Consider the following 264,836-nt stretch of genomic DNA (forward strand, 5'->3'; position numbering starts at 1 on the left):
CTATGTATTTTTGGGGACTTTCATTTTTTATTTTTAATATTTTTTTGTTATGTGTAGACACAAAACTAATTTGTCTCTTGAGTTTATTGGCTTTTTCATGCTTGAATGATTCATAGATAAGTGTTAAGTGGCATAATAAACAAGCAAAAAAAAACAACATTCCTTTAAAAATCATCAGCTTCAAGGACTGGATTAAAAATGAGTCAAAAAGCAGCCAGTGTCCAAAATCTGGGGACTGGGAAACTATTGCTTCAGACCACTTTAAAATAAATTAGAAGCAAGGGACATTAAACTCACAGTGGCATTCAGCTGTTCAGAAATTGTGTTCTTTTCAAAGTCCTGTGTCTCATTTTTAGTCCACAAGGTGTGGAGTAATTTATGTAACCTGTGAGTCTTCGTGCAGTTGGAAAATTCTTTGAGCTGTAGTATTGTTAGGTTTTTAAGATTACATATGGCCAGGTTGGGCATAAAGTCACTATTTAGCTATTTCTAAGAAAGCAGGGCTTCATCGTTCCTGCTGATGCAAGAAATGTTGAGATTCTTGAGTGTGGAGATTGTGAGGTAAACTGAAAGGTTAAATAAGTAGAGCTGCATGGCTTCGTCTTTATTTCAGTCTGCAATTACCACAGACAAAAGAAAAGAAAGCTGTCTGGTTGTCTACTTCTATATAAGAGTAGGTGGATGTCTCTACCGCAGATAATAGCATTTTTTTTTTCTTTCATTTTGCAATCAACAAGAAGCAATTCCTTTTTTTTCTTTTTTAAATAGTGGGACACATATCAAAAATAGCTGTAAAACATTAATAAGCACCAGTAATTTGTAATCGATATATACTGTCCTTCACAAAGTTGAGGTAAAAATGCCATACATGACTTTTAATCCGAATGTATGCAAAGCATGAGAGCACACTGCAAATTTACAGTTATTTCTGGCTTTATTGGTTTAACTGTTCCCGTCTCTGTAGTTTATAGTGAAATGTCAGAAGCATCTCAGACACGTCAGGAGTGGGAATCTGCCTGGAGATGTTAGGCCTGGGGTTGAAGTGACTGGTAAGAGCTCCTTTTCCACAGGGAACTCATGATAAGAGAGCAGTACATGCACATTTTTTGTTGGTAAGTTATTTGCCCCCTTGAAGACAGAGCTCCCATTGAAAGAACGTGATACTGTTGCATCACTGGGTTGATGAAGTGTTATGTGCAGTAGGTAAGTCTGACTGTATTGAGGCAAAGGTTCATTTGAAGGTGATTATTAATCTCCTAAGACCCGAACTCTTCCACGACATGCATTTTTTATTTCTCTTTGATATTTAGGCATATTGGGGCCCGATGAATGTAAAAACAAAGAATTACCAGATTTTTTTTTTAACCTTATTTTTGTTTTTAAGAAAAATAAGAGCCACATATATTCATTTAAAATTTTGATAGAACAGTAGCAGTATAATGTCCTCGTAAGTGGATATCAGGCCCATGTAGAGCAAAATTGAGTATTTTAGTCTAAATAACCCAAAATGTGATCCTAGGAGGTTAAAACATCTAATTTCAATTGGATTTGATTGATTATTTATCATTGATTCACTCACAACCTTGTGAATAGTGAATAGCTCAGCAGATAGAGGTCATCTAATAGTTAGAAGGTTGGTGGTTCGATCCCTTGCTGCATATTTGGTCTGCATGCCAAATATCCATACGCAAGATACTAAAAATTCCCATTTCACTTAATGGCTGGACTGGTGTATTTTAGTTTTTTTTATTCATTATATAATCTTAAATCTGCAAATGTATCCGCCGAACATGGCTGTTATTTTTATTGTGTTATTGTGCAACACATTTAACCAGCACTGCCTCCTGCCAACTCTTAAGAGTTTGTGTGATTAAGCAAGACAAATTTGTAATGTCAAAAGGAACATAATGAAAGCATGTTGTTACGTCAACGGTGGAATAATGGATTCAGAATAATAATTTCCGCATGACTGACACGTTCCCCCTTGTGTGCTTGCAATGTTTGTTGCAATTAAGACTGGAAACTGGTGCACTCTCAAAGTCACTTTGGATTCAGGGGTGCTTTTTACCAAATAGCTTTAATGTCAGTGTAACTTTGAAATGTCTCCAAAGGAGTTTAATCCAGTAATACTGTGAAGCACTTTGTTGTTGCAGTTGCAGGTGACAGTTCTGGGTTCAAGACTGTTTCCAGAGAAGGCCATTCCAATATACACAAGGATAAATCTAACTGATTAAAAGTATTTCTTTGCATGGAGAAATTGTTATTATTATTACTATTACTGTTATTGTTGTTATAATGTGAAAGCATTTTTAAATGAGAGAGAAGTTGTGTCCATGTGCTCTAGGAGGACTGACGGAGGATGATCTCTGCTCTGATCTCTCAAACAATACTAGCAACTAGGGATGCACCGATACCGATACTGGTATCGGGTATCGGGGCCGATACTGTAAAATGTGTGTGTACACATACTCGTAAAAGTTAACCGATACTAACTTATTTCATTAGTCAGAGGGTGGCTGGTCATTTCTGTTGTAGTTTTTTAGATTGGCCACTAGGGGGACATCCCGCGCTAAACAGGCACAGGGTTAGGCGAGTGAGACTGGCGGCTCCAGATAAAAAAGAGAAACTGGAGGCTGCTGTAGCTAGGCTAAACAAAATGTCAGCAGTGTGGACCGGAACAGCCAACTTTAACTCAGGTTTTGGAAAAGCGATGAAAAATGTCAAGAGAAAATCCACAGGCAGATAAAATAACAGAGGCTCTGACTCATTTTATCGCTCTGGATGACCAGCCAATGCCGGTCGTGGAAAGCATAGGATTCTTCTCAGCATACTCGAGCCGCGATATGAAATTGGACACTCTGCAATAATTTAAAAGTTTATTTTATTCTCAAACCTGTTAAATTACAATGTGGATACTCCGCAATAATTTAACAGAAGTGCTTATTTTTCACTTGAAATTTTTTTTTGTGGTCATTTTTATTACGATTTTATTTTTTATCGGCAGAGAATAAAATAAAACCTGTCTTCCAATTCATTGCGTGTGTGTGTGTGTGTGTGTGTGTGTGGTAGAAGTATCGATTTTTGTACTCAGTATCGGCAAGTACTCAGATCCAAGTATCGGTATCGTATCGGTTTGAAAAAATTGGTATCGTTGCATCCCTGCTAGCAACTCAAACAAACTGACCTACCTAAACAAAGGGGAAACTTAAATAGTGGCTGATCAGCACACAAAACACAAAAAAGAGGTAGAACACAAACAACCTAACTGAAACTAACATAATTTCCAATTCCCCTCCTGATCCAGAGTTATGGTATGTGCCAATTTGCTGGTCTCCATATAGGCTTGCTCCTCCCCTCATCGATCAAGGGACTGGAGCAGCTGCAACTGAGGTCACTCAGAAAACAAAGATTAAATCATACATACAGTCTAAACTAAAATGTGCGCACTTTTTTTAGAATACAGTATTATGTGAATATGTAAATTAATTCTAAATCAAAACCAGTTATTATCCTGTAAATTAAATCCTATATTTAAAGAAAGAAAAATGTGAGTGTAGTATTATGTGTAAGCCTCTAATATTTGGTGGCTATTACCACTGTGTGGCTGTAACTGCAGCCATCACAACTTATTTCATCCAAAATGCTATGTTAGGTTCAGATGTAAAGTGCCATTTTAAAGCAGGGCTACCAAGGGGCATGTAGGAAATTTAATCTCTTCACTTTTAATTATTTTCCAGCTAGGTGTGGAGTCCACTGTCTCTTTGGAGTCCAAAAGAGTACGAGCAAGGGTCATTAGGGATTTGTCAATGAATCATTTCCTTTACAGCCGTGGTTAAAAATTGTTTTAGGTGTTCATTTTTTTTCCTCCTGTTTATGTCCCAGAGGAACATCCATTTAAAGCTGCTGCCAGTGTGTACAAGCTCACAGGTAGCCTCTGATTGTGAGGCTGTAAACACTTTGTCTTCAAGTCCATGGATCATTCTGCCTTCAGCATCCACTCAGCACTGTAACCTGGGAGTAAACTGTGTATTTATAAAGGTGGCATTTTTAAGGGTGTGTCTAGAAGCATCCTTCATACTAATGTGCCCAGACCTCATGGGAATGTGAAAGTGATAATGATATTTGCAGATGACTGCTAAATGTGTTGGAGGACATGATTGCGTGTTTTTCAGAAGAGAAAAAAAGTCTGTTTGCCTCACTGGCGAGTGTTCACAGCCTGTTTCAAACCATTACTCAGTGCCTCTTCTTCGTCTTCAGCGTCTGTGGGCAGCGTGTAGACTTGTAGGTATATGCATATAATGTTTATAACTGTTCATCAGTGTGTTTCCTGTTTGGGCCAGATGTCCAAAGAATCTGGGCTATAAGCAGCTTCCTGTTCCTGAGTTAATCCAGTCTGTGTCCATGTGCAACAGACCATCAGTCCTAGTTGGTTTACCTGTCTCAAAAACCTGCTCCTGGATTGTGGTAAGTCAAATCTTTGACTTCCTGTTGTCAGGTGACTCTTCGCACTTTTAAAATACCTGCTGACATTAGTTTTAGGTATGTCTCCTCATGATTTATGACAATATTATATAACAAAACATGCATTTTAACAGTTATTGAATATGCTGTAGTTCAACTGACATGATTTTTTTGTCCATCTTATTAAACTAATCTTTTTAGTAATGTGAATGTCAGCATTAGTGTTAACAGAGGCTTATTTTAAAATTTTTTTTTTTTTTTTGGGGGGGGGGGGGGGGTTCTAGTGGGGCTGTGACAAGAAATGAAAAAAAGAATAAATATACATTGTGTACTCTACTGAATGCTTTCTTCGGTGTATTGTGCTTTGAATAATGACATGCTCATTGTTCATCTTTGGTCTAAAATGTCTGAAAAGGCTGACCTATAAGCCTGCTTACACCCAGCTGTGTTTATATCTGTAGTACCTGTACATTCAGAAGCTTCTGTGACTGCTTTGCTTGTCTGTCTGTACATAAATGAATTCAGACGTGCAGGGACGAGTGTGTCGGCACTCTGTCAAATCAACAGATTTCAAGGGAGCAGGAGCCAAATGTTAAGATGCCTGCTGCCAAAGAGGAAACAGCTGAAAAAATTAAAAGCCTCACACAACTGAAACGGGGACCCATATCTGGTATTATAATGCTTTATTACAAGCTAATGCATTTTCCTTCAGTTCTTGTGTTACATGTTCAGATTGCTGTGGTTCAAATGTGGCAGGAGAGCACAGATCACACCCCGAGAATGTGTGATGGGAATCGTTCTGCTCCAGCTTCTTTCTCGTGCGCTCAAATTCATTTGTCACATCACTTGAAGCACCAGTGAAGCTCAACTGTTAGTACAAGCCCACAAATGTTCTATCAACACATACACCTGACCTCCTGTTGGTTGGCTAAATTAACTTTGCTCGCTCATTTATCATCTGGGTCGTCATAGTGCGTTACTCAAAGATGCAACTGCTTAAAAACTGACATTTGCCCCCAGAAGTATTGGGATGCTGTGTTGGTTGGTTGTAGCGTGTCTGTATGAGACAGGTGGGGAGAACGACCTTGATTTAGCTCATATGCTAATCCCCTCTTAAAACAAAGTGACTCAATTAACCAAATGACCGTCTAATGAAGGCATCGCCTCGCATATTGATGCTTTATTTTCAAAGGAGGATTTGCATTCTAATGGTGTAATGAATTCTCGCCTGACTGCTGAGTGGTGGTAAATCACACAGCAATGCGATGAATCATAGAAAATCTGTCTCAATAATGAGTGCTGAAATGCATGCAGGGCGCAGAGTGATTAGGAGAGATAGGTGCTAATTGCCTACTGTGTGTCCTGGATCATTGTTTCTTTCCTCAGGCTCAGCTGTCATATGGTCTGTTTCACAACTCAGTGAATAAAAGGGGAAACGTCCATGCAAACATTTGACACCATCAAAAGCAATTAGCAAAATCAAGCTGAAGGTTAAACTTCTTTACTGTCTTTTTTGCTTTCTTGAGCACCATTAATGTTGACCTGCAAAATAAGTTGTATCCAAGTCAAAATACCTAATTTCACAAAATTAAGTATGAAGAAAGTACCAGGCTGTATCTCCCTTTTCTGGCTTCACTTACTGTAATGTAAGAGTCACATGAGTCACCTTCATTCATATACTGTACCAACCCAAGAGACACCTATCAGCTCTCACGCTGTGGCAGCTGGGATATACACAATGTAATATGTAATTTACCACGCCCCGCGTGGTAAATTACATATTTAGGCAAAATTTTGCAAATATCTATTTTTTGTTAGCAGCATAGTGCTTTTTTCCAATTATTTTAAAAGTCAGGTCAAGGCTCCAAAAGCCCAAAGGCAATATAAGGGTGGCGGCTCACAACAGTTTTTGTTTGCTGGATTATTTTAGTTCAGCTGGGTGTCTTTCCTTTTGTTATATTTCTTTAAGAGTTCAAAATGTGTTAATTACATCAATAAAATGTAATTTTCTCTATAGCACTTCATGGATTTCATAAGCAACACACTTTAGTTGCTTTGTGGATTCTTTTAAAAAGCAGTTAAAAACTTTTCTGTTCAAACAAGCCTTTAGTTGATCTACGTATTTTATATTCTTTACATTATTTACATTTGATCTTTTACATTGTGTATAATGTCTATTGATTGTATTTTTTTTTAAATATCTGTGTCTCCCTGTTACCCTGAATTAGATAAGCGGAAGAGGATGGATGGTAACAAAATAATAAAATACTAGAATTTCATTCAACAAAATTTCATACTACTACCCATGTCAGCACACCTGTCAGTTAAGACAGCAGTCCCCTCACTCCAGTATGTAAACATATGCAGACGTTATGAACTTCTCTGCTGTAAAGTTTGTCATTTTCATGTGAGAGTCTATGAGGATTGTTTATTTTTTGGAGCCAGCCTCAAGTCCCATGAAAGGAATGGTGTCATTTAAGCCTTTGCTTCATTTTTCAGCTCCAGAGGTTACCCCTTGTTACCTCATTAACATAACCCGGAACTTCCCAATCTACCTGTGAGTATGATCAGTCACAAACATGGGCAGGCCCAATCCACAGAGTGACATAAAAACAAGAAGGAAACTATAATATTAGAAAAATATGAAGCTGATAATACAGTCTGAAAGCAACACAGCTCCTAGAGCTAAAGCGGAGGAGAGCAGAGCAGAGAGGGACTGTGCACATGTAAAAGCTCTGTATGAAAAGCACCGTATTAATGGGTGCACTTCAAGACTTTTGAGTGGCCACAAATAATAGAAAAGCTCTACATTAAAAAAAAATCTAAAGTTAAATCCAAAAAAGGCAATCTAAGGAAAAAGAGATCGTCTCATTTAGCAAACTTCACTGCCCATCACCAAGGTGCCATAATGACGCCTATAATTACTTCTGTATTTCATTGAATTAATGAATTGGTTCAATGAAGAAATTCCTATGTTGCGTAAAACTTATTCTTAGATATTCTTTCAGCTTCAACTTTATCAGCGTTAAACTGTCTGAGAGCAAAAATAAGCACATCTAAAAACATAACACAGACTGACTTCCAGTGCAAGGCTTTAGAGTTATATCACATCCCTTCAAAACTTATGGTAAACTACTTGTAGCCAATAAAGACAACCTTATATAAAATTTATATTTATGATTTTTGCAAGTCAAAGACTTTAAATCACTGTTACTTTTACCAAGGTCCATGACCTCTCTTATAGTGGTATTATTTTTCAGAGAGCTGATTGGTTATTAGGTTTTTGTTTTATATGTATAGATCCTTTATCTTAAACTAATCTGCTCCAGAGTAGATTAGGTCTGAAGAATAAGTTTCCAAGATCCTATCAAAAGCAAATCCAATTTGTAAAGAGTTTAACTTCCTTCTCTAAGCATCAAAACCTTCTTTATTATATAAAGTGACTTAAATGGTTATGTATTAAGTTAGGATGCTGTTGTAGTTGAAGGCACTGTAAGAAAGTTTCTACGAACTGGTGCACATCATAAAAATATACTACAATCTCAGCCAGAAAACCAGAGATAGTTCATTCAATGTTCTATGTCCAGGAAGCATATGTAGCACAATTTCATGTAAGAATAATTGACTTGGCTCTATCCTGTTTTCATCCACTTACAGTTGGTGGCTGTGTCTGTATGTACACTAAATATTGCATTAAGACTTTAAGGATGCTCATCAGAATAAACAAAGCAACAAAGAATCAGTGTACATGTAGTGGGAGCACGCACAATGCTCTCAGTACATCTCTTAAATTGAGAGAAAGAGAGACACAGTAACAGTCTGGATTTTAAAAAGGTTGTCATATGCTATTTATATGTTTCTGTCTCATGGAGACTGTGTAGTCTCAGCGAGCCTATTGGTGGGTTTAGAGCACATTATTCTGTAACCTTTATGTCCTGTGGTGTGCTATCTGCTGCTCAGTTTGACTGATCAATGGATGAGAGGCGGGTTAGCAGACAACAAGCCTGGGTTGCACAAGGTGACTGAAATAAAGACCTGTGATACTTGCTCCATCCATCAGGGAGCATCCATCCATCTTCTTCTGCTTAACCAGTTCAGGGTCAGGAGGGGGAGTTGACACCCTCTCCCAGCTGTCATAAGCAGTGTTGGGTAAGTTACTTTAAAAAAAGTAATTAATTACTAATTACTTAATCAATATTGTATTTAAAATACTTATCTAATTACTGTGTCTGAAAAGTAACTTAATTACTCAATAAGTAATTTAATGTGGACAAACAATAGAAATTAAATAATAAATCTTTTTTTTAAAAGACGGAGACTCTACAGTACGCAGCGGTAGCATCTCCTCCACAATGTAGCCTGCAATCATTTTTTTAAGCTCACCTTCAGACGCTTTCTGTGCTGCTGAAGTAAAATTAAGTTTTGCTGCTTAGCAGGAGTTGCCGCGGTGTTATCCATGGATGATGAACAAGGATCACTCAGGCGCTTCAGTAGATTACTCATGCTATTAACAGCGGCCGATAGTTTTTACATATTACTGTAATGTTCTTGTCTGCTTGTTTCAGAAAAGTGAAGAGACGGGAATATGTCCATTTCATAAAACAGCCACTCGCTTCAGCCGAGTCCGACATCTTCCGCTTTAGAATACGACTGTGCAGAAAACTGGCGCGAAATGCCGCGCAGCTGCACTACAGCGATGTTAAAGCGGCAGAGTTTACTTTTACCTTTAGAAGATAAATTATTGAAATTAAATAAGTTTAATTATTTTACAATGTAACGCAAGTACATTGTAAGTAACTGTAATTAAAATACCTAAAAATGAACAGTAATCAGTTACTCTACTTTTTCAGCGGAAAAGTAATTTAATTACAGTAACGCATTACACCCAACACTGGTCATAAGACAAAAGCTAAGCGATAAGCAACCACTCACACTTATGGCCAGTTCAGAATCACAAGTTAGCCTAACTCCATGCATGCCTTGGACAGAGGCCCTCCAGCTGGCGGGTAGATTCAAACCCAGGACCTTTTTAATGGGAGGCCACTGCACCGTTGTGCTTGCCCTTAAAGAGAGATATTTTTTAAACTGACCTTTAAGATGACGGTTTTTAGCTAACAATGTGTTAACGGTTTGTCTGCTTTGCCCACAAATTGAACACGGTCTCCTTTGTCCTTTAAATGCAGGTGAGTCTTGTTCTGTGGAGGTGGTTCTTCCATGATGTGCCATGTGAGAAGGCAGATGGTTTGAAAGAGGAGCAAAGGAGGCCACGCATGTCTGCTGTGAATAATCATTGAATAGAGGTGTCGGCTTACATCTCCATCTATCAGCCAACTACAACGCAGTCTTAAAATCCCATCCCAGGTGCTTCAAACCCAACTCACACCTTGATGACTCAGGTGACCTCAGTAGGTCACATGATAGGATGGGGCAAGGTCTCACAGCGGTTTCACCCCACCCCCTGAAGTGTTGGTACTGTAGTAACTTTCTGGAAGTACTTGCACGAAGTTTTGTCAAACTCTGAAAATAATTCTATTTTAATGAAGCATAACAATAATTTTTAAAACATGCAAATGCAACAAAATGTCCCTGCAAAATTTAGACAGAGAGACACCTCAGATTTCTAGGACAGAAATCTTTCTAAAATCTTCTTATTTCTGTAACCTCAGTTGGGAAGATTACCGTATGAGATGCTCTCCTTTTTAAATCACCTCTCTTTAGATCAGTTCTCCTTCATTCATGATTCATATCCAATAGGGTTATTTTGGCACATTTACAGACAGGCTGCTGTGATGTGTAACTCCAGCCTGTTCACTGCAGTTTTTGGTGATTAAGAAGCTGAGGTTGAGTAAGCGAATCGGTTTAATGTGAAAAATATTAATGTAATGTAAACAATTGTAGAGCTATTTTAAAATATGTCTGTTAAAGCAGGACATTTGCCTTAAATCAGACACCGGCTCTCACCGGGGTTAGTATTCTTTTGTTCTTAAATCAGTTTAGTTTCATTTAGTTTTCTGGATTTAGTTTAATTCTTATTGTTTAAAAATCTGAGTTAGAAACTGAGTTAGTATAGGTATTACAGTAAAAACATAGAACCTTTTGAAAGCAGCTGACTCAGTGTTGCAGAAATCCAATGTCTCAATAAAAATGTCCATTAATGCCTCATCAGTCAACCAGTGATAACAATGTTTTTACAAACAAACAAATACTAAAACTAAGAATATTTCCTGTTTTGTTTTGGTTAGTTTTCCAAGTTAAAAGTAATTTTAGTTGATTTTTCATCATTTTCTTTGAAGCTTTCTTTCTTTCTTTTTAAATCTTAGTTAACTACAATATTTGTTCACATATATTTTAACTAGAATAACCTTGTCTCTCACTCGATCCATGACAACAGCACAGCTTTGAAATTTGTATTTCGTCTGCTCTCCAGATACCTGACCACCCAGCGTGATGGTTTTTTATTTTTCAGAAGCCATGGATCTGACCTCCGTGCAGAAGAAGAGACTCGCTCAATTATATTTGGCCACAGCTCCTTCTGTCAATAACAGGCTAAACCATGGTAACCGTGAACTGACTGCACTGTGTTCCTCAAACAGGACTTGAACTTGAACTGAAAGGTTTTTTCACCAGAAAAATAAATAAATAAAATATCTAAACTTTTGCTGAATTATAAAAAATCGCCAGGGTGTATTTTTGCATTTATTTAATCAGATTAATTTTTACTATTTCCTCACAGCAACAATTGGAAAGCAGGCAATTTGAAAAGCTGCTAGTTAACAGGTCCTGTCTTTGAACTGTGGGAGGAAACTGACACTAAAGGCTCTAAACTGCCAGAAGTGTGAATCTCGGTGTGAATGTGTTGGACTGCTTGTGTGTGATGGAGCAGCAACTTGTTCTAGGTGTTCTCTGCCTTTTGCCAATACATTCAGAGAAAGTCTTTTTGCCACCGTGTCATATCATTATTGTCACAGAAATACTGTTGATCAAACTCTATTTTTCCCTAGTGCTGAAGTCCAAAATCATATTCATAAGGATTGTTATTAGCGTTGGTTATTTCAGTTTGGTTTTAAACCAGAGCTCATACCAAGACATAGATGGTAAGCTCCCATTTCACCGAATCATAATGCAATGAATGAGATATTCAGAATCATGCCTCTGACAATAGCCATTTAGTATTCACGTAGTTCTAAAAAGACAGTCCTCCCCTTTGTCCCCTACAGAGATAAGCAGCAGGGAGAAGCTTTGTGGTCTTCAGCTGCTGTCAAGCCTCATCATTGAGGACTTTAATTTTGTTCCAGCAAATCCAGAGCAGATGAATTGACGCATTAGATTCCATTTTGAAAAGTTACATGAAGCCACAGCAAAACCAGAGACATTGTGACTCATTCCATCAAGAACACACACACACACATAGGCTCAGAAATGCTGTCACACTGGCACATGCACATACACACACCTCATGGTGATGAGCTTTCTTTGGCTGAACTAAGCACAGATTGGTTTCATGATGTATGGTAGCTGCATGTGCATGTTCGGATGTGTGTGCAGAAAAGCTAATATCAAAATAGCTTTCAACGCCGCCTGCTTGAGGTGCATCATGAGCCCAGAGCTGAAAAAAACTGCTAAGACTGCAAGTTATTCAAACATACTTCCTCTAAATTGCTTGGTTAATGACCTACCAAGCTTACTTGTTTACCTATTATAGGGGTTTCTTTATAGCACAGCCTCAATGAGAAGCTCCTTTTCAAGTAGTTATTAGACAAACAAAAGATAATCTTGAGTTGGATTAGTGGTTTGTCTTCTCTTGTTGTTTTTACATTCACAGAACCAGTATAACTCCCATCCTATAAGCTCCTTTTAATGCATCTATTTGAAAGACTGAGTGTAAACACAAAAAATATTTTATTTTATGTGCTGGAATGTGCAGAAAATAGGTTTAAATGTTAAACTAATTTATTCAAGTCGGAGAATGGTGCATATAATTTTATTTTTGCTTGATGCATAAAGTTAAAAGATTAAAACTGATAAAACAAGTTAAAAAAAGATACTTTTCCATTTGATTACATTTTGTATGATGGATTATGCAGAAAAAGTAGAATTGGGCTGAAAGATCTATCGCTTTATCACCTATTCAGGTTGTAAATCGTGTTTTTAAAAAGTAACTAAGTAACTAAGTAATTAATTACTTTTGAAAATAAGTAATCAGTAAAGTAACAGGATTACTTTTTTGGGGAAGTAATCAGTAATTAGTTACTGATTACTTTTTTCAAGTAACTTGACCAACACTGGTTCCTACCAAAGAGTATTTATGTATACACTTCTAACAGCGTGAGGGTCAATCTGCATGTAAATAATAGACCTCACTGGAACCCACAATCAGCTGGATCAGGGTGATTTCTCTACTATAATTGCTCAGGAAATGTACAGGACACTGTGAAAAAAACTTTTTCATAAAAACATTTCTGCCTGTTGCTGATGTCTAGAGTCCAGAGCAGCAACACAGTAGCTATGTGTTCAGGAAACATTACTGAACATAATAAGACATTAATTTTATAAATTCTGGTCCTCATTATAGTCATGGCAGGTATACTGTGTTACTGACAAGCTGTGACCCTAAAAGCAAGCACTGTCCCTCACATTGCTCCTCCCTCATCACATCTGGATTCAAAACACCAATATGGCAACATTGAAACCACTCAACGTAAGACATGAAAACAGGATTCACTAACAGATGTGTTGATCTCATCCATCTTTTATGTGCACAAGTAGTTCCTTGATAGTCTGTAACAGATCATGGACTGTGTATAAAACCTTTGTTTTTGCCTTGACCTTCTTGAACAAGAGTCACATGTACACTTGCTTCTAATAACCCCATGCAGTGCGTGGCAGCTTTGCAACGCACGGGGTTTTGTGCTCGCTTGATAAAAGGAATTTCATGTTTATTGGAGAAAACTGTTATTAGTCAATATGCAGTACATCCAGCGTTTCTCAGACTACACTGTAACCAAATTGTCTGCCTGCTGACTCACTCCAAGTCAGACCGGGTGACTCCTTCCAAATGCCTTAAAATGTGAAAAATAATTGTTGCAACCCTGACAGTATAAACGTGGGTGGCACTTTTGGCAGGACCTTTTTTGTCCTTTGGCATTGCTAGTGGGCACATTACTCTGAATCTAGAATACCACTATTAAACATACAATACTCTGTTAGACATAGGCATTCATTTGATTAAACTGACAGGAATAGGAATAAAGAAAGTGAGTGGGTGTGTGGAAAGAGCTCTGCCGTCAGCCTCGTAGCCTTCAGCAGAAAACAGCCGCTGACTTCAAATCATTATTGAACAGAAAATCACGTATTATTTTCCTTAATGGTCAGCTTCTTTAAATGACTTTAGCGACTCATTTGGAGATAAGTTCCCATTGTTATAGTCTTTCTGTATATAAACACTGCCTCAGAACTGAAAAAATGTTAAGGTAAAATTACATTTGGTTAAAATTTTGTATTTGTATGCACAGAGGCTGCGAATAATCATCAAAAAAACATTTCACGTACTGTATTGCAACAAAGCTGGGGCCTCTGGTTGCTGAAATGCTGGCTAATTGCAAACAAAGTCCTCATATTTAAACACAGACACTGAAACGTATTTTCACCTGCAAATCACCAACTAAATACTAAGCCTCTGTATTTTGATTGCTTTGACGAAGAGTTTATTTTCTGGGAACAGCTTTCATTAACTATTAAAATGTGAACTGGCAACACTGAAAAGTAAAACATATCACTCTCACGGTAACTTTGAACAAAAAGCAACCAAACTGAAGGACACACCCAACCAATATTAAACAAAGGGCCACGTGGGCCTGCTGAGACATGAGAAACACCTATCTAATGAGGTCTGCAGTTTATTCAGCTCAAACTGGTATAGTAAAGGAGGTTGAGGTAAACAACTTTCTCATATTAGGTACCAGATACTCTCAGACTTTCTGGGAGATGTCCGTGGTTTGCTCACGGCTGTTCTCTCACAGTATTTCTCCTCATTAAGGTAAACTAATTCCCTGTTTCTGTTTGAATCTGCCTGCATGTCCACCAATAAGACAAAATATCCTTAAGGCAATATATCATATACATGATCAGTGCACCAAATATGGACATTTAACAACGTGCAGTGAAAAAGAAGAAATTTGGGAATGTGGTGGTGGTAGTGATAAACAGAGGGGTGGAAAAAATCTGGGAAGCCTTTTAGTTAATGAGACACATCATAAAAAAAGACTAATAATGACACAATGTGAAGTAAATACATCCATTTTTTTTTCTTATGGGCTTTTTAGGGGTCTTTTTTTCTTCACATCATATTATACTGTATGGTAGATGACTGTCTGGCAGTGCACTAAGAATCAGAATTGCTTTAGCTTTTTGTTTGGGCAACATATCAGGATAGTAACATTATTTTTAGCAGCTGCTTTCAGCTATAGATTTCTTATTATTATTATTATTCTACTTCTCCTATACAGGATAACTTCATTCTGTAAATGCATGTCTTTTGCTCAGTTCTGAACTTCATTCATTATAAATTTCTCTTTTTCTTAAGGAGACATGTTGTTCAAAAGAACACACTGCACCTGCAGAATGTCACTGCAAGCCTTTCTGATATATTCAGTCATTCATCAGAGAGTTTGTTGCCGTTTTTAGTCATCAGTCTTGTTTTGGGTTCTGGTAAACATAAGCCATTGTTCAGCAGTCTGAAGTGGAGAGAGAATGTGTGATTAAGGCTTTGTTTGGTGAAGCAGGGCAGAAATGATGACTGAGCGTTGGTGAAAAACCTGTAAAAACTAAGCTCTCTGAGGAGCAAACACATGAATATTGGAGCAGTGAAGAGAAATTGTTGTATTGTACTGGAAACAGATTTCCTATTTCCTATTAGGAAATATGTTTTCTGTTGCTGGCAATAAATTAATTTGAAATAATCCTAAAACACAAACTTATTTTGGCTGGTTTGGCACGATGTCACGTCTGAAATTCGAAGAAGAGGCGGGGTAACCAGAAGAAATATGTCCGGTTAGGTGTTTTCAAAACGGTGCAGGTGTTTCCTCCGCTTGAAAATGAGACGATAGACCACGATATAAGCAAACAAGTAAAAACAGCCAATCCGCTGCTTTCCTGCTCGGTTGCGTATGGGTTTGGATTGAAGCGTCTCTGTTGGGCACTGGGCTGCTCTCATCAATCGTACAGACGCTCGGCACTTGTGTGTGTGGATCTTCACTCCTTGGATTGTGACTTTGAAACAACAGACCCAGGGCAGTGATTTTTTTCTGATTAGATTCCGCAGTCTCTGTGAGTATTAGGGGCTACAGCTAGATGATAAAATATTTTAAATGCTGATGAGAGTTTGGCAAAAAAAAAAGTGCAACTCGAATAGATGTGTCCAACTGCTGCTGGACTTCAGAAGCTATTAAAACACACGCTGCCCTGCCGGTGTAGCATGGCCACGCTGCACTGTCAAAACAAAGGGATAACTAACTAATAAGAAAGCAATCAACAGGATCGATCGACACGGCTGATTGAGGAGTCCACCCCAAGTCTCTAAACTGGAGCCTGCTGCGAGCATCGATTAACGGATTTGACAGCTCACCTTCAGACATCTAACAGCCTCAGAGGTAAGCAGTGGAATTCAGGCTATAAAATATCTTCACTGGGCAATGAATTGGCTGCAGCGTATTATTGGAATATGGGGATTGTTTTTCTTTGTCCGCATTTAATCACACAAGTGCTGCGCTCAGCCCCACACCTGTTGTTGTTTGGCCCCGTCAGAACCAGCGGATGTCCACGCGTAAGAATCTGCGGGTGATTTTCGCTGCAGTTTTATGTGCCTATGCAGACACTGTGGAGACTGGGTGAAAAATAGGCTTGAACATAAGTCCGCATGATACTTCGTTTTCCCTTCTATGCACTGACATTTGCGCAAGATTTCAGTCTAATAAAGTCTAGCACATTGTTCCTTAAAAAACAAACAAACATGAATGTGGTTTAGCTTAAGCAAAATCGGGTTGAGATATATTTTCGACTGAAGTAGGTGTTTCTGAGCTTTGATTCAAACAGCATAAGATCTGAAATGAAGGTGTTTAAATGAGAGGGGGAATGCTGTTAGTGATGATGGTAGCTGTTGGAAAATGTCATTTCTATCACACTGATGACAAGAAAGCGCGGAAAGTGTCTGTCTTGTATGTATCTTGGGTCGATGTGAGGAAGACTTCTCACTGTGGACCCCCTGCCGGGACGCCGCCCCCCTTCCACCTTCCCCATCCTCCTGTTGCGAGGCGTCCAGCGCGCACTCTTGCTCCACACGGTGGCGCACGCTTTTAAGACTCTCCCAACATGTTCCGCTCTCTGTGGTTTCTCCCAGCAGGTCCCCGTGTAGACCTGCAGAGCGCACTGTAAGCAAAACCCACTGTGTTATTGGGACCGTCTATACAAAAACACCCTTTCAGCCTTTTTCACGTTACCTGTCATTTTTCTTTCTATTTCCCTGTTTTTCGTCTTTTTTCGTCTCTAATTAATCTCTAATAATTCACGTGTCTTTATTTTCTTTTTCTTCCTCTGTATCTCTCCCTTTCTTTTCGCCTCGCCCTTTCTCCCTCTCTGTGGCTTCTCCGTGTGTACTTTGCCAGTACAGCCGCAGGCAGGCAAGCAGAGCTGAGTCTGTCATCGGGACTCACTAATGAGCCCTCACTCCATTTCCCCATGTGGAGGAATGTTTGCGCTGTAGAGTGAGCGAGCGAGCGAGTAAGGTGGGGGAGAGAGGGAGACAGACAGGAGAGGGAGGGACGGCGGGAGTGAGTAAGAAACCAAGAGTGGAGTGTGAGAGGAGCTACCGTACCTGCTGCTCTCACTGCTCAAATATTAACAACGGATTTCAGGGAACTGATGCTGCTGCTCTGGGACAAACCCAAACTGTGGAGGCAGCCGGGTTCAGTGGTTTGTGGACAGGCACTGTACTGCTGCTGCTGGAGGCACTGCATATAAAAGACTGATGGAGGAGGAGGTCACAGAGCCGGATCCTCAGATGGTGGAGCCCTCCAGCATGCCATCGCCAGAGACACATGCGGAGGTAAATGGAGACTTGCCGGGCAACCCATACCTGAGGGATGATGGGACAGTGGACGTGGTGGAGAGTCCGGCAAGGGAGCCCGTTGTGCTGCAGTATCCTACAGAGTACAATCTCAGCCACCAGTGTGGGTAAGAATCATCATATGGGAGAAACAGAGAAAGGGTCTGTTGCTGCAGGGAGCAGCTGATAATATGTGCAGAAAGGTGGCACTTCTGTGGAACACTCCTGTCTTTTCTTTTCTCAGTTTGGAGATTGAATTCAGCTTTGTAGTGATGGTTTGATGAATTGGCTTTGCACTCACTTGGCTGATGTTTAAACCCCTTGTGTGCCTTTGCTGCCCAGTCGATGGCACTGGAAGTCATAGAGCCATAATTTAATTTCACAAAAAGTCCATATTTCATTGACTAATGGAAATGTTTTTCACGTCATGATTTCAACAGAAATTTGTTTTATTGCCTGTTGTGACTTGTCACCTTACACACCATTCGAATAGATAAAGTTGTTGATCAAAAGCAACAGGCAATTAAATAAGTGTCACCATGACTTTTAAGAAGGGATTACTTTGTTTTCAGGTCTGTTTTAGCAGCTGTGATGTGCATTCGCTGTATTGTATAATATCGTCTTATGGTCACTGTGTTTACAGAAACTGAGTCATCAGATGGCACCAAAGAGCCTCACACCACAGAAACACCATCGTAACCGAAATGACCAACTTCTGGTTTGGTCTGGAAATTATTATTTTTTTATTGTTTTTATTTTAACATCTGTCATTTCTCTAATTGGCAATTTCTTTATGACCAGTTGACAGACTATGCTCTCATTTTAATCTCTGTGATGAAAAATGATCTAACTACACACAAAGTTTCTGCTGCATTTATTTCCGTGGTTGGACCTTTTCAAGAAATCTGCCAGTGTAGCCAAACTTCAGTCTGTGACATCCCATCAGGTGGTTTTGTTTTGCTGTTACATCTTTGATGGAGGATGTATTTTTACACAAAGCTGTCACTGTATTATGTCCATTACGAAGCTGATCTTGTGGCTGGAGCGGCTGCTGTTGGTACACATTGTTCTCCTCGTGTCCCGCTCTGTATTGGCCCATTGCTGTTGGCTGTTGTGCTGCAAGGTCTGATGTAAGAAATTGCCATCTGGCCTCCTTGTCATGCAGGAAGCTCTGAGTAAGGCTGTGCTCGTTCATCAGGTTTTGCTTTTTTTCAAAAGTGAAACCTCAGAAATGAGGACGGGCTGCTTTTGCACTTTTGATGCGGTCATGGGTCAATTAGTGATTTCTTATAGGAGAAGAGAGGTGAGGGATTCAAGGGACTGACTGAGTTGTTTGTATAGTTATGAGGAAAAGCATCGGTATATTGGTGAAACTCCGTTTGATCATTTATATCACATCATATATTTTTTGTTCAGAGAGATAGTGACTGTTTCTGGACATTTACATACAGTTACAGCACGAATACACCTTAAATGGAAGTCCATTGTGCTTAAATTGTAGTGCTAAAATGGTATGAAAATTATTGAATTGAAAGAACGTATTTTTATTACAGCTCAATTCCATTATATTCAAACAAACATTAAAAAAGAGCATTTGGAGAGTATCTGCCCATAAAAATGAAATATTTTGTGGTTTATAATTTTTAACATTTGGGATTGTTTTGGCTTTTGATGTGCATGTTCAACATCTTTTGCGACTGTAATCTTTGGCATCCAGTTGATGGACAGTTTGCAGTGGAATGAGTTCATCATGTCTTCCCGCCAGTTATTTGAGGACATAAGACATTTTAATGGCAGCTGCATAATTGCAGCTTACTGCTTCTTCCTTTAGGGTCAAACAGTTTTGATTAGTCATGTCACCTTTGTATTATCCTTGAAGTGTCAGCACAAGTAATGCTTTCCCCGTAAGGCATGCGACTTTGGTGAGATTTTATTTATGTCTCAGGTGTAATAGGGTTCATTTTTGCAGTGACCCAGTCTTTACAAGACTAGAAAGACTTAAAAGTATTAAATTGGTGCATTAATAGTTTGTTCTCCCTTCAGCTAATGTGTAATACTAATATTTAAAGTGATTAAAATGCTTTGAAAACAAAGCTGTGAATGCTCCAAATGGCATTTAATTTTCTTAGATTTGCCACCTTCAAATAAAAAGTGGCTTTTAAAATGTCTTTCTTATATTACTGATTGTCGTCCGTATTTACACAACCATCTACCATGAGTCATCTGTGGGAACTTTAATCATGAAAAAAGGAAACATGAGCTTCACTTTGCTCATACTCAACTTTAGCCTTTTTTTTTTTTAAACCATGACTGTTAAAAACATTCATGGACTTTTATCCATCTGAGGAAGATCTGTTTTTAAAATCATGTTCGTGGTTAAGTTTTATTGTCAAGGTTTTTGGTTAGACATTGCAGAACAGTAATGTGTTCTTTTTTTGAGCTTTTAATCTTATTACTTTTATCTTTGGGAAGAAAGTCGAGGATCTAAAAAATTAGAGACTTAAGACTTTTATCTGTGACCAACTCTTCTTAAAAAATCAAGACTCTTGATGTGACAGCTCGGCCCATGATTAAATGCCACAGGTCTAATCACAGCTAGTGCGACCATCAACAATGGTGTTCAGTCAATTCATACACTGTCCTTGAGCCAGATTCTGACTCCTAGCTCACTCCCTCACAGACTGAAAGTCACTTTGTGTAACTGCATCAGCTAATGGCCTCAACCTATTGTAAAATTTGAGTTACTATCCTATAAAACTATAGGGCGGGTTTCATCTGCGTTTAGTGCCATGCTCTTTTGTGAAGTTACATAAAATGTACTTTTGGGCAAAATATCTTCTAATCCATTCTAGTAAAAATGAAACAATTAGGGGATTAATTGCTTTATGGATAGTCTCTTAAATGTGTGAGGATATGGTGCTTTTCTTAATTCTTTGTCATTGTGAGCTGGATTTTAGGCTTTTTGTCAGTCAGAACAAGCGCAGGGATGACATTCGAGCGGATCATGTTGTAATATTTCTGATTTAAATAAGTAAACGAGTGAAACCAGTTGTATGTAACTGTTTGTAATCGTCCATCTTCAAATACATATACAGAATTTGTCATTCTGTGCCATTTCAGTAAAATCCTCAGGAACATCTGCTGATTTCTGTGGTTCACTTTTATCAGGCACTCGATCTGAGTATTAAATTCCATGATCTCGCCTCCTTTTCCCGTTCAACTAATATATATATATATATCACAGCATGCGGAGAGTAAGGATTAGATGAAGGGAAAAATGGATGTGGTCTTGGTTGATGCGATCACTTCTGATTTAAGTGATTACTGCATGCTTTGTTCCTGAAGGGCAAATTAGCTTCTTCAGCTGAGACCTTGATCAATTTAATCAGATCTAATGATGCTGAAAACTGTGAAGCGCTCTGTTCTACACTGTCTTTCTAAGGGGTTGAAGGTCGGTGTTTCATCGTCTCAGCACATTATCTCACACTTAATCTTTTGCGTTATTAAACACCATATCCTTGAGATATTTTAGTAAAGTGTTATCTAAATCTTATCCTTTCCTAATGTCCCATAGCCTTGATGTACGGAGCCCCGCAAGGGACATGGGAGAAAAAAAATTACGATGAACTGCCGCCATTGTTGGAATTCAACTTTTGCGAGATCTCGCAAAACAAACTCGGTGCGAGATCTCGCAAAAGTTGAATTCCAACAATGGCGGCAGCTACTTAGTTGTAATATTACTCTTTCTGGGTCACAAAATAAACTTTTAAGATATTTTGAGGCGTGAATGTAGCTGTGTAAACGTCAAATATCTGCTCGGATTAGAAGATCACATATTTGCAAAAGTGCTCCGACGTTTTCGGAGATGTCTGACACCCACCATCTCGAAGCTAACAAGAGGTCGAGGCCTACTACAGCCGTGAGGAACACCGCTCTCCCGGCACATCGTGCCTCGTCCTCCCGGTCGGCTTTGAGCTGGCGGCCTCCGAAGAATGTGGCTAAAACTTTTGCGAGATCCCGAGTTTCTTTTGCGAGATCTCGCAAAAGTCCGTCTTAATTTTTTTTTCTCCCATGTCCCTTGCGGGTCTCCGTACCGTACCGTATTGATGTGTAATTACATTAGTCTATATTTATTTTTATATTTCATAGTCGTTTTTTCCTTTACATTTTGAAATTGAAACGTAAGTGGACATATTTGGCATGAATAAATAAATATTTTGTGCCATTAACTGTAAGATGTCAGTCAGCTATTTCAATTTTAACATTTACATTAATTTCCACTCTCACTAAAAATACTGTATTACACCATAAATATGTGCAGTGGTAGGAAGACTGCAAGCAGCCAGTATTTACACAAGACAGTATATTCCTCTACAAACCTATCAGGAAGTGTTTTACAGTGTGCATTTAATTTAACAAATCTTAGTCAAATCAAATGATAGCATGAATAGCACATGAGGAAGAGATCAAAGGAATTGTGATGGAGTGGTGTGGGCATAACTGAATCAGCAGAGTGATAGCGGGAAGTGTCAGATTGAAATGTGTGAAGATCTGAAATGGCTAATACCACTGACTTCAGTGCTGCTTGAACTAACATCATGCTTCATTTATGTATTCTAAAATGATTCTTTACTCTATAAATGTGTGGAAATAATTGAAAATGTCTGCCACAGCAGCATATCAGATTAAACCTAGTATAACTTAAAGGTCAACCTTGATTTAGGGAATTTAAGGAAAAAATGTCACCATGTGATTCATTTTCAACCAAACAACTACTAAACTGGGTTTTTGGTGAGATCAGGTACACAGATGACTGATTTTAAAAAATAACAACTCAACAATTCAATTACTGCTGGTGTTTAAAATTCCAGCAATCCAACAGACTAATAATTCTAGCGTGCACATACGATCTTACTGTCTGTTAAGATGCTCAACAACCATCCCAGGAATGTAAAAAGTAAGAATTGGATTTCTGCTGCCGAGTGTCATTAAGTCATTCATTCTTAGTCTTGATTAGTGTGAGCTTTTCTGCTGAATACAGAATCTAATGAAAGTGAGAAAACTCACAATGGAAGCCACAATTTTCCTCCACCCTGAGAGTACACACAGTGCTGTCTGATCCTTCAAAACCAAAAGTTTGCACCACAAACTGCCTTTTAATTAATTTGTGTCTCCATTGCCTGCTTTCAAAATATTTTCAATATGATTCTTGTTATCATAATAAGCCATGTGTTGATTTCTGATATGAATTGAAAGTCGCCCTTGCATGGTCAACCATTCTGATCAATAGTTCCCCAGGCAACACAAATGCAGAAAAGTACCTGTGTAAATCAGCTGCCAACATGAGGGTTGGCTCGTAGCGATAAAGTTGAAAGAGCGGACAAGAGGGATGATTGTAATATTCAAAATGACAGCTGAGAAATGGCTGAATAATTGATGAATTAGAAAATGAAAAATCCTGACATTGTGCGCAAGAAAAGCTGCTCCTAATAGGCGTCTTGATGTGCATGCTTATTAAACTGACAAACATGCAAGATGCAGAGACCGGTTGTGAACTGCGAGGCGACAGATGGCTGGTCGTTGTTGCAGGATGTGGGAAAATAAACCTTTTGAGATAAAAGAAACAAACAAAGAGGGAAATATTAATGTATAACTATAAACTCCTAAAACCTTCAATGAAGGCTAAGAAAAGATCACCCCTGGCTTATGGTTGTTGTTATTTTGGTTTTGCAAGAAGAATGAGCAGCATGCCTTTGTCATAAAAACCTCTAAATATAAACTAACAGATTTTGAGGGCATAAAATTACTGTAACCCTAAGAGTGTAAAATCGTTTCCCTTTTCACATTTAGATGTATTCTAAATGTTTTTGTCTAAGCTCTCATAACTGTGAGATGTATGAAACTCTGCTCGGCTGTCAACTTAACCCGTAAAGGAGATAAAACAATGAAAAATGTGATTCTTTATGGTGCAGATCATTCAGTTCATTCTAAAAATCCTCCATTATGTCAAAGAAGCATTTCCTCAAAGGGCTCATCTAGATGAAATCCTGTCGGAGAGAAGGAAGTATCGCTAAGATCTCAGTGCTTTTACTTTCCCCCTGTGCCCTTGAGCTCTAATTTATTGAATAATTAATTACTTCAGACTCATTTGCACCTACATTGCACACAGACATGCTCATATGCACCTAACGTAGACATGAATTAAGCACATTCACCTCGAGCTACACACTGTGTTACTTTCCATTTAGTGAATGAGTTCTGTTTCATTTATGAAGCATGTTTATGCCGCGCCTATTGGATTTGTTTTAGCAGTGCCAGAGTCACAAATGAGCGAAACTGTCGCTTTAAAATCTGATTATTTCTTATTTTCTTCTTGACTTAATTGTAAGTTTTGTTTGAAAGGGAACCTGCGCAGCTCGCAAATCAATTCTCACAGTTTTTTCTTTTTCTGTGAAACCCTAATAAGTTAATTCTACAGTGATGTTGCGGGGACCATTAAATGTCACACACAGAAGCTGCTGTTTTTAGAAATGTGTAAGGTGGGCTTTTAATGGTTTGTTTTTGGAATTAATCCTCCAAGAGAGAAGACTCTACAGGAGTCTTCTCTCCTGTAGAGTCTTCTCTTTTCTCCCCTCACTGCTGTCTAAATTATTTCTTCTATTGTCTCTCAGGGAGAAGATGCCGTTCCACCATGTAACGGCAGGCCTGCTCTACAAGGGGAACTACCTGAGCCGCTCGCTGTCCGACAGTGACAGCGATGTGTTGGCCAGCATCTCTGTTGAGGAGCTCGACGGTAGGACTCTTCTGTAAACTAGCTACTGTCCTCCCTTCCTTATCCTTAATGATTTATTCAAAGTGAATAGGCTGCTTACAATCTTCCTACCTCCATAGTAATTGGCAACATCTTGCAGCTAATATATTAATATTCATTACTGCTATATGTTGTTACTCAAACCTGAGAAGAAAATCCTCCATAAAGGATCTTCTATTAAAAAATAAATTAAAAAAATGATGTGTTTTGTGTCTTCAGCAAAAGCAAAGCCAGGTTTAGGCTTTTATTCACCAACTGCTAACTTATTTATGCAACAAACACAAGTCCAGGCCTTGAGTTAAAAAAACAAACCACACTTTTTAGACTTAAATAGCGTGACCTGGAAATATTGCTGCAGTGCATACAAATGATTATAAATCCACTGTGGCTTCATGTTTAGTTACACTTCATGCCAGCTTAAGAAGGGTGTAGGAACAGAGTTAACCCTCTCCAGGCAGACGTTGCAGATTTGCAACAGTTAAAAACTAACAACCTGATTACCCCACATACATATTTTACGAGGTTTTTTTACTCAGAAGTACCACTGCAGGACATGGTTGTGCATTAGCAACAAAAAACTTAATTTGGGCCTGAGAGGGTTAAAGGAAAAAGTTACAAAAAGGTCAGAGAACAATTAGCCTGTAATTTAAATCCAACAAAGGTATTGAACATTTAAAGAATATTTATAGAAAAAATTATGTGTAAAATAAAAAAACAAGTATTTTGGACAATAGGCCTGTCCACACTGTAGACTCTAAACCTATGTGGATTTCTTTTTTTCCCCAAAAGAGTCTGTTCTGTTCATTTTAATGCCAGAAACGCTTTGAGAGACAATGCGGCGCTACAACACGAGCAGCATCTGCCTCACCGAGTCAACCAGCCACAGAAATGCAGTATTCTCTACATAGCTTATCTTACCAGGAGCATTTGTGGTCTGCTGGCCTCTCTCTGTCTCAGACGCTGTGTTTATGAACCCTTTGTTTTGCAGTACGTCTGAGAGTAATCACCCGGGCCCGTACAACACAAACCTGATCAATAATGCTCTGCTGGAGTCAGCAATAGCAACCTCACAGGTAGCAAACAAGCTAGACTTTCCAAGACCTTGAAAATATTAATCTTTTGATGCAACATTAAGCTGCTGCCTGGAAAATTGGCATTGCAAGGCATGGTAATGGCCAGATACTCTGTCAGGGTGGAGTTTTAATATGCACGAAGGGATTTGCTGTGTGTGAATTCCTCATTCCTGTTTCAATGGGTTCACGCTGTTTAGTGAATACGAAATGATCTGTGGTTATAGGGTCCTGATGAGGTCCATTTAAAAACGCTATGACTGAGTCACTGTAGCCTGCCAGCACTGTAATTACTGCATAAGTATTTACCCTGAATTATATGCTGGATGGTATTACAGCGGGTTTGCAGACAGGTCACTAGTTTGAATAGTGAAAGTCAGTAGAACCAGGTGTGACTCACTCAGGCCCTCAGAACTGATATTATTAACAAAATGTGTCTCAGTCGTGCAGGTTACTTTTCCCAATGTCCAATATGTCATTTAGAAATTAAAGAAGAAACAAGAAGCTTTTCTGGGGAATTACATGTCGGAATAAAACCACGACTTGTGGTGAGGGGAGCAACTGTGTGCTTGGCTGTCTGCAGGTGCAGTGTGACGTTTTGTGCCAACTAGAGGAGATGAAGAGGGGACTGTCGGTGATGATCCTAATTTTTAGTATTGATTAGTTTTTTTTAAACATTTTTTTAAAACAACTATGGTGTGGTAATGTAGAGTTCCAGAAGTTATACATCTTACAATATTCCAGAATATTAGCCTGCTTTCATGTGTATTTGGGATCTTTGTCCTGTTGGAACATCCAGTTGTGTCCAAGTTTTAGCCTGAAGTTGAGGAATTTGGAGGTAGTTCTCCTTCCTCAGTATTCCACCCACCTGTACCAGTACCACTTGCAACAAAACAGCCCCAGTGCATGCTGTTACCACCACCAAGCTCGACAGTTGATACAGAGTTTGAAAGCCTCACATTTTTTTCATGCAAGCACATCTTTTTTTCATTGAGGCCAATCCTTATATTGTCTGACCATAAAACTTTTCTCCAGAAGCCATTTGGCTTTGTCCAAGTGGGCAGCTACAAATTTCAGTCAAGTTTGAAAGTGTTGATTTTGGAGCAGGAGCTTCTTTTTTAAGCCGCACCCTCTTAGCGCACGGGGATATAAAACTCAATTTATTGTGGACAGTGCTGCTAGTGATCCAGCAGTTTCCTGGTCCCTGAACATCTCAGGCAATTTCCTCTCGTCTGAGGGTGACCGTTTCAGTGTTCATCCAGACTTTGGTAAAATGGTGTCCAAATAACTTTGAACTTTGAATCTACAGTTGTTTAAAATTGACTCCAAGAGACTTTTCTATCTTGTGTTAATCTACAGTTTTCAATCATTAGAAGCTCTTTAGATCATCACTCTCTTCACTTCCCCATTGTTATGAGTATCGTTTAATCCAGTGAGTGCTGTCTAACAAATCCTTCTTATCCTGACAAAGACAAACTGCCAGCTTTATTCAATAGTGATCACTAATAGGTTAATAGGCCTTGGCCTTGTAAAGTTAAACAACATTATAGAATCTTCAGCACTACTTATTAAAAAACATTATTTGAGGCTGTATGTTCATCCAAAATAAATTCAAATGTGTGCACCCAAATCTTTTGTTTTTTAGAGTCATTAAAGATGTTTGTGGGGCAATCATTCCACCCTGGAAAAATAACAAACTTGTAAACTTTTAACCCCTGTAGCCCGTCAGTTTCAGTCCCCTGATACAGATTACTCAGCCTCTGCGTTCTGCACATGTAACACTTCTGCTTCACAATATTTACTGTTTGTCCAGGGGTATTAAAAGCCTTGCAGCTGCAGGCTGAGCTCTCATATGACTGGTAGTGTGGAATCATTCAGCTGTTGAATTTGTTGTTTAGTTTGTTAATGTTTTATCTCTCAGGAGGAGCTGCTGCTGCCAGCAGGGATTACTGAAGATAACAGCAGGCTCTTAAGTGTTTCTTACAGTAGGTACACCGCTGTAAGATTTAAAATATGTCAGTCATTAAGAGACTGCTGGCAGTTGTTCACCAGAAGCTGCACTGGAAGAAGGGCAACTTTAATATGTGAGGTTCACGTAAAAAGGATGATCCTGACCAGTGTTTTCACTCCATGTTACAGCATCAAAGAGGGTTCACGTTTCCGTGTATTTTCTTAAAACTAGAATGGGGAAAATCTCTTGTAAGATGTAAGATTTATAACTAATTCTCAGAAACACACTCGATAAGCTGTCCTCTGATCATCTGAACGTAAAATATTGTTCATGCCATTCCACACAAGCCTTTTTGCAGCGTTGCCCTTGCTCTGTGACCTGAGTGTAATCTTACGAAGCTCTAAAAGCCATTTGTAACCTCTTTGCACCTCATTGGTTTCTTTAAAAGTGGACAGTTTTTGCCTTATTCGTTACATAAATTGAATTATGGTGTAAGGAAGGCCCAGAAAAGAGCTTTTTGCAGAATAATAAACCAAGTACAAGCACAAACAACAAAACTTCAAGACTTTTCCTGCCCTGTGTGCTCTCTGGCCCATCCTGAATCTATCAGGGAAAACCATGTTAATCTGTGGCGTTAGATCCTGAAAGAACAAACTGAGCATTTATTACAAAGATGTTATTATTACATAACTCACAGTAATATTGGGGCTGTGAAGTTTCACAAAATTGATCATAATCTCATAATATTTGAAAACTGCTACTTACAGAAGATCAAATGATTAACTGTATGCTTTGACCTTATGTGATCTCTTGCTGTTGCTGAGTGAGGTTAGTACTCCAGGGTGAGAGTTGCATGAGGTCATTGACCTTTGGTTGCATGTGTGAATTTACAGAAACTCCTAGAGAGTCTTCATCTTTCAAGTTTTATGCAAATCAGATGACTTCATCTGTCACCACAGGGCAGCTTGAGAGAATTTAAAGTAGTTCAAAAGTTTGAATTTCGAGACGTATAATGAATTTTTAAATCTGAAAACTAAATTTATTGAACTATTTTCACCACACAGCTGACATTTCATTCAGTGTAATTGTGAAGCTGCACTGGGACAGTTCTAGTGTAACAGCCCGGATGACAGACACCATAATATCCAGTAGCATCGAAACACTCCACCACAAATTCAGATGAATATGCATCCACAGAGGCAGACCTGGGTGAGTTCAGTTTTATCTAAAGGTTATAGGAGGGTGGTGCAAGAAATTCTTCCTGGCTCTTCTTTCACAAAGCACGCTGAGTTAGAGCAGATGGCAGGAAGTCTACGGGTAATTTAGAGTTCCTTCAGCCAACCTGAAGAGAGCCTCAAAGAGACCCACAACAAACATTTCCAACTCCAGTGGGATAAAAGAAGCTGTTCCCACTTCTGTTTTCTACGAGCACCAGGACAGTTACCAATAGGGAAGAAACTGGTTGTGCAATTAGCGCGGAGAGTACCTGATGTATAGTTCTTGCATCCTGCAACAAACACAAAGAATCACACATACAGTCACACAGTTAAACAACTCATCTGAGGAGGAGCTTGGGGAACTGTCCATGGTGCTGCCTGTGTTTTCCTTTACCTCAGTCACACTGGATACCACAGTACAGGATCCAATACTTAGTCATTAACACAGCACCAAACTCTAATAATAATAAGAATTATTATTATTATTATTATTATTATTATTATTATTTAAAAACGGTTAAAATTATAATTTAAAGTCAGACAGCCTCTGAAAAATGTCTTCAGACATTTATCTAACAATGTAATGTTCATTCATTGTGTCTGTATCAATCAGTTATTTTATTCTCTCTGAAAATTGAAGTCAAACTGCACTTTAGGTATTATAAATATACCACTGAATTTTTTAATAATGTTCTTTAAATAATCCCACAATCCAAATCAGGCCTTCTGAGATTTCAGAAGCAAAAAACATAATAAAAATTAGTGAAAAAAATGAAGGTACAAATGAATAAAATCTGTTTTCTATGTAACACAAATATACAACAATTTGTTAACATTAAAAATACATTTAAGCCAAAACATTAAAACAAATACCATTTTAAAAATACCCATGTAATACTGTGTTGGGGGTATGAATATAAGACCTCTCTCTAACACAGGGAGACAGGCATCTGCTCACACACACACACACTTACAACTAATTAGAATCATAAATCAATCATTTATGCATGAGGTACACTGCAGGCAAACTAATATGTTTGCCTTTGATGTGATGGGTTGTTAGCATTTGTGCGTCTGTGTCCTGGGACACATTATTTCCAGAAAAGTGTCTCGTGTTCTTGCAAACGATGATGATGTTTTACGTGCTCAGGACCAGCTGGTTGGGGAAGCAGTAGCGTGCCATTTAGAAAAAGGTCAACAGGGACGAAGTCCTCTTATTTATCTACAGTTGGCACTTAGCGCAGTCAAAACACTCTTCTTTACTTAATGGCACAATTCATTATTTACACACCATTTATCCTTTATTATTCCCAATCATTTGCGAGAAGATCGGTCCAGAAGGACAGCTGTGTAACTGATAATTAGATGACTGGTGGACTTGCTTTTTAATGACTGTTTTTTTTGGTTCTGGGTGCTAATTTCAGGCATAAAATGCTTTTAGTGTGTTGCTTTGCAAAGCAGTTAATTGCAACACAATGTCATTTATTTAAGACTTTTTTTCTTTCTCATTTGTCATTAAAATATTTGCTATCATCCATCCATTTTTTTGATTACTTTTATGCACTTGTGAGAATATTACAAAAAACAAACACTAGCTACCATCAAATATACGTTTTGTATGCAGGGATTTGATTCTGAGTCTTGGATGTGATGTAAACTGATTGTGACTGTTTTTTATTGTTGTTGTTGTTGTTGCTTCCATAGTGATTTGGTAAATGTCCTCTGCTTGGACCCCAAAGCGCTTTACACGTTCAGTCATCCACCCATTCACACACACATTCACACACTGGTGATGGCAAGATACATTGTAACCACAGCCACCCTGGGGCGCACTGACAGAGGCGAGGCTGCCGGACACTGGCGCCACCGGGCCCTCTGACCACCACCAGTAGGCAATGGGTGAAGTGTCTCGCCCAAGGACACAACGACCGAGAATGTCCAAGCCGGGGCTCGAACCGGCAACTCCCAACTCTTGAGCCACGATCGCCCCCATAAACCATCTACTGTGCTCTCCCGTCTCAAATTATTCAGTGCTCAACAGCGTGCTCATGCATGTCATGCAGTCCTAGTGTTCTTCAGAGAAGTGACATTCCTCTTCTATTTAAAAAAACACCAGACGCCTGTCCGTCTCTCTCCCTTTTCTTACCATGCACCCTCTCTTATCTGTAGGCACACTTATGAAATATGCATTTATTAAAGCACTGCTGACTCCTTTTACTGATGGCTCGATCACACATCAAGCAGCTACTGAACCAGCTGTGTAAAAATAAGGCATTTTTGTCTCTGGTCTGAGAATCGCAGCTGCTCAGATGACTAAAGAAGTCATTTGGATGAGTGATGAAACGTTTCTCCCACTGAAAACGGTACTTCCAGATAAATGGTATTGAATATGCATGTTCATTATCAATTGAAAGCTTTCTCAAATCATTCTATAAAGCAGAAACAGTTTTTATATAATGAACTTATTCTCTTATCAAATGATGTGACCGGTGTGGGAAGCCGCATCTGGGAAGTCACCGGGTAACATTTTGGGGTTTCTGGTTCAAGATTTGCTGACGGTCACTGTGTAAGAATGCAGATCCACTCATCCCTTGTCTTCACTGCTTTACTACACATACATTCACACCTGTGGCTGTGGGAATAAACCAGTTTTTTCGTTCTGTGATGATGAACGGTCCATTAACCGTGCAAAATTTTAACATACCTTGTGAGTTTAAAAACACTGTGAAATGATAAACGGTGGCGACAAAAGTAGTCCTTCTCTGACTGTATGTTTGCAGTCTTATTCAACAGAAGGCAAACTACACTGTAAAATGATCATTTAGCTGAATCAACATTGCTTTCAATCGCAAAAGAAGCTGAACATTACACATGAGCTTCACCAAATTGCTATTTTCAGTTTTATTATTCCCCTGTAGCTTATCTTCCCTGCAGTTACATGTATTCTCATAAGCACTGGTGACTCGAACAGCCAGAACATGCTAAACCACACTACAGCAAAAAACAAGGCTTCAGTGTTTATCAGGCAACAACAAAGAAAGATGTTTAGCAGGATGGGAAGATGAAAATGTGTTTTTCTCTTATCTGTTGAATAGCATAGGTAGGGGTGTTATTCTACACAGTAAATGGTTCTATCGACTGAAGGAAAAATCCAATATCCTAAAGGTCACAAATTTAACGCTTGTAAGGGACGAAAAGCAGTGAAGCAAGTCCCACTCTAACTACCTCTTTTAGCGTAGCTTTGGATGATTGAAGCAGACCTAATCTGCTCATTTTAGATTTTATCTTTTTATTATTGGACTCGACATAATATACAGTTAAAAATAATAATAATTTGCCTCGTAATCGGCCTCAGTGCAGTTCTTAAGTTCATTCATTGACTGAAATGAACCACTTGAATGCCTTTTTCCTCCCACTTTGAGCCAAGTTTCTCCTGATTGGCTGCCCCTCATAGACAGAAGGTTTAAATAGAAGGTGGATTCAGCTTTTCTGTTCACAGCCAGAACTACATGGTGTTGGCCAGAGGGGCCGATGGCGCGATATGGCAGCCTCGCTTCTGTCAGTCTGCCCCAGGGCAGCTGTGGCTACAACCGTAGCTGCCTCCACCAGTGTGTGAATGTGAGAGTGAATGAATAGTGGAATTGTAAAGCGCTTTGGGTGCCTTGAAAAGCGCTATATAAATCCAATCCATTATTATTATTATTATTATTATTACATGTCTGAGTTGACCATATTAGGGATATTAGAGCATTCTGAAGTGTGAACCTTTGGCTCAAATTGATTTCTTTTTTATATACATTCCTCAAAAAGCAACAATCAAAGATAATATCATATACCAGCAGGTTACAGTGGTGAAGGTGAAATCATGAGCTGAGGTGACAGTGGCTGTGACAGCAGGTGGAGAAAATGAATCAATGGCCGGAATTGATCTTGTTAACTTGAGGCAGTGGTGCGAGACCAATTGCATCACACAGCCCAAAGCTAGGTCAGACAGGAAGTAAGGGAGAGGGAAGAAGATCGAGGAAGGTCTGTGGATTATGATGATGAATGAGGTGAGGTGACTTCATTGAATGTATTGTGAAATAAAAGTCTCAAGAAGCATATCATTGCCAAAGAAAGGAATCCCAGAAATGCGAAAGACCAAGCAAAATAACTCTGCTGAATAAGTGTTTGCTTCCCCAAACTGGGAGCAGGAGGGGTAAGCCCTATTTATAGATGCTGAGTCGATATCCTGTTTGTCTTGGCAGAGATCAGAGAGGCGTTTAAGGTGCTGGATCGTGATGGAAACGGGTTCATTTCCAAACAGGAGCTGGGCATGGCCATGCGGTCTCTGGGTTACATGCCCAGTGAGGTGGAGCTGGCCATTATCATGCAGAGACTAGACATGGATGGTGAGTCACATGTACACACACACACACACATGTAAAAATGCTCTGTGCAGTGCAGAATGGGATCCTCCCTCATGTGTTGCATAATAAAAATGTACACACCGTCAGTTTTTATTGTCTTATCAACAGGTAACTTCACAAATATCTACGGTAAACTGCAATATTTCTCTGTTCACTCTTTAGGCTTCAGATGCACTGATTACATCTCCCACCGTCTCATGCATAAAACATGTATTCATGCCTGCACGACTTTGTACTATTCTTGTTTTCAGCTACTTGCTTTATCCTCTTGACACATTGAATTATCAAAGTGAAATTGATGCCCAAGGAGAGCAAAGTAAATGAAGGAATTTGGAGATTAATCAAAAGTATGTATGCATGAGATGGGGATAGTTTTTCTAGGTTAGGTGGGTTTTCACAATGGTTGCCCAGCAAGCACAGTTTGTATAATGTCACTGTAGTTCCTTCATAACTTGACAGTCTGGTGTGTGAAAATACATTTTAAAAAATGCATTATAACAACAACATGTATAAGACTCTTGCAACATAAAGAAATTAGCTGGGTTTTCTCCAAAAGTTGATTCTGTTCATCTGGACGTAGCGTTTTATGCATAGCATTCACAGAGAGTTGGGGAATGGTACTTATGGCCATTGATCAGTGGGTTTTGGTCAGTGGTTGTTGATCAATGGTCATGAGAATTTGCATAATTATGATTAAGGAACTGACCTCACAGCCCATTGTTCCTTCAGTGGGCTGGTTTCAGTCATTATGCAAATTTACTGTTGATAAGATTGGAAACCTGCAGTCAGCTGAGACTGAAGAAGTCACTTGGATGAGTGACGAAACGTTTCTCCCAGAAAACGCTACGTCCAGATGAACAGAATCAACTTTTGGAGATTTATTTTCCTGGATGATTGAGAATGCATCAAGACGTTAGCTGAGTTTTATTTCTGCAGCACTGTCCTCACCTGAGACATTTGAACTTTTTGTCCTTGGAGAGAACACTCTCAGCACCAAGAAAATACAAACTTAAGCTTTCTCTTCTTTTGCACAGAGCATTTCTGCCAATACGGTCGTCTGCGTTAACTGTGACTGACATTTAATAAAGGGTAGACTCTTAAAATTATATAAGACTGAGATGGGAAAATGCAATATGCAAATGTCAGATTGCTGAAAAAAATATTCACATTTTTCATGTTTCTATCAGAGGCTTTGATAAGTGCTTTTCAGTCTCAGAAAGAGTGGAATACTATAAATGTTCAAGGCTGAATATTAAAGTTTAAGAAGTTAGACTTTATGCTTCTGACTCATCCACCTCAGAATCCCAGGAGACCCTGACTGCTGCTGTGCCTCAGAGCCGGATCTTGTTGCATCGTCTGCCGCAACCAGAAGTTGAGGTTACTTTTGTCACAGTAGCTTTTGTCACCAACATCCAGAGCTGTTTGTTTATTTATTCCCTTTCTTGTCATTTATCTTAGTGTATTGAATCTGAGTTTGCTGTGGTTTCAAAAACCTCTTTTAATCAACTAGGTCAATTTGTTTGTATTGATAAACGTCTTTAGCAAAATACTGGGGATTTTCTTTGTTTGGGCAGTATTGAATGCTGGAGCTGGCTGAATACAGAGTCAGGATACAGTCTAATTTTGAAAACGAACATAGAATAAGGTAACTCGGATCAAAAAAGAGATGGCACTAATGCAGGAGACCAGTAGGAGGTAGATTGTGTTTCCAAATAGGCTTAAAACATGGAACTGTGGAGTACTGGGAGCTTAACTGGAAATGTTATGGGTATTGTCATCTGCCAATACACACATTAAATCCTGCATGAGCTAAATGACCTCAAAGAAACACACAGTGCACAAATGCATATAAGAAAAAAATTCAGCACATGTTGTTTGAAAGAAATGATTTTGCAATTCAGCAATTCTCTTCTCGTGTGTATGTCCAGCAATGTATTGATGAAGAGCGTCAAGGGGACGCTGAATGAGGGAGAGTAAGGGTATTAGCAGATGAGTGGGAATGGATGATGGTGATTGTATCCTGGCCAGGTGGGCAGCTGGGAGGCTCTTTCACTGCCATTGATTCTTTGCCCAGCTGCCAACTCCAGCTGATCTCCAGAAGATACTGATCGGTTATTTTTTCTGCTTCTCTCTTCTGCCAAGCCAATCCATGTGATAGTTGCTGAGCTCTGTTTGCCCTTCGTGCAGAGGTGTGACTCCTCTACTTTGTTCCTAATCACAGCATTGCACCAGTCTTTGTTGTTCACTCGGATTACACTTGTTCTTTGTTGTACTGATAATGGGCTTGATGTCTTTAATCTGTAAATTCTGAATACCAACATTTGCTTTTATTCCCTCCTGTCATTTGCCTGATTTGTTATCTTTACAGTGAGCAGGATTCTGCATATTTCTTTAATAATTCATTGTTCTGCTTCCAGCTGAAATGAAATGCTTGGTTGTGACATAACACAGGAAGAAACTGTTCAAAAGCAGGTGGCTTGGGCTATGACAGACACAGAAAGTGACTCAGTGACTTTGTGCATAATGTTCAGCTGTCAGAAACTGCGGATACATCAGAATGGGAGCTGAGATGCAACTGTGGTGTTTTAGGGAAGAGTGAATTACCCTGTACTGTGGTTTGTTTGTTTTTCTTTGAGGCTTTGTGCATGTTTGGTTCAGCATCGAGGAATAATTTAAACAGCAGTAATTATCAAATTGGACAACCAACATGGCTTGTTGTCATTCAGTTTGCACACGAGTTTTTATCTGGTTTATCTTCTGTAATGGAAGTAAAAACTTTGGGTGCTTCTAAAACAACTGAACTAATGCACGTTGTAGAAGTATTCATCCACACATGCTTGGAATAAACCGATACAACAATGTAGCAAGAAGCAAACTGAGCACATTGTTTCCCAGAGGAGCCGCCTTCCTGACAGCACCACTGGGGAGAAACACCTTCTTAGAAGTGGAGGGAATAAAATGTGCAACACTGGGGTAAACTATTTAATGCTCGCTGTAGTAATATGCACATAATTCAGCGGATTTTGTGTGTATTGCTAAATCCTGAGATTGTTCATAGCTCCCCCGTCTCTTGGTTCTCTTGGTTTTCGGACATTAAAGCTCTATATTATTTATAGTTTTTCTTAAGCGTGTTATTTTTGGCTTTTTCGTGTTTATGAGGTTTTTGTTGTCTGTACCTTTTTTTAGTTCTTGTTGATACCTTTTGTGTTGCCATTGTGTTTCTTCAATTTTGTCTCCATTTTTGTCTTTTTGTGTCAAGTTAGTCTTGTTTTTCTGTTCTATTTGGTTGTTGTTGGGTTTTACTTCCTTTGTCTTGTTTTCTATATTTGTTTTAGCTCTCCTCCCACCTTTTACCTCTCCCCTTGTTATCTGACATATGCACACCAATCAGGCATAACACTGTGACCACCTCCCTAATATTGTGCTGGTCCCCCTTTTGCTGCCAAAATAGCCTTTTAAGGCATGGACTACACTAGACCCCTGAAGATGTGTTGTGTATCTGGCACCAAGATGCTGGCAATAGATCCTTTGAGTCCTGTAAGTTATGTGGTGGGGCTTGATCAAACTTGTTTGTCCAGTACATCCCACAGATGCATGATTAGATTGAGCCTGGGAAAAGTTTGAGGCCAAGTCAACACCTGAAACTCATTTTTGTGCTCCTCAAACCATTTCTGAAGCACTTTTCCTTTGTGGCAGGGCACATCATCCTGCTGAAAGAGGCCATAGCTTTTAGGGCAGGGGTGGGCCATTCCAGGCCTCGAGGGCCGGCGTCCTGCAGGTTTTAGATCTCACCCTGGGTCTACACACCTGAATCAAATGATTAGTTCATTACCAGGCCTCTGGAGAACTGCAAGACATGTTGAGGAGGTAATTTAGCCATTTGAATCAGCTGTGTTGGATCAAGGACACATCTAAAACCTGCAGGACACCGGCCCTCGAGGCCTGGAGTTGCCCACCCCTGCTTTAGGGAATACCGTTCCCATGAAAGGATGTGGATCGCCTGCAACAATGATTAAGTAGGTGGTAGGTGTCAAAGTAACATTCATATTCAACATAAATGGCAGTAGCCAAAGTTTCCCAGCAGAACAATCCCCAAAGCAGCACACTGCCTCGGTTGGCTTGCCTTCCTCCTATAGTGCATTTTAGTAGCAGGTAAGTACCCGACCAGCCACATGATGTGAAAGAAAACATGATTCTTCAGACAAGGCAATCTTTTCCATTGCTCCATGGTCCAGTTCTGATCCTCACATGTCCATTGTTGGTGCTTTTGGCAGCTGACGGGGGTCAGCCTGCCTGCAGCTATGCAGTCTCATCCAATACATTGTGTATTCTGACACCTTCCTATCAGAACCAGCATTAACTTTTCCAACAATCTGAGCAACGGTAACTCGTCCGTTAGATCGGACCACACAGGCCAGCCTTTGCTCCCCACAGGCATCAGAGAGCCTTGGTTGCCCATGACCCTGTCTCTGGTTCCTCACTGCTTCTAAGACATGAACTCTGAGAGCAAAACATTCACATGCTTCCTAATATAACCCACCTGTTAACAAGAGCCATGATAAAGAGACATTTTTGTTATTGTTTTAGTGGTCACAATGTTATGCCTGATCTGTGTATATATTATCCTATTGTCCTTTGTCATGTCATCCCTCTTTGCGGTTTGTTTCCTTGCCCTGTGTGTTATGATTTTTGTACATTTTGGATTCCCTGCTCTGTGAATATTTTGGATTGCCTGTGAGTGATCAGCATTAAAGCTGGATTTTGAGTTTATTATCTGTCTGCCAAGTTCTGCATTTGGGTCCACGATCTGCCTTCCATGCAGCAAATCCTTAAGAGTCACTTTAACTCACTTTTTAGTTGACGGGTTTCTGAGGAGACCCGTCAACTCTTTCTGTCAAAAGAGAGCGGAAAGTTTTAAAAATGTTAAATTTTTGGCATGACAAACAAATTGAGCAAACACAGAGAAGCAAAGATTTCAGTGACAAATTAATTTAAACCACATTTCTCAAAGACATCAGTCAAAAAAGAAAAATTACCACCTATGTTCAGTAGTTTAGGCGTACTAGTTGAAAGGATTTTGGATTATTCCATAAAGTTGAATGTTTGTAGGTGTTATGGTTTGCGTGTTTAACAGTGTCTGTCCTACTTGGACCTCAAATAAAATTGACACATTCGTACGAGCATCTCGGGGCATCTCACATGGCCCCAAATGCCTTCAACAGCTAATTAACAGCTGACACAACCATTTGATGCAAGTTATTCCCCAGCTTACATTCTCCTTCTTCCTTTTTTATCACATTCTTTTACTATTTACAGCATTAAAAAGAAAATAACCTTAAAAAAAAAGAAAATAAAGAAAAACTTTTCTTTTAATTCTTTAAGCCCATCAGTTCGTTCCAGTAAATGCAGACTGTCACTCCTGGGAAAGCAGGTGGCTGAGTGGAGTGCTATTTTAGTCATTACTTCAGAGCTACTTTAGAATTATTCATTCTGAAGCGGTTTCCTTCATGCCCCCATGCTCTGTGAGGAGCTTCTTCATATTCCCTAGAGCAGAGAATATCCTAGGATTGCCGCAAACAGGTATTTAACTCGCTGATCATTCGTTCATTCATTTCTTTTTTTCTGCCCACTTGATTTCCACTCTGGACCTCCAGGGGGGCTGCAGCCTCTGCAGTGCAGAGTGCACCTTATGTGGGAGGTGCATGTTACAATATGGCATATGGAGTATTATGATTCATCTTTGGTATTGGTGGTGGTGTCTTTTTTCCTGAGATGCTTTAGTCTTACCTAGTATAAAAACAATAGCGGCGCTTTAAACAACTTCCCATAACGTGTGTATACTAGTCTGTTCTAAGGCTACATTCACACTGCAGGCGAAAGCGCATTAAATCAGATTTTTTTGACACTATGCGACCCATATCCGATCATGGTATGACAGTGTGAACGGTACAAATCCGATATTTTCAAACCCGATCTGGGTCACTTTCGTATGTGGTACTGAATCCGATACATATCCGATGTTTTAGAAAGCGACTGCTGTTTGAACGGTCATGTCGCATTAAATCCGTCTTTTACGTCACTGACACAAGACAGACGCCAATTATCAGCGCCGGAGAAGACATCGCGAACGCTTCCTGGCCATCCGGTGAAACTGCTGGGAAGACAACGTTGGAGAAACGTTAACATTTTATTTGTACTGTATAATCTGCAGGTTCTGACAGAAATCTGCAACTATCCTTTGAAGCAGCGCTCCTCTAAAACAGCAATAAGGATCATTATTGGGTTATCTACATTATTATGTAAATAACAAAATAACTTAAAGCAAAAATTGGGAAACGTGAAGTCCGAACTATTTATATTAAGGGCCATCAGTCAAACAATACTGTTTGCTCTGGGTCTAAACAGAGCGCGTTGTGTGTGACATCTTCTTTTGCGCATGCGGGCCGCTTTGAGCGTTCACACTAGAGCGCGTTTGCTGTCGCATTTTATTTGTAGTGTGAACGAGCAAACAAAGAAATCGGATTTGAACAAGAAATCGGAATTGAGCATTAAGACCTGCAGTGTGAACGTAGCCTAAATGTATGCATGATTGTTTTTCATCCTGTCTTACCTTGAAGCCTTTCACCCAGTCCACCTTCACCTCTACTGTCATCCATCCATCCTCCAAGCTTGACATCCTCGAATCCTGATGTTGCTTCATCTGGCCTGTAGCCCTGCATTTGCCCTGCTGAATATGTATGGGCAGAAGTCAATGACATGTTACTGTGCCAAGCATCCTCCAGCGTGGGTGTCACTATTGAAGCTATTGAAGGAAGTGGTAGGTGGAGATAGAGGCGTCCTGCATCGGTAACTTTCCACTGACAAGGCCCGATACTCATCTGCACATAAAGCAGGAGCAGGTGGAAAGAAGAGCAATTAGTTTACAACAGTGACAGAGAAACACAGGACACAAAAAAGAAAAGAAAGACAAACTAGGTTTTGAAAGACCAAAGATGACAAAGTATTCAACGTGTTTTGTTGTTCAAAATCAACTTTCTCTTTATTTAGGTTTTATGTCATGCCTTTGTTCAATAGGACTGAATTCAGAGTGTGTCTGTGAGCAGATTTATTTGAAATCCGGAGACTGCAATTCTCTATGGGCTTGGGCGATTTTGTTTCCAACTCATCTCATTTTTCACAATTCCCATAACCTATAATGTGCAGCAACTATTGTCAGTGTAGGTTTGAGTCATTTAAACACTGAAACTATGAAACCGGGCAAACGCTACAGAGGGAAGATAATGAAACCCTGCTGGGATTGTAAAAGCTTTCCACTCAAAAAGAAAAAGGGCTATACATTTAAGGGCATTCAGCTGGATCAATATAAAACTCTGATCTGTTTGTTTGAATTGTTCCCGTCTTCAAAGTTTTGATGCTTTGTTCTGGCAGTAGCCATAACAACTATCAGCAGGCATCTGAGATCAGTGCTGCTGGAATTGATGTTCACTGCAGGACTCCATGTTTTGAGTGATGAAGTAGCTGCAACCTTTGATCTGCTCCCTGCATTATAGATCTAGTCAGAACTCTTTTTTTATGTCTCATCTCAATAGTAAATGTCATATTGAACTGTGTTATTTGAAGCATGCTGGCTCAAGCAATACAGGGCAAAGACAGCGCAGCATCCAGAATTCTCTTTATGGTGGAACAACACTTTCTCCCACACATTGCAGAAACCTTTTGAATCCCCAGAGGCCTCGAGACTCTCTATACATTTACTTTTTTCCAAGAGACCAGTCAAACTGGCCACATTCTTAATAATGCATAAATTAACTTTGTATTTAAACTGTAAAAACTGCACCCTCCACATGCTTTTTAAAGAAAAGGAAGTTGCTACAATTAAGTTGCTACATACACCAGGCTGTAAATATGTTTATTTGTCCTTGATGTAAATATGTAAAAATTATTTATGTTTCTGTTCTGTGTCTTGTGTACTGTTTGTTTGTATATGTCATGATCCAAGCAGCCAGGAACACACAGGCACAAATGTAATCTTCAAAAAAATGGGTTTTATTATACCCCCAAAAAGGACAAGATGATTACAAAAATTCAAAATAACAAAAATAAAGTTTTTAAGATGGGCCCATAAAAGAGGTTAACTTAACAGAACGCTACTCAAACGTCACTTAACAAAAACATAACTCAACAAACTGAATGAGAAACAGCTCCAGTTATATAGCAAATGAATAAACCAGTATATACACCAAAGGTGAAAACTAAGGAGATAACAGCTAACCATCATTCAAGAAGAACCCCATTTCCCCTGCATGATCACAATAGATGGTCCAGTCCACTTTATTGGCTTCTGCATTTAAACCAGCTCCACCCTCAGCCTCCTCTTTCAGCCAAACCAGGAAGGACTGGAGCGGAGGTCAGGTAACTCAGAAAGAGCAGAAATATAATCAATATAACATACCTATATAAAATAACAAACAATGCAAAGCAAAGTCTATGCCACCATTTGGGCTATAGCTTAGTGCTGTCATGCATTACAGGTAAACTCAAAATATCAAATTAGTTAACTTATGTTTACGTTATGCTCTAAAGCTTCTGTGATCATAAGACAAAAGACCAAATGAATATTACCTAAGTATCTCAATTGTGTGGTTGCATGCAGCCATCACAGTATATGTGTCTTTCTTGCTGCTGTTACACCCAAATTTCCCCTTGTGGGACAATTAAAGGATTATTCTATTCTATTCTATTCTACTATTTCTGCTACAAGTGGCCCTTAGAGGAACTGCACTTGATTTTTCAGCTCTACAGGTTCCTTCTTACTAATAGCTGCTTTCCTTTGTGCATCTGCAGCTCACAGAAGAAAAATATATCACATTATAGGATAGAAAACAACTAACGACGATGGATTTCATTAGTGGGAATTTTTTTAGATGTTTGTTAGATGACAAATGCCATGAGTGCTTCGTCATTGATCAACAATCTGTCCTCTCTTTCACCATCAGGGGACGGGCAGGTTGATTTTGAGGAGTTCATGACGATTCTTGGTCCCAAGCTGCTCTCATCTGAAACAAGAGAAGGCTTTCTGGGCAGCACAATCGATACCATCTTCTGGCAGGTAAATCTTGATTCTCTTTTACCTTTATTCTCTGTTACACATCTGTTTTGTTACCACTTCTGAGTCATGAAATGAACTGGATGTGATGATGAGACAGATGCTATATGTCTGAGCTGAAATATAAATGCAGCATCGTTCTTCTACATCTTTGTTTTAACTGAAAACCAAGGAGCAGGATTTTTAAATCTCTTTACAAAAAAAAAAAGCTGCATGTTGGTCCAGGAATGCTGTCCTCAGTCTACTGTTCTTAACCCTCCTGTTATGTTGCAGGTCAGATTGACCCAGAACAGAAGAGATGTCACATGTCATCTGCATCACTAAAGGAAACGAAAAAAATCTAAATTATACAAGAAAATTGTAAAATAATCAATGCCAGGGTTTCTGACACTTTTGGATGAGTAAACATGCACCAGGTCAAATTGACCCAGGAACATAATTGTTGTTCCTGGAAACCAACATAACAGGAGGGTTAAAAAGTGTGGTTGAGTTTGTCTGGTTTCCTCTAGATCTCTCATTGTGAAATATTTAGCAGTCACATCAGTGGAGGTACATTACATGATTGGTTACTGCATCATTACGGTACAAATGATGACAAACTGAAAAGGTACATTTTAATTTTAGTATTAAAGAATTAAAAAATAACAAAACACCAATGCCAAATTAACCTAATTACACTAATTAACTGCACTATGAAAGCAAAATAGAGCTCATATATATATTCTACATCTTTAATGAAGCTGTGCAGCGTTTTAATTAGTTTTGCTCTTACACAATCAACTCTGTGAATATATTTTAGATTTTATGCTCTTGAAAAAGAATATTTGTGTTAAAGTGACGACATCCTGGAGCAGCTAAAGTGTGACGTGTCTGTGCGCTAATGGATTCTGCAGTGAACTACAGTCTTCTGAATTTAACTCCATTTCCAGATTTTTTCAATCCTTTTTTGAAGGGCAGCGCAAAATACAATTCTTATATATACTGATCTCTGTTGAGTTGTACTGTGACTGACTCACAGCATAAAGGGGTTTCAGAATCTGAGAACAGTAGTAAGAAATGTCTGAGTAAAATAGTTTTGCTTTGAGTGAGCTAGAGTGTTTAACACACACAGACACACAATAGAATGGAGGACAGAGCCTGAATGGGCATGTAGACAAATCTAGTATGTGTGAGAGAAAGAGCAGAGCATTTGGCACCGATAGTAACACTTGGCAAGCCTGTCCCCCTGATGTAATCATCAGCTTGACCCAGGCTTTTTCTCAGGGGAACGAGCTTGTGGTTTACACCGTGAGGACACAAGTCTTTAGAGGTATGAGTGCAGGACGGCAAATGTACTGCCAGCCACATTTGGCCGATGCAGTGACCTTGGCTTGTAAAGAAAAGCGGTTGGCTTGAAACAGTTTGTTTCATTTTATTTTATTTTTTTCAACCCCTCAAGTAAAACTGGTCGTGGTTTACGGTTTGTTACTCCTGCATTAATAAACCCACATTTCAAGTCAAGACGAATGCCCAGACGCAGAAATCAAACACCTCATCAAATGTGTGGAGCACATTCAGAGGGAAAATGCACTGCAGACCATCTTTTATCATAATTAATTCTTCACTCACCTGACAGATGATTACTTGCTTGAGACGTTACAATTTTGTGCCTAGTTTATTTTATTGTTAATAGTGTATAACTGAGCCTTATTCAAAGAATTTGTTTCAGTGTTTTTCCTAATTATTAGAATATTGGAGTAGATGTTGAATTTTTTTTACCTTGCATCCTAGTACCAGGGTGTTAAAAGTGATTTTTATGAAATATCTCAATAAATGTTGCATCCACTCTGCAGACAGTAACATGCAGTGTTTTGTGTTTGGTGGGACAATTGAAAAATGAAAATGATCTTAGCAATGCAAGTATGCATGGAGAAAAATAACACTATCGGCTCAAAAGCCTTCCCATCAGTTCAGCAGACGCTGAATAAACCATCAGCTGAGACAACTCATGCTGCTGGCTCATTATGTCCCACTCATTAAGATTCAGAATCAGCACTTCAAATCAACAGCTCTTACATGCTTAGAAAAATGCAATTCCTTTGTGGTCGTAAACAACAGGATAAAAAAATAGATCACATTCATTTAAAAAAAAGAAAGAGAGAGATACAGTAGAAATGTTTTTTTTCCTTCTTGCTGACAATGATGCTTAATGCATTATAGTTTTACTTGCTGAAGATGCACAATTCAGTGCCATTAACAGGAAAGAAACATAATGTGAAATGCAAAAGATGTGGTAGAGATGAACCAAGAGCACATTATGAGTGTTTGTTGGTTTTTACTGCAGTAAAAATAGGCTGGTGAAGAAAATAACATCTGTCATTTCAGCCCAACCATATTTCAATAGAAGTTGTTGGAGACAAAACAAATGCTAAGGAGAGTTGGTGTCAGATATAAACTGTAATCTTTAGTTCCAAATTAATGCTAGCTGTGATTTGCATCGGGCGTAATGTGCAAATTGTCAGAGAATGCAAAGTTTTTAGCCATAATAAGCTTTTTAGTCGAATTCCATCCATTTTTTTTTTGCCTAACTAGAATTGCATGATGTTGGAGTCAGTCCTAGCTGGGCGACAAGCAGGGTACAGCCTGAACATGTGTAATACAAAAACACTGACAGCTGTTCACACCAACAGCTAATTTAGAATCAACCTAATATGTTGTCAAAGGAGCTTGCAAAGAAAAGCGTCTGGACTTCTTTAAGTTACTTGAAGACGTTTCACCTCTCATCCGAGAGGCTTCTTCAGTTCTAAGGTCAAATGGTGGAGAGTCCCAGATATAACCCTAGTGGGAGTGTCCCCCCACAGAGGGACAAAAGGACCCCCTGATGATCCTCTAATCGCCTGAGCCAAGGTGTGGAACTGGGTGTGGGTCCCAATCAGCCAGAGTTTCGGGTGATTTCATTGTGAAACCTGGCCCCACTTTATCATGCGAATTCCTGAAGTCAGATGGCCCAGGGTGTGAGTGGGCCTTAAGGCGTCTGGGAAGGGATCTCAAAACTGGATTATAGATGGCAGAGAGTTGGTGTCGTAAACCACCGCCTCTGTTCAAAGATGGTCGCTCACAGTGGACATAGATGGCTTCTTTCACTCCTCTTTCAAACCATCTGTCCTCTCTGTCCAAAATGTGAACATTGGCATCCTCGAAAGAGTGTCCTTTATCCTTAAGATGCAGATGGACAGCTGAATCTTGTCCTGTGGAGGTGGCTCTTCTGTGTTGTGCCATGCGCTTGTGAAGTGGCTGTTTGGTCTCTCCAATGTAGAGGTCTGGGCATTCCTCGCTGCACTGTACGGCATACACCACATTGTTAAGTCTGTGTTTTGGCGTTTTGTCTTTCGGGTGAACCAGTTTTTGTCTGAGTGTGTTGCTGGGTCTGAAGTACACCGGGATGTCATGCTTGGAGAAAACCCTCCTGAGTTTCTCTGATACACCGGCTACATAGGGGATGACAATGTTGTTGCGCCTGTCCTTCTTATCCTCCCTCGCTGGTGTCTGATCTTCTTTTCTGTGCCTCTTTGCTGACTTTAAAAACGCCCATTTAGGATAGCCGCACGTTTTGAGTGCTTCCTTTACATGTGTGTGTTCCTTCTTTTTCCCTTCAGGCTTAGAGGGAACATGTTCTGCCCGGTGGTGTAGGGTCCTAATTACTCCAAGTTTGTGTTCCAGAGGGTGATGGGAGTCAAACAGGAGGTACTGGTCCGTGTGTGTGGGCTTCCGGTAAACTTCGATGTTGAGGTTGCCATTCTCTTCAATGTGCACAGCGCAGTCCAGGAAAGGCAAACAGTCATCCTTCGTGTCTTCCCTGGTGAACTTGATGTTTTTATCCACAGTGTTGATGTGCGCAGTGAAGGATTCCACTTCTTGTGTCTTGATTTTGACCCAGGTGTCGTCTACATATCTGTACCAGTGGCTGGGTACTCTTCCTTTGAAAGAGCCAAGAGCCTTCCTTTCCACTTCCTCCATGTAAAGGTTGGCTACAATAGGTGACACGGGGGAGCCCATGGTACAACCATGTTTTTGTCTGTAATAGCCTTCGTTGTATTTGAAATATGTAGTGGTGAGGCAGAGGTCTAACAGTGTGCAAATCTGATCGGGTGTGAAGTTGGTCCTGTCCTCCAAGGAGTTGTCTTCTTGTAGTCGTTTTCTGACAGTCTCCACTGCCTCCGTGGTGGGTATGCACGTGAAGAGAGAGACTACATCAAAGGACACTATGGTTTCATCTGGATCCAGGGTAAGTTTCTGGACCTTGTCAGTGAAGTCGGTGGAGTTCTTGATGTGGTGTGGGGTGTTCCCCACGAGAGGAGCAAGGATGGTAGCAAGGTGTTTTGCAATGTTATAAGTGGCTGAGTTTATGCTACTGACTATGGGTCTGAGTGGGACAGCTTCCTTGTGGATTTTTGGAAGTCCGTAAATGCAGGATATGGCATCCCCTGGGTAAAGGCGGTGATAAGTAAGGCGGTCAATGATTTTGTCCTTTTCCAAGTCTTGAAGGCAAGCTATAACTTTCTTTTTGTAGCTGCTTGTGGGGTCTCGCTTTAAGGCTTCGTAGGTATTGTTGTCACTGAGGAGAGTAGTGATCTTTGTATGGTAATCTGTAGTGTTTAGGACCACGGTGCATCTTCCCTTATCCGCTGGTAAAACAGTGATGTTGTGGTCTTTGCTCAGGGAAGCGACGGCCTTCTTTTCCTGTATTGTGAGGTTGGACGGAGGGACTTTGGCAACCTAATATGTTTTAAGACACGTGAGAACATGCAAACTCTACACAACGGACCAAGAGGTACAAACCCATGGTATAAAATGACATTGCTAACCATTTCATTATGGTGCCAAGGTAAAGAGCTTAAAATATTATGCAGCACAACCCAGTCTGGCAGAACCAGACTGAGGGAAGATGGTTAAGGTCTACAAAAACTGGAATGAAAGGGAAGTCAAGAGAGGAGAGCAAAGACTAAAAAAAGAAGTAATAATAAAACAAATAAATGATATAGTAAGTCAGTCAGCTAATATGTAATTTTTCTTTTCCCCATAATGGTAACTTAGAGAAACTGGCACAAGTATAGTCCAGGAAACAACAAAGTAAATATAATACTGTATGTGCAAAGTTGGGCTTCAATAATGGCATTCATAATTCTCATCATGACGTAAAACATTTTAAATTTTCAGTAGCTTTTAAAACCGTTGAATATATCACAGTTAAGAATAATTTAAATGATATAGACTCACAGCTGCAGATTTGTCAGTTTTATATCCATGAGGCGGATTCCCCAAAGCTCTGTTGAATGGAGATCTGTAGAGGTCATCTAAGTACATGGAGCTCATGCAGAAGAAACCGGTAGGAGGTGATTCGAGCTTTGTGACATGGTCCGCTAGTTTGCTAGAAGCAGTGATCAGACTGGTACACTGTGGACACAAAGGGATAGTTAGGTTTCACCATTTAAACGATGCTCACATGGTACCAAGGGGCCTAAAGTGCCAAGAAAATACCCCCCACACCTGTAGACCATTATCAACAGGATGAACCGCTAATAATAGACAGGATGGAGCCATGCATTGATGTGGTTCATACTCAATTCTGAGGCTATCCTAGACCCATCAGACCAGAGACCGTTCAAGCCCATCTGCTTGAGGGTTCGACATGTTGTGTGTTCAGAGACATACCGTGGTTGTAATAAATGGTTATTTGAGTTGCTGTTGCCTTCCTATCATCTCAAAGCATTTTCACCCAGAGAACTGCCACTGTCTGGATAATTCCTTTACCTCATTCACTATAAACTCTGCACATGGTTGTGCAGGAAAATCCCAACGGATCAGGAGCTTCTGAAATAATCAGACCAGCCTGTCTGTCAACAACAAGGATGTTATGCTTAAAAGTCACTTAAAATCACCTTTCTTACCATTCTGATGTTCCGTTTTACATACTTGCATTGACCATGTCTACATGCCTAAGTTGCTATCCTGTGATTGGCTGCTTAGACATTTGCAGAGAGTTAAGAGCCGTTGAAGAGAGGTACATAACAAAGGGGCAGGTGAGTGTAAGTCCAGGTATACCAGTGATGTCTGCAACTGAATAGAAATCTTTAAAATCTGTAGAATATAGTATGTAGTCCCATGGACTGGATCTGAGGAGTCAAGAAATTTGTTCTGCCTTTACAACCTAGTAAAGCAGTCTCTAGCTGTATAGTATATGCTTACTATATGTTTCCCAGAACCTTTCCCAGACATGCTTTATATAACTTTTTATAATTATGCTTATAATTATTAGAATTAACATCCTTCAAATCTTGAATTTTACATTGATTTAGCACATCTTAATAATTTGCTTTGATGGAAGCAATATATTCAATAATCGTGACAAGGAAACAACGTGCACAATACTGATAATATTTTTGCTGTAGGCGTTTTGTGCAACACTTAAAAAAAATTCCGTTATCGCAGCATTTTACGGAGTACACTTTCCTTCTTTGCCAGCATTTGTTTTCTGTGCTCGTCCATCAGAGCAGAGCGGGTTTCATTCAGCAGGAGTGTGACACAAGCGCACCCTGCACTCAAATGAACCTTATATTTTGTTGTGGTTCAGTCCTTTTGAACCCTGAGAGTAGCTCCGTTCTCGACTTGGAAGAGAGATTTTTTCATTCCAGCGATATCAAGCAAAGTGTCACATCCTCACCAGCTGGGGTGATGGGATAATGATTCACTCGCTGTCACACACTCACTTTCCTACTCACCCGTATCTGCTCCTGAACAGTTTGTTAATGTATCTAATTATCCCATTGGATAATTATGAGCTTGTATTTTAACAACTGCAAACATTAAAGTTGTTTTTTTAAAATCAGCAGCAGCAGCCTGATTAACAAGACAAACGAAGAGTAAACAAAACAATGAACATTCGTAAAATCGTTTTTCAATGCCTGCTTGATTGAGATCAACATTATTTTAAATTTTCATTTTTCATGTGCAAGCAGTTAATTACTTCAACTGAAAATTACTGAAGATGTATGGAATACTTGTTATATAAGATCAAAGCTCCCCTGCACTTTAATTGCAGGTCAGTGTACCTTGCATTGTGCTAATTAATCCCTGAGTAGGATGGTGACTCCTCATTGAGATGGTAATTTATGCCAAGAACCCAAAGTACAGTACCATGGCTTTGAGAAAGAATAGTAGAAATGGAGATCATATAAGTTGTGAAGACAATGAGTCAGAGGTCAGATCTGGTCAAACGCAGTGTCTTTCCTCTTTGTGCGCTTGAGATTTATCAGTTTTTAATTAGTGAACTTCAAGGTAATAGTGTGTACCTTTTCAAGGATCATAAAGGTACAATAAAACTTACTGATTTGCACCATTTCTCAACATTAACTATACCCATATGTTTTGTAATTTATATTCTGTTAAACAAAAATTAAAAAATAATTTAATAAATTTCATTCAATAGACCATAGATTCTCTATCAGTCTTGTATGTCAGTGGCATGGAGTTACACTGTTTCCTAACAGCAAGAAGGTCTTTTTAGTTTTGGGGTTTTCTTCAGGTGTTCTGGTTTCCTTTCAATTCAGTTCATAATTGTAACTTGGGTGTACATGTTGATATGAATTGGATAAAGCTTTAGAGTAAGAGATTTTGGAACATGTACAAATGAATTGGTGTTTTTGTGTGTATTTTGTTTAAAGGTACTGTTGCATTAGCGTATAAAATTGTAAAGTTTGGTTTCTGTAAGTTGCAAACCACAAGGGTAAAAAAAAAAAAAGCAGACCTGTGAAGGGTTCATCAGTTGGCCTCTAGAGCATACGCCCAAATGGCGAGTGAAGCGTTATTTTCTTAGCCCCTGTGCAACAAAATAACACCCTGCACTGGTACTAAATCCAAGGAAGCTTATGATAATGTTTGCAGTTTTTCAAGCCATGTAAGCAGTTCTTGTTCGGGAAAACTTGGCAGACTCTTTCATGGTTCCCAGACCTGACAGCATTAAAAAAAAAAATTAACAAGTTAGTTTGTGTAACGCTTTGGTATTGCTGAATAAGCTGTATGTGAACAGCAACAACAAACATTATATTCAGGTTTCAACATTTTACACTTGGTCAACAATCACACCAACCATAACAGACAGTCCCATCAGTGTGTGTGTGTGTGTGTGTGTGTGTGTGTGTGTGTGTGTAAACAGCTTTGAGGACCAAAAACTGGCGTTCCACTGTACTTGTGGAGACCAACTATCACTTGTGGCGACAAAGTTGTTTTAGTTTTCCTCATTTTTGCACATTTTTGGCGCATAGTGAAATAAACTGAACACGAGAAAGATGATCAGGGATTTTAAGTTGTTTTTTCTTAACTGTGACACTCTAGAATGTATTTTTACATCTTTATCTAAGACGTAAGTACAGTGCTAGCTCACTTGTCCCCCAGTCAATCAGCTTTCAGTATCATATTGTGTATATAGTTTTTTGGGGGGGTTGCTTTTTTTATTTTTATTATTTGCTTATAAATGGGAAAAAAAAAAATCAAAGGACCACTGTCAAAAAATAAAAACTATACCGATAGCCTTTCTCAGAAGTAAAACTGGCAGCCAGGAGAAATGAGTGACCAGGTTTCCTGTAACTCTTTGACAGGACACCAGGGGTTTTCTTATTTTAGAGCTGTTTACCCTATAATTACCCCATGTGCTGCACACCCACTTTAAATAAGAAAAAAAAATACACCAACAAAGTTTGGCTGTTATTGTTTAGCTTTCTGGCATGTAATTTGTTTCTTTCTTTCATTTATGATGATTTCTTTATTTTTTCTTAAAGGTAATAAGATAATGTTTTTTTCCTTATCACTTTGATTTATTATGGGCTGTTTCCTTTAAGCCTAGAGACAAAGTCATTTAGTCCAGTCAAGAAACCGAAGTATCTCCAGTGTTGTTCTTGTTATTTGGTTGATGCTAACTGACCGTGTGTTAAAGTCATATTTGTATACAATGTAACTCCACAGAACCGACTTGTAGTGCCTAATGTGAATACAAGTGTTAATGTAATCACAGTGTTATTTCTATAGATTAGATCTTTATAAGTTTTATTTGTCGATCTTTTTTCTACTTTTAAAGACAAAGAGACAATACACATAAAAACTAGTTTTATGTGGTAATGCTAAATATAGCAGACCCTGATTTGGGTCTTTTTTTGTTTATTTTTTCATCCAATATGTGTCAGAGTGCCTCTGGGTGCTTTAACCCTGTGATAAAATATTACATCCAGCAAAAATGTCAGCTAATCTTCCCTGAAAGTTATTTTTGATGGAGAGACTTTAGTGTTGGCAGTGTTGGGGAGTATACATGTACCGCCGTTACGTATTTAAAATACAAAATATGAGTAACTGTATTCCGTTACAGTTACAGTTTAAAGGTGGTATTTAGAATACAGTTACTTTGTTGAAATAAATGGATTACACGGCGGTACTTTCCTGTTTCATATTGTGGCGGGTCAGGACTGTTTGGGTTTTGTTTGACAGCTACGTTCTGTTGTTCCAGGTGGCAGCGTTACAGTTGCCATGGGTACAGGGTGACTCTCTCTCTGCGTGTTTCCTGGGTGAGAGAGGCCTTTTTGTTGTTGTTGTGCTAAGCTAATAGGCAGAATGCTACAGGTATAGCTCTAAAGAATGTAGCATCATAGGCAGTGTAGTCCGTGCTGCAGGGAGAATGGACTGCCATACACGTTATGTGTCTGTGAGCGAGGGAGGGAGAAAAAGGAAAAGTACGAGCTGTCATCAAGCAAAAACGGGAGCTGGAAGCATGTAAATATAATAATAACCACTGCAGCCAAGAAGAGTGCCTGACGAGCCCAGTTGTAAGTAAGCTATTAAGACTCGACTGTACACCGTGTTCGTGTTTTCCTCCAAAAACAATAAGTTCCGTTTGAGCAGCCTTTCAACGCCTCTCTCTGTCTCGGGCAAGCAAAGTTGACCCAGACAACAAAGTAAAGCTAGTTTTTGGCCACGAGCCCGACACAGAACCCACTGTGTTAGCCAGAGGTCCCTTTACTACGGTTCGGAGCCGCGGACCTTCAGTAACAGTAATAAATCACACAGCAATAGTACATTCACGTAGTTGTAAACAGCATGATAATATATTAAGTAATCCACAGTATTCAGAATATGTTACTCTCATTGAGTAACGTAACAGAATATGTTACAGAATACATTTTGGGGCATGTATTCTGTAATCTGTAATGGAATACATTTTAAAAGTAACCTTCCCAACACTGAGTGTTGGTTTCTCTGAGGTGTAGCATGGTTTGGAGAGCAAATGTCAGGAGGAAGCAGTGCACAGCAGAGAGGTGTGAGGAGCAGTCAGTCTAACGAACAGGTATTCACCTCCAGGTCATGAGGACTCCTCGAAATGAACTGAAGCATGAAAGTACTTTGCTGTTTTTTTAGGCCGCATGTTGATCAGAAAAAAACCTGCAGCCTGGACTGTAAAGTGTTGTTTACATGTTCGCACTGTTGGGCAAAAAATTTGTACCTGGTGATTTTTTAGACCTTAAAAATTACTTTTAAACTAGTTAACAACTGTAAGTTGCTATGCACTGCTGTTCCTTCTTTCTAGATATGAGTGAGTTTGAAAGAGCAGTTAAAAGGATGCTGGGTTCTGAAACATAATCTGTTTCTCAATAGTGCAAAAGCTGTTCCTCTTTCTCAGCAGTATATGCCTCTGGCATTTTGTGACACGTGACCAAATAATAGTTTGTTATTAAAATGCAAAATGTTACAGTTGGCACGTTCCGTAACACATTATCAGAAGTGCTTTTTAATGTAAGTCTACCAGTCATGTTAAAGTCATGGTGAATAATCCAACCCCGGACATTTAGACATGTGGCTTGTCTGGCTTGTAAATGGAGATTTTCGCCTTAAATCCGATCCATTAATCATCTTTTTTTTTCTCTCCTTGCCGCCAGGGCACAATCTTGGATTTATAATGACTTTAGAAAAATCATCTGTGATGAATAATATGCATGTCACAGTGATTTTTCTTGAGACATTTTAGATTAGGTTAATATTTGTGTTGGCCCCTGCAGAGTTACCCTGGAAGTGAAAGTCTGCCATGAGTGCTGTAATTGTTTCTGTGCTATGGTTGTCTCTGTGGTGTATGTAAAGATCATATGCAATATCATATAATAGGCTTATTCCAAATGTGATGTCCAGGTCAATTTCATTTATCAATTGGGACGGTCAAATTCTTATTACAAACTTTTATTGCATCGAATACAGTGGCTTGCAAAAGTATTCGATGAACTTTCCCACATTTTGTCACATTACAGCCACAAACATGAATCAATTTTATTGGAATTCCACGTGAAAGACCAACACAAAGTGGTGTAAACATGAGAAGTGGAACGAAAATCATACATGATTCCAAACATTTTTTACAAATAAATAACTGAAAAGTGGGGTGTGCGTAATTATTCAGCCCCCTGAGTCAATACTTTGTAGAACCACCTTTTGCTGCGATTACAGCTGCCAGTCTTTTAGGGTTTGTCTCTACCAGCTTTGCACATCCAGAGACTGAAATTCTTGCCCATTCTTCTTTGCAAAACAGCTCCAGCTCAGTCAGATTAGATGGACAGCGTTTGTGAACAGCAGTTTTCAGCTCCTGCCACAGATTCTCAGTTGGGTTTAGATCTGGACTTTGACTGGGCCATTCTAACACATGGATATGTTTTGTTTTAAACCATCCCATTGTTGCCCTGGCTTTATGTTTAGGGTCGTTGTCCTGCTGGAAGGGGAACCTCCGCCCCAGTCTCAAGTCTTTTGCAGACTCCAAGAGGTTTTCTTCCAAGACTGCCCTGTATTTGGCTCCATCCATCTTCCCATCAACTCTGACCAGCTTCCCTGTCCCTGCTGAAGAGAAGCACCCCCAGAGCATGATGCTGCCACCACCATATTTGACAGTGGGGATGGTGTGTTCAGAGTGATGTGCAGTGTTAGTTTTCCGCCACACATAGAGTTTTGCATTTTGGCCAAAAAGTTCCATTTTGGTCTCATCTGACCAGAGCAGCTTCTTCCACATGTTTGCTGTGTCCCCCACATGTTTGCTGTGTCCCCCACATGGCTTGTGGCAAACTGCAAACGGGACTTATGGTTTTCTGTTAACAATGGCTTTCTTCTTGCCACTCTTCCATAAAGGCCAACTTTGTGCAGTGCATGACTAATAGTTGTCCTATGGACAGATTCCCCCACCTGAGCTGTAGATCTCTGCAGCTCGTCCAGAGCCACCATGGGCCTCTTGGCTGCATTTCTGATCAGTGCTCTCCTTGTTCGGCCTGTGAGTTTAGGTGGACGGCCTTGTCTTGGTAGGTTTACAGATGTGCCATACTCCTTCCATTTCTGAATGATCGCTTGAACAGTGCTCCGTGGGATGTTCAAGTCTTGGGAAATCTTTTTGTAGCCTAAGCCTGCTTTAAATTTCTCAATAACTTTATCCGTGACCTGTCTGGTGTGTTCTTTGGACTTCATGTTGTTGTTGCTCACAATATTCTCTTAGACAACCTCTGAGGCCGTCACAGAGCAGCTGTATTTGTACTGACTTTAGATTACACACAGGTGCTCTCTATTTAGTCATTACCACTCATCAGGCAACGTCTATGGGCAACTGACTGCACTCAGACCAAAGGGGGCTGAGTAATTACGCACACCCCACTTTGCAGTTTTTTGTTTTTTTTTAAATGTTTGTAATCATGTATGATTTTCATTCCACTTATGTGTACACCACTTTGTGTTGGTCTTTCACCTGGAATTCCAATAAAATTGATTCATGTTTGTGGCTGTAATGTGACAAAATGTGGGGAATTTCAAGGGGGCCGAATACATTTGCAAGCCACTTTATTTATCATATCTATCTATCTTATCTATCATATATTAAAATATATGTATTATGTAACAGTATTAGTGGTTTTATGTTTTTTATTCAGTTCCCCTTTGTTTTGTTTTTCCATCTAGCTTTTGCAATAAAAGAAAATGGTTGCAGTTTTCAGCAAAGTGGCATCATAATTTAATCAAAATCTTGTTTTTGAGACTCTGCTGGTGGTTTAATCTGCCTGCTTTACTTTCTGATAATGCTCTGCATCTGCTAAATGGGTCCGTTATGGACCAGTGGGCTTGTTGAAACATTCAACAAGCCCATTTGCTGCTGATTAGTTAGTAAAAATAATATCCAAAAACATCCGAGCCTTTGAAAGATTTCTGCAGGTACCCACCAAAAGGGAATGGTTTGTAGGAATGTTTTTGAGGTTTTTCTCCTGCCTCAGATTGTTGTGTAAGTGTTCTGTCACATCCGTCCACATGACATTTCTTTTCTCTGTTATTTATCTGGTCATACACTGCTTACACGTGTCTGTCATTTTGTTGTTGAAGTTGAATGTTTAACATAAACCTCTGCTGTACTTGACTTTAGCTTGACTTCCTGTGCCCATGCAGGTAGAGCCTTCAATAATATCCATGCCTTAGTAATACAGCAGGCTTGAACTGATTCAGGATCAGCGTTTGAATTTGCCAAATAGATACATTTGATAAATGTCCTCAATCATTTTCTTTTTTCTTTCTCATTCATTGCAATGATTAGTTATAATTCCAAGTTTCTCAGATTGCCTTACTAAATTACTAAAATTTAAATAAGATGTCTGCTGATGAAGAACTGCTGACTGTCAGATGTCCTGCTCCAGGCAGGTAGTATGAGAAGAGCCAGCACTTCTCTAACAAGCAGCTGCTGGGTGTTTGATAGATTCAAGGCCAATGTGCAGGATGTAAACTAACTCTAAGGGCGTTCGCTTACCGGCTGAGACGAGAGAAAAATCACTTCCCCTCGCCAGGCATGGCCTTGAATGGCAATGAAGGTGGCACAGAGACACAGCGTTACAGACAGCTAATCAACACCCACACATGTGCACACGCATGCACATGTTCTCCGTTTCGTTCCATATGCCTAATCATCCTCCTTCCAGCAGTCTGATCTACTCTAATGTGATTCTCCTCACATTGAAGCACAGAGGTTGGGAGGTGAATTATGGAGGATTATCAAAGTGAAAATGACTCAATTTGTCTCTGTCGCGCCATGTCTTAAAGTGCTATCATGCATCAAGAAGGGCATTATTTTATGATCCCTGGCCAGAATCTTTTCCTTGAGGCCGTCAGTGCCTTTGCGAGACAGAAATGTATTTTCACGATGACCTCCACCTGAGTTTTCAATGCTGACTTTGAATGACAGCAAGCAGTAATCTCTTCATGCTTAAAAAAGAAGCCAGTGTTGTAGTACCAAAAACTGTAGTTCTTCAGCCTAAATGGTTTTATCTCCATGTGAAATTTCCCTGTTTGTGACCATTTTTATTCTTTTGAGCCTTAAAGCTTTGGGCGTGGCCATTGTGATCGACAGGTACGCCATTACAGGTTGCTGTAGCCAATCACAGTGGCTCCACTCCCTGAATAATAATAGTAAAAATAATAATAATAACTTTATTCAAATAGGACCAAAACATAGAATTAGTGCTTCACAGTTTGAATAATTCAATTTCAATTCAATTTAATTTAAACAGCGCCAAATCACAACAACAGTCGCCTCAAGGTGCTTTATATTGTAAGGTAGACCCTACAATAATAGATACAGAGAAAACCCAACAATCATATGACCCTCTATGAGCAGAAAGAAAGAAAGAAAGAAAGACGCCCTTTTAACAGGACGAAACGTCCAGCAGAACCGGGCTCAGTGAGGGGCGGGGCCATCTGCCACGACTGGTTGGGGAGAGAGACAGAAGATGGGAGAAAAGACACGCTGTGGAAGCGAGCCAGAGATTAATAACAGGTATAAAAGTATACAAGTAATAAAAGCTACACATTAAAGATAAGTGTATGCAACAAACACACACACATAATCAACCACATGGCCTCACATTCATTCCAAAATACACATACACACAACTGAAATGAACCTTTCAACTGTCTTTGGGCTGTCGGTGCCTTTTAGAGTGTTTTTTAATTACCTGATAATTTGCTGACTTCCTTTTTGGGCTGTAAGCTACACATCAGTGTTCCAATTTTGGTTTGTGTTATTTTAGTCTGCTACTTGGCACTTATTAGCAGGTATTAGTGTCTGTGTGAGCCAGTTATACGGTCTTTGGATGCCGCTTATTAACCAAGTGTTAATAAGTTAGCACTCCATCTTCATTTCTAAAATTGTCACATCAGTCTCCTAAGGACAACAGAATGCATCATGTCAGAGGGGCTACTTCCATCTGTAGTTGGCACATTGGTTTTATTGGTTGTTGGCTGTTTTCATTTTTCTTTTTACGTAATCTTTGGGAACGCTGACACTTTTCTCGAGACACCTCACCTCATGTTGCTATTGATTATCAAGTGGCAGGTTGCAGTAGGAGGATTATGACTTTATTTGTTGGTTAACAGAAATATATAACATAGAATACGCTGTGTACAGTGCTCAGTACGACAATTAATCGTAGTAAAATTGTAGTGGCCAGAGGGGCCGATGGCGCGATATGGCAGCCTCGCTTCTGTCAGTCTGCCCCAGGGCAGCTGTGGCTACAACTGTAGCTCCACCAGTGTGTGAATGTGAGAGTGAATGAATAGTGGCATTGTAAAGCGCTTTGGGTGCCTTGAAAAGCGCTATATAAATCCAATCCATTATAAAACTTCAAAGCCTTAAACTTACTGTATCTACATCCATGCTGTTCGTGATGAACACTATATTGCTACTGTACTGTTGAGTCAGGCTGATAACTTTTCTTCTCTTAGTTCTGAAACAAGAAAGCTGCTGTTTGAAGTTTTGCTGCTCGTGGAAAAGCAGCATCAAGCACCCTCAGGCCTACTGCTTCAACTCTTAATTTGATTCCTGCCTCTGCCTGCTCCCTTCATCATTTGGAGCCTCGTGTTTTTTGTTTTTTTTTGTGTACACTATGACATTTTTGTTCCTTTTTCTTCATCCTAACTCACGCTCCTTATGTTCCATGTAGCTTTAATTATGTGTGAGTCAGCTTGGCTCCTTCAGTGATTCACTTCATTACAGCTCTTTCTCATCCACGATGCAGCTCTGAGAGGTGTCAGCACCACATCACTGTATTTTCTGCACAATTGCTTGACTTAAAATATGCACAAAATTGCATGTGTGTGCGCACACACACACACACACACACACACGCCGTGGAGGAGCATTTGTGTTATTGAGTGTCCAGAATTTTAATGATGTGTCTGCCAATCAGAATAAATTTCTTTGACTACGTTACTCTGACACTGATTTACTTGAGGCGATCTTATTCATTTTTATCTACCAAGTAATCACAGCGTAAAGCCCTATTTAGATATATATGGAGAAAATCATTTGTCAGCTAAATGTAATCAAAAAGACATAGGTCTGTTTCCCACTATTCATCATTTCACAGCGCTGTACTTTTATCCTCCGAGCTGCACTTCAAAGTCCCATCAGGCCTGCAGACAGAAAGGATGAAGAGTGAATATGGATGTATAGGACTTCAAAAGATTTGCACCCCATTCACAAAACCTTCTTTATTTATTTATTTACACAAAATAGTCAGAGTTCAGGCGTTTTTACAAGCCAAACTCACAATACTGCATGAATTTGCATTTCCCCTTGACTTTTAAGTACAGGCTTGGTGATGCAGTCCTTGACATACTGAAAAAGAAGACCTTATGTGACATTTCTTTGAAGATTATATTAATTTCTGCAACACAAATAAGCAGGTGGATAGACAGATCTCTCAGCTTTCCCCTGCATCTACAATGACGTTGAATGTTTTCTTTGGGGAATTATTACATTGGTGCTTCTCCAACTTTTTCCATGTTACAGACTAAAAAAGCAAAATAATTTTTTGTGACAATCTGCAAAATTTTCGTTTTGCAGTACCTTATAAACTGTATAAACTGAACTTAAATTGAAGGTTTCGATAGAAGTTAGAGTTGCCTATGTTGCGCTAGCCGATATAAGAAAACTTCTCTCAGTTTGGATCGAGCTTTAATTAGATTTTTCTATCACTTTAAGATGAGAAATACAATATATAACCAGTTGTCCTTTAGCAGGGGTCCTGCTACCCCATGGGTTTAATTAAACCATGTTTTAAACTGTACTATCAGCTATTGAACTGCAATTCAATGCCAACACCTCTAAGTAAAATTGTGCTTATGATTTATTTGGTTGTTTACATTTCTTCCTCATCTTTGTGTCTCTCGCTGTACTTAGCTCATTCTCTTTTATCTCTCGTCCCTGCTGTCTCCTCTGTTGTTCATTCTTCTGCAGTAAAAGGTAATGAATTACATGAGGCACACCACATAGATCCACTGAAAGCCAATAATGAGGGCAGTGACCCTCAGGCTGCTCCTGTAGTCTGCTCCAGTACAGGGGTTAATGGGAGTAATCTCACCTTGATTAACCATACTAACAGTAATTGGCTATTGGAAGCTTTCTAAGTGGCCTTAGGCATTTTCCCTTCTTCCCTTATTTTCCTCAAACTGTCTGTGAAATAAACTGTCTAAAGTCTGCTGTCCTGATCCAAGTATCATGCCAGGATTCGCAGACTTTAAGTGCCTAATATGAACATTTATCTGCAACTGTTCAATCAGATATTACTGCTTGTATATGAAAAAGGTGTAAAAATTCTTAGGATGAGTTTTTTTTGTTTTTGTTTTTTATCTACCATGTGTTGGTTGTGGGGCTATAATGAAATGTGCACTGGAGCGCCGAGGTTACAGACGTCAAGACAGAAGTATAAGAGTCTCACTGCAAGTCATTTTCATCAGTTTCATCATGTGGCCAATGTTTATGTAACTTCAAAACACTACATGACTGGTTCCAGAAATGAGCTACAATTCATTTTCCCGCCTGTTGTTACCCTCGTGGCACGTGTTATGTTTTCTTTTGCTCAATTAATCTTCTGGCCTTTGACGGCTTGGTGACGCAGCGGTAATGGAGACATAAATTTCTCCTGAAGGCTTTGGGCCTTTTAACGGAAACAGATAGGCCGCAGAGATTGATAAAGACGCTGAGCATTCATTTTAACGGGGAAGAGAATGTGTGCATGTTAGACCTGGGTGTTGAGCAGAGGAGGGCATAAATAATTGACTAAACTGAATTGCCTTACAGGTTGCATACCTTGTTTTAGTGAAGATTTCTATTCTCTTTACTTTACGCTTCCAAACTGCACCATCCCACACTGCAACAAGTGTACCTGTGTGTAGTCACAATGACGATTGTTGAAGGGTCTCTTAATAAGGTGCAGGGTAGAAATAAAGCAACCAGCTTTTGGATGCCGTCACTTTTCTCTGCAGTAATTTATTTACTGCTGTCAGACTGACGTTTTAAGATCAGGGGCTGAACCTGCTTGAAAACACAGCTAGTTATTTACAGTGTCAGTCAGACAAAATGCTTCCACTTCTAATCCTCCTTTTCTTCTTTTTGGTTTCCTCATCATTAGCATTTATATTAATAAATTGAAGCGCTAATCAAAAACGTCTATAAAGTCATATGATTTAGTCTTCACTGAAATAGTTACACAGAAATCACACCTGTAAGTTTGTGGAGTTTCATCTGTATTTAACATAAAACAGATGTGCACCATCACAAGCTTTGGTTGTTACGGATGTAACTGCAGACTCCGTAGTGGAGGAGTCTGTTTCCATTTAATACTAGTTGGATCAGCACTTAATTCACAACCAGTGTGAAAGTGTGTAGCGGCTGGACTGGAACTCAGTCTTTCTTTGCTTTTTCTTCTTCTCCCTCTATCTCACTTCCCTTACCTTTGATTTTGTTGTCACTCTACGGCTCTTGTTTGTTCTTTCTTTATCACTCCCGGTCATCCCGATTACACCGAATCGCTCCTTATTTAACAAGAGAACTGCCTTTTTGCTCACACTCTGACCTTTATTAGTTTCAGTCTTCAGCTCTGCTTTTGTTTTCTTTCAGGAGTCAGGTTTTTTTTCCATTTTTGTTCTGTAACTGTAATTTAGTTTAGAAAAAACATTTAATTTTAAAGGTCTGTAATTTCAATGCTTTCTTTATTCCCTTTATTCTAATTAGATGCATGTTTTGATGGTAAGCCTTTTTTTCTGAACATCCTAATTAGGACGAGTATTTTAATTTTCAGATTTAGAAAATTTATATTTTTAAGCGGACATGATATCGTGAAAATACTGAGATTTGGATATATGAGTAATGGATGAGTGTTTTTTGTTTTGATTTTGCAGACAGTGCAGCACAGCCCTACAGTGTGTAGGGAACAGCTGGGAACACCATACGTGCACAGCTGTTTGCGTATAAACCTCCTTTCAGTATTGCAGGTGTGTGTGATCTTGCACTATAGAGGCCATGCCAGGTGTCTTAATCAACTGTAAGTTTTTGTTACTTACAACCAGAGATGGGCAGTAACGTGTTTCTTGTAACGTGTTACTGTAATCTGATTACTTTTTTCAAGTAACGAGTAAAGTAAGGGATTACTATTGCAAAAACGGTAATTAGATTACCGTTACTTTCCCGTAGGAATGCTGTGTTACTGCGTTACTAAAACCGTGATTTTTTGCGAGAATGTCTCATGACAGTGACGTAAGCGAGTGCGACATTCGTGACAACAGCTGTGTGCAGATCAACAATGGATAATATATCGAGTGCGGGAGAGAGTATGAGCGTGCAGCGTTTAAAGCGTGGAAGTACTGATCTTAATTTGAGTTTGATTCCATAAAAAGTGACAAAAACATTAGCGTCAGTTGTGCGTGGGAAGAAAACTTCTTTTTACGGCAAAAAACCCCCTAAACTTCCAAACAAGCACCGAGTAGCTACGACGTAATGGGAAACTCACAGAGAAACTCGTGGATTCTTCAACTGACCGCTGCGGCACACCTGCACCAGGGTAAACCTCCGCCAACCCTACTCCTGCTTTACAGGTGAAAATAGAGCAAAAGGACTGCTAGACCAAAGGACTTTATTTATTTTCTGCTGTGTTTTACTTGCATCTATTTGAAAGAGTGAGTGTAAACACACAAAAAAAATTATTTTATGTGCTGGAATGTGCAGAAAATAGGTTTAAATATTAAACAAATTTCTTCCAGTCAGAGAATGTTGCATATAATTAAATGTTTGCTTGATGCATAAAGTTAAAAGATTAAAACTAATAAAACAAGTTTTAAAAAGAGACTTTTCCATTTGATTACATTTTGTATGATGGATTATGTAGAAAAAGTAGAATTGGGCTGAAAGATCTATCACTTTATCACCTATTCAGGTTGTAAATCGTGTTTTTAAAAAGTAACTAAGTAACTAAGTAATTAATTACTTTTGAAAATAAGTGATCAGTAAAGTAACGGGATTACTTTTTTGGGGAAGTAATCAGTAATTAGTTACTGATTACTTTTTTCAAGTAACTTGACCAACACTGCTTACAACCATTTTGTCGGACTTGGAAATCACATCACATATTTGACATATTTGAAGCCTTGTCTGTCAAGCTTCTGTACAATTCTCCCCCAAAGTCCAGAACTTTCCTTTTTCCAGCTTGGCAACAGCATCCACAGATTACATGATCAGTTTCTGTTACTGTCACGTTGCCCTGCAAAAAAACAAACCAAAACAACAAAAACCCTGGTGCAGTCAGATCCCTGGAAAATCACCACCTCACACTTTCTTATAATCAGCCTCTGACAATACACTGAAATGAAAAAATGAAATCTCTTATTTCTATAGATAGTGTTTAAATTAAAACAAGCATAGAGCATGTTCTTCTGCATTCAAATCAAACAGGATTCAAGGATGTGCCTCCTCAGCTGCAGCATGTTTTAAATGGATTAATATTTCTACCATTTGGAAAAAATAGGACTTGCAAGTTCATTGCATTAGATTTACATTAGCAAATGCATATAATTGGATTCGTCAGTGTGTGGAGAACGTTATCTGTAGCTCTATAATTTGGCTGTACTGCAAAAGGCTGAACTCAGCAGATGGATGGATGCTGGCTCTTGGCACCTTCTCACCGCCTGTGTGTGTGAGCAGCTGAGTACGCCTCATTTACGGGTGTAAAGACGAACATGGCTTTCTCCACAATCCCAAATCCACTTTGCGGTCTTAACAAATATTCAAGAGTTTGCAAAAAGTCAAGAAATTCATGGTTTAAATCCAAGGTTAGTGCTTCTGTATGTGTGGGCAAATACGATCTCAGTGCATCTCCTTACACTGATTTTGATGAATTTTATGGTAGTTACAGTTTTAATGAACTTCAAGACTCTTTTAGTGAAAGTGTTTCTAAACCTTCTCACAGTGACTCAGATATGTTATAGTACAGTTATAATATACCCACTGTTCCCATGAAATAATTGAAGAGAATATTAAAAACAGAAAATCCACATTTTGAAATATAACCTGTCCACTTCTTAATAAGTAACTGTATTATTTGAGTCTTTATGACACCTCATGCATTTATTAAAATGGTATAAAGTTATGTCAATGCAGTAATATTATTAGTGGTGTGATTATAAGGGCCTGTGTCCATTTTCCCTACTCAAACATTTGTCAGTTGAAAACTTTTGGAAGAGAGTGCACTTCTCAATTTCTCCCACAAACCAATCAAATTCAAAGATGAGTGGGACTTATGTTATCAACACTGTAAACAGTTTATCAGCATTATACACTGGACCCTAAAGTTCTGTGAGTCCAGCTATAATAAACAAACTCAGTCTCCCTTGCAAATAGTTTGCATCTGTTCTTGCTGAAATGCTATCTTTGAACTTTAGCATTGGAGAAGAGGAAAACCTGACAACCACAACAGGTGGTTTTTCACACGCAGTGTATGTGGTGCAGCATGGAAGCGCGATGATTAGCACTGTTGCCTCACAGCAAGAAGGTCCTGGGTTCAAATCAACCATCTGCTTCTGTGTGGAGTTTGCATGTGTCTACGTGGGTTCTCTCCGGCACTCCAGCTTCCTCCCACAGTCCAGCGACATGCAGATAGTGAGGTTAGGTTAATGTCAGTGTGAATGTTGTTTGTCTCTGTTAACCCTGCGACAGGCTTGTAGGTTTAGGAGTCACGGTTATGATATATCCCTTAAATCAGCGGTCCCCAACCCCCGGGCCTCGGACCGGTACCGGTCCGTGAGTCGTTTGGTACCGGGCCGTGAGAGTTGAGGCTCAGGTGTGAAATGTATAGTTTTCAGGGTTTTTATCGGTTTTCAGCGTTATTTTGTTATCGTTTTTATCGTTTACTCGGTTTTCCTGGGTCTTTTCACGTCTGTTATGAATAATTTTTCTTTTTTTCGGTACTAGTTTTATTTTGTTGTATTTATCCGCAACACCTTAAAGGCCGGTCCATGAAAATATTGTCGGGCATAAACCGGTCCGTGGCGCAAAAAAGGTTGGAGACCGCTGCCTTAAATGGTGGTTTGGTGCGAGTAGCGTTTTTGGTGAGCTCTTGCAGGGTCGGTCTTTTTTAAATTGTTATCGGGCACTTTTTCTCTGACTCGACTCCAAGCGATATCTATCTCATTTTAAAATAGTACATTTTTTGATTTTGCTCACTAAAATGCCACCAAAGCCAACTAAAGGAGGAAGCTCGGTCCGGCCTCACCTGCGGCCTGCTTCTCCTGACTACCCTTTTACCCGTCCTGAATCAGGGACTGCGGCCCAGGCCGCCACCAATAGCGATGTCAGCGCTCTCAAAGCGGTGCTGCTTTCGGCTCGCCGCGAGGGCTTTGCCGCTACACTTAAAACGGAGTTTCAAGCTATCCTTGGTGAAAGTCTTTCCTCCATTAAGTCCGAGCTGCTCTCCTTCAAAAAGGAATTAAATGTTCAAAATGTAATTGTAATGCCTGTGTAACATTTTGGTTTAATAACCCCTGGATTTCTCCGTCAGTCATACATGGCTTTTAAAAAATATGCCAGTTGTCCATGTTGGATCCAGACCAATCAACATAAGGTTTATTATATATATTTGATCTGTTCATTTACTTTTACCAAAGCTTCTTGTGCTGTACAACACGTATCTACCTTAGAGTCTAAAAGTTCCCAAAAACGGGGTCCTGCAAACTTTAGTAGTCCATGAGTTCCTTCAGTTTGGACACACAAAAGAGGAACATGTCTTTCAAGAGTTGGAACAGTTATGAAAACTTTGCCAAAAGCACCTAACAGAAATGGTTCATGCTTTAAAGATTAGTTCAAAACCGCGCAGTAACATTCCTGCTATTTGTTACCAGACATTTTTCTTCTCTTTAAATATCAACAATGAAAATGTCAGTTCAATCACAGGATTTTAATGATCACGTGAATCTGTTTTATCCCCATCACTCTGTCACGGATTCAATTCATTTCAATACAAGGCTCCTTCTGAGCTTTGACCACAGCAGACCTTAACAGTATGTGACATTTCCAACTTCTCCAAAGTCTCCATTAAAGTTCTCTGTGCCTGAGGCATGTGATTGCACTTCAGACTGAACTTCTCAGGAGAATGTGTAACAAAGAAGACTGAAGGTTTCCAGCGTGGGCTCCAGTATGAAGCTGTAGGTCACAAACCACTGGGTGTCCTACTAAAGGTCTTTTCTGTGGGAGTCACTTTAGGTTCAGGTGTGTAATTCTTTTCTACTCCCCTTTCTTTCACCATATTCTCCATAAAGGTCAGTCCATGCTTGAATGTGAATGTAGGTTGAGAAAGTCTGTGGGATATGGGAAATGAAAATAAAATGGCTTTTTCTTATCTTCTACTGTAGTGCTCTGTGAATAGAGCTATCCTCTGGCTCATCCCTCTTCTTGGCAAATGAAGTTCTGCCAGTCTCTAGATGGGTGCCAGCGATGCCGTCTTTATTGGGAAGCGAGGCCGCATAAAGGTTGGGTAAACACAATTAGGCTGCCGACCTTTTCCTTTGGGGGGGAAGTAACACAAAAGTTGGCAGTAACTTTAAGTGGCAGATGCTGCAGGGGCACTCCAGGTAGATCTGTCTGTGTAGTACAGATCCTCTCTCTGTTTTCCAGAGGGAGATGCGAGGAGAAATAAACAGAGCTCTGCAGTCTGTGAAACATCGCATCCATTTCTGAAACAGGAGGCAAAACATCTTTTTATGCTGCTGTACATGGTGGCTGATGTGAGATTGTTGCTGTGTGAGCTTTCCAGTTAGGACCACAGCAGCAGCAGTGTCCTGAAGAGAGCAGGCGCATGAAAATGATCAAGTCTAACACATACAAAGGAGAATGATGGGTTGTGAAGAGGCTTGCAGATGCATGGCTCTGTTTGGGATTTGCTAGTTGGTTGCTTGGAAGAGTATTAGCTGAACGGCTGGGATTATGGGCTGAGCTTGACTTTGTTTCCTGCCTAAACTAATGCCATATTCTATTTAGTCTCACAAAAAGTTTCTGTTTGTTTATGTTTGTCAATACTGAACTGTGGGGCTCTTTATTATCTGAAATGTATGTTCAATACTAATGTAGAACAGCGGTCCCCAACCCCCGGGCCTCGGACCGGTACCGGTCCGTGAGTCGTTTGGTACCGGGCCGCGAGAGGCTCAGGTGTGAAATGTATGTCTTTTTTTCGGTACCAGTACTAGTTTTATTTTGTTGTGTTTATCCGCGACACCTTAAAGGCCGTGAAAATAATGTCGGGCATAAACCGGTCTGTGGCGCAAAAAAGGTTGGGGACCGCTGATGTAGAATACTTTGAGTTTGGTGGTCAACAAGGAGTCAGTGTTTGAGTTTCAGTGGTCATCAGAGTTTTTTCTGCTTACTGTGTTATTCTTTTAAATGATTGATAAATTTTATTATTTTATTTTTAGTCTAGTATAGAGTAGAAAGGAAGATGGGTTGTATGTGAGGGGGAATGGCACATAGAAAAGCACCTGGAGCAACCTCGAACCTGCGGTGCAGCACTAAGGACTAAAGCCTGCACAGCATGGGTCACCTGTTCAACCAGGTGATGCATCGTGTTGCTCCTTCTGTCTTTTCACAAAAATGCAGTAAAATGAAGAAAATCAAATAACTGAAGAATATTGAAGTATCAGTTGTTGTATTGGTATAAACCTTTAGTTGTACTGGTGGTTTCAGGGTAAATATTTAGTAACTGTACCTTCTTTTTATGGGTTTGTTTATGTTTTCTGTCACTGTTATATTTACGTTTCCACTGGATTAAATGTACCTGCTTTTAAATTACATTTCACAATGTATGTGATTTATTAGTCTATTGTTGCATAACTTTATTTTACTTTTGTCTTGCCAACATTTACATTTACGTTCACTTTTGATTAATGAGCCGGCAAACAAAAGACGAAACATTGACCCAAAATTTTAATTACCTCTGATAATGAATCTTCATGAAGGCTGATTAACATTTGAGGTGTGATTGGTGCGAGTGTTCATTAGCTCACTCTGTAAAGGCTGAGCGATAACAAATTGCATCGATGGTAAGTGTCCAAGTGTGATTTATGCAATTATCTACTCAGTGGGCTTGCCAGAAAGTCCAGTGAATGTTATCCTTCACTCTCTGGACGAGTGTCATTCATCATAATATCACCGAGTGCACCAAACACAATCGGGATTTGGTGTTTGTAAACTGAGATCAAATGTGTTGAGAAGCTGGATACATTTAGTAAATCATATAAACTCTATATGAATGAATACATATATGTATATGTATATATGTGTGTGTGTGTGTATATGTGTGTGTATATGTATATGTGTGTGTATATGTGTATATGTATATATACCTACCTACCTACCTACCTGGTGGTTACCCTGAAACCACCAGTACAACTATATATATATATATATATATATATATATATATATATATATATATATATATATATATATATATATATATATATATATATATATATATATATATATATATATATATATATATATATATATATATATATATATATATATATATATATATATATATATATATATATATATATATATATATGGTCTGTGAAGAAGCTCTCTGGAGTTGCTTGACTGAACCAGAATGGAAACCTTTCTGTTTATACTAATAATGATGTTAATAATAAAAACTGTATTTGTATAGCAGAGAGAGATGTGGTGTTTCTCACCTCGTTCACAAAGTTTCAAAAACAACATGAGCCTTTTATGAGCATCAAAAATGTGAATACGCATTTACATTTCTTTTTTATGTAAATGCTTATTAATGTTGTATTTTCCATCATCCTATTTCCTGTTTTTGTTAAAAGAATGGGATCATTGTTGATTGCATATTTTTGATATCACCAGGTATTCGAACCTTATTGTTTCCTCACGCACATACTTCACTCTCTCTTCACTAGCATGTCTGCATTAAAGAAGACAGATCGGGGACTGCTGTAGCCCAAGGTCATTCACTCTCTCCCCACTTTCCTGTCTATCCCTCTGCACTGTTCGGTCTCATAAATTAAAAAAAAAACAGGAGACCAGGATTAACACTCATTCAGCTCCTGAGACTTGATGAGACATGATTCCTTATCTAAGAACTGTACTCTCAGCTTGTACATTATATGTTTATTACAAATTGATGTGTCGTATTTGGTCATTTTACTGTGTCAGAGTTTGAATTTGTGCACTCCATACTAACACATGAGGCAACAGAGCAGGAAAAATGAAATTATTTTGTAATAGATTAACTTGGGCCGATGTTGTATTTTGTTATTAATTATTTATGTTAATTAATTAAGTTTTTTAAAATATTTGGTTGGTTTAATATAACAGAGTTTTCTGCTTAATTTTTTTTAGGCTTATAAAGATAACAGTGGAACTTTGTAATTATTTCACTGTTATCATTGTTGTTATTGCTACTATTTTAATGAAGACAGAGCTGGTGTCCCGTTAACGTTGACTTCCTAGATCTCCTTGTGCTTCTGCCTTTCGTAGCTTTTTATGCTCCACTGATTTGGCTCAGCTGTTGTTACACAGCTTATCAACTTCAGGGTCATACTGGGGCAGTTCCCATCCATGCATGTCCTGGGTACCGCGGTGAGTGTGTAATACAGATAACAGAGAAAAGGCCTAACCACCTGATGTGTTCAAGGCCATGGTATTTGACAACAGCGCCGAAGGTGATAACCATTGAGTAAAGTAGTCTAACCTGTTTGAAATGAATGCGTGGACCATTTTCCCAGTTTGAGATGAGAATTTCAAAAACTTTCAATATGTTTTGAAGTGGGGGGGTGGGGGTGGGGATAAATATGAACGCATTGTTGGAACAACAACAAATATTTCTGGTTTCTGCAGAGCTACAGAGAGACCATCAAAACAGAGTATTCCTCCAGAGTAGAGAGAAATAGTACACTGACAAAAAAATCTATGCATATAATGTGCATTTATAGATTGATACAGATGAATATCCTCTGCATAAGAATGGTAAGATATATTATGATTTCTTTATGATAGTACAAAGTGCGAGTGTGTAAAGTTTAAAGAGTAGCAGACCAAGAATTGACCCTTGCGGAACCCCTCATTGAATTTTTATTTTTGCAGATCTAAAGCTAATAATTGAATTGAATTGAAACATAAAATGTTCTGGTCCTTAGATATGATGAAAAGCAGTTATGAAGGCTTTGGATTAAAATATCATAATCAAGAGTGTGGAAAGGCAGTGGTGAGATCAAGCATAACTAAGACTGAACGACTGTAACTCTTAAATAATCTTTCTCACTGCAGAATGATGGACTTCAGTTTACTTGTAAGGTAATTACTGATATCTTTCCTCGTTAGCATTGTGTTGGCACACATCTGAATCCACCAAACCTGCAAACTGCTAAAATGTTTGCTTTTATAGAGGTGATACTTGCTGATGATCAGTTAATTAAAGCGAATTTGATTAGCAGCATCTGGCAGCTACTCATGTCTTAATTCCCATGGAGGCTGTAAGGATATACTTAATACCTAATGACATGGTGTAATATGTTATCTGTTGTTAATCTGATGTTGCACTTACCAAAATTTAAGACCAGAATAATTTTGTAATATCCTGATACATGAAACCTGGGAATTGAAAGCAGATGTGTTTTGCTTTTACCACGACTTTCTTAATCCATTAATTCTTTTCTGTAGCTGTATAAACTAAAAGTGTTACCAAATTTTTATTCCTACAGTGTGCACAAACAACATCAATATAGGAACAATATACGTTGCCTTTGTTGAAAGTAAATATCAGTGAGTTTATACAAGCGTTTAGACGAATTCAGAGGAACTCGCTGTCCTCGCAGCTGGCTCGGGACTCGCTGCTCTTTGTGATTTCATTATGAGTCAGGTTTGTATCGGCTCTGAAGCTTTTCTTGTAGCAGAATAAAAAGCAAATTAAGTTATCCTACTGCTCCTAAGTAAAGCGCTGCTTTCCAGCAAAGCATCACTCGCCAGCGAGATCTTCTTGATCTGACCTTCAGACACCTCTGGTTTAAAAGTGGGTGTGTCTGTAAACACTCAAACAGAACCATAAATCAGCCACTCTTTGAGCATAACTCTACCTCGTTCAATTTAATCAATGCATCAGCGTTACGCAATGCTCTGATTAAAGTAAATGTACAGGAGTGACATCTGTAAGATGCACAGGGACGTACTGGAACATGAAGAGTGATTTTATTCATTTGAACTTTTTGTCCTTTCTTACAGGGAACATCACTTATTGTAAGTCGCCCAAAGCAAAAATCTACTCAGATTTATTTAATTTTTTTGTACTCCACAGCTTAGGGCGATTGAGACTGTATTTGTAATGTTTTATTGAGGTTTGCAGTCTAGTGGAACTACTAGTGGACGGATTGTGTCACGCACTACCCTGCCAGGCACGTACGGCAAGCTTATTTATGTGAAGGGAAAATGGGCTCTTTCTTTTTTAAAAAATCTCCTCCTCATCTCTTTCTCCCTCAGTTCGACATGCAGAGAATCACCCTGGAGGAGCTGAAACACATCCTGTTCTGCGCCTTCCGTGACCACCTCACCATGAAGGACATTGAGAACATCATCATCAATGAGGAAGAAAGCCTAAAGGAAAACTCTGGCAACTGTCAGACAGAGTTTGAGGGAGGTGAGCTGAATTCCCCGAGCTGGCTTTGCACATAGGCACGAAGATATATATGCTGGCGTGTGTGTGTGTTGGGCTAGTCATGTGTAGGTAGAGACCGAGAAAGTAATCCATTCTGTCAGGAAGAATTTGAGCTGTCTCATCGAGATCTAAAGCCAACACAGTCACAGCACACCTGCTGATTTATTAATTTGGGGGCTTTCGTGGGAACTGGTGTCAGCTGGTCACCTGTTTAGAAGCGGCACAGATAAAATATACATGAATTCACTCTGCAGAACTAGCCAAGATCCATCCAAGATTCATGGCTATCAGAGCAGCAGAGCGTATTATAAGACTTTCACTCTTTTCATAAAAACAGGAAATGCAATTGTTTCTTTCAAAACCATTTAAAAAGTTTATTAAATGCCAGGTTTGGAGTCAGATTTGATGAATCATCCCTTTCAGTCATCTCTGCTTTGGGTGCTGAGAGAAATACATTTTAAACAGACCACAAAGTGACTCAATTTGCATAAAACATTTGCAGTTTGAAATGAAATGAAACTTGGCAGTGTTTTGTCACAGCACTCGGCATTCAGGCCAGGCAGTTCTGAGCATGTATGTGGGGGGGATCGTGTTAATAATCATCTGTTTGGCTGTAACTGAACAGATGCTCTGCAAGCGAGAGATATGTTCAGGCAAACTTTGTTACTAGAATGTATTTATCTTCTGCTCCCCACTTAAAAAAGCTTCAGCCTCTTCAAAACTGCACATAAAAAGTTATATTTTGGAATTTTTTCCCAGTTTCTCACCTAAAATCACGTGTCAGCTTTGTTACATTGTTACATTTTAGCATGTGCAAATTAATTGATTCCATGTATGTTTTGAAAGCAGATTAAAAAATTCAATTCAATTCAATTCAATTTTATTTATATAGCGCCAAATCACAACAAAAGTCGCCTCAAGGCGCTTCATAGATACAGAGAAAAACCCAACAATCATATGACCCCCTATGAGCAAGCACTTTGGCGACAGTGGGAAGGAAAAACTCCCTTTTAACAGAAAGAAACCTCCATTTCTAAGCTTTTCAGCGCCGAGTACAATGACCTCAGTTTTATCTGAGTTAAGAAGCAGAAAGTTAGTGGCCATCCAAGTCTTTATGTCTTTAAGACATTCCTGCAGTTTAACTAATTGGTGTGTGTTATCTGGCTTCATGGACAGATAGAGCTGGGTGTCATCTGCATAGCAGTGAAAATGTATGCTATGTCTTCTAATGATGCTGCCTAGGGGAAGCATGTATAATGTAAACAGAATTGGTCCTAGCACTGAACCCTGTGGAACTCCATAATTAACCTCAGTGTGTGAAGAGGACTCTCCATTTACATGCACAAATTGGAGTCTATTAGATAGATATGATACAAACCACTGCAGTGCAATACCTGTAATACCTACAGCATGTTCTAATCGCTCTAATAGGATATTATGGTCAACAGTATCGAATGCTGCATCTATTGTGTTTCAACACCAGAAACATGACTTTTAGAAGCACAGAAATCTGAGTCATAACACCAGCAGCTCCTACATGTCCTAAAGCAGCGTCCCAGCTTGCTTCGTTATGCAGTGAGTCTGCGCTTATCAGTCTCTTTGGTTAATACTGTGTGAATGAAATTCCAACGTGTTGAGATTTGTCTTTCTAGCCCGTTTATATTTCTTCTGTGGACCAAAATGACTCGCAGAAGCAAAAGAGACTTTAATGTCTCTCACAAACACATGTGCCTGTGAATAAAATAGGGATTTACTAGGCCAACACTGGTGTCACTGAGAATGGACAAAGATTGCACAAGCACTTTATCAAGCTCTCAAAACTGGTGTAGAGTGATGACAACATGATGACCCTACTAGGTTTATGATTAAGGCTGCCCACTGCAGAATCTATTGAGCCCAAGGTCTTCAAGTACCACCTGCCACGCAGGGACACCAAAAAAGTGCTCAGTCATGGAGAAATCGATACATCAAGTCACGGTTTGATTCATACTGAATACGATTCATCATGCTACACTTGTGCTTATTACTTCAGCTTTCTGATATATGAGGTAGCGCAAGAGGCATTTGATTTCCCTCTGGCTTTTCCTCGTTCTGGATCAATATGGTGGGAGGCTGAAAAACAACTGGAAAAAAATGTAACCACTGATCCATAGAAGTTCACCAGACGCTGATTCATTGCTGAACAAATTGCACCAATAGCATAAAGCGCGGAGAAACATGCTGGAGCTGCAGCTGCCATCCGCAGAGTGCCACTTGCAAGTGTGGAAATCAACTGCGGTCCATGAATGTCACAGCTGCCTCACAGGTGTGGAGATTTAAGGGCATATAGATTGAATCTCTATATTGCATACGCTGGTTAGTTTGTGCACTTGCGTTATGTAAGGTGTGATTGCTGACTTTTTCAAAATATCAGTGTTGTTGTTGCTGCTTTCAGCATAAAAGAAAAATCCCCCTGGAACACATTTAACAGGTTCAACTAAAAAGCAACTAAATTACGCAGCAATTCCCAGTTTAGCCCTCAAAACTCTCTTTTAACTCGCTTTCCTTTTTTAATGCATTTATCACCATTTTGCACCGCAGATTCTGCTGAAGGCTTTAGGGCGATTGTGGCTCAAGAGTTGGGTGTTTGTCTTGTAATCGGAAGGTTTGCCGGTTTGAGCCCTGGCTCGGACAGTCTCGGTTGTTGTGTCCTTGGGCAAAACACTTCACCTACCGCCTACTGGTGATGGCCAGAGGGGCCGATGGCGCCATATGGCAGCCTCGCCTCTGTCAGTCTGCCCCAGGGCAGCTGTGGCTACAACTGTAGCTGCCTCCACCAGTGTGTGAATGTGAGAGTGAATGAATAGTGGTCAAAGGAGCTTGCAAAGAAAAGCGCTTTTCGTTTTGCAAAGAAAAGCGTCTGGACTTTTTTAAGTTGCATGAAGACGTTTCACCTCTCATCCGAGAAGCTTCTTCAGTTCTAAGGTCAAAAGAAGCCTCTCGGATGAGAGGTGAAACGTCTTCAAGCAACTTAAAGAAGTCCAGACGCTTTTCTTTGCAAGCTCCTTTGACTACGATGACCTGGATGACTGAGAACCTTCACAGACAATGAATAGTGGTATTGTAAAGCGCTTTGAGGGATTCCAAAAAGCGCTATATAAATGCAATCCATTATTATTATTAAAGCATTTTGTGTGCTTTATTAAACCTCAGCTCTTAAACTGCAGCCCACAGCTTGAGCTGCTCATATTTAATTTGTGACAAATATGTTTATAATATTTATTATGACAAATCATACTTTTGCACCGCCGTTCTTTTGTAGCCATGAGATTGGGAATCTATTACCTTTTCAATATTTCTTAAACCTTCTTGATTAAAAATGCATGGTGTTTACAAGCAGTCAAGCACACATTTACTTTTCTGCAGGAGTCGATGTATTTTGACTCTCCTGAGTACTGAACAAGAAGAAATGTTGCTAGGAGCTGAACAAATACAAACAAATACAGAATCACTGCATCATAGCCTGCAAATGCTCTTTGATTGTCTTTTAATTGCAGTTTGGAAATCAACATCACAACAGTAAAAAGTGGAAGTGTCATAAATTAAACCAACACAGTATGTCTGTCAGCTAAAGTTACCCCGCTGGATAAGGACAGACGGATGAATGCATTAGTCAGCAGCCACTAAGCCACCGAGCACTTTATTACCTTGAGACCACAGTGGCCCGGAGAAAGTCCTGTGTGGATATTTGGCAGTTGTATCATTAGGCTGGGCGGCTGCAGAGGTGTTTTACGAGGCCGACATTGGATTCAGTTGACTGGACTTAGAACGATTGTCTAGACCACAACTCTCCTCCCATCTTCAGTCCAGCAGCTGAACACATGTTCTTTCCATTTGCCTGCTAGCTCATCCTCAGAGATGTATGTGAAGGATTGGGCAGATTTTGTTTAAGCAAGACTTAACCCTGAACTCTATTAACTCCATAAGATTTAATTGACTTGTTTGGAGCTGGTTGGGGATAAACTGCCTTCAGACGTTGTGGTAACATTCAACAATCACAGGCTCCTCTGAAGAAGACGAAGAACTTAAAAGAAAGCAAATTTATGACTACAAAGCCTGGGAAGGCTATGAAAAAGATTTAAAAGCACTTCCAGCTTGCAATTTCCACTGTCCAAAATGTCTTTAAGAAATAGTAGCTTAGAGAGATGGTGGAAGTCGTGAAAAAATGGGGAACAGGAAGATTTAGCTGTCTGAAGACTCATGCCGCACTTCTCCGCTGAAACTGCAAAACAATTAAAGATCATTTCACCTGCCAGCAGTGCCGTTTTGTAACGCATGAAGACTTTCATGTTGTGTCAGCAGTAGATTAAGATTTAGGGAAACAGGTTTATGGAGGGTAATACTGAGCGGAGAGTGATTTCTCTACCAGCTCCTTAATTTCCATCTATGTGACACAAATGTCTAACAGATGACACTGTGAATGTGAGTAACTGTCGGTGTCAGCATGCTGTTCCTCAAAAGAAGCAGCCAAAAGATTCGTTCTTAGAAAACTACCCTAAATTGTTTTTGTACAAGGAGCAAACCACATTTAGACTCTTCACTCACCCAGTGTTGAGTTATGTAACCTTGGCGTTTCGGTTTGTTCTAAGATGTGGATAAAATGACAAGTTTTATATAAATTTGAAAGCCTGGAAAATAATTATTCAGCTCAAAATTGCCAAGTAATGAAACCACCTCAGCCAAAAATGACGCAGCCTTTTCTGTCCCACATTCCACGTTTTCTTTGGAGCAGCACTCAAGAAGCATTTTTGATGACTTCTTTGTGTGAAAGTTAAGAAAAGTGTCGTGTGTCTGCAGGTCTTTGGCTCAGCCTCCCTAATTACTGTGGCCCGGTAAAATCATTTCACTCACTGCAGGGAGGACGAGCTGCTAAATAACTGGTCAGGGAAAGAAGCTGATCGAGCCAGAAGTAAGAACCTGGCCTGCTGTTGTGAAAATGTCAGTTTGAAATCCCATTTCATGACCTTCAGTTCAGCATCCTGTCCTTTAGTCTAAACTCAGGGTTTATGGAGACGAGATTTTAAAATCCTGAGTTTGAGGTTTTTCGATGAAATACAGAAATCTCCCCCAAACACATTATGCCCCTCACTGCTCATTATTATACAATAATGCTCTTTCTTCCTGTTTATATGAATGAGTAGGCAAAATATTAAAACCCCCTCTCAGTGTGATGCGGTTAAAAAACAGCACAAACTGCAGCTTTCAAATGGCTCGAGAGTCGAATCGCTACCTTTCAGACAGTTTCAATTAAAATGAAAGAAAGAAAAGAAAATTATTACCTTTGGGAAGGTAATTAGGATTTTTTTTTGTATTAGACTATATTAGCCATGAATCTGGTGTTCCTGAAACAAAGCACAGGACTAAAGGTGACTGGGTGGGTTTTTCAGTCTGAGCCCCCGAGCTCTGAAACTCCCATTAAATCATTAAAAATACTTTTTTTTTTAAAAACAATCTGTTTTTCTCATCCAGTTCATGTTCTGTACTTTTCTTTGGGTTTTACTGACCCGTTTCTGCTGGTTTTATCTGAATATCTCATGTAAAGGAGTTATTTAAAGGTGCTTCAGGAACAAAAAATTGATATATAACGAGGTACAGCGAGCCTGTTTGACAGGGTTAAAAGGAAATCTTAGAATACATGCTATTTATTTAAATATTCCAATCTTTAGCTTAAAGATTCCTCTATCACTTTAAAGCCGATAGACTAATTGGGCTCTGTTTTGTGAAATTTGGCTGTTGCTGTGATGTCTGGACCGCTGAGTTGTGGCCTCTCTGTTGCTTCTTTCAGCTGGGATCCAGAGCAATAATTCTCCTTGTCATGGCCTATGGGAGATCACACCTCAGGGTTATTTCTTTTGTTCTCAGCTATAGTAAAACATTTCACAATAAATTATATTTATGTGCTGAACCCAATTCGAAGTAGGTTTGTTAATAAGTTATAAGTTAACGGAGGAAGCTGGGAAGGAAATGTGGAAGGTGGGGAGACAGGAAGGAAATTAATGCTAGAGATGGGAATGAAGGGAAGGGAGAGGGCACAAAAACAAGGAAGCTCACAAAGAGACTCGGAAGTAATGGATGAAGACATACAAAAAATTAAAGAAGAAAGGCTTCAAGAAAGAAGGGAAGGAAACAAACAAGGGAAGAAGATCGGAAGGAAGGAAGGAAGGGATGGAGAGAGAGATGAAGACGCTACCATTGGCTGCTCTCTTATTCAGGAGTCACCACATATTGGATTTGGCAGATTTTTCCAAATTAAATATTCATGCAACCCACAAAGGATTTGTGTGTCCTTCTGGGGTCCAGCCGGGAAATCTTTTGTTTGTTAGCCGATGAAGATGGTACGGATATGAGGAAAAGATGAAGATGGTTAGGAAACAAGGAAGTGAGAAAGGGAGGGACACGTAGCAAACCAGGAGTGGAAGGAATGAGGTAGGAAATGAGGAAGAAAGGAACGGAGGCAAGGCGACCAGTGAGGAAGATGAAAAAAAGAAGGAAAAACCAATATCCTGAATACTTCTTTTGCGTGGGTGTGCTCATATTCAGATCTTTTTCCTCCAAGCCCCAGAATTCAACATCTGCCCTCTAATAATCCGGACTCTTTCCATGTGGGACCATCCTTTGGTCTTGGTCCAAGTTCTTATCCTCGACACCAAACCACAAAAAAGACAACAGAGCAAGACTTACATTTTTAAGCATCTTAGGGAACTTTGTAATACTATTCAGCTTTGAATGGCATTAATCTTTCCTGGGAGACAAGTGTTGACCAATGAGCTGAAAAAGTAACACAAAATAAACCAAGTCTGATGCGTGTCAGTGAGCGCTCTGTTTTTCTTCATTATTGTTGTCTGGGCACAATAAATGATTTATCCAGAGTCTTATTAGAAGCAAAAGTGGTACCATCATTTAAATCTGCTTATTTTTTATTTATGTCCTTCATTTGTGTTTGTCCGCTTCTCACATCTCTTTCAGTTCACCCCTCAAAGAAGAACCGTCAGACGTGCGTGAGGAAGAGCCTCATCTGCGCCTTTGCCATGGCATTCATCATCAGCGTCATGCTCATCGCAGCCAATCAGATGCTGAGGAATGGCATGGAGTAGCTGTGCCCACTGTGAGCTGGAAACAAGCCAGCCTGCATGTGCATGCCAGTGGGTGAGGTCGTGTCCCTGTTGATTGGAAAAGAACTGCAAGGAGTAACGCTCGAAAAAATCAACGAAATCTGTTTTTAAAATTGTTTTTAGTGTTTTTGGACGAGGGCCACGTCTCCACCCGACGTCCAATAAAACCATGAAGCCAGCATGAGGAGTCGCGCAGGACTCCTCCCCCTTTACTCTGACAGGGACACTCAAGGGCTGACATTACACATAACATACTGTTGTCTGTGTTTCCCTGGTGTAATAAAAAAATAAATAAAAAATCCGACAACGATGCAGGAGTTAAGAGCTGTTCGTTTTCCCAGCAGCCGAAAGTGATGCACTTCTGCTGATCTGTCACCCACCAGAAGACTCGCGAGCTATCAGGGCTGCAGTCTGGCTCCCAGGAGAGAAAGGAAGGAAGGAAATATTTGCCCTCTTATTAGAGCTCCTGAGAAAAGATGATGGCAAAGCTTGCCACCACTGAAGCAGGAGGATCTGTACAGGCCACAGCTTCTCTCACGTTATAATACTCCAGCCCTCATCTAACTACTTTCTCTGGGGGCTAGTAGGTGCTGGCATCAGTTCATCAGCCCTAGAAGCCAATCAGTCAAGCATCTGAAATGTTATATAGTAACTCCGGGCTTTTCTTTTGAAAGAACACAGAAGATTGGGAAATATGTTATTTTTTCCTCTTCCTGGACACTGTTGGGTGAACAGTGTGCAGAGTGCAAAGAAAAAGTCCTATTTACAGAAAAAAAATCCACCCTCCAATGCTCTAGGTACTGTGTGTGCGTGCGTGCATGTGTGTGTGTGTGTAGTATACAGGTGTGAATCCATTGCATTCAACTGTGTCATAATGTGTAGGTGGAAATAGCGAGGATAATGGTAGAATCAGAGTGGCGAGATGTTTTTCCAGCTGAGAAAACTTGAATCTTGCCTTTTAATCTAAATGTAAAATGTTTTGTGGCGTTGAAGCATTCAGGCTTCGTGTCCGAGTTCTGCTACCTAACCCTAACATATCGCTGTTTTAAATACTAATCTTTATGATCTGGAAATACATCTGTGACATCATCGTGTGGCATCGTCGTCATAACTCGTTTAGGAAGAATACAACCAACCAAAGACAAGTCACCACCAAGAGAGTGAGAAAGTGTTTCAGGGTGGATTTTTTTCATTTGAATTTTCAGGTGGGGTTTTTTTCTTGTCCTTTAAATCACCCCACATCAATTTAAAGATTTCTTAATGCTGTGAAAAATTGCTGAGCAGTTCTAAAACCCAAATTTAAAAGTTTAGTATCATCATAAATGTGGTGTATATTATTAAAATCAAAGGGTTTTTCAAAATTAACAAGGTACAGCTGTATTAACTTAAATCTGGGTGGCTCCACAGTGTAGCGCTTTATGCATTATTTGCCTTCTAAACAAAAACTTTCAGGTTTGATCCCAGGAGGAGGTTTGAGTCCCTTCAGGGCTGCGTCAGGAGGAGCATCTGTCATGGAAAAACTGACAAATCGAACATGTAGAGCTACCTGCTGCAGTGACACTTGTGATTAAGGCAGCAGCTGAAAGTAGCTTGCATTATTTTAATCTTAATCAAGTCACACAAGACTGGATTATCTGCAGAACCAAAACTGCACAGAGTCCGCTGATTTATAAATCTTCTGATTTATAAACTATTTTTAAAAAATCCTTATTGATTTTAATTACTTTTCACAGCAAGAGTAACTAAAAGAGCGTACTCTTGTTTTAGACATCTAGATCTTTATTTCAGTTCTTTAAAGATGCATAATGCTCTCTGTATCTGTTTGATCCTGGGAAATTTCCCTGGACATGACAGTTTTAGATCACACCTTCTGACCTCTTGAAGAAAAAAATCTGCAAATTAATTGATACTAATAACAGTTTTAAGTCGCAGCCCTTTGGCTGCAGAACAGACAGAATAATAAAAACGTAATCATGTGCACATTAAATGCAGCTTCAAGGCTAGAACCCAACTCGTGTGGAAGAAAAACATGTCACTGACTCACTGACTTAAGTACTCACCATAATGAAGAATCTATTTTATGACTGCAGGGATAGAAGTCAAATCGTGCCACTCTTAAATAATTCCGAGGCAAAACAAACTCTCTAACTAAGGCGATGTACAAACATTCTCACAGCACTGAATAATTTGACGGTTCCTCTCCCACCGAGGACAGCTCTGAACTCCTGCACTGCCCCGCCCCCAGGGGTCAGAAACACCCCTATTATCAAGTGCATGCAATCAAGTCAGTGTCTTCTGTAAATACTGTAACCCATGTCTGAAATGTCTCCAGTGTCTGTTGAAGTGTACAGTATCTGTGTGTGTGCATGACCGTCGGTGCTCTCTGCTCACTCGGGTTCAGAGGTGCAGGGAGGAGGCTCAGCAGGCGTAGAGGCGGCTGCTTCATCACAAACATGCCAGGTGCAGGCGGTAAAGGCCCTTTCTGTTTCCTCTCAACCCTCCTGCCAAAGCCATAGAACTCTGCAGAGGTGAACCAGACAACACAACACAGACATTTTTCCCTGTTCCTACATGGAAACACAAGATCAAACGGGCATTTTTTTTGGCATAAATATGTATATCATATCGGACTCAGTTTGTTGCTGTTATTGTTTTTGCACTGTACCTGTCATCCAGTGAAACGACGCAGAAGGTTGTAGGTTTGTGCAATAGTGCCATCTAGAGGTGAAGTAACATCACACTGGCCGTGCTCTTGTCTCGTGCTCTCGTGTTTCTCCCTCTCTGCACACTCATGGGAATGCGCTGTCAGGCAGGACTCAGCGTTATATTCACGATATGTGGAAAATATATTGATATTGAATGTTCAAATATGAGGATTTTTATGTATAATGTATAGGTTGACTTCGCTCTACCTACACTTCTGGCAGAGCAGCACTTGCAATGCGAACACATATTTAAACGGTGTATTTATAGGAACAGATTTCTTGCCTGTGGCAGACAAAGTGATTTTAAACCTGTAAAAGGTTTCATTCACAGATGATTTATTACTATCGCACCCTGGAGACTTCATAAAGAGCACTGCTGCAAAAGCAGCCTAAACAAACTTGTACAGTAGGTCACGCTGGTTTAGTTTTTCATCAAAATGCTTTTTTTTTTTCTTTTAATATTATTTTTGAAAACGTTACAGTACTGGTGGACATTTCCTACCAAATAAGAACTAGACACTACTGTTGTGTAGTGGTTAATTGGAAAACTGTTTTATCACGAATTTCTTATTTAAAAATAATTAAAATTTTATTTGATGGGTTTTTTTGGATGGATACTGTTATTGCAGTGATGCTGTAATTAAACTGTCTTCACCCCAGTAGAATGATTGCATGACTCCATCACTGAAGTGGAGGGTTATTTTGGAGGGGAAACGCACAGTGTCTCTTCAGTAGCATGGTGGTTGGATCCCACATTTGTTTCTTATGTAACATTGTAAATAGCTACTAAGACAGCATATCTATTGGACAAGCACATATTATACATACTTTGCACGTGCAGTATTTAAACATGTAGACTAGAGAATGACTTTCAGTTGTACTATTTATTAGAGGAATACTAATTATCACTGTAAATATGAAAATCTGTACAAAACATCAAAGCATTAAGAATACTTGCAATAAAAAGACATTTTCTAAATGGTGCTGTTTGTCTTATTATGCAGTAGACTAGTTATTAGTTCAAGATCAGGACACAGTGTTTAATGGATTGTACATTTCAAAATATAATTTATTTTGAAGCTATCTGATCCTATGCCATGACATTTAAAACATAATGCTCACTTAAATAAAAAAAAATCTCTCACTTTGTGATTTTTTAAAAAAGCAAATAGAAAGCATTTATCAAACACTTTTAGTTAATGTTTGTTATGGAGTACTGACAGAAATCTTTAGCCATTCCTCGTTGCCTCAGGGGCAATGATTTATTTGAACATGTGCAAACATAAATGGAAATATACGTAAAATCGAGTTTCTAACAATATAACAAGCTTGAAAGTCAATATTTGGCATTGTAACTGACTGTTATTCTTCAATTCTAGTTTTCTTGTCATTCCCACAGGAACAGTTTTCCAGGCTTCTTGAAGGATATTCAGAGCTCGTCTTTGGGTGTTGTCCGCCTTTTCTTCCATTCTCGTGTCACAATGATCCCACACTGCTACAGTAATATTGAGGTGGAGGCCAAGCCATGACTGATGCTGTTCTATTGTATGCTTTTACTGCATTGACAGTGTTTTGGGGATCATTGCTATCCTGAAAAATGATGCATTTGCCAATCATATGCTTTCCAAATGGCATTACATTGTGGATTAAAATCCATTGTTACTTTTCTATATTCAAAATTCCATCAATCAAGAGTTTCCCATCCTTAAGAATAGCTTCTTCTTCTTCTAACAATTTCTGACAAGGGTTCAACAAACGGTAGATGAATCAGCTGAAGGGCTAGACGCACCTTTCAGGTCCCGTGTTGGGTCTTAACTCGATTTTCCCTCCTATTTCTTAAGGACATGACTTTCAGATCTTGTTAATATGCTGTAGAGGGTGTGTGTGGTTGAAAGGCAAGGATTGAAGAGGAAATGAGGGTTAGGTGAGAGGCTGAGGACGGAAGGACTGGTGGAAACATTGGGGTAAAACATGGATTCACTTGTTATTAATTATTAAACACTTATTATTAATGGAGCAGTAACACTGAGAAAAAAAATCATCAAACTTTTACTCCTACTGACAAAATTAATCAAAAGCATTTTTAATTATGAACATTAAAAGTACTATTGAATGGGAAAAATCACATCTATCTGGATTTCTTTGCTTGTTGATTTCCAAACTAATATATTTTTCTGTACCTTTGCACTGATTTTCCCCTTTAACTGAATTTATCCTGCCAATGCTTTTTTGCATGTGCCCTTTGCTGCCAGAAATCAGATCATCTTTTTTCATATAAATCTATGCACAAAACAAATGTAACCATCCCCCTTTTAAAGCTGGAATCAGTCTTTGACTTTGCCTTTATCCTTCATTGCTGTATTACCTTTCCTCCTTCTGATCGTACTCTTTATGGCCACTTTTAGCATAAATATAGCATCTGGTTTAGCAAACCTTATAAAGGGAAAATTGATCTGAGGAATGGGAACAAAGCAAAAGACATCATGAACATGTTGAAGTTGTTAATCACTGCAGGTCACCCTACTTAAAATCAGTCCAAATCCCTCTTTACGTGAAGCCTTTGCTTTTATTATATACTTCATATAACATATCATATTTATTTCTAACCACCATGACACCACAAGAGGGAAGCATTAGGTACTGAGATGGTGAAACTGCAACTGATAAAAATGCACTTCATACATATAATGCAGCAAGCTAATCGATGTGTTGAAATTCACAAACACTTCTGCAGAGTAGATACATTAGTTTCATTTTGTAGAATAAAAATAGAATTTCCTGCCTTGTTTAGTATCGCTATAATAGAAGGACACCGGCGCTAACAGCACCCTGAAATCTACTCGGCAACAGCAATGAAGCAGTGATGGAGATAGAAATATAAAAACAACCATAGAACCTTATTTTGGTGCAAAGTCAGCAAATTTTATGATTTATAAATTTTTATATTTTATATTCCCCTTGCCATAAGAGCTGGGTAACACCCAAATTTCTCATCTGTGCAGTAATAAAGGTTTATTCTATTCTATTCTAAAACTTTAAAACTGTTTTTATTCTAGTATATGACTTTTATGATCACTGAAATTAAAGTTAATATAGATATAGCTTAAAAATAATTGGACAAATAAGTGCCTGGAGATGTTACCAAAACAGAGTGTGAGAACATGTTTAGTACAAAAGAAAGAAGAAACAGATTTTGGTTCTCTCTGTGAAGTGAGGATATAGTATAAAAATAATTGAACACACAAGGTGAAGTAAACGTAAATCACAGTCTGATAAAACCCTTTAATAAAGCACATTCAGTACATGTTCTGAAGCTATTACTCGGGCTCTGTTTGGGGTCATTGTCATGCTACAGAATGAACTTGAACGATCTGATTATTTTGCATGATAAAAGATCTAATTGTAGTTCTAGTCTCTAGCTTTGACACGCTCTCTGCAAAAAAAACTAAAACAGCGGGATGCTTCACCATGCGTCGCTGCCAACATCTGTGCCTAAAGAGTTGTGCACAGTATTGTGTGTTGTATCATCTGTTACCCTTGCTGCAGTGGGTTTTATGAAATTGTCACATTTTCATACAGTGTTGCTGTTCTGTCAAGTAATTACATCTGTATCTCTGCTGCTTTTTACAACTCTTCATCCCGAGGCAGAGCAGAGAGCAGGCTGGGGTGACAGCTGCAGTGACACTAGCCTCCAATCACAGAAAACATACAGCGCCACATGGTGCATATTAGAGCAAAATCATATTTAACAACTGTGAGTTCTCTGCTCTGACATTAAACCATAAAATCTTTCATTAAGTGCTCACAGGGAGCTGCAGGACACTGCTGGTCAGAACAATGCAAACAGTGATGACAGTAATGTCAATGAATTACATTCATTTTCTAGATTTTTTGTCATCCTTTAAAAATAGCTCCATTTTTTTACATGCTAAAATCTACAAATTATACAAATGTCCATCCCCATAAATGCAACCTTGTCTTAGTAACGCAGCGAGTTTATTTGATCAGTTTGTCCTTGTTAGTATTTACTGCTGGCTTACATTTAGCAGGACTTTAACCAACATATGGTAATCCTATTTCACGCCAGAGAGCGATGAGCAGTCTCTTCGTTAAGAGTCTGATCAGCATTCAGTGTTATGTTAGCATGCAGGCTCTGTCCCTCAGAGCCGCCTCACTCTCTCCCCCTCTCTGCTAGAAACAGGCCCTTGTGCTCCCAGCAGTCTCCTCCTGTTTCATTTACATCTTAAGCATTTAAGCTGATGCTTCATCCAGAGCAGTTTAGCGAGAGTAAGCAGTATGAGGTCAGTGTCTGATTCAAGGACACCATTTACAGGACATATGGTTGCTTCAGGATTGAACCCATAACTTATCATTTATAGGACAGTCCCTTTAATGTTCGGCCACCTGGCTGCTTCATTTGTGGCTGGGTAATATTGTGTAGAAGCGCTTTTATAAAAGATGCGATGAAAGTACTCTTAAGTGGAGTTGGTGTAAGTTACAGCAGATGCCATGCAGCTGGAAGCTGAGGGTGAAATCTCTTTTGAAGTAGTCTATTTTGGGGGATGATTTTGAGGACTAATCTCACAGCATGGGGAAAATATTTTGACCACAACCATGAAAATGGATGGAGCAGTTAAAAGGAGAGCAGCCCAGCATGGTAGCTCATCTTTGCTGTCTCTACCTTATTTATAGTCCAGAAAAGCAAAATAAAGCATGAGCTTAGTAGCAAAAAATTACAAACAAGCTTGAAAATAAAATTAAACAGAGAAAAATAAGCATACTAATTAAAGTATGATGAATTTAAAGACTGCAGATGTATCCTAAAACACAGTAACAGAGCACAACCCAGGAAACCAGTTGTTTATTGGAAGACAATCTTGGGAGCAAAAATCCAGCTGATCACACGTATGCAATTTAATATATGACATCATATACATCTCAGTACGTTAATCATTTCAGCCTTTAAGGCCTCCCGCATTTCCACTATTGGTACTTTTGTGCATTCCTGATTCAATCCTCCTCTCTCGTTCATGTTCCAACCCTTTGTCCAAAAAAGTGCTTCCTATGTTTGACTAGGTTTTCAGTAGTTATGGCACACAGCAGTTAACCAAGTAAATTAACTTAGCACAAATAAACTTTGTACCCAACTGCTTACAGTACTTCATGCTATGAGATATATTGCATCTGATGCTACAGAATGCTTGGTGGAAAAATGGCAATAAAAGTCAGAATCCATAAAACATAGAAGTGAGATTTAGCCCAGAGTCCTTGTTGGGGTGATTTGGGGGAAAAAAAAGTACACCAAGTAATATTTTTAGCATATTTTTCTTCAAATTATAAATATTTACAAGGATTTGAATTTTCTGAAAAACATAAGAATCACTTTTCAGGCATTTTTGCTAAACTGTGTAAAATTTTCTCCTGTCATGAGTAGCCATTCCTTAATTTCTAAGTACCATAGACCAGCGGTCCCCAACCCCTGGGCCATGCACTGGTACCAGGCCGCGAGTGTTGAGGTTCAGGTGTGAAATTTATGGTTTACAAGTTTTATTTTTTCATTTTATCGTTAATATTTATTGTTTTTATCGTTACCTCAGTTTCCCTGTGTCTTTTCCCGTGTGTTATGAATACATTTTAGTTATTTAGGGCCGGTCCGTGGCACAAAAAAGGTTGGGGACCGCAGCCATAGACTAAAACCTTCATGACGTTGAAAACTACAAATGTAGTTTGATCAGTGCATATAACTGAAATTTAATTCCAGGTATTTTATTGTTTTCTTAATATCTCAAAAGACAAAGTACGTCAGTAAGAATGAAATATTGCAGAAAGACTGATGGAAGATGGAAACTTTTTTTCCCCTTCACATAAGAAAGAACACGCTTTTGGTCGATTAAATGTCTACTAAAACTTAAACACTGTAAAGAAGTGGCACACAGGAATTATGGCAACATCACATTGAAAGTTTGTAAAATTCATATAGAGAAATGATCCTCATGCTAAACTTTCACCACGTTGAATGTTCATGGTTTTTTTTTTAAAAAACTAACAAAAACAAAAAAACATCAATTGTTTCCAAACCACCTCATCACTCGTCTCCTTAAAGCCATCTATTTTTGAGTCTTATTTCAAAAGCTAAGGAGCTCCCGCATCATTGATTGTCCACTGGCCAAGGTAACGTCAGGTGACAGCTCTTGGAAATAGCCTTTGTAATTGGTCCCAATGAAACTGGCCAGGCGATCACTGCTTCATAGTGTTCTTGATGGTCCACCTCTGCCCCGAGCAGGGCTGCAGGACCAGCAGGTGGCCGAAGTAAACATTAGCCGGCACCACCTCCAGACAGCGTCCAGTAGCCCGATTTATGATCGATTCGTTCTGCAAGGCAGAAGGAGATACAATACTTTGGTTTTAACAGATTTCACAGATGGTCTGTGAACAATGCGTGATGGTGACAGAACAGCATGTAACCAGACCGGGCCTCATGTGAATTGTTGCAACCTCTTTCTTAAACAAATGGCACTTTTTACCTTACATCTATATAAAATAAGTAAGGTCTCCCTATTTCCCTAAGACTTCTACGTCTGCAGGACTCTTCACTGCTTGTCCTGCTGTGTGACAAAGAATCGATGTGGCAGAAGGTCTACAGCATCACTGTTCAAGCGCTTCTCTTCCTGTGCAAAGACAGCTACAGGCTGTAACTCTTTAAAGGTTACCCAAACAGAACTAAAAGACCAATGGGAAATTGACTTACAAAAGGTTTTTCACATTAAAAGAAAAAGAGAATCAATGCCAAAGTAAAAGGTATATTGAGTCGCTTGTTACAAATTTGTTTAGTGTTATTACCCTTTAAGCAGTCTGGGTTTAGTTGTCTTAAGAGGAGCCCTTATTTTCTAGCATAAATATAGTTTTACAACAGTTATTGTTCATATTAATCATAGCCAAAGTCTCAGTTTATGTGCAAATAATCCCCGTTAACCAGACTGCTTTGATTTCAGTAATAGCAGAGATGATATCCTAATATAGTCATCACAAACAGATCTATCTGAAGTCCTACTGGCCCCAGTGTTAAAACCTTCTGTTTGTGGGTTTTAACACAAAGAAAGGTGGCTTCAACGGAGGTATTAGGAATATAAAGGCGGTTCTGTCAGATAAAGCATGAACTACGGGGCTGCAGCAATGCTGAGTATAAGAGAAATGAAGATTCATGCAAAGCTACTCTCGTATTAGAGTCCAAGAGAAAAAAGAATGGACCCAGAAATGAGCACAATAGGTCCCTTTTAAAATCTGACATATAGATACGTTTCCTCTCAACTCTATGCCAGTAAACTTTCTTATAAACACTCAGTTATATCATTGAAAAACAGATTTCTTTACACTTCTGACCTGAGAGAAATGCCATGTCTTCTGTTTCACGTTGGTCACCTTTTCACAGTTGAGGAGCTGAGGAAAGTTGCTGATCTGATCGTCCACCACACAACGAGTGTCCTCACCAGTGCTGCCTAAGGGTCCCAGAAACAGCTGACCTTCTTTAGTGTAGCGTCCTAACTAAGAGGAAAACAGATACGTCACACATACAGTAAACAGAAAGTTACTGAACTGGCTGAGTGAATACTGTTCTCTTTATTAGCTAACGATGAAATAAATATGTGTGATGTACAAGTTAAAGGTAACCTGGCAGGAATTTTCCTTAATTATGCAAGCTGTTGGTTTTTTTTGCTGCTTTGAACAAGAGGATGGTGTTGTTCCCAATACTGCTGAGAGGCAAAACATGTCTTTGTTCTTCACTGAGTGCTAAACACAAAGATTTTCCTGTACATCACTGCTAATCAGTGTTGTTTCAGGAGAGTTCTAACCCACATATAGCCCTAACATTTTATATACACCAAATTCTGCAGTTTTCTCAACTTGACAGAAAGAAAAAACAGAAGTGAGTGATTCTTCCCGCTCTGTTTTCTAACCTTTGTGTCTTTCACTTCAGCTTTTTCATTCAGATTAATAGCAACTTCCACTTTAGCAGTGCAGATAAAATAGTTCCTTTGGTTGCATCTAAAGCTCTGAGGCTTTATATCACATTCTGTTCCTAACAAAGCATGAATAGTGGTTGCAATGCCTTGCAAAATATATAAAGCTTTCCATCAACGACCCAGTCAGCCCAGTTTGGGTCTTTTTTGCAGAGTAACTGCATCCTGTTTGCAGTACATCATACAAAAGTCAGGTGATTTAACAGCGTTTGGACTTAAAATCTTAAAAAAATCCCACTTGTGGTCCCTAGATGTCACTGCTTCTTCTTAAGAACAGAGTATTTATTAAAATGTCCACTACAAGTTACATTCACCTTTTCACACATATTCATATCGCACTTTATTTTATGCACTTATGTGCTTTATCTGTTTTGCATACACACCTACAGCCAGTCACCATTTAACCTAACGTGCATGCGTTAGGACTGCGGGAGGAAGCCGGACTACCTGGAGAGAACCCACGCTAAGACACCATGGGGTCGCTTTTATCTCTGTGGAAGTGCAAGTGTGAAAAACTGATGGTCTAATAAAAACTGAAGACTTTTTGTTCCATGAAAAGCATAACTTTAAAAAATGCAACTGAAGCATGTCTTGTGAAGACATTTATTAATTCCAGAATTGAATTGAAATTTTAGCTCTTTTAGCATTTTACCACTGAAGCCTTGACTTTCTGCCTAAAGCACCTGTTTACCACTGTGAGCTAAAAAAGAGAGGCCCTTAGGGCTGAAGGGATGAAGAGCTGACACTGGCTGACTCAGGGCTTCAGCACAAAAAGTGCAAGACACAATTTTATTCTGACAGCAGAACTCACTCCTTGGAGGATTTCAGCTGAGCCTGTGATTGAGACACAGCTGCAAATCACATCACCGGAGAAGCTCACTGTATGTTTTCATGCGAAAGCAAAGCGACTGCAAAAAGATGGAGTATACTCTTTAGTATGGTGGTGAAGAAGAGTGTCGTACCTGAGGACCCCACCCATGGCATGGGTGCAGGGTGGCTGTGTGGTTCTCCTTCACACCCTGATCCATACACAGGTGGCTTGCTTTCGAATTGCGGACCTTAAACACACAAAAAAAGAGTCAGACTTAATTCATAAAATATAAATATTCCCAAAATAATTACTGATTAAAAATGCATAAAGGCTAAAAACAAGGATGTGTCAGTGTGGATCAGACAAAGTTCTAAATCTCATTTATTTTCTATTAACAGCTGAGAAGATGTGGATGTACATGCTCTCTGAGTGCCTGCTTTCTTGTTATTTTTTGGTCTGTGGAGGAGATACAAGTTTCTTAGGACTCTGTGTAAGTCTCGTTTATTTAATTCCAGTGGTTTAATTTGTACATCAGATCTTACATCTACAAACTGTTACTTTTTCCTGTGTCTTTGTCCTTCATGGCTCACCTCACCGTAGAACAGCGTATCGTTGTACCTCCTCATCTCTGGGTAAACGTTGTCTAGGTACCAGTGAAAGCTCTTACATTGCAGACTCTTCCTCAGTGCAACCCTCTGTGATATGTCTCCGTAATCAATACCGTGGTTCTGCAAGAGCAAAGGAAGTTATTATGCCTAAAGTCTCTACATAAATTGTGGAACCAAAAGAAAAACTGTTTGGCTCTGAAAAGCTATTCTTAGTGCATGAAAATATGGACATCTGATAGTCACAAACAGACAAGCATGACTGACAGCGTCCTCTCTAAGAGAGGTCTTGCTGCAGAAAAATGCCGTTCTCACCTCCATGGGGATGTTCCAGGCCAGGTAGACATTGGACTTGTACTCATCCATCCAGACCTCTGCCACACGCAGGGCATTACGCCGTGTGTGGAAAGCTATGTTACTGTGGTAAGGTTTCTTCATTCGTGCAATATGAGCCACTCTGGAGCAAGGCAGCACCTCCATACTGCCTCCACACAGCCACACCTGCGGGTAGTAGGAGTATGAATTAAAGCTCACAATAATATACTGCTGGCTGCTGGGTAGCAGGAAATAAAAATAGGCAGATGCACAGTCACCGCGATGTCCTGATTTATAAAGTCAATTACAGCTAACAGCTGGAGCTTAGAGCACCTGGAAGGACGTGTTTTTTTTGTGCTGGAACTAATGAAAGCTATATCTGTACATTTAGCAGTCCGTCTCGGTTTTTCTTCTTGTTTTTTGTTATATAAAAAATATCTAATTGTTGCTTTTATTCATTTTTTCTAGCCAACCTTAAGGGGCATCAAGAGGAGCTGAGGTTTTCGGCACTTCAGCACTGGGTTAACTTTTAAGATCCAACTGTGAGTATACATACATAAATGTTTTTTTACTTATATTGTTTGCTGTGACAACCTATCATCCAGAGCTCTCCCAGTCAGCGAATACACCATGATGATTCCAGGCATGTCATTAAAGATCAACAAGAAGAGACGGTCAGAAGCACAAGTCATGCTTGATATAAGATGAGATATGAGATATGAGATAACTTCTTCTTAAAAAACACTTTTGCATTACTTTGAACCGTGAACCTTGAAGAATTTGGGCTAGATCAGCAGAGAACCATATCAGGTGCTACTCTTGTGAGCTAACAGGAAAGTAGTTTCTTGAATATGACAATGAGTCCAATGGTTTCAAATGGCCTCCACAGTCAGGGGATCTCAATCAGATAGATCGCCTTTGGTATGACCGGTCGCAGCAGATGGCCCCCCTTCCCTGAGCCTGGTTCTGCTGGAGGTTTCTTCCTGTTAAAAGGGAGTTTTTCCTTCCCGCTGTCGCCAAAGTGCTTGCTCATAGGGGGTCATATGATTGTTGGGTTTTTCTCTGTATCTATGAAGCGCCTTGAGGGGACTTTTGTTGTGATTTGGCGCTATATAAATAAAATTGAATTGAATTGAATTGAATATGGTGCAATGGGAGATTCCGATCGTGAATGCACAGCTGACAAATCTGCATCAACTGCATGAGGCCATCATGCCAAGATCAATCTTTGAGGAATGTTTCCAGTACTTTGTTGAATCTATGCCATGAAGAATTAAAACAGCTCTGAAGGCAAAAGAGTGTCCAACCTAATACTGGCAAGGTGTATCTAATAAAGTATCTGCTGGGTGTGTCCAACCCACGAGCCTCCTGCTGTGAACATAATGAAGACATGGATATCCAAGCTATCTGAACCCATGTCAAAGTGATGTGAGCGTAAGAGAAACTTCAAATTGACAGGTCGCCAAACAATTGCACAGATGCAACCTATTTCACTCCTGACAAACATTCCTACTGGATAAAAAGTAGGTCCGTCAGTCTTTCTTCACACTGGGAACAATATGAAACATGTTCCATCCACAGATAAACAGCACTACAAACAGAAAATGGGCACATAGGTGTCACGTTCCTGGGTCTGTTGACCCAGCGTTTTGAGTTTTAGTTTATTAGGATAATATGTTTGAGTTCTTTAGGGTAGCTAAGTTGTTTATTAGTTTCCCTTTGTGTTTTCTACCGCTGCGTGTCTTATGTTGTCAAGTTTATATTGTCTTGTCTGCGTCACATGTTTCCTGTTATATTTTGAAGGTCTGTGTCCTATATCAGTGTAGTCAGCTTTGCTTCCTTTGTCTCGTTATGTCAGACAAGTGTCAGCTGTTTCCCCGTGTGTTTCCACTTCCCCTAATCACCCTTGTGTGTATTTAGTCATGTTTTTTACACCAGGTTTCATGTCCAGGTTTTTTCATATTGTTGTTTAGATTTCCCAGTTTAGGTTTGTGTTGATTTTGCTTCAGTTTGCCTTGCCTTTTGTTTGTACCTTTTACCAGCCTCATTAAACGGCTCGCTTTTTGTTGACATTCAAGTTTTGTTCCCTCTTCCTTGGGGTCTGCGTTTTGGGTCCTTCACGTCAATTCATACAGTCTGCCCTCGCCAGACTGTGACAATAGGTTTTAAAGATAATTGCGTTGCTCCTATGTGTTTCTGTTACCCAAGGACACGGGTGCTAACCAACAAAGGGTATGCCAAAAACAACATTTTCCTGCTCTCTGCCACACTCACACAAGATAAAGAAGCAGTACTATGATTTCATGTAAAAGATGTTGGACAACAACCATGCAAAATTGCCCCATAGAGGTGCTGATATCTACCGCTTGACAGTCATTATCCCAAGAATCCTGTTAAAACCCAAACAGTCATTGATTCAAGTGCTTGTTATGAGTTTCTCTGAACGAGGTCCTTCTCCCTGGACACATCCAAACAATCCTCTTGTAAGGGTTGTAGTGAAATGTAGAAATGTTGTTGTCGCAGGGCGAGTGTGTCCCACTGCTTTGTAGTAAAAGAGGAACAGAAAGAATTGTGGTTCTTGAGATGTGACATTGTGGGCTAGATTCATGTCTTCGCTAATACTTCATCTCCAGCAGTTGTAATATTTTTTATAGGTGCGTTGAAGCTGAATTTTAGCAGTTTTATTGCATCTGTACACGTTTACTTATCGAGACTTAATTTTGGAGGGAATCTTGATATTTTTGATATTTGATATTTTTGTAACAAGATATAAGAACTTTCCATTTCAGGTTCAAGTTATGACCAAGTCAACTCAAAGACAAGGCAACCGTTTTTGTCTTTCTAAAAATATTTGATTGTTTAGCTTGCTGGATAAAGCCAACATACTCGGGTTGTGAAAATGTTTGACGTTATTTTTTCAGGAAAAACCTAATAACCTTGCAGAAAAACAAAAGACTCTCCAATCTCTCAAAATGTACAGAAACAAACTCCAACCTTGCTGCTCTACGTGACCCATTTATCTCCATTGCCCTGCTGTGAGCTGCTCACACAGGACTGGTCCTCCAGGACTCTTAATGGGGCCTCATTTATCAGTGGTGCCACGCTACGGTGGCCACTGCTCTACTTAAAACCTACAGGGGTAAAGAGGGAGCAGGAACAAGAGGAAACTGGGTGACACACAAACCCTGATGCCTAGTTCGATGTTCTCCCCTCCGTAGACGTCCATGCCTGAGTCGAGTAGACCGAGTTCTCCAAAGTAGTCTCGATTGGCCACAAAGGAGCATCCAATCATGGCAGGCGTCCTGCAGCCAGGAAAACACACTATCATGTGACACTGAGCGTTTGCAAACACCAGAATGTGGTGAATGTGGTTTTTTGTGGCTTTATCTGATGTTTATTTTTGAGTACTTTTCTACAACCCAAATCTCTACTATGCAAAGTTTCACACTTTATATTTCAGCCTATTATGTGGAGGGTAAATCTAAAATTTTTGTGCATACTCATGCGATTTATTCTTATTTTTAATTAAAGAATGGAAGGAAATCCAATTTAACACAAATATATGGGTGATAATCAGATAATTAAAATCCTATTTTCACCACTCTCTAATTTGGCTGTAATTTTCCCATCGGGAGCTTTTCTCTTGTTTTCCCCTAATCTTCCCCAAAACTAAAAAGGAACGCAGAAGAAGAAGAAGAAGAAGAAGAAGAAGAAGGCAGTTTTATTGAAAATCTTAAAGAAGTGGAAAAAAATACGTCTCAGAAGTGTGAGATCTCTGTTTGCGTTTAAATGGGAGAAGCTGGCGTACCTTATTGGTGCAGACATGTCTCCCTCCTCCCACCACTCTTTGGGTGGATTAATGTACATGCACCACAGTTCCCAGTTGTAGCCATGGCCAGAGTTCTCATAGCGCTCCACCTCAAAGGTATCGTGCTTGATGTTGTCGATTGACGGCAAGATAATCCTCTTGTGGTTTTCTTTTATTCTAGCTAGAACTGGTTCTGCCCTGAAAAAAGTGCAAACACACACACACACACACTCACACATTTAGTTGACTTTACTTTGTGCAGAAACAAAGTTTATAACATCTTTTAAGAGCACCACTTTTTTCATCCACTTCAGTCAAATAGAAAGTTCCTTCTGTCATCCCAGTTTTATCACTAATTCTGTTTGATTCAGCCGAGTTGAGCTCTGCAGGGTGCAGTGAGAGAACTGCATGGTATACCTTAAGTTATGCACTGAGCTCGAAAATGAGATCTACAAAAAGACATCAACAGGATGTGGAAGTTGTCTTAGCGGGGTTAATAAGGTCCCTCATTGCATGCTAATTTCTTTTTTTTATTTTCTTTTTTTCCTTTTTAAGATATGTTAAGTTTCTATTAGTGCTTTTATTTATTTATTTATTTATTTTTGTGTCCCGTTTGGATCTTTAGCCATCAGAATTGTTGTCTTAAGGCCAAGAAAGATGCCAAGCGGATTTATTTCACCAAGTGGATCATCATGGCCTTGCCATATTGGTCCATTTGATTGACCTTTATTATAATTATGTATTTATTTTATTTTCGGTTGCTACAAACGGGACAGACATGACTGGGGGATAGGACAGGGAGAAAGAATGAAAGAAAGAGAGGGAGAGAAAGAAAACCAGAGGGGAGAAGAGACGGTGAGAAAGGGGGGAAGAAAGAAAGAAAAACAAACAAAACACCTGGATCACCTGTATGGAGAAAAAACAACAGAAGAGAAAGCAAACAAAAAAAGAGCAACATAATAAATACAGCACCATCACAATAACTAGCTAGCAGTAGATAACAGTAGATACTAAATATTAAACAATATTGTGCAGCACGCAAGATAGACAGCGCACAATGTGCTTTGAGGCAGCAGCCAAGAAAGGTGTAGTCCGCGTCTGTGAACACCTGTGTGTATACCTGTGTGAATCAGTGCAATTTCTTGACAGTATTTAGCCTTTGATTGAGTTCACCACCAAGCGCTCAGCTTTTTTGAATCACTACAAAACCTTAATTTTTTATGGTTACTAAAAATTTACTTTTACGACAAGTTCTCCAAGAGGGGTCCTGTTTTGGTGTGTGTTTTATGTGTGCTTATGATGTTTTTTTTTTTAAATAAAATCCGTTCAACCTGATCCCACAGCCTCAAGTGTCTCATTTTAAAACTTCTCAGGCGTGAAATAGCTTGGCTCTTCCTTTTATGCAGCTTCAGCTATCCTTTGTCTTCTCTTTCCACGGTTTCTTTGCACTTTGTAGCACTCTTTTAACACTGATACCCAAAGCTCTATTATTGTCATTGTTGTTATCATGAATAAGTTATTCCAATATTCATACATTTGGCAAAGATATGTTTTCCTGATTTAATTTTGAGTAGATGTCATTTTTGTTTTTGAATGCTCTGTTTCACTTTAATTTACACTAAAATAAGCCTTTGTCCAAATACCCAAAATTCACTCCTGACTGTTAATAACACTGTGCTTCCCGCTAGATGATAGGACCCACTCACCATGATGGGGTGAACTCCACATGGGCATCAAAAAATCCCGTCACCTCAGCAGTGGCTACCTTCCAACCCTCGATCCTGGCCCTGATCAATCCCTCTCTCTTTTGGTTCCTCACAATCTTCACCAGGCCGGGATAGCGTTTGTTCACATACTCCTCCAGTGGACCTTTCAGTTGCTCTACAGTTCAGAAAATGAAGATAACACATCAAGCAAAACAAGTCAGAAATGCTTATAAAGACTGATCTTTAGTTGATCTTTGAATCTGCAGTTCAGCTTATAATCTGCAGATGCGTCCTTGAGCAGTCTGCCAGCTGGAGTTTTCCAGTATTTGATCTGATGTCAGGACTAATAAAGCCTGAAAAGAATATATCACCATTGCAGCTAAGTTGGCGAGTATAAGAAGAATCTCTACATGCTAAGGAAAGTGCTTCTCTAACGTCAGATCCATTGCAGCCCTCTTTACTGAAGAAAGGAGGAAAAAAGGAAAGATGCTGTTCCAGAGTCCCCTCTGGCAGCAACAATCAAAGCCTGACACATTATGCCTAGCTTGCATAATTATTTTCATGCAATCATAATAATTGGAATTCATGTCGATAAATATGAAAGGACAGCCGAGTGAGCTTAAGCAACCATTCCCAGTATGACAACTCTTTTGTCTCACTTCTCTCACTGGCAGCTTGCACTCCTTTATAAACCTCACATCAAGCCTTAGTATTAGTTGCGTGAAACAACCAACACAAAGGGCAACCCACTAAGCACTAAGCAGTGTTTTTTATTTTCATTTTAGGCTGTCCAGAGACAAAGAACTATAAATATTCAATATACCTATGAAAATATACTCACTGTATATATATAATCAAAGCATTTCTTTAGCAAAGTGCACGTACTAGCCCTTTTTAAGTTCGTTGATATATGTGCACTCAAACAGGCCCAATGAGATTGAGGGTTATACCCCAATTATTTGTGTTAGGTTTGTACACAAAATCAGCAAAAGCACCATAAAGAAAGCTTATTTAAATAAAGCTGATACTGTGAGAACAAAGCCCAAGGGGTGGAAAATGAGTAAAAAACCTGTGAAGCAGAGAACAACATGAGGGACTGTTGCAGAGCGCATGAGTGAAACAAGCTCACAGATGAGCTGACAAAGATTGGCAGAAATCACTTTAGAGCAGCCGGGTAATAAGGAACAGGTGAACATAGAGTGGAGCAGATAAAAACCCAAACAAATACTTTCAGACAATCCTAAAGCTCTTATTTAGCTACATAGAGCCATGTGTAAACATTTTGTCTTTACATTTTGCTTCCAAGGAACCGAACTGTCTTTTAATTCTGTAATTTATTTCACGTTCTTCAGGCTTTCTGAAGGTCCTTCAAAGTTGTTCTTTGGACATCATTTTATTATAATTGTCAGTACAGTCCTTTATTTGTTTGTTCCTATGAATCATTCACACATAATAAAGGCACCTAACTCAAGGGACAAATTCGTTACTGGCACATTACCAGCAGCTTGTCACAAATTCACAATTTGTTTCCTGCACAAAAAATGACAAAGATAACACACTAGCAAGGTGATTATCAAAGAGCTATTAGCCAAAAACCTGTCCTCTAAACAAGTAGAGGACAAAAGAACTGGCAGCTTAAATAAAAACATCTACAGCAGACAAACAGAATTTGAAAGTTGTGTCCTTAAGAAATAACAAAAAACTGACACACAACGTGACAGATGCATCTGGCATCTTAATTTTTGCAAGTTTCAATAAACTGCTACATCTATTTCCCATTTTCCTAGCAAAATACAAAGAAATGACGGCTTATTAGCTCATCCTATCCTAAATAACCGCTAATGTATGCCAACTATTGTCACTGCTACACTATCAAAAGCTGAAAACAAACATAAAAAAACATACAAATTCATCACCACAACAACACAGCTTATAAATAAAGAAATAAAGAAGCACACATACAAATAGAGAGGTGACATAAAAGTTCTCACTCAGCTCCCTGCGGTGCTGTTTTAAGCTCCAACTCACTCTAAACTACACCAACGGGGGTCTACGGCTTCCTGAGCAACAACGACCGCGCCACCTTTGATCTCTCAATCAACTCATCAGCCTTTTCCCTCCGGACCAAAACACTCACAGCCCTTCTTCCTCTGTATCACACACAAACACACACACACACACACAGTGATATACAGAGCAACATTCCTTCAGAGAAAAACACATTTCTCGTGCTCTGTCTTCCATTTCTTCCTCTCTGTTCTCGTACTTCTTTTTTTTTCACACATACTCTTCATCTCAAACTCATTTCACATGCGTGTTTTTTTTCCACATACAAACATATATGGCAAGAGCATGGCGGTGGGTGTCTTGCAGGCAGTAAGAGGGGTAAGCACTATTTGTTCGCTCGCCTCGCCCTGTGCGCCACTGCAATGTCTTCCTCTTTGTGATGGATAGCTGGCTGTCAGCCAACCAGCAGTGTCAAGTGAGAGAACGCTTCAGCTGTCTCAGTCCTTTCACTCTCCCACTGTGTAGCTCCGTGTTTCTTATACTAAGTCCCATTGTTTTATAAGAATGATTAAAATACATCTGTAAGCTGCACTGTCACATACGCTTCTTGATAATGTATAACTTGCTGCGTTACCAGATGCCAAAAAGAAATTAACACTCAGAGCGCACATTCATGGCTAAGGCTAGTTTTTGCGATCCACATCCACACATCCACTGCCATTAATTAAAGCGATCCACATCCACAGCAACATTTCTTCCTATTCTTTCTTTATCCACGATGCACCACTCCACCGGGTTTTATAAAATCTCAGCGGGGAGTTATTGTGTATTCTTGCTACAGACAAACAGCACTGACAACAATCCTCTGCCAAGGTGATTCTTGGAGTATAAATTATACCAACAAATACACAAAGAAGTCCAAAAATGTGATAAACATGAATCACGAATGAAACTAGTTCATAACCAAAGACCCATGTCCAATTTTCTATTTCCTGCTTGGGCAACATTTTGTAAAAACTTCCGCACACAGCACTTTTAGAAAATGATGTACCCTTTGTGTAAGAATGAAATCATATATTTGCGACACTTTAGTAAAAGCCAATTGGCTTGGGGAGTGAAACTGAAAAAGTAGGGAAGTCAGAAAGTGTTGGTTGTGAGACTAAGGCATTGTTGGCTTTGATCTTTTCATGGATTTGTTGACAGTACATGAATTAGACATTGGCAGCCTTATCCCCCAAAGCCTCGACTATCTCATCTCATTCTTCCTGTTTCCTTGTTTTTTCTTTGCTTTCTGTTGCTTTCCGTTCTGTTAGATTGCTTCTTCTCCCTCTTCTAGATATTCATTGCCTGCGCTCTCTCCCCTCCTCTCTGTCCGACCTCATTTATCTTAGAGCCTCCCTGTCTCTCATCCTTTCCCTTTCTTGATGCCACTTTCTCTAATAGCCTGGTTTGCTCTCTGAGCCTCTCCTTCTCATCTCCCTTTTTCTCTGTTCTTCATTGCCCCTCCTTTCACTTTGCCTGTTTTCAAACCCTTCAGCTCTCTTCATTCTTTGACCTTTTCTGTCTTCTACGTCATCCCCTCTTCTCTTATTTTTCTCCACCAACACCTCTTTATCTCCCCTCTCCTTTTCACTTTTCCCGATTTATCTCCTCGCCCTCCTCTCATCCCTTGCCGTCTCTTCATCTTCTCGCCCTGCCCGGTAAATATGACAGAGACATCTCTCCTGTGACATCCGATTGTGTGTTCTGCCTCTATCTGCCTGTCTGCCTCCACAAACATTTGACACCATCGGTCACCTCAGAAAATGCCTCTTTTCAAAAGCAATGACCACAGCTTTTGTCAAGGAGACGCTCATCCCCATGACATGCAAACACAGCCCCATCAGAAGCCTGATGCCTTTAGAAACAATGTTTCAATATATCTGCATGTTTAAGTGTAACAGACATGAAAAAAGTATGAACACATGCTTTGTGTTACATTTATAGTGTGTTTGTGTCTCATTGTGATCAGCTAATGTACATGTCTGCATAGTTATGGTTGTTCCCACCCTCAATCCTAGCCCAGGTTCTACTAAAACACAATTACTGGGAACAAAAATGTGGTTTAGTGTGTTGCTATATTTAGTTTATTAAAGTCCTTTTATGTCTTGCTTTCAGCTCCTTTATCACAGTGAAGCTGGGTCAGATTAGGACACGAATTTGTCATGCCAAAGTCAAAGAGGGTAGCTCTATAGGAGACTGTGTATGCAATAATCTTCAAACAATACTGGTTTTAGAGGGCTGTAATGCTTTGCCCTAGTTTCCAATGATTGTTTTTTGACATTTGTAAAACAAGTCTTTCGCCTGGTTGTAACTTCAATCTACAAAACTCGCTTACAAAATCACACAAACTCAGGAGCATTTAAAAAAGTAAAAATAAAGAAAATACTACACATATATCTAAAAACTGGAATCCTTGATGCTGACGGATTGAAATTATTTCTTTGTAACATTGACAAGAATATTTATTTTCATATGCCGATGCCTGTACGAGAAAAAGTATTCAAATATTCTTTTTTTCACTCACTAGTTTCAGTTTTATAATATAAAACTTAATTATATACAGTGTTGGGAAGGTTACTTTTAAAATGTATTCCATTACAGAATACAGAATACATGCCCCAAAATGTATTCTGTAACGTATTCCGTTACTCAATGAGAGTAACGTATTCTGAATACTTTGGATTACTTAATATATTATCATGCTGTTTACAACTACGTGAATGTACTATTGCTGTGATTTATTACTGTTACTGAAGGTCCGCGGCTCCGAACCGTAGTAAAGGGACCTCTGGCTAATACGGTGGGTTCGTGTCGGGCTCGTAGCCGAAAACTAGCTTTACTTTGTTGTCTGGGTCAACCTTGCTAGCAAGAGACAGAGAGAGGCGTTGAAAGGCTGCTCCAACGGAACTTATTGTTTCAGAGGAAAACACGAACACGGTGTACAGTCGAGTCTTAATAGCTTACTTACAACTGGGCTCGTCAGGCTCTCTTCTTGGCTGCAGTGGTTATTATTATATTTACATGCTTCCAGCTCCCGTTTTTGCTCGATGGCAGCTCATACTTTTCCTTTTTCTCCCTCCCTCGCTCACAGACACATAACCTGTATGGCAGTCCATTCTCCCTGCAGCACGGACTACACTGCCTATGATGCTACATTCTTTAGAGCTATACCGGTAGCATTCTGCCTATTAGCTTAGCACAACAACAACAAAAAGGCCTCTCTCACCCAGGAAACACGCAGAGAGAGAGAGCGTCACCCTGTAACCATGGCAACCGTAACGCTGCCACCTGGAACAACAGAACGTAGCTGTCAAACAAAACCCAAACAGTCCTGACCCGCCACAATATGAAACAGGAAAGTACCGCCGTGTAACCCATTTATTTCAACAAAGTAACTGTATTCTAAATACCACCTTTTTAAACGGTAACTGTAACGGAATACAGTTACTCATATTTTGTATTTTAAATACGTAACGGCGGTACATGTATTCCGTTACTCCCCAACACTGATTATATAATTATATTTACATTACATGATACTTATTGTATAAGATAATTATTCCTGGGATACTGAATGACAATTTGATGTGTATTTTGTTGCTTTCAGTAGAAATCCTGCTGATGACTTTCAGTGGATTTTAGATGGAAATTCTGTGTTTCACTCACTATAAACCATCTTCTAATCAGAGGGCCAAAAAGCCACTCTTCTTATTTGGTATTAGCTGAAGGAAATATTTAATCTATACTGACCGTCATCGCTGTTGTCGTCCACCAGGATGACCTCCTTGAGCAAGTGCGCTGGTGTGTGATTGACAGCTGAGTGGACTGAGCGCAGGATCACCGACAGAGCCTCGTTGACGAAGATGAAGATGAGGGAGATTTGGGGAAGGTCTCTTGAGTAGCTGACCTTTCTACATCTGTAGAAAGACACGACACAACACCTGTAAACTACTTGCATTAAGTAATACGAGGTGCCAGTGGAGCACTAGAGTGATGGTTTGGGAAAATTAGTCTACAAAGTTATACAATTAAAAAGACAATAATGATTTTGTATTGATGAGCCCATTTACCATGATTTCTAACATTTCTGATCAATTGAATGTTATATTAAATAACAAGGAATATGCCTTTCTTTTTAAAAAATAAGGACATTTCTCAGTGAACCTTAATTTTTGAGTGCTCGCATATTTAATTTTGAATTTGTACGCTCCACTCAGCCTCAATTATTCCAGCAAAAGACCAAACTACCTCCATGGAGCTGCTGACGTCTTGTTCAATGGGGCTGAAAGGCAGAGCGAGTGCCGCTTCCTGTTCAACTATAATCACAAGGATTTTTTTCCCACATTGGCCTTTTTACTGCATGTGCTGTTTCAGATAGAAACCCTATTTTTAAGTTGTTTTGTTTAAACAGCTCTAATGAAGAGGAAAGCGGCAGGGTGGGGCTTTGGCTCTAAGTTTAGCACATGTGGGAAAGGAAGGGGCTTCTTTTATTGTCTCCTTTTCACGTCTTTTTTTCTTTTATCGATTATCTTATTTCCTCTGTGAAATAATAGCTAATTAGAAGTTATTCTATAACAAATCCAGGGTTTTCAGTTCACGAGGTTGGAGAACACTTTGGCAGGAAACCATTAGAAAACAGAAGGCAACATTAACGAGATTAACCACGAAGAACTGGGACATTTGTCACCTTTTTTCTCCTTCTGATACAATATTGCAAAAGTCTTGAGGCATCCTCATTTCTTTATATTCTGCTGGGAAGATGGGAAATAGGCACAGCAATTCACTGAAACGTGCAAACATAAATGGAAATACAGTACATAAGGCAAAAATGTACTTGAAAGTCAATATTTGGTATGGCCACCTTTACTATCGAACATAGCCTGGACTCTCTCTTTCCTGAACACACTGCTTTAATAAATGTTGAGGTCTGGGCTCTGGGGAGGCCAATCCATGACTGATCTAGGTATACTTTTACTGCATTCACCGTGTGTTTGGGATCATTGTCATAATTAAAAAAAAATACGCCTTTTCCAACTAGATGCTTTTCAGCTGGGACTGCATGATTAATGAAAATCTTAATATCTGGTTCATATTTCCATCAGCTTTCCAAGATTCCCAACACCACTGGCTGAAACCATGGCAGAGCCTTCGTCGTGTTTTACAGATGAATGTAGACACTCTCTGTTGGAGTCATATCAACAATTATTTGAACCAAAAATGTCAAATATGAATTCATAATGAGACCTGTTGCCAGTGATATAGTCCAGTTCTTGTGTAATTTACCATACCTCAGCCTTTTCTCCCTGTTTCTCTTCATTAAAAATGGCTTCCTGACAGCCTTCCACTGAGACCATGGCTGTATCCCAATTCAGGGTCTGCAGCCTTAAAGGCCGCATTTTAAGGCCGATTACGTCACCGCGACGCGACGAATGCTGTCCCAATTCGAAGGCTGCTCGAAATGCGGCCCTCAAATGCGTCCTTCATTTCCCTGAATTTTAAGGATGTGGCGGTGTAGACTTCGTGGCCCAACATATCCCAGAATGCATAGCGCGGCGGTGGGTGTGGATAATTTTGCCGAAAAAACGGCGGATGAGGGGCGCCCGAAGAGTAAACTTTAAGTAAGTACTGAATATCATGTCACTTATTTATGTGCAAATGTTTAATAACGAAGAACATTAAAACATTCCTGTTGGCTACATGTCGGCAAAGTTATGTGACATTAGTGACGTTTGTACTAACTTGGTTTTAAAGCCTTTACTTTAAAATATACGCCGTTCAATAGCTGAGCTTAATCAGAGAATGATCAAAGCTCATGTAGAAACAAACAAACAAATGAACAAAAGATTTTCTCCTTCATTTCTGTCAAACAAAGCTGTATGAAACGTTTCCAGCTGTTAGTATCATGGTTGCTAAGCAACCTAGGCAGCGCAACGGAGGCTAGACCGTCCCATTTCAGAAGCCTCGCACTTCCGGCCTTAGCGGTCTTTAAGTACGCGGCCCTTGAGGATCGTTGAGGCTGCGTACTTTAAGGCTGCAGACCCTGAATTGGGATACAGCCCATTTCTGATGAGGCTTCAGCAAACAGCAGATGGAGCTATTAAAGGGCCGGTGCATCTCTCAGGTACTTCAGGTCTGCTTTTCTTTATCTTTTTCTACATCTTAAGGACATGATTTTCAGATACAGTTCATCTGCTGTACAGAGTTATTTAGTCCTGCTACTTTTCTAGTTTCCTCAAATTTTTTAAGGACTCACAGCACGCCAGATTTTTGGGAACCACCTAGTTGGTTCAAAATGCTATTTTTACCTATCAAATTTTGTTATCTTTTCAATTCTTAAAGATTCAACTAAACAAAAAGAAAATCTGGCTCCTTGAAAGCAAAATGTTTTTAAAAATTAGGCATATCTGAATATTTTTGCACTGTGCTGTATATATGACAGAGAGGATTCCAGAAGATCCCTTAGGTTCACATGAATAAGGCTTAAAAAAAAAACTACAAACATGATCACAGTCTAGTGGAAATATAAAATGTCCAAAAACTACTTCTTCAGACAATTTGTTAACAACTTTTAATTAATGGATGTGCAGGTAAAGCTGCACGTTTGAAGAGCTTCCTAAAGAAAAGCAAGAGGCAGACTAGCCTGACGGGAACATATTTAAAACCCCTATATTACAATCATGGAGGGGATATACTGCATGTACATACACTGCAGGTAGGAGATACTACAGCAATTATGTTAATACAAATTGAGAACAGGAGGAGGCAGGGACGGTGCAATCAGCGTAACCAGTTCCAGCAGTGTGTAGGAGATAGAAGGGAACAGCATGAATGATTGCACGAGTGGGAGTGTGAACTTGTCACTTTACAAGTACAGCTTCATTGATTAATCTGAGTATGACTGTGATTATGGTTGTAGGAGTCAGCTCATCAGCTGATGGCCATCCTAATGGCACTTATCAGACTTAACATCACTACAAACGAATGCTGTCACATCTATGATCGGTATCGACGTGCAGTACGGGTCCACATTTATTTCTACACATGTACCACATTGCTGAAAAGAAAAGCAAGTTTAATAACCCTAGAAAAGCTGAGCAGGTTGACAGAAGATCATTTAAAATGCTGTTTTTATTTTTTCCTATTTCTGTTTCTCTTGCTCCTCTCATACTTCTCCACAAGCTCCTTCAGTCAAACAGTGTAGACTCCTCTAACACCAGCTTACATGCTGTCTATGTCTGAAAATGCCGCACCCCAACGTGCTTCACTGGCCACACTGATCGAAGCAACATAAAAGACCTTCTAGAAGAAGAACGAGGGCACTGGAATTTCATCTAGACCTGTGACTTGCTTCACTATCAGCTAGCTGGAAGCTACAAACCCTTAACTAAGAATTACTGAAGATATAATACGCACGGCTGTTTGTATATGACGATAAGACATGAAGACCATACACATAGAAACGTGCAGTCATTACTTAAATAAAACCATGTGCAAATGTGAGGTAAGCCTTTTGTACCCAAGCACTGACTTACACATGCACATGCACACACAGCACACTGTGAATGTGTGCGTGAACGCCTGCTGACCGATGTCAAACCAAGACTTACAGTGCAACTTCATCAGATATGAGCATAAGAGGCTGGGGGAGAGTAATAAAGACTGAAAGGGGGACGTGAAATATATGGAAAAATGAGCCAAAGGATTCATGTATGCCGTGAAAAGCAGCTGGTACAATAAGAGAGCCACTAAAGCACATACTCGACCCAAACCTCTGCACCTCTGTGCATATACTGTTACTACCTAATACTATAGGGTTGGGATTTTCATATCAGTTTCACTGATATGTGAAACTAAAAATGCAAAACTGTAGCATATTGAGCACAGATGAGGCTGCCTGGGAGAGCTGCGTTACACCGCTGTGCCCCCTTATAATGGCTGTGCTCTACACATGCATGGATACGATTAGACATGACTAGTCTGCTGATTGCAACACAGATGTGAATTACTCAGTTACTGTGAAGCATGAATGAAACAGCTGATGCCAATCAGCTAATGCAAGGGCAACCTCGGTGCTCTGTGCAAAAGTGTGGGCACTCCTGGGAAAATCACACATTTATCAATTCACTTATTCAACAAAGAGCAGTTTGACACAGCACAGCTCTGATGCACACCTTTCCATGATGGATCCTTGGATTCAAACAAATATCTAGACTCAGATTTGTTTGGGTTATTGCCTTAAAAACATCAAGATAAAGTCTCTCATTTTTATTATTGATATTTGATAGTTTTAGTTATTTTTTTTTTAAACATTAAAAAAAATAAAATTTTGAGCTACCTCACAATGGTAAAGAATTCAGAGCCAGGCCGACTCTAGAAGTCAATCCTTTCTACGTTAAATTAAATTTTAATGCAAATTCATGCTTCACTTTTTGAGCTACACTGCTATCAAACAAACAAACAAAACCAATGAGCAATCATTTATTCAGCTGTTAAATATACGTCACTTTTTATTTTAGGATCTTAGAAATAGGACTGGAGCACGTGCAAACATTTGGCCTGGGCTATAAAATAGTGAGAACTCATTAAGTCGTAAGGCTGGAGGCAGGTCAAAAATTCTCATCTGAAGTTCGCAGCTGATGGCATTTCCAGAGTTGATAAAATCTATGAGTCTTCGAACGTTGTGGTGACACTCAACAGCTCTGGGCTCCTCTTAACAGATGACTAAGGATCAGAAAATGAACCTATCTAATGCCTACAAAGCAGGGCGGTGCTATAAAAATATCAAAGTGCTTCCAGCTTGCAATTTCGCCAGCTGAAATAACATAATGAAAAGGGAGTAGAGGGGCACAGTGGAAGTTAAGACAAGATCTGCGAGAGTAGAAAAACTCTGGTGAAACGGAATATTTTCTGGGGAGAAATGAAAAACAAATCTTACATATGGTCGCAAAAAAGTCAACATCTTCAGTATGCAAGCACGACGTTTGGATAATGCAGGCAATAAGTTTTAAGACTCATCAGCTGAGTATTACTGACGTGTGCGTGGGCTATATTTAGAAAATAAATAACACTGCATTAACATTAAAAGGTGTGTTATCTGAGACTGAATTTATACATACATCCACACGTACATCAGTTTTTACTGGAGCAAAATAAAAAGTAGGACTGTTTTCAGGGAGTTCTACATCATCCAAAGCAACTGAGACACTGATTATGGAAAAATTATGCAGCTCATGTATTTTCTTTTTAGTGCTGAAACGACCCCAAGTGAAACGTCAACCGTGTCCACTGTGTTAGGCTCGAGGAGGCTATCTCAGAAGCAAAGAAAAAAATGTAAAATTTGGATGACTCAACCATCTGAAGCGCAATTTAAAGTTTCCTCACTTGACTTGTACTCACTTGCTAGGCCGATGGTCTGGTATTGTGCGGTCCAGAGAAATTCTGTCACTGAGGTAGGCATTATAGCCGTACTTCTCCCTAAGGTATTTAGCGTCACTCTCCTCAGCCGGTGACAGCGTGGCGGGGAGGCCGCCTTTACCCCGACCCCCAAAGCCCTCAATCAGGCCCAGAGATTTGGACAGACCTGAGCAAGGCAAACAAGAGAAGATTACATGTCAGGATCCTTTAGTGTGCCTGAGTCACTCTCCTCTCAGTAATGCATTATACAGCCCACAGCTGATAGCCTGCCTTACCATCACAGCTCCAAACTCACATGAATATACAGCATTTTGTCAGTGGCTGTCAAAACAGGTGAACTTCTGGGCCGAGTTCATTAGAACCAGAGTTGGCACAGAGTCACAGAGAATATCTTCAATCTATGGACACAATTTACAAATAGGATGTGTGAAATATTCCCAATCCAAACCTTCCTATCCATTCTGAGGTCAGTAAGCCTTCATTTAATGATGGGGAAGGAAATTAAACTCTAAACATAGGCTAAACTACACAAGTGAAGGGTTTAAAGCTTTCACTCTGTCTGTAGGGGGGACGGAGAACAATTAACAGATACCACACCATCCTTCACAGTGTTTGAACCTCTGTGTTGGCAAACATCCTGCTTCCTGACGACACCAGAACCCTGAAAGCTCCTTCTCGGAAGTTAACATTAAACTCTAACCTCCCAGAGTGCAATAAAGACATTGTCTTTTCAGGGATTAATTAAAGTACAATTCTGGATAACCTTACTACTGTTGCAGGGAAATTCAATTCACTGCATCCTATTGTAATCAGCCCCATGTATCCGTTTAAACCCAAACCCGACACACTTGTATTTAAAATTAAATGTTTTATTGGAAACTTAATTACCATCGGTGATCTGCTGCTCTAAGGCTGGAGTATTAAATATGCTTGGTAGTTGCTGACTCTTTCTTCAATGGTTCAGTAGATGTAGACTTTCTAACAGAGAGCACACTCTCATCGTGCATGACCCATAATTACTGAAATAATGTGAGAGGAGTGCCAGATCCAGCAGCTGACTCTGTTAGACAATATTAGGGACAATGCAGGGAGGCTTATTCATTAGTTTCTAACATTTCATGTCAGGGCTCCAGAGGGAGTAAAAGAAAAAGTCAGACAACACTGACTTTTAACTTTTTCAGATTCCTTGAGGGAAATCAAGTTGACACGTTCTTTCACTTTAAATGTTAACGTGCTCTTTACCGTTTAGCTGCCTGTACACCACGTCCTCCAGAGAGCTGAGCCTTTTCAGCAGCACCTCATGGCTGACGCTGGGCCCCTGCGCCGTCCCGTTGCCCCGGGCTCTCTTCCCATCACCCGCGGCCTCTGGACCGGTGGTCTGGATGCTGCGTGCGTTGTTGCACTTGGCCCAGAAAGTAATGAACCCGGCAACCGCGAGCACGTTCAGCACCAGTAAGACCCTCCATCTTCTGAACACAAAAGCCATTAAAAAGTCACCAGTGTCCGGGCTTCCAGTGCGTAAGAGGTCAGGAGGAGGGACAGTCTCAGGAGAAACCTGAGGCGCGTTATAGTTACAATGCGCCAACTATGCATGCGCCCTTCAGCCCGACTTCAGAGAAGTGTGACAGAAAGCAATGCTCTCAACCGCGGTGTGTGTAGCTGACTCAGTCCGCAGCCGCAGCAGTATACACTCGCCCCGTAACGTGTCGAGATTCAGGTCTTCTTTGCCTTGCGTTGCGTGGAAATCTGCAGGGATAATTCACATCAACAGACCTTACGAGAGCTGCAGAAACTCACAGGTTTTTTTCTCCACTTCTGAGCAAGTGCACTGATTCTCGACATAAGCTGCGCTCTTACCATTTGACACTGGGGTTATTCTAGGTTGCATCCCCCTTCTGATGAAATTCGGGGCGCCTGGCCATCGGCTTTCATCCGTGTCACCGCCACTTCGAGCCTTGCTTTACAATCATGTAAGACAAAGACACGAGCATATGTTGGGCTTGAGGAACAGATACTCCTAAATAATTTAACAGAGAGGAGAATATCAAGTGTCTTTTTTTTTTACCCTCTCCTTTGCGTCTAACACAAGTCGGCAGTGATGCGACTGAAGCGGGCAGCGCGCAAAAAAATTCTCTCGCGGATTCTCAATGAAAACCTTCTTAATGTTCACTCCAAATTTCTGCTCCTTGTCTTGTTCGCACGTCGTCTCTTACTCCCGACACTCGTTAATCACAGAGAAACGTAACTGAGGAGACTGTGCGGATAATGAGCGGAGGGCAGCGATTCCGGGGATGCAGCATCCTCTCCCCGGTGAAGGTAGTCCGGAAACGCAGCAGCGGCAGCAGAAGCAAAGAAAAACGACGCTTTCTTGTTATTCTCTAAGCGCTTCTTGTTTGTTGTGTTCTGTTATTTCCTCTAATTCTCCCTGCAGTGTGTACAGCCCTCATCGGGAACGCAGGAATCAATCCGGCAACGTTTCACTTACAGCAGGTCAGGGGGGTGGTGGGTGGGGTGTCTGCTTACTGGCACCCAATTAGCTGCAATTATCCAACATTAAATACTGGATTGTGCAGTGGGTCACAAAACGTGGCACAGTTTTTATTGATAATTTCACCACAGGAGTCTGAACAGTTTTTTCTTTTTATTTTACACATCTGTTTCACAAATGTCGTTAAAATCACAAAGCCCGAATAGACAGTAACCCAGTTCTGCTTCTATACTAAATTCTCTCACGTGGCGTTCCTGTTATTAGTTTAAAATAAGATCTTCCACTACTGAGCAGGTGAAGGCAAGGCAAGGCAATTTTATTTATATAGCACAATTCAACAACAAGGTGATTCAAAGTGCTTTACAGAGACATTAAAAAACAAAAACAATAAAAAGCATGATTTAAAATTGATTAAAAAAAAAAAACAGTCAGAACAGTAGATAAAATCTGTAGTTAAAATATACGTTTTGAAATTTAAGCTTAAAAGTGTGGATTTGGTGCTTTATTCAAATGCAGCTGAGAACAGGTGAGTCTTCAACCTGGATTTAAATAAACTGAGTGTTTCAGCTGATTTGAGGCTTTCAGGGAGATGACCTGAGGGATCTGGAAGGTTCATACTGGGTCAGGAAGTCACTGATGTATTTTGGTCCTAAACCATTCAGAGCTTTATAGACCAGCATCAGAACTTTAAAGTCTATCCTCTGACGGACAGGCAGCCAGTGTAAAGACCTCAGAGCTGGACTGATGTGGTCCACTTTTTTGGTCTTAGTGAGGACTCGAGCAGCAGAGTTCTGAATGAGCTGTAGTTGTCTGACTGATTTTTAGGTAGACCTGTAAAGATGATGTTACAGTAATCAAGCCTACTAAAGATGAATGCATGGACTAGTTTTTCCAGGTCCTGTTGAGACATCAGATCTTTTATCCTTGAAATATTCTTGAGGTGATAGTAAGCTGATTTTGTTATTGTCTTAATGTGTTTTTCTAAGTTTAGGTCTATGTCCATCACTACACCCAAATTTCTCACCTGGTTTGTGGTTTTTAGGTGTATAGATTGAAGTTCTCTGGTGACCTGTAATCATTTTTCTTTGGCTCCAAAGACTATTACTTCAGTTTTGTTTTTGTTTAGCTGGAGAAAATTGTGGCACAACCAGTCATTAATTTCCTCAATGCATTTACCAAGAGCCTGTACAGGGCCTCGGTCTCCTGGTGACATTGTGATATATACTTGTGTGTCATCTGCATAGCTATGATAGTTTATTTTGTTGTTCTTTATAATCTGTGCCAGTGGGAGCATGTAAATGTTAAACAGAAGGAGTCCCAAGATGGAACCTTGGGGAACTCCACATGTGATACTTGTCTGCTCAGATGTGAAGTTACCTATTGATACAAAGTATTTCCTGTTTTCTAAGTATGTTTTGAACCAGTTTAGTACAGTTCCTGAGAGACCTGCCCAGTTCTCCAGTCGTTTGAGTAATATGTTGTGGTCGACTGTATCAAATGCTGCACTGAGATCCAGCAAAACTAAGACTGACATTTTTACACTGTCTGTATTCAGACATGTGTCATTAAACACTTTGGTCAGATTGGTTTCAGTGTTGTGGTTCTGTCTAAAACCTGACTGGAAGGCATCATAGCAGTTATTCTGTTTTAAGAAGTAATTGTGAAGTGAGAAACCAGCAATAAAATTATAGTAGCCTGTGTTATTATGATTTTTATTGTAACAAAACTGCAAAAAAAATGTCTTCTAATTTTACGCATAAAGTCAAAAAAAATGAAAAGCTGGCTACATTTTAGCGACACATTTTGGATGTGTTTTGCAGGCGCTGCCTAATTACATTCTAAGGAACTTGGAAGAAACCCGACTGGACTTCTTTAAGTTTCTTAAAGATGTTTCACCCTCTCATCCCAGAACCTTCTTCAGTTATAAGACCAAATGGCGGAGAGCGGTTGTTTAAGTCCAAGTGGAAGTTCACCCATTATTCACGTGTCTCATCACATGAGCCGAGGTGGGAAAAGGGTGTGGGTCATTGTCAGCAAAGGTTTCCTGTAAAATGTCTGTGAAGGTTCTCAGTCTAAGTCAATGTCAATGTTTTTCCTGTAAAAACATTGTGAGACCTTGCCTCACCCTATCATGTGACTTCTTGAGATCAGCTGATGCAAGATGTCACATCTGCTCATGATCACCTTTCTGGTCGTTTTATATTTTTCCATTTCTACATAACTGCAGAAACAGTTGTCACTTTCTCACAAAGCTCTTGCTGATGGTCTTGCAGCCCATTTCAGCCTTTGCAGGTTGATCTAGTCCCTGATGTCCTGTGATAGCTCTTTGGTCTTGACTATGTTGGTGAAGAGGTTGGAATGTAAGAATCTGATTCTCACAGGTGTGTTTTATCCATGTAACCAGCTGGTATCAGGAGTATCAAAAACTGATTGAGTGATTGATTGAAATCTCTGTGCCACATGGGCAATCTGTGGGAGTCAGAATTCTGGCTGGGATGTAAAGGATTACATACTTATTTCACTCAATGACATGTTTTTTTCTGGATTTTTGGTCTCTCGTGGAGTGTCTCTCTTCATTAAAATTAAATACCAAAAAAGTTAGCGACTATTCATTTAAGCTAGCAAACTTACACATTCAGCAGGGGACCGAATGATTATTTCCTCAATTATATATGAAATAGTTCCAGCTAATATATAAAGTTCAGTCAGGTTTTAGACCAGGATACTCTACCGATACTGCTCTTACGTACCTTTGTGATACAGTAAGATTTAATATGACTTGTGGTTTGTACACTGGTTCTGTTTTAATAATCTTCCAAAGGCTTTTGAGACTCTGGATCATTCTACAAACAAAATTAGAAGCTACAGGTTTACAGAATATATCTGTAAGATGTTAAAACAGTTAAATGCTCCAGTGACTATTTCACATAAAAACTGCTCCATCATATTTTGTGGCATTGCTTCACTCTCTCATGGTGTCCACATTTATCACGTTACTCCAAATGTCTTTTTTTTAAACAAAAGGAAGAGTACATAATTTTAATATGTTTTTAAGTGAAGTCTATTAGCATTATGTGATGGTTAAATAACGTGTAATATTTGATCTTGATCTTCATGATTACTTTTTGCTGCTCCTTATTCTGGTATTTACTGCATGTACTGTATCATGGGCTTCATTTATATATGTTTTTTCTGAGATATGTACAGATAAAAAATACAGTTAATCATTTATAATGGTAAATGGCATGTATTTATATAGCGCCTTACTAGTCCCTAAGGACCCCAAAGCGCTTTACATATCCAGTCATCCACCCATTCACACACTGGTGATGGCAGCTACATTGTAGCCACAGCCACCCTGGGGCGCACTGACAGAGGCGAGGCTGCCGGACACTGGCGCCACCGGGCCCTCTGACCACCACCAGTAGGCAACGGGTGAATGGCCTTGCCCAAGGACACAACGACCAAGACTGTCCAAGCCGGGGCTCGAACTGGCAACCTTCCAATTACAAGGCGAACTCCCAACTCTTGAGCCACGATCGCCCAAGCTATAAAATAGCAAAAAGGGTTCTATCCTTTTTTATCTTGTACTAGTGGTTCCCAAACTGTAGGGCACAGCATTAGTTGAGCACAGAGTCAATGCAGGGGGTTCATGGATGATCAGGACCCAAACTAAGCTGAATGAATATGCTTTATGACTTTATTTAACATGTTTAGTATAGTTCTCATGACACGGTCTACTTCCACATGATGGACCATGGGGTCCCCCCCCCACCCCACCCGTACTCCACTGAATGTGCCAAACCCAAATTCAGATAATCAGAAAGAAAACCACACTGAGGTAGTTTACTTGTAGATGTACTGTTGAATTAAAGCAATAAAAACACAGCACTGTGAGCTTGTGCAGAAATGGGTCACCCAGATAGCTGTTATGAATCAAGAAGCTTGGTAACTCTGCAGCTTACTGAGAGACACGCCAACTGTGATCTGCAGGCAACTTGTGAGAAGAGAGTGTCTGTATGCGTATGTGAAACCGAGAAAGACCGAGAAAAAGAGAGACCTAGTGAGTTCAAAACCAACGCTAGATAGTGTGAGACGAATCAAGAGACAAATGGAAAAAAACATCAAGGGAAAAGCAGAGAACAGCATCAGTGAGATGCACAGAGGAAAGGGGAAAAGAGAGTTTTTAGAAAAGGTGGGTGGAGAGACACTGGGGAGGAATCAAAATTCAAAGGAAAAAAATTCCTAAAGCAGTAGCGAGAGACACGCTGAGATGGAGGGGAGAACAAAAGACAGGAATGTAAAAGGGAGAGATTGTGTGACAGCAACACAGAAGACAACTGGGTGCAAAAAAAGTAGGTGTAAGAGTAGACTTGATATTAGTGGAACGAGTGAGCATGATAGGCTCAACTCAAGGACTCCCATCAGCCCCTCGAGTTGCTGTCGAGAAGCTAGTCAAGTGGTGGACAGTTCAGGGCTGAAGCAGACAAGTCGAAGCAAATATCACCCCTGAAAAAGAATAAAGACTCTAAGCTGGCTGTGCTCGAGGGAGCCAATCAATTCCATGTTTTTACGTGTCTGTCAGTGTTTATGTTTGCTTTATTTGCCTCGCTATCTTTAGAGCGTGCACTACATTTTGTTGTGAGCAAACACATTTCCCCGGCTGGTCTTGCAGTGCAGTCTCAGCTGAGCGTATACACCAGAAAGAGAGGCTGAAAAGAAATCTAACACTAGGCGGGCAGTTTTTAAACATACAAGGTGCATCCTGCAAAGGTCAGATTCAGATTTGGAAAACCACTCCAACGTACACACAGACATAACGCGCTCATCACATATTCATATAATCAAGAGCACTGATTCACAGTGTTGGGAAGGTTACTTTTAAAATGTATTCCATTACAGATTACAGAATACATGCCCCAAAATGTATTCTGTAACGTATTCCGTTACGTTACTCAATGAGAGTAACGTATTCTGAATACTTTGGATTACTTAATATATTATCATGCTGTTTACAACTACATGAATGTACTATTGCTGTGATTTATTACTGTTACTGAAGGTCCGCGGCTCCGAACCGTAGTAAAGGGACCTCTGGCTAATACGGTGGGTTCTGTGTCGGGCTCGTAGCCGAAAACTAGCTTTAATAGCTTAATAGCTTACTTACAACTGGGCTGTCAGTCACTCATCTTGGCTGCAGTGGTTATTATTATATTTTTATTATATTTACATGCTTCCAGCTCCCGTTTTTGCTCGATGACAGCTCGTACTTTTCCTTTTTCTCCCTCCCTCGCTCACAGACACATAACGGGTATGGCAGTCCATTCTCCCTGCAGCACGGACTACACTGCCTATGATGCTACATTCTTTAGCGCTATACCTGTAGCATTCTGCCTATTAGCTTAGCACAACAACAACAACAGGCGCTCTCTCACCCAGGAAACACGCAGAGAGAGCGTCACCCTGTAACCATGGCAACCGTAACGCTGCCACCTGGAACAACAGAACGTAGCTGTCAAACAAAACCCAAACAGTCCTGACCCGCCACAATATGAAACAGGGAAGTACCGCCGTGTAATCCATTTATTTCAACAAAGTAACTGTATTCTAAATACCACCTTTTTAAACGGTAACTGTAACGGAATACAGTTACTCATATTTTGTATTTTAAATACGTAACGGCGGTACATGTATTCCGTTACTCCCAAACACTGCTGATTCATTAGCCTACTGCAGAACACAGGTATCGTACTGTATACATCACAGAATATTGAAATACACATAATGAACACAAGTAGGACTAAAAGAAAGAATAGTTCACTAGTATTACAAGATTGTGCAAATACTAGTGTTATTAGTATTTGCACACTGTATACATTTATAATCTTCCATCTCAAGAGCTTTTTATACATTTTTTTCAAAGTGAGGGTAATCTTTGTATGAAAAAGACTTATTATAGACTACATGTGCCTATATTTAAAAACAGTGCAAAACCATTCCTATTATTTGATTGACCACATATCAAAACTGTGTGTTTGAAAAACATTTCCTGCATCGGGAATCTTTTGCTTATCGTTTCTTTAATCAAAATAACTAAAAATACCCGCGTTGGCGTGCAGGACTGTTGACCGTGAAAAAGGACGGTCCACATCGTTCCACTGCGGGGCAGGGAAGAAGAAGCAGAGAACAAAATCAGCAGGAAACTATGTGAGGTTAAGGGTGGACTTGGAGTGATAAGGGAGATTTCACCCTAGTATGTAACTCTGGCACACGGGTGACATAACTGTTCTAAAAGTTATCCCTGGGCTTATAGCTCTGCACAAGTTAATACCATTCTCCACGAGACTTTACAAGTTGCTGAGCAGGATTTGAGTGTGATGAAGTTAATCACAGTGCAGTGGGGAGGGGGAAGAGTCATTAAAAAAATGAGAGCTTCCTCTTTTAGCATGGGCTTATTTCATTTATGCAGTGGCACTCGTCCCGTGGGACTCTATCGTGATCTCGGCTGGCTTTGGCAGATGCAAAGACAAATTGACCTTCACGCCGGATCGACTGGAGTGGGTGTTTCTTTTCTAGTGGATCAGAGTGGGTATGCAGAATGTGTTAGCCAGGTGGCCCTGCTTGGCTAATAAGCACAGTCAGAGAGCTGAAGGGTATTTTAGGTTAGTCACGACCAGGTTCTTTGGCCACTTACAAAATAAATTTTATGGTGTGTTTGGTCACCGGTGGTTTGAAATTGACCCACAAGGCAACACATAAAATGATTTTATATAAAAAAAATCTAATATCTAACACTCCAAACCTTTGATTTAAGATCATCTGGTTTGTGTGTATGTATCGCTGAACCTCTCTAAATCCTCAGCCGAACGCAGCCTCCATGGGTGAATCAGGAGATGAGCATTTCTTACTGTTTCCTCTCTAATGCTCAGTGACAGTGTCACAGCAGGTGGAGCTCTTCACAGAACTAATCAGTCAGATCTGTTAACAGAGGAGGTGCGATGTGAGATGACGAACTGAAACAGAACCGCCAACATGCCAACAACTGCCTTTAATGTGCACCCGCGGCCCAGACAGACAACTCAGACACCTCTTCCTTGTCCTCATCCTGTCATCCCCTCTGTCACTCTTCAGCCTCACCCATTCATGTTCTGCCAGGCCCCCTCTGCACCGTTCAGCTCCCACGCTCCTCTTGGCAGGTTGCAAAAATCAATCTATGTAAACTGTCAGCACACATCTGATATAAAAATACTTAAATCCGCCTACTGTGATAGTGAGCCCCGATGTGTAATGCCCAACCTTTTGAACCTCTCACCCCACTTGAAATGGTAAGACTTTATCAAATCTACTGTAATATTATGGTTTTGGACCCATGTGGGCTGAGGTATGGTTCGTTGGGTTTCTTAGCTCTAATTTTTAAGCTGTCCTACTTCCCTTCACGCCTCAGGGCTTTAGGGGAAATCTGAGCCAGCAATGTACTTCTTAAACGTTCCCTCCTAACTTTACTTACAGACAGCATCAGTCTAGCTCGGTGCCTTTTTACAAAGGTTAGAGTATTATGGTGTTGGATTTGTTTTGTTTAAAAAACAAATTACACATAACTCCATTTGATTTCCTATAAAAATATTTAATAGCGTATACATGATGTAATTCGGCTGTAGGTTTGCAGGTATACACGGATTATTTCAACTCAAAAGAGTGAATGAGCAGCATGTGTAAATAAATGTACGACTGCAAAGACATACTGAGCATTCATGAAAGCAGATGTTTTATGCACCAAAAAGCAACATTTATAACATTTATAAACTTTAGCAAAAACATCAAGAAGAATTTAGAAACTTTTGGCCCAACGTGGCATATTTTTGCAATCTAATAATAAATGACTTGAACTTAAACATGACAGAACCAGTAAACTTTACTGAAGAGCGAATGCATCATGAGCACATTGTTCATATCTTTTGCTGAACTTTCTTTTTTTTTTATATATATTTTATTTTTTAATAAACAACCTATAAGAACACAAATAATCAAAAATAAACGGGTGTACCATCTAGTGTGTATATACACATACACACCCATATACTTAGACATACATACACTGCTGAACTTTCTTGAAAATACTGCCCTTTAAAAATTTAAAGGGATCTTAGGGGAAATTAAAAAAAGACATAATTTAAAATTTAATACCAGCTTCATTTTTGCCTTTTGTAGTTGAGTAATATAAGTAGAGGCTTACTGAGATCAGAAGTCTTGCTCACCTCCAGGATAGCTCCTGCAACATTATGTTTCAGATGTCAGTGGATTTCATCATCCAGACTCTTAGAATTTACAATCACGGCTTTCCGAAGTTTGGAGTACACGGATAATAGCTCTGATTCTATTGTCTTGTCGTTGGATCTCTAAGTTGATGAACATATGCTGAAACATCGCAGTAAACATTTTAAAGCCGTTTAAACAAAACCTTGTCTCGTCTTTATTGCTTGTGTGAAAAAAAGAACACTAGCCGACTGGAGTAAATATAGTGGTGTTTAAGTAAGACTTGTTGCAGTTCTCCGATCCAAGTATAGACGTAAAGCAGCATTAAACAGCATTTTTAATACCGTGTCTGCTACCTACTTCAAAACTAATATTACCTTTAATCTCTGCTACCGAACGTGCATCTAAAGTTGTCTTCAGCGTCATCAGACAGATCAAAAACTGCTCATTAGCCTTTGAACTCTTATAAAGCATCACAGCCATTTTTCATAGGTGACATTAATTCATTTTAGTGCCACCTTAACAAAAAGCGCCACACAACAAAGACCTCTGAAATATGTCAGGCTGTGATTTTGGATCTTCTTATTCAAGACAATCATCCTCAGCTTGTGGATGCAGTATTTGGAACTTTTCAGTAAAAAATTATTCCTCCTTGCTGCTGTTTCATTCATCTGTCAAACCTCCTCAGTCTCATTTGCCTGATTTGCTCAGCTCTGGCATCTTCGGAGAGGTGGAAACCATAAGGAGGGGGGGCTCCTCTCTGCTGGCTTTGACCTAAAAAAAAAAAAGAAAAGAAAAGAAAAGAAAGATAAACCAGTGACATCAGATAGATATAAAAAATAAATCACTCTAACCCTTTTCCACTTATCAAAACTGTCCCCTCCTGTCTTACCTCTGTCATTCAGGCTGTTCCTGATGGCTTCCTCTAACTGCTCCTCCTCTGTCAGTCCACCTGTATAAGATGCATCTGCTGTGTAACCTGGTGCATACTGATAGTTTCCTGAGAATCCTCTACCAGTGTCAGTGTAGCCTGAGACACACATACACACAAGGTTAAGTCTGGCATATTGTATACTCTCGTTATTGTCTGTAAATCCCGTGAAGACAGCAAAGCCTACAATATATTAGTCAGTATACAGTCATTTTCTGCCATCATACCCGAGTAGCCCGAAGATCTGTAGTAGGCACCGGGCTGTGAGTTATATCCATTCGATGTCACAAACCCTGGTGAAAATATATGCAGATTATTTCAGTTTTCCTCTCAATAATCAGATTCTATATAAATATCAGGTACTTGTAGGAAAGCTATTGTAAGAAAGCTTGATCTAGTCCATTTGTAGTTTGCTTTAGGTTGAACCTATTGACCAACCTCTCTGTTTAGAGCAACCGAAGGATGACACTGGCTATCACCTGATGACAATTTAGCTTTTAATTCGCCTCACAAAGTTTAGCTGCATTTATGAAAGTCTTGCTCTCATTTGAGGGAGCTACACCGGAGCTCCCCCCGGGGGCTTGTCAGCAGAGCAACCGAAGGGCTCCCACATTGTTTCAGTTTAAACAGTGTTACTGACAAATATTTATATTTATACATAGATTAACTCTCAAAGCTGACTCTAGTGTTCTATCACATATTTTCTATCACACTTGAATCTTTAGACTTTGGTCCACTGTGTTTTTGCCATCTTACTGCGTTAATATAAATGTAAGAAAACAGGTGAGAAAACAAAACAAAACATGAATTCAGACCTGCACACTTCTTCATGATTTTCTTCAGTGGTCCGGTGGTGTAGAGGAGACCTACCAGGATCCCTGACAGGTGACCAACAAAAGAGGTCCTGAAGAAGAGAAGCATAGATTATTGCTATTTAATCAAACACTGCCACCTACAGGACATTTTAATTCAACACCTCAAACGACAGGTTCCTAAAATAAAACACTACTAATTGTCATTGAGTCTAACTGCATACTAATCACACATCAGTGAGCAGAAGAAATTGCATCTGAATCTGGAGCAGTATTAGATTAGAGAGAAGTCGATGTGTATGTTGATTCAATCATGAAATGACATGATGTAGCCGTACCCTCTGTGGATACTGACTGATACTAAAATATAATTAAAAAACAAAACAAAACAGAGAACAGTTGAGCCATTTTCAGAGGAACCCGTTTTGCATTTTTATTTTCTGTAACACAAATACCTGATTCTGTTCAGCGACTGTACAGGAGTACTTGTGCTTCTTAATGCTGCTTTCAGGTACCGTTTAAAAAATATATTAAACATCCCCTCTGCGTTTTTTATATCCACTTGCAAGTAGGGCTGGGTATTGTCACTGATTCCTACAACTGACTCAATTCTGATTCACAAGATCCTGATTGAATTGGATTAAATGCGATTCAATTTTGACTCAGTCAGAAATATTGTAATTATGATAATTTATCTTGGATTTGTACTGTCGAAAGAAGCCTATAAAACTTGTAAATTAAATATATTCTTTTCCAAATTAATAACACATCCTAAAGCAGTTACAATATTGCACTTTTTATTTTATTCCTGGGGCTTAACAGTTTAAGCCCCAGGAGTTTTTCTAAGGTTCCTGCTGAAAAATAGCATGCTCAAAGTGAATCGACTATTTCTCTGCAATTACAAACTCAATATAACTACAAAAATAAAGGTGACACTTGTGAGACTTCATCAGAGGTCCAAGCATTTCAGGAAATGCCATTGTGTCAAAGAAACTGAGAATAAAACACAAAAAAATATGAAGGAGATTTTGCTGACCTGGTCTTTTACAGCATAAAACCATCTTGAAAAAATGCTGCAGTAGAAGTTTTATTAAAGACAAATCTAAGGGTTTTGCAATTTGGCATAATTCGTAAAAGTTGAAAATTCTTTGGTATTGAATTGGTCTTGAAGTACACTGAGAGAGAGAGAGCAGTGCAGGAAGTGCAATTTTATCGTGGTGGAAGCAAAACAGCAAAAATAAGAGGGAATTCATTACAATGTTTTTCAAAAGTCTGGTTTGTCTCCTTTTGCTGCTGGTTCAGTGAATTTTGGTCAGAGAGTGACGTGCAGCTTTGGAATCTGTCAGATGTCTGCTTTCAACACCCAACGCCATGTTTTAGCTGAGATTCTGATGTTTCTGGCAAAATACATTTAAAAATCCATGTCAGGATTTAATGAATCGATGTTGGATTATTCAAATTCAAATGAATTTGAAATGGAAAATCTATTTTTAAAGCGGAAGAGCTGTTGCCCTGCTAGGTGCATCAGTGTTCACACTGGTATCGCTATATTTTAACTGTGTAGTAAATCCATAGTCCTGATTCATTTACAGATACGAATTACAGACAGGTAACTCACCCGGGTGATGTTATGTGGATAAGCACCAGCTCTACCCAGCTAGCATAGCGACTAGACACAGGTAATCCCATCACATAGGTCACAGTTCCGGGGTAGTAATGGTTATTGAGTACCTTCAAAGCAAACAGGACACCTAGAAGCACAATCGTTGCAAAGATAAATACACAAGAAAAAGAAAATGTTGCCATTTCCGGAAAAAAAGATCAAATAGTTGGTCATGACATATAGAGGAAGATAATACAATATATGTTTACAAATATAGAGTGATCAAATCTTCTATATCAGTTACAACATAAAGGATTATAGAACTTTCCCCAATAATTTATACCTGAGAAGCCAACAGCACACGCCATGCTGTACGACTGGTCCTGCATGAGCTTTGTTAGCAACGCCTCCAACACTAGATAGACCAGTCCAGTAAGCAGAGAGAACACTGAGAGCAGGTAAAGGAACCAGGGCCCACCCAGCCGTTGCTCCAGCCTTCTACCTTTCCAGAGGAAGGACACCATGTTGAAGTAAAGATGCCAGTCGTCTGCATGGTGCAGTGGGGACAGCAGGAGTCTGCGCCAGTCTTTAAACCAGAAGGCCTGCTGCACACTAACACAGGCCTAGGAAATTAAGAGATAATACTTTTTTTTTTACATAATCTTTCTACTTGATAAACAACGTTCCCATTAATGTAATAAAACCTTCCTTGTTGATTATATTCTAACATTTTAGTAACACAGTTTTAAAACAATTATTTCAGGGCTACTGCACTGTATAAAACTAAATAGCCAACCTTGTGGTGTATAAATATTGGTCGACATTAAAAATGGACGAACTCTGTCTCCATCATTAGAGGTGTATTTGGTGTATTTACCTGAAACAGTGGGGCAGCAGGGAATAGGTAAAGGTACACATTGAGAGCCAGGACAGCCAGAGTGATGGGAGGGATATTGTTCAGACCCAATTGAAACACCTGGGAGGCAAGGAGCAGCAAGCCCAGCTGGGATCCCCTCTGTCTGTTTCGCATACTGAAAATAACCTAGGGGAAAACAACTGCCTGATTATTTTTCAGACATTTTCGGTTACCATAAAAGTCACATTTATAAGTTATTAGAGAAAGGCTTAAGATTAAATCATGGTAATGCTCTCACAATCTCTGAGTATCAGCTTTGAAAGACTCAGATGCACGGAAACTGCCTCTACTTGACTACGAGTTGTATTAATAAGGAAGTGTTGGGCTGTTGTTAAAACAAAACACAAACATTAGAAATTAGAAAGAAATGTCAGAGAAAGCTCAAGTGGTTACAGTTCATATTAATTCAATTACTAGCAGAAGTCCAGACTGTAGATGTGATCTGAAGCCTTTATAAGAAAAAGAATACCACTGCTTGTCATGCTTTAATATGATGAGTTAAAATGCCTTTTGCTGATATCTAACACATAAGAAATTTAACTAATATTCATTATTAAAGACTGAGTCCTCCTTCCCCCATGAGCTTATAAAGGTTCAGGAAATGTCAGTCACATGGCGGTGTATATGTACAGTCAAACCATACACACTACAGCCTTAGATATCATGCAACCCCAACACCGCGATCCAGAGTACAAGTAGTAGTAAGTAGAATAAGTAGTAATATAAGTAGTACCCTCTGGTTAATGTTATTGTAGTTGAACAGACACAGTCAATAATAATTAGCAATTAGAAAAAAAAGTCTGCAAGTCAGTTTAAAACATTCAGTAGCTTAACAACAACACTGATGCTGATGTTCTTTGGAAAACACAATATTCCATTACTAAAGAATAAAATGCCCCACAACATCCAATGACATTCACTTCACGGGGAACTAAAAGTAAACTTACTGTCAGCGCTGTCACTCGTTGGAAACGCTTCCTCGTTCAGTTACTTTCGCTACCGCAAACTTTAACGTCAGCCCGGTGTTTAACCAGGTGAGCACAATTTAACGCTGGTGAAAAACCTAAAGTTTCACTTATATAACTCTTAATCAAACGTCAGCAAAACGTATTACTAGATATTTCATCATTTCTAGCGTTTACCAGTAACAACTCGACAAGTTGGCGCTGTCAGAGGTCACGTGACAATAACAAAGCTACGTAGTTAGCGCAGCCGCATTGGGGTTTGCGAGGTAAAGGTCAGTTCTTCTTCTTCTTCTTCTTCTTCTTCTTCTTATTATTATTATTATTATTATTAACAAAGGCAATAAAAACAATACCTACAAGAACCTATGATAATAACAACAACAATCACTCTGGCCAAGACAGGGGAAAAAGGGAGAAAGGCGCAATGAGAACAGTAAGCATTATTAGGGTAGGGTAAATCTACAAGCTGGGTATTTAGAAAAACAGTATTTAGATGGATCGTAATAGATATAGTAGACTGAATAAACTTTATAGTTTTCAAATTAATCTAAAAACAAACTTTGCCACTTGATAGTGATCTTAGTATATGCATGGAATTAAGAGAACGTTAGAGCTGAAGAAGCTTATCGGATGAGAGGTGAAACGTCTTCAAGAAACTTAAAGAAGTCCAGACGCTTTTTTCCCAAGTTCCTTAGACTACGTTCAACATCCAGCGGGCGGTACGTAAAAACCGTTCTAGAAATGTAGTCAGAGCGATTCTAAGGCTTTGTGAACTAGGGGGGGAGGGGTTAAGAAAGATTCACTAAAATGTCGCTTTTAGTTATTATAATGTTAAATTATTATATTTTAATTTATATACGTTATTTTACTTTATTCAAAATTAACCTGGCGGTTAACTTTCTTTTCTAGATTTTGGGGGGTTAGAATTAAGCATACTAGTGATCCACCTCCACCCTAATGTTCAAGAAATGGTTCAATCCTCTTTAGGCGGGAAAGCGTCATCCGCTTCATTATTTCCTCTTACGTCGACGCTTAACGGTCGGTTTGTAGGACTGAGATTTTTCTGCCATTTTTTAGCATAAACACCAAAGAGCAAAATGGTAAGAAACCTTTTAAAAGCAAACTTTTAGTAGTCAGTTACGGGCGATATGTTTCTTCCGCATTTTTTGACCTCCTCCCAGTTCTAAGGAGCGAGGAGGGAAGTGCGGCCTTTAACTGCAAAGTAGAAATGGGAAAATGATGTCTCTACACTGACATTTACTTTACTCTGTGATAGTTATGCAAGAGGTGTGGTTTAAATATATAAACGATTAGGGGGGGTTATTGTGTTTTAGGCTTAGTAAATGTCTTGTAAATGGTGACCAGATCCGATATGGGAAAAAAATAGTGGTTGAAGTGTGAACGGAGAAAATTGTTTTGTTTTGTTCAAGATCACTTGAATATTCGGTTTTGTTAAAGCGTTTTTTCAGTAATAGATTCCAAGTGAAAAGGGCGCACATTTTGAAATTTCAACAGCACGTACGTCATCGGTAGTTAAGGAAGGAAAGATCTGCCGCATAGCAACACCATGTATGGAGAAAACAGTCAAGTGAAAACTAGTATGCTTGTGATTGGGATACTTTTTAAAGACTGTTTGGCCCAAAAGCAAGGAGTAATTGGCATTGTTCCCATGTATGCAGTTAAACCTTTTCAATTTCCTTTACTCTTTACTCTGATCTAAAAGAAAAAGGTGTACACCTAATTGACTCCCCCCCTCCCCCTCCCACAGCGTGAATGCATCTCCGTCCACGTTGGACAGGCTGGTGTCCAGATTGGGAATGCCTGCTGGGAGCTTTACTGCTTGGAACATGGCATTCAGCCAGACGGTCAAATGCCCAGTGACAAGACCATCGGCGGGGGAGATGATTCCTTCAACACATTTTTCAGTGAGACTGGAGCTGGAAAGCATGTCCCTAGAGCTGTTTTTGTGGACCTTGAACCCACTGTGATCGGTAAGCGTTGTTACCATTGGCTAAATGTAGCAGTGCAATATGTGAGTCAGTTTAAATAACAAAATGTCTGTCTGTTTCCTTAGATGAGGTGCGGACTGGGACGTATCGCCAGCTGTTCCACCCTGAGCAGTTGATCACTGGCAAGGAGGATGCAGCTAACAATTATGCCCGTGGACACTATACCATTGGAAAAGAGATCATTGATCTTGTTCTGGACAGGGTTCGCAAACTGGTGGGTAAATTCAGAGCCATTATCGGCAAAGTAAACTAGATAACTGTATCGCATGAACTTTGTCTTTCCCTCTCCATCCTCAGGCTGACCAGTGCACTGGTCTTCAGGGCTTCCTGGTGTTCCACAGCTTTGGCGGTGGGACCGGCTCTGGTTTCACCTCCCTGCTGATGGAGCGCCTTTCTGTCGACTACGGCAAGAAGTCAAAGCTGGAGTTTTCTATCTACCCAGCTCCCCAAGTGTCCACCGCTGTGGTTGAGCCCTACAACGCCATCCTGACCACCCACACCACCCTAGAGCACTCTGACTGTGCCTTCATGGTAGATAACGAGGCAATCTATGACATCTGCCGTAGGAACCTCGATATCGATCGTCCTTCCTACACCAACCTGAACAGGTTGATCAGCCAGATTGTGTCCTCCATCACTGCTTCGCTCCGCTTTGATGGCGCCCTCAATGTTGATCTGACAGAGTTCCAGACCAACTTGGTGCCCTACCCTCGTATCCATTTCCCCCTAGCCACCTACGCCCCCGTCATCTCTGCAGAGAAAGCTTATCACGAGCAGTTAACTGTTTCGGAAATAACTAACGCTTGCTTCGAGCCAGCCAATCAGATGGTGAAATGTGACCCTCGCCACGGCAAGTATATGGCCTGCTGCCTTTTGTACCGTGGCGATGTGGTGCCCAAAGATGTCAACGCTGCCATTGCTACCATCAAAACCAAGCGCACCATCCAGTTCGTGGACTGGTGCCCCACCGGTTTCAAGGTCGGCATCAACTACCAGCCACCCACTGTGGTTCCTGGTGGGGACCTGGCCAAGGTCCAGAGGGCTGTGTGTATGCTGAGCAACACCACCGCCATCGCTGAGGCCTGGGCACGACTTGACCACAAGTTTGACTTGATGTACGCCAAGCGTGCATTTGTTCACTGGTATGTGGGTGAGGGAATGGAGGAGGGTGAGTTTTCTGAGGCTAGAGAGGACATGGCAGCTCTAGAGAAGGATTATGAAGAGGTTGGAGTTGACTCTGTTGATGGGGAGGGAGATGAGGAAGGTGAGGAGTAGGTTCATTGCAATAAAATCATCAAAATTATGCAAGTTTGCTCAGAAACACTGTTACGTTGTTCTACCAGATCTTTGTACAATATTCCTGTGTTTCAACTTTAAATAAATGTGTTTGAAAATGTGGTGTTTTAATGCTATGTGAGAGTGTAACATGGAGACATGACCACTTTGTTTTGTAGTTCTGTTCTTTCAATATCAGCACTTTCTTTTATCAAGGTGCTGCTTAGTAAAGAGTACATGAGCTGTTTAAAGACAAGGTGTCAGTGCCTTAATTTTTTTTTAAACACTAATACTCAAAAACTCTTAAGAACAGTTTTAAAGCTTTACACCTTAAATATTTAAATACACAAAACCGCAGTTGCTTGGGGCTGTAAAATTTAATCTGGTTTTATCTAATTATGTGTTTGGGGCCTAGTGTGGAAAGTCTATAATATTTCAGATAAAACTAATTTGGGAATCAAAGGTGTGCATCTGGCATTATATGCTGATGTATTGTAATGTTTTTTAGTTCTATCCCGAACAGCCACCACAGAAAAATGGAAAATAAAATACATCTTAAACATACATGCACAGTCAGCATATAAAACAATCATATTATTTCATCTAAAAAATATTTACTTTAGATAACTGAAGTGTGTTTTGTCGATACTGCTGCTTTTATCTTGTTTAAAAATGAGTTGGCAGAACGTTTAAATACCAGTAAAAATTCTTACCTCCTTCCATGTTTGTATATTGTTATCAAACACCCATGCTGATTCCCCCCAGTGGTCACACTTAGAAACTACAAAACATAATTAATCACATGCTTACAGTATTAAATATTAAATATATTTAAGGCTGTGTGCTTTATACAGTCACCAGTACACTAATTTATTATTAAATTAAAGGACAATGATTTGGGAAATAGTTACCGCCACCCAACGGAGATATTAATATTATTTTAAGTTTTCATTATACTATCTTTTAGTAATGATGGACGGATTCTTTGATTCAATTTACTTTTTAAAAGTAATATTTCTGGTCAATATTGCCCCCAAAAGATTTACCTAGTAAATAGGTCAAGTGATCAATTAAATTACATTTATTTTAAAAAGATGAGTAAACAAATAAATACTTTAAGTGGTTGTAAGTAGAAATTACTCAATAATCGTAAATACAACCAGGCACTGCTTGCCGAACATGTTCAGAGGCTTCAGCGGAAGAAGTTTAACCTCCCGCTCTGTGTCACCGGTTTCTGGCATCAATTGTAAACACGTGCGCCAGGTGTAGCACACCGTTTCTCCGTCAATTATTCAGGAATCCTACCTAGGATCAGCTTTCTCGTCTCACAAACACAAACCTGTTTCATTTAACTCGCAGTTTTCTACACTCTACAAACTGTATAGCTTTCCTGCCGCCAACGATCATTACCCAGACTGCCGGAGCATCTGTTGCTCATAGGAACAGCGGCATATAGATGGGAAGTTTTTGTTTTGTTTTGTTTTCATAATTTTGAACTTCGTATTGTTGGCTTAAAAAAACCTTTCTGTAAACAACGTGATCATTGAACGACAACACTATAATATAGACATAATAATATAAAGAGAAATGTGAGTAAATGTGAAGCAGCGAGTATACTGTGTTTTTATGAAGAAAATAAATACATATAAAAAGAGAAAGAAAACAAAAACACATCAATTTATACAAAGGGATTGCTTGGTGGGATACACCTTTGTATTTTTGCATAGATCAATATAGTCTTGATCGATTTCTTCTCGCAGTGTGACCTGTTTGGCTGTGTCATCTTTTCACGTATGTAATTGAAGGCAGAGCTATGAAGACACAGAAAGAAACACATTTTTAAATTCAGTTTTATTGTACTAATACTGTATTAAAATTTAAATTACTTGGCTGTACTCAAATTGTTAAAAGTTATACATGAGTTACATTTATCATCCAAACCGCCAGGAGGCGATACGTAAAATGATTCTAGAAATGCGGTCTGAGGAAGTCAGGGCGAATCTAAGGGTCTAGAAATTAGGGAGCCATTAAAGATATTTGTACGTTTAAAATTTTAATTTTTTATTATATAATTAATAGAAGACGCATTTTGCTTTATTTTGGATTAATCTAGTGATTAGTTTATTTGTTTTTGGATAAAATTAAGCATATAGTTTTCCGCGTACCTCCTAATTTATAAGAAATGGTTCGGTCCTCTCCGCTAGCCAGGCGCGAAAGCGCTGTCTGCGTCATTATTTCCTCTTAGATCGGCTCCTAACGGTTGGTTTGTAGGATTTATTGTCGAGTTTTTCTTGCTATTCTTTACTCTAAGGACCAACGAACAAAATGGTAAGGACTTTCAAAAAGCTCTGCCAAATATTGGCAGTTGGTTATTGATGATATGTCGGTGCGCAATTTTTAATCTGCTGTTCTAAGGAACGAGGGAGGAAGCGTTGCCTTTAACCGAAAAGTAGAAACGGGAACATGGAAGGCAGTATACGGAACTACGTTTTACTCTTTGATAATCAGACAGGTCGCATAATTTTAGGTATCAGGAAGATTGGAGGGTATAACTGTGATTTGGGGCGTGGGGAGATGACGGCGCATTTTTGGTGGTTGTGACAACCCATTCCTCCCCGCTTTCCGTTCGGCCTTTTGTTCACCGGAGAGGTGTGGTTTATATCCAGTCAGTGACAACATCTCTCCCAGCGTCCCACTAGACTTTAAAAGCTCTTAGTGCTCAGTTGTAGGGTGGCTATCTTCTCTAAGACACCTTTTGAATTAACTTGCTCTTTAGTTTAGGTTTTAGGTTTTTGACCTGGATAAATGGTGAACAGGTCGGGGAGGGGAAAAAGTGATAAGGTTTTTGGTACCCATATCATCTGTAGTGAAAAAAGTGTGAACATCTAAGTGACCTGTTTTTCTTCCCACAGCGTGAATGCATCTCCATCCACGTTGGACAGGCTGGTGTCCAGATTGGGAATGCCTGCTGGGAGCTTTACTGCTTGGAACATGGCATTCAGCCAGACGGTCAAATGCCCAGTGACAAGACCATCGGCGGGGGAGATGATTCCTTCAACACATTTTTCAGTGAGACTGGAGCTGGAAAGCATGTCCCTAGAGCTGTTTTTGTGGACCTTGAACCCACTGTGATCGGTAAGCGTTGTTACCATTGGCTAAATGTAGCAGTGCAATATGTGAGTCAGTTTAAATAACAAAATGTCTGTTTCCTTAGATGAGGTGCGGACTGGGACGTATCGCCAGCTGTTCCACCCTGAGCAGTTGATCACTGGCAAGGAGGATGCAGCTAACAATTATGCCCGTGGACACTATACCATTGGAAAAGAGATCATTGATCTTGTTCTGGACAGGGTTCGCAAACTGGTGGGTAAATTCAGAGCCATTATCGGCAAAGTAAACTAGATAACTGTATCGCATGAACTTTGTCTTTCCCTCTCCATCCTCAGGCTGACCAGTGCACTGGTCTTCAGGGCTTCCTGGTGTTCCACAGCTTCGGCGGTGGGACCGGCTCTGGTTTCACCTCCCTGCTGATGGAGCGCCTTTCTGTCGACTACGGCAAGAAGTCAAAGCTGGAGTTTTCCATCTACCCAGCTCCCCAAGTGTCCACCGCTGTGGTTGAGCCCTACAACTCCATCCTGACCACCCACACCACCCTAGAGCACTCTGACTGTGCCTTCATGGTAGATAACGAGGCAATCTATGACATCTGCCGTAGGAACCTCGATATCGAGCGTCCTTCCTACACCAACCTGAACAGGTTGATCAGCCAGATTGTGTCCTCCATCACTGCTTCGCTCCGCTTTGATGGCGCCCTCAATGTTGATCTGACAGAGTTCCAGACCAACTTGGTTCCCTACCCTCGTATCCATTTCCCCCTGGCCACCTACGCCCCCGTCATCTCTGCAGAGAAAGCTTATCACGAGCAGTTAACTGTATCAGAAATAACTAACGCTTGCTTCGAGCCAGCCAATCAGATGGTGAAATGTGACCCTCGCCACGGCAAGTATATGGCCTGCTGCCTTTTGTACCGTGGCGATGTGGTGCCCAAAGATGTCAACGCTGCCATTGCTGCCATCAAAACCAAGCGCACCATCCAGTTCGTGGACTGGTGCCCCACCGGTTTCAAGGTCGGCATCAACTACCAGCCACCCACTGTGGTTCCTGGTGGAGACCTGGCCAAGGTCCAGAGGGCTGTGTGTATGCTGAGCAACACCACCGCCATCGCTGAGGCCTGGGCACGACTTGACCACAAGTTTGACTTGATGTACGCCAAGCGTGCATTTGTTCACTGGTATGTGGGTGAGGGAATGGAGGAGGGTGAGTTTTCTGAGGCTAGAGAGGACATGGCAGCTCTAGAGAAGGATTATGAAGAGGTTGGAGTTGACTCTGTTGATGGAGAGGGAGATGAGGAAGGTGAGGAGTAGGTTCATTGCAATAAAATCATCAAAATTATGCACTGAGAAGCACTGTTACATTGTTCTCATGTTACACATTCCTGTGGAGGAGAGTGCATATTTTTCATCTGTGAATAAATGTGTATGAAAATTAAAATGCATTGTTTTGATTTGACATAAGAGTGTAACATGGAGACATGACGACTTCATTTTGTAGTTTTATTCCTTCAACGTCATCAGTTTTTTCTTCTGGGTGCTGCTGATTTTTAACAACGAGTACATGAGCAATTAAAAATCAAACTTGATATCTACTTGACTAGCGATTGAGATTAATCATTTTCATAATTTCTACATCTACTCAAGAGCTCCAAAGTATTTTACAGGTTTGCTTTACAATATAAAGAACCGAGGTATTTATTGTCTGAAAAGCTAAACTCTTAACGAGAGTGTAACAATGTAAGGTGGCTTCTGATTGTAGATTGTATGACTAAAATAAGACCTGAAGGTCAGGATCAGCCCACATACCATCTCAATATGACTTCTGATGTCATTTAGAGGAAAACTGGAAACAAACCCTCCTGAGAGAAAAATAAATGGATAGCTTTGGAACTTGAGATTAAGTCAATTTAATAAATTTGTACTGCCACTGACTCATTTCAACAGACTAAACTGTGTGCAAATAAATTATCAGCGACAAACTGAAACACCTTTTTTTTAATGTAGAACTAACCAACCATAAGAAAGATTTAACAGTATTAGATCAAAGTAGTCTGTAACAGTCTTTACTTAAAAAGAAGACACAAGACAAGTCAGCTTCTCTGACATGCTGATCATTTCTTCGTGCTCTATCAAATTGAATCTAGTTTCATTTAATTATGCATTTGAGGCCTGGTGATGAAATTCAGTCACATACAGTCTGCATTTAAAACCAATCATGATATTTATTTATTCAAAATGTGTCCTTTAGCTAACTGAAATGTGTTTTGCTTTGTTAGCAATAAAAACATTAATACAGTTTTTGAAAGCAATCTTTCTGTTCAATATTTGTCCCAAAACATCTACCTAATAATAATAATCAACATCATTATCATAGGGCAATTTATAAAATTATGATTTTATTACTTACTAAAAAAAGAGGGCAAAAAGAAACCCAAAAAACAAGGTATTCGTAAGTCGAAATGTTAATAATCGTAACTAAAAGCAGCTACTGCCAGCCGAACATGTTCAGAGGCTGCAGCGGAAGAGGTTCAACCTCCAGTTCTGTCTCAACGGTTTCTGGCATCGATTGTAAACACGTGTGCCAGGTGCAGCACACCGTTTCTCCGTCAATTATTCAGGAACGCAACGCCTGCCTGAGATCACCTTTCCCGTCTCACAAACACAAACCTGTTTCATTTAGTTCAGTGTTTTCTACACTCTACAAACTGTATAGCTTTCCTGCCGCCAATGATCGCTACCCGGACCACAGCTGCCGGAGAGGCTGTTGCTATAGGAACAGCGGCACACAAGGCAGACAGACAGACGGGAAGATGTCAATTAGATTATTGCCGGAAGAAACATGGTTCTCCCTTCAAAATAAAAGCGGGTCCCATTGCAAAGGAGACCCAAAACTAAGAAAGTAAATAAATAAATAAAAGTAATGAAAAAAAGATAACATAAAATAAATAAAAATGTCCCCAGAAATATAAATTTAAAACATTACAGATAATTACCTTTTCATTTACTTAAAAGAAGAAAAGTCAGATTAAACTGCTTATATCCTGCTGACCAGTAGAATTGAATGTCTTTTAGGTTCCATAGTGTTTCAAAATAACTTCACTGCAGAGTCTTTGTCATTTGTATAAATTAAGGTGACTATATAGAAACATTTTTAATCTGTATTGTTTTGATATTGTATTAAAATCTACATTTAATTTAGTCCAAAATTTACTTCACAATCGCATAAGTCTTCCAAATCATATTAAGTGGCTGAGGAGCATTGTTGAATATTACTTTGAAAGCACGCAGAGGAAGTGCAGTTTGTCCCACAGGGTGCACTTGACGGTGACAGTAAGGCAGGAGCGGGAATAGCCGGAGAGCTGAGGCAGGTAAAAGTGTGTATGTGTGTGTGTGTGCGTGTTTGTATGATGAGACAGAAAGGGGTAACGGCGTGAGAAGAGAGGGAGAGAGGTGAAAGGAGGACAAAGCAGACGAGTGAGAGTTGGAAAAACAGAAGAGATAACAAAAGGAGGAAAGGATGTCGGAGCGGGTAGCTTCGTGTGGGAGCCTGTATGACAGCACCAACCTGCTGCTACAGTACTGCAACAACGGTGAGCTGCCTCTCATTCCTCTCCATCACACACAACAGGGGGAAAATAAAAAACACCGCCGTCCAGACAGCTGCACAGCTCTCCTATTTCATTCAGAAAAATCGAGAAAACAAACAAACATGTTTTTGCATTCTTCTGGAGGACGTTTTAAAATATATTTTGAAAAATATCAGAAGAGATGTTGATGTTGTGCTTACGTGGTTTGTGTTTGTGTAATGAGCTTTGTATGATTTTACTTATTTTTAACACTGTTGTCAACGTACAGTTTTTTTAGTTGCAACAATAAAAACAGATGAACACATTTTAAGTGAACTGCGTTTGAAGGCACAAAGATTTCTATTATTTTTAATCTATTTATTTATTTATTTTTTATTACAATTTAGATATTGCTTATATTCATTTCCACAGTTCCCAGCTGTTTGACACTTTCAGGATCTCTTTCTGACAGCGTTGTGTTTTTAATAGTTAGAGAGTAAAATTTATTGAGTTATCATCACTAAGTCATTTACATGAGTGAAGAACCACACTTCAGGGCCATAAACCGCTGTTAGAAATACAATTGACCTGTTGCCTTTAGCACTAAAGTGGTGGAGGGATTGTGGTTGCCATCATGAATAGGAACTTTGTCTTGTTCGCAATAGCAGCAGCTTAATTTTTTACACTGATGGCCATTTGACAGTTTCCTTCTCCCCCCCTGCCTCGTCTGCCTGTGTCAGTCACATCCTGGTTAACAAATATGATGCAAATGCTCGCCTGATGCTGCTAGAATAGATCGTATCTGTGGTCACGCTAGAGGATTGTGACAGGTGTACGAGGTGGTGATGAGTTTCTAAGGCTGTTTTAGACAAATTGTCTCTGTGGAGAGATTCATGTGAAGATGCGAATACCATCGGTGGAGCAGTTTAAGGCGTTTGAACTGTTGTTATCTTAGGGAAGTATCTGTGGATTGCATTAACCCTGCAGTCAACTAAACTTCACAGACAGCCATATTGAGAAGCAGGTGGGGAGACAGTGAGGGGTCGTGAGAGTCTGATCAGAGCTGTGATGTGTGTTATCCAAGAAGGAGCATGTGCCAATCAAAGCATTTGGTGGAGGCGGCGGTCCAAAGCCTCCTGCAGCTTCCTGGATCATAATGATTTCAGTTAAACTGTAAGACAAATGCACAGCCTCGGCTCGTTGATCTTCAGAGTAGCTGAGCTCAAATTAAAACAAAAAGAGGAAAATTTTGCTTGTAAGTTACAGTGGAGGCTTGTTGAGTGACAGCTGGTCCTGCAGCTGAGGGTCAACTGCTTTATTTGGACCACTTTGGATGCATAATGACTGGCTTTTTGGCTTCTTCACTTTAAATGTTAAAACAAAAATGGCACTTTGATTTAAATCAGCAGTTAATAATATGAATACATTGCTGTTTTTTTATATGTAGGTTATTGCCATCTGATAAAACTGACAAGTTTCCTTTTCGGACTATTTATTTGAAGGACATTTAAGATACAAGTGGGTACGTTAATGAGGTGTCACTGTGTGCCATGAAGGCTGTAGGTTCTCATCCAATTAAATGCAGGCTGATTTCTTACATTATGGTTGCTGTATTATTTTCAGACTGTATTTTTTTTTACCTGCTATTCACCACAGCGTTTTCATGCACGAACATGCCATGGGGTTGTTTTTAGCTGGTTTGGATTGTGACTTTGAGTGGGGACTCTACTGCTAAAATTATTGAAAGCAAAAACAGAAGTAATTTGCACCCTCCTTGGTCAACAGGGTGAAGCACAGTATTTAATCTGCGTCTGGATACTACAGTCAGACAATAAACAGTGTTTAGTTTTAAACTAGGTGCTGAAATATGCCTGTGTGAAGTGTGAATCAGTCATAAGAATAACATGATGGTGTCTTATTGCAGGTAGCAGGCTGCAGGTAGACAGGAACGAGCTAAGTAGAGAACAGAGTGTGTTATAATTCTGTTAGTAGACTCTGTTAGCAACAGGAAGCTCTAGAGAGTTTAACTTAGCGAAAATGTGTCATCTTTTACGTGTCTATTGAAGCACCCTGTTTCGTTCCCTTTCCTTTGACCTGTCTGTCAATCTTCTTGTGTCTGCCATCTGTCCTCTCACTGCTGTAACCAGAGATCCTCCATCTTGATCCGATCTGTTGTCATGTCCTGGTCAACGCTTGAGCCAAATGCAGTTTGGATTCTCCAGTGTTTAAAACATTTTCTAGTCAAATTAAACACATAGTCTCTTTGAACATGTTGAACGTCTGGCTCCAATAAAGCTGGATGTTCTATTTGTAGGGCAGTATAATGAGTTAGTTTAGCATTTCCAGTTCTGACAGGTTTTATAGCTTTTATCTAAATGATGCTGTTGAGGTAAATACAACACATCAGGCTACTTTATGCATTCGTTCTCAGTCCTCAGAGCTTTTACTCTTGAGCGCATTTCAAAATCGCACAGTTGTCCTTTGAATCGAATGTACTTGTTCATATTGTGATACTTTAGCACAGAGACATATGAGGACACACTGTACAGACATTAAGTGATTCTCAGCTATTAAAGTCTGCACACAGACGTCGTTAATGGCCTCACAATAAATTTCAGTGTGCCTCACTTCTCTCCGTGCTGTTGTTTTAGAGTCGACAGGAGGTTTACGCTGCTAACTAGCAATTTAGTTTGTTTTGTTATTTGGGTTCCGGTTTTAATAATAGTTTGCATTATTGGGGTGATTGTGGCTCAAGAGTTGGGTGTTCGTCTTGTAATCGGAAGGTTGCCGGTTCGAGCCCCGGCTCGGACAGTCTCGGTCGTTGTGTCCTTGGGCAAGACACTTCACCTACCGCCTACTGGTGATGGCCAGAGGGGCCAATGGCGCAATATGGCAGCCTCGCCTCTGTCAGTCTGCCCCAGGGCAGCTGAGGCTACAACTGTAGCTTGCCTCCACCAGTGTGTGAATGTGGGAGTGAATGAATAGTGGTATTGTAAAGCGCTTTGAGGGTTCCCGAAAAGCGCTATATAAATGCAATCCATTATTATTATTATTATTATTTCATATGCAAATTTAATTTGGTCATCAGTGGGGCATGAAAAAGATTTTTAACTAAATCTCATATCTCACTATTTTATCTAAAGAAACAAGACTCTAAATGGGCCATTTCCCTTTGCACATCCATATTTTATGATTCATCTTTGTTGCAGTGGGGTATTTAACAACATGCACCTGTTGTTTCTACGAAAGTACGCGCATGAGTGCATGAATCCATACTGACATCTGGACCCCGTTTACAGTGCAAAGTGATGCTGTGCAACCTGCAGAGTGCCACTTTGCCAGTGCAGAGTACAGTCTGTTCCTCCAGCTGAAGCCTGAAATGACTTGCGGCTGAAGCAGTGTTTGAGCGTTACAGCGACGAACCCGTCAATCGTGGCATACTGTACGCTGCACAGCTGCCATTTGCAAACTCTGTTTAGTGGCAATGAAAAGAAAAAAGCGTCACGCACCAGTCTGCTGAACAATTTCTATCTTCATGGTACGCTGAGGTTTCAATTCAAAAGGCAAGTGTTTAAAATGTAAGATTTACTGTGTTGTTTATTTGTTGGTATAGGTGTTGTGAAATGAGGTTTCTTCTTGTTGAAGGTTCTTCCTCCCAGTTTTCACCAGGTGCTGCTCATTGGGGATCATGCAATGAGTGGAGTTCTCTATAATATTGTGGGGTGTTGGCATTATAATCTATCGTCCCTTAAGGAGGCTGAAACAGCATACAGTGCAGCACAGAAGATTAAGCTGTGTCACACTTTAGCTACATAGACTGGAAATCGATCTGTTATCATTGGTTTTGGCCTTTTCCTGTCTGTAGAATATCACAGACTCATCTTTTAAAGCACCAAAATCGGCCATACTGTTGTTACCAGTTTGAAACATTTCCAGATGAGTGCATGTAGATCTTGAATGAGAATATACTGCATGGTAACTGGACAGTTTTTACATTTTTACCTGCAAGGACACAGACTACAGTGGTGGCATTTATTCTCATGTGGTGTGTATCCTTTCTGTGGGTGTGTGAGTGCATGTCATTGATCCCGGACATCGCAGCATCTCTTCCTGGTGGTGCCTGGCTGTGCTGATGCTGATGCTGGTGCAGTGTGTTTGTGTGGCCCTAAGCCAGGCTCCACCCCTTCTGCCTCGGCTTTCTCTCTGCCTGTAGCTAATTAATGAGACAGGAGGAGGGATGTAAGGGAAGGAGTAGGAAAAAAAGAGGAGAGAGAGAGGAGGAGGAGGGAGTGGGAGGAGGAAGAGGGAGTGGCACAGGAAGGAGGAAGTGGAGGTGGAGGAAGGAGTGGGTCAGCAATAGAGGATGGGTGATGATTTATTTTTGTGTGTGTGTGTGAGATAGAGAGAGAGCGAGAGGGTGAGCAAGCACCGGTCACAGATGGGAAGGGGAGGGAGTGGGAGTCCAGGAAGTCTCTAAGGAGGAAGAGTGAGGGCAAGTGGACTGACTGACTGACTGCTCTGTGGATTGAGTGACTGGTTGATTGACAGGAGGAGTGACCAGGCACTCAGCGTAGCACAATGGCAGGTAGGCACATCGAGCTCCACCTTCATCATCACTTCACTGCACCATAAATATTCCAGCAGCCAACAATCTTCGTATTGTCCTGTGCCGACCTCCCTACCTCTTTGACAGGATCACACTTACACATTCGTCTGGATTTCATCATCCACATTTTTCTTCCATCAGTTTTTCTTTTTACTCCATTCCCTCTGATTTCTTCTTTGTTACTTTCTTTTTTCCATCCATCCTTTTCTTTTGTCTACTACCTTTTTCCATCTGTCGGCATGTTTGTGTTCCCTGATAGCAGCCATGTCTGTATTATCCTCACATCAGCTTTGCTTAAAGTACAGTGCTGTGCTGTGCTGGAGATGGAAGTTAGCTCGTATTGTGTGTGTAATGCTTACTGAATGTCAAATAGATCCGGGCTTGGGTTTATATGACAGCAAGAGTGTGTGTGTGTGTGTGTGTGTGTGTGTGTGTGAGATGATTCAAGGGCAAATTGAAAAGTAGCCGGTGCTGCAGCGCTCTTTAAACAGGTGTCCTGTCAGTAGATGAGATAGAATCAGCAGAAGTGAACTCTGCTGATCTCTCTTTGTTTACTGTTTCCTGTGCCACCATATGCCTCCTTGATTACTTTGTTTCTTAAGTAACATTTAACAAGTCTAGTGCAAACTCTGCAACTCATCAGGCAGCAACACAAACGCACCTCAAGGGGAATAAAGTTAGATCTGTACACATCATATAGGTGTACAGTACAAAATGTGTATTCTCATATTAAACGTGGACAAAGTTTCAAATGAAATCAGTGTACAGTAGGGGCAGAGGCTGTGTTGTTTGCGAGGCGCAATCAGTCAGAAAAGGTTGGGTTAAAGCTGTGGTTTCAGGCAAAGCTTAAACTGGAGGTTTACACTGTATTATGGGATAAATGTGGATTATTTTAAGTTGCCAATCATGCATTTTACAATAAAATCTGAAGCTGGAAACAAGTGTAATATGTTTCCTTTCATGACCACATGACCAAAACCAGTGGATTTTGTTTTTCATCACAATATTCAGCACGTTGGTACCTTGGTTACCACTGTTCCTTAGAGCCAGAAGGTCCTGGGTTCAAATCCAGTTGACCAGTCCAGGGTGTACCCCGCCTCTCCTGTGACAGCTGGGAAGACTCCAGCCAGAACTGGATAAATGGAAGAAAATGGATGGATGGTCATAAAGCTGATGTTAGCAGCTTTGTGACCAGTGTTAGCAGCACAGCACACAGTGCAATTATGAAAACAACAAATAAACCTACATTAGTTTGTGTCTTTTAATATTAAATGTTTATACGAAACTTGTAAAAAGCACTTTTACGAGATGCTCGCATGAATGGCTGCCATGTATGTCAACATAATAAGGTTAGCACATTAGCATCAGATTACACGACTGAAGCTCAGCTCAATCTGTTGCCAGTTGATAAAGCTCTGACATGAAGAGGCTTGTGTAAGCTAGAGGTGGGAATCACCATACAACTCACGATACGATATTATTGCAATTTTTAAAAATATTTTGCGATATTCAGATTCTGTACGTAAACTTTATCAATATTCATTTTATCTAATATCAAAGTCTCACACTCAGTCTTTCTCTCATTTCAGTTTTATTGTTGACAAACTGAACGGTTTGTATTACAGTCTAGTCCAACTTAACTGAACGCAACCATCTGGTACAATTATAGCTATTCTGAACTATGCAGTTTATGAAAACTATGCAGCCCCTTCAGCAACTGAAGAATTTGAAAGTAAATTAAAACAAAATATAATTTTACATTAAATAAAAAAGTTTTAAACTTAATTAAAATAAAACATGTCTTAAATTAAAATAAGTAAACTGTCATGTTTATTGCTGCCATAAAAAATGTTAAACACATTTGGACAGTGAAGGAATGTCAGGATTCTTGCTCAGAAAAAGGATCAACATGCTCTGAAGTCAGAGTTCCGTGTTCCAGGCCACGAAAAAATTGTTTGTAACAAAATATCGATTTCTGCTGTCCCTGTATCGATACATTATTAGCAAACAAAATATCACGATACTACACAGTATCAATTTCCCCCCCCACCTCTACCTCTAGGTGCTAAAATAGCCCCTGTAAAGGAGATGAAATCCTTTGATTTAGGGACCTGAATTTAAGTTACAAATATTCATACCCTTAAATTGATCCAAAATCAAACTAGCAAAGTATTTTATATTCTAAGGAGTTCATGTTGTAGCTGTCTGAGTATTGCAAAGCCCTGTTATGGCGAAACTGTTCATTCTAGGTTGTTTCATTTTGTCTCTGCAGCTGTCTCTCCACCTCATTCTGTTTGTCTCCTTAATTAAGTGCACTCAGTAGTCGCAGTAGTTTAGATAAACGTGATTACTGCAGTAGTCAGATAAAAATGAATAATTCTTCTCCCACCTCTTCATCCTTTCTCGGTTAGTTCAACTCGTGATCTCCTCCCACCTACATTCTGGCTTCTCTTCAGCTGACAACTATTCCTAGTTTTGTGTCTCCATTTTCAGCTTGTTTTAATTATTTGTACTCATTCCTTTTAAAAAGAACAACAAACAAAAAACTCATTATTTGGGGGAAAAGTCAGCAAACATTGTAAACAGTTTCTATCAGGGCTGACTGGCGACTCTGTACATGCAGTAATTATGTCCTGGTGACACTGAAATTACATTATTTAATGTATACAATGTGTCAATATAACTGCATTTTAAGCCAGCGGGAGAGTTTCTTGCTTCTTTCTTGTAGATGGACTTTTGTAAGTATTGTGTTAAACAGAGAGACCCAAACTGCTTTTTCATTGAAGAAGAGAAACAGTGATGGAGGCCTGAGACAATCTTACCTTAGATGCTGGTCTGCGTAGGTCAACTCTGCCATGCAAATCTCCCCTGAACTTCATGTTTGTATGTAAATCGGAAGCTTAATTTCCTCATGGCTTCTTCCTGTGTCATTTGACTATGAAATGTAACACAGTAAGGGTAACAGTAGTGCCTGTGTCTCAGTTTACAATGCTGAGCATCGTGGTGCCTTGTGCTGAAGCAGTGTAAAGTATAAAATCCCTTTTTGAAGAGTGGCGCTCTTTTACTGCAAGTTCATAAATAAACATTGTTGCACAAATGCTGCGATCACATGATGACTTAAAAATAACACGGATCAGGGAGGAAGTTTGTGCTAGATCATCTCATTTTTTTCCATTTATGATATTTCTGGGTTACATGAACATGTCATGGTCTTTTTTCTTTCAAATGCATATGCATCTTTAATGCAGCCTGGCTGTTTTTGTTGTTGTTTTATGGTGATATTTGATTTATTTGTAAATAAACGATAGCTTCATCTGTCTTTTCCACACCACTACCACTGTGTAAAGTTGGAGCAATACCTGATGTTTACAAATATTGCTTGTTTTGTTTGTGATCGTTAGATATCTCACTGTTTGTTCCAGTGAAGTAGAAAAATCGTTATTATTAACATTCATTTAAACCCTTTTCAGTCTTTGAGCAACCAGTTAATGAAACAAGATCTGAAAGATAAAAGATAATTATCATCTTACACTCACACATTACTTTGTTGGGTACACCTCATCTATTCAGCCTGTCCATTTGACAGGACCTCCTTCTTTTTTCCATACTTATAAGATTTTGAAAGTATTAACGTATGAATGGAAATATGTATTTTTGATCTGGAGATGGTGGCTGTGAGATCAGACCTCATGAACAGTTGTGATGATGCGTCCAACTGAAAACTTGTCTTTCACTTTATCAGGTTGTAATCTGATAATGTGGGTCAGAGATTTAAATAATCCACACCGGGCAGTTTACCTTTGATAAGCTCGCCAGCCCACGATGATGTCATCACGGAAAGATGGTGCGATTAGGCTGAAAAGAGTTGGAGAGGACCGGAGGTAGTCAGCTTGGTGGATGTGTGTGGGTTGAGGTCAACAGGAGCTTATATGAATTCCTGTACGTGTATTTATTAGCAAAATGCATGTTTTTACTAATACATACATTTACTGAAATACTCATTTTGAAATATCACGTTTCACACTGAACCAGTTAGTCACTATACCAGGCTGTTTGTACTGTAAATGATTTGGGAAACAAAAGTGTTATACAGCATATCCAAACCAAAAAGACTGAGTAACAAATTTACAGTCATGTTGAATTCACGTTTTCATCGCTCACATCCGTGTTTGTTTCAGCCAGCAGTCGTTTTCCTCCGATTACTGCCCTCTGCAGTTGTCAGCAGTGGTTGCATAAACAAAAAAGGCACAAATGCTGCAAACAAATGCACAGACTGCACAAACATGTCGGGTCTGCCAGTCAAAAGATTTTTCCACACAGCAAGCTGTGGTTGATAAAAATCCTCAGGGTACCTTTAAGTTTAAAGCATAGTCTCCAAGAGCGCTGTTAAGTCACTGTCTTACAGTAATGTATTAATGAAAAGTCTGTGCCTGTGGTGGCGTTTCTGGAAAAATAAATGCAGTTTAATTTACTGTCCTCATGCTGCAGCTCCACAGTAAAAGCATTTAACTAGCTCAGTGCAAATTGGCATCCAGTGTTGTGGTCACAGATAATGTAATATGTTTATCTGCGCTGAGAACTTGCCAATATTATTCATGGAAAAAATGCATCTACGAAGAGGAAACGAGGAGCTAGTTTGTTTTCCTGCTTCCAGATTTCTCTGACCTGCAGTTTGAAACCCCATTTTCTAAATTTTCTAATATATTAGAACTTAAATATTCATAATTTCCTCTTTAATACACAAAAACATAATAAACAAGCTTTGTTTCTCTGTCTTATCCCTCTTTTTTCCTCCCCGTCTGCATGTTCTCGATTGGTTTTCCTTCCTGCTGTTATTCGTCTTCTGTCATTTACACTCATTCTCAGTCTGAATTATTGAAAATGGTCACAATACCTTTAAGCTCTTGTCCCCACCTAGAAATTTAACACCACTGATTTACAAAGCAGCAGCCACAGCAGCGGATATCCATAACACTGAAACAGATGCTTGCTCTTAAAGAATAACCCCAAGAGTTCCTGTATATAGCTGCGGTCATTAGTTTACATGCGCTTATCATGGTAATCCTGGGCTTTTAATGATTTCTTTGAACTCTTTTTTTTTTCCGGGGTGGAACGATTGTACGACACACATCTTTAATGACTTTGAAAAAGAAGGATTAGGTGCACATGTTGGGATTTATTTTTGATTTTCTGTTATCCACACAGGATCAAAAGTCCACCTCAAGGCTCAAATATATGCGTGCACTCACTAATGAGTAGTGCTGAAGGTTCTATAGTGTCCTCTAACTTACCAAGGCCTATTAACGTCTCATTAATGATCATAATTGACTACAGTTGGTAGTTTCTCTTTGTCAGCATAAAAAAGATTTGTTTGACAGCACTCACTGAATTCACTAATCCTCTGAAAGCTGGGAAAGCCCCCTCCCTGAGCCTGGTTCTGCCTGAGGTGTCTTCCTGTTAAAAGGGATTTTTTTCCTTCCCACTGTCTCCAAGGGCTTGCTCAAAGGTTGTCATTTGATTGTTGGTCTTTACCTTACAATATACAGTGCGTTGAGACCAATCTGCTATATAAATAAAACTTAATTGAATTGGAAATCAGTATTTTTCTGAAGGTCTAACGTGAGCTTTGAAGCACCATAGACTGAGAAAGTGCGGACCAAGAAAGAAGCTCCTGCTCCAAAATTAATACTTTTAAGCTCAACTGAGTTTGTGGACTAAAAGCGGGGTACATTCAAGAAACCAATCACTTTAAGTGAACTATAACAATTCTGCCAAGAAGATCGGTCAAATGTGCAGCCAGAATTATGCCAGCAGCTTGTTGATGGCTACCAAAGGTGTTTGGTCGAGCTGCAACTTGCAAAGAGACATTTAAGCAAATATTAGTGGGTGTTTGAAGGTGTATGTATACTTTTGAACCTGTGTGGATTAGAGAAAATCCAAAATAAATTGTGCACCTCAAGTTCTGAAAACTCATTGTGATATTTGTTTGTTTTTTGTTTTGTAAACATTTTTAGGTTATTTTTTATTTAAGTTTTTTATTAAGTATTCTTTTCTCACAATCCCATATGCAGCTGCATGTGACTCCTTTATCTCTCTGGTTTAACTCTTGAAATCTACATTATAACCCCTAGAATTCATTAAAACTTAAACTCTCCAGATGACACTGTGTCAGCGAGCAGCAACATGGACATGGAGGACCGGGTGTCTCACCTGGAGCAGAGGCTGCAGTTACAAGAGGACGAGATCCAGCTGCTTAAGGCGGCTCTGGCTGATGCCCTGCGCCGGCTCGGCTATTGCGAGGAGCAGAGCCAAGGGAAGCAACTAGTAGGCGTTCATGCTGGGAGGAGATCTCTGGCCACTACAGCTGCAGCACCACCTACCAAGGGTAGGTAACATCAGTGCTTCTGTAAAGCTGAAATATGTTGCTGCTTTTCATATTCCAAGATAAATGTCATTGCTCGCCAATCAGGTGGTTTCAGATCCCAACTATATCTGTGCTGCAGTTCTTAACTTTTACTATGTTAGTATTTAGAAATGATATAAATACCTTAAATTGACTTAATCCTGCTGCTGCTAAACTATTCACAAAAAATACATGCTGATATAAAATCATACTTTCTTTTAATTTACGTTCGTCACAAGTCAGAATGGCCTGCCACCGCTAAAATGAAAGTTTTGTGTTGTCAGTTGAACAAGCTGAGCATGCAAATCACATTTGCTTATATGCCAAATATAGAAATCTTATGTTTCCCTTGATGACAGATTGAAGATTGATCTGGAGTGGTAAATTAAAAGTTTAACGGGGGTCTGGAACTGGGAAGCTGTACGCACTTTGTGCTCATGGCATTTTCTTCTCTTTCAGTGCGACAGCTCCTGCAGGCTCTTCCCTCCCGACCTCTGAGTAACGGCTACATTCAACAGAAACGTCTCCTTTCTTCGCCTTCATCTCCAAAGAAAGAGGTGCTACAGTCTATAAAGAGGTAGGATTAAGAATGGAAAGCAAAGATGCTGAACACAACATAACAAAACGTTTCATTTTTCATTTGCAAGGGTGCCCTATTTTTTAATCCCCTATTCACATTAATAAAATGGACTGAAATTTGATGTATTCTTTAATTTACAGTTAAAGTTAATTTACTTTTATGTAAAATAGCATCATCAAGTACACTTTACTTTCTCTTGTTTGATACTTTAAGTTTAATTGACTAGGCATTAACTTAGCAATCAACTGTTGTTTTTAATCCCCTTTTAACCCAATTATAACTTCATGTAAAAAATGGTAATGTTACAGTTTGTTCATCAAAACATCAAGAGTTCTCCCTCCTCTTCCCTTCTTCAGAAAGAGTATGTCCACAGAGCGTCTCACCCTGGTGAGGCGAGAGATGGGGGCGGAGAGTCGGAGTCGAACAACATCCTCCAGCAGCTCCTCTGGTGGCAAAAGGTAACAGCCTTTATCTGAGGGCTCTATGGAAAACTCTTAATGTTTGGGACACTAAAGTACTGACCACAGCTAAACCCTGTTGTTTGTCAGATAATGCAATAAAAGTGCTCCAAAAGGCAACAACAGCACAAATATTTTAGAGCGAGTCAAAGTGGTGAAGCTGAAATCCAGCAGAGAGCCAAAAGCCTTCCTGCTTCCCACAGGTTTATCAAAAGTATCCCTAATAATGCAGAACTTAAAGCCTTAATGCGTACATGGGTGAGTTATAAGAAACGTTTCCAACAATGGCGACAGCTACTTAGTTTTATTACTCTTTCTGGGTCGCAAAATAAACTTTTAGCATATTTTGAGGAGGGAATATAGCTGTGTGAACTTCAAATATCTGAGCCGGCGAGAACAGCGAACTCCCGGCACATCGTTTACAACCCTCCGCGGTCTTTCGCTACTCAGGTTAAACATGATATATAAGTCACTTAGACAACCTAAAAATGATATTGTTTGACTTTTTTCAGTGTTTTATTTGTTCCTGAGTAAATCGGTTTGGCAGAGATTAAAGTTATTACATTAGATTAAATAAAACTTTATTAATCCCTCGGTGGGTTCCTCCAGGGGTTTTCACACAGCTGAATAAATGTCAAACAGAAAACAGAAGTGTGAGATGGTCCAAAATTTACGCCAGCGTCCGGTTATATTTAGATAGCAAGGAGTAGACCGTAGAGTTTCACTCCACCGAGAGAGCTAGACCGCCACAGTCACTCACTTCTGGCCTACCCAGCTTTTGGACGAAGGGGTCCTCACATGGATGCAGCCTCTGAAAATGGACAGCCCCGGCTGGGGGACAGTAATAACGGTGACATTTAACTTACTTCAAATAAATAGTGTTAAATAAATAAATGCTGTAAAATGCCAGTTTTTTGTATATGTATATGTATACCCCCCCCCCTTCCATACACACACACACACACTTTTTGAATGCCTCCATAATTCTGAGGTCTTAAGATTGGCAAGTATGGTTCTGCTGTGAGGCTGAGCCTTGCAGTGGAAAAACAGTCATTATGAGTCATTAGGTTTGGGCGTTACAGCATGGGAGTCTGTCTCAAGTGGTCATTTTAGGGATTGCAGTTTTCACCACTTCCAAGCAGGCTTCATTTTTCATCCCTGGAGATTGCTGCTCGACTGTGTTGCCATGACAACCAGTCTGAAAACTTTTTTTCTAACAAACTGTGGGTCAGAAGGACTGTGATGAAGTTCAGTGGGTTAGTCGTAATGAGCTGTCTTACCGCTGCACTGTCTTCTGTCTGTAGGCAGACTTAACTGGCAGTAATTGAACCAGTCTGGCAGTCTGTCCCAGTCAGATGCTGGAAAAACGGTGAAGAACAAGTAAAATAATAAGCAACCTGACCCTTTACAATGTATGTGGAGATACTCTCCGTCCATTATCATCCCAGAAAAGTGCAAAAAAATTGTTATTATAAAGAAAGCAGTGTCAGTGTAAATGTAAGTCCTAGTATAGTATCTAGAGAAGATCATAGTGTTTTAGGTGTAACAGTAGGTTCAGTGTCAGATACCTATCATGGATAAAATGAGCATGTGTGCGGTACCTACAGGACAACATAGACGTGTGTAAGTGAGGCTTCAGTTATTCAGACTGTTTAACTGATTTTTCTCACCAACTGTTAAGTTTCTACAGTCAGTACAATAGATTCCAGATGTTTCGAGGTACTCAGCTGTTTGTCTTTAAAATGCTGACTTTATAATGGACACTGATGAAGCAGCATACCACAGCAAATGAATGAAACATGTGGGTCCCTCATATAAGCGAACTTTATCATTAGTTATCATAGTCATGAAATCGCAGATACACGCAGTGAAAATGAGCTTTCTCTGAGGGGTGGCTGGCCTCCCCCTGAGAGAGAGGGTGAGGAGTTCGGCAGTCTGGGAGGGGGTCAGAGTAGAACTGCTACTCCTCCACATTGAAAGGAGCCTGTTGAGGTGGTTCGGGCACCTGACAAGGATGCCTCCTGGGTGAGGTGTTTTGGGCATGTCCCACCGGGAGGAGGCCCCGGGCCAGGTCCAGGACTCGCTAGAGAGATTATATCTCTTGGCTGGCCAGGGAATGCCTTGGAGGTCCTCCGGACAGACTGGAGGAGGCCATGGAGCGGGAGGTCTGGGGTTCTCTGCTTAGGCTGCTGCCCCTGCGACCCGGCTCCTGATAGGCGGAAGAAGATGGATGGAGGGATGGATGGATTTTTCATCATACATCAGTTCAGTCTTTGGTTTTACTCTTGTTGTTTTAAATCATCCTCTCAGAGGTGTTGATGCATCTTAAGCTGGGAAACAATAAAAATGTTGCTCTTTAATAGGATTTTTTTTTTTGACAAGGGCATAGTTACATTTTTGAAAAGGCAATTTAAAAGAGAGAGCTCAATTTTGGGGGGTATTTCAAGACACTGGTGTTTATTTATGTTTATTTATGTATAATGACCACAGTAATCACCACTGACAAAACTGCAGAAAGCGCATAAAAACTACTTAGGTGGGTCAGACCAGTGAAACTCTGCTTCCTGTCGGCTCAAGGAAGTTTTTTACACATTTAATCGCTGCGATATCTTAATATAAGAAAAAGAAGCTACATTTCAGCAGTGCGTGTCAATTTTTTTTACATGGTAAAGAAATGCTGCTGTGGTAAATGAAAGAAATCTGTCAGCAGATCTCTATGGTTCAAATTGGAAGAAACTGTAAAAGTAAAGTAAAACTTTACTTCACTGACTGTCCTTAATTTGAATTTTACTGCTGTGTAACCATGGTTTAAAAAAAACACAAAACACAAAACAAAAACCCAGAAATGTCTAAATAAACATTTTTCCAAAGCATCCAGTGGACTCGATTATAGTCTTTGGCGGCCTGATTCTGATCCTTATCTCTACTCTACTCTACTCTGCTCTACTCTACTCTGCTGTCTCCTTTACTCCTTTCATTCAAGTATCATGTTTAACAGTTCTTGGTAAAAGGAAGGTGTGGTAGTTGTGCAGAAAGGGGCGTGTCTGCACAGTAAGGAAGTGGATTCTGATTGGATGATATGACCTGATTTCTCTCCTCTCCTCTACCGTCTCCATTACTCCTTTCATTCTGCTGATGTATCATGTTTCTAACAGTTCTTGGTAAAAGGGAGGCGTGGTAGTTGAAAGGGGTGTGCCTGGACAATAAGGAAGTGGATTCTGATTGGATAATATGACCTTTCAGGCTGAGCTAAAAGTTTGCAGAGTGAAGGAGGAAGTCCGTGTGTTGGTGTGGCTTTGGACAGGAGAAGAACCGCTCTGACTGCTCACCAGTGTTGACGTTTAGTGTAACGGAAACCTTGCAGACATGAAGAAATCACCCAGGTAATTTGCTGCTTTACAACGAGTAGTCAATGATTAACTAGTAGAGTAGAAGCAGACTTTAAGCAGAGATATATTTGGGAATCATTTGAAAGGCAAAGACATGCTAATTACGACCTAAGTTGTTTGCATGTCATAAAGGAAACTGTGTAGCTTTAAACCTTGGATGGCTGGTTGGTATCTCCATTATGGAAAATGAATACACAGCTTTTATAAAGAGAGCTACTTGTTTTTGTTACAACTAGTCCCTCAGCTGCAGTTTAAATGAAAAGAAAATTAAATACAGTTTTTATTGGTGGGTAAATGCATTCAGGCTTTACCCTCTGAAATGTTTGGTTGTTTTCACTCCAAACAAAGTCAGCAGTCAGTGCTTAGGTTTGAAGACATTCAGGGGAAGTGGTGCTCCTTTTTGAAACCGTTGTCACGCAAACCATTAGATGCAGTCGGCTTCTCTGTCTGCAGGGCTGTGGGGAGGGGCAGCTGCATGGTTACATGAATAAAACAACAAAGCTTGATGACTTCATCGACCATGAGCCTAATGGCAAGGGGCAGGTCTTATGAAAAAATGCTAAACTGTGTGATACTTTGAGTTTTAAATGTTTGGTTCAAACAAATATGAATAAGGTGAGTTACAAATGCTTATTTATTTAGCTAACATTCACATAACAAGTGCATTCAAAGTAAAAACCATCTATCTGGCTGTTGTGAAAAAAATTTTGTTCTTCAAGTGTATTTCTTTATTATAAACTCATTACATTATGTGAATGCTAAACCATTTTAGGCGTAAGCTGCTGTTTTGGCTGCTAATGAACATTTCTGCCTGGTTATGAAACGCACACAGACAGATGGGACTCGGTGAATGTGATGTGACATCGGACCAGTCGCTCTGTACTCAGCAGATCTGTCGGCTAACTCATTATTCTGTTAGACCTGACTGACTCTGACAGCAGATGAGACAGAGCTCCTGCTTTACTGGACACCCTGAACTTCAACAAGAATAGTACGCATGTTCAGGTTTTACAACGTACCCGTCATCATCTGCTCTACTTTAATTTGCTGCTGAGCTTGGTGCACTTTTTTCCAAATTAATTCATCGATTTCCGAAACAAGTTAAAAGTAGCTAATTGAGCATCAATTCAAAATGCTCCTAAGACTTTTGTTTTGTAATCCTCTGTCGCATTATGACCAGAGATGGGAAGCTAAGAAAGCTGTGGGACTGATGCTGCCATTATCAATTCTGCACAGCTTGCAGAAACATTGATAACATTGATTGAACATCCTGCTCTACATGCAGCAAACCTACTGAGCATGTGTCTGATTGGAGAGGACTATTTTGCACCACGTTGAACCAGTTTAACATCAATGTGTCTGTCTTTATTTTCATATAATAAGTCATTTCAAAGTTAGGGTAGCACGAGTATTGTACAGGGTTTGCATACGCTACGGAAAAGGAAAAGATTCATATCATGTTCAGTCTGTCATCTCCTCCTTTTTGTGTTTGTATCACTTGGATCTAGAATGTATTACATTTGCTTTTTGAGGTTTATAATTTTACAGGAAATCTGAAGTTGGTTAGATGAAACTATTCTGATTCTAACGATCATTAGAAAGCATAACATTGCATTAAAAATGCAGATTTTTCTTCCTCCCTTTTTCGCTATCTGAAAACTATCTGATGCCTCATAAGTGTCAGAGTTGATTAGTTTATGACTGAAACAAAATACACTAATGTATTTTGCGCACAAGTGAAAATATGAAGAAAGTCAACTATGTTCATGTCTGTTGTTATAGCTGCTGCAGTACTTAAGTCCTAATTGAGCAGGAAATGGATGCATGCACTCTTGACCACTCCCACCACAATTCAGGGGGATGAGTCCCATTACTCGGACCACAACATCTTCTGCCTCCCTGTGTGCATCACTCTAATCTCCCAGATGGATGGAACTAGTACTTAAGATTTCATATAAGAAAGAGAGAAGGTGTCTCTTGTAAACAGCAAAAAATGATAACCAAACAAACAAAACAATGCTTTTTGCAAGTTTGAGCTTCAGGATTAAAAATATCCGTTTATTATTTCAAACCACTAAGTTTAAAGATAAAATATCCTGATTTTGTTGCATGCAAAAAGTGGTTAAAGTTCAATATATTCAAAGCGACAAATGGTCCAGCACAAAAATGTCGGTCCTTTTAATCTTTCTGTAGCTGCATTTGTGCTCATTAGTGCCCTCTGGTTCTTACAAGAACCCTTTGTGTTTTCGGAGAGCCCACAGAAAAGGCCAACTACACCCTCGGTGCTGCATGTTAATGAGAGGTCTGTTTGTGCGTTCCCTCTGCCTGGAAACCCGGTGACTAGTGACGGCCGCTGCCGTTGGGTTGTAGAGGCAGAGTTATGTGCCCCGTCCGGCTGCCAGTTGCGCAGCATGGACCGCCATAATTACAGGTTCTGGATCAATCGTGTTCTGTTATTGGCTAGAGCCATGCCACGCCTCATCTTCCTGGCAGACCACACTTACACATGCACACAAACAGAAACACATGCTCGCAGTTCAAGGAACAAACAGGGCTTTATGTGGTTGCTTTAAAGAGCCGAAACCCCTCCTGGTCGCCTCTAACTGCCCAGAGACACAACAGACGCCACACAGGCCCTCAGATGACTCGTCTGTTTGCTCTGCTGTCCTTTAATCTTCTTCAAACACACACGCAGGCTCTCATCTTGTTTTCCTGGTTTCTTTTTGCATAGGTCCCTTGTTCACATTGTAACAAACCTATAAAAGAAATCTCAAATCATTGTTTCAGTTGACCCGTAAGCTTAGAGAGCTATTGACATGTCTCAATAATGTCAAGATTTTATTTAGTAAACTCCCCATTAAACAAATATCAGGATACACACGGCACAGCCTGGGGTCTTTTCATGTTTGTACGCCACAGTCTTTCCCACTCACTCAGTTTCTGTATGTGTTACTTTCATACTGCAGCCTTGGTAAAGCTTTTTGTCAACTAGTTTGTTTTTTGAACTGACCCACCAGGTATGGAGGTTTCATGCTTTGAGGTTTTTCCGCTGTGGTGTTAACAATTCTTTTGAAAGCCTTCAGGGAGTTTCCTCATATTTGACATTAATGTTCAAAGAGGTAGCGATTAGAATATGTGGCAAAATGTCTCCTCACAAAACGCATATCACAGGAACCAAAAGATAGCTTGTGTCCAAAATCATTCACTTAATGTGGAACTACTGGCAAAATCAAAAAGGTTGAAAAAGACGCTTCCCAGGTTTTTGTTTGTTTGTTTTTCTTAGTCATACTCCTCCTACAGATCCATACATAACAGATCAAGGCTGGATAACTTAATAAGTACAGCAAATAAATGGATATTATATTGAAATTATTATCTCAAAATAACAAAGCAAAAAAGAATAAATAATAGTTTGCTTGGACAGCAGTTAAATGTTGAACTGTGTGTAGTGAGTACTCAGTTCAGCCATGTGTGGTTGGTGATGATCTTCAGTGCCTGCTTATTACATTCTTCTCTTTGGATTTAAGCCTAAATCTAAACTAACTTTGCTATAGTAAGATGTTGATTCTAGTTTGAGTGGTTTATCTGTGAACCTGAGACAAATATCCTGTGTCACTGCAGTTTTCCTCATAGTACTCATCTGTATTATATGACTTGCTCTGTGGTTGTACAATAAATCTACACGAGAAGGAGAAGTGTGTTCGCTGCTGTCATTTGTTTACCTGTGTTTCCATAGAAATACTCAGAAAAGTCAAGCACGTCTTTCTTGATTCTCTTGTTGCTTTGCGAGGACCAAACCTCCATTTCCCTCTTATCTTATCAAGCCTTACCTTTATTGCTGTTGCCATGGTGACATCCAGCTGTCAGCCGAGGCAGCGCTTCAACATCCCGATAGCCCGATTGGTTGATGGCATCCAGACAGGTTAGGTTGAGTTCTCAGCATGCGCCGAAATGCTTGGCAGGCAGTTCTGATTGGGTGACAGCAGATTCAGGGACATCTGCAGCTCTCGCTGATGTGGCAGGTTTTGATTGGCAGGTCTAATCACGGATCCTGGCAGAGTGGCTGACTCGCCGGTTGTCATTTTTACTTGTAAATGCATTTAGCTTGTCTGTGTGGCATCTTTTAATTCTGACCACTGCGATGCTTCTCTGTCACACTGTTTCACATCTGCCGTGTGAACTGATAGGCGCTGACACTGTCTGCGAATACAAGTGGACTTCTGTTTGCTTTGTGTCTGCTGACTCGTCTTTACAAACCTGTTTACACAGCAGAACTAGCAAGTTGGAAAGTTTTAGGCATCAAATATAATGTTAAAGAAATGTGTATCAACTTGCCCAGCCTGGGGCAAATACAAGCTACTGTTGTTTTCTTTATTTGTTTCGCCAAGTTGAGGATAAAAGAAATTCATCAAATTTTTATCAAACCGGCCTTTCAGTATCAGGTCTTCTGGTCCTCTGTGTATCCAGGCCTGTTACCTACTATTCCCAGGTGATCGTTTATATTCATATTCTAGGAATATAAGAAATGAACCTTTAAATCCTAATCAAACCTTTAAAACCAGTCGCTGTGTTTGATAACTGTGAACCACAACAAAGCCGCACGATTTATACCCCACTTCCTGTTTTGTTTGTTTTTTTTGTTTTGTTTTTTCTATGAATGTTCAAAGAAAATTAATCTGTTAGATATTCTTTGATATGTTTTCTGACATGGCATGAGTTTGACCAGAGTACCCGCAGAAATCTCTACAGCACCACTATTTCTTTTCTCAGGTGAAGACGTTATTTACATTAAAGTGTGCCATATTGCATCGTAGCTATAGTCGTATGCACCAGATCTGATCTTTCCAGTTCCTGCCTCAACTGTCAGCTGGTTGTTGACGTGTCTGGGCTGATTGAAAGCTCCTCAGGCCTCTGCTTATAGTCCTTGCCATCAGTGGTGCAGTTTCTAAAGTAATCTAAGGAGTGTAAATAATCACTTTTCTCAAAGGTCATACTGGAAATGTTGCGTGTCAGTTATGACTCATTTTGTTAAAAATATGCTTTTCACTTTGCACATTTTAGGGCTTATAGTATTTAGTATGAATGTAATATTCAATAAATGGGCCTAAATCCTGTCTTCAGACTACATCATCTCATCCTCTGATGGCGAAAAGTTGTGCACATCTTTGGACACGTGTGGTACACTCTGTGTGTGTCTGCCCTCTATTTTCCATTAACTGTGGTGAGAGATGTAGCATGAGTAAATAATTTATAAAGACATAATATAACCACCTCTCAGCACTTTCGGAAAATGATTGTAACATTCATGCTGTTTATCGTGTGATGTGCAAAATAATATTAATTGAAGTTGTAACACCATCTTTCTTTTTGTGTTCCAGCAAATCCAAAGAATGCACTTTCAATGCAGGTAAAATACAATTTTAATCCCACCATTGCTTTGCTTTTGTCTGTACTGTACTCTGTGCGTGCGTGTGTGTGTGTGTGTGTGTGTGTGTGTGTGTGTGTGTGTGATAATTGCGTTAGCTGTTATGTCTCAGCCTCCAATTACTGTCACACTTTAATTTGCTGTAAAGGGGATGAGCAGCCTCTCATGTGTGAAACTCAATTAGCCTTCAGGAGTCCTCGAAGAACTCTTGAAGGATTCTTCTGACTGTCATTTCAAAGAAATGCATTTTCTCATTAGAGATAGTGATGTCCCATTTAAATTATTTTAGAGCATGTTGGAAATGCAGAAGATCTCCCATTAAGATGAGTACGAGACTACTGGAGATCTTGAATACGTTGTAAAACAAAAGATCTGTAACTGCTGGAAAGTGTTAAGCATGTGAAGCTGTTTGTCTGTTTATGCATTTTCCCATTAATATATATTTAACAAGCAAAAATGTGACTTCTTTTTAAGCGCTGGTGAATTGTGAGGTGGTGTGCTGTTATGCTATTTTACTTTGTTGTTTTTTTTCTGTTGGACATTTATGCAAATTAGGTCAAATTAATTAAACTTATGCCTCATTGCATGCAAGACTTTATATGAAAAGATAATCGTCTACATGCAAGGAAGCAGCTATGAAAGTTTTATGGTGCGTTACTGTATCCTTGTTACATTTTATACCAGCAAATTGCTTTTTATTCAATTTAAAAAAGAAAAAAAGAAGTTTAAACTTCATATTACATGGATTTAAAGTCTTTTAGATAAACTTCAGCAACACTTGCATACAACAGATTTTCCAGTTTTAGTCCTGTCTGTATTCTGAAAGGATTTTTGTGAGAGGCTGTTAACAATATTTCCTCGTTCCCATTTTGAAGTCTAATGTGCCACCAAAGAGACATGATAATTATGAAGCTGGCTTTATTCCGTGTTTAATTTTCTCTTCTGAAGCATACAAAGTAGCACAAATTTAGAGAGAGGTGGCCTCGTATGCATATTTAATCATAAAGTCTCTGAAAATTTATACCAAGCACCAAAGAAGGGAAAATTATTCTGATGTCAGGTGTTGAGTTGGGAGGTTTCTAGACTTCCTGCTGCGTCCGCTGTCTTCAAATTGGCATCACTGGGGTGAAACTTAAAGAAGTATTTCAATCAATTATGTTCCTACTGACAGAAAAATCATTTTGGTTATAAAGTTAGTAAGAAATGCTGTCAAAGCTTGAGAGGGTGATGGTACAGAGATCAAAACTAGTGTTACTTTGTCCTTCTCTCTTTCTTTAACTGGTGATCTTGCTTTTCCTCCCTCCCTCTCTAACTGCAGAGGACGGCTACGTGAGGATGTTCCTCCGCGGCCGTCCCGTCACCATGCACGTCCCAGACCAGCAGAAGGGGACTTACAGCCTTGACCAGAAGGTGGCGCTGCCTGACCATAAACTCAAACTGCAGTGGGTGTATCCTTAATCCAGACAGAGAGAAATTAAGAAGTACACGAACAGTTTACTTAAAGATTCGGATGGTTTAGATATTTAAAATATCTGATTAATAGACTCAGGATAGCGTTACTTTATTTTTAGGTTTATTTAGATTTATTCTGCTGTGATTCATACAACATGCAACTGTCTGTGGCTCACCAATCAACCTGTTACACCATATAAAGGTTTGAGTGAGTTTCTGTCCTTTGTAAGTAAATATGCAAACCAGAATTATAAAACAGTCCCTTTTTTTTCAGCTTCAGCTTGAGTTCAGGTTTGAATCAGTAATTGTTCCAAATTATTTAAAGGACTGAACACATTCCACTGTCTGTGCCTTAATGGACGTGACCGGTGTGGGAGTACATTTTTCTAAAACTAATGATCATATCTTCTGTTTTCACAGCTGTTCTGACACATATTTGTCTGTAAGATAAATAATAGGGATGAAAGCACAAACTGTATCCCTGAAAACTAAAAATAAGGTTTGGTGTTTCTAAGTTATCTTAGTAAGAAGCATCAACAAAATATATAAAATAAAATTGCTGAATATTCTGGTAATCCTGTCCAGCATCACCCATCTTCCTTAATCTAAGCGTGGTCCAGTTATGGCTACCGTGGTCGTGACTGCCGCTCCAACCTGTACCTGCTTCCCACGGGAGAGATTGTCTACTTCAATGCTTCAGTGGTGGTGCTGTACAACACAGAGGAGCAGCAGCAGAGACACTACCTGGGCCACAACGATGATGTCAAATGGTGAGAAAACAGCAAGCTGATGAGAGCAGCCTTTAAAGTCTTCTGATCTTTACAGAGACTGTGCAATTCCCTGCATCATCTTTGCTTTCCTCATTTACTCTAAGTCTTGTAAACAGATCCCGTTTGAGCAAAAGCTGTGTTTAACTAACACACCGTGATATAGATGGTTTTGTTTAAACAGACTCACTTGATGTTATCTTTTCATACAGAAGAACTAACATAACAATCGTCATTCAAATGAATAAAAACTAGAAAGGAAATTCTTTGAACAGTAAAAATGAAGCTAAAATGAGCAAATCTTCTGCCAAAAGAAATTAAAATGAAAAGAAAATGTAAAAAAGCAAAACTCTACTCGACCCCACACGTGAGACAAAGAGAGAAACGCCGAGCTGCTCAGAAGCTGTTTTTGTTTTTGCGTAACACGTCATCGACAGCTTCTGTGTTTACCATCAGTGAAATTTGTGCTGTACTTAATGAGCACCAGTTGACATCCTGTGCCTGGAGACACTGGGATGTTAACATTATGGCCCCCTGGGGCATGCTGGGAAAGCTACTCCGCTCTGCAGGGAAACAATCGTGCTCTCCTCTCCCACGCCGTCACGTGGGAGTCCGCCTCTTCACGTTGTGTCATTTTTTTTGTGTGTGTGTGTTTTAGAAATGCAAAATATGATTCACATTGAAATAAATATTGTATATTTGTTTTTATTGACTTGGAAAATGTGAGTCAATCGGTTTGTTTATATGGCTGTTGTTTATACGTGTCTATAACGTGCTTGTGAAAAATACTTGAGATTTCCTGTAAAAGTCAGAGACCAGAGAAAACGGCGTGTGTCACGATAAAGTTGAACTAAGCAAAGATTGTAGTGTAAACATTTTTTAAAGGCATCGTGTGAAAGAAGCAGAATGAATGAGAATTAATAATCACAAAACCACAAATATAATTAATGTTTTCTCATATCTTCTTAGCCTGAGTGTGCATCCTGACATGGTTACCATAGCAACAGGACAAGTGGCTGGAAACTCTAAAGATGGAAAGGTACTGCGAGAATCTCCAATCCTGCCGTAGCGTTGTCTCCTAATCACTAAATATGAAACTGAAAGAGCTTTAAAACTTCAAAGTTTTGTTTTTTTTGTGGAAACCAGAAGAAGGTTTGATATGAATCAAACAACTTTACTATGTCTCCTCTTTTTTGTGTGTGTCATCAGCTGCTGGCTCCCCATGTTCGCGTCTGGGATTCTGTGAGCCTCAACACGCTCCATGTGCTTGGAATGGGAGTGTTCGATAGAGCGGTCACCTGTGTGGCTTTCTCAAAGTCGGTAAGGAGCGTCTCGCCCTTTTAGACTAGAGGTGTCAACATCATTCTAGTTCAGGGAATTACACCAATGAGTAATGACCTCTAAAGAAAAAGGGAATGAATTTGGAGGTGTTTTATTTTAGTGTAAAGACATATATTCCCCTAAAACTTCACATTTAATCAACCAACTATTTATGTGTCTCAGTTTTTCTACATTCATCATCTACATCAGTCAGTGTCATAAATCACAGGCTTAACGTTACTTGAGTGTGGTTTGGCAGGCGATGGTTAATGTCTTTGTCAGTAAGAAGCCCGTTAAACTGATGAGTCATAGTTCTGGCTCAGATATAATCAATGCTTTAGTCAGCCAGACTCATGATGTGATCTATATATGACACTGCGAGTGTAATACTTCCTGCAAAATATAATACAATTCCAATAACTGTGCACTTATCCAAATACCCAGTTTTTACACAAGTCATTCAGGCCACTTTCTATGTTTTCATGCTGTTTAAGATTTAATCAGTTATTTATTTATTCAGAATGGCGGCACCTTCCTTTGCGCTGTGGATGATGCCAACGATCACATCTTGTCAGTCTGGAACTGGCAGAAGGAGAAGCAGCTGGCTGAAGTCAAGGTATGGCCACCTGAGTCTGATCTCATTCATACAGCTGTGTCATTATTGATCTCCTGGTTTTACATTTTTTTTGATAACATGCATGGATGAAGGATTTTAATGGTATGTTTTCATGAATGTAGCAAATAGAATGAAACAATAGCTTCCTGGCTTCTGTCCCTGCAGTGCTCCAATGACTCTGTGCTGGCCGCTGTGTTTCATCCCATGGACACCAACCTGATTGTTACCTGTGGAAAATCTCACATCAACTTCTGGACCATGGAGGGGAACACTCTCACCAAGAGACAGGGCCTGTTTGAGGTATCGCAACTATACACAAGTTGTTTGTTCTTAAAACCCTGCTGTATATTTAGTTTTATTCCTTAAGGTGCAGTCTATAACAGCAGTCTTTTCTGTAGTCCTTAAAATCCTTATTGTCTGGCTTTGTAGAAACACGAGAAACCAAAGTATGTGTTGTGTGTGGCATTCGCTGAGAATGGAGACGCCATCACAGGAGACTCCAGTGGGAACCTCTACATCTGGGCCAAAGGTACGATCAAAGTGAAAGTTCTGATCCAGCTTTTTTTGCACAAAATTTAGAGATTTAGTCGCCAATCACAGAAATCCTGGCTGCTTGAATTAACGAAGGTTTGAACACGTTTATATTCATATATGATTGTTTTAATAAAACAGGAGTAACAGAACTGATTTGTGGATACAGCTGACAAAAAAGAAAAAAAAATGAAGGGAAACACAAAAACTGGTTACATTGAATACAAAACAGAACTTCTCACTTTAGAAGGTTAAAAAAATTAACAAAACTCCAGAACTCAGAAGGGTCGATTGGTACTAACAAAACCTTTCCTTGCAAACGACACTAAGTTAGCAGCAACACAACTGAGCTTCACATTCCCATTAACACAGTAAAATCTACAGAGTTGTAGGTCATCGGACCTCTATGGAATAAGCAAATCTGTTAGTCAACAGGAACATCCTTAAATTGAAAGTTAGAGAAGTTTGTCAGAAAAAGATTTTACCAAATGTGCCCTTTTAACCCTTTAAAGCCGGTCGGAGCGGGTTTTGCAAAACTATTTTTAAATCCCGGTAGCACTGCAACCACGTAAGCTAGCGCAATAATTTTTTTTGCATATGAAACCGGAGGAGTTGTACTTACATCTTGTGCCAAATTTGCATCATAATATTTATTTTTGTTTTTCCCTCAGTATATAAAAATTGGTGTATTTCAAAAATAAAACTATGAAGACACTCAAAATAAATTTCCTGTGGTGGGAAACTATTTTGTGCAACTTTTTTGTATTTACAGTTTTGAGGGATAAGCCTCTTAAATTTCTCTAACTAGAAATATATGTTAAAAAACAAAAACAATTTTCAATTTTTTTGTAGTTTATTGCACTTTTTTGCAATTTATGTAATTACTATGCACTTAATGCAGACATATTATTAAAATTTGGGCTATAATGGTTTTATTGATGTATAGCAACTTGAAATGCTCCCAAAAATGGAGCTACAACATGTAAAAATATAATATAAGCTCTGGCGGACTTGGTTCTATGGTAGGTCTTAAAGGGTTAATTCTGGGTGGATCTTCTCAAAACTGAGACACGACATGAGATCAGCAAGTCACTGATAATGGGGGGTGGGGCAGCAGCCAGGAGAGAACCAAAGGACAGCACCTGACATTTTGCCCCGGTGATTAATTATCATCCTCACCCACTGTACCAAAGACAGCAAGTAGGGGGTTGAGAGCCAGTTTCAGGCCAATAGCCTTGTTCAGATGCAGAAAACCTCCCAAAAAGTTGCCAAGGCAGGGCAGGTCCAAAACATGTGGGCAAGATTGTCATCATAAGACCCGCACCTGTTACAGCGAGGGTCTAAGCTAGGATAAATCTTAGCTAATTTGGATTTAGATAAACGGGCCCTATGAACTACTTTGAATTGTAATAGGACGTGGCGATCACAGAGTGACGTGGAATTTACCAGAGTGAGCACTGAATCCCAAACATCATCTGACATAGATACGGCAGTCTGGATTTTAAATGAAATCATTCATTTATCATTACTGTGAAGCACAAATGTAAAGAGGCAGCATATCTGCTGCTCACTCTCTGATTTCCTGTGTCGTCTGACAGGCGGTACCCGCATCAGCCAGGTGGTGTCAGGGGCGCACGAAGGCGGCATTTTCTCAGTGTGTGTTCTCAAGGACGGCACCATGGTGTCTGGAGGGGGGAAAGACCGCAAGGTGGTGCTGTGGGACCACGATTACAGAAAAAAAGCAACGATGGAGGTGAGCGAATTCTCCTCTGAGGGGAAATCAGAGGTCGTGAAATTTCTGTGGAACCCACTTAAATATTATTTTAAACTTTTCTCAGTGTAGTGATTAAACTGTCAGTGGGTGTCTCTTGTGTTGCAAGTAAATAACTCAAAAATTTTTTTATTACTTAATGTTTTGAATATTGTGCTTTCTTTGACTCTGCTGCATGTGTGTGTCCAGGTGGGAGAGTCCTTCGGTCCTGTTCGGGCTCTGGCTGACGGTAAACCCGGAGAACTCTTTGTTGGAACCACCAAGAATGCAATCATCAGAGCTGCCTTCCCTGATACATTAACGCCTATTGTGCAGGTACGCACTGATAACATTCACAGGCTGACTACTAACAAATATTTTAACTTTATGCATGCTGCATTTTAAATAAGAAATGATACGATGTGCTACAGGGTCACACCGATGAGCTGTGGGGTCTGGACATCCATCCCACCATGGAGCAGTTTGTTACCTGCTCACAGGACAAACAAGTTCACCTCTGGGATGCCCACTCCCACCAGCCCCTGTGGAGCAAGACCATCGAGGTGAGGAAGATTTTTGTGGATGAAGACGGCGTTAAGGACTGAGCTTCCCATTTAATCATAAGTACTAAATAACAAGTATGTCGTCTTCTCTGTGCTTTAGGATCCAGGGAGGTCTGCAGGCTTCCATCCCAGCGGGGCTGTTCTGGCTGTGGGGACCATGACTGGAAAGTGAGCTTACAGCTGAAACAAGTTCAAATTCAGAAACTGAGCATTGACAAACATCGATCTCCTTTAATGCTGGAGATATTAAATCCTTCCTATTTGGATCCTCGTGACGTGCATTTTCCCAAATCTCTGCCTTGTGTGTTGCAGGTGGTTGGTGCTGGACACTGACACCCGGGATCTTGTTTCTATGCACACAGACGGCAATGAGATCATTTCCAACGTCAAGTACTCTCCGGGTAAAACATCATCTGCTCACTTCACTGACACAGATCCATAAAATGTTCAAGTTCAGACAAAATTTCATATTTCAGTTCATTGATTTTCTGCTAACTTCACTTTGTGTCTGCAGACGGCAACTTCCTGGCTGTGGCTTCCCATGATAACTTTGTTTACATCTATGCTGTAACTGAAAACGGCCGAAAGTACAGCCGTGTGGGGAAATGCACTGTAAGTAGATGCTCGCACGGAGCGCCAGTTGTAAATGTCTGTTTGTAAATGAATTCCCATTCTTACAGTGCTCTCTTTTCATAAAATCAGATCGCTAGTGTCTGAAGGCTTAAGTGAATTGATATATTGCTGTTCTTTGGAGGAGAATTTCACTCAAAATTAACATCAATAACATTAAAAGAGAGTTTTAACAAAAAAGCGATGATGAGTCACTGAGTTCAGTCGTCACTCTGCATGATCTGCCTCTTCCCCAGGGACACTCCAGCTTTGTTACCCATGTGGACTGGTCGAAAAACAGCCAGTACCTTGTCACCAACTCAGGAGACTATGAGACCCTCTTCTGTAAGTCGTACTTCATGTCTGTTCATGTGCACTTTTAGCTCCACCCTCTGATTTTACTGTCAATATAAGAATCTGGTAAAATATGGAAACTCATATCACTGACATCTCAAAGTTATGTTCATATGTCAAGGAATCTTTTGGGGGGGGTTTCTTCGGTTTTTAGGGGAGGCATCCAGTGGTAAACATGTGACCAACATGGACACAGTGCGCAACCTGGAGTGGGCCACCTCCACCTGCACTCTGAGCTTCAACACGTTTGGTAGGTTGATAAAACTTTTAAATTCATCTATTTTATCACACTAGTATTCTGCAATGTTTGCCTGAAGCAAGCGGAGCTTTCACACAGTCGTTTCTTCTTGCGGATTTGTTTTGATGGAGAAGAGCACGGTGTTTTTATGTGGCTGCAGCTAAAAAAACACGAAGTGACTGAAGATGCTGCTCCACTGTCTTCGTCGCCCTCGTGCTAACTCTGCCGCTGGCGCTTTCTTTTTGGTTTTTTTGTCTTTTTGTGTCTTGCAGGAATCTGGCCAGATGGAGCAGATGGCACAGACATCAATGCTGTGTGCAGGTCACATGATGGATCCCTGCTGGCCTCTGCTGATGACTTTGGCAAAGTGCACTTGTTCTCCTTCCCCTGCTCTCAACCAAGGGTCAGTCATGTTAACTCACAGTGACAAACACAAAGCACATCAGAGCCGGGGTCTGCGTGTTTGTATGCTCGTGTTGAAATTTGTTCCACTTCGCAGACACGCTGACTTTCAGCACTGCCAGAACTACGTAGCGATGGTGTTTGTCTCTCAACTGCATTGTGATTAAGTTTTAATGAACACTGGGAAACCCAATGAAAGCTCAGCAGAAATAACAGAATACCTTATCATTATCAAGGCCTGTAATGTGCACAATGTCTACCAGCTGTTTATATTGTGCTCACAAACCGTTGCAGGCTGTTAGACACCTTTTTTACAAGTTTTCAGTTAAAGCCTTCTAAACTGGGGCTGTAAACTAAATTGTCCATTAAGACAAACTAGCTGCCATTAGCACAGAAAATCACAAGCTGTAAAAAGTTACAACATATTTTAAACAGATTTGGAATGAAAATGAGTGTTTAGTGGCTTAAACCAGACAGTTGTGTTTCATGAACAGCTGGTACGAATGTAAAAAGACCCACATTATACATTTGTTTTTCATTGCAAATAACCTTCATGACTAATTTTATTCTCCAGTAATTTATATTTGGTATTATTGATATTGGACATCTGTTCCTGTAGCTTCCATGCAAATAAGTCTAAAGCTGCAATAAGAGCTCCCGTCATGGATTCATAGATTAAATAAGTCGGGCTCCTATTGAATAAATGGAGTTGAGGTCGAGATGGGTTGCAAAGTGGCTTGCAGGGGCAGCAGCAGCAGCTGAAATAACTTCCCATATGAGATTGTTCAACTTTATCTGAGTAAGATGTCACTGTGGCTATGATGCATGCATACACAAGAAAAAGAAAAAGGGTTACTATTAACAATGGAGAACTTAAACTCTGTTATTGCTCTTGGACTCTACTAGAGTATCTTTGCTTGAGTCACAGTTCAAAATAAAACTTACGTATCTTGTACTTGGTTCAGCACCTCAGTTCATCCTGAGTCTGGAAGGATCAGTTTTAGCTCCTCCTTCCTTAGGTCAACTTTCTTATGATTGGCTGCCCCTGACAAAAGGGAAGGTTTGAACTGCAGGTGATTGGGGATTATTATGACTATATTATCATTTGTTCTCCACGACATCTTACAAAGCACAGAGTAGGATGAAACCGAGCATTTAGTGCAGTAATGTATCCACCAGCTTAACAGTGTATATAGTTTATACATCCTTCAGATAAAGAAAACCGTGACACTTTCATTTAAAATTCCCAAAAGAGCATGTTGTTCACTTTTAATTAATTACTCCTTAACTTTTTTTTTTTTTTTTGGTCCTGCTTTGCTTTGTTATCCAGGCTCCGAGTCAAGAATACGGTGGCCATAGCAGTCACGTGACCAACGTTGCCTTCCTGCACGATGACAGTCACCTGATCTCCACTGGTGGGAAGGACACCAGCATCCTGCAGTGGGTGGTTGCCTAGGCAAAGTTATACACCTGCATCTCTGACTTCCACTGGAATCCCGTCTGACCCTCGTCACATCTTCTTCACCTCATCTTTATCCTCGGGCTACCACGGGGCAGCACCTCCTCTGTGCCTACTGGAATTTAATAAAGTAAAGAAAAGAAAAAATGCACCACCGTAACTTGAGAAACCCAGAGATGTGACACCAAATGAGTATCACTGGAATAGTTTAAAGTGTACTGCTGTTTCTTATAGACTGTAGACAAATTACTTGTTGTAATGGAGGAAATATTAACTTTTACCATTTTAAAAAAAAAAAAAAAAATCAACTACTGCAAATCCACCTCATCTGACGATACAATAAATCTGCAATTTTTCCATTAATACTAACTGGGCCTGAACTCTTTCAACCCTTTAAAGGGAAGTACATCTGTTCTAAATTACAAGCCTGTCAGCAAGGTTAGGATCATGTATACTGCAGTTTGTTAACCATTTTAAATGCATGCAACACAATGAGGGTGAAAGATATAATAAGATTTTAGGGTTTAACATGATGGTATTTTTCAGACGTTGGTTTCCATAAAGTGTACGTTTCTTGAAACTTGTTTGGGGTGTATAAACTAACACAATACAAAAATAAAGGAGGCGTGACAAGTTGAACTGAGGTACTTGGATAAAGTTTTTCATATCAAATTTAAACCAAATTTATTTAGTGCTGTAAAATATCCATGATTTGTAATAACGGAATTAAAACATGAACCTTTTAGGAGTGCAAGATTTTTTTTTCTCCCCCAGGAGTGTGGAGTAGATCCCTGTGAACACGCAGTGATCTTTCCTACACCTGGAAAATCGCGGATAAAATTTCAAACTTGTGCAAAGATTAAGTACAGCAACGCAATGAAGGTGTGATACTCTAAAACCATAAAGAGTGATAAATATTGGCTTGCATTTGAGCAAATTAATATTGCATTAAATGGGTGAAATCTTCCTTTTAAAATGCTTATAATAACCCCTCTGCCTTCTTCTCTTCACTGTTACATCACTCAGCATTTCCATACTCTTAAGGTGCAGATTGTAAGTATAGTACAGATTGCTGTTGGAGATTGTAAACGGTACAAAGTGTCTGTTTTGTCCCGAGCCTTTTGATTTCTCCTTCTACCGCTGGGCTGTTGTGTTTCTGATTGTACTACTACTGTAAATGTGCTGAGATGGCACTAGATGGCGCTACAGCGCAAGAGAATGAGCATGACTTGGGCTCCCCTCCTGTAGATGTTGTCTAAAAGGTCTTTAGAGTAAATATATATTATGCAGTATATCCGAGTGGCTGTGTTATTTTAATATTTAACTGTAACAACGATGGATGTTAGAATTGTTATACTCGTGGCACTTTTAGTGATTGACAGCGAGGTAATGTAGGCTGCTGTGCCATGGAAGCTTGGGCTGTGCTTTGCCTTCTTGTTTTGTTAATAAAGTTTTTACCCAAATGCACATGATGCTTTTTTTCCCCCCTTTACTTCATCAGCCAAAAAGCCGAACATGATGCATTGATGTCAGTGATGTAAATGAATAAAAACTAACACAATATTCCCAAAAGTATTCACTGATCTGCCTTTGAATGCATATGAACTTGAGTGACATCCCATCATGAGTCCACAGGGTTTAATATAGCAGCTTCAACTCTTCTGTGAATCTCCAGAAGTGCATTTTATTCCTACAGAAGCACTTCTGTGAAGACGGCTATTGATGCGGACACATCAAACATGTCTCCACTCCAGTGGTGGTGTGCTTTACACCGCTGCATCTTACGCTTTGCGTTGCACTTGGTGATGTAAGGCTTGGATGCAGAGCCGTTCCGTGAAGCTCTCTACCCGCTGTACTTGAGCTAATTTGAAGGCCACATGAAGTTTAGACGTCTATAGCGATTAACTCTCCAGAAAGTTGCAGACCTCCGTGATTTTACATTACCTACCACAGCTGAGTCGCTGGAATTCTCAATCACTTTGTTAAAATACCACTAACAGTGGAATATTCAGCAGTGAGGAAAGTTCACGACTGGACTTGTTGCACAGGTGGCATCCTGTACCGGTATCACGCTGAATTAAATGAGCTCCCGAGAGGGACCCATTCATTCACAAATGTTGCAGAAGCAGTCTGCATGCCTAGTTACTTGATTTTTATACATGCGTGGCCATGAAAGTGACTGGAACAACCATTTACTTGTGCTCCTTCTTTCTGATGCTGCTGTATGCTAAGATTGTCACAACTGTGGTCTTCTGTTCCTTTTCAGCCACCACTATGTGTGGTTGGTTGGCCAACAGATGCTTGTCTGTCTGGAATGAAGGTCCCTGTTGTTCTCAACCAACTTTGGGGGCGTCTTCCATCGGGACTAGGGTACTTAGTAGTCCATATGTGGCACAGATGTTCATGTGCACTATCCCAGTGTTCACATAAACAAGCAACTAAATGCAACACATTACTCACCAAGCTCATGATATTAGATTTACATACATTTTCATATCATTAATAACAGATGGAAAATATTTGACATGAATACTGGGATAGTTGAGAGGAATTCTAGGAATCAGCAATCAGCGGTATCAATGGTAATCAGTGATGGTTATTTGCAACAACACTTCCAACATTGTTATGATGTACAGCAGCAATTCTGCAGTTTTTTACTTTAAAAAGCATGAAATGGAAACCCAAAGAAGATGATTCCAGTGTTTATCCAAAGAACAGCAGAATGTAATAAGCATAGTGACACTGCACTGGTGTTGTCATGACGGTCAAGTTTACCTATATTGGGTGACGACTTATCCAATGTTCCCTTCGTAAGAAGAAACAGGGCGCGGTTTATCAAACAGGCCCCGACTGCTGCTGGCAATAAATGTACTGTCCTCTTATGAAAAGTGCAGACTCCTTCCTCCATTTCCATTTCCATGTGGCCTAATGCAATCTTCTCTCACATGGATTCTAAAAAGAATAATTTAATCTCATTAGAAAACCCAGTCAGCATAGAGAACTCATGGTACTCTTTTCTGTGCTGGTAGGTTCCTAATCTTAATTTTTTTGTGGGTATGCATTTTCATTTTACTATTTTTACGTGTTTAAGGATTTGTTTGTTTGTTTTGTGCATTTTTGTGTATTTGCATTTGATTGTTTTTAGTTTTTCTCTTGTCTTAGATGTTATTAACTTGAGCCCCACTTTTCCCTACCAACTGTTGCCCAGTTGGTGAGAATGCAACCGGTCTTGAGAGATATATATTTTTATCAAGTCTTGTTTAAATTCCTTCTTTTATTGGATATGTGGGACATATAAATATATAAACAGGGTCATAAAACTTCAGAGTTAAGATAGTGAGTTTAATTGCACCAGTGAAAGAGTTAAATTTGGGCAGTTAGATAAAATCAACAGAAATTACAGTAGTTTGTATACAGTCATTTGATATACAATGTTTTTGCAGCGAGTGTCACCACCTCTGTGTGTTAACACAATGCCATGATCCCAGCAATTTCACCCCAAGGTCAGACCGTGCAATTCTCCGAGAATATTGCAAAAGCCCAAGAGCTCCATCGGAGACTCTCCAGGCCTGAGTTACCATGCTAAAGGTCATGAATGTAGTGGTTTACACATTCACTTAGCAAGTGAAAGGCTGCTGTTTTGGAGAGACAAATCCCTTTGGTGTTCAGGCAACAGCTGAAAGTGAGCATAATTTTTTTTATGATAGTAGAATAATTAGGAAATGCTCTGAGCGAGTCATTTGACTTGCTTGTGAGGAGGAAGCCTCTTCTCTCTGAAGAAAGCATGAGAGCATGACTAAGACTGCAAATCTGAAGAAACCACAAGATTTCTGGAACAATGTCCTTTGGACAAGGTAGAAATGTTTGGCCAAAATACGCAGTGAGACAGAAAATAGATAGAAAATATCAGCTCAGTTTGTCAGGTCATATCAGTATGCTGGTAGTAGATATCAGCACAAACACCTCATACCAGCTGACAGCACGGTGGTGGAGGGGTGATGATTTGAGTTTGTTATGCAGCCACAGGACCTTAGCCGGTTGCATTAGACTGTAGCAGCGGACCATGAACTCCTCAGTATCCTAGTATTTTAGAATCAAACACGAGTCTTTCTGGCTGAAATGTTATTGTGACCCCTGAGGACACGAGTGCATAAATAAGTGTTTGAAAACATCCAGAATAATGTGAGAGTCTGATAAATTTATCCATGAAATTGTTAATTTAAGTTATTGCTGCTGGACTATGGAATCATGGCGTATACTTACAGTATATGATATAGTATAAGTATATCTGATGTGTCCTACATGAACATAACAGCTGACCTTATGCATTACTGAGGGCATTCACAAGATATATGCAACATATACCCAGCTCTACCCGATTAAATACAATAACACGTATGTTTCTATTTATATTTGTAGTTTATATTTGTTTTCATAACTCAACTGTGATATGACAACAAATATAATGAAATCATGAGGCCAAATGATCATGTGATGACTGTGATTTTAACTAGAAGGGTTCAAATAAGCTCAAGAACTGCAGGAATACATCCTTTCAGTCCTGCATCATACATTTATTAAACCAGCTTTTGGCTTTGCGTCGGACCTGAACGTCACTCGCAAAAGTGAAAATCTTCTAATTAATCTATTTCACTATCACATTGTATTTCCTGCGTGCTCTTTAGTCTTTATACAACACAAACTACTCTTCCGATCTGGTCTGAGGACCTTTGATTGTCAAAGATCCCTATCACCAGCAGGACTTTAGTTAAAACCACTTGAATTGCAGTCTTGAGTGAGTATTATAGATTTCTTTTGTCCAATTACACTAAACAGCATTTTTGCCTGCCCCAGCTTTAATGCTACTGTAGAGCAATACTGGTGTGGACAAAGTGATTACAAAGTGAACTTTAGAAGCTGCAGAAAAAATCAATGAAAGTCAGAAGCAGACACAAACTAATGACAGAATTCGCTTTTTGTAGCATGATTCGTGTAAAGACCCGTGAGCTGAAAATAGTTCAGTTTGAAACCAAATACTTAGAAAGCCTGTCATAACCTCCTAGGACCTGGCGTCCACATATATGGACATCACATTTTGGGTTATTTAGACTAAAATACTCAATTTTGCTCTACATAGGCCTGAAATCCACTTACGAGGACATTATACTGCTACTGTTCTATCGAAATTTTAAACGAATATCCTCATATGTGGCTCTGATTTTTCTTAAAAACAAAAATAAGGTTGAAAAAAAATCTGGTAATTCTTTGTTTTTGCATTCATCGGGCCCCAATATGCCCAAATATCAAAGAGAAATTAAAAATGCATGTTGTGGAAGAGTAGGAGGTTAACTCAGCAAAATCGTAAAATGATTGAATAGAAAATACTGATACAGAGTTATTCATGTTGTTATTTTTCTTTTTTAGACTTATTCTTTCTCTTATATCCTTCTATAGAAAAACTTTCACATGATCTTCTGTATTATTGATAGGGTACAATGTAAAGCGCCTTGAGGAAACTAAACTGAAATCTGTAAACAAAGTAAAGCATAACAGGTTAGCATCCTTACAGTCACTGATAACAGATCATCTTTTTATCTCCGGATCACCGAGGCCTGCTTTCTCACGATCAATCTGTGAGTATGTACTGTTCTGGTGGGTTCCTCTAAAAATGGCATTAGCTTCTCTGAAAACATTCAGTTTTCTGGAGGGGCTGTAGCAGTAGGTGGTGAGGGTATTACTGATGCATGAATCATGGTTGGGGATGATTCATCGCTAATTCGGTTTTATTAAGATACCAGCAAGTGTTTTATTCTTGCTGAGCTCCCTCGACGGGGGACGCACATTTCCCGTACGTGGAAAGGATGCGACCGAGACATACAAGACCCTAAATGTTAACATAATAAACATCGACGTGTAGGAGGAGGGGGCATGGAAGAGACAGGAATGCTCGGGTTTATTAAAAGGACACATTCGAAGATGGAAGATAAAATATTCCAAGTGTTTTAGTAAGCTTATTGTAGTTTACTTTGGGTCTGTACTCAAGGACAGGGTCGTGCATACTACAGGAAGAAACTGGAGCTACATGAATATGCATACCTGTTTACTTTAAATCCTTCCCACAGTGCAGTGCTAATGCTAATTCTGTGTTGACCGATCAGACCATGAAAATCTGTCTGATTCACAGATGAACTGCACTGTCTTTCAAATGTGTCTTACTGATTAAAATAATTATTTTTAGTAATATATAAATCTTATCACTTGGCCCACCTGTGGAGGGTTCATGTGTTTTATGTGCAGCAACAGCAGCAGCAGCATCTGACTGACTCAAAGCTGCAAAGTGCTCTGGATGTGGATTTCATCCCAAAGTCATTTGTGTGGGATACACAGCCAATGTCATTTTATACATACCACATGTCCTCCAGAGGTTTAGAGAGCGAGAAAGCTGGACCCAGATGTGCTAAACAGAGACTGGCTGTGACCAACATCAGTTTCATCTTAGACCCACTCTGATGTAAGGGTCTGAAGATGTTCAGCTCTTGTGGATGAACGAGACAGAGATGAGGGTTATATGTACGTTCTTAATCAATGAGCATGCTTCAAGATACTCGTGCTGATTGTGTTTCCCACGGACACCTCGTCTGTGACACAGGAGGTAGAGCAGGTCATCTACTAACTGCAGGGTTGGTGGTTCGTTCTCTGGCTGGCCAAAGTAGTCTGAGCCTTGAGTTTCTTTAGATGGAGTTATCAGCAAGTGTGAATGCCTGAATAACGCTCTTGTAGAATAGAAAAGTGCTGCATAAGAACCAGCCTGTTTACCATTTGGGTTTCAAACCTGGGGTGAGCATATTGAATGGTCCAAATTTTGGTTTGCGAAACAGAATTGATCCTGTGTAGGTGCCCTGTACTGGTAAAATGTGCAGTGAAATTGTTGACAGCAAACATCAAAAATAGAAAATGACAGACTGCACACAAATAAACTCCAGAGGCCTTCTCTGCTTCAGTGAAACTTGAGTCATTAATTTCCTTAAAAGGCCAAGTCGGTTCAAGAGCACAAAATAAGGTTAGGTCTCAATGTCTTCCTTAAGGTCACCTTTGGTTTGTGTCCTCTGGTGTCCTTTGAGGTAAGGGCTGAAAACTGGAGTTGGTTTACAGCTGCTTCCTATTTTCTTAAAGTGGCAGCAGATGTGAGTGTGAATGGTTATCTCTGTTGCCCAGTCACAGATTGACAACATGTTGAGGGTGTAACTCACCCAAACAGACAGGCACACACCCTCTGTGACCCCAGTTGGATAAAATATTTAAGGAAATTAGTAAATGGTCGAATTGCATGGCTGCAGTTTAGCCGTAGGAGACAGAGCCATCTGTGTCTCGTGACAAACACTGGAGAGACTAGCACAACTATATTCGCAGATTTAATGCAAATCAGGGAAGACATGGGCTGCAATTTATTGATTTTCAGTCTGGTCTGGTTGGCCTTTTCTTCACTGTGACAGCAGAACAACGGAGAGGTTGACTGGAGAGTGGGGTTTAATCCAACTATACCACTGGTGTCTGTATGCTGGGACCAACAGAGCAACAATATACTTAAATTAGGTCAAAAAAGCGGAGCAGACTGACCTTGAGACAAAACTGCAGAAACCAGCAATCACTTAATCATCTGACATGATTCATCCAAACAAATGTAAGTTTTGCACCACTTTACACCCACACTGTTGGGTCTGAGGAACAACTGTGAAGGAGTTACTTAGAAGACATAAGTCACTCAAAAACATGAAAAATGTGACACTTTTCTGATGGGAAACAAGCCGTGAGAACAGAGTAGACGGAGCCGTTCTCAGAGACCTTACAAAATGACACAGGATGGAAGATTCTGACAGTCTGGGGTCTCGTCTGCAAATGATACAACCCTGCGGCTACAACACTTGCACACATACAGACACACATGCGGACCATTTCAGTAAAACTACACTGACTCACAGTTCCCGATCACTTACACAAACCCTAAATAGATCATCACCTCCTTGTTATTTCTTCTTTCGTGTCCACTTCCTGTTTTAGTTGCACATGTTTTTACTGGGAGATTTCACAATTTATACCAGAGAATTAAACGCTGGGAGAGACGCATTCTTATAGTATTAAAATCTGCATTTACTTCATGTGATTATTGGGGGGAGTGAAGACAATGTGGGTGGAAGTTGACTAAAAACATTCCAAGGAATTTTAAAAATATTTAGATTTTTTTGCATGAAACTGTAAGTACTAAATCACATATCGCTTACTGGAAGCTTTTTAGCCGCTGACACGCTGAACTCTTGCGCCGCTCGACTGTTTACCATCCGTGCATCTGTTCCGGTTTAGTTACTGGAGGGTCTGCCAAGATGCTGTGTTTGGCCTTATCAAAACATCAATTAATGATCCAGACACAAAACAATAACGGACACAGACTGAGCAGGAGGGTGTCAGATAATCAAAACATGATAAAAGTGACATAATATGTCATAAAGTTAGCGCATGAAATGTTGGTGTGTGTTCAAATATTGACATGCTCTTTTTTTTTTTTTCTTTCTTTTTTTTAAAATGTTTATTTATAAGATTTTAAGTTCAAAGTTACATAACGTCACACCAGACAAAGGACATAAGATTCAAAAACAATAACATTTAAGCACAGAAAAAAAAGAAAAAAGAAAAAACAGAAACCAAACACAACAAAAAAAGACCCCAAACAGGAAAACAGGAAAGAAAAGGAAAAAAAAATAAAAACAAAATAAATAAATAAATAAATAAAAATACACCAGTTAGCCAGTACAAATCAAATCACCATTGTCCAAAAAAGATGATCTTCTGTGTGAGTTTAGACAGGGCAACAGAGAGTTCACCAAGACCAGAAGATGTGGGAAACATGTCCAGGAAGGAATCAGGGTCCGGCAGAGGTGCAGTTTCACACAAACACAAAGGGCAGTCAAATGGGTTAAAGTTTATGTTGAATCCCCGTTAATAAACATGCTCTTTCAATTTGTCTACTGCGTCGTTTAGGAGGAGCACCGTTACCCATCTTTACCTCAAGAAACTGTTCTTCACAAGGACAGAGAGAGCAGGTAGTTGTGTTTGAAAGAGGCAGAGGGATAAATCTAAGGAGCGAGGAGGAGAAGACATAATGGAGCTGGGAAGAGGAAGAGCTCATGGAGAAGGCTGATAATGCAGAGCATATCGAGCTCTCCATTCTTTACCACCGGGGTGTCTGAGCTGCTGCCGACAGCCTGTTGAGCAGTGTGTTGATGTATGGGGTGTTGCTTAATAACAGCAGTCTGTCTGCTGGTCAACCCACAGAGCGGAAAAAACCGCCAGGAGTCATTTTATGTACTGTAGGATTCAAGTGGCTGCATAAAAGAGTCACGCAGCACTTCTCTTCTTTCTAACTACTATGTACTGTAAGCATCTGTACAGCTTTATGGCTGCAGGGGCAGACTGCACGTAATCCTCGATCGATACTGTTTTGTTGTCATGTAGAATTAGTAGATTTTTTTCGGTACTTTGTTGTTGTGAAAGGCAAACAGAGTACAGAGCACAGGCGGCTTTGACATGAAAATAGCTCCAAAACATAAAATACTTTTTAATAGGATGTAATATGTTAGTGAAAGCAGGAGTTTGGAGGTCAGGTCTGCTTGAGCTTGAGCTGTGTGAACCTAAACAAGACAAAAAAGCATAGTTAGCATTTTCCAGCAATGCATTTACATTTATTTTGCACGAACCTCCTAGGACCTGGCGTCTGTGGGGACTAGAGAAATTATTTTACTGCTATTGTTAATAATCATCATCATTACCATTGCATTAATAACATAATCTGCAGTATTGATATTGCATTCAGGTGTTTAAACATATTGGTACCCGATTAGCCTTTATTACAGGTGCAGTTATAACCACTCTAAACTGTTGAGTACATATGTGGACATCACATTTTGGGTTATTTAGACCAAAATACTCAATTTTGCTCTACGAGGGCCTGATATCCACTTACGAGGACTTATACTGCTACTGTTCTATCAAAATTTTAAATGAATATCCTCATATGTGGCTCTGATTTTTCATAAAAACAAAAATAAGGTAAAGAAAAAAAATCTGGTAATGCTTTGTTTTTACATTCATTGGGCCCCAATATGCCCAAATATCAAAGAGAAATTAAAAATGCATGCCGTGGAAGAGTTCGGGTCTTAGGAGGTTAAAGCTTCAAAGAGATTCAGACTTACTGTGCAGCTTTAGTACTGAGTTTTGCATTATAATTAATACAAACATTGCATGCTAATATGCTCACATACTGTCTCTCAAGTCCTGTTATTCCATAAATGCATTCATGCCCTCAGTTGTCACCATGATGACAATGATGTGGAGAGGGCCTCATTGTGATTCATTGTGTAGCTAACAGACAAATTATTTTAAGACATTTCAGGTAAAACCACACATCATCTTTGTTGTGCTGTTAGCAGTAATGCATTTTAAGCTGGCATCTTCACTGCATGAATTTAGAATAATAAGTGGTCAGATGTTTAGGGTTCAAAAAGTGCTGTAGATAGCACAACGACACAGTCAAACCAGAATGTGGCACTCACACTTTCTTTAGGTAAAGGTTCCAGACTATAGATGCCTCAAAAATGTCTGTCAAATTTCATGCCACTGCATCTCATTAAGATATTTTCAGTCGGGTCAAAGTTTGCCATGATCAGTCAGAGTGGTAGACTCAAATTTCCCACTCAAATATATGGCTATTCCAGGGCTGCAGATGATTATGCTGTATTACAGAAGAATTTTGTTCCAGGCTCACCCACCTCACTGAAAATACACCAGGTTTTCCTGAAAAATGCTGTGGACTGGCCCCAGATGAAGAGGAAGCTTTAATCTCTGCAGGGTGTTTATTTTGTCTGTGTTTCATGGTGATCTGGATCCACTCCAGTGTTTGGGAGACTCCACCTGTCTCAACAGAGCTGGTACTGCTCAAGGGTGTGACACATGTGGAGAAACTGAAGTACATGCTGATGTGAGCACTTTAGATAACATAATGCCACGACAAAAGCACACAAAGTTGGGAAGGGAATGTTCGACCGGCATAGTTTAGCAGGGAACATTACTCATACAATGGAAGATAGTTGTGGAGAAAATATTCAGTCCTCTTATTAATCTGCAACGTCACTAATCTTGTGACGTTATAAATAAAACAAAATAAAAGCTGCAAACATTGTCCAAAAGGCCTTCTCAGTTTCAAGATGCCGTTTATGTGAAAACACGATTCAACAATAGTGATTATTTAACATTTTTACAGTGGATGAAACAGCTGCTTATTGGGGTCAGACTGAGAAAACAGTGGCCACGTAACATCACCAGTGATGACTCAACTGAGTGAAATGCTGGTCACTTCACTAAAGATCCACATCATTCAAGCACAGCAAGATGTCTTATTTAGCTGCTCGTACCTGTATTTTTCCAGCTGTGACATCCACCCCAGGTCACTAGAAAAGAGCCATGCTTTTTAAAGAAAATCGTTGGATTGCATTTGAGATAATACATTTGACTAGTTGAGTATCTGGAGCATCAGTTTGATTAAAGTTGCCAAAAAACAAAAAAAAAAGGAAACAAAATGCTGTTATATCAGGGGAATTGCCAGAGTAGTTTTAAAACTGCCTAAATTCTCAGAACAGCACAGAGGTGGAAAGCTGCAGTGTACCTCTGACCAAGAAGGAAAGTCCATCAGACTCTCAGTTTGAGGAATAGACTTCTCACAGTTCCTCAGCTGCCAGCTTCATTATATAAATGCAATCCATTAGAGCCATATTCTGCTAGATTGTGAAGGAAGTAGTACACTGTTGCATGAAATCTTCAGTTTTTAGTCATTTTTATTAACAGTCAGCTGCCATATTTTTCGGACCATAAGGGGTACCAGATTGTAAGACGCACTTTCGATGAACGGGTCTGTTTTCATACATAGGGTACCCTGGATTATAAGGCGCATTAAGTCAAACAAAACAGTCAGATAAGTCAAACTTTTTCCCTAACCATCGGGAACCCCCATGTTAACTTTTATCGAGTGGAAAAAAGTTAGCATTAATCCTCCAGCTTCACTGTGTTTATGTTATGCTAACATAGCTGTGTTGCTAGCGATCACGTAGCATAACGTTATATACCAGCTAGCACAACTTCAGTAACCCTACAAAAGTCACTGCTGACCCTCGGGCCTCCGGCCTCTGTGCCTGCGGCTCGGTTCACTCTGGCACAGCTGGCTGCCGGCGGAGCCGGCGGGCACGCCGGTGCAGCCCCCTCTAGTTTCTGCCCGGTGGCTACTGGGTGACCCCTCGTCTGGGGATCCTCAGCCCTTCCCATGAAGGTGGCACGGATGCCCCTCCGGTGGTCCTCCTTGGGCTCTTGCACTCTGGGGCCTCTGGATGTCTGGGGCCTGGATCTCCTCCATGCCTGCTTCATGCCCTGGGGGACAGGGCTATGGCTCTCTACATCCTCTTGCAGACCATTACATGGGGAAACCATTTGAATACAAGCGCGCCGATCCACACAGGTGTGCACACAGGTGTTCACTGTTTGTAGACTTAAATCACACCTTTCTTGGCTGCTACTTCAAAGCACATTGTGCGCTGTCTGTCCTGCGTGCTGCACAACAACATTCAATATTTAGTATTTACTGCTGTTTACACTTAGCTAGATTAATGCGATGGTGTTGTGTATAGTATGTTGCTTTGTTTTGTTTTTTTTTTGCTTGTTTTCTATTCTTTTTCTCTCAACAGGTGATCCCGGAGATATTTTTTTTCCCCCCCTTTCTCACTGTCCCTCTCCCCTTCTGTTTTTCTTTTCCTTCCTCTTTCTTTCTCCCTTTCCTATCCCTTACTCATGTCTGTCCCGTCTGTAACAACTGAAAATAAAATAAAATAAATAATAAAAACAAAGGTCGATCAAATGGACCAATACGGCAATGCCATGATGATCCATTTGGCAAAATAAATCCATTGGGTATCCTTGTTGGTCTTCAGACAACAATTCTGACGGCTAAAGAACCAAATGGGACAGGCAAAAAAAAAAAAAAAAAAAAAAAAAGTCACTGCTGTTTAGTTTTCTGTCTTCATTCATATTAGAAGTGATAGCAGAGCTGTACGTTTTATTTTTTTCAGAAATCTCTCAGTCAGAACATGCTATATCATGTTTAGGTGGAAACTAGCAAGCTAACTTCCTGCTAACTTCTAACTCCATTAAATTTAATAAATTCTGTTTTCATGGATGCCTGGATGCTAAACGTAATTGTTACACCTGGTGAGATGAAAGAATTTAGACCGTTTTTAACTCTCAATGATGCCACAGTGCTTGTTTGACTTTGGGACCTGAAGCGGACGGAGTTTTGGACCCGGATTACTCCGAGTCCGCAAGGCTCCTGACTACCGTAGCCGTAATGCTCCGACAATCCATGAAGCGGTGCGGCTTCATAGCTTACCAAAGTCGTACTAGAACATTTGTTGATAGATTTTTGAGTGCTGTGTACCACATAAAATCGGTTCGAGGTCAGTAAGCACAACATAAAAAAAGCTTTCATACATAAAGCGCACCGGATTATAAGGCGCACTGTCGATTTTTGAGAAAATTTAAGGATTTTAGGTGCGCCTTATAGTGCGGAAAATACGTTATTTAAAATTGTTACTTCTAAAATTGTTACAATTTTCAGCCGCTGCTAATGTGATTAATAACACTTTTAACATTACAAACTGGAAGAAGACTGGAACGAAGGTTGCTGAACATAACCCTCTACACCTGGGTAGATAATATTGCCGTCAACAGTTTATGTAAATGTTTATTAGAAATGTTTATTATTTATATAATAAACTATGACTATTACAATGCTTGTGCAAAAGCTGACTTATTTAGTATGCTGTTTATACTGTTTTTATACAAGACATTATACAGTTGGTATAAAGGCTAAATTCAGTGAATGAAGCTAAGCATCATCACCTTAAATTCAAATTAATCACTGCTGGATTTACCCTAACACTGACCATGAACACCACAGCTGCTCAACGGAATGGCTGTGGTTCAGGAGTTAGAGCTGGCCATCTACCAATCAGAAGGCTGGGCAAGATACTAACCCCCCAAGTTGTTCTCTGATGAATCCATCAGAGTGTGAATGGGTGAATGAGGCAAGTTGTATGAAGTACTTTGAGTACTCAGAGTAGAAAAGCAATGTATAAGAACAAGTCCATTTACCATTTACCAGTCAAATGCAATGCATTTCTCTAAATTTGCCACAGTACAGCACTAAACTGTATTCTGATGCAACCTTTGAATAACACAAAGTTCATATACCTTAGTTTGTTTTGCAGGATGTTTCACCAATCTTTGATTTAAAGAACTGGGATATTACACGTAAGCTTTAAATTTCCACTAAGCAGTCCCTACCTTTAAATATAACTGCTCTTGTCCAGTCTTTCTTACATCTTTCTCCCTCTCTGAGAGAAATTAGCTCTCATTCTTTTGTCTGCTTGGGAACTACAGCAGCTGGACCTTTAGCTAGCAGATACACTGTGAGGTTTGATGTTGATGTTTGAAGGCAAACAGTGAATAATAATATCTTCCCTCAACTTAACTATAAGCTCTTTTTTTGGTGCTTGAACTTTACAGAATGTTTTTTCATTTCACCAATTTTTCCTGTAACCAAATATAATTTTTTCCTTTTCGATGCATTCAATATTTTAAAAACATGTGACTGCATTTTGTTGTCTTCTGACTTTGGAGCGAGCGTGTACACTGCTTCATTATACTTCGGTAGATAAACAAAGATGTTATAAAGGTCTGGGAGCATCTTGCAATGTTTATAGCAACAGATAACGGGAAAAACAATGTGATCAACCATGTAAATAAACAGAGTTGACTGCTGGGAGGCGTTTTACAGTAACAAGCCTGGTTTTAACTTATTTCTGTTTACATATTACACACGAACATCTTCACAAGAAATTAGATTGTATGTCTTACACCGAAAATCAAAGTTGTGCTTTTAGTGTTTTAGGTCACCTTTCCCTAATGAATATAATTCCGATGCACGATGCTTATTAGCACCTGTAATCTTTTATATGAAACCCACACAATGAGCTTTAAAGTCTATTTAAATTTTTAATTGCTTATTTGTGCAAAGTTAAATCAGCTGCACCAATCAAAGGGTGGCATGTCAATGCAATTTTATCTTTTATTTACTCCTGCCCAATGAGTCAATTGAACCAGAAATGAGGCCATGTTTCCAGAAAACAGTTCAATCACAAATGATTTACTTTTTGACAGCAGTTAGATGTCATTAATTTTCTCACCATGCGGTACATCATTTCTCATAAAGATTCAAAATATTCTAAAGAGTTCCCCACAGGAAATCATTTTAGTACTGAAGCACCAGATTATTCACGTTTACACCTTTACAGGGTTAGAACAACAAGAATGCCTCCACCGTGTTCGTGATGTTTCACCCAAAAAGTAGATTTGATGTTGACACGCTTGATAAGCATTTGACAGGTACTGCAGAAGGAGTGAGGGTGCACAGAGACATCCTCCCACATCTTTCACACATGTTAATCATCAAACACAAAATACATGGAAGCCCACGTAGCAACGCACAGACATCAGTTTGTGATTTCCCACAGAAACAACACCATCGTCCCCCATCTCCAGACTGTAGAAGGGACACGAAAGTGCCTGTTATAAGAGACCGTCATGTCCAGAGAACAGTCCTGTTATTGCACACAAATAAAAGCTTCTGGGACTGTAACGTAAAATAAACTGAGGCTCACCAGCGCTCTTCATAAAATCGTCTCTTTGTAAAAAACTTGCAAACAAGAACAAGAACAGTGCTTCAGTCTTGTTCAGCACAAACCTTAAACAGATGCAAGAACAATCACAGCAGCACTCCGTCAGACCTGCATGGTGGTTTGGCTAGATGAAAGCCACCCTTGAGTGAATGACATATGACAGCCCACTTGGAGATTGCCGAAAGTAACTCAAGAGGCATGAAGACAAAAGATTCTCTGTTATAATGAGCCAATAAAAAAATCAGCTTTTCTTTAAGCAGAACTCCAAACAGCTGTCTGATACAGACTCCTGCAGTGAATCTTTGTAGAGCACTAATTGGGAGTTTATGGATCGGCAGGAAATCTACCATGTAGCTCCTCTGAAACCCTACGCCGTAACCTGACGTGCATCTCCCTACAAAGTTAATTACATGTCATATTAATGCAGTCTGCATCTAATGTGATTGGTCTGTTCAGTGTTGTCAATTTGTCCTGTGTGTTTCTAGTGCTGCAGTTTTTGAAGTTATCAGTGACGGTAACAATCATCATCTCACTATAGGAATATTAATCATAGCATCAGTGTAAGGACTCACAAATGCCAGCATATTACTGCAGAAACTATCAGAATACACAAATGTGATTGGCCCCCAAAACTGACCACAACAAAGAGCCGGGATTGAGACGTAAACAGCTGACGTTGTAGCATTTATGCTTGTGTTGGTGCATTTTGCTTTAATTACCTTGTGGTCACGTCCAGGTGTTTTTATGTGTCCCACGAGACACAGGAGAAAAAATATATAACTTTTTTTCCCCTTGGAGTGGAGTGGAGTGGGTGCCCACTCTTTGTTGTGGTTAGTTTGTTTTGGGGGGCTGCAGACATATTTGTGCATTCTCTCACATCTATTCCGGTAGATTTATCAATCTCCTTCCAGGAATATGCTGAGATTTGTGAGTCCTGATCGGGACTATTTAATGGAGCTGTCAGTAAAACACATATAAGAGTTTCAGCCAAACTGACAAACTGACACATTCACGACAATTCTCAATGGTTTGACATTTTGAATGTATCGTATCAAATTGTATTGCATTGTATGGTATTGTGTGGTATCATATCTGTCATGGTCCCTGTGCCTGCCCAGCCGGCCTCACAAGGCTACACTGTTGCTGTGTCCCAATTCAGGGTCTGCACGCTTGAAGTACGCATTTCAAGTGCGATTACGTCACCGCCACGCGACGACGGCTGTCCCAATCCGAAGTGTACTTCAAATGCATACTCCAAATGCGCTGTCGATTTCCCCAAATATCAAGCGTGGTCCGGTGCACGCTTCGTGGTCCCATATATCCCACAATTCATAGCGCGGCGGTGGGTGTGGATAATTTTGCCGCAGAAGGGAGCGGCCAAGAGTGAACTGTCAAAAGTAAGTACTGAACATGACGTCACTTAATTATGTGCGAATGTTTAATAACGAAGAACATTAAAACATTGCTGTTGGCCACATGATGGCAAAGTTGTGTGACATTAGTGATGTTTGTACTTACAGCGTTAACTTGGCTTTAAAGCCTATATATATATATATATATATATATATATTAGTCCCGTGGCCTCAGATACTCAACTAATCAAAGTGATGTCATGACAAAACATTTTTCTCCTTCATTTCTGTCAAACAATGCTGTATGTAACGTTTCTCGCGGTTAGTATCATGGTTGCTAGGCAACCTGAACAGCGCAACGAAGGGCTAGACCGTCCCATTTCACAAGCCTCTCACTTCCGCACTTCTCGTACTCATAGTACGCGCCGTACGTAGTACGCGTAGTGCGCGTACTTCAAGCGTGCAGACCCTGAATTGGGACAAAGCCTGTGTTTTTGCTTTCTCTCTCTCTCTCTCCCCTACCTCTCTGCCTGGGCGGAGCTCACTGCTGGCTCCCACCCTTGGCTCACACACCTGTTGGCAATCAGCTGATTTCCCGACTACTATTTGAGGCTTGGCCACAGATCTTCTAATCACTGGATGATTGTGCTACTAACGTTAGTCTCTCTTCCCAGCTCCCGTGGTCTTGTACCTTTACGCCCTACCTTTGTGACTTGTGAGTGATTTTTCCCTTTCTTGTTCCAGTTTACCTTCCCGGACCTGTGACCTCCCAGCTGTACGAACGTATGTGAGGACGTGAGCGAGCGTGAGAGAGAGAACCTTCCCCTAATCCCTTGGAACCCTGGATTTTTCCCCGTCACTGAATATATTATCGCACTGGTGTGTAAATAAACGGTGCTCTGAGACATCAACCTGTTCTGCGCTTGAGTCCCTGCTTTCAGATTGTGACAATATCATCATATCCTAGTCTATGACATCACATCATATTGTATCACATTAGGTCATATTGCACTGTATAGTACAGGGGTGGGCAATTCCAGGCCTCGAGGGCCGGTGTCCTGCAGGTTTTAGATCTCACTCTGGGTCAACACACCTGAATCAAATGATTAGTACATTAGCAGGCCTCTGGAGAACTTCAAGACATGTTGAGGAGGTAATTTAGCCATTTGAATCAGCTGTGTTGGATCAAGGACACATCTAAAACCTGCAGGACACCGGCTCTTGAGGCCTGGAGTTGCCCACCCCTGGTATAGTATGATATGTTGTCATATGACATCGCATCATATTTCATTCTGTTACATGGTAATGTGTCTCATTGTGAGGCATCTTACAGTATTGCACTATATTATCTCATATTGTTTCACATTGCATCATATCTGTGGCAGACAGGTGTGCCAAACTGGCAAGTGAGACTTTTCTTTTTTTACTCCAAGATCCTTTGAATTGAAGATCATTTAACTGGATTTCACGAGTGGGACAACACGGCACACATTCTCTGTCTATATATGAGCCGCCTGCACTGCAAGCTGTTTGTTTTCGTTTTATGCCCCATCCCAGCCCCCTTTTTCAATTCATTCACCTCTCATTAGTGCATGGGGATCTGCAGTCCTCAAGGCATTCACACTATTGAGATCCTGTTTCTCTTTAAACTTTATTCTACCTTATTCTAGTTGCTCCAACCTTTGCTGGTTAACTACTCCTTCAGTTTTCAGCCGATTCCCACCATTTAAACTTGAATCTGTTCTTCTCCCTATGCTAATGCCAGCTATATCTTTTGGTGCTCATACCTTTCATACTTTTTGAGATATTAAGCTTTTTATGCCATTTTTTAGCAAATCCCACTTATGACAAAAAAAATTCAGTCAACAGTTCAACTTTTTTAAACTCTTTTCAACACAAATTTCAGCTTTTTCACCTCTTTTCAGCAGATTTTTCCATTTTTCAATACTTTTCAGCACAAATTCCAGCTTCTTTAGCGGTTTTCACTGCAAACTTCAGCTTCTTCACCTCTTTTGAGCAGAAATTCTGCTAATTCACATCTTTTCAGCAGAATTTTTAGTTTCTTGGCCTGTTTTCTGCACAATTTTCTGTTTCTTCATCTCTTTTCAGCTTAAAGTTCAAAAAGTTCACCTCTTTTCAGCAGAATTTATGGCTTTTTCACCTCTTTTCAGGACAATTTTCAGTTTCATATATTTTCAGTCACCTGAAAACAAGTTTGGCTCAGTGAGATGAGCAGCTTTCTTGACACTCTTCAGTGTAGTCTTTCAAATAAAGCAGAGTTCAGCTTCTACACAGTGTTTTCAGCAGAGTTCTCCTTCTGCTGTTTTCAGATTCCACTACACGGCATTCACACTGCATTTTTAGCAGGAAATGCAACTTGGAAGTTAAGCCATACTCAAGCCCAAACATTGGTAAATTTCAGAAAAATCACATCGTCATATTTTACACTGTTGACTGTCTCCAAATGTAGCACATGGGGGGAAAGGCGTTCTTCAGGCAGAGGATAGAAAATGCAGGTGGAAGTATGTGTGAGTTTATTAGTGATATTATTCAAAACCATGGGCTACACATCCTGCAAACTTTGTACTAAGGGACCGCTAAGTTAAAAAACTGGCTAATTTCAGAACAGCTGAAGTGGGAGTGCCTCACATGCCCTTCTGCTCGGTGATGTTCAGAAAAGGTCAGGGCAGCAGGGCATGTGTGAAAAAAGCATTAGACAAATAGACAGAGGTAAAAAAAAAAAAAAAAAGCAGACACACTCCAAAGTTTATAAATAGCAAGGTGAAAGGTCACAAGTTGCTGCTTTTTATATATATCAACATATGCCACAACCTTAGGGACCGGGAATGACACACAACAACACAGGCATGCAGGCACATCCGCACACACACAGACGCACACAAGCCGGCTGCACTTTATTAATGTATGAATCTATAATTTTAAGATCTCAATTTTCTGTGGACTATTGTCTAAATTATATTTTGCTCGATAATATTACTTATTTAAATGTTTCATGTATTAAAGGCGCATTGAAGCGACGTAACAGAGTACAAGAAGAGAGGGAGAGGGAGGGGGGAGGCGGAACTTAGAGTCTCACTGTGTGACGGTAACTCTCTCTCTGGCTCCCTCTCTCCCTCTCACTCCGTCTGTGTGTGCATGTGTGTGTTTGGGTGTGTGTGCGTCTCAGTCTGCCGGCTGTTGTCGCTGTGCTCACACTGTTTGGTACTTTCACAGCCGCTGTACCATCCGTCCGAGCATTTTTCGCGGAGGTTGAATGAAATTAAACCAGTTTTTGTCCCCCTATCTGGATAGTCTCCTTTTTTGGGACCTGACTCCAAGACTCCGGGAACCTAAACGTGAGTACAGCATCGCATCGTTTAATGACAAGCGTCTTTACCGCTGTATTTGCGCTTTGCTTTAAATGCAAGTGAAACTGTCTTCTGCAACAGAAAAATAGAAGTGAGCTCGGTCGTTGAGGATTTTTCCTGATAGATCATTAGATCACCGTTTTCACATCCTGTAACACAAACATCGCGACAAAGTTTAGCGTCTGCATATAAAAAACTAGATTTCTTGATGCACAGAAATAAAAAAGGGGAGATTTTACTATTCATAATTACGGTTTTTGCTGTTTCCTTTTTATTGTCAACTTCCCAACATCCCAGCCACTCTGGGTGTTATTTTTTGTGATCCCATTAACCTGTAGCAGCGGGAAATCAGCTGAGCTGGCACCACTGACATTGCGGTACAGCAGGCACTAGTGTCCCTGCCACAGCTCCAGGGGTAATGAGTGCAGACAATTAATAAATTATCAGATTGAACGATTAAATCGGCTGCTTGTGTCACTGAATCCCTCCAGCTCCATATTACTCTGGGAGCGACCATGCACTGTTTGTGATGTTGCAGAACCAGCTTGGCCGCTGTCAAGAACCGTTCTGAGTGCAGTTTGTTGTGTGCTGAAGCAGACTGGGAGCTTTCTGTAATGAGTTTATGAACTTTAAAGGGGGATGCCTGTACTAGTAAAGCCCGTAGCTCATTTATCACCCCTAGCAGAAAATGTCTCAGTTGTGCATAAATTAATAATAATATTGTCAATGGAGAGTGTGCATTAGTTTGTATTACAGTACCAAAATCTGCTGTTCAAATGACAAAAATCACACAGAGGTTACATCTAATGCAAATAGACTGCTTCTAACAGAGAAAACAGTAGATTGGTCCTTAATTCATGCATTCTTCGGCCTACTTAGGATCTTTACTTTACAGGAAAAAAGTGTGTTGAGGCGACTACTGTGTTATATAAATAAACTTGAATTAAACTCAGTTGAATCTGTCACATGTAGATGATAACAGAAGAAAATAAAACATATAAGTGTCAGAGTCAGAGGTGATCTGAGTACAGCGTGCTGTAGGTTCACCTTTGAGTGTTGTGTGTGTCAGTCTGAAATTCACTGCTTAGGATTCTTATCATTTAAAAGAAGAATTTGAGGATTTACTCACTAATCAATAATCTTCCACTTATTGTAGTGTATCTTAGAAAGAACAGGAAGCTATGAAAACTATGAGGATGAATGACCAATGATGAATTATTGATTTATGCTAAGCGTGATGAATGATCTTCACATGCGGAAGTGATTTCCTCGCTCTCAGTTCCTGAAAGGTATCGATACTTTGTTTTTAATTGAACATTTCGAGATCGATTATATATATATTTACAAAAATATCTGTGTATGAAAATCTACAATGACTTCTGCACTTTCGTTAGACACTCGAGCAGCTGAGCCACCACAGGCAGAGAGAGGGAGAGAGACACAGGGATGGCGATCTCGGAGAAAATGTCATGCTTCACTAGGATGCGGGGAGATGTTTCGATGGACCTTGATGGTCTTTTTTAGTCGAAAATCGAAACCATGAATCCTCTGTTCCTCCTGAAGAATTCCTGTTTTCTACTTCTACAGTTGTAATGTTAAAATCAATAGGATCTCATCTTCTTCTCCCTTGTGTCTGCACCGCCCCCCCTCCCCTGTTTTCGCTTTCCTCGGTGAAGATGGATACAGTCAGTCTGTCCCTCTCTTTCACGTATTTCACCTTTCCCTTTCCCTTTTTCCTTTCCCGATTTCATGCTTCATTAACCTAAAGTGTATTACAAAGCAGTGAGGGGGAAATTACATTTATTTTTAAATGATCCATTAAATTTAAATGCAATTCTCCCTCATTTCTGTATTGGTGCATGATTTAAAACATTGCAAGTAAACATCCCCTCCTCATTCTTGACCCCTGTCACCTCACCGGAAAGATAATCTGTGCAGGTTTAGCTCCGACCTTCAAGGCAGATGGATGACTGTGGTTAGCCGAGCGCCAGCTTTACTTACCTGAAGTTCCTTTTTCCACCACTTCACGCCCTCTCCTTTCACCCTTAGTCCAGATGAATCTCTCCTCTCCTTCCTTCTTCAAGGTTTCCCTTAGAAGTCAGATTTTGATGTGACCTTTAAAAAGCCCTGAACACTCTGAACAAAAACCCACTTACATCTGACTTTTGTCTTCAGTGTGAAATTGTATAATAGGGATTCAGTCCGGGTCAAATGACTCTGCAGCTGTCACAGATATTAGCGGTTCCAGCTCAGATCAGCAATGATAGAAACATGACACCCAGGTTTTGACCCCCGTTTCACGCTGCGATGGGCGTTCGTGTTGTCATTCTGTCTTAACTTATCCAACTCTGTCATCTCAGCCCCAAATTCCATCAGTCTCCATTAAAGCAGCAAACTAACATTGTTTAGTCAGCACTGAAGTAGGGCTGCCACGATTAGTCGACTAGTCACGATTACATCGACTATCAAAATCGTCGACGACTGATTTAATAGTCGCCGTGTCGTTTGAAGCTTTGTAAGATCACAAAAGACCCAGGAATAAGTAGTAGGATTTAAGAGTGTAATAACGGACTGAAACAGAAGATGGCAGCACTGCATGTACAAGGATGCCAGCTGCCGTTAAACCCCAAAGAAGAAGAAGCTGTGTCCCAGAATTCATAGCGCAGCTCAGTTTCCAACAATGGCGGCAGCTAGTCAGTTTTAATATTACTCTTATTATTCTTTCTGGGTCACAAAATAAACGTTTAACATATTTTCAGGCGAGAATGTAGCTGTGTAAACCTCAAATATCTGCTCAGTTTATCAAGACACCACATATTTTCAAAAGCGCTCCGACGTTTTCGGAGACGTCTGTTACCCATTAGCTCGATAGCTAGCCGGGGGCTAGGCTAACTAGAGCCGTGAGAACACCGGACTCCGGCAAATGTTTTCAAACCCACCTCCGTCTTTTGCTACTCAGGTTAAACATATATAAGTCACTTAGATAACTTAAAAATGTTATTGTTTGGCTTTTTTTTTAGTATTTTATTTGTTCCTGAGTAAATCGGTTTGGCTGAGATTAAAGTTATAGTTTTTACACAGCTGAATAAACATCAAGCAGACAGCTGATTATCAGAAGTGTGAGATGCTCGAGAATTTACTCCGGTGTCCTTTTATATTTTAGATAGCAAGGAGTTTATTAAACTTCATCGAAACAATCTGCAAATTTCATTAAAATGTAATAAACTATCATCTTGTCTTTATTTTTAGTTAGCACATACCTTAAATACTTAAAGCTGTAAGCTAATGATAGTTATATAAGAGCAGATGCATGCTTGTGGAGTAAGCTGTACATTTTACGTCCAGTGGATGCATGATCTGATTAGTCGACTAATCGCTAAAATAATCGGTGACTAGTCGACTATCAAAATAATCGTTTGTGGCAGCCCTACACTGAAGCTGAAGAGACTAAAGTAAAAAACACCAAAAAAGTAACCACAGTAACACTATCAGCGGACTCTATGTGGCTCGGTAGAGTTTACTGATCTTATTTTCAGGTTGTTTGTGAGGTTAACACACAGCTGAAAAACAACCGTCTAACTCATCTTGTGAATATCTTTTACAAATTTTTAAAAAAAGCATATATGGCACACCTGTCATAGTTTTTATGATTGCCAACAATATTTAGTTCACTGGATGGATCAAGATTGGCACAAACACAGTGTTTGGTGCTTTTAGGGTTTAGAGCAGGGGTCCCCAATCCCAGTCCACGAGGGCCGGTGTCCCTGCAGGTTTTAGATCTCACCCTGGCTCAACACACCTGAATCACATGATTAGTTCAATGCCAGGCCTCTGGAGAACTTCAGGACATGTTGAGCAGGTCATTTATCCATTTAAATCAGCTGTGATGGATCAAGGACACATCTAAAACCTGCAGGGACACCAGCCCTCGTGGACTGGGATTGGGGACCCCTGGTTTAGAGTATGGGCTATTCTTCACTTTCCCAACAACTCTAGCAAGTCACAGCTTTCACTCATCCTGTGTAAAATGTCAAAAGAGGATTAAGAAAATTGGATTAGGAAATGTGATTCAAGTAAAGATGATGTGAGACGAAGAGCTGAGAAATGAGTAGACAGGACGGAGTTTTTAAAGGACAGGAGAAACAAAACTGAGATTAAAGTAGGTGAGGTCAAAGGGAGTGGAAAGTGGAAGATGGATGTTAGGATGAGGACTTGAGGATAAAAAAAGAACTTCAGAGGTGGGTTAATGTGAACGAGATAGCAGTGAAGGTGTAATTGGTCTCCAGAGGAGCTCTGATAAGCAGCACTTAAGAGCCTTTGTGGTTAAGTAATCACTGTGATTAACGGCTACAGCGCTGGAGAACGACACTAACAAGTAGCCTGACTGTAGGATCGACACCCACCGTGGTACATTATCACATTATATTGAAACATAACAGTGTTGTCGTGTGGTTTCCTCTCCAGCTTTTTGCAATTTTCTGAAAAGACTTAGACTTCAAATCCTCACTTCAGATCCTGCGTGGATCTGAAGTGAGGATTTAAATGCAGATTTACATCAGAACTCTTATTTATCTGAGTTTGTGGATCATCACAGAATTGCTTGGTCATTGGTTCACACTTCATTTTATATTAACCTATTATGTGTTACCTATCTTGGTACAACATCTTCTCTGGTTTCTTTGGCCCCACACTTACTGCTTTTTCACACATGCACAGAGGAGGAAGTTTGTTCTGCTCCACCAGCATTTAAAAGCATTTGTCTGCAGTGCTTGTGTGGCAGATTAGAAGTGTGTTTCCATGCAGTGCCATTATCCTGTGAATAGCTTTTAGCGCATCCAACTGAACAACTACCCACCATTATGGGCCAGTTATGTGTTGGTTATTTTTACAAATGGGGTAAAATTAACTGGCAGGCAGTGGAATAAAGCCTTACTTTATTCCTCTGGTGGGCGTTTCCTTTAATGATACAGCATCACATGAAAACTGTTAATAGAGTCAGTGTGCAGCTGACATACTAAAATGATGTAAAAGATGTGTTTTGCTATTTAGAAACCAGAAAGGTCAAGATTTTTTTACCCTCTATTAATGTCACGTCCTGGGTCGGTGACCCAGTGTTTTGTGTTATTGTTAATCTTTGATTTCATCATGGTTCATCATTTTTGTTTATGGTTCAGTATTTCTAGCTCTCTAGTTCTTGGGTTTTGTTCCTGTGGCCCTCATGTTTAGTGCAGGTTTAGTTCTGTCTTCATGTTTATTTTCTTGTTCCCCGGTCAGTCGTGTGTCATGTCGGAGTTTGTCACTCATGTCTCTGTGCTCCGTGTTCGATCTGTTGAGTGTCAGGTCCATGCCTGTCGTGCGTTTCCTGTTTTATTTTGATAGTCCCTGTCCTGTGTGCAGTGTGCCTGGTTTTGCTTCTCTTGTCTCGTTGGGTCTGATTTGTCCCAGTTGTGTTACCACCTGTTCCCCATCCTCTCGTTGCCCTCGTCATGTTGTGTTTTTCCTCTGTGCTTCTGGTAATGTTCTGGTTCTGTTTCCTGGTTTTGTTTTCTAGTTTCTCAGTTTTCCAGTTTAAGTTTTGTGTTTCTAGTTTAGCTTTGAATGTTCTCCTGCAAGAAAGCTGCTGCTTTTAGTTAATTATTCTCTCTCCGAGTCCTGTGTTGGGGTCCTAGACACAGCAAACCCTGACAATTAACCTGATTTTTTATGTAGGCTTATATATTGATGCTGATGATCTAGTTATTGAATAGGGGGAATGTGTGCATGCAAAGTTTTACAGTGTTTATGTGCTTTGTGAGTGAGAGTTGGGCAGGATGGCTTTTATACTATGTTTACATCAACCAAGGAGGCGATGTTTCTGGTAGCGTTTGTGTACATGTGTGTCGTCATGTCTGTAAACATGACAGCTTTGAATAAATCAATGTTAACAGATTTACTGATTGAAAATTGACATAAAGCCTTATAATTTAGAGACCATGTTTCTTACAAGTGTGGTGTGCATTGTCAACACATTGACTGTATAAAGAATTAAAATGTGTCACATGTGACCTCTGACCTCTCCTTCAAGGCCAATATCTTTAAAGAAAGTCTTGCCAAGAGAAAATGACTGAGCTGCCTATTACTTAAAAATGTTCTGAATATAATATTATATAATAAACACAATCAATGCAGATGATCTATTACCTACTCTACATAATGTTTGTGTAATCAAAATAAATGTGTCATGCTAGGCTAAAGTAAATACTGCCCAGAGAGTGAGCTCTCTTGCACTCTCTCTTACGCTAATACTTGGATATTTTTGTATTTTATGCCTTTGTTAGCTGTTTTAATGCTCCGTGTATCTGCCCATGGTGTGCAGATGCAATTCAGGAAGTAGCTAAATTGGTTACACAGCATCTTTTCTCCCATGAGATCAATTTTTGTGCCTGTTCCCTGACAAAGAATAAAACTACAACTAAAGTATAAGCGATGCATTTTGTGCTGTTTGATCAACACTTAAACCAACATTATTAAACAGACAATCAAAAACTTTTTAGAATACAGACAATAACATGTGAGTTTGTTTACTGGCCTCGATGTACAGACTGAACATTTTCGGTGGATAGACAGCAACCTGTGGGTTCACAGCGTGCCTAATTGGACGATTGTTCTGGAGATGGCGTGTGCCACAGTCCTGGTTTTTAATTAGGAGGGTGACTCATAAACGAGTGTGCGTAATAGTGCTTTGTGTCACACCTATAAATCCACCCACTCTCACCCACGCTGAGACTGGTCCGGTGCCACGTGTAGCTACTTGTTTAATTGGAAGTCCCTGTGCAGAGTTTTGTTTTTGTGCCAGTGCAATTTGCTGCGCTTGCTTTTGCTTTCCTGTAGTCAAGAGCTTATTTGCAGGAGCAACAACACCTATGACTAATTTAGCTTTGTTGGTTGTGAAGATAATTATTTGTCTGTTTTTTGCACAGCGTATCGGAAATATCAATATATCTTTAAGCAATAGAGGGTTTGTAACTTGCGTTAGTCATTTATTGAACAATATTTTAAATATTAGCTCTTCCAACATTAGTGGTTTGCCATTTTACTGCCTCATTACTTCATCAACTGAGTGAGATGAATTAGATGCAGCCTATTATTTTCTAATTATGAAGGTAAGGGCAACAAATTTAATAACCCTTAACATAATTAGATATGGTACAAGAATTAATATGGTTACAAAGTTTTGTGTTAGACAATGAAATTCTGTAACTCTATCTATGCAACAACAACAACAAAAAAAGGAAAACGAGATAAAACTTTATTTGCCGTTCTTATTCGTGCTGTCTTGTTCCTTTAAACCCTGTTTGTGGTGAGACTGGTCTTGTAGCCCTGGGAAAATATGTTAAACCTTGCGTGGCTGGCCCGGTGTGTTCTCAGTTGCTTTAAGAACAGTACCAGGGAATATTGCATGACCTGCATCTTTATTGTTAGAAGGTGGTTAAGTGAGGAATCCATCTTGTATTAATAAAAATGCAGTTTTCCCATGCACCGCAGTTGAAATCCGCACAAATGACTTATTATAGGCCCTATAGTGTTCGCATTTTTTACATTATAAATTCAGATCCCCACTTTTTCCACACTAAACTCTGGTTATGGTTGATGCAATGGTCACTGCTTGTATGACTTGTGAAATCAACACAGTGTCACAACTCACAAGTACAGTCTTTTTGGAAACAAGAAGTGTTTCATAGAGTTTTTAGTACTCTGGAGAACACCTAGTCTTTCCCATGTGTTGCAATAATTTCCATTTGTGCCATTTGGCAATCATTTTGGGTCCCTGCATTTATAAATTGCAGAGACAGACCAGCTTGCAAACCCATCCCTTGTGCAGGTTACAAAAATTTGAACATATAGAGCAAACAAAAAACAAACAAACAAACAAACAGGCAAGAATAACAACACAACACTCTGACATAGCTAATTTGAAAAACCTGTTCGGGAAGGCCAATGTTTGAGTAATGATAACTTACCCGTAACCCTAACCCCTAACGCTAACCGTGCATTGGGTAAACAAATTGGATAAATAAATACATTTTCAAGGCCACATACAATTTCATGTTTGTCTGGCCAAACAATGACCATAAGGCCATCAGGGCAATGCTTTGGCCAGTCAAAAGTCCAGAGAGTGCCTTTGCAGTTATAGAAAAACATGCTGTTATTTAAACTTTTCAAAGATGAAAAATAATTTTTAGGCCTTAAAATGCATTATTACTATTTAGACTGGATTTTCTGGTTCCTGTTACAGAAGCTACTGGCATCTCAGATAACCTCAAGCTGTCTTTAGTATCTGTCCTGATTTGCTTTGTGAATAAGTGCTGTTTGCGTTAGCTTTAGCTGCTTGGTTAGGGTTTGGCTTTTTTTTTATTCTGCATGTTTAAAAGTAGGGCTGTTCGATATAACGATATATATCGGATGACAATATAAAAACGTCTATCGTTTCATTTTCCGCTATCGTTTGTTTCGTGGTGTCGCAAAATAAACTGTTTACGGCAATATTTTTTCATGGTTTTGATGGTCACTGTAGTGGTTATATTAATTTCTTAACGTTCTCTCTTTCTCATATATTTAATATAACCACACTACAGACGGACAAGCGCCTGTTTTTATGCGTTATGGTTAGCAACAACGACGGTAACACCTTCGCGTGTCCGCTTGTTTATGTTCCACATAAGCCTTTCACAATAAAGCTCAAGATCCTGTTGAGACTTTTCAAAATAAACTGAATCACGTGAAAGAGCAGATTATTTACGGATGAGAATTAAAAAAGAGCCGCCAGGTGCTAAAAAATAAACCTTAGACTCAAACGTTAGAACAGGCTTTTCCCCGCAGCACGCCGTGTAATAAATACTCACAAAGAAAACGGCGGCCTTTACAACTTATGTCTAAAAATGTATCGTTTCATGCATCGGTTAAAACACTCGTCTCCAGCTACACGACGCGCAGCTGGAAACACTTCCCGCAAGACGAGCTGCCCGAGATTCACAGAATTTACAGAAAATGTTACATTTTTGTGATTTATTGTTATCGGACGATAGAATTCTTATATTGGGATATGAGATTTTGGTCATATCGCACAGCCCTATGTAAAAGTGATGCTAGCTTCTACATTACAGACCAAAAGGAACTAAGGGATACATAGTGTACATAAGTGATAAGGATGGGATTAGACCTGTGTTTCAGTACTGATGTTAAAGGACACACTGTGGATATCTCTGACATGCAAAGGGTTTCAGCAGAATGGCAGTGTCTTGGCTGTTGTGCAAATGATAATAATTTTATCTGCCAGCACCTCAAACAAAAGACCACCACACACAAACCACTGTCCTGTTTAAAATTATGTTGTGTTTTGTGGTGTTGTGTTGTGTCTCCAGCCACTTCCACAAAGTGAGGTTGTTCCTGATCACGCGTTACTGAGCGGCAGTTCAAGTTTGTGGCTCCTTTTTTTTTTAATGGAAAAAAGACACCCTGGCATGTACATATTTTGAAGGCCTTCCTGGAACATTGCTGTGTGAGTTTAGTAACGTAATGCAATGGAGCGCATCTCTGTGTGTTGACCGAGAGGGAAATTTAAACAGAAGAGAGGACAAAGGGAAACGAAGGAGGGACACAGACACAGAGTTTAAATGTGTGTTTGTGTCTGACGACACTTGTAAATGAACCAGGTTGTGCTGAGGTCACTGCTGTCTGTCAGTAAACGCTGTTAGCCCTGTTAGGCAGACACACACACCTTCACACACATACTAATGTTTCCACTGAGGAGACAGCAGCACCTGTGGCGAGCATTAGAGCAGTTTCAGATGGTCGATAACCATCTAACCATCACTCCGTTTTTCCCCCATTAAATGTTGAGCTCTCTATCCACTTGCTTCTCTTCTACAATATCAATGCCACCTCTATTTCTCCTCCATTGTGTTTATCTCCTGTTTTCCTCTCAGGTTAACTTTTTCCGCTCTTTCTTCTTGTTCATCTTCAGCCTCCTGCATCTCTTCTATCGCTCTATCTCTATCGTTTGTCCGGATAACATTACCAAAAACTCTTTTTCTAACCATTTAGCCGTACCCACTTTCTATCTCTCATAGTATCTCTCTATCTTTTTCCACTTCTCCTGTCTCCCCCTTCCAGTTTATTCTTCTATTTGTCTTTCATTTCCTGTTCATCACTAGTTTTCTTCTTACCCATCTTCTACTTCATCTTCATGTTTCTTAATTTCAGTAACTCATATGATCCTGACTTAGATAGACAATCTGATGATGTCAGAAAAATTAAAGTGCAGGAAAGGAGAAGCTATCCCTCTCTGAATCACTTTGTTTCTTTCTCATTTCCCCACTGTCTCTCCAAGGTTCCTCATCAGGTCTGTGGCTATTGATTGTTTTAATAATAGATTACCAAAGATGATCAGATGAAACTCTAATGATACCCGAGGAAAGAAAGTAGACTGTAGCCAGTTTACAAAAACAGAAAGAGGCCCAGGGATCAAAATAGAAGACATAATGGATGAATGATGTGCCTATATGGTTTAGGTTTATATTTTGTGAGAGAGTGTTTGTGGATGGCTTTTGTTTAGTTGAAATAGTGGTGTTCCCGTATCGTTATTCTTTTGAATAAAAATCTTAATTAAACAATTTGCTCTGTTTGGCTTCGTCTTTTCCTGATCATACCATTGTTCCTCCTCTCATCCCATAGCTTTATTCTTGAGGACGGAACAATAATGATCAATTACAGAGTGCTCACTTACTTGCTATCACTAGCTCTATTTCCAGAAACGCTCAGATCACAACTGATCTCAGAGCAATGAAAGCAATAGCTAGGAGTAGCTGTTCCAGCATTCTGGTCTCCAAACAGTTCCTGACAAAGACCAGGGATTCATTCACAATGTGCATGAAGGCAAGCAGAGTTAAGCCTGTTTCCAGAAACAACAGGCAACTCCAGCAACAAGATGGCAGATGCTTGTGTTAGATTTCACTGGATATAACACTACAAACAAGGCTTGCCTTGCTTGCCCTGTTGGAATACCATCCATTCTAAGCATCATACAGGAGGATTATCGATGATATGTCTGCTGGCAAATGATTTGTCAATCACAAGAACGTGTGGTTCTTAGAGAATGATTAACAGAACACAGCACTTTGACATAGCTAGTTTGAAAAACCTGTTCAGAAAGGCCAATGTTTGAGAAATAATAACTTACCTGTAACCCTAACCCCTAACTCTAACCCTGCATTGGGTAAACAAAGGGCCAGCATGGGTAAATACATCCATTTTCCAGGCCAAATACAATTTCATGTTTGTCTGGCCAAACAATGACCATTGGGGCATCAGGACAATGCTTTGGCCAGTCAGAAATCCTGAGAGTTTACCTTAGCAACTCCAGCAACAATATGGCAGATGCTTTCACCAGATGTAACACAACAAGCAGGGCTTGCCTTGCTTGCCCTGTTGGAATACCATCCATTCTAAGCATCATAAAGGAGGATTATCAGTGATACATCTGCTGGCTAATGATTTGTCAAATCACAACAAGAACATGTGGTGTCATAGTAAATGCACCCCTTTTCATTATATCTGGTTTAAAACTCCAAGGTTATGATACAAAGACTTCATAAACCAGTGAGTGAAGTCATGCTAGCTATTTCTATATGTATGTCTTTTATATCGTCAGTGGATGGAGCTTTTAAGCTCAGGCTTTTATTGTAGTAAGAACCAAATCTGGGTAATCTTCATGAAGGGATCTTCAGTTATATTAATAACTTAAAGGTGGTTGTAAATTTATATAATAGTAAGTTACTTTTTACCCTTATGTCCCTATGCTTCATTATTGACTTGGTATAGACATCTTTCCCAGCGTTTCAGTTCATTTTTTAATTGACTCCAACCAATATATTGGCCGACATTAGCTTAGCCAGTAAGTGAAAATTTAAAAAGTAAGAAAGAGATTAGAGAAACACGTTTCAACCATGTTATGAGAGTTGATCCTGCGTTGTTTGTCCATCATTAAAAACTGCGTGTTTAGAACACTACAATAACAACAGTTAGCTGATCTGAGTCAGCTAGAGCATCAACAAGTAACTCACAACTTGTTGTAACTGTAAAGCAAGTTTATTTTTAAACTGCACTTATATATTATTTAGTAAAGACTCAGAAATAACCATACATGACATAAACCTTACGTCTTTGGCAGCAGGTTGTCTAATTTTGTGTCATGTACTTAGATCTGAGGGGGAAAAAAAGCTTTTTAAGACTTCTACATGTCACTCAACACCATGAACTTCAATAGAATTAACCAATCAGATGAGGTGAGGCACAACAGGAAGTGCCTCAGGAAATAACCGCATCCTTGCAGCCCACCAATGTTGGCAAACACATAGATATCGAAACTAGTGTAGACCTTCACTGACATTATGCTTTCCCCAAAAACTCGCTTTTAGCCAACTTTTATTAACCTATTTGAATATCAGTTTACCGCTGTGACACAGGCCGATGTGTCTTCATGCTCTATGTCTAAAACCTTGGTCCTCGTAATATGCAAATGAAACAAAATCTTGACGTAGTTTAAAGATTTAAAGGTGACTGAATCTGTCAGGTAAAGTTTGGGATTTACAAAGTGTCTGGTTGATAATGCTTATTGCAAATAATTTATATCTATATTCATATATTTATTAGTTTATGTCCTCTATATGACTTTATTTAAACGTTTTGTTTACATAGAGAGGCATGGCTTCCAAACTAAGGCTCCTTTGTGTGTGTGTGTGTGTGTGTGTGTGTGTCTGTGTGTGTGTGTGTCTGTGTATTGTAAGCCAGCCATATCTGTCATCACTCACATACTCACTCATTTACACACCCACACATACTCTCGACTCAACAGAAATTCAGACAGTCATACATTTGTGAGTGTGTACTTGACAAATACACACACACACACACACGTCTGCCTTGCTATCCTCGTGGGGACATCCCATTGACATAATGCTTTCCCTAGTCGCTTACCCTAACCCTAACCATCAAAAATAAATGCCTAACCCTGACCCTTACCCTAAATCTAACCATAACCTAATTGTAACCCTGACACTAAAACTACATTTTGAGCATGAAAAATGCCTTCAACCCCGTACATACACACACACACACACACACACACACACACACACACACACACACACACTCACACACACACCAGGCCTCAGTGGGATTAGTCTGACAGGCTGCCTCAGAAATGAGTGGAGGTTTTCTGCAGCCTGTTATTAAAACTGCTGACACCTCCACATCCAGACCTCCACTGGAATATCATTTGTCTGAGGTGCACTGAGCAGTCAAGGACTTAGTTTACAAATCATCATGTCACACCAGCACAGTGCAAAACACTCCCAGCATACTGCAACATACTGCTGTGTAGAAAACAATGTGAATCTCATTATTAGGTGCCTGTTTCCATACTGTTGTGGCAGAAATGGTTTTTTTACCAGTATAAAAGCACATCTGCTAATTCAGATGGCAGTTAATCAATGGAAATGTCAGAAGTGTGTCAGAAGTAACCATTAACACTGTTTTGTCTCAACACCAAAATAGTGTGAATGGTGCAAATAGCATTACAATAAGCATGGGTATCATTAAAACCCCTCTGATCCTGATTGATAAGCCGATAGACTACAAGTGTTCAGCCTTAGAGACACACGTAATTCATCTCACCTCATGTATTGGATGTAGTCTCATGTTAATTATTTGTGTATTCATGCAGACACACAAAACACTTACTGCATGTCTGAAAACAAATGAACAAGCTCTGGTCATCTGATCAAAGCCAAATTTGTCCAATAAGGCTCGATGCGGGAGGGATCACGGGGAAATATGGCACTTTTAATGAAGTCATTAATTTTCCCTGCAGGGTGTCAAGTCAAGCCTACGAAGGCTCTGAAACATTGATGGCTACATGAGCACTCAAGCATGAAATGAATAGCAAAGATTAACTACCTGCAGCCTTCAACTTTCTCTCTGACTGCTTCAGGGTCTGGACTGCATTTCTTTTTACTAGTTTCTGCTTTTCTGCATTCCTGTCTCCTTCTTTTCCTCCTGAATGTGCACATTCAGTTCTTTTCCTCCTGCAAGGTGAGGATATTGAGCAAATGTGCCACATGTGCTCAGTTGTATTGTCTATATTAAAACATTAGTAAATGAATGGTTTTGAGAAGTATTTCCCCTTAAAGCAATTTTTAATAAATTTAGTTCAATCTTCTGAGGGGTGATCGGGTTTTCCAAAGAGCTTGCAAAGAAAAGCGTCTGGACTTCTTTAAGTTACAGTGATACAGTTAAGTTACGGTGATCAGGTTTGTGCATCAAAAAGTTTGAAGCTTTGTGTTCTGTTTAGTTGAAAAAGAGGAATGTGGGAATATGTGATGTAAAAAAGACAAAATATCATAAACTATTTAGCCGAACCATTTTCGATGGGTTAATTTTGGTTATTGCCGATCCATCCATCTCAACCATGTTAAGGAACTTTGGAGCATGTCCTAGCTATCATAGGGTGAAAGTTTGTTGTCAAAAATGAATATTTCCCCTCTAGATGCACAAATTAAACACTTGCTCTACTAGATGTGTTGATTTCTCTTGAGTTATCTATGTTGGCATGATGTAATTCATAAATGCAAAACTTAAATTCCCCACTCAGTGTGTTGTGTTTGTGTATGGACAAATACAAACCCACTTTTATCAAGAGAGAGACATTTGGTTTCCTCCATGAGTCAATAAATCATCCAGATACACCAGGGCAGTTTTGCATTTGTAATACAACAAAGTTTACAAGTTCACTTTCTCATGGTGTGAACCAGAGAGCAGTCTCTACCATGTTTGTCAAGTAGCATGGTACATTAGGCAGGATAGATGTCCCGTCTAAAAGTTTGTGTTTTTCAGCAGAATCTCAAACATTTTTTGGTTTCTAGTTGTTGTTCCACTTTAACAGAACCAACGAAGAAGCCTCACTTTACTACTAACTCCTACTTCCATTACAGTAAAAGTTTATGAAGGGTCAAATAAATGAGTCAGTGAAAGCACTAAAGAGAAAATATGGAAAAGGTTTCTGTTTTTGTATCCAGTTCACCTTCGATAAATATCTCTTTGTTTGATTTTATAGCTCAGTGTTGCTGTAAACAGGCTGCTGGTCAGCAGAAGGCTGTGGATTGAGTTTTTAGGCTTCCTGGAGCCTCACATAGAAACAGGAAGTGAAACCTGTGGGTGCAGAACAAGTTCTGAGCTCTACATTAAAGAAAAAAAACAAGCCACGCCCCTTAATTGTTAGTTATTGAATAAGTGTGATATAAACATACTGTACATACAATAACAGTAATCGCATAGTGTAGAATCCTTTGACCAAAGCTGAGAGATAATGCATGCTGTTATGGTAATGAGTTTGACTCTTAAACCATAATTTACAAAATGAACATCACACTGTATTTACTAAGACTTTAAACTAGCGATGGAGACTGTAGAGTCACCAGGAAAGGCTGGATCCATATTTCAGTATGGTTCAAGAAGCCAAAGGGCTGGTTCCCCATAGACTGTATCTATAGTGCTTAGAAGAAGAATTTGCCCCCTCCTCATTTTTTCTCTTTTTTGTGTACTTGTCTCATTTAAATATTTTATATTATTAAATAAATTTTAATATTATTCAAACACAACACAAGTAAACATAAAATGTAATTTTTAAATGATGATTACCTTTATTTAGGGAAAGAAAACTATTCAAACGAAGAGTACCTTACCCTACGTGAAAAAGTAATTCCACCTCTTGGTAAATCATAAACTCATAAAGCAAAATATCATAAACAATTGATCCAAAAAAACCTCAAACAACAGATGAACAGAGTTAATGGATTCTATCTTAAAAGGATTAGAAAGTCATTTCTAAGGCTTGGGACTCCAGCAAACCACAATAAGAGTCAATATCTACAAATGGAGAAAGATTGGAACAGTGGTGAAGCATCCCAGGAGTGGCCGGCATACCAAAATTACTCCCAGGAGTGCATTAACGACTCATCAAGGAGGTCACAAAAGAATCCAGAACAACTAATAAAATGCAGGCTTCACTTGCCTGAGTTAATGTCAATGTGACTGAACAATAAGGAGGCTGGCCTAAACAAAAAGAAGAGTTCAAAGACCAAGAAGTAAACCAAGGTTTGTCTTATATTTGACAAAAAGCATCTCAATCATCACCAAGACTTCTGGGAAAATTTTGGGTGAAATGACAAGACAAAAGCGGAACTTTTTAGAAGGATTGGATCCCAATAATCTAGCATAAAAAACACAGCATTTAATGGAAAGAAATATCATACCAACAAGTAATTCAAATTTTTATTTGTCACACACACAACCATACACAGTATGACACGAGGTGAAATGCTTGTAGCTGTGCAATGCAATGCCCGACCATTACATGACAGTGGTTTTACAGTATTTACAATTTACAGGTTATACAAAATTTACAGATTTAACTTAGAAATTTACAGTAAAAAAATGTGCAAATAGCAGAAAGAGATTATAAATTATAGGAAGTGTACATGAAGAAAAACCAGAGTGCGTGTGGTGATGTGATGTGTGGGAGAGTCCAGTCCTACACCTGGTTCAGGGCCCGAATAGCCTGGGGGAAGAAGCTCCTCCTCATTCTCTCTGTTTTGGCCTTAAGGGAGCGGAAGCGCTTCCCAGACCTCAACAGTGAGAAGAGTCCATTGTTGGGATGGGAGAGGTCCATCATGATCTTCCTAGCTTTGGTCTTGCACCGCTTGGTGTAGATGGACAGCAGGTCAGGGAGCTCTGATTGAACGATGCGTTCGGCTGAGCGCACCACTCTTTGCAGAGCTCGTCTGTCCTGCTTATATGTTGTAAAGCCAGTTGCAATGCTTTAGCCTGACCTTAAACAGGACATTCATACTCAAAAATCTTTAAATGTGGCGAAAAAACACCAATTCTGCACTGAAAAGTGGACCCACATTCCTTCACAGAGATGTAAGAGGCTCATTGCCAGTTACCACTAATACAGGACGGTAGTTCTTACTGCTAAGGGTGGCACAAGCAGTTATTAGGTTTAGGGAGCACACACTTGTATTTACTTGGGCTATCTTATATTTGGTTTATCTAATATTAACATTTATTAAATCTTTTAAAACACATAAGTGGAACAAATATGCAAAAAACCTAAATCAGGAAATCGACAAATACTTTGTCATAGCACTGTAAAAGATGGATGTAGCTATTGTGTCAACATTAGCGTTTTGGCCATGTTGGTTATTTTGCAGCCAAAATTGAGTAATTTTAGAGCTAAGGGTGGTGTGATATTGTGCTAGCTTGTGCTAACATGCTTAGCTAACTATACAGGTGCAGTATACAGACATACAGCACATATCTACCTTGTAATTAGTGTGAAATACAAAACTATAGTACTATATAAGACTTAAATAATATCATTGAATTCACCAAATTTTAAGCACAAACTTCTTATACAGCGTTTGACTCAAATTATCGAAGTTGAGACCGAGGCCTAGCGAACAGCTACCAGCTACACCCCCTCTGTACCTCCAGCACACACGTCAGTGATAAAGCCCATACAGGGTTGTTACGATGGAGTAAACAATTCATAGCTATCAAAACCGTTTATGTACTGGCCTGTACTTTTGTGTCTTTGATAAGAACAAAACACGCAGCTTGTTCATGTCTTTTTAATTAGAGTCAGTTCAAACACTGCAGTTTGAAACATCACAGACTTGTGCTTCAGACATATGGGATGTTTCTTTCTCTGCTGTGGATACTTTGCTCTGTTTTTCTTTCATTCATTTAATCTTTGTTGTTCTTTTAACGTCTGTGTGTAAGTGTTGTTGTTTTTTCTGCATACATAGAGAGGTATTCTTGTTTTGCTTGACAATGCCTGTGAGAGAAATTGACAAAACTCACTGCCCTTCTGTTTCTTGCTCTCTCAAACACATTACATATGAGCATAGTTAACCAGGTGAGACGGCCACATGACGAGGAGCGCGGGCCCTCAGGCTTCAGTCTAATGACTCAGCAACTGATGACGGGCTAGAAGCTGTTATCATGCGGTTGTTCCTGGTTGTTGTTCTTTGCAGCTCTCAGCAGCGCTGTCATCTTATCTAACATGTATTGTGGTGACAGACGCCATGTTCAGAACGTGCCATAACAGCAGCACATCCTGTTCTGATTATTGTTTTCTCTCATAATGTAGTTGTGTTTGCTCATATGTAGTCGTTATGAGTCTCATTGATGATCTGTTGTGGAAAAAACTGACTCATTGAGAGTTTCATTTGTTTTTTTGTTGTTCCGGTTTCTGTCAACAAGAGTCAGGATAGTAACATGTAGGATTATTAGGATTTCTTCCTCAGCATCGGCACTATGAATTGAGTTGATTTTACATACTTTATAAATGACTTATTAGTTGCACAATGCAGGTAGAATTATTAGCACTATTGATTTATGTAGATGAAGGAGGATACTTGTGTGGCTCTCACCACTAATTCCTACCAATGCAGTCCTTCTTCTGTTTATCCCAATTTGATGCATCGCTTCCTGTTTAATAAATGTTTTTTTTCCCCAGAAAACAACTTTTTCACATCAGCAAAGCATTTAACCCTTTAAAGCCGGTCAGAGCGGGCACGCTCTGTTTTGCGTAACTATTTTTAAATCCCGGTAGCTCTGCAACCACGTAAGCTAGCACAATAATTGTTTTTGCATATGAAACCGGAGGAGTTGTACTTACATCTTATGCCATCAGCTTGTCCTAGGTCACAGTTTCCTTCCACATATAGCTTTGCAAAAACTGCATAAAAAGCACGTGCAGGAACAAAAACATAATATTCCTGAAACACGCTTTGCCGATCCGATCAGCTGTTCATAACACTTCCTACGTTGGAATAGACGTCAGCGCGAACTTTTGCATGTCCGCCATTACCTGCCCGAAACAGGAAGTGACGTCATTTCGCGGAAATGTAGTTTTTTTTTTTTTTTTTACCATCAGGGCCTCATGAGCCTATACTGGTGTTTTTAAAAGTTATCTTTGATTTTATGACTTTCTGTGTCGTTTCTGGGATGCTTAGGACTCATATTGCACTGCTGGAAATAGTTTATTTTGATGCATATGCTGCTTTTTTGCAAATTTGCATTATAATATTTATTTTCGTTTTTCCTGCAGTATATAAAAATTGGTGTATTTCAAAAATAAAACTATGAAGATACTCAAAATAAATTTCCTGTGGTGGGAAACTATTTTGTGCAACTTTTTTGTATTTACAGTTTTGAGGGGTAAGCCTCTTAAATTTCTCTAACTAGAAATATATGTTAAAAAAGCAAAAACGATTTTCAATTTTTTTGTAGTTTATTGCACTTTTTTGCAATTTATGTAATTGCTATGCACTTAATGCATACATATTATTAAAATCTGGGCTATAATGGTTGTATTGATGTATAGCAACTTGAAATGCTCCCAAAAATGGCACTACAGCATGTAAAAATATAATATAAGCTCTGGCGGACTTGGTTCTATGGTAGGTCTTAAAGGGTTAATAAGTGGATACAATCAGAATCACAGTATTCATTGACTGACTGGTTGTTTTTAACCTACATGTTTGTACATTAATACTAGATGCTTGTTTGCTTCTTGGTTTTTTCGGGGTTGGATAATTACTGTTTGTGTGGCATCCTGAACACTGGGCCTCCTTCAATAACCATACACACAACCAAATTCTTGATCTTCTACTTAGGTGAAAGTAATCCAGACTTGTTTTATCAATTATATACATAGATACACAGCAGTATGAGGAATATTTTAACTTAAATTTTCTTAACTGTTTAACTGTTTTTGGAGGAGGACTAAAAGTTACACCAGTTGAGGTTAGGCAGGAGGCCTGGATATGTTGCCATTTCATCATAGGGCTAACACAGTGAGAGACAACCATTAAGACCTAGTACCAGTATACTATCACTAATTAACCTTACATGTGTCACTGTAAGAAAAACCCAGAGCACCCAGAGGACATGCAAAATTCATTCAGCAGGGCCCGGGCTGGTGTCCAACCACCTTCTTTTCACAGCGAAGCAATTGCTAACCATCCCACGACTCTGCTGTCCCACATTTAAGGGCCCATTACACCCGCAATTGTCGGCCTCAGAATGGCAGCGCATGCCAAAGTGACATTATATCTGATGGTGCAAGGTATACCTTGGTGTCATTTTGATACGTTGTGCAGCTCCCAATTCTTGGAACCTTGTGCGGGTTCCACGCCTCGTAGGCCCTAGCTGAAGACACAAGTTTGCAATTGTTTCGATTTTTACTACAAAGATGTACTAAAGCAGACTCAGACTCCCAAATTATATGGATGATACTGCAACAGCATAACAATATAAGACTTCCTGGGGAAATCTATTAAAAAAATCTATGCTTTCTACTCCTTTACCTTCACTGACAATTTGGAGAATACTGGACAGCACTGAATACCCATGCCCTCAGTGCTGGTATAAATGGTGACAGGGCTGTTTTTTGTGCCCAATATGATTAACGTGGCAACTTTAATGAGCTCGTTAGGCTGTTATGCTTTAATCAAAGTGATTTTGCTTGAAATATAGTGCAAGAACAACTAAACTCCCTTATTCACAGTTTTCGCAGAAAACTCTGCATATTTGATTTTGCAGATTTTGCAGGATGCCCTTCATGGTGCAAACACAAAGAAGTTTGTCTCACCCTGGGACTGATCAATTGATCACATAAACCAAATAACTGTAATGCAAATTGGATGTTGTTCGATAAATCTAATGCAAAGTGTGTGACGATGTGTATCATTATCAAGGTTTGCAAAGCCAAGAGTTACTATATATGTCTTAGTAAACCTTTAAAAGCTGCCTCTTGCTACTCGTAAAGTTTGCTATCCAGTGTCACAGCAAACTCCTCTAATATACGTTTTATGCCCGACAGAGTATCACCAGCTTCTGTGATCACCTTTAGTATGCGAATGTTCTCCTGCTCAGTTTCTGACCGACACGTTCCTTTGGCTACCTGCTATTTATGGCACTGACCACATTGTTTCTTAAAGACATTTTAACAGTCTATTAAACTTAATGTCCCTCTTTATTTCCATCACAGTATGGCTCTGCTCTGATCACGTCCTTAGCAGCTGAATTAGTAGACCAATTTGGAGTGGCCGTCACGGTAACATGATTACAAAATCCAGACTTTGTTCCCTCATCGTTCATTTAGTTTAGTTTAGTAATGGCGCATTGAGTTTACTTTCAGCTCAGCTGTGTCCTTGCCTCTGGCTATAGGTACTAAATTAGTCAGAAGGGACAGTCAATAAATCTTTGTGGTAAATATCAAAAAAACGTCTCTGATTTGATTTGCAGTTTTTCCAGAAACATGCAGCTCATAGTCACTTTCCAACACCCATTTGGCTTTGGCCACAAAATATGCCGCACTGATTTTCAAACATTAAAAAAGTCTGTATTTCACAGTTACTGTATATAGAAAAAATTATATATTTAAATGTATTTGAGGGTCCAACGACTCATGGGTAGGTAGCATTTACGAAGTTGAAATTTAGATTAGAGGTTTTGAAGTTTGTGCAGTTTTAGTTTTAAAAAAACGGATTCAAATATTCGGACAGTTCATTTCATGCATCAAAATGAGAGGACAATCACAAAAGACGTGAACCAACAGCATTACACACACACATCTGATCCTGACACATCTTCTTGGTGGGACCAGTGCAGGCCGATGTGACGCACAATGTGCAACAACTTCTTGCTGAGCTTTACAAATTTAGCACATGCGAGACTGTACAGCAGACATGTTCTGGTCTGTGTTGATGACATAGGATGACTGCTGCACTGTGCTGACTCACGCCTTGCAGGGTCAGATGCCATAGTAGTGCATTTTACTCCAAAGATATAACAAAAACTGATTACCTTGCTGAAGACTGAGCCTTTCTAATAACACAGTCTGGTTTGTTGGTCCAGATATACCCAATCATCTTTGCTGTAATCTCATCTGAAGTCACTGTCTGTTGTGACTCACCTGTAAACGGATTAGGCCTTTGATGGATTGTTGTAATAACTGTGACCGTAGGCGGCTGCACTGCTGGTGACAACAGTCTGTCAGCACTTCCTGTAAGAGAAGATTTAAACAAGTTGATAGATAGATCCTGGAGATTGTTGCGCATATTAAATATTAATAAAATGTCCACTCCTTCTAATGGCCTTCTTCAGAATCAAATAGATTCAATTATTGGATCAATGAATAATTAACCGGTTTTTAAGTGATGACATATGAACCCTGCTTCCAAAATACTCTGTGTTTATAAAGGCTGTAGTGTTTGTAACGCTTAGTGATGTCTCAGTGTTCGTTTGAATTTGGGACCTGAAGCGGAGTTTGGAAACAGCTAATGACGTCAGACTTAGGCTACGTCCACACGTACCCGGGTATTTTTGAAAACGCAGATTTTTCTATGCGTTTGCACCTTTCGTCCACACGTAAACGGCGTTTTTGGTCACTGAAAACGGAGATTTCTAAAAACGCCTGCCAGGGTGGATATTTTCGAAAACTCAGTTTTTGCGTTTACGTGTGGACGAGGTAAACGCAGAAAACGCAGCGTCAAAGGTGTGCGCCTTTTTTGACGTCACACTGTGCGCCACGTTATTGTTTCGGTGAAATGAATTTCTACAATACTGTTACTGTTAATTGTACTCTCTGCAGTGTTTAAATGCTTACATATACACACACAGTTACTGTCCCTCCACACATACGACTCTGTTCTGCTTCTATGCCCCAGCTTTGTTTACTTTTTCCCACCGAGGCTTCTAGACTTCTGATTGGCCAACATTTCTACACGGTTAGGAATATATCGCCACCTGTTGCTTTGGCATGTTCCTAGCAGTGTTGCCAACTTAGCGACTTTGTCGCTATATTTAGCGAGTTTTCAGACCCCCTAGCGACTTTTTTTCTAAAAAAAGTCCCTAAAAAAGACGTGAAAGCGCATATTGCTTTTACTCTCAACAAGCAGCGGGTGCTGTAACGCAGTCAGTTCTTCTTTTACTCTTTTACTCTTATGCTGTTTTGTGGATCACAAGGTTTAAAACTACTTATAAACACACACACGCAAAGTAAGTAGGTCACTTTTGCCGGTCCAAGCCCGGATTAAGGAGCAGGGTTGGAATTGTGACATTAAAAAAAACAATAATTGCTAAAAGAAATTTAATTTGTAGTTCTAAATAAATTCTAAATGCATTTAAGACGTTTTTTACTCACTTTATGTCTCTTCCACGATGTTATTTCTCTCTCCAACAACATAGGTTACAATTACATTAGCATGACCAATTATGCAAATTAGGTGATGACGTCATTTAGCGACTTCTAGCGACTTTTAGAACAGCCAATAGAAATTTTCCTTACTGAGGAGTTGGCAACACTGGTTCCTAGCAGCAATTTCCTTAATTTCTGCGTTTACGTGTGGACGGGAAATCTCTGTTTTCAAAAATACCCGTGTACGTGTGGACATAGCCTTAAAGATTGATGCATTAATGTGTACACGACTTTTGGAGCTGAACATGATCTTAAATACTACATGCTGCTGAATAGCTTATCTCTAATAGACAACACAGTATGTCGATAGAAACTGCAAAATAAATTAAACCATTACAAATAAATGAATGATACACGGCACTTACAAAATACAAAATATAGACAAGCAAACGACTAAATGTTTCAAGTTACTTACACCACTGTCCAGTCACATTAGTGGACTACCACAGGGTTAACTTGTAGTAAATGCTAATGTAATATATCAACATGTAATATAACACTTGATGGGTAGTCATTTTCAAAAAGAGGATCCTTAGAGCTGTAACCTGCTCATCGTTAAACCAGACTCACTGTATACAGAAGCAGAGAATTTACAGGCCCCTGAACTTTAAAACTGTGCCTTCAGTTACATACTACAGAACACATCTAAGAGCAGATGTAGATCATTGTTAGCTGCTCTTTTGTGTTTAGGCACATATATGCATTCAGTAGAGGAAATGAGGAAGGAAGAGAGGCTGTGCTGGTGTTGTTATTACAGTGTTTACATCTTCAGTGAAAGTGGTACTTAAAGTTTTGTTTGGATCAGCGTGATTTTAGCACTGACGATGCTGAGAGCATGCGTCACTGTACAGTTGCAGATACTTATCCTAACATAAATACAAGAAGTCATCCAATGTGATCAACAATATTGCTCATTTGTCTCTTTCTATCTAATGATTGATACGAGCAGCGGCGAAGATAGCACAGATATTTTTCATGTGTGTTTAGGGTCAGACAATAAGACGTTGAAGGAAAGATGTAACCTTGGGTTAAAACTGAAGACTTTTGGCCTTTATGTTTATAAGGATATTTAACTCTACTTAACAGTGTTTAACAGAAATATTGACTTGAACTTTGGTCCTTCTTGTTGTAATTATAATCAGAGCTGGACAATACTTACATTTTTTCTCAGTTGAAACCGGAAACGAAGAGTGGTCTCTTGAGTTTAAGTCCACAGTTTTGTCAATTTGTGAACCCGTTCAGGCTCCTTCCTATGTGGACTGTGGCTGTGTAACATCAACTGTGTTCCCTCTTCTCTTGTGTCTTAATTACAATGGAATTAATTGTCAAGTTTATGGTAAACAAGGACCCAAATACAAAACTCACAAGCAAGCATCAAATAAGAATAGACCGTTATTCTAGGTGAGGTAGGAATAATTCAGAAAGCAGAAGAAAACCGTGAAAACAGAAGCCACAGCGCAGATAACAAGTTGTTCTCTGCGATACCACTGATTTCCTTTCCGATTCAATACCAAGTAAAATTCAGGGTGGAATCGACGATACTGATCCGATACCGATACTTTGTACAAAAACTTATTTTATTTATTGTATCTCAAATTATAGCGTCATAATGATCACAGGACATCAGATTACTTGTTATTATCACTTAATAATGCAGAATTCATCATATAGAAATAAAAAACCTGAAGCTGTGCGCTATTTGAACACCTTGCCTGCCTGCAGCACTAAAGGACTCTGTGAGAGACGTCTGTCTCGCCCTAGCAGCACCTGTCCCTCTCCTCCTCTTCAGTTCGCCTCAACATACGCTCGTCATATTCTGTGATATGATTTACTCTGAGGTGTTTGACAAATTTGTGGTGTTGCCACAACACCTCACTTTCTTACCACATGTATCGCAAACCACGTCTCGGCTGTTTGTGGATGTAAAATACGTCCACACATGACTCCAATTACGCTCAGCCATTATTGTGAGTGCGCACGCCAAGGGGCAGCGACACATTTATACAGCCGTATTTCGCAAATGACTATGAAAGGCGGAAGAGGAAGTAGTTCCTTCCAATGTAGACAATCCGAGTGATATAGTTTCTTTCTACTATATTCCTGTTAATGATAAACTACAAATTTACCCTAAATTACTAAAATATCGATATTTTAATATGAGAATTGATTCTAGAACATAAATGACTGGTATCGGAGTAATCAATATTTCAGTATCGATCCGCACATCACTAATAACAACACGAGCATAGGAAACATCAGTGGGCAACAGTGTGATGTGACAACCAACAGAACAAACTAAAAGTATAAACAGAGCTAATCGGGGAAGGTGAACGCACAGGTGCAGAACAGTCGAGGAAACAAGACTAAAGGAAAAGTCCAACTAAATACAGAAACAAGACACAAAACTAACAAAATTAAACAGGTAACAAAACCAGGATCCCTAATGCAAAATACAAGGAACACGAGGGAAGCAGAAAACTACATCTAGAAAATTTAAACATTAGACTGAGAGTATAATCAAGACGAAATTAACAAAATACGAAATAAAGAAAACTCAAAGCACCATAATCCAGCAACCAAAATACTGGAGAGAGACAAGATGAAAAAAGATAAACAATAAACTAAAATATAAATCATCAACATAAAGGTGAAAACTGAACAAAAGGCAAGAATCAAACTAAATTTAATAAAAAAGAAACTGAACTCCAGGATGATAAAACTAATTATGGGTTCACTCATGTTCACTCTAATAGCCTCTGATGGGTTTTAATGGGGGTTTTTTAGTAGAAAACTATGTAACTGCAACATTTTCAAGTTTTCCACCCATCCTGAACTGGTTCCACGTGGCCGAGCAGATGTATGTGTGCATGCTGCAAGCCAACCGTGTGACTATCACAGGAACATCTTTCTATCAGCCCCGAGGCAAGCTGCCTGTGAAAGGGAGCAAACAGGACCCACACAAACTGATGGGAGATATTTAAGGGCTGTCTTAAACTTAAGTTAGTTTTCTGCAGCCTCTCCTGTTTTCTGGCAGTTTTCTTCCACGCATGTTCTCAGTCAGCCGCTTCCACAACTCCCTTCATGCCCACAAAAACTGTTTTTCTACTCATGCCCTTGTTTTTAGATTCATGCTTAATCACTTTGTGCACAGATTTTGCCTGTTTTACAATTTGACAAATTAAGGAGAAGACATAGAATTCAGTTTTTCAGGCAAAACTTTTAGTTTTCACTACCTGTTAGGTGCCGTGCTGGATCAAAATGTGCATTTGACTCCTACTATCATGCATTGTGTAACTGTGCTTCACAGAAACTGAGTTGCAGCCCATTTGTAGAAGCATCACTGGAACGGAGCCAAATGGCACCTCTTTCAAAGCATGATTTAATGTGACAACAAAAGACAGTAACAGTTCCACAATGGATTGCTGTTGTATGTGTTTATTAGTGGGTAAAGTTTTCTTTTGCAGTAATGGCGCTTAGGGGAATTACAATAGGAAGCCATCCAGGCAGTGTAAAGTCCCATAAGCCCTGCAGGAAGACAATAAAATATTTCAGCCATCTGGAGGCTGCTGAGCCTGAATGAACAGTTACTGTGGTTTCACCAACTGGAGCAGAACTCAACCACTGACGCTATTTTCTATGAGCTTTTCTTTGTTTCTTTCTGTGGTTTTGGGCGTAATTTCTCACCTGTTTTTGCAAAGATATTACTAAATTTCACTTGAAAGAAGAAGCAGCGAGAAAAATGATGAGCCAAATGATCAGTTTGTAACTAATCACGAAAACACAATTTATTTGTTTGTGTCCATAGACATACATTTTTTTCCTTTTATTTGTGACATTTAGCACGAGTTTGAAACATAGGAAGCACATTCCTGCAGCACGTATGTTGTGAAGACACTAAAGCAGGATGTGTAACTAAAGGACTTGTAGGTCTCTCTAGAGTGGCCCGCTAAAGAGTCACAAATAACATGGGTGGAGGATTCATATCAAGGAATATGAAAAACAAACAAACTAATAACTCAGAAACACAAAACAGCAGATCAAAAGTTGTGTCCATTTCACAAATAACTAGGAATAGAAAAATCCAGAGATCCTTGAACTCAGCATGAGGTGGTCTCAGACTAGTTTCAAACAAACAGATCACTTTGTTTCTGGTGAGAATGCGACCCAACCTTGATCTGACCCAACTACCATACGCAGCAAGTCTGAATTAAACACCTTCCTGTAAACAGGTATGCTTTGCATTCTCAGATGTGGCATAGCATAGACGTGCAGAGTACAGAGTAAAATTAATAAAATTGCCCAGACCACAACACTGAAACGTCTTCTACTTTTTGTTGTTGCCTCCGCCTCAGACAAATCTGGCCATCAAGCAAGCAGAATGTTCTCTCGTGGTTTGTAGTGACACTGTGGTTAGCCTGAAGTTCACTGTGTGTGAAAGAAGCCACTGCCACAGAAAAAAAGCTACAAATTTACAAAGTCATCAACTGATGCAGCCCAGACGAAATGAACTACAGGTGTGAAAATACCCTTTAAATCTCAGGAAATTCGTTGTGCATTTACAGTTACAATGAAACTCGAGTCATTTGTAAGATGTCTCAGTTTGCTCTCATTCTCTTTCACCAGAAAGGTTATTTTCAGTGTCTGTGATTGTCTGGGTATTCTTTTTCCTCACTTGGTTTCTTTTCTTGCAGCTGAAACATCACACTGAGATGTGCATTCGTTTTTTGAATGATCACGTTCCACGGGGAGGGGCACATTTCTTGGCTCACATTCATTTACATGTAATCTATGTGCCAAACATAGACACACGATGTGAAACTCAGTATTTCCTGTTTGTGCACATAACATTTTAATTCCTTTTCCTCTGTCTTTCTTGTCACTTGTAAATAAAACTCGGATGCTTTATTGTTTTCTTTCTATAACAGAGGCTTAAAAGAAAAAAACTTCCTCTTACCGCTTGATCTTTTTCCATTTTATGCTATCTCCTTCATCTCTCTTCTCCTCACTCGTCTTTTCTCCTTTTTTCAATCTCCCATTTTCTTATTACGTCCTGCATTTGCGTCTTCTGCTTTGATTAATCATTTTTAAGCAGTGACTTCCTGTTTGCCTTCCTTTTTCTATTTGGAGCAAATATCCGTTTTCTGCATTTTTATCTTTGCACTGTTTTTAATTGAATAACGGGCTTTATTAAGAATTGTTTGGTTCATCTGAAAAGATCGGTTGCTTCAGAGGGTCTAAAGATTATTGTAAAAAAATATCCTGGTAGTTTCCTTTTGCTGGATAAAGTGTAATCTGTCTCAGTTCATTCACATTATCTGTCACTAAATATGAAAGGAAGTAAATGATGATTAAGAAACCTGCTGTGGTAATTCCATACTAGCCGTGTTTGTACCATATGAACACATTTGTCTAATAGCTACGACATATTAAGATGGAGGAGAGCAGATCCATTCCCAAGTGACCACACGTTAAATGTTTTCTATCCAGAAAACTGGTACTACATAACCTGCATCTCTTAGCCAGCAATTCAGAGTGGCTTGTGCTTGGAGCCACTTTCCAATGAGCCAAAACAGTGATGCACACGTCCTGCACTGTTGTTTGTGCTGTATATTGTGTACGTTTTACAGTGCAGCGAGTGGTCACTGCAGGCAAAGTTGGACAGATTGAAAGTTTGACTGCTATGTGCTGCAATGACTGTCCGGATGGCCAATAGAAATGAAACATCCAGCCCAAAGCAGCCACTGACAGCAACAAGGAGCAAAAGCTAATATGTGTTAATTATTTAACTATATATTAGGGGTGCAACGATACACAAAATTCACAGTTCGGTTCGATACTTTGGTGTCACGGTTCGATATTTTTTCGATACAAAAAAATGTTCATGCCTTTTTAATTTGTCATTTATTAAAATTACAAATATATATTTGAACTCGAAAGTACAGTTTTTAAATTTAATGTTGCTGAAACAACAAAATAATAAAAAAAATAAATCTATCTGATTGAGGAATCACTCATCTTTGGAAAAGAGAGTTTATTACAGAGAAATGGCTCTTTCCAAAATAAAAGCTATACTATACGCTTCTTCTGGGCTATATTCTCAGCAGCATATTAAACATATCAGGTCCCCATAAGGAGAATCATGTGCTAACGGCTGTCTAAATGACTCGGGTAAAGTTTGTAGCATGCATGGTTGTTGTTTTTGTCTGCTTCCACTTGTCTTTGCACTAGGATGATGTCGGCGTAAATGTGCAGTCATATTCATTGTGTTCCCACTAGTGCTGTCAGAGTTAATCTGAAGTGACGTTAACGCTACAACACGGCAAATCTCTGTTAACGAGCTACCGCGGATCAGCCCGTGCGTGGGGCTGGACGGCCAACACGTTAACAAGCTAACTGCGCTAACGCACTAGTTCCCATCAATTGAACATTGCGTGGCACATCCGACATACTGTTTTACTTTTGTCCATGATGTGCAGTGTTGGGAAGGTTACTTTTAAAATGTATTCCATTACAGAATACAGAATACATGCCCCAAAATGTATTCTGTAACGTATTCCGTTACGTTACTCAATGAGAGTAACGTATTCTGAATACTTTGGATTACTTAATATATTATCATGCTGTTTACAACTACATGAATGTCCTATTGCTGTGATTTATTACTGTTACTGAAGGTCCGCGGCTCCGAACTGTAGTAAAGGGACCTCTGGCTAATATGGTGGGTTCTGTGTCGGGCTCATAGCCGAAAACTAGCTTTAATAGCTTAATAGCTTACTTACAACTGGGCTCGTCAGGCTCTCTTCTTGGCTGCAGTGGTTATTATTATATTTACATGCTTCCAGCTCCCGTTTTTGCTCGATGACAGCTCGTACTTTTCCTTTTTCTCCCTCCCTCGCTCACAGACACATAACGTGTATGGCAGTCCATTTTCCCTGCAGCACGGACTACACTGCCTATGATGCTACATTCTTTAGAGCTAAACAGGGAAGTACCGCCGTGTAATCCATTTATTTCAACAAAGTAACTGTATTCTAAATACCACCTTTTTAAACGGTAACTGTAACGGAATACAGTTACTCATATTTTGTATTTTAAATACGTAACGGCGGTACATGTATTCCGTTACTCCCCAACACTGATGACGCGCTTACCTTCAGGGTCATACTTCACATGAAAACCAAGATAGTTCCAAAGGCCAGATCTGAATGAGGGTGGGGGAGGCTCAATTTGCCATATTGCAACGAGCTTAGCTTCTGTCTTGCTAGCTTGCGCTCAGTGGATCTGCACTCGACAGTGCAGCCTAGGCGGAGTAGTCGAACACAAATCCACTGAGCGCTCAACACAGACAGCATCGTCAGAAGAAAAGTTGATAAAATAAATTAAAAATATTGTATTGTTCGATACATATGCGTACCGAACCAAAAGCACTGTATTGTACGGTTCAATATCGATACATGTATTGTTGCACCCCTAATATATATATATATTAGTGCTGTTAGGGTTAATCTCGTTAAAATGACGTTAACGAGATTAACCCTGACAGCAATGAAAAGCCTTTCTTTGAAACAGTAGGAAAGTAGACATGACAAGTGTGCTTTAACAGTTGTTTGTTTTACACAGCAGTGTGTGTAAACACAGCTTGGATTTGTTAGGTCATGTTCCTAGTTACTCTACAGATCTATTAAAACTATTTTAATACAGAAAACTGACTGAAATCCTGCTGGAAGCTTAGAACATTTCTCTTGATTTATTCTGTTCTCTGTGGGTCTACGAACAGTGTGTTGAGCCCAGCAGTGAGTGCACCATATGCCACACTGTGTAAAAGCCCCACAACCAGCCTTGAGTTGCGTTGCTTTTTCCTGGTAATATAAAAAGCATTATCATTTATGGCTCAGTCACATTAGAGTAAAAATAGGATGGCAGCCTCCTTGCAATTAGGAAAAATCAATGGTTGCCCGGTAGGGCTGGGAATTGAGAAGAGAACTGGTTCCCAGTTATTTCGTTCCTTGGAATTGTTAGTCTGCCTGCCTATCGATTCTGCTCATCGGTGAAACCTGCTCTACAGTCAGCTGATTTCGGTTCGTGTGCCAGAGCAGGACGACAATGGCAAAATCTACAGCATGGATATGGACATATGGACATTTTATGGACATTTTATTTATTTTTATTGGTGGTAAAGTGCAAACTGCATCCAGGACAGAAACAACTGCATGCTGCCAACACAACGTTGGCTCTTTTTAAACATATGCACAGATAGCATGCTATCACTAAGCTAGCCAAGAACGCAGAGTGATGTTAAAGCTGTCAGCTTTATGTCCATACCTAAATATTAAGAACAATCATATTAGGATAGGAATTTGTGTTGGTGTGTGGGATTGTAACCTCAAGTTTATATTTTGTTAACTGGTAACTGTGAAACAATACATTTCAGGTCATTTTACAAAGACATTTGAAAGTAATTTAATAACTTTGTTGTTAGTTAGTTCCCATGCCTATCGCCAGTCTGTGCAAATGTGAACAACTGTTCTGTGATGACATAGAAGGGGACTCAACAAGTGGTTGTCAACTGTGGGTTACCAGTTATTTACAGTTAATTATCACAGATTGGCTGACCCCACACTTGACCCCTTTTTTTTAAGGACCACTTTGTTGCCACCGTCATGCAACAAAGTCCTTTTGAAGATGGCAACTAATGGTGAGTAGTCATAGATCTTCAAAGCGATCATTTTAAAAGCAAAGAGACTGCGAGTTCATTGGACACGGTCTCAATAATTTTGGTCTCCAAACAGTGTTTTCCATAGTTTAACTGTTAGGATACACACCTTTCCTTTGTCCTGTTCCTGAAACTCAACACTGCTTCATATGATAAATAAACTAGATTCGCTGGTCAGTTTCATCCTTGCTACCAAACTAGCAGTTACACTATTGCTGTGTTTCACTAACAAAATCCATTTCTCAATTTCTAAGCTCATGTTAATACCAAGGTACTTGGCATATAAAAATTCCATCAATCAATATGACTGAGTCTTTTTTTAAGATTCAGATTCCTTTATTGTCACACAGTTGATACATGACACATGCTGAACAAAAATATACATATAAAACAAGAAAATCATAATAAAAACGGGACCATGTTTAAAAAGCCTGTAGTCCAACTGTCTTTTACACAGTAGTAGAATAAAATAAAAATAAAGATGGTATTGCACATGTATAGAACATGAAAAAAAAGAAAACAATATATGCAAAAGAAAATCATTTTCAGAGATTAGAGGAAACAGAGTCGTAAGACTGTATCCATCTTTTCATGTAGCAAATAATTAGCTCAAATCAGAAACTCTAACTCATCATCCCTTTACTGACAATATGTCCGCACTTCTCAAAAATATCTCTTCTCTTGAAGGCTGAACTCCAGTGTCCTCACAAAAAAAAAGAAGTACAAAAGGACAACAAATACACAAAAAGAAACACAGGCAGTTCATCTTGACCCAGTCGCTGTGTCTGCACTGGCTGTCATGGCGCTGATAAGTCAAGATCTACACAACAAACCTCCTCTGCTCTCTCTCCTCTCGCCCTGCTGTGCTTATTGTTGCGGGGTTCATGAGAGTGATGCTGGGACTTTCCCACCACACTTATGGGAGCTGACACTGAACTGTCCTCCCTTGTGTTTACAATTCATTATGACAATAAGACCCCTCTGGGACACCCGTCTCAAACTCAGACCCATGAGCTTGGAGATGCAGCCCAAGTGTCTTGTCTGATGCGGTTGGTAGTCCTGAATGCTATAGCCTCGAATCTCATGAACAAAATGCCAACATGGAAGTCAGGTAGGTTTGCAAGATCGAAGAGGAAATATACAGAAACGCGTTCCTGCAAGTAAACAAATTTGATTGGCAGCTCCATACATTTTAATGTCAAGCCAGTTTATTGTGTTCTGTTGCCTGGAGCTACTTCCATCAGAAGCCACAGAGATAATCACACATATTAAAAAGGACAGAGGCAGAAGATGACAGGCTATTTTTTAAGATAGGAACTACTCAGTAAATAGTTTTTAATAAATTGGAAGAAATGCAAAGCTTGAAAAAATGATGCTATTGATTTTTATGCTGCCCTCGCAGCGTTTTCAGCAGAGCTAGATGTAAACCTACATGTCCTTGATCCCTGGTAAAGAACGCCAGACTTTAAGCTAAATGACTTTATTGGGGGCTCCATTGACGAGTATGTATATAGATGCATCAAGCTGGTTGTTTTTGTATTTTTGTTCCTTCTATTTGTCTCTGCTATTTAAAATATCGGTAATGTGATTTATGAAAACTGCTATGAAGGCAGCAAGCTGAAATGCGATGGAACAAGTAATAGAGTTATTTTATATACTACCAAATGTTTCTGGAGTTATAATCTTCAGACTATATCCAATCAGCTCTTAGCAGGTTTATTTGCATCATTTTTGGTAATAATCCTGTAAAAGCAACGTTTGTGTAAATTAAAGTAGAATGCAACGATTTGCAAATATTGTGAATCCATATGTTATATATAATAGAATATAGACCTTTTTTCACATGTCTGAACTGAGAAATTGCACCATTATAAGAAAAATATTAGGTCATTTTGATTTTTTTTTATGACCCAAACTTTATTAGATTTTAATATATATATATAAAAAAAACCCAAAAGATAACAGAATGGACATTCCCAGTAACAACAACAGAACAAATTGAGAATCAATGCATATTTCCATCCAAAAAAAAAACAACAACAACCCGTAAATACACAATAATGCCAATATTTCACATAGACCAGATTACAGCTATCCTATTTAGTCCGACCTTAACTACTTTAGCCGGATACGTCACTGACCTGTATGTAAAAAGTAGTTAGCCCACTTATCATTATAGTCGTCCAGTCTATTTAGCAGTCTATGTGATAATCTTTCGTAAGCTGCCACTTGTCCCAAAGAGGTATACCACTGAGAGAAGGTAGGAGTCGATGAGGCCTTCCACTCTTTCACCAGCAGCTTCCTCCCCAGCATAATCGCCGTTTGTACCCAATGAGCAAGAGAAGTGGATAAGTGACTCAAAGCTGAAGGGTCTCCTAATACATAAAGGCTGTTCGTAAATGGGACCCCTTGACCTACAACCTTCTCTACTACAGTGTGAATATGAGTCCAATAATCTTGGACTTTGGAGCACCCCCAAAGCAAATGTAAAAGTGTGCCACTTCCTTGCTGGCAATTCCAGCATGCATCATCAGTCGCTAGACCCACCCTATGAGCTCATTTTGAATTTAATAAAAGCAGCACTTTACAAAAAAGTTGGCATGGAGGAAGCAAAAGACTGGAAAAGTAAGCTGTCCCAAAAAGAAAGATTCAAAAACATTTGCAACTAATTTGGCAGATCAGCAACATGATTGGGCTTAAAAAGAACCTGGAATTCTACAATTATACAAATTGTGGAACAAAATCAAAGTAATGTTCTTCTACATAAACTATGACTATATATGTGTTGCGTGAACACCATTAGTGTAACTGGGTAGGCAACTCCAGGCCTCAAGTGCTGGTGTCCTGCAGGTTTTAGACATCACCCTGTGTCAACACACCTGAATCGAATGATTAATTCATTACCAGGCCTCTGGAGAACTTCAAGACATGTTGGGGAGGTAATTTAGCCATTTGAGTCGGCTGTGTTGGATCAAGGACACATCTAAAACCTGCAGGACACCGGCACTCGAGGCCTGGAGTTGCCCACCCCTGGTGTAACACAATGCAATTCAACAGAATCTTAGATTAACCGTAGAACTGGACAAATCTCCTTCTTCAAACAGTTTCAATGAAGCATGAATATCTACCTGAACGGGGACGTAACAATCAACAAGGATTGTTGGATCCATTGCAACACAATTTTGACTCCAAGTTGCAGCTGAGTGGAGAGTGCCCATTTACTACAATGCTTCAGGCTTTGTATGTAAAGGATCTCAATGATATGTTCACTGCAGCCACACAGTCACGGCTGTAAGCGAGGAAGGCCCATCTGTCTGTCTGTCTGTCTGTCTCACCATTAAGATAAACAGGACAAAGGTCCTGTGGGACTTTAAATTCAAGACAGACAAGCGGTTGTTGGTCTACCAACCAGATAAAGTGGTTGTTGACAAGGAGCCGAAGACAGTAGTTGATAGATGTGGCAATTCCAGGAGTGTGTGTGTGTAGGTATGTGAGTGTGTGTGTGCGAGGATCTCTGGCGCTCTTCCACATTGTGTCTTTTGTCCCATCTTCCTCCCCCTCACCACCAACCAGTTGCAGTAGATTGCTGCCCCTCCCTGGTTCTGCAAGAGGTTTCTTCCTGTTAAAAGGGAGTTTTTCCTTCCTACTGTTACTAAGTGCTCGCTCAAACGGGGCCATTAGATTGTCTCTGTCACTGTCGGGTCTTTATCGTAAAATAGAAAGTGCCTCGAGGTGACTGTTAGCGTAATTTAATAATTTAAAAATATTAAAAAAATGGAATTGAATTGTGTGGCCGTGTATGTCTTTGTGTGCTTGTGTGTCACCATGTGACATACCTGGACATACCTGGAGCTATACTGGCTGAAACACCCTGACTCAGTCTGTTTATGTTGTAAGTGCAATTTAACATCAAACATTACTTATTTAACTGATATGATTAACTGAATAAAAATAGTAGCAGATAAAACTCCAATTACTGGTGACAGGCTCTGCTCAAATTTCATTGGACGGACTGATACAATCAGAGAGGCATCCTGCCAGTAATGTAATAGATATTGTCCGGACTTACTCCATGTCTATAAACACTGGCTGTGTAGCCAATACAATAGCAGCAGCTGCAGGACGCCAGCATTGTTTACACCAGAGCTGGTCACTGCTATGCTCTCGCATGTGGTTTGGTGTTTTGTTCAGTTTTTTGGTGTGTGTGCGTGTTTTAATTAATGCAAATTAAAACCAATAAAGCTACAAGTGTAAGACACGCATAATTTAGTATTAGAAGTAGATGCTGTAGGATATATGTGCAGATATGTAGCTGAAGAGCCACTACATGATAGACAGGATGTTTAAATATGTTTTGTGGACAATATAAACTCAGTTTTCTTTCCTTGCATGAGCCTAATTACACCCAGCCTTTCAGTTCATGGTAAGCTAAGTAAGATAAGTTAATGTTGCCCTGCTAATAGTCATTACAAAACTGTCACTCGGTTAAGAGGTGGTTTAAAGTTTGGGAAGGAGGGGCTTCATTTCAATCTTCACAGTTCAGAATAAAAATATGGGTTTTAATGTTTTTGGGAATTCAAATGGGTACCAGCCTTCCTCAAGTTTAACACAAGTTAAAACAAGTGTACATGAGAGCGAATTAAGTGAGGATCAGGTCCTTAGAACTTGTTCTGCTAGTCTCCTATTGTGCTTTGTTACTTTATCCCAAGGGTGAGCTTAGCACACGAGGAGGGGGATGAGGGGAAAAACACATAGAAAAGCTTTATTAATATCACTAATATGATTGTTAATAATGTGTGTGTAGACATATTTGGAATGAGCATAAAGAAAAAAGGATGTGGGCCAGACTGTCAATGTTCACTCCAAAATGCAAAAAATGTGCAAAATGTGTCAGCTCAGGACACAACCTGTAACCCTAAACCAGTATGCTTTTTCTTTTAACTTGCCCTCGGATTACCTGGTTAGAAAACAGAGAGTCCTACACAATGGAAATGTTTGTTTTTTTTACTTTTCTGATCTTACGTATCACTGCTGTCACTGCGTTACGATATAGAGTAAAGGTTTCTGCGTAGGATGGACATGTGATGCTTTAGGAGTGGCTCATATCCTCTAGTCTCTAGTCTCGTTTTTGTACAAAGCTTCTTGCAGTTCCCACTAGACCTTTAAAGTCCCCCTCAAATGTTCCCAAGATCTTGTTCTTTTATCCTTTAAAAAAATGCCTGAGAGGAATGAACTTCCTGTCTGAGTACCAGTGGAATAACATTTTCAATGATAAGTCTTCCCTGCTCGTGTAGGAATACTGCCATAGGAGGTAAGCCGTTTCAGTATCTTTGTACGAGATAAATGTCAGGTAAGCTTCGCGGTTGTTTGAATTGACGAGACCTGACAAAATGAATAATACAGAATAATACGATTCAACATATTTAAAATATATTACAAGGGATGAGTGAGGAAGCCAGAAGGAGAATGGGCATTGTGCCTGCTTATGATGTGATTTAGATGGTCAGGTGACACGTGTATGTGACAAGTGACAACCTTCATTTTTTTTCAAATGATGCAGATGGACTCAGCTGTCCATCTGCATCTTAAGGATAAAGGTCACTCTTTCGAGGATGCCAATGTTCACATTTTGGACAGAGAGGACAGATGGTTTGAAAGAGGAGTGAAAGAAGCCATCTATGTCCACTGTGAGCGACCATCTTTGAACAGAGGCGGTGGTTTACGACACCAACTCTCTGCCATCTATAATCCAGTTTTGAGATCCCCCCCCCCAGATGCCTTAACGCCCACTCACATCCTGGGCCATCTGACCTCAGGAATTTGCATGATAAGGTGGGGCCAGGTTTCACGATGAGCTCACCCGAAACTCTGGCTGATTGGGACCCACACCCAGTTTCACACCTTGGCTCAGGCGATTAGAGGATCATCAGGGGGTCCTTTTGTCCCTCTGTGGGGGGACACTCCCACTGGGTTTAAATGTGGGACTCCCCACCATTTGACCTTAGAACTGAAGAAGCTTCTCAGATGAGAGGTGAAACGTCTTCAAGCAACTTAAAGAAGTCCAGACGCTTTTCTTTGAAGCTCCTTTGACTTTTCAAATGATAATTTAAACATAATAGATAATTATAAATATAAAATGTAAAAAATAAATATAAAAAATGTCAGTAAAAAATCTCAATCACCTGACTAACATCTTTAAATCCAGGATTTACAAGAAAAGAACATTTAAAAAGAACAGGCACAAAGGCCGAAATATGCTTTGAGCACATTTATATACTTTCTATATATAATCTGGAAGATGGCCATAAGTGGTGGGAACAAAGCAGGGTCTGGGTCGCTGTACTGTACATGTTATAATAGTTGGTGGTGAGGTTGGGGTCTGTGTCCTCTCGTTTCAGGAACTGTAATTTCTTGAAATTTCATAATCCTGGAAGCTAAAAATCTACAAGGAATGAGAGTCGTCTCTAATATTTACAGAATTATCTCATTGTTTTTGTTAAATTCTACCACTTCCATAAACAGTTGAGCTCATCTTTCGTGGCGTTGTCACATTGAAGTGATAATACAGTGAGCATTTTACTCGCAGTTAATGGGAAATACTAATAAATACAGTTTAACATCATCTGTGTCCCACAGAGCAGCGTGCAGACACACCATCAACAAGCTGCCCACACAACAGCGTAAGAATGTCTAAAATAAGAGTGACGATATTGAACTTGCTGAACTCTAGCTCTGCTAAAACTATCAAAAAATGTTATAAATGTTGGGAAGTTGATGTCACAAACATGGGAACATGGGTGGGCCTAAACCGAGAACAAGGGGCCACGGCGACTCTGCTGTCATCAGGTGTCCGGTTCTCTGTCACCACTTGGCTGCAGCCCAACTTCTTTTCTTGTCCTTATTATTTGTCATTGAGCTCGAGTTTTTGAAAAGCCAGGGTGAGTGAAAGTATTTGGCAAACGCACCGTGAAATAAGAATTTTAGAGGGTGGTAAATCCAATTTCACCAAACAGTTACCTTCATTATCATAGATTGTAGCTGTGCTGTCAGTTTGTAACAGTAACAACTGCAGCTTATGTCCCAGTCTTTCATGTAAAGTTCGCTTGAGAAATAATTAAGCAGTAAGCCATTAGAAATATTGACTGTGATTATCCTGAATGCGTGTGTTTCGCAGCAGTTCTGACTCTGTTGTTCACTAAGATGCTCCGGGATGTCTAGTGGTTAATTTCCTGCTTCTGTCTCCATTTCCACTACATAACATGTCCTCAAAATAATACAAAGGGAACTGTGGGTTCTACCTGTTTTGTTTTTAATAACCAGTAAACTGAGTGTAAGTTTTCACCTAAATGTTATTCAGTATTCTTAAAGTTTGTTTTTCTATTTAAAGACTTTATCATGGCTTCCTTCTTTCCTCAGCTAAACTAGACTGTTGAGATCATCACTGACACGTTCAGCGTGTCCAGTAATGATGAACCATCTGACTTTGTTTTATTTCATTTTATTGCCAAAACTGCAATTTGGCACATAACAAGGCTGCACTTTCACTGAACAAGTTAGCTGTGACTGACTTAATGTATTTATAACCCGACAGTGTGTACAGTAAAGACGGCATTTTCCACTCTGGTTTAAGAACAAGAAAACAAAGAAGGTGTGACAGCACGCTGACGCTGACCTTCACATAGCACCGATGCTGATGAGGGTTTGTGAAGAAGCTGAAGATAAAACACAGCTTTAAAGTATTATTCATCTGAACTGTGCTAATAAGCTGGCGTAACACAAATTTAGCCTCCCCTGTGAACTCAGGGTGCTCGGTTTTTAACAAAATGAACAGGCCTCACAGGAAAACTGCTTGTACCTGCGGAAGATTGCCATTGTGTGGTTTAGATGATTTTTTATGAGCGTTTGTGTATGCGTATGCGTGCATGCTTGTGTCCTGGAAGAGGCCAAGTTGTTTTGTGAAGTGTGCAAGGTGTTTCAGCACGGCTGATAGTGTTGCGTTACTGTCTTCCTGTTTCCGCTGTTTGACTGTCAACAGGAATGTTTGGCAAACAGCCACCCAGTTAGTGCCTCAGCACTGACCCACACACACACACTTTACATTCATCCTTTACATTCCTCCTAATCTAACACTATCCAAAACTCAGATTTACTTTGCATGCTTAAAGCAAAAACCTGTATAATTGCAGTTCATTGTGGAAACAATTGCATGCATCCAGATTTCTTTTGCATATTTTGTTACCGCCGGTTATGATGCACTTGGCAATGAGGTGCCGGCTGGGCTTTGTTTTAACATTTTCAACTTGTTTCCAGATCTCAAATCTATTCTTAGCAGCACTTTTAACGAGTGAGAAGCGGAGCTCACATTCCAAAACCATCTTTGTTCTCAAGGTTAGATTTACAGTTTAGACAAAGTCACACACACGTGACTCTGACCTTTTCTCAGACACAGGTCAGGATCTTGTGTCTAGATGCTCCACTGTCTCGTATTACGGCGCAGACACTGGACTAAAGAAAGAATAAATAAAGGGTTATATTACTGCTGCTAACCACGGTGGAACAGTGGTTAGGACGATTGCCTCACAGCAAGAAGGATCGGAGTTCAATTCTTCTATCTGACTTATTTATAAGCCACTATTCTCCCCGTGTTTGGGTCGATTCTCTCCGAGTACTCTGGCTTCCTCCCACAGTCCAAAGACATGCAGTTAGTGGGGTTAGGTTAATTGGAATCTAAGCTGCCTGTAGGTGTGAATGTGAGTGTGAATAGATGTCTGTCTCTATGTCTCAATGTGTTGTCCCTGTGACAGACTGGCGACCTGTGCAGGGTGTACACTGCCTCTCGCCCTGTGGTAGCTGGGATACGCTCCAACCCCCACGCATCCCTGAATTGGAAGAGAATGGATGGATAGATGAACTATTAACTAACCTAAACTTATCTTAAAGGCATGTTTTGCTCACCACACTTCATGTTTTGTAGCACAAATACAGATTTATAACCAACTTTTTTAAGTTTCCTGTTTAGGCTGAGATTAAGGGGGGGGGGGTTCTGTTATGCAAAGATGAAAGTGTTTTAAAGATTTTCTGAAAAAATTACTTTGTGGCCATATTCTTTCTTTAATATGCTTATAAACCAAGATACAGAACAACCAATGGTCACATAAATATCAGTGTTAAGAAATACATACATAAACCTTACCAGCGAAATAACTACTGTAATATGAGATTATAAACACTGAACAACTGTATAAACATCATAGAAAATGAAATTAGACTTCAAAGAAAGCATAACATGAAACAGATATTGAGGATTATAAAGAGAATTTGCTCTTTTGTACATCTGAATGTATAATCAATATTACTGTATCATATCTAATGCACTCAGAATATCTTATAACAAAAGTAGTGTACTACAAGTTTTGCTGATGAGCTCACTATGTAGTCTTCTAACATCGAACATCCTACATAAGCAGTAGGAACACAGACTATATTATCTTATTAAGTGGTGACAAAGTACACTGATCACATGACTTCAACTCGCTGCTACTGACTTTATAATGATGTAAAGAGCTTTGACTTGTATGGGTGCTCTAAAGTATGAAAATAAAGTATGTTACATTTTATGTTATCCTGCTTAATGTTGCTGTGTGACATATTAAGAGTTGGTTACCAAGAGAAAAACCACAAACGCCAGAGGTGGCTACAACACAGGTGCACAATGAGAGTGCAGCATGTGGGGATGGGTATTAATCGTGTCGTGGGGACTTAAATCTGTTTACTAAGGCACATTATGGGGACTTTTCACCTTTATGGGGATAAAAAGCAAATCCTCATAAAGAGAAACAATAATATTTAAGCTGCAGACATGCTGAGGTTAGACTGAGGTTACATTTGGAGGGAAAATTAGTTTAGGCAATGACTAATTAAGGCGAAGGTTTGGAGTTAGTATCCTTGAAATGATTGAAAATCACAGTAATGTCCTTGTAAGTCTTGGGAACACGACATTGTAATTGTGCTGCTGCCAGTGCTGCCTTGACCTAATCTCCTCTGGCAGCAGATCAGACACTGCTGTGTTTTACTCTACTGCCCCGAACAGGTCGAAAGAGGCCTTCATTGTTCATGCATACACACACATTTCTGATTTCTTATTACTAATAAACCTGTTGAGCCTGTGACCTCAAATCTTCTTTTACATAACATCTCTGCATAACTGTACCTTATGCAATATTTTTTCATAGGAATGTTGGACGTTTTTTAAAAAGAAGTTCTTTTAACACAACTGGGACGGCACAGAGAGCCTAACAGCAGGGAAGAAAAAGAAAGAAAGGGAAAATAAAGATGCTATCTGGATGAAAGAAAGCTGTATTTCTAGACCATGTGCAAAGCTGAAATGAGAATTTATTAAAACTACAGAAAGCTTTTGTTTGTTTTATTATTTATATATCTCTACATTAACAGAAGCTACAAACAACTCACCCTCCCTCTGGTAATGACATCAAAGAATTTGTCAGAGAGGTATTTTTCTCAGTTTCTATATTTGCCAGCACTTATCATATCTATTTAAATGTGCACTGAACAGATAAACAGACACAGTGAAGTGAAGCTTCTTCCTAATCTGCAGATTTACATTTTAACAGGAAGTTTGGATGTTTATAAAAGCGACAGCGCCACGGCTTTTGTTTAAGTTAAACAAGCCCATGTAAACTGGGAGCTCAGCCCTTACACTTAACTCCTATTTGAGTTATTGTTGCTTTCTACGGAGCCCCGCAGGGGACATGGGAGAAAAAAAAATTAAGACGGACTTTTGCGAGATCTCGCAAAACAAACTCGGGATCTCGCAAAACTTTTGCGAGATCTCGCAAAACAAACTCGGGATCTCGCAAAACAAACTGCGAGATCCCGCAAAAGTTTTAGCCGCCGCATTCTTCCCGTTAGCTTCGAGCTAACGGGACTTCCCGTTAGCTTCGAGCTAACGGGAGGTCGAGACCTACTACAGCCGGGAGGAACACGGCTTTCCCGGCACATCGTGCCTCGACCTCCCGGTCGGCTTCGAGCCAGCGTCCGAAGAATGCAGCTAAAACGTTTGCGAGATCTCGCAAAACGAGATCCCGAGTTTGTTTTGCGAGATCCCGAGTTTGTTTTGCAAAGTCCGTCTTAATTTTTTTTTCTCCCATGTCCCCTGCGGGGCTCCGTAGCTTTCCTATCAGTTCAGAGCAGTTATTTTCTGACCATTATTTTCTGACCTCTGGCATCAACACAGCATTCTTGCCCAGAAAACCGCCGCTCACTGAATATTTTCCCTTTTTCAGGCCAATCTCTGTAAATCCTACAGATGATCCCAGTGGCAAATCCCAGTAGATCAGCACTTTCTGAACCCTGTCTGACACTGGCAACCATGCCATCTTCAATGGGATTTTTGTGCAATTCATTTCTCACAATTGGTTGTGTCCATTGCACAAGACGAGTGAAGAAAAGAGTGTAGGCAGGGTGGAGATGAGTGTCAGGGGTGATTTGTGACAGAAGGATCAGAAGGAGTGCTCGGGTTGAGTGGCTTGGAGACAAAGATAGAGAGGCGAGGTTGAAATGGTGTGGACATCTGCAGAGGAGGGATAGTGGATATACTGAAGGAAGGATGTTGAAGATGGAACTGAGAAGGTGGAAAACAGGAAGACCGCACAGAGGTTCATGGATGTAATGAAGGAGGACATGTAGAAGTTGCTAGGGGTACTGTGAAAGAAGATGTTAGATGTACGCATCCCCTTTCTTCATTGCAACAACATGGAATATATTTCTTGTGTTGTAAGGGACCATCTCATTGGACCTCTATTGTACTTGGGAACAACGTCAGCGTTGCCCTTTTACATAGTCCGGCTTCTGCCCTCATACTGCAATCAGCTTTGAGCAAGGAGATAACGCCACTGTTTCAACTGCGTTTGCTGGGCAACCATTGCACCACTGTGTTGCCTCCACGTTTGCATGCTATCAGTTTTTTAATCACATTGGTCGCTGATTGTGCAAGGTTTTTAAATGTTATCATCAAACGTGTATTAGTGAAACACTGTGAAAGTTGAATCATGCATCCCGCATCTTTGTGAACATTGCAAACAAAGAGGGACTCGCTCATTAAAACCATCCACGCGCTATTAACGTTCAGGACCTATTCGAACATTTATGTTGACACTGTAAATTATGACATGAGCAGCAGCAATAGGACAATTAACTAGTTCAAAATCTTAAATCTAAAAGAATAAAACAGTGTTTGTCAATACGCTCTGTTGGTTAATGCAACATATTCACAGTGACTGGAGATGAGTGTTGACTTTGCATCAGAAAGAAGAACTTCTGACTGATGACTAGTGGCTTAAATGTGTGCATACATTTCTCGGAAAGCACATGCATGTGCATCACTCATATGGAAATGAAGCATAATAAATATCTGCAGCTGATATTACAAACCATAGTTGTGGTGACTGAGTGGAGAAAGATAACAGAACGGAGACGTACTGGAAAATAAGCCCATGTCACTCTGGTTTGTTTTACTCCTGTAAATAAGGACTGACAGCATGTCCGTGAGCCAGACTTGATCCTCCAGTTACTCCACTGTGGCTGCTGGACAGTCTTTATGTTACATTAACTTAGTTTCTTACCCCATAGTTTGATTTGAGTACTAACCCTGCGCTCTGTGATGGGAGTTTAAGACGTGAAGGTTTTGTCACTGACATGTGGCCCTGCTGTTATCTAATGAGGAAGTGAAGTCTTTCATCTGCGCTCAGTGGGGACAGATGTGATCACAGTTCTTTGATTGTCGAGTGCTGTGAACTCAGCTGTGAAAGAGAGTCTTCAAGACAACGGCTCAGTGGGATCGCATCTAAACTGTCTTTCATATTATAAATATTCATCTTCAGGAATGCAAGGTAAAAAGTCTTTTAGTGTTGATGTTTTCTTTCTTCTTCATTCACACTTTTGCATTTCTTCTTGACTTTTGTTCTTTTCTTTTTTGCACCCCCAAACCTCTTCGTTTGTATTTCCTTCCTTTCTCGTCTTGCTTCTTTCCTCCTCATGTTTCTTTCCATTTATTGAAAATTTTAAAAAACCCTCCCAGCTGGACAGGAGAGTCTTAGAGATTCTTTATTTATAATTAGACATCTAATATAATCACTGCAGTGCTTTGCTCTTCTATTGTAAGCCTGACACAATAGAATTTTAATAATTATCCAATACAGGTGTCCATTCTTATTCCCAGTGTCAAATATTGCCATTTTGTCACAGATACTGTATCTCACAGATATGCACAAGAGGTCCTTTGGCACTGATGCCGTGGGAGAAGTGTCATAGTGTTTCATCGAGACCCTTTGAGGTTAGATTTTAACACACTGGGAAATCTCAACAGTTGATAAAGTGCAAAATATTTTCCTAACACTAGCTAAGAAGGTGAAAGGAAACAGCAATTAAAAGTCAAACTAACAGAACAAAAGGAGGCTCCCAAACAGGATGTTCTTCTAGTTGACAGTCTGGTAATTTATGCCACCTTTCCTGCCTCTGTATGTCACTCGAGTGTTTGCTTTCTGGAATAGTACCATCACATCACCTTGTACATATTTCTGTGACACCAGCAGCTTCTGACCAAATGGTGCAATTTGCCAAAGAACGGAAAAACGGAATTACCTACGGAGGCCACAAAAGGTCACACATTTAGCTAATGCAAATGCTCAAAGTACAGTGGGTGTGCTCACAGCTACTGAGGAATGAACCAAAAAATGTGTTGCATAACTGGCACATCATCTCCTCTTCCTGTATCACCTACAGCTCATTTCCTTAAAATGTCAAACTTTGTCTTTCACCGGGGTTACGGGGGTTAGTTTCTCTCTTATGGAATTAACAAAATTAGCAGAAAATATTAAAAACGAGCAGAAACATGAAACATTCATCTATCAACTGACACACCTTTGACATTTTAGAACATAAAAAAATGACAATTTAGCACAAGAGTGATGAGTAATTATCTCTGCAACGAACGTGTGTGTTTGACAACAGATTAGGGCAGAGCTGTGGCCCAGTTGTGGTCACCTTATTAAAATCAATGTTTCCTAAACATAGCTTTTTTTTAATCGTGTCACTGAGGAAATGTCCTAGCATAGCACTCTCCTGTGTTTGTATATATGACAGTAGCTGTCAGCTCAGTCCAAAATCATTGGTCACTGAACTGGCATCTCTGAGACTTCTTCCTGGATTTGCAACCAGGAAGTAAGCTCACTTGTTCAGCATGTCTGCCAGTTTCAGTCTCCCCTAATTATGAAGTATGGCATAATTTTTCAACAATGCTACCTCAGTAATGTTGAGGGATTTTTCAGCTGAAGTTCTGCGGTCTGGTCTCTTTCAGTACTGACTAGTAGATTTCCATGAAATGTTCTGCGTATTTCCCCAAGTAAGAGTTTTGCACCAAACACTGAATTTGCATATTTTGGATCCTTTGGAGCAGTGTGGTTCATAATAGGGCTGGGCTATAGCATACCGTTCACGGTAATACCGGTGTAATTTTGGGCAACGATAGGAAAATGAAATATCGCGATAGAATATGGGTAAAACGCGCAGTGCCTTTGTTTACATATGCACATGACGGCGACACAGAATGAGAAAAGCGAAAGCGGCTCGTTAAATGAAACGGATGAACCAGAACTGGTTTGTAAAAATGCTGCAACTTCAGTGGTGTGGAACTGGTTTAGCTTTCGTCCGTCAGATACACAACAAAGCACTATTTTTGGTAGAGCATGCTAGCGGGCCGTCGTTATATTTTGGAAAATACGGCACACTTAAAATCAATCCTTTGATTTTTCTGAAAATCGACCTTATAATCCCGTGTGCCTTATGTATGAATTCTGGTTGTGTTTACTGACCTCGAAACGATTTTATGTCGTACACGGCGCTCAAAAATCTGTCAAATGTTTTAGTACGACTTTGCTGAGCTACGAAGCCGCACCGCTTGATAGATTGTCGGAGCATTACAGCTATCGTAGGCGGAGCCTCGCGGAGTGATACGTACTGTGTTTCAACATAATATTACCATATTGTGTGTGTATAACCTCTTTTTAAGTTTTGTGGATATTATACATGGTTATGCTGAGGATATGTCAGCCAATTTCCACTGGAAATGCCTTTTGATTAAACTGTCAGCAAGGAATTTCACTGTTAAATTTTTATATAACTTTAATGCACATAAAAAACAGCTGCTTGTTTAAGTGAAAATACATTGATGTTTTGGGGGTTTTTTTGCACTAATAAAGTTGTGGAGTTGTAAAGTGTTTTGTCTAGTGTCAATTATATCGTCAGTTATATCGTTATCGCAAATTTTCGAATCTATATCGTGATAAATATTTTTGGTCATATCGCCCTGCTCTAATTCATAATGTTCAAAAATATATTTGATTTAAAAAAAATACATCAAAGTTATCCAATGCGTGAAATATAGAAATTAAAGAGGTAATCAGCTTCTCGTCCTGCTCCTTCTCTCATTGTATGTGTTTGGGTGAATACTCTGTCTCTCTCTGACTTTATCTTTGCATGTTATGCAAAAGCCTTGTGATTGTACGGTTTGTCAGCATGTGCTGTGTTATTGTGCTGGGTAGTAGAGATTCACTGTTTCACATGCTTTGTCTTTTCTTGCACACACTTTTCTGAATGTTTGGAGCAGCAAAATTCAATATATTAGTAGACAAGTGCTTGTTGTGTTATGTGAAGGGTGTGTTCATTCCACGCAGTTTTCAGTGGTCTGTTTTCACCACGAGAAGGATCCCATTCAGTTCAAATATCCAAAGCAAATACCTGAAAATGCTTGTCGAAGTTTTCAGTTATTGCACATTAAAAATCTAAGTACAAGCTCTGGGGAATGTAAATTTCTGCAAATAAAAGTTAAATATTTTAAGTTTTAGTCACAGTTATTCCAAATTCATGCTTTCCCAAAATCCCCCAAATACCAAAACTGTCAGCAAAATAGACATAAATGGTCCAAAAGATATGACAGTACTGTAAAACGTACCACTTGTTTAAATGGCCTTGGATAAATGTTGGATAAATAGACCCCTACACGTTTTTTTATATAGTTCTGTTTCAGTATTTATATTATTATGCAAAAACAAATAAAAAAAACATTTTCTAATTACAAATTATCTTAACTTATTGCTCTCTCTTTTTCTTTCTTGCAGATTTTCAGGACTTGCGAATAAACAGGTCCAGTCCTGGCAGGTCCTGGCAGCATCTCTGAGGGGTTTTGTGTGTCATCAGGACCTTGAGACACAACGGCACACACAAAGTGATGCTCAGGCTCATCGCTCTCACGGTAGACCTGGCAGACCTCTAATCTCTAAAAGATTGATGAGGTCTTTTCCAGGCTCAGGAACCCTGGCATGGCATTGATAAGGCAGCTTTCATTTCAGCACATTATATAGCTCACTCCTTCCCTTCTTCACCTCTTATACTGAAGGACAAAGGCCGACCTGGAAGCGTGAAAGAGGATTATAACATGTCAAGTCAAGAGGACGGTGGTTTAAAGAATAGGAGATATGACATTCCCTGGAAATAACACGTATGTTTTCCTCCATTGCCTCGTGTGGGACTGCTGAGCAGGACGTCAGAGTCATCATGTCACTGTCAAACTGCTGGAGCTGGAACATAGTGAAACTACAGAAGGGAAAAACGCAAAGCTGAGAGTAGCTGAACACACTTCGCACACCTGCAGATAGTCTGATACATGACAATGTGCAACATCACCTTCTGTAATGTGGACAGTAAGGTGGACCAGTTCTTTCAGCCCACACTCTACATCATAGTCATCGTTCTTGGGCTGCCGACTAACTGCATGGCCCTGTGGGCCGCCTACATGCAGGTGAGGGACACAAACCCACAGTTTTCCACCTCCAATGGCCTCAAATGTATCAGACAGTGGTTTCCAAATTGGGGTTAGAACCTGCCACTTTGGTTTCACGAGCCATTTTGGGAACAAATAGGTCTTATTTCGGGTCTTTTTTGTCTTCCAAGGAAATCTCCCTGCTAATCTTTCTGTTTATTCCCAAAGTGCATAGTAAAAACAATCCAAGTGTTCATCCACTTTAGATGTCTGGCATACGTATAAGTCATTGAAATATCTTTTTTTCTAGCCATAGTTGTTGGATTATGACAAATCCAGTAAGAAGAATCAGCACAAAATCAAACTCTGGTGGTTTCTGGGGTTCCCTTTGTAGAAATCCCGAAACATTCCTATTACTGCACTAAAAACAAAACAGTTCACAAAAAGCAACACAGCACTGAGCGTAACTAAGGGTAACACACAATTGTGGTTAATGACGCTTGTCAATTACGTCGCATGTTCAACGTTGCCTGCCAGATACGGTCAAAAGAGCCTTTGGGATATTTTCTCACACAGCATCAAACTTGCACTGCGTTTCCCACAAACTGTCAGTTTGCTTTGGCAGCAAGAGGAAGGATTGTTATTGACTTTTATTAATAAAGTTCAGCAACTCGTGTTTTTCAGAAAGAGCCATCATTAAAGTAAGCAACATTTCATGTTACATTATTTGTCTTTCATGTCAGCATCAGGGCACATTTTTACAGTTCAGATGACCATAGGAGTGCTCGGTCAGGTGCATTATGGTCATTGTTGCTACCACGCTTTGCAGCATTAACCAGATCACCGGCTTCAATAATGATAGTACTCAAACTGAATACCAGTTATACCTAAATACTTTGTATATGCAGTAATTCAGTGTTCAGCCAAAAACATTTTCTAAGGCATGTGTGAGCCAGATGTTCATTGCACAACACTAAAGGTAACAAAGGGCTAATATTCAGACCAAACACAATCAGCCTTTCAAATTCTCCTGCGTTTTGACTTCCAGGAAACCAAATCATTTGCAGCTGAGGCAAATATGCATCGCACCTTGTTTGCATTCTCTGATCTGTTGCAGAGATTGCATGCAAAGGATAGCTGGCTCACCAATTTTAAGCAAACATGTTAGTCTTCTTGTTCAGATTTGAATCTTCACCTTTTCCCCTTTGCACCAGGTACGCCAACGCAATGAGCTCGGCATCTACCTGATCAACCTGTCGGTGGCTGACCTCCTCTACATTGCCACTCTTCCTCTGTGGATCGACTATTTCCTGCATCACGATAACTGGATCCACGGTCAGGAGAGCTGCAAGCTATTTGGCTTCATCTTCTATACTAATATCTATGTCAGCATCGCGTTCCTGTGCTGCATATCACTGGACAGGTACCTGGCTGTGGCATACCCTCTGCGCTTTGTGAAAGTTCGACGAATCAAAACAGGTTTGTATGCAACATAAACTTGACCAAAGAAACTGAATCTAAAAAACATGTTGCACTAAAAAACTTGGACCTCTTTACTCGCGTCAATCAAGTCATCTTCCCATTCACCTCTGGACCACTTCCAGCTGTTTTTAGATCACTCCAAGGATGCCTCTCTCATGTGTTTGTGACAATTAATTTGTCCCCATGACCCAAACTGGCTGTAGGCATGTATATATGAGTGTGAATGGTTGTCGGATTTTCTGTCAGCCCTGCGGTAAACTGCTGAAATGTCCAGGGTGTGGTGTGCTTCTCGCCCTGTGAGAGTGGGGATAGACTAAATGGATGGATGGATGGATCGATGGATGGATGGATCGATGGCTCAGACTTACTGTAATGGCTTGTGGTGTTTGAACAATCAGTGGTTCATACACTATACACACTGAGGTTTTATGCTTTCCTATAATTTGTCTGTGTTACAAGAATGAAATTCAAGAAATGGACAAGATCCAGCACATATTGCAATGCTCAAATTCAATAAATAAGGGAATTGGACGTCCACAGAGTGACCAAAATGTACATGAGATATAGAAATGGAAGTTACCACGGTATTTAATGTTTGCTCTCTTTGTCTTTCCTCTGCTTCCTGCAGCTATCCTCGTCAGCACCATTGTGTGGATCATTGAGATTGTAGCAAACTCTGCTCCTCTCTTCCATGATGAGCTCTTCCAGGACCGGTTCAATCACACCTTCTGCTTTGAGAAATATCCGATGCAGGACTGGGTAGCAGGCATGAACCTCTACAGGTCATTTCTTGGCTTCCTTGCTCCGTGGACGGCAATGCTGGTCGCCTACCGAGGGATCCTTGCAGCAGTGCGTTGCAATGTCTCAACAGAGCGCCAGGAAAAGGCCAAAATTCAGCGGTTAGCTTTGAGTTTGATTCTCATTGTTTTGTTCTGCTTTGGACCATATCACGTCCTCCTCCTGGTGCGGAGTGTCATGTTTTTACAGAAGCCATGTGACTGCAGCTCAGAGGAAACCTTGTTCGCAGCATACCATGTATCGTTGGCATTGACCAGCCTGAACTGCGTAGCTGACCCTATTTTGTACTGTTTCGTTAACGAGGGAGCTAGGAATGATGTCGGCCGAGCTCTGTCGGCTTTACTGTCAGTGGCCTGCAACAGGCGGCCCTCTTCTTCGCCTTCACATGCTGACATTCTCAATGCTGGTTCAGTAACCATGGACACACCGCTGTCAACAAAGAAGCAGCCTTGTGTGTATGCTGATCCAGGCAAGACCAACAACTACAAGACGGAACTGGTGGCTCTGAAGGAGGAGTGTCTACAGATGACCATCCTCAGGAAATAACTTAACTAGTTGGAACAAGTAGTAGCAGGTCCAAACTGATCAGCTCAGTGAGAGGCCGGCAGCTCCTAACAGTTCCAGGGTCTCGTTTCTGACGGCCTAACGGGCTGAAATCAGATGCAACCAGTGGCTGCGGATGCACGGGGTTCAGTCAGTAGGTGATATATCAAAAAGGCAGAATAAGGATGGGATAAATGAAATAACAAAACACAGGGCCTGTGGTCATGTGAACAGATATGTGGGAGGATGAAATGCTTACGCAGCAAAACACAAAATTGTTAGGTGAATGAAAGATGGTCAAACCACTGGTTAGATTCTCACCACTGGTGATGCAAAAAGTAAAGTGTAGTCTGAGAGTGAAACCCGAGGACAGCTCATGCTGTCGATTTTGTCTGCTAACAAAAAACTTTGGACATTACATAAAAGATTCTTTCATTTCAAAAACCTGTTAACACATCAGGTTCAGACAGAAAAGTCGTGAAGCTCAGTTCTGTCTGAATGTTTTGTATTTAGAGCTGCAGTTTAACAGCCTCCACGCAGCTACAGTGCATGCAGATGTTAGCATGCTAATGTCCTATTCTGCCCTAGCAATCTGGCTATGATCATCATGAAGTATCATCATGATGATGTGAAGTGTCTGATCAGAAGAAAATTTGGGCTGCTGAGTCAGGGGATCTCAAGCATCTGCAGGATTCAGCCACAGCAGACTTTTGCATCGGCCAATCTGGCCAGCAAATCGTTTTTGTCTTCAGTCTGAACCAAAGTGCAAGACCCACAAGCTGACAAATCTGATGTCTGTGGGTGGTGTGGCTGATAAGGATTTTATCAACAAAATTTGATGACTTGGATTTTTGGACAATTTTTCCAGCGTGCCAGGAATCATTCACAAAGATGCTGTTGAATATTTATGAGAAATCCTCAAACAGACCACGCTCTGCATGGCTGAGTGCTATTAGCGGTCGAAACTCAAATGCACTTAAGAATATATCCCCACTTTGGGATATATAGAAGAAGCAGGATGGCGATTAAAAGGACAGAGGCTTAATGGTCTTTTGAAAATGTCTTTATTATGGTGTTCAATTTTTAAAGGAATTTTTTAAAAAAGCCTTATGAAGTACCTCAGCTTGTAAACTGTGATGGCAAGAAGGCTTACAGTAGAGTTGTTGTATACCATGAGCCATGTTTTCTATTTTATTTTTTACAACACGCAGCAAATAAACCTGCCTCCGGCGGGATATCAAAAAGAAATCTTAAAATCCTTCAGATAAGTTTGAAAGTTTATTATTTTCCATTATTTTATGTTGTGGAGCTGAAGATCAGTGTCATACTTCAGACAAATGTATGTGCATGCAATTAACAGTAGCTACTGGAATATGTGAGCATACATACTGCTAAATGAAAAATGTATTGCTTAAAAAATAATCAATGAATTCAAGCTGCACGCTTGGGCTAAAGAGTACACACAGTTGACCAACAGTGATAACGTTTACATTGCAGTTACAGACAGGCCTTCTGGCTTAAACTATCCAGACTAACCTAATTTATATGTAGTACAAACTTTCAGATGAGTTTTTCCACCATTTGCATGTGCACCACTGCACAGCACTCATAATTCATCCTCAGCTTCCCTAAAATGGAAAGAAAATGTGCATTCGACCTTGATTGAAGTGACATCCCTGGCTGCTAATAACCTTTGTTATATTAGTGAAACAGATTCATAGATTTTTTTAAAATTTTATTTTGAAAGGCTTGATAAGGAAATCCTTCAGTAGCTATAACTATTAAACCACTTTCAGAAGAACCAGTAGCAGGTTAAGGCGGAATTTAAATAGGAAATTGACTGTTATTGATGATTTATTTAAAATTGAAATATTAAAAATATATATGCTTGATGCTGATTGTTTTAAATGTAAATATGACTGACAATTTCTTTAAAAATTTTTAATGATAAGCTTGGTCATATGAAGTAATTGCTACTGAAACCAGTGACGCACAAGCCCCGTATTAGGATGGATGTTGGTTCAATCAAAAAAAGTTCACTTCAGTTGTCAGACTGATCTATAAATTTTATTTCAGTTTTAGGTGGAGTCTAATGTTTTTGTATTTTTAGATCCATGGCAATGACATTTCATAAGTGAATTTGTTTACATCATAGGATGCCCTGCTGGATGTTTAGAGACAAAGCAATGTGAATTTTCTGACGTGCGGTATTGCGGCTCAGATTATTCCAGTGCAATTGAATTATTTTGTGGATTCAGGTATCGTGTTGCTGTTCCACATGCAGTACGGGACATATTTCAGAAAACATGTTTATGTTGCGCTGGCATGAAAGCATTGCTAAATTCAGTGGAATAATGTAAAGTATCTGGACAAGTTCAGCTTGTTAATGTTGCCCTAAGTGTTGTCCTATGTGCCACTGGTTTTAATGTATCTGTGTCAGTCCAAAGGAGGAGGTGCCAGGCTTCAAAATGTGTATTTGTTCAATAACAGTGTCAGTGAGAAATAAATTATGCATATAAAAAACTGCATCTTCCAGCGTGCATTTGTTTTGCACTTGCAAGCTCAAGCTGAAGCAGCTCTCTCGTGCTGGTGGCTTTTGAAATGGAAATCATTTAAGGGAAACAAGTCTATGCTTATCAGCATATTCTAATGTTTTCTTTCTTCTCTTTCTCTTCTTTCTTCTTTTTTAATGTCTTTTTTTCCTCCTGTTTTATCACAAGAATTAAACTGTTGACATTGTGATACAATTGGTAAAGAAAGGTCAAGCATTGAAGCCCAAAGGAAGTGGGTAAAAGATAAAATTACTACTCAAAAGTAAATACCCAGTTGAGACACTACAACCTCTCACTTCGCTTTTCTTTTAACACTATTTACTGTAGACAAACCTACACAGAAGGATTGATGTCAAGAGATACAAATAAAGTATATAGTCTGACTATTGTATTTAATTTAGAAAAGACTTCACACAACTGCTCCTGCTGTGCTCTGTGAATTGCTAAGGTGCTGGAGAAGAGAGTCAAACCTCAGTTTCAGGAGGAACAATGTGTTTTTGTCCAGCGAACACACAACTCTTTAACTCTTTGAGGATACCTGTGAGAGTCACTCTACATGACTCAGGGTGATAGCTGTACATGTGTAACAGTAACAGTGGGATAAACATATCTGCATTTATAAATGGCATAAAAAGGAGGAGTAATGATATATAAATAAGTAGTTCCAAATACCCTACTAATGCTTAATAGTGTGAAATTGTTATAAAGTCCTACTGAACCCTCAAAATAAACACAAAGTTCTGGCAAGTCATTCCTGTGTGTTTAAGGGACTTGGAGGAATAAGGGAATGAGATTTCGACCATAACTTGGCAGCGTTAAAGGAGACAGCTCTACCCAGCAGACCTTTAAAAAATCCAGGTCAAAATTATTTGCAGAGATAAGCAGAACACAGAACCCTGCAAATGCAGGTAACAGATCACAGAGCAGCGGACAGAGCAAGTCTGGGATCCTGCCAACACAAAGTCACCTTCTTCACTCTTCACATTGTCTTGTCCAGCCTTCCTGTAAAGCTAATGAACAACATCAAGGTCATGCTGTACAACCTGTGTGTGTGTGTGTGTGTGTGTGTGTGTGTGTGTGTGTGTGTGTGTGTGTGTGTGTGTGTATCTGCATGTATTTCAATGAGTGTCCTGCGTGTGCTTGCTTTTTTTAAATTTCTGACACCGTGAGATGCGTCCGTCCTACGGTGATGCTTTAGATGCAACTCTATACTTACAGCCTGTCCTCATAGGGATGGACACATTCATAATGTCCTATACAAAACAGGCCAGTCTAAACAAGGAAGTATGAGAAGTGGGGAAAAAAGGCAGATGTATTTGTGTGACATACAAAATGCACATCTATCTATCTATCTATCTATCTATCTATCTATCTATCTGTGTGTGTTTACTTTTCATTGGTGTTTTACAGCATTAAGCAAAAGGAAACCAAGCGGTCGCACATGCCTTTATGTTCTTAAGAGGAGAGAAAGGACAGACTCTCTCTCTGAGGGAACATTGTCTCTTGTCCTCTATGCGTCACTAAGTTCCTCTACTAAAGATTTATATATAGAAGCTCACCAGAGGTCGCGCTGTCATTACCAGCAGCTCACCTGATGATGAGAGTGATTTATTATCCGATAAGAAACTCCGCTGGGACATAAAGAACAGTTGTGCAGGCTTTTTGCATTCAATATTTATATCTATTTCTATAGGCAGATAATATGTAAAAGAGCTTCAAAACAGCTGGAGAGATGAAACTTTTTGTCAAACAAACAATTCTGTGGAAGTTAGAGGCACACAAGGACAGGATGAGCAGTATAACACAACGTTAAGATATTCTCTTTTAAGCTGATATAGATATTGATATATACTAATATAGAGCAATTCTGAGTAACAACTTTGCAGCAGAACATCTGGCCAGGTGCCACTCCTGCCAGCTCAGAACAGGAAAGTGAGGCTGGAGTTCAACTGTAAAAACATTACCTGATCTCAAGAGTCTCGATTTCTGGTGTGGCATTCAGATGGAAGAGTTGGAATTTGACATGGATAACATGAAAGCATGAATCATTCTACCTTGTAGTGACAGTTCAGGCTGGTGGGGGTGATGTCATGATGTGGGGGATACAATCTTGGCACACCTTTGCCCTCTTAGTACCGTTTGAACATTGCTTAAACTCCAGAGACTACCCAAGTATTGTTGCTGACCATCCAGCCATCTTCTCACACACCACGTCACAAAGCTCAAATCATGTCAAACTGGTTTCTTCAACATTTCAGCGAAGTCGTAGCAATAAGTTCATTGTGCTCAAAAAGCCTCCACATTCACTAGATCTCAGTCCAGCAGCGCACCTTTAGGATATGTTGAAATGAATTGCGTCATGGATGTGCAGCCAACACATCTGCAGCACCTGTGTGATGATATCATGTCAATACAGACCAAAATATATCCAGCGTCTAATCAAATCTAAGGACTAAGGTAGTGCTGAAAGCAAAGGGGCTCCACCCCCAAACTAGCAAGCTGTAACTAAAAGTGTCTGGCAGGCAGGGTTGGACTGGGACAAAAAATCGGCCCGGGCATTTTGACTAGAGACCGGCCCACCAAAAATGTGACGTCATTCAGGGGTAAAACGGCAAAGGATTCTGGGAACTTGTGGCAAGCGGTACTAGCGCACGCAGGCTTTCAATTGAACTCAGTTACACAGCGATAAAAAGAAACACAAAAAATGGCAAGAAATTGTTGTATTATTAACTGCAATAGCCGGTGTTGTGCCAAAAAGTGATTGTCTGCCAAAAACTGATTTCCGGTATTTGCCAAAAACTGATTTCCGGTATTTGCCAAAAACTGATTGCTCGTATTTAAATTGCTATAAGTAACTTGTTGGGCTATAATATGTGAAACATATGTCAAATGCATCCCTCATGGATGACATAAAGTCATATTGAGCTACAAACAACATTAGTGTAACAAGGTAGAAGCCGCAATCAGTCTTTGGCAGTGACTTTTATATAACCTTTATTTATGCCGTTAAAAAAAAAGTCAAATTAACATTAAAAATGTATTTTGTAAGAAGTAGTTGGACAGCAGAAATGGCTCAAATATTACAATAGTTCTGTAAAAATATTTAAAGTGGGGATAAAGGATTGGTTATAATGTAAGTACAATAACACAGAGTTGTAAAGATACTTGAAAAAACAGATAATTTTTTAATTCCATATATAGCCCCTTTGTAAACGCTGTTCACCGAAGTCTATTTACCAACATAGATATTACACATAAAAAATACACGCAAACATTGGAAATCAGTTTTTGGCAGGCAATCACTTTTTGGCACAACACCTGTTGCATGACAGCCACGGGAAGCCGACGGGTAAAGAGATCGGTTGTTATCGGATTACGTCGTGGAAATTGTTTAAGCCATGTTTCCGAAGTAACAAAGCCGATGGATGGCGTATAAAATTGCTAAACAAGGGGGAGGGTGCATCCGACCTCCTCGGCTGTAATTGGTCCAGCCCAGAGTCGATCATGACCAATTGGCCAATCCAACACCTTTCATTCATACCCTTCTAAAAAAAATAATAATAAAAAAATCGATCGGCCCATAAAAACAAAAAATCGCCAGCGGCCCACCGGGCAAATGCCCGGTATGCCCGATGGCCAGTCCAGCTATGCTGGCAGGTGTATATTGCCTCTTGAAGCTTACTATAGATATTGAGTTTTTAAATTATTTATTTATTGTTTTATATTATTGAAAAAAGTTTTTCCAGCTTCAGTAGTTCACAGGATTATACAGATATATCCACAGATACCCAAAAGACAGCAAACTTGTAGTCTTCTGTTCTTTAGCATGTAACAACACTTGAAACAAATGGGAGTGAATGTGACATATTCAAACTTTACATGGTAAAACAATAATAAAGGTTAGTGCAGCAGAGGGTCAGTGCAATAGATCCTGCCTATAATAAAAGGTAAAATCACAACACTCACAAAAAAGTATGCATTTAGGTACCTTGACCTTAAGCAATAATAAAATTGTGCCGCACACATATAATCCTCTTACAACTGTATCTAATGTGACCCAGCATCCTTTTAAGATCCATGTTATAATCTCATTTACCCAGGAGCCCCTCTGATGACATGGTCCAAAAAATAAATAAATTGTGGCCACAAAATACTACTTCGTGCCCACGAAATACTTATTTGTGGCCACGAAATACTATTTCGAGGGCACAAAATGGGTATAACGTGGCAACGAATTACGCAATTCCTGGACAGCTGCGTATACATAAGCATAAGAGTAGGCTAAACCGATACACCATGGCCAGAGACAGTATGATTGAGTTTTATTTTTGTCATGGTCTGCGTGGCAGACCGTGGGTGTGTGGGGAAGGAGGACACAAAATGCGGAACTCTGTGCGATTAATGCAGTGCGTTTATTTACAGTGAAATAAACAATACACAATAATAAATCCCCGTGCGTTTCCAACTCCCGTGCCGTGTCTCCGCTCCCGTGAAAGTTGTGCTCGCTGCTCTCCCGTTCCCGCACTCCTGCTGGAAAATCCACAGAGGAAGCCGTTAACACACAACTACAAAGCGACAGACTCGCACTCACTGATTTTGCTGGGAACACTGACGGGTAGTCACTCAACGATCCAGCGTCGAGGAGCTCTCAGCCACACTGCTTTGTAGCTCCTCCGACGAGGCTTGATCGGCGCCAGGTGTGTGTGAGGATCCTTGGGTGTGACCGGTCAGCTGGCAGGGCCACACCCACCCACGCACACACACACACACACACACACACATGCCAATACACAAACATGGAACGCAGAAACAGCAGCAGTGCAGAACACACACACACATAATAAGTCCACAACTGTTCAGGGACTCTAGGTCACTCAGACTCAGATCCCTGACAATTTTAGGCTGGGAATGAGCTACAAATGCATTTTGAAAAGCCTGGCACTGCAAGGAACCATTATTATGGAGAAACATTTAAACAGGATATTGAGAGCCCAGTTGCTTTGCAGACGTAAGTACGACCCGGACGCTGGGATAGATTTTATTGTCAGCCAACTGCAAGGGCCTGGGAAGGATCACGGTTATTGGTCAAGTGCCCACAAATTAGCATTTCGTGCGCACGTTATACCTATTTCGTGCCCACGAAGTAGTAGTTTGTGGCCACAATTTATTTATTTTTATTTTTTGGACCATGTCATCAGAGGGGCTCCGTAGTATTCAATCCTGGCAGAGGACAAACAGCCGGGACAAATATACAGAACAGTTAAAAACAAAAAACAAAAAACAAAAAACAAAAAAAAACAGCTAAAACTCCCACTGCACATAGATGCTGACCATGTATCGTGAGTCTAATACAATGACCCCAATTTCAGACTGACAAAAAATGTATTTTTCAAAGGTTATTGCATGTTTGGTGATGCATTCAGGGTCTCGTGGGCTTATGAAAATCCATTTATCTATAAAAGACCATGTTAACCTTCAGTACTTATACTTACATTTTTAAATAAAGACGCCCGTGCTTGTGATCACATGATCATCCTCTTCTTATTGTTGTAGGTATTTATGTATTTACTTATGTTTGTGTTCTGTCTACACTGATGTTTGTAATTTTCATATTTTTTGCTGCTTTGCTGAAGCAAAGACGATCGAACTGCATTTAAAAATATAATATTCTGTATTTAACATTTTACATGATGCTTTAGTTTACTTTCATTTTTTTAGCATGTAAAATTGATATTGTTAAAATGGATATAAAAAAAGGGATCTATGCCAAATGCACTCATTTAATAAAAAAATCACAAATTTGTGAGCAGGTAAAGGCTTGTCATTGTTAAGGTTATTGTTGCAGTGTGAATGGCATTTCCAATTTTATCCATAGCCCATAACAGTGTATATTAGCACACATATTGGTTATCCAATTTGAATAAGGTGAGGCCATGTAGACTCTTAAAAGTTATCCCCCAGCCCCTCAATAACCGAGACTATATTTATTCAAATAATCCAAAGCCTTATTATTCATATCCAGAACTGTTTCTCATTCGAAACACAAATTCATGGAGAGTGAATCACGCACAGCCTTTAGCTTTGGGATTTGGATTCGTGGTAAGTTGAAAGAGGTCAAAGAGAGAATTGCAAATGACCATCCATAATTCATGTGCTCCCAGACCTGGTTGTTCGTCTCAACTTTTAAGGTCAAGACATTTCCATGAATGTGGGAATCTACAGGCAAGTTCCATAAATAGGCTACATTAACATTTGTGTTTGTGTGTTTATTTAGAAATTAGCTAGCTGAGCTAAGACCCTTTTCCAGTAGAATTTAAAGGTTTTATTATAAATTCTTTTTGTAGTAACCGCTGTGGCTCTATATTGTGTTGAAGACGTGCCAACTAAAGTTTTGTGTAATAATACTTTATTCCACAATGGATCAATGTAGTGTCTTGTCTGCTCAGAGTCAAACAGCAGAGGATATCATATATCATACCAATGGAGAGGATGAGGAAGCACCAATGCCAATGTGGAATAAAAGGATTTCTAGTGGGACAGCTAACAGTGGCTGAAGCTCCTGGAAAGCCACTATGTTCATGAGCAGCATTAACTTCCAAAACAAGTAAAAACATGCTCATTTGCAAAGAAAAGAAATTTAAAAAACACAGGGGCAAAGCCTCAGTCACAGTGTGACGGTACTGTTTATAAGGTTGGGGAAACCTGCAGTCAGCTGAGACTGAAGAAGTCACTTGGATGAGTGATGAAACATTTCTCCCACTGAAAGCGCCATGTCCAGAGGAACAGAATCAGCTTTTTGGAACTTCCTTACCCGGATGATTGAGCATGCATCAAAACAGTTAGCTTGTAATGTTATGTTGTTGCTTAGCCGTTGCTTGTCCAGACACGGGAGGGTCGCATGTCTGATCTGCTAACAATAACTAATTAGGGAGGAAGAGGATGAGATGGAGATGAGAAGGCAAGAGTAGTGCAGCGGGAAGCAGATGAAGGAGATGAGAAATAGAGATGAAGATGAAAATATAAATGTAAAAATGTTAAATTGTTAAATATTGTTTGAAACAGATACTGATGATTTTAAAAAGTCAAGTAACTTATAATTGTTATACTGATATACTATTTATCTGATTCCTGTATCGCTAATTGTTTTTGTTTGTTTTTTTGTACTCTTTTATCTGAAACAACAGAAAAGTGATGTAAAAACCTGTCCTTGATGATGAATATTGTCATTGTGAGGGCAAAAAAGTAGTGATAATTGAAGATAAAGTATCTGAATTTCAGGAGCGGGACCACGCCTCCAAACACGCTCTTTCCGGTTCTCATCTCTATATGTTCTGCCAGTTCTACAAGCTGTTCGTTCTCATTTACATGCCCCACCCTTCCTCCCCTTTTCAATTCTTTACCTTCTTTACTTCTATTTAGTACATGATGATCTGCCAGGCCGGGGAGCCACTGCCAGTCCCCTTCGAGGCCTTCCCCATCCCGCATCACCTTTATCTACTAAATGCTGTCAAACCTCAAATGAGGACGTGGGCCTAGCTAGTGAATTTCTATGTAAAGCATGTATGAGTGATTGGACATGATCGCTACGTCCAATATGGTCTTAAGAAATGTGCACATGGTGTCCTGTGCAAATCTGCGTGACCGGGGCTTTAGCAAATGGTTTCACAGTGACCGTCAGCAACCTCCAGTAACCGCTCACAATTGGTTGGGGAATACGCTAAAAACTGGTCTCTAGAAATGAGTGATGATGCTGAGTGTGATGTTGAACTCATAACATGTTAGTTGCTTTTTCATACCACAGGGATCACAAGCTACAACTACAACTTTCAGCTAACATCCTGCCCCCTCTTGGTTAAAGTTTAGCAGCTTATAGATTCTCCACCCTGTTACAGTTACCCTCTTAAGTCTTTATTGTGAGCAACTTTTTTCTCAGTCAGCCTGTTTTACTGTATTTTAATGATTTCGTAAGTCTCAGCTGTAAAACACAGTTGTTTTTAAGGAAAGACTAAAGCAAGTGAACCAAAACAAAACCCAGGAAACAGCTGGCGCCCTCCACGGCTCACTGACCACGTACCAAAAAAAGCAAGACCCCTCAGTAGATGTAGATTAGCTACTGGCTGCCTTTTTAATCAACGTGGGCAAGATTTTAGATTTGAGTTAGAAAAACAAACACAATTGTTTGGCTGCCAGACTGCCAGATTTGTATCCATAAGTTGGGACAAAATAATTTATTAAGCCAGTATTCGTGTGTTAACAACAGCTGTTATTTTTAGGATGCATTGGTTTTGCATTTAATGCGGTCCATTAGAGCAACATCACAAACAAGCAAGGACCAAAGAGCAAATATCTGCAGCATCAGACAATGCAAGCATCAGAACAGTCCTGTATCTGCAGAAAAGGCAGCGCTATATTTAATGAGACACTTTAGCAGCCAAAAAGTCTAAAGCCTTGATCGATTCAGTGATTTATAGTTTGCCCTCTGAGTATTGAACAGAGTCCCAATTCTAAAGAATCATACGCGGTGGCATCAGTTCTCTGGGTGCTATTGTTTTTACAAGGACTGAAAATGACCCAACCAATAAAATTTTCTTGCATAAATAGGCTGTTGATTTTCTTTACTCATTTCAGATATTACCAGCAAAATAGTTGCATGTTTAATCATCTGGGAATTACCCAGATTTATTTACTTATTTAGACAGAGATCTTGACCCCCCCAATGTTCAGCCCAAAGTTACGCCCATGGCAAATTGTAATCGTAAAGTTAAGGTTAGGGTTTGAAAATACCATTTTCTGACTGGACTGAGGACCCAGGACTTCAAATGCATCTGTGTCTGTTTGAGATCCTGCCACTACACAGATTACATACACCCTTGTGCATGCTTACGTGTCTGGGCAGTTTATTGTGTGCGATGTATCATTTGATAAGGAAAGAGGGAATGGGAAATGAAACAATGGCTGCTTGTGCTTCAGCTTCATGGAGTCATAATGCTCATATATCTGACTCACATGGGGCATTGAAGCTCAATCATCATCTAGTCCACCGCCTCACCCCAACTTCAGTGCACAGTTACACAATCTGAGCCAGAAACATGATGCACAGCACATACGCTGAACTGTGTTTGAATCATAAGACGTTTTTTTTGTTTTTCATTTAATTCTAAAAGTGGAAACTATATTTGATGAAACTGTCACAACACAGTTGAGGAGGGTGTGACAGACAAGACAGTCATCGCTCTGTTTAATAATGCAATGCTACTGTACTTTATACCAGTACATCTGGTACAGGCATGATTTATTTTGCTATATTTTGTTATATAACAAAAAAAAATTAGTGCTGTCATCGTTAATCTTGTTAAAATGACGTTAACGCCATAACCGCATTAACGCAGAAAATCGCGCGGTTAGCTCTTTAATGCGTTAGCGCCATCCAGCCCCACGCACGGGGTGATCCGTGTTAACTCGCTAATGGAGATTTGCCACGTTAATGGTGTTGACACCAAATACAGTAATGCTGACAGCACTAAAAAAAAGACATATATATATATATATATATATATATATATATATATATATTCTACTTTTTTTTTTTACATGATTGTTCTCTTTTCTTTTTACCGCTATACTCGCCTCTGTCAGTGCGCCCCAGGGTGGCTGTGGCTACAATGTAGCTTGCCATCACCAGTGTGTGAATGTGTGTGTGAATGGGTGGATGACTGGATGTGTAAAGCGCTTTGGGGTCCTTAGGGACTAGTAAAGCGCTATACAAATACAGGCCATTTTTTACTTAAAATTAATACTGACAGACAATTACTCAAACCTCATACAGGGGGGTTGAAACTACAGTGTAACCTCTTCAATGGTGGCTGTATATACTTTATACACATACATATACATATTTAGTAGGGGTGCAACAATACTCATCGATATTGAACCGTTCGATACAGTGCTTTCGGTTTGGTATGCATATGTATCAAACAATACAAAATTTTTAATTTATTTTATCAACTTTTCTTCTGACGATGCTGTCTGTGTCCAGCGCTCAGTGGATCTGCACTCGACAGTGCAGCCTAGGCGGAATAGTCGAAGCAGATTCACTGAGCGCAGGGCAAGCTAGCGAGACAGAAGCTAAGCTCTCATTGCAACATGGCAAATTGAACTTCCCCCACCCTCAATCGGATCTGGCGTTTGGAACTATTTTGGTTTTCATGTGAAGTATGACCCTGAAGGTAAGCATGTCATGGACAAAAGTAAAACAGTATGTCGGATGTGCCACGCAATGTTCAATTGATGGGAACTAGTGCGTTAGCGCAGTTAGCTCGTTAACTTGTTGGCCGTCCAGCCCCACGCACGGGGCGATCCGCGGAGATTTGCCGTGTTGTGGCGTTAACGTCATTTCAACGAGATAAACGCTGACAGCACTAGTGGGAACACAACGAATATGACTGCACATTTACTCCGACATCATCCTAGTGCAAAGACAAGTGGAAGCAGACAAAAACAACAAGCACGCATGCTACAAACTTTACCGAGTCATTTAGACAGCCGTTAGCACATGATTCTCCTTATGGGGACCTGACATGTTTAATATGCTGCTGAGAATATAGCCCAGAAGAAGCGTATAGTATAGCTTTTATTTTGGAAAGAGCCATTTCTCTGTAATAAACTCTCTTTTCCAAAGATGAGTGATTTCTCGATCAGATAGATTAATTTTTTTATTACTTTGTTGTTTCAGCAACATTAAATTTAAAAACTACTTTTGAGTTAAAATATATATTTATAATTTTAATAAATGGCAAATTAAAAAGGCATGAACTTTTTTTGTATCAAAAAAATATCGAACCAAACCGAACCGTGAATTTTGTGTATCGTTGCACCCCTAATATATATATATATATATATATATATATATATATGATTGGATGTGTAAAGCGCTTTGGGGTCCTTAGGGACTAGTAAAGCGCTATACAAATACAGGCCATTTTTTACTTAAAATTAATACTGACAGACGATTACTCAAACCTCATACAGGGGGGTTGAAACTACAGTGTAACCTCTTCAATGGTGGCTGTATATACTTTATACACATACATATACATATTTAGGTATGCAGTATATACCCAAGTATAAACATTTTTTACCTAAAACTATTTAAATCATGTTTTAAATCCAATATCTACTAATTGCATGCAAATAAAAAGGCGCTTGGAAGCACTTCATGTAAGGTTTTCACATCATGCTGCTTCATGCTGGAAATATTTGTTTTCATTCTCATGGAAATCAAACCAGTGTGATCATCTTGTGACCTACACAGCATATTTTAACATCACATGATTTTACACACCACCTTCTCTTTGTTTCATATGAAAAGGAGGATAACTGACTTAGACGATGTTAGTTTAACACAAGGGCTTATTGTGCTGCAATGGATCAGTCTTAATTAAAAGAAACAACAGAGCAAAGATAAAGAACTTTAAGCAGCGTGTTTTTATTCTTACGTCGCTTCACCAACTCCTCTTAGTGTAGGATGAAGGGACAGTGCCTCATTGACTGACTGGGTGTGTCTTTCTGTGTGGACGTTGCATGTTCCCTCTGTGCCTGTGAATTTCCTCTGGGTAATCCGGTTTCTTCCCACAGTCCAACGATGTGCTTGTTAGGTTACTTGATGTTTCTAAACTGGCTGTAGGTGATTGGTTTTACGGCTGTGTTAGCCCTGACCTGCTGAGGGTGTAGCTTGCCTCTCACATTACCAGGCTGAACTTTGTGGAGGGGTGGATTAGCAAATAAAACTTGGGCTGTCCATCTATATCCTTTTGTTTGAAATTGCAAGGATGCATTCTGCCAAGCTTCTGTACAACTCAACCAACTCTGAGTTGATTAATGTACAATAACGCTTTTTTTGGTGACCGAGATTATGCTTTGACGTATTTTGATATATTTATATATCAAAATATGTCATATATTTTGATAGCACCTACCAAAATCCACATCCTTTTTTTATACACTGTGTAATCTGCCACAATTACAACAAATAATTATCAATGCCCTATGTTATATAAAGCAGTAATATATATATATTTTTGGTTATATTGACATTTTATCAAAAGCTTTAATTATGTTATACAGTTCAGTGTAGTATGCAATTTTCAAAGGTTCGCTGGTATCACTGGGTGTGGTCATGGTGTTGACCCAGCAGCTTCACTTATCTGGGTTTTTAAATGTGTCCCACATCCTTACTAACCCTTGCAGATGTTTCCTGAAGGTCTGATGAGCTGGCAGTCTGCTTCTGCATGTGAATCCTGCTCTGAGGAGGAAGTACGAAAATGAGACCTGAAGTATAAAGTCTCTGTACTTCCTGTTGACACAGAGTCCCCAAGGTGATGACAGAGTTTCAGTCCAGCTGTGTTACCGTAGGGTCTGTGAATTTTGGGAAAGCAAGGATAAGATTAAAGACTGGGACATGAAGGAGTATACACTGGGGACCCGCTCTGAGGCAAGTGAACTGAGATTGGACGTAAATTTGGGACTGAAGATTTCAGCACAGGATCAGAAACAAGCAAAGAGGGAATAGAAGTCTAGTGTGAGATTAATAAACACGAACAATAAATGAATGTGTCACTATTCAAAGGTACACTTTGCCAGTGATAACATTAGACTCATTGTTTCAACACAATGATGAGAGATTTTTGATTTTTGACATCAATATCAGGTATTACATCCTACTCTGTGAGCTTAGAGTTCATTCTTGGGTGAGAGGCCATGGCTGTTACAGCTACAGCAGAGACTCAACGACAGGCAAAAAGTGATTGATGGCTTTTACAATTCTGGCAGCTGTTTATGACAGCTTTCCTGATTTTTTAAGACACAGTTTTAAAATCCTGGAAATTAAGGATCAGCTTTGTTGCAGGCAACTGCAACTCAGACGTTGGCATTCCCTCCGAACGTGGCAGAGCAGTCTGGTCATCTTTCCAAAGCCGAATGCTAAAATTAAAAAATCAAGTACTGCTTTTTAAAATGTATGATAACTAAGGCTATGTCCACACGTACACGGGTATTTTTGAAAACGGAGATTTTCCGTTTTAAAAAATAATCCCGTCCACACGTAAAGGCAGAAATGAAGGAAAACGCTGCTAGGAACATGCCAAAGCAGCAGGTGGCGCTATATTCCTAACCGTGTAGAAATGTTGGCCAATCAGAAGTCTAGAAGCCTCGGTGGGAAAAAGTAAACAAAGCTGGGGCATAGAAGCAGAACCGAGTCGTATGTGTGTAGGGACAGTAACTGTGTGTGTATATGTAAGCATTTAAACACTGCAGAGAGAACAAGTAACAGTAACAGTATTGTAGAAATTCATTTCACCGAAACAATAACATGGAGCACACTGTGACGTCAAAAAAGGCGCACATCTTTGATGCTGCATTTTCGGCGTTTTCTCCGTTTTTCTCATCCACACGTAAATGCAAAAACGGAGTTTTAGAAAATATCCACCCTGGCTGGAGTTTTTAGAAATCTCCGTTTTCAGTGACCGAAAACGCCGTTTACGTGTGGACGAAAGGTGCAAACGCATAGAAAAATATGCGTTTTCAAAAATACCCAGGTACGTGTGGACATAGCCTAATTGAAGGGGACATGAAACACTACAAATATAAAGGCTAATTGACACCATTGGGCCCTGCTCTCAAAATCTGACATTGATGTAACTGTCTGTGAAGCTGGATTTAAGAAAGAATTGCTTAAAGTTTTAAAAACATGTTTAGTCCCGTCTTCTGTCAGTACGGAACGTGGCGTCTTGTGGTTGGTTGGTTGGTTGCGGCGGCTAATCCGATTGTTAAGTGATGACGTATAAAACCTGCTTCTGGGTCCAAACTGTGTTTATTAAGGCTGTTACATGTTTTAATGTTTTGTATCTTGTTCTATTTAATCCAAAAAAGTGGAGCTTTTATTACCGGTATTCCTCAGCAGCATGTTTCAAAGCTCGGCTTTTAAAACCTTACAATGTAACTACAGCCCAGCCCATGCAGCTGTATGTTAATGATTAACCTCGTCTTGTGGATGGATTATCTCAGTTGTTCTCCTGACTGAAGTTTGGTCCGTTTACAGCATCCTGCCATGCGATTGCATTTGTCGGGAACCCTCGCATTAACTTTTGAGTGGAAAAAAGTTAACGTCCAACATCCAGCTTCACTGTGCTAATGTGTTTATATCATGCTAACCATAGCTGTGTAGCCAGCCACCACGTAGCACATCATTATATACATGCTAACTTCAGTAACCCTACAAACGTCACTACTGTTTAGTTTTCTGTCTTCATTTGTGTCGGAAATGAAGACAGAAAACTAATTTGTGTGTTTGTGTTTTAATATTTCAGGAATCCCTCCGTCAGAACATCGTCTGTCATCTTTAGGTGGAAACTAGCGAGCTAACTCCCTGCTAACTTTGAACTCCGTTAAACTTCATAAATACTGTTTTGGTGGATACCTGGATGTTAAACTTAATTGTTACACCAGAGCAGCAACACTGATTATTTTTATTAAACATTAAAGAATTTAGACAGTTTGTAACTCTCAGTGATGCCGCAGTGTTCGTTTGACCTTGGGACCAGACGTGTTTGGACCCAGAAACTGCTAATGACTTAAAGACTTACATTAGTTGGTTAGCTAACTAGCGACATAGAACATAATGGCGCTAAAACTAAAAATCGGTTTAAGAGGAACATGTTTGTGCTGCTCCTGGCTGCAAGACTGAGTTTCATGTTAAAACCAAGGTTAAACTGTCCAGTAGCACCAAGTGGTTCCACCTTATTTGGCTAGCGCCAACCAAACAGGACAGCCAACTTGTGCACTGCTCTGTGTCAGAGTTGGAAAAACAAACTTGTCCTGTAAATCACTTCTTTGCATTAATTGTGGAGCTGGATTCTGGATGTGATACATTCAGAACAGAAGATTTAAATGCAGTTACCATGCCAGAGTTTTTGGTATTTTTCTATAAGATGATTAATTTATTTATTTAAAGTTACAATATAATGTGTTTATATTTTATGTTATCATATAAAATCTGTCACAGCGATACAGCTAGTGCTTATTGAAACAACATACATGAGGTACAGGCTTAAGCTTCAACCAACTCTGAATATCTCTGAATTTCAAACATTTGTTGTGCTTTTGGCCTGGTTAAAATCACTGTGCAGGGATTTCTTACATGGCCTTACATGGACACACAGCACACCATCCCACCCTCCCCAACCCTCTCAGAAAGGGTTTCCAACCTCTACTTAGCAGTTCTCTTGAAATTTTCAGAGGTTAATCATAAAAATTGTGTCTATACAAATGGAACAAGGGTTATGTTTAGATTTTCCAGGAAAGGCAACAACAACAAACAACAGACTTAAAAGCCAAGTATTGGTTCATGCCAGATGAACTGTTAACAGAATGCAGCTGAAGCTAGGTTTCCAGCTAAGCCTGCACTACAAGATGACCGTGTTTAAGAATTGCTTTAAAATTCTCCCTTTTTAAAAACCCTTTTTCTTTAAATTGAAACAGTGTTGCATTGAACTGCCTGGTATGTTAGGTATTGGCCCTAAGGTCACTCTGTCATTGTGTGCTCTACTTTTTTAATGCACTGATGTTTATATACTTGTTGCTGTTGAATGGGTAACACTTCTGACACACCCAGCAAATGAGAGGTGCTGCAGAGCAACCAGGAAACACGCTGTTCAATACAAAAAAACAATGCATGCTTTTCTGTGATTGAATGTGCCTTTGGTTCTCAAACAAGGCTAGAGCCAGCCAATCAGGAGACAATGGGCATTTAAAGTGATAAGCTTAAGTGTGTGTTGGTGGAAATTATACCTTGATCTGTGCAGCACTTTCTATTTTCAGGGCTTAAGAGTCTTAATTTTATTACCTCCGCAGAACTCCAATCTTTGCCTGGGAGCACAGGGTTCATCGGGGATATCCTCAGACTGAAACAATGTAAAGCAGTAGGCACAGAGGAGAACGTCCAAAGTAAACAGCCTCAGCTTGAGAAAACAAACAGCTTATATGATCTGTAAGTGAGCTGGGCAAAAAGCTTCTCCAGTTCACTATTTACAAACAAAATTTCCCTTTTCTCCTCCTATTTCTGTTCAGCCTGGCTCCAGCTATTTGCAGACCGTTGAATTAGCTTTGGTTTGTTTTCAGTGCAGAATGATCTAATCGCTAAATCAATAACCAGCCGTTTTTTTCAGCAAGTGAGATAATTATATTTATTTGGCTTCTGATGCTTTAAAGTCTGATGTTTCTGAATGGGAAGGCTGTTTCTGGCAATGGGATATTTACAAGAGTACATTTGTCTTCCTCGTTCTCTTATTCTGAGAAGCTCAGCCCCACACTTCCTGTTAGCCTGAGTGAGAATGGGCATTAGTGATTCAGCCTTTTTCCCTTTCTAAAATTATTTACTGTTATTTATAAGATGAAAATGGCATTGCAGTAGAGCTTTTTTTTAAGTTGATGCAAATTAAGAAGCTATAGTTATTTTTGTTGTTTACAATGTAAGGATATGAACATGCAGGATGTCCAGGAAATCCTCAGATCATTGCATTTCCTGACTGTTTTGTGGCCTTTAAGTTAAGATTGAAATTAATCATCATTGTTATTAATTTATGTGTCATATGAAACATGAATGGAAACCAAATAGCTCGTAACAATGGGCCCAATACCCTCTCAAAGCACCCCCAACACGACATACCTTCTTCAAGTCCACAAAACGCATATTAGTCGTGTCCAAATTCATGGGCTGCATCCTCCTGAGGACCCGGCCTTCGCGGTCTACGTGGGCCGGGTCCTCAGAAGGTCGGGTAGGCCGGAAGTAAACGGCTGGGGAAATTGGACGGTCTAGCCTTCTGATTAGCGTCACCGCTGTCTCGGTGGAGTTTAATAAACTCAGCCGTCAGCTCCTTGCTATCTAAAATATAACAGGACACTGGCGTAAATTCTCGACCGTGTCATGCTTCTGTTTAATCAGTTTTCTATTTGACGTTTAGTCAGCTGTGTAAAAATCAAGGAGGAACCCACCCGGGGGATTAATAAAGTTTTATTTTATCTAATCTAATAACTTTAATCTCAGCCAAACCGATTTACTCACGAACAAACAAAACACTGAAAAAAGCCCAACAATAACATTTTTAGGTTGTCTAAGTGACTTATATATTACGTTTAACCCGAGCAGCGAAAGTCCGCGGTGACCTGAAAATGATGTGCCGGGAGTTGTGCCGTTCTCGGCCGCATCAGTAACCTTCGAGCTCCCGGCTAGCTGTCGAGCTGGTGGGTAACAGACGTCTCCGAAAACGTCAAAGCACTTTTGCAAATATGCGATATCTTGATAAACCGAGCAGATATTTGATGTTTACACAGCTACTTTCTCGCCTGAAAATATGTTAAAAGTTTATTTTGTGACCCAGAAAGATTAGTATGAGTAATTTTAACTTAGTAGCGGCCGCCATTGTTGGAAACTGGAGTTTGGCTGGGCCGCGCTATGAATTCTGGGATATCGTAGGCCACGAAGGACACACCCGACCCATCCTTCAAATTCGGGGAAAAGGAGGACGCATTTGTCGGCTGCATTCGGAGGAGTCTACGAATTTGGACAGCCTTCGGCGCGTCGCTGTGACGTAATCGGTCTACAAATGCGGCCTCAGGAGGATGCAGCCCATGAATTTGGACACGACCACTGACCTGTCGGGGAGACTCCCACACACGCTTAGTTCCTCCTGAATCTGAGGTTTGACCAGCAGATGGACCCTCCTCTCAACCTGAAGCACACTACTCCGGTCCCCATCACCCTAATCTGCCAATTCACAGGCATCCAAGCAATGTTTCAGGGGTGTGTCAACCAAAACAGCCCCAGAGCCATTCACAGCCTTTAGGAGCTCCAGGGATTGTCATCCACCCCAGCGCTCCTGCCACCAAGGACTTGTTAAACTACCTCAGGGATCTCGCCCCGAGTAATGGGCAAGTTGTACCCTTTATCCTCAGACGTGAGACGAGTCACCTGACAATTAGCAAGACTTTATTCAAGGCCTGCAGGGTTAATGCAATTATATTTATTTAATTTTAAACTGTTTAAAAATGAACCCCAACATTGCCAAAACAAATAAACAAGTGTGTGCATTATTTTAAATACCGACAAATTGACTGATTATATGGATTATGCTTATTGTATTTTGTGGATAATTTTCCATTTATTTATTTTCTTTAACAGTTTTTGTTTTCTATACTGCTTAACATAGTAGTATCCCCATCAAAGTATCTACTGTCGGAATGAAATATAAACTCTATTGACAGAGAATATGGAAAATATGCTTGTAATACAGTGGATCTGGCAGAAGGAAGACTTTCTATTCAATAATAATCATCATTATCATCATGCTTTTACATTTGCTAAGTTTACATTACACCAAAAGGACGTTTATTAGGAGCTTAATGATTGCCTGCTAAATCAATAATCACTCAATTTTAATTCATGCATGCTGAACTCTGTTCTGTTTAGGAGTTTTGGACCAATACAAATACGCCATCTAGTGTGTGCAAAGCAAAATGACCACTTGACTTTGATGAAAACTTTGTGTTAATTTTTCTCAGCATGAATTTAAATTTATTTAAAAAAGGGAAAACATCCACAGAACAGTCACTCCAGATGTATTTGCGACTGTGGTTGTGGCAGAAGTATCAACAGTTGTTTTGCGATGGCACCACAGTGGCCGTAGTGACAATAGTAATGGTTTATGTAACAATAATTAAAATTCTGTAATCATGTGCACTTTAGATTTTAAAGGGTATGCTGCTTCAAAATGCTGTGGTTCCCCTTGAAGCTAAATTTAAATAAAAAAATTAATAACATACAAATCTAGAGATATTACTATACACTGTATGTCGGTATGAATCTGTACTGATTTAAAGTGTTGCCTCTTTAAACCCCATTCGAGGTTTCTTGTTAAATCTTAATTAGAAATATTTTATAACACAGTACAGATGGGATTAGCTAATAACAATGAAAGATTACAGTTTTTGTATTATAGCACTTTCACAGCTATTATCAGTATGAAGCACATGCAGGACATGCTGTATATTCTTGGCAGTAGTTACTGCTGCTAATGCAAAAATAAAAATAAAAAATACTGTAAATCTGTCATTTTCCATCTCAATCAAACATCTTTTTGCCATTTCAGCCTCATATATATGGGATTGACTCTGAATTGTCCATAGCCAATCCCCAAATGGATTTTCCAAGATAATAGACAGCTGTATGATCTGAGAGATTTGTGATGTAACTATAAAGAGGCTTCTATCAAAATTGCTGAAATCAGCCCTGATATTGATGTCTAATGGAGCAGACCTGATGTTAGTTTCACCACACAAAGGAAAATAATATTAGAAAGAGGGGGAAAAAATTCCCAGTTGACCAGATGTGTGCGCGCTCATCAGTCTGCAGCAGACCAATAACCGTCATGGCGGCTTGCCATTGAATTCTCCCTTTTCCATCACCGAGGAGGGAACTGACTGAAAAGACATATTTTTTCAATATGGAAATGTGTTCTCCCTGCGACAGACTGGCGACCTGTCCAGGGTGTACCCCGCCTCTCGCCCTATGACAGCTGGGATAGGCTCCAGCGCCCCCCGCGACCCTGAAAAGGATAAGCGGAAGCGAATGGATGGATGGATGGATTGAAATTTGTTCTATTTTTCCAGTCTCATTGTGAAATAATGGCTGTTTGCTTGCCTCTTGACTTCCTATAATAATTAATCATGTGAAACAGCCCAAATACTTAGTTGTCACAGTTCACTGCTCTCTATATTTTCATTTGTAATAACTGGACACAATGAGAAGGTAATTCATTTTCGGAGGTTCAAATCTCAAAGAAGGCGACGATGATTTATTCTTGTTCTCCCTCTTTTACTGACTCGCTCTTATTTTCTAGCACAAACTTAAGCGGTGCAACATTGTTTCAGTGAACTAGCTGAAAATGATCCAAAGTGGCAGCACGTGGAAACGCAATGCAAGTGCAACAAAACAGCAGCAGTGAGCATCACATGAGCGATTATGAACACATTAGCAGTTTGAAGGTCAGAGGATAATGTACAAATGTGGAATCTCAAGAATGATCGTGGCAGAAAAACACAAAGTGGAGAACGCCCCTCTCAAATATGTGCAGCCACACACACACACACACACACACACAGCAGTTTAAGCACAGCGTGCAGAAAATAATGTAGATTTATGTGGAAGCTCATAAACCTCCTCCAGACGTGGCGAAATGATGGGTGTTCACTCAGCCGACCCCCCACCATCTGTCAGGAATTACCAAAAAGCACGCACCTTCAGATTTAAACTGCAATCTCTCCTTTCAGGCTCCCTGTTTGGATGTTTTTCTCTTTATTTCTTTTTTTGTATGCAGTTCAGTCCAGGGATCAGTAAAAAAACATTTATTAACCACTTTACTCATTTTATTGCATTGTATTTTAGATAAACTGGCCATTATAAAATGAGCAATTTCTCCTATTGAGAAGTTGAATCATGTACAATCATGAGTTTCCACCCTCATTTGAAAATATCTGAAGTAAAAAAACTGAGTAACGCTGGCACTGCGCTTCCATGCTGCAGCTTCTAAAAATAAACAGGCACTGATTTGAAAGAGTAATTAAGTCTTTAAACATATCACTACAATTCACTTTCCTCTGATGCACTCAGGTCGTGTTAGTTTCACTCGTAAATCTTCAGTATGATGGCATGAGTCAGGGCAGCCACTAGAAAAATAAAGAGGAACACATCACATCTGTCTCCTTTCAATCTCACAGAGTGGTTGAGCCTCCTGCTCTGCATCGACTGTCCTATTGATTTTTGCAATGAAATTGAATGAATACCGGGTGGGAGGACAATTATGCATAAGTGGGAGTGGGAGGAGACTGACTGAGCTTTCGGAAGTCTTTCACGTACACTCTTAGTGCTACTGGGTTTGCAGAACTCTGCATAGGACGACTTCTTCTAGGACGTCTTTTTAAAGATTTTAGAAGTTAACACTTCAATCGGAAGCCTGACAATGAGATTTAAGATGAATAAATATTAGGTTTGTTCTTAACAGTTATGAGTCACGTTATACTTTTAGTTCACCATAAAACTAAATATAAAATGACATATATACATAGTGTTGTCAAGAGTTAATTGGCTGGCTTTCCTCGTCATACAGGCCATTTCATTCCAAGTGATGTTAAACTTATTTTCCTTAATCGCAGAAGGAAAGAAAGAAACGATCAACATTAAATGAACTATGCTCTTTAAAATTCATTATTATGAATTTTTGAATGTACATTATATTTTAAACTTTCAAAAAAAGTGCAAAAATCCATTGTACAAATACATACAGTGGGGCAAAAAAGTATTTAGTCAGCCACCGATTGTGCAAGTTCCCCCACTTAAAATGATGACAGAGGTCAGTAATTTGCACCAGAGGTACACTTCAACTGTGAGAGACAGAATGTGAAAAAAAAATCCATGAATTCACATGGTAGGATTTGTAAAGAATTTATTCGTAAATCAGGGTGGAAAATAAGTATTTGGTCACCTCAAACAAGGAAAATCCCTGGCTCTCACAGACCTGTAACGTCTTCTGTAAGAAGCTTTTCTGTCCCCCACTCGTTACCTGTATGAATGGCACCTGTTTGACCTCCTCATCTGTATAAAAGACACCTGTCCACAGCCTCAACCAGTCAGACTCCAAACTCCGCCATGGCCAAGACCAAAGAGCTTTCGAAGGACACCAGGAAAAGAATTGTAGACCTGCACCAGACTGGAAAGAGTGAATCTACAATAGGCAAGCAGCTTGGTGTGAAAAAATCAACTGTGGGAGCAATCATCAGAAAATGGAAGACATACAAGACCACTGATAATCTCCCTCGATCTGGGGCTCCACGCAAGATCTCATCCCGTGGGGTCAAAATGATCATGAGAACGGTGAGCAAAGATCCCAGAACCACACGGGGGGACCTGGTGAATGACCTGCAGAGAGCTGGGACCAAAGTAACAAAGGTCACCATCAGTAACACACCACAACGGCAGGGAATCAAATCCCGCAGTGCCAGACGTGTTCCGCTGCTGAAGCCAGTGCATGTCCAGGCCCGTCTGAAGTTTGCCAGAGAGCACATGGATGATACAGCAGAGGATTGGGAGAATGTCATGTGGTCAGATGAAACCAAAGTAGAACTTTTTGGTATAAACTCAACTCGTCGTGTTTGGAGGAAGAAGAATACTGAGTTGCATCCCAAGAACACCATACCTACTGTGAAGCATGGGGATGGAAACATCATGCTATGGGGCTGTTTTTCTGCCAAGGGGACAGGACGACTGATCCGTGTTAAGGACAGAATGAATGGGGCCAAGTATCGTGAGATTTTGAGCCAAAACCTCCTTCCATCAGTGAGAACTTTGAAGATGAAACGAGGCTCGGTCTTCCAACATGACAATAATCCAAAACACACCGCCCGGGCAACAAAGGAGTGGCTCCGTAAGAAGCATTTGAAAGTCCTGGAGTGGCCTAGCCAGTCTCCAGACCTCAACCCCATAGAAAATCTGTGGCGGGAGTTGAAAGTCCGTGTTGCTCGGCGACAGCCCCAAAACATCACTGCTCTTGAGAAGATCTGCATGGAGGAATGGGCCAAAATACCAGCTACTGTGTGTGCAAACCTGGTAAAGACCTATAGTAAACGTTTGACCTCTGTTATTGCCAACAAAGGTTATGTTACAAAGTATTGAGTTGTATTTTTGTTATTGACCAAATACTTATTTTCCACCCTGATTTACGAATAAATTCTTTACAAATCCTACCATGTGAATTCATGGATTTTTTTTTTCACATTCTGTCTCTCACAGTTGAAGTGTACTTCTGGTGCAAATTACTGACCTCTGTCATCATTTTAAGTGGGGGAACTTGCACAATCGGTGGCTGACTAAATACTTTTTTGCCCCACTGTAGTTTACTGTTTATGAGCCATAGCAAGCACATTATGATTATTATCATTGTGTACATGCTAAAATAAACCACTAATTAGGACACTTTGCCACTCAGTGTTTTATTAACCCATGTACGACTAACAGGGCCAAAAACGCACGCATAAGGAATAGTCTGTGGAATCCATGAAATCCACGAGAACATGTTTACTGAGGAGCGGCAACACTCCTGCTCTTCGTCACGCTACCATAAGGTGGCGCCAATGTTCCGCCACTTGAGGCACCAGAGCGGCTTTTACAGCCTGATGATCCATTTAGCTGCAGTCAACCTTTTAACCAGTGTTAGAGTAAGAGCCAGAACAGCCTATGTACACTACCGGACCCTGCATGGAAAGCAGGTGTGCGCCAACAACACCTGCTTTCCATGATTTACTCTTTAAAAAAAGAAAAGAAAACTGTGTCTATTTCAAGTGAAAGAGGGAAAACAGGCTTTTTAAATTAGGAGACTGATTATAGAATTACAGGATTAAATATTTATATCAAATTTAAGACCTTTTACACGTTCTTAGTGGACTATTCAGCTGACTTGTGTCTGAGCTGCTCTTGCCTCTTGTCCTTAAGTGACTACATAACATCTTGGACAACAGGGAATTCCAGGCTTTGGTTCCAAAATGAAGAAAAAAATCTTAGTGGTAACTTTTTCCATAAGAAAACTGCATGTGGGAGTCCAAATAAGATTTGCTGTTGGCTAAAATGAAGCTTTTGCATTTAGATTAGGACGCAGAGGGAAAACTGGGATATTGCAGGAATCTTATCCTTCCACGTTGCATGTGTTGCTCGGGAAAGTTTGTGGCAACTGCTTGAAGTGTTTGGTCAGTACCCAAAGCTGTAGAGGAGTTTGCACAACCAAATCTCTAAAAACCTTTTCCTTAACATCTGCTCATAGACCCAACCTAATAAAAACTCAAGAATGCCGTTAGTCTGTGTGCTTTACTGCTTATGGGGTTACTTCACTTTTTCCATATGCAGCAGCAGCAGCATGGGCGATCTGGCTGTGCAGGACCCTCAAAATCCTGCTTCCAGCGAATGTTGCCTCTGCTCCAAATATATAAATGTCCGTGTCGAGCTGAAACTGTGCTACAGTTCAGATGCTTGCTGCGGCTCATACAGTTAGGTGCCTGCAGCATCCAGGCCTTTTGTACCTCTGAGCAGTTCCTGTTATTTGTGGTGCGGAATCTGTTTCAGACTGCAGCTTGGGATCCATCTGCCTTGGATTTGCCACGTATTTCCAGAGCAGGAGTCTGGCTCACCGGTGTGCTTCTCACGTTGATGTGAAATAGTGTGAGTGGCTGCTCCGTGCGCGTATGCTTGTGCGTGTGAACAAGCAGGACAATGTCACCTTGACTACAATCTACAGGAGGCACCGAGGACGATCGGCATCTGTAGAGCTCTGGACGGAGAAGGAGAGCGGGGGTTGAAGATATTTACGCGTCTCTCTCTGAGTGTGTGTGTGTGAGAATTTGCCAAACGTGTGAGTGTGTGTGTGCGTGAGAGAGGGAGAGACAGTGAGGCGGGTATAGCTCTCTCACACAGCTCGCAGTGCTGGAGGATCCCTCTTCAGACCCAGGCACAGCGACGCAGAGATGTCAGGCGCAGCACACACAGGTGGGTCATACAGAGCAGCTGAGGGGACAGGTGGGCCTAGCTCAGGTTATGTAATTCCTATGCTGTCAGCTGTGTTTTTAATTATTATTATTGCATAAAATTGTTGCAAGACTGACAAAAATGTGAAAATAAGAGGGGGGAGACCTCTTCTTTTTTTTTTTTTTAAATACAAATAGACTGAACAGGCCTACAGTCTGGCCAGGGTCATCTGGATTGGTCCAAGCTCTCTGGACACAAAAATCTGGCAAACAATAACAAATATGAACAAAACAGATTTTATAAAAACCCTTCTTATTCATGTCATTCCTTCTTAAGTAGAAAAAAACACCCTTCATGCTCTTGCCAGTTGAATTCCACTCGCTGATTGAAATTTAAGGGAGAAATCAGCTGCAGGTTTCCACGTGTGTCCGAGGCTGCCTGCCTCGGCCTTTACAGACCTTCAAACAGCCGCAGCGGGACCTTCAAGCTCCCGCTTAGCCATAATTGCATTTGCCGCTGTAACGGAGTAAAAACCCGCCGCCGCCGCCGCATCCTTCGCTCTCCGTCACGTGACTCCGCCGGCAGAACATATCCGAGTCCTTTCCGTTTTTCTGGACTAACGCAGCCTCCAGCTTCGGCCAATCGCGTCTCGGCGGAGGCGTCTCTCTCTCTCCCTCTCTCACTCCCTCTCTCAGTTTTTCGCTTTCTCTCGTGATGCTTTCACTTTCTGTCGAAAATGAGTGATTCTGAGC

The 264,836-nt window shown here is 39.9% G+C and overlaps 7 protein-coding genes across 12 annotated transcripts; 5 read left to right on the forward strand and 2 right to left on the reverse strand.

The window, feature by feature from the left end:
- The first annotated feature begins 15,691 nt into the window (after positions 1-15,691).
- On the forward strand, positions 15,692-80,096 carry caln1 (calneuron 1). 2 transcript variants are annotated; one of them, XM_087851188.1, is made up of 6 exons: positions 15,692-16,109; positions 24,232-24,353; positions 32,857-33,000; positions 42,015-42,127; positions 71,019-71,175; positions 78,199-80,096. In XM_087851188.1, the coding sequence occupies exons 2-6, from the start codon at positions 24,239-24,241 to the stop codon at positions 78,324-78,326; spliced, it is 657 nt and encodes a 218-aa protein (XP_087707314.1). In that variant the 5' UTR covers positions 15,692-16,109; positions 24,232-24,238; the 3' UTR covers positions 78,327-80,096. The 2 variants fall into 2 exon arrangements, with proteins under 2 accessions (XP_087707314.1, XP_087707313.1); XM_087851187.1 differs by lacking the exon at positions 15,692-16,109 and adding an exon at positions 17,286-17,688.
- Positions 80,097-85,895: 5,799 nt separating this feature from the next.
- Positions 85,896-110,239, reverse strand: galnt17 (polypeptide N-acetylgalactosaminyltransferase 17). 2 transcript variants are annotated; one of them, XM_087851190.1, is made up of 12 exons: positions 109,841-110,239; positions 109,018-109,729; positions 107,758-107,941; positions 102,112-102,278; positions 96,313-96,487; positions 94,607-94,804; positions 93,983-94,100; positions 90,799-90,984; positions 90,469-90,606; positions 90,030-90,125; positions 88,430-88,591; positions 85,896-87,421 (listed from the first exon to the last, which is right to left on the reverse strand). In XM_087851190.1, the coding sequence occupies exons 2-12, from the start codon at positions 109,259-109,261 to the stop codon at positions 87,287-87,289; spliced, it is 1,803 nt and encodes a 600-aa protein (XP_087707316.1). In that variant the 5' UTR covers positions 109,262-109,729; positions 109,841-110,239; the 3' UTR covers positions 85,896-87,286. The 2 variants fall into 2 exon arrangements, with proteins under 2 accessions (XP_087707316.1, XP_087707315.1); XM_087851189.1 differs by having other exon boundaries at positions 109,018-109,521; positions 109,633-110,239.
- Positions 110,240-117,876: 7,637 nt separating this feature from the next.
- Positions 117,877-128,411, reverse strand: rhbdd1 (rhomboid domain containing 1). Of its 3 annotated transcripts, none has more exons than XM_035914054.2 (8): positions 128,367-128,411; positions 122,740-122,904; positions 122,206-122,485; positions 121,878-122,010; positions 120,263-120,351; positions 119,675-119,740; positions 119,409-119,546; positions 117,877-119,290 (listed from the first exon to the last, which is right to left on the reverse strand). In XM_035914054.2, exons 1-8 carry the CDS (start codon positions 128,373-128,375, stop codon positions 119,184-119,186), a joined length of 987 nt encoding a protein of 328 aa, XP_035769947.1. In that variant the 5' UTR covers positions 128,376-128,411; the 3' UTR covers positions 117,877-119,183. The 3 variants fall into 3 exon arrangements, with proteins under 3 accessions (XP_035769947.1, XP_006805264.1, XP_006805263.1); XM_006805201.3 differs by lacking the exon at positions 128,367-128,411 and adding an exon at positions 123,726-123,953 and having other exon boundaries at positions 122,206-122,474; XM_006805200.2 differs by lacking the exon at positions 128,367-128,411 and adding an exon at positions 123,726-123,953.
- Positions 124,712-127,149, forward strand: LOC102789460 (tubulin alpha chain-like). The gene is made up of 4 exons (XM_006805199.3): positions 124,712-124,843; positions 125,512-125,734; positions 125,818-125,966; positions 126,050-127,149. Exons 1-4 carry the CDS (start codon positions 124,841-124,843, stop codon positions 127,025-127,027), a joined length of 1,353 nt encoding a protein of 450 aa, XP_006805262.2. The 5' UTR covers positions 124,712-124,840; the 3' UTR covers positions 127,028-127,149.
- Positions 128,412-129,211: 800 nt separating the features above from the next.
- LOC148098992 (tubulin alpha chain-like) lies at positions 129,212-131,578 on the forward strand. Its single transcript, XM_087851192.1, has 4 exons — positions 129,212-129,355; positions 129,940-130,162; positions 130,242-130,390; positions 130,474-131,578. Exons 1-4 carry the CDS (start codon positions 129,353-129,355, stop codon positions 131,449-131,451), a joined length of 1,353 nt encoding a protein of 450 aa, XP_087707318.1. The 5' UTR covers positions 129,212-129,352; the 3' UTR covers positions 131,452-131,578.
- Positions 131,579-133,450: 1,872 nt separating this feature from the next.
- eml2 (EMAP like 2) lies at positions 133,451-166,094 on the forward strand. Of its 2 annotated transcripts, none has more exons than XM_087851193.1 (22): positions 133,451-133,730; positions 144,470-144,697; positions 145,175-145,292; positions 145,652-145,753; positions 154,521-154,549; positions 155,886-156,015; positions 156,640-156,789; positions 157,756-157,825; positions 157,996-158,106; positions 158,627-158,722; positions 158,888-159,022; positions 159,152-159,251; positions 160,852-161,006; positions 161,214-161,339; positions 161,435-161,566; positions 161,667-161,734; positions 161,879-161,967; positions 162,081-162,178; positions 162,433-162,520; positions 162,684-162,779; positions 163,040-163,170; positions 164,500-166,094. In XM_087851193.1, exons 1-22 carry the CDS (start codon positions 133,658-133,660, stop codon positions 164,623-164,625), a joined length of 2,451 nt encoding a protein of 816 aa, XP_087707319.1. In that variant the 5' UTR covers positions 133,451-133,657; the 3' UTR covers positions 164,626-166,094. The 2 variants fall into 2 exon arrangements, with proteins under 2 accessions (XP_087707319.1, XP_087707320.1); XM_087851194.1 differs by lacking the exon at positions 133,451-133,730 and adding an exon at positions 138,175-138,291.
- A 67,426-nt stretch (positions 166,095-233,520) lies between these two features.
- Positions 233,521-239,424, forward strand: gpr4 (G protein-coupled receptor 4). Its single transcript, XM_006805198.3, has 3 exons — positions 233,521-234,132; positions 235,308-235,572; positions 236,204-239,424. Exons 1-3 carry the CDS (start codon positions 233,998-234,000, stop codon positions 236,917-236,919), a joined length of 1,116 nt encoding a protein of 371 aa, XP_006805261.1. The 5' UTR covers positions 233,521-233,997; the 3' UTR covers positions 236,920-239,424.
- Positions 239,425-264,836: the final 25,412 nt, after the last annotated feature.

Source organism: Neolamprologus brichardi, chromosome 14 (genome assembly GCF_056152115.1).
Source record: "Neolamprologus brichardi isolate AB-2024 chromosome 14, ASM5615211v1, whole genome shotgun sequence".
NCBI lineage: Eukaryota > Metazoa > Chordata > Actinopteri > Cichliformes > Cichlidae > Neolamprologus > Neolamprologus brichardi.

Coding starts and splice junctions, on each gene's coding strand:
- gpr4 (XM_006805198.3), top strand. CDS start 233,998: ATGACAATGTGCAACATCACCTTCTGTAATGTGGACAGTAAGGTGGAC. Junction 234,133..235,307: donor TGTGGGCCGCCTACATGCAG/GTGAGGGACACA, acceptor CCTTTGCACCAG/GTACGCCAACGCAATGAGCT. Junction 235,573..236,203: donor AGTTCGACGAATCAAAACAG/GTTTGTATGCAA, acceptor TGCTTCCTGCAG/CTATCCTCGTCAGCACCATT.
- rhbdd1 (XM_035914054.2), bottom strand. Junction 122,486..122,739: donor CTGCTGCCCCACTGTTTCAG/GTAAATACACCA, acceptor TTAATTTCCTAG/GCCTGTGTTAGTGTGCAGCA. Junction 122,011..122,205: donor GTGTGCTGTTGGCTTCTCAG/GTATAAATTATT, acceptor TTGTGCTTCTAG/GTGTCCTGTTTGCTTTGAAG.
- LOC102789460 (XM_006805199.3), top strand. Junction 125,735..125,817: donor CCTTGAACCCACTGTGATCG/GTAAGCGTTGTT, acceptor CTGTTTCCTTAG/ATGAGGTGCGGACTGGGACG. Junction 125,967..126,049: donor TGGACAGGGTTCGCAAACTG/GTGGGTAAATTC, acceptor CTCCATCCTCAG/GCTGACCAGTGCACTGGTCT.
- eml2 (XM_087851193.1), top strand. CDS start 133,658: ATGTCGGAGCGGGTAGCTTCGTGTGGGAGCCTGTATGACAGCACCAAC. Junction 159,023..159,151: donor AGAGACAGGGCCTGTTTGAG/GTATCGCAACTA, acceptor CTGGCTTTGTAG/AAACACGAGAAACCAAAGTA. Junction 161,340..161,434: donor CATTAACGCCTATTGTGCAG/GTACGCACTGAT, acceptor GATGTGCTACAG/GGTCACACCGATGAGCTGTG.
- LOC148098992 (XM_087851192.1), top strand. Junction 130,163..130,241: donor CCTTGAACCCACTGTGATCG/GTAAGCGTTGTT, acceptor CTGTTTCCTTAG/ATGAGGTGCGGACTGGGACG. Junction 130,391..130,473: donor TGGACAGGGTTCGCAAACTG/GTGGGTAAATTC, acceptor CTCCATCCTCAG/GCTGACCAGTGCACTGGTCT.
- caln1 (XM_087851187.1), top strand. CDS start 17,483: ATGGAGGAGGAGGTCACAGAGCCGGATCCTCAGATGGTGGAGCCCTCC. Junction 24,354..32,856: donor CTCTGTTGAGGAGCTCGACG/GTAGGACTCTTC, acceptor TTGTCTTGGCAG/AGATCAGAGAGGCGTTTAAG. Junction 33,001..42,014: donor GCAGAGACTAGACATGGATG/GTGAGTCACATG, acceptor TTTCACCATCAG/GGGACGGGCAGGTTGATTTT.
- galnt17 (XM_087851190.1), bottom strand. CDS start 109,261: ATGGCTTTTGTGTTCAGAAGATGGAGGGTCTTACTGGTGCTGAACGTG. Junction 94,805..96,312: donor GTGGAGTTCACCCCATCATG/GTGAGTGGGTCC, acceptor CACTTTTTTCAG/GGCAGAACCAGTTCTAGCTA. Junction 90,126..90,468: donor ATACGCTGTTCTACGGTGAG/GTGAGCCATGAA, acceptor TGTGTGTTTAAG/GTCCGCAATTCGAAAGCAAG.